Source organism: Oryzias latipes, chromosome 11 (assembly GCF_053564925.1).
Source record: "Oryzias latipes strain Hd-rR chromosome 11, Olatipes_Hd-rR_3.1".
In the NCBI taxonomy this organism is placed as follows: Eukaryota; Metazoa; Chordata; class Actinopteri; order Beloniformes; family Adrianichthyidae; genus Oryzias; species Oryzias latipes.
The window spans coordinates 18,432,555-18,635,847 of NC_136247.1; the positions used below are offsets into that span (position 1 = coordinate 18,432,555).

Genomic DNA, 203,293 nt, shown 5'->3' on the forward strand with positions numbered 1-203,293 from the left:
CTAACTTTTAAAAGATATTTCCATTTATCTGAGATTTGTGACAAATGTCTCTCAGCAAGGAGAGTTCCACACTTTCATTGTGTGGTGGCAAGCTGCTCGTTATCCCAAAGAGGTCAATGCTGCCACAAAATCTCTCGTCAGTTCCTGTCTCTGCATCAGGCCTGCGGGAAAACTCGAGTGCTTTTCCTGTCTGGTTGTTATGCGCTGACACTAAACACAAAAACACAGTGGCATGCTTTCACAGTCCCATCCATGAGGAACACAATTGGTGCTAAATCGCTTTAAAATCTCGCCTTAAAAGCTACTAACCTGTCTGCACAATCTGCACTGTGTAAACAGTGTGTCAGTGAAGAGTGGGTACACAAAAGCTTTTAGCTGAAGCTGTTGACACTACATCTGCAAATACCAACTGATGACAGCTTGCCATTGTGTGGGATATGGTTGAACAATAGCTGCTGATGACAAGCGATGGTTGGGACAACTCTGTAGGTTTGACTGGGGATGCATTGTTGTGTCTCGTGCCTTTGATGGCAACAGATGAAACCACTGACTGATCATGACTAGAATCTGTCAAGCAGTCATGTATTTTTTTCAATCCTAAAATAAACAAGTATTTTTATTTGTTACAATTTTTGGATTGATCTAAAAGACACATGAGTGTAGCTCAACAGTCTGTGGAAACATAATGACTTGTGATCAAAGCTTTTGCTCACTGTTATTGTTCAATAGCACATTGTTAAAACAAACCACACTGCAAACTATTAGATACTTGCAAATATTTTAAACCTTGTTTTTAGAAACTATTTTTCCAGGTTTGAAGTTGTTTCAACTTCTCTTTGCTCTACACCTTTCCAAGCTTTTCTCTAAAGCAGCACAGTCGAGAATTTTCTAGATTATTAAGAGCAGGGATCTAGAAATAAGGGAACTGTTGTTAAATGGAGTCTAAATTCATTTAGTCCAAACTCTTTGACAAAAGAAAAACTTGATCTAATACTCAAAAAACGTTGTTTTTTTTTTTTTTCAATTTAAAGGATGTTATTTTAAAATGTAATAAATGTTGACGGGTTAGACTGGCGTTAATGGACATTATTGTGGAAACAGAAAATTTAGATTAATGTTTCGACAATAAGTGCTACTTTACTTTTAATAAGATGGGCCACCTTAGATGGGACTGGTTTTTTATTCTTTTACATTTTGTTCTAAAATTAGTCGTTTCCACTTTATACAGACTTTTCTTTGTCAATGTAATCAAAATTGCCTACGATTAGGTTGGATACAAATACACTAAAAAAAATACAAACCTTTTGTGTAGAATTAGCCAAATTCAATTCAATTCAATTCAATTTTATTTGTATAGCCCAAAATCACAACAACAGTCGTCTCGATGGGCTTCGAAGTAAAACATGAAATCAAAAGGATCACGAATACAAAGAGTTCAATAGAAAAATACTAAAATGAACTAACAAACTGACTAAGCTATATTGGCATCCCTGCCCTTAGACCCCCCTTCGCGGTAAGGAAAAACTCCCAAAAAAAACGGATTCCGGAAAAAACGAAGAAACCTCAGGGGTGCCCACATGAAGGAGGGATCCTCCCCCAGGACGGACAGGCGATTTACCAGAAATCTTAGAGAAGAATTAACTTATCTAAATCTACAACTACATATATAAAAGTCCAGCAGACGAGCTTCATCCAGCCGTGGTTATCGGGACAGTCAAAGGCGCGAGTCGAGCCGGAGACAGGAACCACAGCCAGGTGTAGGAGCAGGAGCAGAGACGAGGTACTCGGTCAGGTACAGAGCAGAGACGAGCCAGAGATGAGCCAGAGGCAGGATCCACAGCCAGGTGTAGGAGCGCGAGCAAAGGTGAGGTAAACGGTCAGGAACAGGAGCACGGATGAAACAACTGGAGTCTAGAAGCACTCCCACTCCCCAGGAGGGGAGAGGAAAAGAGGGACAATACATGAATCGCACTGCACCAAACAGAGGCATGGAGAACTAAATGATAAATTATGATCAAGAATAGAGGAGAGGAAGGGTAGAAGTAAAAACAGGAAAGAGGACAGAACCCCAGTGCACCATAGTTACCCCAGCTTCAACTTCTAGCAGCCTTTTAAAAGAAATAGTTATTATTAAGTTTAATTTAAACAAACTAACATTAAGTTAAATAATCTCTGAATACTAACTAGTCTGACAATAAGCCTGTCCAAAGAGCAATGTTTTCAGTCTAGCTTTGAATGTAGAAACTGAGTCGGCCTCTCTTACATGAGCTGGGAGTTTATTCCATAAGACAGGGGCTTGGTGGCTAAACGCTCTACCTCCAACCGTACTTTTACTAATTCTAGGAACCACAAGCAGTCCTGCATTTTGCGAGCGAAGTGTTCTGATTGGTTGGTAAGGGACTATGAGGTCCTTAATATAGGACGGGGCCATTCCATGTAAGGCCTTATAGGTTAACAGGAGGATTTTGAACTTAATTCTAGAATCAACTGGGAGCCAATGGAGCGAAACTAACACAGGAGTGATGTGATCTCTTCTGCTGGTTCCAGCTAACAATCTAGCAGCTGCGTTCTGAACAAGCTGGAGACTTATTAAGGAACTATTAGGACACGCTGCTAACAAGGAGTTACAGTAATCCAGCCTCGACGTAACAAATGCATGCAAATAAATACCTGTATGACTGTATGACATTCCATTTGATGTAATTGTAAAAGTTTTGTTTTTCTTTTCCCTTTTTGAATGCTTTTGTGGAACTCCTTGTTTCTAAATTCTGAAGAATTCTTGTTAAGTAAAAATTACTGGTTGCATGAACAGATCATGTTAGTACTTTCTAGTGATGAATAAGTGTTCTCCAATTTTAGGCTACATCTTGCTGCAGTGTAATGATTAGCCTTGGTCTGATCTGTCCAACATTTGGTGAAGGAGGAAGAACTTGCCCTTAATGCTCCAGATCTTGGTTTGTAAGCTATAAAATGAAAAAAAGCTCTGCAAAAAACAGAGAACAAAAAAAACATTTTCTCACACATCAATCAGGTCACCAAAGCCACAACAAACCTTATAAGACATTCCTAAAATCATAGGTAACCCCTTTGCCACCTTTGTTTTCCCTGTGACAAAATAAACCCATCCTTGCACCTAAAGTCTGCGTATTTGTTTGTGATGTTGGCTTACAACAGTTTTCTTTCAGAGTTCTAAGAAATGAAAGTAAAAGAATTGGAAATTCCCAGGCTTAATGCTGCAGGACTGACTACATTTACGCCCTTTACATAGCTGCTCATGTGTGTGTGTGTGTGTGTGTGTGTGTAGGTGTGTGTGTGTGTGTGCGTGTGTGTGTGTGTCAGCACCCAACTTTTGGGTTTGTGTGCATTAGCTGTACAACTCAATCCTAAATGTTCAAGCTGTTATTGCGTGACATGAATTCATTTTTTGTACTTTTTCTCAACACCAAAAAGGTCACTAACACTTTATAGCTTCAGGGAGATCTGTATATCTGCACACATCGATCATGCTTATGAGCTCAAGCTATGCAAGATAAAAAAGTTACAAATTAGATGAAACAAAAGTCAAAGGCTTTTGCTCTCCTCTTTATCTTGCCATTTACTTCTCTTTGTTTCTTTTTCCCCATGTGTGATGAATGACTGCTGTTATGCTCCAGACTGTGTACGTGCATCTGTGCTTATCCATTCAACGTGTGGATTTTTGCATACATCCACACTTCTTTTCTAACTCTCTACATCCCGCTGTTGTAACAGTTGTTCTCTTTTCATTTGTTGTTAGGCCAGAGACTCACACGTGTTCTCATTCCCAAAATATGAGACTTGACGCAGCGGGACTGCATCCGTCATCACTTCCATTGTGGAAACCTATGTTGTGATCTGCCTTCTCTTCATTCATATTTTTATACAACTTGTCCAATATGCTGATTTCAGACTGCCCTGCTGCTGAATTTTCAAGCTCAGGGGGTTTTGGAGCAGTTGTGTCCCTTCGCCCACTCACTCTCACCAAGAGCAGATGGCCCTGACTGGGCTGGACTGTGTGAATGAGCCCCTATTGTCTTTGGATGTAGCGTAGCCGCCTAGCCCAGATGGCTTTTGTACCTTTTGTGTCTAAGCTGACTTTCTGCAGAGTGAGACAGGGTGTGCTGTCTGCTCCAGTGGGTGGTAGCCCTCCTCTCGCTTTCATTAGATATACCCTGTCTCCCTGTCTTTGTCATTTGATCCTTTGCTTTTCACCCAGTCAATTCAGTTCTCTACAATATATAGTCATGTCAGTGGAATAACACTACGTAAAACATTTTTGTTTTTAAATCAAATAACCATATAAATGTCAAACATGGGTGGACAGCGCAGTAGAGCACAGGATTTGAGTCAACATTTCTGACTAAATCAAATATATTACAAACATGCAAAAATTCAAGGTACATTTATATCTTTTTGTAATATAATTTAAGATTTTTACATTAACATTTTCAAGATGTTCATGTTTTTTTTTCTCATATTCCTAACTTTCTAATTATAATGTACTGTGGTTAGGGTTATTATTGCACAACAACGTCAGTAACTATGAGGCATATGTGGAAGACAACAGAAAATGTGAACGTCTGACCACAATTTAATTGCTCAGATCCAAAAAATAGATAGAATGAGATTGTTTGTGGCGCATTTGATGGTGTCATTTTCCAAATTCCTAATGTTGTCTACTTACCAACTAGTCTGCTTTCACTGAAGAAACTAAAGGTTTTCAATTATGTAAAAACTAAATAAAAAATAAAATTTTAATGGCATAAAGGTTATTTAGAATGGTAAAGTAAGAAGATTTTACAAATATAGAGCTAAATAAAAGTGCTAAATAGATCTCTGCTTTTGAAGCTTACTAATGTCCAACATTGCAGATCAGACAACCAGAATTCTTGAGCCCTTCTCCACAGACCGCTGTCAAATGGGAAGATGTGGTGGACCAAGCAGTATAAGACAAGGACAGCAAACAATTTTATCAAAAACTTTCACATTTATTTTCAAAACGTGTAAATGGGCAAAAATGGGCTCTTAAAAGAGGTCAAAGTAACAAAATTAACTCAAGCTTTAAGTTAACAGAAAACAACTGAACAGACAAACAAACTTACTTAAACTGACCTAACTAATTGAAAACACAAGGGAACATACAGTCAGGATCATATTTGGTTACAATCTGGATAAATGCATTTCTTCACATAGGTCTGCTCTGAAGCACAGAGTTTTACACTTAAATGTATTGACTTTCTATTTTTGCATGACTTTTTAAAGTTAAAAAACCAATGGTATGTTTTTTCTGTGCGCTGGCAGCTATGCGCTAACGTAGATGACCGGCAACTTATGATGACATCATCAAGCAGTAGTAATATACAAATTTATCAACTATTTTTTCCATATTTCTCTGCTTGGATGGACAAATGTAGGGATAGGGAGAAGCCGTAAAGTATGGAAGCAATTTAAATTATGCCATTCTTGCTAAATTGTAACTTTGGTGCCAAACCTGCTTTAACCCCTTCATGTTTCAATTTATTTTCAGTTATACAAGGCATTCTTCTGTGATTTTCCTGTTCAAGGTGATGCTAAATTAAGTGGCGTCTTGAATTTAATGCTACATTGCAACTTAGTGACACATTGCGTGAAGGGTTAGTTTCGGTTACATTAGAGTAGCCAGCAACAAGGCAATTTCCGATTCACATCATAGTCTCATCTCCAGCTGTTCTCTGGAAAAGTTTTAATCGTCTAATTAACATCTCCAGTTTTGCATATAGAAGTCCCAGCATGTGTCCTTTCCCACACAGTGCCGCCCCAACATGTTGCTGTGTTTAAGGGGTTTTTAGGAAATATGTGGCAGTGCTTACTTAAACATTCCTTTTCTTCATGCTTCAGAAAGCCTTGTCGTACAAAGTTAGACGTGTACTCAAGTAAAATTTTCTGTTTGCTTGTCTACTTGTGAGCTGAGAAGTCTTTAAAGATCCACTCCTATAAAAATGTGTTTTGTTGTTTTTAACATGTTCTTGTGGCATTTTTCTGAGGATGGAGAACATATAAAAAGATAATTATGCTTAAAATTTAATTTCTGAGTAAAAAGAAAACTGTATGGCTGGATTGTTCCAATTTTGTTCACCATTTTTGTTGCTAATTTTTGGTAGGGGTTGTGAGGAGCTGTAAGCTACGGGGAGAGCATGTAAACCAGGGTTGCCTAATCCTGGCCCTCGAGATCTACCACCCTGCCTGTTTTCCAGCTCTGACCGGCACTTCTTACTTCTGATTACCTGGACCAGGTGTGTTTAGTCAAGAGACCAGAGTCAGCACATCAGCAGAAAGCAGAGTAGAGAGAACTGGAAAACAGGGCGGTAGATCTTGAGGACCAGGATTGGGGTTCCCTGGTGTGAACAGGTCGGTGACGGGAAGTAGGGGCAGGGATGCTCTGCCCAAATAGTCCTGTCCACAATTCAGAGTTGAACTGCCACTCTGCAGAAACTATGTCCTTGAAAACGATACAGTTTTTTTTTTAATTTTGACTAAAAAGCAGCATAATCATCATTAAAAGACCTCAGAAAAAGCTTTTACAATAGATCAAAAGATGATCGGAGTGGGACTGTATCTCCACTCCATAGGCAGGGTGAATGTTTCTATGTTGCTCTGTGAATGTTCCCTGTGCAGCCATTTGCACCAAACTGCCAAAACTCACATCAGGGCATGACCTCTCTGATCATGACATTTCTACGCAACAGATAATTTACAGATGAAATCAAGTTATGACTCTAATGAGCGTTTTCACGCACTAATATAGACCTCATGGGGCAGTCCCAACATGCACACATCCATGCACATCAGTGCTAGTATGAGCTGGTCTCATCACACGGAGACATCGAATTCTCCGCTGGGCCTCCTGGGAGCCTTCACAGCACGATGGCTGGGGTTGGCCAAATCCCTGCCAGAGACAGCCAGCCTGTCTGCCCGGGAGGCTGGCAGACCAGCAGACTGTATTTACAGCAACCTCTGGAAGAAAAGGATTTGATTACCACATGGAATATACACAACTCATCAGTCAGCGGGGGATTCCGGCAGTCAGGGAGACAACAAGAGGTGTACGGTTCGCTGTTGTGGTTTTATCGCTGCTCTTATGTCTCCCAGACACACTCATTTAAAAACACACACACAGTTTTCTGAGATGGACCGTGGGTCGAGAAAACGGCGTGGTGTTTAAGTTTCAGTCCTCTCCGGCCAGATCAAACACATGAGGCAGCAGCTAAAGATGATGTCACCATCCCACAGCTGTCCCTACCACTCAGTGCTTCACTCAAACCCTGGGTGTGTGTGTGGGAAAGAGGAAGAGAAAGCCTGTGTGCACGAAAAAGCTCCAACGAGGTCAAATCTCTGGCTGTCTCCTTCCCTTTATTTCTGTCTTCTCTCAAAACTCTGGGGATCCTGCACACTGCGCTAAAAGCAGTGGTGTGGATCATGTTCCCCTCTCTATGCATGAGAGCCACGCATGCACACAAACCCAAGCACACACATGCACACAGGCGCTGTATACTTCAATTCATGCTGACGGGAATAGCATCGGTGGGAGAGTGGGAAAGGGAGGGCAAGAAAAGAAAAAGTATAGGGACGCATTTACAACAGCACCACTGCAAGTGATCCAATGTGAAAAAAGGAATTCACAGAAAACAGGCCACACACATTACTGCATGAAGGATTGTGTGGCTGTGCAAAATACCTCTTCACTCTAGACTAATTTTTCTGTCAAACGGAAAATTCTTAGAACTTTCCCTCCAGTAGGTTTATCAATATTTCAACAGAATCTTCTTTAGAAATAATGGGATGGTGAATGTAATACCTGATATGTGACTGCCTTTTCAAAAATGCAACTAGAATTAAATTTGTGTAACATTACTTTTAAATCTTGATGGCTGTTTTGTTTTACAAAACATTATCTTTTCATACAGTTTTTAAAATTTACAATTGGGGCATGTGTTTATTATTCTAAAGACATAAAGCATCTTGGGTATGCGTGATGCATGATGGGATATTGCTCATATCCTTGTTTGTAATGCTAGGAGCTAAGAGCTAAGTCCGGTAGGCGAAGCAGCCAGCCCAATCCTATGATATTTTTCTGATTTCCATCGAGACAATAATAGATCAATCATTCTTGCTTTTATTTTTACCCCTATTAAAAGCTCACAGAGACACGGCAGTAGCGGCAGGAAGCGGCTTTTGCAGCAAGATGGACGGAGAGCGTATCAGGATGTGAATGAACGTGATAACCGATGCTTTTGTGCTTCTTAAAATACAATAATTTGATCTCTAAATATCCTCCGTGTCTTCAATGCAATGTAATGAGACACACACAGCCAGAAATGTGAAAGTATCTGCTGTAAATCTATGACGTGAATAACAGGATAAATGATCGGCTAGTTAGCATGTAGCCTACTAGCCTTCAAATGTAAAGCCACTGCTAAAGAGTATGTTAATAAAAGACATGTCCTGAATATTATTATTCTTATTCGACCCTAAACTACAATATCAGCTGGCTGTCTGTCTACCAGCCAGCTGCCCGAATGCCGGCATGACAAGCAAAAGAGCTCTGCGGCGGAGCTATGTCCGGTGAATCGTGTGGCAAAGCAGCAAGCCTAGGTATCCTCAATCTTATGATATTTTTCTTATATTCATTGAGACAATAATAAATTGATCATTCTTGTTTTTCTTTTTCCTTTCTTGAACGAATGTGGGTCCCAGAGACATGGAAGTACCACTGAAAGCGGCTTTTGCAGCCGGATGAGAGCATATCCGTATGTATGAATGACTTATGACGTGAATGACTATTCAGTTCGCACGAATTAAAAATTTGAGGAAACAAAATAGTATTTTGAGGGAACGGAATATCATCTTGTGGGAACAGAATATTATCTTTTGGGAACGAGATATATTGTAGTTTTCTAATGTCATGACACGGGCTCCGTAGGATGGCGCCAATATTGCTTGCCATTTTGGTTGCAACGCTTATGTTATGTTGGGGGTGTGAAGAGCTGTAAGCTAGCACAATACCATGATGGGTAACGGGAAGTGTTGGCGGGCTTACTTTGCGCCAACAGTCGCGACCACAACTAAAGAGCTAATGCTGCTCTGCAGAAACTATGTCCAAGAAAAAGTTCTAGGATTTTGGCTAAAAATTGCATAATCCTGAACAAAAGACTCATGGGAACTAATAAATCAAAAGAGAATTGGAGTGGGACTTTAAACAATCAATTTAGAATATATTCACCTTTTTACACCACAAATATTATAGACCAATATTATATTTTATATTATGTAACTTGGGAGCAGGAACTGTCTTGACGCTGTTCTTCCTTTTAAGTTATTAATTATCTTGCACTTTCTTGAACTGGGAAAAATACAAAGTACAAAACACAAAAATTATGTTTCAAAGGCATTAACACATCCTCATTAAGAGACTAATACAAAATAACACAGTTTAAGATTGATGTGCTGCTGTGCTTCCCCAGTTCCAAATCCAAAAAGGAAGATGCCAATAAAAAGAAAGGGCAGCTCCCAAAATGCCTCTGACCAATAGGGGGCCAGAACAGCCACATGACCAAAGAATGGCAGGCGCATGTATGCATGAAATATAAGAAACAATCTAATTTCAGCCAAATGGCTTCCAAATATTATTATTTTAGAGAGCATGTAACTTTCATTAAATGAGGAAAAAAAGAGTTACACAAAAGAAAAATGGTAATCGCGGCATTAACTGCTGTCTGTATCTCCAGTTGAAGAAGCAGAGCGTACCAGAGGTGGAGAGCTTCCTGTAAGTGAAACACGAATCCTCGGACTGTAACAGCTTGCAGCCTCAGTAAGTGCTCGGACGTCAACACTTGGGTTTAAGCAGTTTTGTGAATGGTGGTCCTGGGAGAGCTGCTACATTATCTGCATTGATTTGATCAAGGATTTTGGGTGTGTTTCCCATCATTGCTGCGGAAGTCAGCACACATTGGTCACAGAATGGCAGACGTCAGCTACAGTCAGCATTACCTTGCAATACTTTTTTTAATAGGTCAAGGAGAGAGCTTGACAAATTTAACTTAAAAATAAGAGATTGAATTTTTTACTGTAACATTTGAGATCTGTGATATTTTAATGTGATATGCATTGAAAGTATCTCAGGAATTTAACGACTTAGCAAAAAGTAGTTCACTTGAAGTTTCTTTTATTAGGTATACTTGAGTAGACGTACAGCAAGTATACTACAGACCATGTAGTAGTGTGGGAAGTATACCAAGTACGTCTTCAAACTAAAGTGGAACATTTTAAGTTTACAATATAGATAGCATATAAAAAGTAAACTTCAAGTACACTGTCTCCTCACTTTTATCAAAAACTAAGTATACTTGTAATACACTTAATTTGATTACTAAATTGCTTAGGGAACACTTAAATAAATATATTTTTAACATTTTGGGGATTTTCTGCCTTGAAATCTTTTTTCAAACCATTATTTGAGTCCCACTATTTAATTATATTATGTCAAATTAATAAATGCAGCGCTCTTGCCTGCTCTGCTTGTAAAGTTGCCTGTGTAGCACTTAGGGAGAGGGTTGAAGGTCGCAGTGTAGCTTTCGGTGTGGGTGTCTTTGGACCTTTTGACCCCTCACGATCCCCTGAACAGCAGCCAAACCACCCATCCAACTGGGAGCAGTGAAGAGGCCCATAGGTCAAGAGAAAACAATCAGCAAAAGAGCTTTTTCTCTGCTGTGTTTTTCTGGTCACATTTGCCTTAATTCTCACTTTTTTCCTCAAACCCCGTAGCGGTAAAAACATATAAAATGCTGGAGGTTTTATTTAAGCAGAAATAAGGGAGAAAGGGTGTTTATTTTCCTTTTTGACATTAGTGTGTCAGAATTTATGTCAGTTTTTATGTTCTAAGGATCGTGAAAGTCATTCAACAGATAAACGACCATGTAAACATTCAGATCAAGTGAGAGCAAGGAAAGCAATAAAATGACTTGTTTACGTTCCACCCAAAACAGCAGGCATTTCTAAACCTCATTGAACATCAATCTCTCATCAGCAAATCAGCTATCATTCTTCTTTTATTTCATTAACTTCTGTTTTATTTTTGTGATTTACTATTTCCAACATTTTTTGTATTTCTTTGTCTTTCTTTATATATTATTATTTTGCACACTCTAAACCAACTAAAGTCTATTTATTCTGATTGAAACACACATCTGTAAGAAATATTTCTAATATCTAAATTTGTTAAAGACATTGAAATCAATATGAGAGTTTTTTCCTTTTTAACCAAGCATTCACTTTTTCACACAAACCCACACATGTGCCTTTCCCAGGGCCCCTTCCTCCCCCTTTATCCTTCCCATCTTCTTCCTCCTCCTCTTTCTCATCAAGAGGCATTTGCTCAGCTTCCTGCCCTCCCAGCTTTTTTGCTGCATTTCTATTGGTTCTTTCCAGTTTTTTCTCTCTAAACTCTGGTTGGTCAGTGGTATTGCTCCACCCTACTGTTTTTCGTCATCTGTCTATCAAGGTGCCACCTCCATCTCCTACTCCGCCTATTTGTTGAGGCTCCGCCCCCTTTCCACACTCGGATTTAGTGTGTCAGATTGCCACCTGGTGGTGAGGTGTACTTCTGCTATTAAAATTAATCAAACTGTATTTTAATTTAAAAAATATTTTTTTACTATCGTCTATGATAATTTATTCATAAGTAAACATGCACAGATAGATATAATATCGGTTTTTAACAGTTATATGTTAATGCGAATAAAGAACATATGTTTAATCATGTTAAATGTGTTCGATTCATTAACAAAAACATTAAAAACTGAAAAGGAGTTTGTTTTTTTCAAGTTTGTAATCAATAAGTTGGATAAATGTGTTATGATCTATTTTAATTTTTTTAAAGTATTCTGCTCTTTCTAAAGGTTTTCTAGATTATCTAAATAAATTCCTACTATTCATCTTGATTTGAATGAACTTTTACTGCTTTTAAAAATGTCAAATAGTCCAACTAGAATAGTTCATTTCGGAGATGTTCAAAGGGAAAGAAAGTGTCCTCTGATTTTGCCTTTGACCTCTGCAAAAATGTTAACATCGGAGTGGATAAATAAATAAAAGTTCCACTTAGAATCTGTTTCTGTGTCAATAATCTTGACAATCTGAGTTATAGGACAGCAAGGACCACACAGGCAGTAGCACATGCCCGGCATTGGAGAGTCAAAGCATATGTTGTAGTGCAATGATCCAACAGAAATGGATTTGATCATTGATAAAATCCTAACCAGTCACATTCACATGCAGTTGATGAATGGGTCTCCTCACAGAGTGTGCAAGCATGAGAAGTGTTGTGATGTCTAAGTGGAGGGGAAGATAAAACTCCACATAAATCAGCTTGACGTGAGGGATAGGAGCTCATTCCCACAAATCATAGCAGGAATCTGAGGGTGTCCCAGTCCGAGTGAGGAATTCTGGGACTGTTGCCAAATTTCGGGGTAGACTGAAAGATGGGTAGGGAGTGTGGGTCCATATGCTCCTCTTCTTATTTTTTTTATTTTTTGTTTTTTAAAGTGTGTCATGTGGACAGTTTCTTTATTCTCTGCCATTTTGTGTAAACACAATATTTTCAAAGCAAGCAAAAACTGAGACTTATTATTTTTATTTCAACTTTCGTTTTTTTTTCACAAAAAAAAAACATTCAATTAAATAGTGTTATACTTGGATTTGGTTTCCTACTTCCTTAGAAAATGTTATGGTTGAAAGTAAGTGAAAGTTAGGACGTTTTTCATTAATTTTTAAAAAGGTTAATTAAATTAACGTTTAATAGGAATTGTAATCTAATGTTTTTGCTTGGCAGACAATTGACATGCTGTTGATAATAGTTTGCACCAACGTCTAGATTGAAACTTTAATTTTCTTAAGATATACAATCCAATGTAATATTCAGAGTGTTTCCATTAGACGGTTATTTCCAGATTTAAGAAAGCTTAATCTTCTTGGCCCTCTTCCATGTTGAACTATCATGATGTGGACAGGAAGAGACAACACAGCAAAGACCCTTTCAAATTAGCATACAGTGGACTTTTTTAAGCCTTCTGGCTATTGTTGGAAGCAGATGCTCTGGTCTGGTTGGTGTGACACATGGTGGTATTTCAATAATAAAGAAATATTAAGCTATTTGAGTCAATCAGGAAGAAAATTCAACACAACTCAAGAAAACAAAAACAAAAAAAGAAGTGTTAAAAAAAGGACTCGCCTTCCTGTAGATAATAAAAAAATAATAATCAGGAAATTAAAGTTAATTTATATCCTTGTCAATAACTTATTTAACAAATAAAAAGTCGTAATAAATTGATAACTGATATTAGTTTAAAAACATTTTCTATAACACATTTACATCATAATTAGTATTTTTAACAACTGGAAAAAAATGGAAGGAAATGAAAAATAAAAGCAATTTAGTTAAATCCGTCTTTTATATAGAATTAAAGAGATTATAGACTCAAAAATAACACATTTCCCATTTGTTTTGCATCCTAAAATGTATGTGTGATTAATTTTGACATGTTCTGGCTTGATTTTATCACCTTGTCATTTTGATCTCATTTTGATCTTACATAGTCATAATAAACATATCTCACATAATCATAAATAACCTTTTTTTTTTCTATGTATTTACTGTTCTTGCTATGTTTGACTGACCGGTTATTGCCAAAGTTCTGATGTCGTAGCAGAACAAAAATCCCCTCTGATGAGAACTGTGTTTTGGTGTTTTTAGTACGTTCTTTTTTTTTCTATGATGGTTAACATATTATTGATTATTGTTATTAATTAATAATTTCTTATTATTGTCATTATTGTTATTATTATTATTTTATTGATTAATTATTATCAATATATGAAGAAAATTAAGCTTAAATTAGCATTTTTGAGAATTTCTATATACGAATCGTTAGGAAGCAGGAGCAGATGAAATGAACTGTTTGAAAAAGACTGTATTTTTGAAGTAGAAAATACGCTGAGTGGGCAAAAACGCTTGCTGCTCAGGGCTGTCAGCAATGGCGAGGGGAAAGGGGGGGCGGTGTTGTTCCGTTGTCCGGTCCACAACTCAGAGGTAAATTTCTAATGAACCACAGTCGCTTTGCAGAAACTATGTCCTAGAAAATGACACAAGTTTTCTTTTTTATTATTTGGACTAAAATAATAATTAAAACACAAGTAGAAACGCTTTTAAAATTGATTAAAAAATGATCGTTGGCCTTAAAGTGGTCAACACACAGTTCAGCAAAGTAAGTTGACCCCAGTTTATTGTAACTACTGTAGCAAATAGACAAGAGGTTTTTAACTGCAGCATGAGAGTAAAACAGTTGTAAATCTGTTGGTTCTTCAGGATAACTGCAGGGATTTTTTTCAAACTTAAGTGTCTAAAACTGCCTCCACTTGTCGTGAGTTCATTGTGATGATCACTTCTTGAGCCACTAGATGTCACTAATTCAGCAAAGAGAAAAAGAAATTCGGCACTCAACACTTTTACTGCCTAATTTCAAATCCATTTGAACAACATACACAAGCTAGCGCAGATATATATCACAGTTAAAACAATTATAGACCAGAATCTACAAGTGTTATAAAACAAGGTGCTGAGATTTGTCCAAAGCAGATGTTATTCATTGCAGACAGAGGTGTTGTAAATCAAAGCGGGGCATATTTCTATCAAGCCTGCAGCATCTGTTTTCAAGCATGTAGGAGGAGAGAGAGGACGAGGGAGGCCCAGGAGCATGTAAGTGGAAAGATGAAAAGACTGTCAGGGTGGTGAAGGATGAACATTAGCAAGAAAGAATTACAGTGGCAGAGTACAAGGTCCTCAATGAAGTACTCAGTCGGCTCTGTGAAAGAACAAAGAGAGGGCTTGCAGATAGGCTGCTGGATAAATATTGGATGTATGATCGTAAATCCGAAACCCCAGAGTCTGCAAGCTGGGTCAACGAGAGGGAAGCACGAAGACAGGGAATGAGGAGAGGTGGACATGCAATCAATAGGACTAAAAAAGTAACGTTTTTTTTCTCCTAAAATGTGTTTTAGACAAAAGGTCTAAAGGTCTTTTTATAATGCAAAAAAAATCATTAGCACAATTGACGCACAGCTGATGTTGCTGCTGATTTCCTCTGTTCATCAGAGAACCTGCAAAAGCCACAAAGTCTGGGTCGGCCTGCTCTAGTCATGTTGATGAATGGAGGCAGTAATCCTGCTGGGGTCATAATTTGTGACGGTTTTGCCAAACTGGGTGGGTTACTTACAGCCCAACTGGTTTCTTGTATGCTGGGCTGAATACCAAAGCCTCAGAGGATTTGATTAAATTTGGTTTAGTTTCAGAGGTTTCAGAAGTTTCAGAACAGATTAAGCTGGAGAAAATATTTGCAAAAGTTGCAAATATGGTAAACCTGTTTTTGTTTTGTTTTTTACCAATGAATGGCTGTTTCCTCTTACCAATACTGTAATACATTTTTTTATAAAAGGAAAAAGTGATTACTTAAAGATCAAAATTGTGTTTTAGGTGTTTTAAGCATGTTCTTGTGGCATTTTTCTGATGATGGATGACATACATAAAGAAAATTAAGATTAAAATTGCATTTAAGTTTCGTTATTCAAATCACTGTCAAGCAGGAGCAGACAAAAAAACTTGGTTAGAAAAAGCTTGTAAGTGGGATGTAGGAGCTACAATTGTTGGGCCACAAGCTCCCTCCTCTCCATTCTGTTGCATGTGACTAGATCCCTGTACGTCTTTGTTTTCCTCGTCCGAGCTGGCATCTGGCTCCAGCTCGGACGAGGACAGCCTGGACCCTGGACAGCTTGCCAGGGCCCATTGTAAAACAACAGAGTTCATACTATGTACATTCAGGTAAATAGAGCTAAACGACAGCGCCTGTTGTGAAACCATTACAAACTGTAGATCTTTTCATGACAGTGCAGGTTCATTTTTGCATCCAGCATCTACAGTATTTGCCTGTCTGCACATCATCACCTTTCTTCTTGTGCATTTACAATACATGCCTTTGAACCATTACAATGTGAAAACTAAAATCAACAGAATAAATCATTCGAGGAAATAAAATGCACAGGGATAAAACAATGTGAAAGAAAAACAAAAACAGGCAAATCAAAGTACATCTTTTCCATTTGTCCGAAAAAAAAGTGTCCTAATGTCCAAGGTGTTACATTTGCAGTTTGTTCTTTGTACTTCCTACAAAATGAAAGACTAAAAATCTTGTGAGATTAATCATATATATCTGAACATATTTTAACTGATTTTCACAGTATAATTTTAGGAAATATAAATCAAATTTAATTTGACCAATTCCACAACTTATGAACAACAACAACAAAAACATGTAGTTTTAAATCTGTGGACTTGTTGACGTGCGGCAACAACAGCAATGAGTGTCTGAAGCTAGCAGAAAGTAGGAGGAGGAGCTTTTTTTGGCATCATTCTTGTTTTAGTTCATAGTACAAAGATCTCAGAGGTTGTGGTTGGCACAACAACCACAATTATTCTGTTAACTACAACAGAAACATAACTACATTTGCACAACTATTTCTAAAATATAGATGTGTTTGAAACAGTTTCTTTTATTTCTTTTTTGTTGTTGTTGCTGCTGCTTTTTTTACGCAAATAACTGGAAGGAATCCAGTTGCTGTCATAAAAAGTAAACAAGAGAACAGTGTCTTGGTGTTTGGATGTTACATTTCAAGACCTGGATGACAATTAATGACCTCCCCCTAAAGCCAGAAAAAACTGAGGTCATCATACTGGGTCCTAAAAACCTCAAAGATGCTCTGTGTGATCAGTGGATGGCGTAAGTATAGCCTCCAATTCCACAGTTGGAAACCTATAGGGTTTTATTTGACCAGGAATGATCATTTAAGGCTCACAGGCGCGTAAAGGCCCGTACACACCGGGACGAATATTCGCCAGGCGTTACTCGCCAGCGTTTTTCGCCACGTTTTTTGTGTTCACACCCAGGCAATTTTTGCTGACGATGAGCCGAGCAGACATGCAATTTCATTCCCTGACGTTAGATGGCGCTTAATGTAAAACAGAAATACCCCCTGTACACAAGGTGGCGCTGCGCAACTTTACGCTTCTTAAAGTCGCTTTTCACTCAGAAGAAGAGAGCAAGTATTTACGCGCTTGTCAGAATCAAACAAAGAAAACATGAATATTTCATGGTCCGGGGATAATTTAGAACGTCCGTCATTATTTCTTCGCGGCAGTGTAGACGCTACTTGGCGTCTATCTTCTTTGCTGGTATATGTGCTCAGAAAGGCAGTTTTGTGTTTGAGCGCCCCCAAGTTGTGTTTTACTGTAACTTCAGAAGCTCCAGACACGTGTGCAAAAGCGCCATTCTCATTGGTCGTATAGTTTTCGACCCGTTGCGTCAAACCAAAAAAACGAACCCAAGGCGTTTTTTAAAAAGTGACGCTTTGTGGCGTTTTTTCCCGTCGGTGTGCACACTCACATTGGTGCCCTTTGTTTAGTCACGAGGCGTTAAACGTCGGCGAATATCGCGGGCGAAATTCGTCCCGGTGTGTACGGGCCTTTAAAACTGCATTTTTTTCACCTGAGCAATAGAGCTAAGATTAGAGATATACTCTCTAAAGGTGATGCTGACAAAGTCATCCATGCATTTGTTACGTCCAGACTGGATCGTTAGCAGGAACTAGCAGAAGAGATCACATCACTCCTGTGTTAGTTTCACTTCACTGGCTCATAGTTGATTCTAGAATTAAGTTCAAAATTCTCACACATTATTATTACCATCCGCTATAAATACCACAGTGCATGCAGCTTACTATTAACATTTTTGAATTAAATGTAATAACAATAATAATTAATTGTTAGTCGGCTGCTAGAAGTTAGAAGCTGGGGAACGTGTGGTGCACTGGGGTTCTGTCCTCTATTTTCATTTACTTCTCCACTCCTCTATTCTTGATCATTTATTTATCATTTCAGTTCTCCGTGCCTCTGTTTGATACAGTGCCATTCATATATTGTCCGTCTTTCCCACTCTCCTCCGGGGGACTGGGAGTGATTCCAGATTCCAGTTGGTTCGTCCGTGCTCCTGTACCTGGCCGTGTACAGTGATCCCTCGCTATATCACGGTTTACTTTTCACGGTTTCGCTACTTCACGGATTTGGATTGTGCATTGTGTTCTGCATTCTGATTGGCTAAAAAGTCACACAGCGAGTAGCTCAAGAATGGGACCCTTTGATGAGCCGTTCATTACAGTTCTCCAACATAATCGATGGGGGCATGTCGGTGTATAAGGATCTTATAGCAAAGAAGAAAAAAGAGCGACAACAACTGCCTATCACTATGTTCCTCTCCCGAACAATCACACCTGCAGCTGCACCGCGGGCTTCAAAAGGAAAAAACGCTGCAGAGGATGCAGCGGCTCAGTAGGAAGAGCAGTGAAAAAGAAGACCGGAGTCACTATCTGTCCCACTGTACTTTTTTATTTTTTCCATAATCATTTTAAATTTTCTTCCGTTTAATCCACTCGGGTCACGGTGGGCGGGGCTAATCTCCGCAATTTAAAGCCTACTGTTCTTATCGATGATTGAAATTATTATTTGACAGCACACTACAGAAGTTATTTGTTGAAAAAACGTTTCTAAAGTACTTTTATTTGTTAAAAAAAAACAATTGATTTAGCCTGTTAAATGGTTTGTTCTTTCTTTTCAATGTATAAAAGTGTATTTCATTGTACAATAATTGTAAAAAAAATAAAGGTTTCTACTTCACGGGTTTTGTTTATCACGGGTTCTATTTGGAACGTAACCCCCGCGATAATCAAGGGATCACTGTACCTCGCCTCTGGATGCTGCTGTGCTGCTGCTCCAACACTTCCCTTTGGACCCTGCTTTCCCCCAACTCCATCTGGATGAAGCCCATCCGCTGTAATATTTAAACATGTAGTTGTAGTGTTAGATAAGTTAATTCTTCTCTAAGAGTTCTGGTACATCGCCTGTCTGTCCTCGAGGGAGGATCCTTCTTTCATGTGGACATCTCTGAGGTTTCCACAAATTTTTCCGGAATCCGTTTCTTAGGAGTTTTTCCTTACCGAGAAGGAGGGTCTAAGGGCAGGGATGCCCACTTTAGCCTAGTCTGTTTAGTTTAGCCATTACTTATTGAATTCTAAGACTTCATGTTCATTGTACAATTACCGGTATGAAGCCCATTGAGACGACATGTTGTAATATTGGGCTATATAAATAAAAGTGAATGGAATTTAAGTTTTTATGGATACAAAAACATATTGTGGTGCAAAGTTCCAGGATGTAGAGGTGCACCTATAAAGTCAAATAATAGAACTGTTCCCTCCACTTGTTTGAAATCTACTTTCTGAGAATTCACATGCTAAAACACAGCCTTAAGAGATATGATAACAATTTATTTGATCCCGAAAATACATGCTGCAACTTTTTGGGAGGAAAATAAACGCTAAATCAATTGTATCTTTGAATAAAACTTTGCAAAAATGAAATAAATAAAAAACAAAAATAAATTACTTCAATCTTTCTTGGTCTTCCTTTTTGTGTGTCATTATTCTACTTATTTTGTATAAAGATTTTAGTACTTGAGTCTCAGCAGACCATTTTATTGGAGGACGACTATAAAAAAACAAGTAAAGTATTTTCTTCCGTTCAAAACCTAAAAACTCTTGTCATAAATTGCTGACAACATTACAGCTGTTTGCAAAGGCAGAATCAGATGATTTTAGCTCTGGTATACACCAAAGAGGAACATGGCAGCATGAAGATAATGTCAGCGTCATGATCAAATTAAAACTCTTTGCCAGTTGTCAGCGTCAGCCTTTCTCAACAAGCATTCCTTCCATTCAGCTCTGTATTAACTCTGCAGTTCCAAAGCGTCATCGGTGCAACTCTAAGCTCTGCTGATTCCTAAAAGAAACAAAGGATGCTTCTTTGAATAGACTAGACTAAACTAGACTAGACAAGACTAGAATAGAACTGAGGAGAAATAAAAAGGACACTTTAAATAAAGGAAACACTGCTGGAAAAAAAAAAAAGAAATGATGGCGCAAATAAAAGACACACTACAAATAAAAAGAAATGCTGCTCCAAAACAAAACCAAAATGATGCAAACAACAAAAGCCACTACGGAAGCACCGCTGTGATAAGGAGAATAAGATCAGGAATTGGAACACAAACGAGACAGTGAGTGAAGATGTTAGTGTCTAATGTCGCCGTGTGTGCCTTCTAATGTGTTGTTTGGTTAGGCCATAGCCCCAGGTTTTAAGGTAAACTGAAGGATGCCGGTTTCTTGTTGGCTTCACCTAACATGGAAAATCCAGTGTGTAGAGAGACCATTAAGGAGAGGAGAATCGAGTTATTTAGCTTTACTTCAACATGCAACGAAGCACGGTTACATGAACCACAGCACAGACTCAAAGCAGAGTGTACCACAGACATACACAACTCACAACAATTACTGAGCCTGGAACAAAAACACAAACGAGTGGAAACAATTGACAGATAAATACTTCCAGCAGCCTATTAACCCACCACAATACTTTTTCCTTTCATGGGCAAGTGGTTTTTTTTCTTACAATCTAAAAGAAATTACAATCATCTGACATTTATTTGATCATTTTTATCCTTTTTTTACACACACTTTTTTCATTTTTCCTATTCATACATTTACATTTATTTGTTTAAGTATGCGTTGAAACATTTTCATTTAAAATTGCATAAAGTTTGTGTAAAAATAATTACAAAAATGTTGCATTTATTGTAAGAAGAAGAAAAAAACACCAACAAGGAGAACTTTCTAGTCAAAGAGGCTCAAGGTTATAATTTTAAAACATTTGTTGGTGTTTTTTCTGTTCTGATAGATGACTCCTATCTGGTAAACCTGGATACTACAGTTTACGCTAAATATCTCTTAGTTTTCTTTTGACTCAAACTAATTGAGGTTACAGATTCATTTAGGAGTCTAATTAGTAAATACCTTCTTGGAGCTATTCTTCTGAACTGCATGGTACAGGATTGGTTGAGAATTTGCCTTATTTTAATGAGGCTCAGGAGGTGGGTGCATCTTCTTTTCTTGCATGTGTAGCATTGCTTTGATGAAAGGCCGCTGGTGACGTGTGTTTACAGCGGTTCTTAAATATCAGGTGAAACAGTGCAGGGCGTTGTAAACAAGGCATGAGTCCTGCAGAAGTTGGAAGAAGCTGTCAGACACTGATGTTAACATGTTGACAATGATGATGTTGTCAGTGCTTCTGGTGCTGGGAGGTCTGGGGGGGGCAGCAGCGTCCGACCTTCATGTGTTTGGGAAGTCCTTCCACGGTGATGACCCCTTGGAGAGCAGCCATGACAGCCAACTGAACATGCTGAGGAAGCAGCTGCACCAACAGGTGAGAAGCAAACAGGAACTCCTTCATTGTTCCATCAAACGTATTGACGGTTTTCTGCTCTGAACTGGTCTGTAATAAATGCTCTCAAACGTATAAATTGTAAATTAGACTGTAAATTAAACTGTTTGTTTTTTTGTAATTCAGCTGCTTCAAACAGCAAAAAATGAACTTCCTATGTTCACATTAGGGAGGTGACAAGGTTAAAATCAAAACAACTTTTTTACTCAGCACTTAAGTCAAAGTTGGAAACCAAATTTACTTTTGCTTTTGTGTTTAAGTCACTTGAGATGAGGTTATTATTGCACCTAAACTAAACTAAGCTAAAATGTCTTAAAACTAAAAGATCTTTCCATTTAAATCATATTTAACTTTAACAGAACTTTTTTTTACAGTCTTCACTGTTAAATTTTACCAAACAGCATTTTATTTTGAAAATTGATTAAAATTATATGTCATAGTTGGTGTACATAGGCAAAATGCTTCGAACTTGCTTGAAAAGCACATAAAGCAATCTTTATCAAGTGGCTAAAACAATCCACAGTAAATTAAACTGAAAATAACATATATAATATAATACGCAGCCTGGTAAAAATCCATCTCCTTTCCTGGTCTCCCTTAATCTTTTGGTTTAATGATGTTTTTGGTTTACTAACCTTTTTTTTTTTAGACAAAAAGGGGAATCCGCAGGAGTTTGGATCTGGAGAGCTTCAATATTCGTGTGACCCCCACATCCAGCAAACTCAACCTACCAACCATCATAAAGCTGTATCCACCCACAGCCAAACCTCTTCACATGCACGCCAACATGCCGCTCCGCTTCGGGAGGGAGAGCAGTGCCAGTGATGACAGGGTGTCAAACTCTTCCCCCAACATGCCGCAAAGGTTCGGGCGGGCCTGGGAGGTCCTTCGCATGTGTGGCGGCTGCCGGAGTGTCCGTGAAGCACCAAGCCCTGTGCTGCCGCAGAGATTTGGTAGAAACACTCCTCACTGGGGCTTTCTGAACACTCTGGCCAATGAACAGCTGTTGAACCCTGAATTGCGCTGGTAAGTGATTAATCCAACATGATGACTTATATGAACTTGCCTCATGGAGGAGCAGGAATTCCCTGACATGCTTTGAATTTTCCATTTCTGTGCATCTCCCTTCAAACAGGAACAAAGACATTGACCTTCCAATCAGCTCAGAAGAAGAGGAAATGGAAGGAAAAGACATTTACAACATGAAGTGATCTTTTTAAGTTTACCTTGACGTTAAAAACAGCCAATTCATATTTAGATTGTTTGTTTGCTGTATTGACAAAAATGTTCTGCCAATACATTTAAGCCTATTTATAGACCATTATTAAAGGTACTTATGCTGGAAAACGTGTCTTAAACGTGCAAATAAAGAATAAAAATATTATAAAATAAACCTTTAAGCATTGAGACAAAAAAAGAAATCTCTGTTTTCCCCCTAATTTCACCTTAACCTCACTTTCATAGCCTAACTAAAGGCATTTTTGCTTTATCAGACACAGAATTTGGTTTTATATTTTTACCAATAAAGATTATTTCAAAGATTATAGTTATTTCAAAGTAAGCAAGACCAGACCTGTCTGGTTAAAAAAAAAAAAAAAAAGTCTGTGCCTTTACTTCCAGTAGATGGCCACTAGGAGGAGACAAACACGCAGATGTGATCTAAAAGAGTTTTCTTTTCAGACTTTCACAAAAACATGAGAATTATTTTTTAACCCTTGTGCTATCCTCTGACCACACTCTTCCATTGACGTGTTCTCCCTACCATGACAAAGGTGGATAAAGGTGAAGAGGATTTCATGTAATGCATGAACATCAGTGAAGATCACAATTCATCCAAAAAAAAAATTGTTAAAACTATAAAAGCACAGCAGACTATGGTGGATGCCTGAAAATGCCCCACAATAATAGACTGTCACACTTTCAGTGGAGGAAGGATTCCTACAACAGGACATTTCTGTCTGAAGGCTTTAAATTACATCACCACAGCAGATTATGTCTTATTTAACTCCTCGCATCAGTGAAGCCTTTGTGAGTTAGAATTTGATTTTACAAACCAGTGTGCGGCATGACATTGTTTTTTCTCTGATTAACAGTCCATAAGTCTGAAGATTTTGTTATCAATATTGTGTTATTTTTCCTTACATCTAAAACGTTTTTAAGCTAAAATGTAACTGATTGTGTGGCTTATCTGAGCCATCACCTCCACTCAGGACAGCTGGTCATGACAAACATTCAGAGGAAAATAAGGAGTCTGGACAAAAATCATGAAGATGGAAGATGTGTCTTCTAATCATTAACATGATCTGTAAGGAAACAAACAAAAATATATGTGAAATACAGACACTTAAAGGATCCAGAAACAATTCTAGAGCCTTAAACCAATGATAACATTTTTCTTTTTTAGTATACCCAACCTTCAGTTTTTTGCATTTTACTAGGAAAACAAATGTTAGCTTGTATTGTGTTTCGTAGCACTTCTTTTAAAATGGTAATCAGAGATCTTAACTTCAATACGTCCTCTTTTGTATATTACTGTGGAAGTAATTAAGGTGTGGGAAAAGGTGTTGGAAATTCTATTAAACAACAATCGTTTAAATGAGTTTGAACGTTTTGAAGTAACAGAGATGAAAGTTGAACTAGCAATATTAACCAGACTGGAGGACATTTGAATCAAAAGCCTTAGGGATTGCTTTCAGCAAATTATTATATTATTTTCTATCATTTAATTTAAACTTACTGGAAGAAGCTTCAAATGAGATCATCATTAACTCGATACCCCCTAAATGAGAAAAAGGTTTGGAAGGTATATGAAACCAAACATTTCTCCCATTTTTAGAAGAGACCCAAGGCCATTTAATTTGAATTATACCATCCAAACTTTTAAACTCTATGGCTTAAAGTACACCTTCACTGTAATCCTGAATTATTGTTCCTTTTTTTAAGTAATGAGTCTTGTTTTTCCATATGAAGTTGACTCTGACCAGGTTTATTGCTTTTTCCGCATACTTAGAAATTGACAGTGAATGCTGGATAAATTAATCTTGATAAACATTCCAGTTTGGTGAGAAGCACTCTGTCCAGAACAGAAATGTTATGCCGTGACCACATGTTTAAATTGACTTTACACTTTTCTAAAGTTTTACCTAAGTTTATTTCCTCCATTGTGTTGCTATCTTTGGTAATGTGAACACCAAAATATTTCATTAGCTGTAAAAGGTATGTTATGACTGACGAGAATGTTGTATTGGAGCCATTCATTCATCTTCTAAACCCGTTTTATCCTTTTCGGGGTCAGGGGGCTCCCGGTCACTTGTGGGCGGAGGCAGGGGACACTCTGGACAGGTGGCCAGTCTGTCACAGGGCCACAAATCACACACGCATGAACTCTCACATTCTCATCTATGGACAATTTACAGTATCAAATTAACCTATGAAGCATGTTTTTGGACGGTGGGAGGAAGCTGGAGTCCCCGGAGAGTACCCACGCATGCACAGGGAGAACAAACAAACTCCACTCAGAAAGGTCCCCCATTGGTGTTCTGTGTCCACCCAGCTGGGACTTGAACCGGGGACCTTCTACTCACTGTGTGCAGCGTATTGCAGCACTTTGTAAAATGATCAGGAAGAGCTCTTCTACTGCTCCTAGTTGAGTGACGATGTACTACATGGTAGAAACTAAAGCATGGACCAAGTTTATGCCATCAAGTTTAAATTTTGGATCATGCTAATGAGATAAGGGTTTTAGAAATATATGTATCCAATATGATATGAGTAATCATTTAGGGTTAAAATAGAAACGCATGTTCAGAGGTCTGGCGTTTATTTATTTTGAAAAATAAAAATACAACTCTTGCAATATTTGTTGTTGCTACAAAGGTCCAACAGGCGGAGCCATTTCTCCTCCAGAGAGGCCATAAGGATTCAGCACGTTTATGATCACAGATCCGACAGCAGTCCTGAAGTTGATCCACGTGACCGGGGGGGGGGGGGGGGGGGGGGGGGGTGAACCGCTGATCCATTTGACCGGCTGAGGTTGAAGCATCCTTGCTGAGCTGCCTCGGTTCTGCTGTCTCTGTTCAGCATCGAAGGGGGAAAAAAAGATTTCAGGGGATACAGACAGATCTGCAGAGACGCCAGCCTGTCTGTCTGCACCTGCACATTCCAAGAGGGAGGTGAGAAAAATCCTGATGGTGTTTTTTAATTCGTTTATATCTGCAGAAATATAACAAGAAAGGAGAGGATCTTTGATCATAAAGGGGCTGGGTCAGCATCTTTTAGCACCTCTGACTGGACATGACCAATGTTAAAATCTCTCATTATTGCTGACGTGACTTGTGTCAGTCGATGCACTTCTGGCAAGCTGCAGCACGACTGAAAATGCAGCTGCAGCGCATAGCTTCAACAAGTTCATTCTAACAAGAGAGAAAGATGGAGCACAGACTCCAGAGACACTCTCAAGAAGTGATACTCTGTCCATCCAGGTGCAGAAACATAGGTTTTCTGCATCACCCTGTGATTTATGCAAATTCACAGAATGGAGCTGGTAAAAATTGCTGTGTCCGTCCAACTCCTGCTGTGTCCTGCATGGGGCCTTTTCCATCACTCGTACATGGACAGCTTCCTCTCGGCCCGCTCAGGTAAGACCTGCAGCTTTGAACCTGCAGCAGATCTGAGTGTTACAGGGGGGAAACATGTTGCCCTGGCTGTGAAACCGCAGGGGTGCAGAGGGGCACACTGCCAGTGATGTATGTCCCAGATGAGCTGTCGAGGTTTGACCCATGTTGTCTCACGGCGCCTCCTCCACCACCACTCTTCCCTCCCCCACCTAAACTTTGGAAACGGGGCAGTCCTGTAAGTATTCCTATAATCCATATGTCTACTGTCATGCAACAAAACTGTTTATCTCTGGTTTTGGTTTGAAGGACATTATAAGCCTGTTAGAACCAAGCATTGAAGGAGAAGAGGTCCAGAAAAAAGAAAAGGATGTGTCACATGGTTGTCCACCAGGACCACCAGGTCCTCCAGGACCACACGGACCTGAGGTGAAATTCATGTGATTTTTTTTACAGTCTGATTATCAGTGGATGGAAATGTGGTTCATACAACAGCAAAAAACCTACAATAGTCTGTGCAATGTTGGAGAAATGAGTATGAATATGGTGAAATATGTTTTAGGGTCAAACTGGATTACCTGGCATAAGAGGGCCAAAAGGGGAGATGGTGTGTGCTTTTAGGATTCATCTTTTTTTAAATATTGTATTTTGATAGTGCTTTCAACCTTGTCCTCATCCCTTTTTCCTCTATTCATTTGTGCTTCTTAAGGGAGAAATTGGACGTCCAGGAACAAAGGTGTGCAGCACTTCCTGTCTGTCTGGAACCCCATTTCAGATGTCTTTGGAATAACAGGACCTGGATTTTTCTACCCTGTGCAAACATTTCAAATCTTTAGAATTTGATTTGTCTATTGGTGCACTCTGAAAATCTAGTGTTGAGCTGTGGCGTTTTTGTCTAAGGACACTGTTACTGCAAACATCTCTAAATGTTGTCGTTCTTTATGTTTTCTTTAGCCCTTTTTCTTCTTTAGTTCATCTCTGCTCCTTTTTTTCTCTGGTTTCAATTCTTTTGGCCTGGTTCCATGGGTCCCTCATGCTGGACATGAGACTTGCTGATCCAGCCTCTCCAGCATTGCACTGCATTTTAATCTCTCTAAGTGCTTTTGCTCACTGATAAATCACTGCCTTCATACAGAAGGTTCACAGTGCCTCTAGAAGAAGCCGTTTTAATGACAGACAGCGAAATGAGAGCATGCCACACTTCAAGCACGAACGTTGTTAAAGTGTCACTGAGATGTAAAGCTGCTTCCTCCCTGTTGATTTTCGAGGAATTTTTGTAGTTGAGTGTATTTCAAAATATAAGTTATTACTTTTCCACCTATCTTTAGTACTGTTATAAAAAACTTTTGTCGGAGACCCTTTTTTATGATTATGATCAGTGATCAGTGTAGAAGAAACATATCAATGAAAAGAAAGAAAACATACAGTAGAAAACAATGCTGAATCAATTTTGTGATTGCACTGGTGTTTGTTTTTCCACAGGGTCGTACTGGAGCTCCAGGCCTTCCAGGAAAGCAAGGACTTCCAGGACTGCCTGGTCCAGAGGGTCCTAAAGTAGCTATCATGACATTCCCTCCCGGCAGATATTTTAAAAAGCAACTGAAGCTTGATTTGGGATACAAAAGTCGTTATAGTCAGTTACATAACTAATTCATTTTATGAGAAGTGACAGTGGATTTCCTTTCTGTCATTTAAGGGTGAGAAGGGGGACCCTGGACTTATGGGTTTACCAGGACTGCGAGGTCCACCAGGGATGAAGGTCAGTCAAGTCTATGTGACACAAACATACAAATGCAGAGGAGGTGTTGGTCTCTAACTGTTCCTGTCTTTTTAGGGTTTACAGGGTTACAAAGGTGACAAGGTGAGCTTAAAATACAATGTCCTCATTATTTATTGTTGTTGTTTTTGTTCTGACAGAAAGTTTGAATGCTGTACATAGAAGAAAAACATAGTTTGGGTTGATTTTAGTTATATCATATCAGTGAAAATGTTACTTGCTCAGTATATTTTTCTGTTACTTTCCAACCTGATTGCACAGTTACTGTATGAAAAGGACATTTCCCTTTACGTTTTATTTACAAACAACAAATTTACAAAACGTACATTGTAAATATAAGTACGTAATGTAATGTCATGTATGGGTACCTTTAATGTAGGCAAACTCATTAAGGTTTGGAGAGATCTTTAATTTGATCCAAACCACAGGCAAACTTTAGCAGGACGTTGCAAAAGTCTTGGTTGCTGTTCAGACCATTTTACACATGTGTGCAAACATTTAAGAGTTAGTTTTTTTTTCTATTTCAAAAGCTTTTTTCTTTTTGGGATAATTTTAATGCGTTTTCTGCTATCATTCATTTATTCGTGTGTTTTACAAGGGGGCCCGCGGAGACACTGGCTTCACAGGACCAAAAGGAGAGAAGGTTTGACAAAAATGTTTTTTTTGGTTTGATACCAGGTCATTTGAGATAAATCTGTAGTACTTATGTTTGATAAAACTTGGAGCACCTTGTATCTTTTTCAAAGACTATATATTTGTTGTTGTTCAGATACAAAATCTCTTTGAGTAATTTTAGTTTGAGCATTTATGCTTCTTTTTTTTTTTTAGCCTTGATTTGAGTGTTTTCTTGTCTGATAAAGGCCATCGTGGATATATTCACAAACAGTGTAGCATCAATGATCTTGATGATGCCATTGACTTGTTTTCCAAAAATAAAAGACGACAGTCAAACATTTTACCAGCCTCTGTTTTGTCTTTAACCCTTGTGCTATCCTAGGCACTTTGAAATTGGGAGTTGGGTCATCTAGACCCACTAGACAGTGCTCTGAACCTTTTTTCTTCAATGATTGGTGATCTTCACTGGTGTCCATGGATTACATGAAATCTTTCCACATTTATCCACCTTTTCATGGTAGGAAGAACATGTCAATGTAAGGGTGGGGTCATCTAAGATAGCACAAGGGTTAAACAAGAGCCTAAAGTATGGAAGGTTTTAAGAATCGTAATTCAATGTAACATCCAATTCTCAATTGACAATTAAATTTGCAATTTGATCATCTGCATTAGGATTTACACTCTGCAAAATGCTTTTCAAAATGAATGGTCAATTGCATGTTGAATTGTAAATCGCAAAATGCATTGTCATTTGAATCATGACTTTTTTTTAAAAAACAAAACAATTTAGAATGCAATTGATTTTGTTTTTACTTAGTATTTTATTTTTAAAAGTGTCATATTGAATTCTAAATGGCAAAATGTATTTTTATATTCCAAGCCTGGATTGCATATTGAAACGTCAATTAAAAAAATGCATTTTCAAATTGCATGATCAGATTTCAAATAGAATTGTCAATCAACCAGTTTTTCTGTCTGCTCAGGGTTCCATTGGTTTGCCAGGGATGTTTGGACAGAAGGTAAGACTAATAACAAAGACTCAGTCAGAAAACTAGTTTCTTATTTATTTACTGTTTAATATCCCTCACCTTTGGTCTTTTTCAAGGGTGAGATGGGACCTAAAGGAGCGCAAGGTTCTCCAGGCAGGAGAGGACCAACGGGGCGTCCGGGAAAACGTGGGAAACAAGTAAAAAAAAAGACAGACAAGGATTTGTTTCTGAGAAGCTTTGTTTATTTCATGTTCCAAACACTTGGTGGCATCACTTTTACATCAAATTCAGTTGATGTTTACAGATTTAGAAATTTAGTGCAAAAGGCTGAAGGTTTATGGAGCGATTCTTTTCTTTATTTGCTAGACACAGATATAAACACATGAGCAGTCTGATCACACAAGGATCTAAAAAGAAAACAAGTTTGTGTTTAAAATTATCAGCACACATGTAGACGCATGCAACCTTTCCCAAGACCGTAATTGAAAATGAGTTTCAATTACAGTAATACTTGAGTATTTAGTATTAACATACTAAAGTTTATAAATGTTTTAAGTACTTTAAGTAAGTATTTATTAAGTATTACGTATTTTGTTTTTAACATACAGTAGGCCTATTTTAAAAGCTTTTTTTTCTAATCACCGGGGAGTGTAATAGTGGAGAATTAAGAAACTGGGCTAATATCCTCGTCGCTGTAGTGCTAAAGTAATTGTAGTAGTTTAATTACAGCTTGTGCATTCTGTGCTTACTTTTTTAGATTTGTTTTTTTAATCTGGAAACAAATACATAAAGTCTTTTGAGTCTTAACTATAAATCAGATCAGATCATCTTTTATGTTTACTCCTCTGATTTTTACAGGGCATGAAGGGCCATACTGGAGCCCCAGGACTCATGGGACCCCCAGGACCTTCAGGTCCCATTGGGCATCCAGGACCACCTGGACCTCCTGCTTCAGGTAAAGCATAGTCATCCACCTCTCCTCTAATCACACTCATTCTGAACAGGGGTAAATGTGTAAACTTCCCTGCCATCCTTATCGCGGGCAGTAGTCAAAGCAAAGACTGCCCAGGCTTCTCTCCACAGACTTTCTCTGGTACTGTTGGGGGAACCCTGGGTGGCAGTGGCTCAGGTGAAAGAGCAGGTCGTCGGCGGTTCGATCCCCGCTCCCCCCCTGCCAGCTGTTGTTGTGTCCTTGGGCAAGACACTTCACCCTCCCTGCCTCCAGTGTGGCTCCACTGGTGTGTGAATGTGCATGAATGATCCCGGTGATGGTCAGAGGGTCCGTAGGCGCAAACTGGCAGCCACTCCTCTGTCAGTCTGTCCCAGGGTAGCTGAGTCTACAACAGTAGCTTACCATCACCAAGTATGAATGAGGAGTGAGTGAATAATGGACACACTGTAAGCGCTTTGAGGAACAAGAAAAAGCGCAGATAAATCTAATCCATTATTATTATTATTAACCCTAAGGGGCTCCCAAGGCAGCCGAGAGACATTGTTCCTCCAGCACCCTGGGTCTGCCTAAGGTCTCTTCCTGGAATACCTTTCCAGGGAGGCGTCCAGGAGACATTTAAAAGAGATGCCCGAGCCACCCCCTCAGAGTGCAGAAACAGTGGTTCTATGCTGAGCTTATCTTGGGTGACCAAGTACTTCACCCCATCTCTGAGAGAATGCCCAGCAACTCTGCTGAGAAAACTCATTTTCAGCTGCTTGAATCCAGGATATTTTCCTTTTCCATGAACTCCATAAAATAGCTCATGAACATAGGTAAGGGTTGGAAAATAAATAGACCACTAAATTAAGAACCTTCCCTTTTGTCTCAGCTCCATTACAACGACAGATCGATATTTCAGCTGCTGTATTTATCCACCTGTCAATTGCACGGTAAATCCTTTGCTTACGTGTGAATAAGAACAAAAGATACTTAAACTCCTCCACTTGGTTTCAGAAGCTTTTTTTTAATCAAGAGCCATGGCCTCCAACTAGGAGGCGCTAATTCTCATTCCAACTGCTTTACACTTGACAGCAAACCGACTCAGTGGAAACTTAAAGGTTCTGGTTTGACAAAGCCAATAAAGCATAATCTTCACATCAAGTACATCATCTTTACATCATGGACTGGCAAACAGGGGTGATGGTCCACCTGGACGAGTAGAGGGTGTGCCCCAACTACTCCTTGGGTAAGAGTACTTCAGGGTACAGGAGGGCAGGACTTGTCTGATAGTTAAACGTCTGATATGCAAGGGAACAGTGTGGTTTTGCTACTGGAACAGCGCACCAACTCCACTCTTTACACAGAGTATTCGAGGATTAATGGAAATTTCCCTTCTTAGTTTACATGTACTTTGTGGATTTGTAGAAAGCATTAAACCAAACCCTCTGGTTGTTCTCTGGGAGGTAGGATGATGGGGTCCAGTGCCCCCTGCTAATGGTTGTCCACTCCCGGTATAACTAGAGCAGGAGTTTGGTTTGTATTGATGGCAGTAAATTGGACCTTTTGCCTGAGCATTCCTGCCATTCCATCTGGCAGGAATGGCCGTTGTGGAATCCTTACACACAAAATTTTAAAACACATTCATATAAACTAAAATGTAACATTTGTGTGTGTCTTGCAGGTGTCTTCCTCGTGGGTGAGAAGGGGGAGAAGGGCCTTCCAGGTCCACCAGGCCTTTGTGACTGTGGTGGTGCTGTTAGACCACATAATGCCCCTTTTGGCAGCTACACTCAGCGTGACTCTAATAAAGTCACCACTGTAAGACCATAGATTTTCATTGAACCCAATAAACCTATATCCTCTATCAGTTTATGTTTTATTTTTTTGTACAGATATTTGTGCTGAGCAGTGAGGAAGAGATGAACCGTCTACATCAAGACAATGCAATAGCATTAAGGAAAGATCAAGGGATACTGTATTTTAAAGACAAAGATGGATGGAATCCATTGCAGGTGATGTCTAAGTTGTATTCCAAAAGTTAGATATTACATGGTATGTAGGAAGACAAACCAAAGTTTAAGGAGTTTGCATTGGCCTGTCAGTCTGGACTGTAGCTGAGTGAAAACTCTTAAAACTTTTTCACTTCTCAAAACTCTTTCAGCCTTTTCAGCCCTTCCAGTCTACTGAAACAATCCCAGAAAGAGTGGGTGCTTGTGGAGATGGAAAGGTACAGGCCCAGCATGGAGAGGAGTGTGACGATGGAAACCAAATTCCCACAGACTCATGTCTCAGTAAGTTTGCATTGGACTGGATCCTGATGCTATTATTTTAAGTATACAGAACCAGTTTTTTTTTTTTTTGCTGAATAACACCAGAAGGTACCTTGTAGTAGAAATTAACTGCACCTCTTGATCTTTCAGGCATCTCCTCCTTTACCTTTCGCTGCCAGCTTTTCAATTTTTTTCTGCTTCTGTTCAATTAAATTAGTGGAAAAATGCTGTACTGGCATCACTGAAAAGGACTACAGTGCCAAAAAAGTTAGTAATGTCTTATGTCTCCCCTCCCTACATCTCTGCTGCATTCATCACCTTCTTCTGGGGACTGCAGACTGCAAGTGGGCCTACTGCGGTGATGGTTACCGACACGAGGGTATGGAAGAGTGCGACGGAAAGGACTTTGGTTATCTATCCTGTAAATCTTATCTTCCTGGGTATGTTCACTGCCTATCACTCTAGATGTGCATGTAATATTTACATTTTTAGCATAACATAGTCAGACAGCACAGATATCACAATGATTCTTCAATGATTGATCTTGTTTACTGCTAATTTAATTGATTTCTATTGCCTAGTGTTGTAACACACTGGAGAAATTGTTTAAATGCATCAAGTGTGAGGGGCAAACAAACGAGCATCTCTTTTGTTCCTCATCTGACATCATCACATGAAATTTCTTAGATGACCTTTTGTATCAGATTTTTTTTGTGAGTTAGGTCATAGAGATTATTAAAAATGTAAATTGACCAGATGAAAGACAGAGGGCAGAATATATTTTTTATATTGATCTTCTGCATCTCCTTTTACATTACTTGTACCTGGAGACAAGACTGCAGTTATAGATGATTGGATCAAATTAGGGTTACAAAAGGTATCCAGAGTGGGATTACACTAAATACTCTAAAAAAAATGGGACATAATGACTCCCTGCTTGACTCTCAGCATCCTCCAATCAAGTGTCACACTAACTGGCTTCAGCTTGGACACATGAAGCACAGGGTGAACCCGCAGGGTGGTAGAAAGAGCCAGTTAAACCACCACAGTATTAATGATCCTGGAGACAGAGAAATGTCCCAGCTTTTAGGACTGCGGTTCACTGGTATCCAGCCTTGAGTGGCAGGTCAGTGGGGGACAGCCAAACCTTGTCCCCCACGCAATACACAGGAGAGGAGGACCAGCAATTATTGGCTACCAACGCAAGTCTTCCCAGGTTGTGAAGGAATGGATAAACCTGTGAAAGGGTATAACACGGGGGGGGAGAGATAACATGGGGGGGGGGGGGGGGGGGGGGTAAAACTCAACCTGGTCATTGGGTTGGGGATATAAACCTAAAGATAAAATAATGGCCATCTCCAGGATTTTGCAAAAGTCTGTCCAGAAGGCAATGAAAAATATGCCAATTTCCACTCCTCCTGGAAGTAGTGGCTGTCACTGTTGACTTTTTTTATCTACAATTGACATTTTAAAAATGAGGTAGACGGTGTTACAGCCATTCACAACGGCTTGAAACGTAATTTAGTTAACCACAATAAAGAAATTGTACACATAGATTTTAGGAAATGCTGGGGGCCGTGTATTATGCAGGCCGGTTGAAATTTTAAACACAGGCCACATTTGGCCCATGGGCCCGGACTTTGAACTGCTTTAAACAATGTACTCAATTCCATTAATTCCTCTAAATTGTGAGCTTAATTAAAAATATTAATAGTAATATCATTTCAAATGAAAGTACACATAAATTAATTTTTGACGAGAACAGTTGTTTACAGATGGGTTTTGTAGCAAATACCAGTAAGATTTTACAAAATTTTGCTCTCTTGCACTAGAATTTGCAGGGATTAACTCATTTAGAAAAGTGGTTTTGTATTTTTGCTAAGACAACAGAGTCAGAGATTTCAAGTTCAGGTATTTCAAAATGTATATCACAGTGGTAATAACTGTCTGCTTACAAGTTGTACTGCTTAAATACACTCAATATTTGTGTTTCTTTTTAAGATCATTTGGACAACTGAGATGTTCTGACTCATGTGTCATTGATTCAACTGGCTGCAAGTACTTCACCTGAAGTGAAATGACACAAAGGTGGCTGCGTTGGATCGTTTTTGCATTACGCTACTCTGATCGTGGGGGATAATCTTCAGATTTCTTCTGTATTTCTCCACCTTTGATGACCTGCTTGGAGCCATGCATCAGTCACAGGGGTCAGTTTTAAAATCAGCTTGGGTTTAATCTTCAACTGTCACACCACTGGCTTCAGCACTGTTACAGACTGTGGAGACAGAGCAAATGAATAAACCAGTTAATGATTGTATCATGAAAAAGTTACAATGCTTATGACTTGATGACTGTTAATGCAGAAATAAGCTATGTCTTCTTGAATGCAAGACACAAAAAACTACACATTATACTGTATAGATCTAAGTACTGTTGTATGCACATCAGGGATGTATGAATGTATTTAGTCCTGTGCAATGTCTTACAAAACATAATTGTCAAGTGCAATGTTGTGATATTGCACGTAAAGATGTTTCAGTGACCTGAGTCTTATTATCAGATGAGTTGAAGTAAATTTATGAACACCTCGATGGTTTGGTGCAAATAATTTAGTGAAAAGAACGCATGTATTTTAGAAAAAAACATTTTTATCATTGTACAAACAGCATGCACTAAATATGTTGTTGCATGACAGTTAATTTAATAAAGCTGATATAAAGAACCAGTCTGATGAAAATCGTGTTTTTAACCAGTTCCTGCTGCATTTTTCTCACAATGGAGAACATATTTTAAGATAATTAGGCTTCAATTGGCATTTCTGAGTATTTCATCAATCAAATCGTTGTGAATCCCAAACAGACGTAAACATGCTGTTTGAAAAAGATCGTATTTGTTATGAAGAAAATACGTGCCACAAACTCCCTCCTCCGCTCCATTCTGATGCATCGCCTTGCAAACAAATACATCCATCAACGTCTTTGTTTTCCTCGTCCGAGCTGACATATGGATCAAAACCATATGGCTGGAAAGCTCTAATATTGCTCGCCATTTTTGTTGCACTTTTAATGTTAAGTTGGGGTTAGAAGGGGCTGTAGGAGGAGAGCATGTAAACCATTGACTGTATAATAGATCTGGACAGAGCGATTCCTACCCCCTCACGTTTCAAGGAAGTACCCGCGAGCTGGCTTCCTTATCGCGTGTTTAAAAGTTATAAACCTACCAATCAGATGCCTCAGTAAAAGCGGTGCCCACTGGGCCCCCCTCATACGTTTGACAGATTCTCCTAAAGCTGATTTCAGTGGAAGGGGGTGTGGACTTCGAACATGCCAGAAACGCTGAATCAGACCACTCGGACCAATCACTGTCGAATGGCTCCAACATGCCGACGTCTGTATCACGGATAAATAGAGACTGAATTGGCTTCATTTTGCTGGAGCCGAAAGTAAGGCATTTTCTATGAGTGACGTCACAGCCGCTCAGTCCAGTTTTCTCTTTTTCAGTCCATGGTGTAAACAGAGGGCTCTCAGCATTGGGGAGGCGAAGTGGGGGCGGGGTTGCTCGGTGCCAACAGTCCCGCCTTCAACTCACAACTCAACTCAACTCAACTTTATTTATAAAGCGCTTTTAACAGAACAAGTGCTGAACAAAACAAAAATTAATAAAATCACATGACAATATAAAGATCTCCATCCGGACGGACCTAAGGTTAAGAACTCATGCAAACGGACAAACGACAAACGTGATATGTATTTGCGGAAAGCTGTGCAAGAATCATCGAGGCCTAAAAATCCATCAGGCCAGAATGAAATGCTTGGAGCGGGAAAGTGAGGTGCAACGCACAGGTCTTGAACCTGGTGAGACGCAGGAGGAGCCCGGCCAGGAGGCAACCCACAGAGCCCAGTCCCTCCACGTACCAAAGCCTCCCAACCCCAGCAGAGTAGTTCTGCAGCAGCGGATTAAGTGGCCCCCAGCCAAAAAACTGAGTGAGTGGCGCCAGTTTGATGAGGATGTGTCCAACATCATCCAAGCCGCAGCCAAAGGAGATGCTGAGAGCCGACTCCAAACGATGACTACCATCATAGTTAGCTATGCTTCAGAGAGATTTGGCCACATAGAGAAAGGACAGACCAAGCATACCCCCTACACCAGGAACCGCAGGGCTACTAAGATACATCACCTGCGTCAGGAGCTGCGCACCCTCAAGAAACACCACAAGAAAGCTACTGAGGAGGAAAAACAATCATTATCAGAGCTGAAAAACATCCTGCGAAAGCAGCTGACGAGCCTACGCAGAGCTGAGTGGCACCGGAGACGGGGTAGAGAGAGAGCCAGGAAGCGTGCAGCCTTCATCGCCAATCCCTTCGGCTTCACAAAGAAACTGCTTGGGGACAAGCGCAGTGGTCAGCTTGAGTGCTCAACAGAGGAAGTGAACCAATTCCTCCAGGACACATTGAGTGATCCCCTGAGAGAGCAAGAACTGGAGCCCAACAAAGCTCTAATTAAGCCAGCCCCACCTACAATTGAGTTCAATCTGAAGGAGCCAAGCCTGAAGGAGGTTGAGGAGATCATCAAGGCAGCTCGCTCGGCATCTACCCCAGGCCCCAGTGGTGTACCTTACGTAGCATATAAACGCTGTCCACAACTTCTCAGACACCTGTGGAAGATCCTAAGGGTGATTTGGCGGAGAGGAAGAGTTCCTGACCAGTGGAGGTGGGCTGAGGGAGTGTGGATCCCCAAAGAGGAGAACTCGAAAAACATCAACCAGTTTCGAACCATTTCGTTGCTGAGTGTTGAAGGGAAGGTGTTTTTCAGCATCGTTTCACGCAGACTGACAGAGTTCCTCCTCAAAAATGACTACATCGACCCTTCGGTGCAGAAGGGGGGGATTCCTGGAGCACCCGGCTGCTTGGAGCATACTGGTGTAGTTACACAACTCATCAGAGAAGCACATGAGAACAAAGGTGACCTAGCTGTTTTGTGGTTGGACCTGGCCAATGCCTATGGATCAATTCCACACAAGCTGGTTGAGCTCGCCTTACACCTCCATCATGTTCCCAGTAAGATCAAGGACCTGATCGTGGATTATTACAATAACTTCAGGATGCGGGTCACTTCTGGTTCAGGAAAATCTGACTGGCATCGAATTGGGAAAGGAATAATCACAGGCTGTACCATCTCTGTTATCCTTTTCGCTCTTGCCATGAACATGGTGGTTAAGGCAGCTGAGGTGGAATGCAGAGGGCCCCTAACCAAGTCAGGTGTACGACAGCCCCCCATAAGAGCCTATATGGATGACCTTACCATCACAACGTCATCGGTCCCAGGGAGCAGGTGGATCTTAAAAGGTCTGGAGAAACTCATCACCTGGGCAAGGATGAGTTTTAAGCCTTCAAAGTCAAGGTCCATGGTGCTGAAGAGGGGGAAAGTGGTTGACAAGTTCCGGTTTTCCATCTCAGGGACGGCCATCCCGACCATCACTGAACAACCAGTTAAGAGTTTGGGGAAGTTTTTCGACTCAAGCCTAAAAGATGCTGCTGCCATCCAGAAGTCCAACAAAGAACTTGGAGTATGGCTCACTAAGGTAGACAAGTCTGGTCTGCCGGGTAGATTTAAAGCTTGGATCTATCAGCATTCCATCCTGCCTAGAGTCTTGTGGCCCTTGCTGGTCTATGCAGTCCCAATGACAACAGTAGAGTCCCTAGAAAAGAAGATCAGTGGCTTTCTTCGGAGGTGGCTGGGCCTTCCACGGTGTCTTACCAGCTCGGCGTTGTATGGGACAAGTAATGTCCTGCAATTGCCCTTCAGTGGCCTCACAGAAGAATTTATGGTGGTACGCACCAGGGAAGTCCTACATTATAGAGACTCCAGAGATGGCAAGGTGTCAGCAGCGGGCATTGAAGTGAGGACAGGAAGAAAATGGAAGGCTGGAAAAGCAGTGGAGGAGGCAGAGTCACGTCTGAGACAAAAGGCACTGGTGGGCACCGTGGCAACAGGCAGAGCGGGCTTGGGCTACCTCCCAAAGACTGTGGTCAGCCAGGCCCATGGCAAGGAAAGACACCGTCTACTCCAAGAAGAGGTCAGAGCAGGTGTGGAGGAAGAGCGAGCGAGCAGGTTGACGGGTCTTCGGCAGCAGGGAGCATGGACTAGGTGGGAGAGTACACTGCAGCGCAGGATTAGCTGGGCAGACATCTTGCAGGCAGACTTCCATCGGGTCCGTTTCCTGGTACAAGCTGTCTATGATGTCCTGCCAAGCCCAGCAAACCTCCATGTCTGGGGAAAGAGTGAAATGCCATCCTGCCTCCTTTGCTCTGGGAGGGGCTCATTAGAACATCTCCTTAGCAGCTGCCCAAGGGCTCTGGCTGATGGTCGCTACCGCTGGCGCCATGACCAGGTGCTTAAAGCACTTGCTGAGAGTTTAGCCTCAGCCATAAAAAGCCAGCAAAAACCAGCGCGCTCCAAAGAAGGCAGTACCCTTCATCAAAGCTGGGGAAAAACCTCATGTGCGAAAACAATTACCGACAAGCCTTCTCCACAGAGCCTTGGACTGGCAGCTGCAGGTTGACCTAGAAAAACAGCTAAGGTTCCCTCAGCACATTGTGAGAACAAATCTCCGCCCAGATATGTTATTAATCTCGGAGACTTCAAAACATCTGATCATGCTGGAACTCACGGTGCCCTGGGAAGAGCGTATGGAGGAAGCAAACGAGAGGAAACGCGCTAAGTACCAGGAACTGGTTGAGGGGTGCAGGGAAAGAGGCTGGAAAACATTCTATGAGCCTGTAGAAGTTGGCTGTAGAGGCTTTGCGGGACGTTCCCTTTGTAAAGTCCTCTGCCGTTTAGGCATCACAGGGGCGGCCAAAAAGAGGGCCATTCAATCTGTGTGCGAAGCCGCAGAGAAGGCCACGAGGTGGCTGTGGATGAAGAGGGCTGATCCGTGGTCTGCTGCTGGGACGCAAGTCGGGGTCTGATCAACCCCGGCTGGGTCGCCTGGGTGAGGGTGTATGATGTTGTGAGACCCGAAACACCCGATGACCTCAGGATACATCACTGAGGATGCGTCCCAGTGCATCCATGAGATGTTTCATGTACAAGCATAAAACACATAAAATAGGTCCGGATTCCAACTCAATTAAAAGCCAAAGTGAAAAAATATGTTTTAAGAGCAGATTTAAAAATACAGAGTGAGTCTTTCTGTCTGAGGTACAGGGGCAATTCATTCCAGATTTTTGTACCGAAGACTGAGAAGGCTTAGTCACCTCTCACAAGTGAATTTTTAACGAACTCCTGCTTCTCTGCTGAGACTATGTCCTAGAAACTGACACAGATGTTTTTCTATTTAGGTCCTACATGGAATAATCATAATTAAAAGACCACTGGGAGCAATTTGAAAATGAAAGATGACCAGAGTGGGACTTTAAAAGGGACGCAACCTAAATCAAACGTGAGTGTTTGTGGGTGGAGCTAAGGAATGATGTAACCAATTAAAATAAAGCGACCTGCAGCAACACGCAGAAAGGGGGCGGGGCGTCTCTGCCACGTAGATGCCTAACTGTGCTTGATTCTATCGGTTTACTTTCGGACTTTTGGGTATTAAGGAGCCGCGTTTTCATACATGTTGCTGTCCGTGTTGAGCTGGTGGTGCAGCTGGCTGTTGGTGTCCGTCAGCGGGGCGGGAGCGCCCGAAGCGGAGATGAAAATGGAAGTTCTGCACAAACCTTTCATCTGTCACCGGAAGTCCAAAAACGGAGACCTTCTCCTTCTGCACCATGAAGCATACTTTGAGAACGGGACGTTGTTGCTCTCCAGGTAACGGATTTTGTAGACTAACACTCTGAGTAATGGTTATTAAATGTTTTCCTTTCGCTAATGGTGTTGGTGCTGTTGCTCCAAAAAAAAAAAAAAAAAAAAAAGCGTCTGTTGGTTGGTGTCACGTGACACAAGTCTAAGCGCGAGTCCAGAAACCCCAACAAACCTTTTTAAACATCATCCAGAATGAATCACAAAGACAAGGTTAGAGAGGTACGTTTGAAATCAAGCAAATATAATATTTTGAATTTTAATATTTTTCACACTATGCTGAAATAGTTGTTTGTAGGATACTTCTAAAATTTTCTTTTATTTTACTTTTTTTGGGGTCTTTTCTGTCATTTTTATTTCTTTAGTAAATTGTGGACTTTTGTGGTTCACCACATTTGTAGGGGGCATTGCACCCCCTTGCCAGTGCCTGTATAGACCATACAGTCCATGATCTAGGCCTCGAGTGCTGGTCATGTTAAAATAATTCTCCAAAATCTACACAGGCTATGAAAAATTACTTGAGTGATCCCTGTGCCCCCTTTAGTGTTTAATCAGCATAACAAACATTCTATTTTTGCATCAATTTGTTTGTGTTTCCCACCAGTCGAACTATTGGTGACAAACAGCCAGTGTGGTTCACGCTGGGCATCAAAGAAGGAATAAAAGGCTGGGATCTGGGCCTGAGGGACATGTGCGCTGGAGAGCAGAGGAAGCTGGTAATCCCACCATCTCTGGCCTATGGGGAGGAAGGGAAAGGTACTCATTTCTCTTTTCTACAGACTTTGCTCTACTGCATGAGGATGGACTTATCGGTCACATCAACTACTTGAAAATGCTCCTTCTCCCCAAACCAAACTCAACACGTGAGGCATTAAATGGACGTGAAGCATGTCAAAAGTGTTTGTTTTGTTTCGAATGGCATCATGGGAGTTCTACACTGAATGAAAAGTGACTTTAGTCTGCTTGGAGCATGGGAGCTTTGTTGTTCTCTACTCTGGTAAGCACCACCATCTCTAAAAATCTTTCAATTTCTGTTCCAAGTAGGTTGTGTTAGCCAGAACAAAGATAGCTGCTCTTATTTGGGGCAAAACATTGTTGAAAATGTACATGTAACACTCCCACGGATCTCTGGCAGCTTGGTTTTATTTGAATGTTTGACTTGTTGACTTGCATTGTCTGCCATCAGGTAAAATTCCTCCAAAGACTACGCTGACTTTCAAAATAGAACTGGTTGAAATCAGAAATGGACCAAGATCGCACGAGTCCTTCCAAGAGATGGACCTGAACGATGACTGGAGACTCTCCAAACATGAGGTGAAGTCCATGTAAACTAGGTCGAGAACAACTGATCGTTTTTCCAGTAAAACTATAGGTATCCATTATAACATGCTGGGATTTCTTGTTATCCTGTTGTATTTGAATAAAACAGAGGTTAACAGTTATTGTATAGTAGATTTCTATCCTTTTTGAATGTGTCTACTGTACATGAAAGTACCTCACCTTTCATGTCTTCCAGGTTAAAGAATATCTGAAGAAGGAGTTTGAGCGTCATGGCCACCCTCCCAATGATACTCTTCATGAAGAGATGGCCAATGACATTTTCATCAGAGAGGATAAGAACAAGGATGGCTTTATATCCTCCAGAGAATTCACATACAAACATGATGAACTGTAAAGAATGAGTGTGTGACGCTGGCTGTACAGTTACGTTTTTCAAGATTTGTTTTTGGTCTCTACTAATACTCCAGAGTCACACTTAAATGAATGTGATTGAAATATTAGTACATCATTTGTATTATCTGCGGATGTCCATGCATTATTAATGCCAGTGCAACCTGTTAAATCTTTTGTTAAAAAAACTTGCTACTAAAAATGTTAAAAGCTTTGTTTAATGTGTTTCTTTTATAAAAAAACAAAAAAAACAATGTACAATTCATTTTATTACATTTACATATCACAGCTGTATTTTCTTTTTACAAAAATGCATATTTCTCATAGCCAGAACAAATGTCTTTCTTCACATAATGTGACAATAATACACCTATCAGATTGAGTGTTGATGGTTGTGGACTGTAAAAAAAAAAAAAACTTTTTTTTATTAACACTTGGATTTATGCAGTTGTTATACTAAAATTTAACCAGCAGGGTGCAGCACATGACCATAAGAAAACAACTGCACCATGTTATTGAAAGAATAAACTCCATTGATGATCCAGATAAATTCTAAGACTAAAAAATAACAAAAAACAGGGAGGCACCACTATAGCATTTCACAAATATTTTAGAATACAAACTGCATTTTCTGTTGGATTTTCATAGGTTAATTACACATTGGCCAACACTGTTTCAGAGTCTAACATTTCAAAAACTCTTAAATATTTTTCTGTGAAAATCTTAGGTATCAAAAATTAAACCAAAAAAAAATGTAATGCATTTTAACTGAAATATAGATGGATTTTAAAGAATATGTACCAAACTTCATGTTTGCAAATTGGTTTTAATGTTGCTTCAAAAACACATCACAAAAAAATATAGTTTAAAAAAGTATTGTATGGGTTTTCTGCAGTTCATGAAATAATCACAGACACTTTGATTTTGTCTTCTCGTTTAGTCTATATGTGGCTCATGACGCTGACAAGCCCTCCTCCTCCTCAGACAAATTCCGCACTGGAAAAGGTTAGAGGTCAGAAAGGCAGAATGAGGCGGGACGCTGTCTTCACACTTGCAAAGAGGCATTCAGGCCCAATGTATGAAAGGTAAACGCACACAGTCTTGTGGCAGTAAAGCTGTGTGAGTCTAACACAAAAATTTCTGTTGGAAAGAAACAGTTGGTTCATTTTAAGTCCATGATTCATCTGAGGTGTGTTCGTATCCCAGGTGGTTTGGGGTTGACTATAAGAGGAAGCATTAAGGAAAAATGAAAACATGAAAACTGCAGCATTTGGGGGAAAAATGGAAAAATAGATATCGTACCTCTGTTTTCTTTGCTTGGGTAGATGCGAGGAAAAGGCTTGAATTCATCAGGTGGTGGTAAGTCTTCCACAGGGTGGAACTGGAACTTTGATTCAAAGTCGTCTGCACAAAGAAAGAAATTAATTTCTTCAATGCTTTTTTTTAGTTGACAGTGAACACTGTAAAACCCTTAATGCTCAGCTTTCTCTTTCAAGCTTTAATGTTTATTATAGATACACTTAAATAGTGGGAGGAAGAATGTAAAAAAAAAAATACAGTTCAGGAAATCACATTTTCCAATTTTAAAGAATGTATTTGTATTAGGGTGCAGAAAATATGCATTTGCTGAATAACTAAAGTCCACCTCAATACCTTGTAATGTAACCCAGTTGTCTATGACAGTAGGTTTTCACACACTGTAGCTGCTATTTTGGCCTATTATTCCATGCAGATCCTCTGTGCAGCTGCAATGTTTTGGGGCTCTCACTTCCCTCCACAGATTATCTATGGATTGAGGTCCAAAGACTTGATCCAACCACATTTCATCCTCACTGATGGAAGGTTTTTTTTGTCTAGAATCTCACCATAAGGCCCCATTCATCCTTTCTGCCATACGGATCAGTCCTCTTGTCCTGCCTGTAGAAAAGCAGCCCCAAACCATGATGTTTTCACCCCCATGCTTTACAGTGGGTTTGGTTTTCTTGTGATGCAGCTCAGCATTCTTCCTCCTTCAGACACGGCGAGTGTAGTTTATGCCAAAAAGTTCTACTGTGACCACATGACCCTCTCCCAATCCTCCACTGGATCATCCAGAGGAGAGCTTTAGATGGACCTGGACATGTGCTGGCTTCGGCAGGATTTGAAATGCCATCTTACTAATAGTAACCTTTGTTACTGTGGTCCAGCTGTCTTCAGGCCATTGACCAGTTCTCTGTGTTGTAAATGGAGCTCCAGATGGTGGGAGATTGTCAGATATCTTGAATTTCTGCGATTTTCTAATAATTGATCCAATGGTTGATCTCTTCTCATCAAGCTGTTTGCTTATTGTAGATTAGTTCATCCCAGTCTTGGTCAGTATGGAGTGTATAAATGTACCAAATTCTTTAAGCAATTCCTTTTTCGTCTGTCAATCAAAAGTTAAAAGTTGTAAAAGAAAAATCTCAAGTGGCTCTGAGAATAATTGTTTATGCACTTTGATTCGCACAAAGGAAAAGATTTTTAGTTTCTTTCCAACAAAATCGGATTTGTTCCGGCTTCCCTGGTTTTGATTTCACAGCTCAAACTTGCCCTCAGGTTTTTCTGTTGCGGTTCTCACTTGCAAATCCTGGTTGACGCAGGGGAATTGCAGTGTTTGGTTGTGATATACCTGACCAGAACCAGGAAGTATAATCACATTAGTCCTGTGCTCAGGTCTCTGCACTGGCTCCCTGTACCTCAAAGAATAGACTTCAAAGCAGCTCTGCTTGTGTACAAGTCTCTCCATGGCCGCGCACCAAAGTACATCTCTGACATGTTAGTGCCATATGAAACATCTCGTACTCTGAGGACCTCAGGGACCGGCCTCCTGTTGATTCCCAGAGTCAGAACTAAACAAGGGGAATCAGCGTTTCAATATTCTGCAGCTAAAATCTGGAACAGCCTCCCTGAAGTCGTAAGACAGGCCTCTTCTGTGTTCATGTTCAAATCTAGACTTAAAACATTTCTGTTTAGCCGTGTATATGACTGAAAAGTCCTATCTGCACTTTTCTTTCTTTTCCTTCCTTTATTTTTAAATCAATTTTCAATTTTTTTTCTTTTTTTTAAAGTAAATTTTACGTTGATTATTTCTATGATGTATTGTGATTTTAATGCATTTTTCTGTTTTGTGAAGCACCTTGAATTACTTTGTGTACGAATTGTGCTATACAAATAAACTTGCCTTGCCTTGCCTTTGTTACCACTAGCTAAATATGTTTAAGTAAATGACATACTCTGGTCCCGTTATGCGACACATATTGGCTTTTTTCTGAAAGTCATGTGTGTCGGCTGCAGCAGAAGCATTCGGAGCAGAGCCCATGCTACATATCATAATTAGCAGTTTTGTCTTGATATAAATAAAGTTGGAAACAAAAATAAGCAACACAAATGGCTGTTAGAAAAAAGGCGAGTGAGTGCCGCGCAAACAGGGCCAGAGTATGTCCAGGTCTGACATCTCCCACTCAAAAACATTTTCCCCAGGTAAGCTACAGAAACCGCTCTGATTAGCTCTGCAAGAATGAGGATTTGCAAATAGGAGAGCAGGTAACACAACTGCAACATATGCAATTTTATGGCAAGTTTGAGGGATTCAAATAAAACCAGAGAAGCTGAAAGTAAATTATATTTTGCTGAAAGGAAACAAAACAGCTGTTCTTTATAAAAAAGGTGCACAATTCATGTTTGCAACTGGAAGGGTTGCATTTGCAGAAACAATGATTCTTAAGAATCACTAGAGATTTTAACTCTTGCAACTTCTTGCTTTTGATTGATATACCTAAAGAATTGCTTAAACGGTTTGACATATTGTGAAGGAAATTGTTTTATTATTATCATTGCTTAAATGTATTTGGTTAAATGTATGTTTAAATGTTAACTCAGATTGATCTTTTTACCTCTTCTGAAAACAGTTGTGTGTTTGTTCATCTGCTTCTCATCCCCCACCCAGGATGAGGGGTTTACGACACACTGTCCTCAGCTGATAAGGGATACTGTTTGAAGTTAGAATCCAACCAAAAGGGTCATTTGACGACACCCCCTAATGAACTTTTCCTCTTTGTCTTGAAAATGTTACCTCCTTCTTGTGTTCTTAATAAAAGGTGCACAGGGAGAGGCAGACCTTTGAGAAGAGAAACGTGGTGGACCTTTTCCAACACATTTGCTCCTCTCCCTCGTGCATGAGAAACTTGATTCTTGTTGTGGTTTGTTGTTTATAATTGTGTTTTTCTTTAATGTCTAGATGCATTTATCTGACATTCTTTGGTCCTTCGAGCCGGATGACAACATATCTGCGTCCTTGGGGGAGGACCATGCCGATTGAAGTCTGTGCACAGCCCGTGAGACTAGGTCTCCGGAGGAAAGTCCGTCGTAGTGAATTCTACGCCGGCCAATCGACTGGTCTGATCCCTGGGTCCGGATTGACGTTATTCGTTAACCAGTCAGACCACAACGACAAGGCAAGTAAAAGCGCTTTTTCAGGGGTTCGAGTCCCCGAAGTGGCCCAGAATTCTGAGGGACAGGTTCAAGTCCTGTTGCCTAAAACACGTGTGGGTTTGGAGTCCCGGAAAAGTCCAGAATTCTGTATAAAAGTGTAGGTTCGAGTCCTGCAGCCTAAAACGCGTAAGAGGGCTCAAGTCCCTAAAAGGCCTAGAATAACAACAAAAATAAAATAAAAAAAGTTTTTTTTTGGTGTGAATGTATGTGCATGTGTAAATGGAGTGAACTTGTTCGAAGCAGTGAGCAGCTGGAAACCTTGCGGTGTTAACACAAGGCTGCTTGTTGGAGTAGAACAAGATTTCATCTCATTAGGCTTTAGGTGAAAAGAACTCAGAGTCTAAAACGGGTTTTGCTCCTGGGAGGACCCTAAACGTGTGACCGGATCAGACAATAGGTCTGACCTAGAAGCTTGTTGCACGGGGAGTGAAATTCGGTCCTGAGAGAAATTCTCTGTTGGTTCTGATCACACTCTGTGACTAACGTAAATTAAAAAAAAAATTAAAACATGGGGAATTCAAATAAAAAAGTTGAATTGACATGAGATTAAAAATATATGGAAAGGGTTCATCCAGGTTCAACTACATTCTTGGTAAAATGGGATAAAACTACAATTTTAAGGGGAATGTACTGAATTAGTTCAACAGTTACCAATTCAAACCAGAATAAAAACTAAAAAAGAAACAAAAAAATAGTGACAAATTAATTTGTGCAAAACTGTGCTTAAATGAAGCAATGAAAAATAAAGAATGGCATTCAGAAAAGTAAAACTAGAGAAGCATGTCTGATTGCTAAAAAAAGGAGGATAAATCAGTTGTGAGACTCAGACCCCTGCAACAGCAGGCTGCAGCAGGCTGCAGACCGAGCAGGAGCAGGAAGAAAGGGGGGGAGAGCAGAAACCAGCTGATTTCTCACCTCCTCCCTACCAGGGGACAAATGCTCCTCTGTTGACGGGTTTTTACCCACCAGTGACTGATTTAAATACACCAGAAAAAGAAAAAATAATGTTAGGAGGAAAAGGGAAAAAACTTGAATGGAGAAAAAACTATGGGGGTTGGTTTGGAAGAAGCTGGAGAGTCATCTAAAGTTGCATAGACATTTACAATCATTGAAGTGCCCAATCCCAGAGCTGGAGAAGATGGCCAGAGAACTACACTTCTTTTGTTTAGCACCTGGACATTAGAGGATGTTAGGAAGGCAGTGAGGGGAGTTATCTCTCACAGGGAAAATCCACAGGATTTTCACGGGCAAATGATGGAAGTTCAGAGAGCTTATCATCTGAATGGCATTAAATGTCAGCAAGCATGTATGACTGCTATGAAAGCAGACTGGGCAAAAGTAAAGGGAAAAAGGAATCCTATGAATGATGATGATCCACCCAGACCTTTTCCGCATAACAGTCTAAGATTTGATTCAAAGTCTTACACTTTTAGGACAAAGAATTAGAGAAGCCTTTCCAATGAGACCTGATTATGGAAAGATTAGTCAAACTAAACAAAAAGATGGAGAGGTAGTGTCTGATTTTAGAGTCAGATTCGAAGAAGTTTTAAAGCTAATAGTGGACTCAGAGATGATGATAATGATGAAAGTCCCTATAGACAGCAGCTGAAACAAGCTTTACTGCAAGCTATGAGACCAGAGATTGCAGACTAGATAAGGAAACTTTACTTTGATCTACCAACAGGAGCACTACAACAGTTTATGAATTGTGCTGTTCATGCAGAAAAATTGATGGTGAATAGAAAGAAATTTAGGAATCAAGGTGTAGATACATTTTGGCAAGAGGAAAGTCGTGATGTGTTTTTTGGAAGGAATGTGAAGAGAAGAAGAAATCGTGGTCGTGGTAAAGGAAATTTGTGAAGAAGGTTTAGAGGAAGTAGCAACAGAGGGTCAGAGCAAGTTGATGATGGATGTTGGATTTGTGGACAGAGAGATCATTGGCTGAGAGAGAGATTGTCCTGAAAGGAAGAAATCAGATTGATTAGATGGTAAAAGAAATGACAAGATAAAAGATGAATCTGAACCAGAAATTCAACCAATTGGTGATGAATTTTTAGATCTCACTGAAAGAGAAATAGTTTTTGTTGATGGGTCAGCAAAGAAAGATGAAACAGGCAGAAACAAAGTGGGTTTTGCTGTTGTAACTGAAGATAAGGTTCTGAAGGCAGGACCCCTGTGTGGAAATTACTCAGCACAATCAGCAGAGTTGACAGCTTTAATTGAAGCATGCAAACTGTTTAAAGATAAGCCAGTTACGATCTATACTGATAGCCAATATGCGTTTGCTACAGTGCATTTGTTTTGTCAACAGTGGAAGAACTGAGGATTAAAACGTCAACAGGAAAACCAGTAACGCATGTAGACTTACTGAAAGAATTATTGACTGCTGTGATGTTACCATCTAAAGTGGCAATATGTAAATATGAGGGACACACACGAAGAACAGATGATATTTCTAAAGGAAATGCCTTTGCAGATGCAACAGAAAAGCAAGCTGCAACAAAAGATGTAGAAATATGCACAAATGAGGATGTGACTGCAGATGCACCCGCTGATGTTTTAAAAGAAATGCAACACAGTGCACCAAAACAAGAAAAAAAATTTGGTTGAAAAAGGGAGCAAAGTTAGAACAAGGTTTTTATGTCAGCACAGAAGGAAAACCTATTTTACCAAAATCCATGAACAAATGGGCAGCAATTTTGAGTCATGGGCTTTGCCATGATTCAACAGGGGGGAGGATGAACTTATTAGAGAAATATTAAACAACTTACGGATTTATGCTCTATAAACTCTATAAAAAAAATTTGTAAACAATGTGTTACATGTATGCGTCATAATCCCCAAGACAATTTTAGAGAGGAAAATTTCCTGAATCAACTTTTCCTTTCCATACAATCAATATGGATTTTATTGAATTAAGTAAAAGCAAAAAAATTGAAATATTGTTTAGTGATTGTTGATGCATTTTTCAAATGGGTTGAAATGTTTCCATGTGCAACACAAGATGCTATTATAGTAGCTAAAGCTATTTGTAAAATAATAATCCCAACTTTTGGCATACCACAAGTGATAAGAAGTGATAATGGTACACATTTTGTAAATCAAGTGATAGACAAAATGGCTCAACATCTTTGTTTTGATCTAAAGAGACATTGTAGTTATCACCCACAGAGTGCAGGATTAGTTGAGAGAACTAATGGCACTATCAAATCAAAGTTAAAGAATTGCATGGAAGAGACAAACAGAATGTGGCATGACTGCATAGACTTAGTTCAACTAAGCATGCGTATCACACGCACAGCAGGTCAACCTTTATCGCCTTTTGTAATGTTTAATGGACGTTCTTATAGGTTACCAGACATTGATCCTACACAGCAACATTCTCCAGATGATGATGCAAATTTAGTGGATTATTTGAGAAAAATGTTTACCACTAAAGATGTGCAAAGGACAAATCAAGTGCCAGATTCCTTTTTATCTTCACAGGACACTTCACCAGTGCAGGTTGGTGACTGGGTGTTTGTGGAGGCCATAAAAAGGAAGTGTTGGTCCAGCCCACGGGGGGAAGGGCCATTCCAAGTCCTGCTGACTACACCAACAGCTGTAAAGATTGCTGAAAGGACGTCTTGGATCCATCTATCACACTGCAAGAAAAAGCATCTGGGTGAGGCTAATTCCAACTGCTAGGTGGGGAAGTCTGACTACAAAGGGAGGCAGCCGTATAGAAGCTGCTTGTCTCAACGTCAGCGAAGCCGAGACATCCACCTAGTCTTAGGGAAGAAAGCACACCAGAACTCTTTTGCACTACACGGATCCTACACTGTTAGAGGACTTGAGGAGGTGATGTGCTAGTAACCTCTCCCTCCCGAAGATAGGTACATATCCACCATGGCGTGTCCAACTGGGCTAAGAGACAGTTTATTTTGTTTACTGTTACTGCTATTCCTGACAGGAGCCACCACAAGGATTTGGTTCTTTTGGAATCATTATCCACCTGCAAGAAGAACCACCAACGAGGAAAGACTAAACATTTCTCGACGATGGCTGAGTATTGATGAACATGATGTTTTGAATAGTCCAAAAATGAACATAACTCACCTGTATATGACAAATTCTTGGTATAGGTATGTTATGTTACTGGCTAAGGAAAAGAATAGATCGGATTGCTATGTTTGTTCTGTAATTGAAGCTTCATCCCTACATCCTAATTTGCAGGCAAAGCAATTTTCTGAGTGGAAAAGCGACTGTGTTATTGAATATAGTACCAGAGGGTATATAGTACTGGAGCCGTCACCACTTCAAATGGTACTCTTGTAAGACCGAGTTGTAAGAGTTTGTATCAGTTTAAAAAACTGAAATTGACAAAATCATTAGCTCCATATGGTAGTGTGGAACCAGGAACTGTGTTTCCACATTGTGTAACTAACGATGGCACAGAGTTTTTAGGAACTTTGCCGACGAAGATGTGTCATGAACTTCTTGTTCCCTTCACAGTCCAGATAATCAATGACAGAGTTTCCCATGGTTATGCTGTTCCCTGCCCCAGAGGACGTTGTGTTGGATCTAATCCAGATTTAATTCCAGGTAACAATGGTACTTATGTGGTTGATCAAATGTTTTGGTTATGTGGGCAGGCCCTCTACCTCAGTCTGCCTAGAGACTGGAGTGGGATTTGTGTTTCTGTAAAGGTCACAGGTCACACTTTCATAGTTTCTGCAGTCCATGAGCCTCACCTGCGTCACAGACGTAACCTTATTGATGTCAAGCCACATGATTACATTTGGGGATCAGATGTTCCCGAAGACCATAAATACTGGAATACTGGGGAAAAGGTAACTATGGCAATGTTTCCCTAGGTGGGAAATGCTAAAAACGCTCTCAGAATTGAGACCATTGATTATAGATTAGGTTTATTTTTGAACGCTACAATTAAAGCATTTAAAGGCTATAATGAAGAAATGTCAAGCATGAAACTTATGGTTCTACAGAACAGATTGGTTTTGGACTTATTGGTTGCTCAGGAGGGAGGTGTTTGTAAAATGTTAAATGATACCTGTTGTACATTTATTCCTGACAACATCGATGAAGGTCACAGCACCACAGAAGCATTACATCAACTTGAAAAGGTTCAGCAGGCAATTCAGGATGACAGGAAACCCCAATCTTGGGATTTCTTCTCCTGGCTTGCTTTTGGTTCCTGGTAGCAACTTTTGTTAAAAATAGTGACACCTATTCTTATGGTACTGATCACATGTTGTGTGTTCACTATGTGCATTTTTCCTTGTATTCAATCTATGATTTCCAGAGCAGTGAATGGTGGAGTACAAAGTGTTCTTATGAGTCAAGAATACAACTTGTTATTAAAGGGAGAACAAGATGACTGTAATGATTTTGAAATTGAAATTACTTGAAAAAAAAAAAAGAACTTCTCATCTGAGTGTAAATTGAAAGTTTTATGAAAATGAAGATGTCACAGAAAACTGAAAAGAGATGTGATATTGGATGTGAGATTTTGACATTTATCAATGATAAAAAGGAGGGAGTATGTGAAGGAAATTGTTTTATTATTATCATTGCTTAAATGTATTTGGTTAAATGTATGTTTAAATGTTAACTCAGATTGATCTTTTTACCTCTTCTGAAAACAGTTGTGTGTTTGTTCATCTGCTTCTCATCCCCCACCCAGGATGAGGGGTTTACGACACACTGTCCTCAGCTGATAAGGGATACTGTTTGAAGTTAGAATCCAACCAAAAGGGTCATTTGACGACACCCCCTAATGAGCTTTTCCTCTTTGTCTTGAAAATGTTACCTCCTTCTTGTGTTCTTAATAAAAGGTGCACAGGGAGACGCAGACCTTTGAGAAGAGAAACGTGGTGGACCTTTTCCAACACATTTGCTCCTCTCCCTCGTGCATGAGAAACTTGATTCTTGTTGTGGTTTGTTGTTTATAATTGTGTTTTTCTTTAATGTCTAGATGCATTTATCTGACACATATATATAACGTCATAGTTCAGGTCTGGCCCTGGTGTACTTTGACAGCTCTTTGGCCTTGTACATGGTGGAGATGTTGCAGTCTGACTGTTAAAGGGTGTAGACAGGTATCTTTATAACCAGTTCTATCAAGTGTCAACATTAAAGATAACTAGTGGAGCATTGAAAACCTTCTTAAAGAAGAAGCAACGGGTCTATGAGGAGCAGAATTTTTGCTTGTTTGTCAGATATAAATACTTATTTTCTTCACCATTATAAAAATACATTTTTTTTTAAATCCTACAATGTGACTTCCTGGAATCTTTTTTTTAACATTCTGTCTCTCACTGTTAAAGTGAAGAATCTGTGACTGAAAAATATATTTTTTAACTTCTGTCATTCAAAGAATTGTTTTTAATAACATTTCAGGTAACTGGACTCAGGTTTTACTTCCTCTTCATTAGTCACAGAAATATTGCTCTGATTCATCTCCCACCTTCACACTACCCCACCAGTTTACAACCCTTTTGTAAAGACTCTTATTCATCCAATAAGGTTCACAGGCAAACAGAGCTTTTATAAAAAGATTTTTACCTTTGTAAAACAAGATACTTTTTTAAAGCCTCCTGGGCAAGAGGTGAAACATGTTCATCTTCAAAAAGATAAGCACAGACGATCTTTTCCTAACCATGTGGTAAAATGTCTCACCTAAGCCATGAAGGTGTCCGTTCCTGAGACTGAATGGGGGCAGAGGTGGGGGAGGCGGAGGAATGCGACAGGACAACTCTGTGGTGGGTGACCTTGCCGGAGGAGCTGGGGGAGGAGCAAGTCGACTGGCACCTGTTGCAAAATGATTCTTTAAAATCTGTTTTCAATGCCAGTGGATATTAAAAATGTTACGGGGTCAAATCAGGATCACCATAACGGGAATGAAAAATCTGATTATAAGTTTGAAAAAAATAAAAAAATAAATTTTTTGAACCCAAAAGTACTCAATGTAAATGATTTTTTTTAAATAAAGTTGACGAATAAAATTGTAAATAAAAAAACTTGAAAAAATGAAAAATTTAGAAATCAAATTATGCATTTGAAAAAAAAGTTTAAAAACTTAGAAAAAATTATTAAAAAGGAAAAAAGATTTGTTTATATATGTTTATGTATTATAATATTATATATTTGTTTTTAAAAATTATAAACCTAAAATTGTTACCTAATTAAAAAAATAATGTTCATTTTTAACAGCTGATGTTTTAAATTTTACAACTTTTGTTTTTTTGTTTCTCTCCCTCTTTGCTTCAGTTCTCAATTTATAGTTTCAATTGAGACTTTTTCCCTTTGCATCTGACCCTAGTTTTACCTCAGGTAATATGAGCCTATTAGCTACTGGGACATGATTGACATCAGCGGACAAAGACTATATTGATATCATTTCCACTACAGAACATTGTTTTTGCCGCCTGTGTCATTCCTCTTTTTATAAGTCACGTTTCAAATTTACATTTTTCTTTTTCACATTCCAAAATTTCTTATAAGTTGACCTTTTTTCAGATTGACAATCTGATTTTTCATTCAGCTGATTCTGATTTAAGGCAATAAAAGTTGTATTTCTTCAATGCTCAGAACAGAATAGAGGGCTCTGTGCTTTGAATAAATCTCAAACATATTTATGAATCAAAGGTTAATAATCATTTAATCTGCACAATCGCGTTGTTAGATTGGGAATCTTTGTCTAACTTTATTCATTTGTAAATATTTTCTGGAAAAATATTATAAGCATATTCATCTCGGTGGACCTCAGCAGTTCAGACAGGATGTGATTATTGTCTTTAAATGAACACAGCTCAGATAGAATAAAACATCTGCATTTGTGTCCACATACCTGCACTTCTGGGCACAGCAGGAGGCCGTCGAGTGGGAGGGTTGCAGGGGTATGATGGAGGTAACGAGCGCACAGACAGCGACGGCGCTGAGGGGGCTTTAGGTGGTGGTGGAGGGAGTGTGGATGGCCAACTTGGAGAGATGGAAGCTGGAAGGGGAGGAGCAGGAGGTGGAGGAGGAGGTCCTAAGGGGCTGTCGCGCAGTATAGGGAACCTGGATGGCTCAGAGTAGACTACAGAGGCAGGAGGAGAGTAAAAGCAGCCTGAGGACCGGTCTGCTTGGACAGGCGGAGGAGGTGGAGGTGGGATAGAGGGCTGGGACACAGAGTGGGAATGATGAACAGGGAGCCATGTCGGTTTGGTAACCTGGTATGGAGGGGGAGGTGGGGGGCAGGAGGGAAGAGGCGGAGGCTTGTTGGCTGGACGGTCCTGGAAAGCTGGAGGAGGGGTCGTCGGAGGTGTGGAGGGAGATGTAGTAGGAAAAGGGGGTGGGTGCTTGCTGCCGTGGGAGGGCGAGGGAGGAGCAGAGGAAGAGCCGAGCAGTCGCTGAAAGGAGCTTTGGATCTCCCCTGTCCTGTGAAGGTCTACAATGCTGACCGGGACAGCTGAAGCAGGGGGGTTCCACAGTGGCCTCAGGGTGGACGACGAGTTTGATCTAGAAACTTTAGACAGACATCAGCTGAAGTCCCTTTGATAGTTACCATGGCAGCAGATGGGTTACCGCAGTGATGGATCAGGACACAGGAGACTGCACAAACCTGAGGTCTTGCCTGCTAAGTCTCTTTGTGCTATCGGCCTGAGAGTGGGAAACCCCGCAGCAAACAGCCCACCCAAAGAGGGTCCCATAGACACCTTCCCACCTGAGGTGTCTCCAGTGGTAACCTTAGGTTCTATAAAACAACAGATATGCATATTCTTTGGATAGTTTTTGTGTTTTCTCCTTTTATGGCAAAAAAATACTTTAACCAAATATGAAGTCTGAAAATAATCACAGTTGAAAAATACTACAACATGTGACTGACGTGGTGAGGAGTTAAACCAGCAAGCCTTCAGAGACGACAGCTCTACCTCTGAGCCACAGTCAACACAACATCCTCACCTAATCCATCTGCCATCACTTGTGCATCCCTCGGATACTTCTCCTAGTAAACTGTAATATTTTGACACTTACTGTCCACAATGGGAGCACTGCGGTCGTTGATCTGTGCGACTTTCCTGAGCTTGGCTCCTCTCTGGATGTCAGCCAGCAAGGCACTCCGTCCACCTCCTTTGTCTCCTGATTGGAGCCCTACAGGATCTGAAGGCCACTGTCACAGGCCACAAATGTCAAAAAAACTAAACACAACAAGAATAATAAGATTTTTATGATTAGTACAGAGTATATCCTTTATCGCTGACAAACGTCATCATACAATCAGCTGTGGGGGAAAAATAATACAGCCTTTTAAACATAAAATCTTTTTTTCTTCAGCTTTGGAATAACACAAATAAAAAAAACAAGAAACACAATAAAAATAACAAGAAACACAATAAAAAAACAAGAAACACAATAAAAAAACAAGAAACACAATAAAAAAACAAGAAACACGATAAAAAAAAACAAGAAACACAATGAATAAAATGCATTCTGAACCATTTCTTTTTATTGTTTTTTGAGGGGCTGAAAAAAAGTATTTGTAGGTATCTTTAAGAGATGCCACAATTGTCAGTTTAAAACTAAACCACTTGTTGCACTATTGAACCAAATAAATCAGATATGTTTGCATATATTTACATTGAAAGTGTCAAACATGTGTTGTGTTATATTTAATATGGGTTTTTTACATTACACCTGGGTTAGTATAAGCCAACTAAAAGATTTTTCTCTATTGTTACTTGCTTATTAGCCAATTTAAAAAAATGATATATTTTTTCTGAATGTGTGAAAGAAAAAACACACAAATCTAACCGAAACAAAATCATGACCCAAAAATGATATATTTAAATATTTATTGCATTGTTTCTAAATTTAGTTATAAAACACACACATATATGTGATTTTTTTGCCTGAAAATGGACATAGAAGTAAAAAAAAAAAATAGTCCTGGTTTCTCACGAGCACCACTTTTTTTCTCATGCACACGAGAAAGCTGTACTATTTTTTTTCTAATTCCACGTCCCTTTAGGGGCTCTGTAGATTAGGTTCCTTTTATTTTTCAAAAGCAACTTTACTGAGTTTTCACTCTTGAGTTAGGATTTGGTTCGACATTTGTGTCGATGCAGTTTTAGTTTTTTAAACTTTGAATCTGTAGTTCCTGCTGTATTCCGAGGTGAAGTGTGCCTTCCTGTTTGCTGGCTGCAGCAGCTTATTTAGCATGAGGACACTGTGAACCTGCAGTGGAAACATAACACCCTGCTGCCACTGAGACTCTGCTCTCTGTCCTGCTGTCTGCGTGGAAGAGGGCAGCTGTGTCTGTGTTTGTGTGTGTCTCCATAAATAATGCAAATAACCTCCAGGTGTTTGGTTCATCCGAGTTAGTGTTCACAAATGCATTAGACGGACTTGGAGACTCACCTGTGGTGGGGCAGCGCTAGGTGGGGGTGGGGGTGGAGGGCCTGAGGGAGGTGGAGGAGGTGGAGGAGGTGGCGGCGGCGGCATCGGCATGCTTATGTTTCAGATACCTGCAAAGCGTGCTCTGTTACAACCAGCATAGCCTTTATTCCTCCTCAGCCCAAGCCAAACTGTTTAAAGGGGCACATGATGACACCCCCCTGCCCTGAACAGGAAGAGTCTTCAGCAACGTTCAGCACAAAACAGGAAACAGCAACTCCATCCTCTGCTCAGAAATGTGACACAATCCCCCACCATACCCCTGTTGCCCCCCCCTCCCATAATGCACTGCAGCAAGACTTGGGATGAGAACAATGGTGAGTGTTGTTTGAAAATAATGAATCCCAACCCTTTAGTCACTCTCAGTTTCCAAAAGGTCTATGGAGAGAAAAATGCAAGGAAAATCTAGAGGAAAACGCCACAACCCGCACACATTCTTCTTTTTTTTTCCACTTAAGGAACACACACATGCTATTACAATCAGAATGTCTTCTTTAATCAAAGGAAATTTTCAGGAACTGTTCATGTCCGGGACTGTGGGATGCTTCTGCAACAGGCCGTGTCCGAGGTCAAATCTCAGTCCAGGGAAAATCACAAGGACCTCCACCCACTATCACACATTTCACACACACAGTTATCTGCTGCTTAGAGACAGGAACCACCCTGATGTTTGTGCACATTCAGCTCTCTGTGGAATGTGCACATGCTCCTTCTAGGCAATTTAATAAAAACACACCACAGGTATGGCTCTTGTTGAGTCTCCCTTCTCTTCTGTATGTTGGCACTTTATCCATCCATCTATATTCTGCTCTTACTGTCTCCCATGAAGGATCACAAACGCAGCAGGAGCCGATCCCAGCTTTAGGATGAAGTCAAGAAAAACCCTCTGGACAGGTTGTCAGTTTACAACAGGGCTGCAGTCAGACAAACACACTCACATTCCCGCGTAAGAATCAACAATCCACTTATGAGGAATATTTTTGACTGTGGGAGGAAGCCATCCAGTGTACAAAGAAAACCCACGCACGCAAAGGGAGAACACGCAAACTCCACACAAAATTAGAGCCAGAATTCCAAACCAGGCCTTCTCACTGTGAGGCCTCAGTGAGAACCACCACACCGCCATCCAACCCCATTTCACGTTCCCCCTGGTTTATATCTGGCAGGCTGTCCTGTGTTACTATTTCTATCTTCCTATCTGTGACAAGTAGCCACTGTAGATCCTTAAAGGGGCAAATCTGGACATTGGATAGGTGAGCTTTTGGGAATCGGAAGGGACAAAGAACAGAAATGTGCCTTTAGTTGCTGTTTGTCTCCATAGAACATATTAATCCTCTTAAGTGGATTTATTGTGTCACAGACACTCAACTGGAGGTGCTATATATGTTTCCTCAAAAACATTTCTTTTCCATTTTCTATGTGAAAGACACTGAGACGGAGGATGTTTTCAATGCGTAACATATTTCCATCACATTCAAAACCACTTGAAAATCATAGTGCCGTATAGTGGATCAGACATTTAACTCCACTTCGCCTTCATGTTTAAAAAGCTTTCACTTAATGACAAAATGCAAAAAATCATTGATAGTGGTGGGAAAATGCATGTGATAGGTTGTGCAACAGTTATGAAATTTATTCTAAACAAGTGCAAAAGTCAGTCAGACTATTACTATACTGAAAACTCTTAAAACTTGATTGCCTTATAATCTGGGCCACCATTTATTGACCCAGAAATGATTTCCAGTTACAGGTGTGCAGATCTTTAGAAAAGACTTGACAGTTGACAGTGGCTTCACACTTTTAACTGATAAAGCAGGAGCTGTGAGTTTTCATCAAAGCTTATCTAAGTTTAAATTTGGAAAACCGCAAGCAAATCTCCAACTATGTATTCATTTTGCAGCCACTGTGTGAACCGAAGCAACAGGTAATGTTACGTGTGTCATTTTTGTGGCACCTTGGATCCTTTTCCCAAAGCAAGTGTGTGTAGCTCATTAAAAAACAAGTACACAATCTAAAAATGTTCAAAAAGTTTACCCCTTTACTTTTTGTTTGATATTAGAAATTTAATATAAAAAATAAAAACAATGAGAATGAAATGCATGTTTTCTGTCATTCAAATATTTGTCACATACTGTATTTGAGTTTCTCTTCCTTTAATCATCTCGACACAAAGATCATTTTAAGTTCTTAATTTACCTTAAAAGTGTTGAAAAATCCACCTGTTTGCAGAAACAGCTAATGGATGAAGCGCAGGAGCTCACAGGCGGTGGGGGACCCAAAGAGTGATGTTTGGGTCAAACCACGCAGCCACTTATGATTGACCTGTGGATAACAGAAGTTCTGCAAGCAGAGAAAGACGTATTCGAGTCTGCGTCCAAACGCTGGAGGCTTGGTCAACAACTCCGGTTTCGGCTGCGCGCGGCGCGCATTTCTGTGAGGGCGCACTACAGGAGGCGAGCGCTGCCAAGCCACACCTCACCGCCCCCCTCAGCCAACCCAGGACCAGTGGTGGAGAGGAGGGGGTGACCCTCCAGCTCAGTGTCTTCACTCCATTTCAGTTTGTGTCCCATATTAGACATCTATACTTTGAAAGTGTGGATAATTTTAAATTTTAATTTGTGTCCCAACATTTGCATCCAATCCGCTATGATAATCAATGTTTCTGCACTGAGACAGCACCTTACGCCCTCTTGTGTTAGCGCTAAGGTATTACATCCCTCACACTCTGTCCTGGCTACTTTTGGAAGGAAGGGTACACAATTACTCCCACACATACTCACACACCTGGACACTTTAGAGTAACCAATAAACATATGAAGCATGTTTTTGGACTGTGAGAGGAACCCAGTTGTCAGAGAAAACCCACACATGCACAGAAGAACACGCCAACTCTCAAGCAAAATGACTTCGATCAACCTGTTATTACTCCCGTGATTAATTGCAGAAAAAGTCTGAATGTGAGACGTAGAAAGAGACGTAATAAGTCAAACACACCTTAACTTTGAAGTGAGACAAAGGAATGTGGTGACACAGGCAAGCCTCTCCCTTCCCTTGACAGTATTTTTAGGATTTTGGCTCCTCGGGTGACAGGCACTCGTGCGTAAACACTTTTTTCAGAATTGGTTTCAGACGCTCAGGAGTACTTACTTATTCGACATCTGGACAAAAGCAGAACTCCCTAAAAGCTCTTATTAATGCTGCTTGTAGTTTTCACTCTCATCCAGGACTAAAGTTCCCTAAACATCTACATTTCCTACAATCCAGGTAAAACATTGATAGCACATTAAAGGGCAGAGAAGTATTCAGATGTAGTAGATTTATTGCTCAAAATATTACTTCATTTAGGTATTCACAGGCTATCAAAATACAGTAGTGTTCCCATCAGTAGTGTTCCCACTTTACCAAAGACCTGATAAAACGTGCCCCATTTAATCCTTCATGAAAAAAAACATTAATGTCTCTGTTTCTGCTGGCAAGTGTTGCACATCTGACTCAAAGCTGCTTCATCATTCTGGGGCATAGTCATCAATTACATCCTTCAAACCCTTTAGAATTAACATGTTTGTAAAAGTATTGAAAATATCCTTCATAGCTAAATATTCATAATCATCTACAGAATGTATACATAGCTTTAGCAACAGTGTTGTGAAGCACATCACCCACCTGGAGAGAAAATGGCATTGCATGATTGTGCTTCTTTAATTAAAAAAATTAAGAGACTATAATTTATGAGCTGTTCAGTTTCCTGAACTGAACTGGGTTCATAAGTGCTCACAGGCTTCCCCATTATCAGTCTTTAGCTTTGACTTGTGATTGATGCTTACAAAATGGTTTGAGATTTCATTTGGCATTCCTTCTGTGACCCTTCAGGCAGGTCAAACTATAAAAGTCCAAAAAACATATATTAATTTATTGCACCACATAATCCTGTTCCTGTATGATTGGGGTAAAACCTGAATATCATCATCACCCTCAAAACCAGCACTCTATACAGTACACCAGCCTCAATATTATGAGGCGTCATCAATTTAAATCCCTCTCAGTCCTGGCAAGCATCTCTTCAAAGCAGTCTTTGATTACATCCACCTCCTCATCACCGCTTGTCCTCCTTCCCTGCTGGAACATTTTCAGTCCCTTTCTCCTCTATCGGGAGGGTTGAACGCGGCCTTCTTTTCTCTTTGAATCGACCTGAGCGAGACACCTTCATGTGCCTGCGACACGTTTGTTCGTTGAAGACAGGTTCCAGCGCGGAGTCATCAAAAGTTTCGTCGCTGAGGAGGTTGGAGCTCTTGCTGGACTCATGCACGGTCAAGGTCTGGTCATCAGATGGCTTGGAACCTACTGCAGTTGGGTTGTTCTGCTTCTCTGCGAATGGGTTAAAGTCTGGGCCAACTGAGGCTGGGCCTAAGTCTTTTGAGCCACCGCTCTTCTTCTTTGGCAGGAATGCTTTCCACCATGGGGTCCTGTCTGTCATGTTGGACTAGTGGGAGGGGCCTGTAAATTAAGAACGAATTTGATTACATGTTGATTTGTTTATGTTCTTGTTCTCTTTAGTCTTTGCACCATCTATTGATTGCTATAACTCAGCTTTCCTTTGTAAAACAACTTCTCTAAAACATTTACGATGTTGATGTCCTTTGGACCTCCATCCCACCACCTTGAAATATAAGTCATGTTAAATCTATTTTAAAACGTTTTTGTGTCCCCGTCTAGATGTCCCTGCAGGTGAGACTAAAACCTCTCAATCTGATCTCATGAATAACCACTGCAACCATATTTAGCTTCTCTGCAAAACTGGTTTAATCAGTTGCGAGTACACACAAAAGCAAATCACAGCTAGAATCAAAGATGAGCAGTCAAAAGGAAAAGAAAAGCTCCTAGCAAAAACCGACCTTTGCTGCAACAGGAAGTGTTGACAGCTAGAACGATCCAAATAAAGGTGAGACAAAGTGCCAGGCCTTTGATGGTGCTGCGATATATCCGAGTATTATATCCAGAACATTCAGTGTTTTCTTTAAACTTGGAGTAAAAACTGATCCCGTCAAAACGTCGCGAAAGTGTCCATTTTACGCACAGACTTGGTGCCTCGGTTCTTTATATTTCATCTTATTTTTTATGTCAAAAAATGTCTTCTGTTGCTCATAGGTTCTCCAGAGGATCCCTTATGAACTGATACATTTATAAGGAGCGGCTTGTCTAGTGAACAAGCAGGTTTCCGCCTCCGAAACTCTCATCTCGAAGTACCTGTCCTGAATCGTGATTGGATGGACCTTCTGAGCACGTCACGTGGGCCCAACTCAGGTAAATGCACCTCAGTGGGTGGGTGGAGTTAATGGTTGCGTGGTAACATACCTCAAGAGAGTGTCCGTCTCTTCCGTAACAGATTACAAAAAACAAGAAAAAAAAACTCTTTTGTGTGAACCAAACCAAGCCCATGTCAGAGAGCCATATTATGTTTAGGCTTTTGATACCGATACAAAGGAGCTCAACGGGCTGCTGAGACCTTTGTTTGTCATTTGCAGTGCTGTTTTACCCAGTAAAATGTAGCTGCGCTGCTTTTAATTAGGCCCAAAGTCAAACTCACTAGATCACCTCGTGCGTCAGGAGCGCATGAAAGCTGCTCCTGCGCTACGCAGAAGAATCTGGTCCTTCTGGATGTTTTGTCTTCTCTTTCTGTTTTTTAAATCCACCACTTACTTTACAAATTTCTGTCATGACTTCCTATCTGAAAGCCCCCCTCCTGACAGGTACACCTTCATGGCACTGATGACGTACTTTATCTGCATTGTCTGAGAGCGTTTGAAACTCGGCTTCCTGCTGATAAGGTTTTGTAAACGATTAAAGCCTCAGACACCACAGTCCAACACAGTGTAAAAGGAAGGTTTTATTGGTGCTCAGTAATCTTATGTCAAACATCAATCCACCCTCCTTTCCTGATAAGATCATGTCGCACAATAAAGTAAAACTTATTTGCTTAATGGCACTTCTCAAATGACAAAGGTCAACTGAACACTATACTCTGTATTTCAGAATTACTTACTAATTTATGAATGTCACTGTTAAATACAGACAGCATGTTGTGCATTTTAACTAGCTGTGGGGGTAAAATTAACTACCACAAACAATCGCAATCATGATCAAACAATTGAGTCAAACAGTCAAACCACATAAAAGCATAATTTTAGCATCATTTTGGAAGCACTTTTGGAATTTTTATAAGGACTTTGCTCTTCAGTGTTTTCATGAAGACTGGTGTTTAAAGACCCAGTCTGATCATCTTTTGATCTATTAGTTCCCAGTGTTTTTTTGTAATTCTGATTATGCTGTTTTTAGGCACACAAAAAAACTGTTCCTTTATAGGTCATAGTTACTGCAGAGCAGGAGGTGTTCATTAGAAATTCCCCTCTGAGTTGTGGGCGAGACTGTTTCATAGAGTAAGCCTGCCCCAACTTTCCATCATCCATCTGTTTAAAGCTTAAAGCCCCTCATAGCACCAAGCATACATAAATAGGGGAAACAAAAATAGCCAGCACTATTAGAGCTATCCAGCCATAAACCAGATTCCAGCTCAGACGAGGAAAACAAAGACGCACATGGATCTAGCCGCCTGCAAGTGGATGCATCCGTATCAGGGAGCTTTTAGCCTGCTGGTTGTAGCTCCCATGTCACAGCTTAAATAAGAAATAAATACTCAGCAAGGCAATTTTAATTTTCTTTACATCCTCTCTCATGAGAAAACCACCATAAGAACTTGTTAAAAACACAATTTTCACCAGAGTGGGTCATTAAGTCAGAAACTAATCATGTGGAAGGGCTAAGAAGTAAAATTCTGAAGCACATTTTAAGGCAGCTGGATGGTCGGGTGTTGGACCTGGGTTTGCTTCTCTGTGCGTGCAATGAACTAACATCCAGTGTGGATAGGCCAGACCCTTTGTGCTGCTGCCTATCTGGGTTTCACTGGACCTTGAAAATACAGGACTCTGTCAGAAAAGGGCATCCGGCGTGAAAACTCTATGCCAAACCTGTGCATATAAGTTAAAGCTGATTTGCTGTAGCTAACCCTGACGGGATGTGCTGAAAAGTGAACAACAATGTATAGTGATAAGGATGTCATTAAAGGTGGTATAAGAATGAAGTAAAAACTGAAAACATAAATATTATATGCATGTTTGAAATAGAGTGATATGTATAAACAGTTTAGAGGGCAGAAAATTATCATGAAAGCAGGTCATAAATCCTAAAACTAACCAGTAGTAAAACACCAAGCCTTGTTACATGTCTAGAGAAAAAAAGATAAGGTATTGATTAACTGGTCTTTAGACCATAATATTACTGTTTAAAAGTGACTGTGTTGTCCTGAGCTATGGGCTGCTCCAAAGATCAGGAAAGCAGCAGAAAAGGCTCCCCCCCTTTCAGGGTTTTGTTTTCCTTCTGAAAATTTCCTCAAAATATCAGGCTATTGGTCAGTGGACAAAAAAAATAGCAAAGATAAGCTTTGTCTTTAACCCCTAGAAAAGTGAATTTATTTACAGCTTTGGAAAAAATCCTTTGTTTTTGCTTTCTAATAGATTTTAAATGAAGTTAATATTGGAGCAGAAGTGGTTTAACCCTTGTGCTATCTTAGATGACCCCACCCTTACATTGATGTGTTCTCCCTACCATGACAAAGGTGGATAAAGGTGGAAAGATTTCATGTAATCCATGGACACCAGTGAAGATCACAAATCATTGAAGAAAAAAGGTTCAGAACACTGTCTAGTGCAGGGGTGGCCAACCCTGGTCCTCAAGAGCCTCAACCCTGCCAGTTTTCCAGCTCTCCCTGGACTGCTTGATGCTGATAACCTAAATCAGGTGTGTTCAGTCAATCAGGATGTGAAATCATTTGAGTCAGCTAATCAACAGTAAGCTGGTGAGGGGGAGCTGGAAAACCGGCAGGGTTGAGGCTCTTGAGGACCATGGTTGGCCACCCCTGGTCTAGTGGCTCTAGATGACCCAACTCCCAATGTTGAAGTGCCTAAGATAACACAAGGGTTACTGCGTATTTGCATCAATAGGCGTCAAGGGGTTAAAATGCATGAAGGTTGTGGACACATTTTGTAAAGATTTCAAGTGAAAGACCAGGTTTCGGGATATATCCTTATTTCCTTTACTGAATGACAGTTCCTGTGTGATTTTATGTCAGCAAGAGTGTTTCTTCTGCTGGTCCAGGAATCCCTGAATGGTTTCTGTCTAGTTTGTTGCCAACAGGAAAGAAACAGCGAGTGGAGGGGTTGAATTACAGAATGCCTGCTGACTCCTTCCTGCTCTCAGTCTCACTGCTACTAAAGTCAGTGGCCTGCATACCTGGGGACTCCCTCCTCCGCCTTTTTCCATACTCCAGTGACTCTCCTCCTCTGTTTCTCTTTTGCACACAGATGGGAAAACATTATTTAACCCCAAGCACTTGACTAGAAATTAAAAACTCCATTTATTATTTGGTAGTTTCATAAATGTGCATGCATTCAGGAAAATTGAGCCTTTGAACTCTATTTTTTATTAGTGTTACACATTTTCTGTTTTGAAGTTTTGTCCTCAGACTTCACAAGGTGAGAGTTTCTCTGTTTTGCCATTTTTTGCAACTTTATTAACAGTAACATGACTCCTGAAAAACATCAGAAGTATATGATCACTTGTTTTATTGGTTCTCAGTTTTAAGTAGCAGCTTGCACCCTGTCCCATGTCTCCTAATCTCCTTTCTTTGAATTTTTCAGCAGGTAGCCTTTCTGTGTGATGAGCTAGGTCCGATAAGTGCATATTTGTGCACACACTATTTTTTTTTCCGATAGAGATAGTTAGAATAACCATTAGTCTCTTCACTCTGTCTTCTAGATGAAAATAAAGGAAAAGAGGCTTTTAAACTAGAAAAACAAACAAGAGAAGTATGTGTGTTGAAACCTGAATGATCCCAATGAAAGTTATTGGAACAATGCTAGGAGTTGCGTAACGATTTCCCTCTCCCTGTTTCTGTATCTGCAACAGCTCTGACACAGTGAAATGCAAGACTTCCCTTTGACACAACAATGGGGCAGGAGGTCGCATGCACGGATGGGAAAAAAATACCTTTAAAATGCTACATCTAAGATTCTGCCAAATACAAAAGCTCTATGAAGTGTATTTATTGTGAATTAATACAGCCATGAATCTAAAAAACAGCCTTATTTTAAGTTAATAAACTAAAACCTTCCATTTTTATGTTAAAAAAAGACTATTATTTTTTGAAAAATAAAATGTGATAGAATAAAAAAAATGCCACTGGGTTGAATTTTTTCAACTGTTTTTTCCTCAGGGCTGTTTTGGAAGTCATCGTCTACTCCAACTTTGTCAGTCTTGGGATCATATGGGTTAACAGATTCTATCTGTGCTGTCTTTGGGCGAAGGCAGGGTTCACCCCAAGCAGGTCATCAATCCAGCACAGAAAAGCACAGAGACAGCCGAGTCTCACTCAGTTTTCTCTGTTTTGTTTGATATTTCATTGCAGTAGTGCTTTCTTTGGTATCAAAGGTGCAGAACCATCAACACACTACCATTAATTCTTGCTTTTCTGCATTTTGAATGGTCGACATAGTTACTATATAGTTATAGACACACTATCACCCCTCTTCTCCTTGGGTATATTACTGGGGCAAATATTATTCCAGAGTACATCATCAGACTTCCAAGCATTGCTTTCTGGAGGGAGCTTGATCATCTGCGAACCACTTTAGGTCCATTTGTCACTGCAGCCTGAGGGCCTGCAGATAATGTCCATTCATAAATGTTTTTTTAGTATTGTCCCTGCCCAAAGCAAAGATTTACTTTATGTGACTTAATCCTATAAATATCCCATGAGCAATGCTCAATTTAATCCCCCACTTGTTCGCAAATCTATTTTAAGAAAATGTTTTTTGAAGTGTTAAACTGTTTGCTCACACAGTCTTAGTGTGTCAAATCCTTTTCACTCACTGGTTGTTACACAGTGAAAAATAAAAATAAAGTCTGAAATCTTTTTGAAACTTTTTTAGATCACCTCAATGGCGTCAGATTCACACCAATTATACACTCAAAGTCACACACAAGCAAGTAGAAATATTTATTACAAGCTCTTTGCCTTTATGTTAAGCTTAATCAAATGTGGTAAACGGCCACTTTCATCATTCAGTTTTCTGGTTATTTAGGAGCGGACACTTCAAAGTATGTCTGCGTTTGCTTTGGGATGACAGTAATGTTTCGGTCTCATACATGTGCCTGTTACAGGAGCAAGTCATTGTCAAAAGATAAATCTTGAAAAAAAATTGTCACTGTGTTGCATTGACTAACAGGTTGAACAAAGGTGTGCTAACCATGGGAAAGACAGCAGGAAGGCAGCCAGTCAAACTGGTAGAGTCAGCTAGGAAAAGAACAAACCCTGCAGAGGAAGGGAGCAGCTCCAGTATCTAAGAATTGTAAACACTGAATTGTCCTCAAATAAATGACAAGGTTTGTTGGATTCTTTAAATTCTGCCAATTTTTTTAAACGACCCTCCCTATAGTCCTCAACTTTCAACAAAATAATTCATGGGTGCCTTACGGGTGGAGCAGAGAACTTCCATGGAATGAGTTTCGATTGGTTCCATTATGATTTTAATGTGAGGATTGTATTGTTTGGCTGCTCCTCCACTCAGCAGGGAAGTGTGATTCACGCAAGACAAGGAAGACGGAAACTTGCAGGAATGCAGACAGAAAGCTATTGCAGTTTTCGGTTTTTGGCGACGCGTTTGTTAGCAGTTACACAAAAGATGAAACACAAACAGGATGCAGGGACCACTGAAAACAAAACAGTAGACCCAGAAGCTGGAATTTAAAAATCCACAGTGTTTCTTTCTGTTATTTTAGTTGTGTACAGATTTGTATTATTATCAAAGGAGCAGGAGTGGTTTTTCTCCAAAACCTTTCCTGCTTTCTATAACATTATAATTAGTTTTACATTATTCACTTAATATGCTTTAGGAGAAATCTTACTCATGTTTCATTGTTGATCCATCAACTTTTATATTTTGACTAAATATGGGGTGGGGTCAAAGACATTGCTTCTGAAGTAGGTGACTGTTCTCACTCATCCTGACACTGAGTAATGGCATCTGGAACAAAAATCTTGCCTTAAAGACACGGCTTCTAAATGTCATGTACTAATCTAAAAGTCAAATCAAAGACATAGTTGCTAATTATCATAATTGAAGTCAGATTAACTGTCTTCAAACCACTAATAGATGCTGAACCTGTTTTCAGTAAAAGAATTTTAAAAGCTCTGCCCGTCTCATTAAGTGTGCCTCATCAAAAATGTTTATATATAAACTTCTAATGCAGTTAGATGTTGAGAAAGCAAGAGGTTCATTGGTGGTTCTAAATTGTCCCTATAAGTGTGAATGTGAGTGGTTGTCTGTCTTTGGTGGACTGATTATGTTTCCACTTTTACCAGACGGTAGCTTTGTAGGCTCCTGCAAAACTTCAGGGTCACTTCTGTGAAAACCCACTTCTGTGATCCTGAAGTGGGTTTAGAAGATAGTTAGGTGGGAGGTTCCAAACCACTTCAATCATCACTGGATTCAGAATAATCACAAATCAAACCCTTGTTGTTACCATTTTATTTATTGCATGTCTTTGCTATTTATGTTTTCACAAAGTACAACAAGCTGTTTTCCTTGAAAATCCGCTGAATGCTTCTTTTCTGACTTTGAAGCGGCAGCGCGGCTTTGTCTGAAGTGATGCCAACAGAGAGCACACGAAGAAACAGAGGGAGGAGGGAGGACTCTCGTTCTCAAACACACCCAAAGTAAATGGCTAAGAAACTCTGTAGAAGACCATTTACAGATTCCAAACTCAGAAGTCACATTTCAATGAGTTGTTGCTCAGCAACAAGTGCCTAATTCATTCAAACACCCAAAATGAACTTATGATGAAACCACGATCACAGAAATTACAGAAAAGGAAATCTTTTTCCTCCAAATCCAAGTAATGGCAAAAACGCAAACTTTTATTTCAATTTTTATAGTTTATAAGTAGTTCACTACAGTTGGGACCAATCAGCTGTAACTTTGAAATTAAGAGCTCTCTTTACAACAGATGGGATATTTCTTCAAAAAGAAGACACACAAATATATATTTGTAATTTCTTTTTAATCTGCAGATGTTGGTAAATAAAATTTCACACTATTTCCACACATTAATGGTAAAGTGCAGAGAAAGATGTCGGCTAAACATCCCAGAAGCTTCTGATAAAGACATGAATCCCCTCTAGAAGTGTCTGTGAAAGCGTTCTGAGATCAAAACAGGAGTCTGGAGAGATATTAAAAATGCATCCATATCCAGAACAACACCGTCCATTATGAAGCACTGTTTTATAATCATTTTTGATGTGAGCAACTTCAAAAACCAAAGTTTTTCCTGTAAAAAATAAAGAAGTAAAAATAATACGCTAGAAAATGTTCAAGGTATACTTGGTTAACTCATAAGGTGCCTTTAACCAGTTGCAGCCATGAAAAACTTTTATAATCCCACAAATCTAAAATCTATAATTTATTAACAAAAGGGAAGCTAAAAAGATGTAAGCTTGGCTTTAAAATAATTTGCACAAGTACTAGAATAGTTGGTCTTAAAGAAACTGGTTTCCATATTTATACTATTTGTTTCCATATAAAATGACTGTATTTTGAATGTGTCACTTCAAATTGTTTATCACCTTAAAGCACCTAATAATGTGTGTATTGATGAGTTGGTACAAAACCACAATAATACATTACTTTAGAATTGTTGAAGATTTTTAAAATACCTGGGTTTTAAGCAAACTTTTCCTATTATCACCCAATAATCAGTAATAAAAACAATGGATCTTTGGACATTACACTTAAGTCAATAAAGGTAATCTCTATTTATCAACACAATTGATAAAATGAGTAACATCTAAGATCTACATGTATTAGGTATATTTTTAAAATGTCCTGACGATCACAGATTTATTGCCGGTACATAAATATTTGTACATATAGGCTACTGTAATTGTTAGTGTTTAAGATTTTTTTGGTTTTTTTTTTTGATGATTAACAATTATGGAAATCAGAGTATCAAAAACTGGTTCAAAAATACTCTTGGTAAAGAAAGTAATTAATATAAACTTGTCAGACAAAGATAGAGCTACAAAATGGCTACATCTCACTTTTCCCAGTCAGACCTATTGTTTAATTGCTTTGCTATTATGACTGATTTTAAAGAACAAACGAGATTTGAGAGGACTTAATGCCACTTTCAGGGTTAGCTTATTTCAAAGATGAAAAGTTTGTTGCTCACACTGTACCTAAAAGTTATTTATGTAGTTTTATGAAGTGATTCACCCAATTTATTAATTTCTTCAAAAGGATTTTAGCTGCTGTGTAACATTTAGATGTCCCCTGGCATGGAAGATATGTTTGTTTAAACATTTAGTCTGTAAACTCGTGAACTTTCTTTTTTTTACATATTGTTACACGCCACACACCCCTTTTTTAATTTTATGTTGTTTTTTTTTTAATAGAGTTTATTACCGGTACAAACTGAAGTTGAGTTCTACAGCACGGAGAATATAGCTGTAGTTCTGAAAAGCTCCAAAGGAGGGCGCTAATGAGACCAAATAAGTAAAAAATACTGGCCGCCGTAAATATTCCACGAAGAAAAAGAAAAATAAGGAGTGCTATGGGGGGGATCAACCATTAAGTCTCAGAATTAAACAACTGCTGCTTAATTATTGGGTTAAAATACAGGGTTGTGTAGATACACACATGGTTAGGGGAGCTACTTCTCCTTGTAGGGAAAGAGGTAGTGGGACAAACAAAAGTGTTGCTTGGAAATTAGCCTATTAATGAGAGAAACAAACAATAATGGTGGTAAACCCCTGGTTAAGACGTTTTTGTACCCGGCCACTCATTTCTGGGTTTTTCCAACCGTACAAGTGGATTTGTATCTCCACATGAAGATGGATGGTAGCAAAGGGAAGGGAAACTGGGATGAAATAACAGCAGACAGGTTAGACACAGTCCATGCTTCATTTATTCCCATATATACAAATGGATATAACGACCCAGACACAATGAGAACTGGTTTTTCTTTCTGTATCCCTTCATTGGGAAAATATGTCGGAGTTAAGACGTCAAAGGATCTTTCAGTTTTTGCAGTTGAAATGTTGACAATATATAGTTTACACTGGTTAGAACAGAATAGAATTGGAGATGTCATAATTTGTTCACACTCATTGTCAGCTTTATTGTCTCTGAAGTCTTATTCTTCTGACAGCAGATCAGATATATTGTATATCAGATTTATGTGGGTACCAGCACATAAGGGGGTGGAGGGAAAGGAAATGGTTGATTTTCTGGCAAAAAGGGCGTTGAAACGGGCTATAGAGATGAAAATTCCATTAGGTGGAACAGAATTTAGGGCGATTATTAGAAGGCGTATTATGGAAGAATGGCAGACACAATGGGAAAGGGAGATGAAAGGTCCACATTTATTTAGTATTCAAGACAAAGTAGGGAGAGGTATGAATGTCAGAGTAAACACCAGAGATCACGGCATAATATCACGGTTGAGGATGGGACACACTGGTTGAAATAATACATTGCATATGATAGGGAAACACCCAACTGGTTTGTGTGATAGCGGGAAAGGGGAAGAGTCAGTGGAGCACCTTCTGTTTCATTGAGAATGTTGTGATTATAGGTTTTTTGAGCAGGACCAGGTTTTTTTTTTTGGTGGCCCTAATACTCCGTCGTAATGAGGAGAATTTGGGGCTTTTTTTTTTTTTAGGTAGTCCCCACTCTGACCCTGAGGTGGCGGTAATGCAGCTTCACGTTGGTGCCTCCCGCCAATAAACCACAAGAAGAAGAAGAAGAACAAGGAAGAAGTGCTCTGGTCATGTAATGGCAACATAACGAAGGTTAGTTATACTGACACGCGACAATCTTAAATGAACATTATTTACTTTAAAAAATAATAATAATTAGGTAGGAGATAGAGTTTGTGTTACGTCTGTTTTAACTTATTGTTAAAACAAAGCTTTGGGTTGAAGCTATTTTAGCTAACCTACCTAGCAGGAGGCTAAAGAAATGGATTTTTTGAGTTTATTTCTTCATTCATCATGACCCTACAGATGTTTCGGTGTCGACTGTCCTCTATCGTTTGATATTTATATACTCGACAATTAGCGGTGCTTAACTAACACGGAAACGGTCTGCGAAGACTGAGGAGCTTTTTCTGGATCATGTACAGTACAGACTGTACTGAATGTGTTCGAGCCACTAAGAAAATAAACTGTTTGTGTTTTTGGTTTGACAGCTTCCAGATGCCGGTTTGACCGTTACTCTAGCAGAGATGAGCGTTCCCTGTTTAGCATCCGCCGCTGCCCGAAGTTTCTGTCTGCCGGGCCCCGCAGCAGCAGCCGGTCTGATCTGCTGGCGGTTTCTAGGGTCCAGTTCTACCCACAGGTGGGATTTTCTGGATTATCATGCAGGGGGATTGCGCCGATTTCCTGGGTTGGGACAGTGGTCTCCAAAATAAAAGCTCACATGACCCTTGGTGTTCTGTTAGAGTAGTAAGGGAAATTCCTATTAAACCAATACTATCTCAGGTGAAGTTAATAAATATTATTTAATCATTAGAGTTCAGAGTATCCACAACAATACTGTAGCTATAACCTGTCAAACAATTTTAAAACATTAAAACACAGATTGTAAAGCTATGTTTTATCTTTTACTCTTCCTGTTGCTTAGGTTTAGGAAAGTTTTGATGCATAAGTGAAAGGTGACAAAACTTTCTTGTCTTTTTAGAAGAACTATGTCCTCCAAAAGACAAATGGACCACCTAGAAAGAACATCGAGTAACTACAGACAAAATGTAAGTTTGTACTTTGTTCCTAAATCACTCAGCTTTGGCGCTTTTAAACATTTCCTTTTGATTTTTGTTGTAAATCCTTACTTTACTTAAAAAGTGTTTCATTTCGACACGTTTTGTTTCTCACAGGCCCTGTATCCAGCTCAGGTGTGTGGAATTACAAGCGAGTCAGAAACAGTGAAAAGACTAAGAATAGCCGTCCCACCAGACTTTGTCTTCAAAGCAGGACAGTGGTGAGTCGATGCATCTCAAGTTTTGAAGTACTCCTAAAACCTTCTTGCAAGTGTTGAGATGACTTACTTTAAAATTGATGTAGAACTTAGAGTATAGGGAAAAAATGAAACAAATCAAAATTCTTTCATCAGATGAGTTACCAACTCGTAATGCCATGTCATAGTTAGTTGTGGCAAAAACAAATCCCTTTGTTGGGAATTGCAAATTGAAACTGTAGTTCTAATTAGGTAAAGATGAAAACAAGCAAACACAGGACTACATGAGTCAACACTCATCAGTTTTACTCAGATCTTCGTTTGCTCGACAATCTCCAATCCCAAAACAAACATGTCATATGCTTGCAGTGCCAATAATGGCCACTTGGAGGCAGTGAAGCACCAGCTAGGTCAAATCAAATCAAACTTTATTTCCAACTCATGCTACCCAAAGTGTTTCAATTAAAACCAAATCACAAAAAGTCAAGACGCTAAACAGATATTTTGTTTAAAACCCATATACAATGCCCCCCCCCCCCCCCTCCACACACACACACAGACCATGATAAGAAAAATGATGCAGTGTAGAAATCTGACTTTGTACTGAAGTGGGGAAAAGATATTTTGGTGACATGTACACATCGGTAACCCCCCCCCCCCCCACTCAAGTTCACTTAATACACTACCACGGGGCCCCCCAGATCTAGGTTTAAGAGCCAGACCTGGGAGATCCCATTGCAGCGACCCCATTCACTGAGAAGGGTCAGTCCCTGATGTGGAGGATCCCTCTGAGGAAAACACTGGAGCTACGAATAAAATGTGAAAGAAATCAAATGAAAATTTAAATAACCAAATAAACCTTAATAGACAGATATAAAATGGTAAATGTGAATAAAATTTTATATATATATATATATATATATATATATATATATATATATATATATATAATATGCGCAGACCAAAAGTTCGGACACACCGTCTCATTCGAAGAGTTTTCTTTATTTTCATGACTATGAAAGTTGTAGATTCACACTGAAGGCTTCAAAACTGTGAATTAACACATGTGGAATTATATACATAACAAAAAAGTGTGAAACAACTGAAAATTTGTCATATTGTAGATTCTTCATAGTAGCCACCTTTGGCTTTGATTACTGCTTTGCACACTGTTGGCATTCTTGCAGCGTTTATGGCGCATGACTGACAGATTCCCCCGATCTCACTTTCAACTGGTAGGGTTGTGTTCATCCAACAAACTCACTCCTGATTGGCGAGAGTGGTTGCCATAGAAATGCTGACTTATTCAGTATACAGTCAATGGTTGTAACAATGTCATATCTGCAATTATGAAGATAATTAAAGCCTGAAGCAGCATTGTATGGCCCGCAGTTGCTACCCACCACCACCCACACTAGCTGAGCGACTGCTTCAGGCCCTTCCCCATCGCCCTCTGCCTCTGTCCCCCTGACCCGATCTACTTGGCCCGAAAATTAGTTTCCACTAGTGATGGGTCTGGCAACACCGACGTGTCGGCTCACTTGTCGAGCTCATAAAGGGAAACCCCGTGTCAGTGCACGTATCACTTCAGGAGAAGTCAGGTGACCGATACAGCCACTATGTCACAGTTGAGCCAAACAAGGAAGCCCGTCTACCAGCAGTGTTGCCAGATTCTGCGGTTTTCCATCTAATTGGGTGGGTTTGATTTTGCGTGTAGAAAATGTAATTGGGGTGGTTTTTTATTTGGCGGATTTTAGTTAATTTTATTATGAGTCTAAGCTATCTTTTATATTGAAAGATATTTTATTTAAAAAAAATTACCAGATCTATTTGGTTACATGACTGTCACTTGGGTGCTAAATCAGTCCAGCGGTGAGTTTAATAGAGTCGGGGGGGGGGTCCATTTTTGATGCCTCGGATGCGCCCAGCTTGAATGTTTCTCGCGCTCGCGCGCCCCCGTTTTCCCCGCCTGCCTGTGTTTGACGTTTTATTTTACTGAAGGAGTTGAATGTGGTGTTTTAATGAGGTTTGTGGAATTATTTTGTTTTTGGCTTTTTGTCCCCCCAGTTCATCTCAGTGTCCGCTTGATGTAGCAGAATACAATTCCACTTCAAACAGACTCCTATTTGTAATGAATCATTTTCTGTTTTGGAGGTTAAATGTGGCATTTGTTCAGCAGAACTGTTAAACTTAAAAGCACTTCCCCAATGCTGGAGCATTATAGAGTGAGACCTGGGAATGAGGGACTACAATGACAAATATTGTGTTTAGATTAAATTAATACGTAAATCAGCAAAGTTTCTTAGCTTGGTTGCCTGCAATGCCATTTTTGGTCCAGCAGAAGTCAGTATTAAGTGACACAGTATCAACACAGTTTGGGCAATGTGCTGAAACGATTCACGAGGCCTGATCAACCCATCACTACTTTCCACCATTTACTAGGTACATACAAATTAGAGTATGTGGTTTGGGTGACATTTTTTGCTCAAAGGCGCAATAAGAAACAAGAACTGCAAAAACGATGTGGTCCTTGGAGCCCAGGACTTCTGCGGGACATCATTAGGGGTCAGCATGCTGGTCTGCTGGCAGCTTTTATTTGACAGAAGGATTTCTTATCAAAAGTTTAAGGTCACTTTTAAAATAACCTCATCAAATAACCATTTATCTCCTATGAGTCTTGGACCTCGGCATGAGTTGCCAATATTAATTAGTGCAACATGCACATGTAGTTTGTACATGCTGCCCATATTTTTGGTGGGCGGTGGTAAGACGGCCAGTTGCTCTGCGCTGACTGATAATGAATGTAAATGGATAAAAATCCTCGAGCTTGAGTGTTTACCAGAAACAGAAAGACCCAGTCCTTCATCTCCAGGTGGGAGAGGGAAGAGGCGGTGGAAGGAACATGTGTGTGTGCGTTTATGTGCTCATTCTGTTGTGTGTGTGTGTGAGGATGGCGGTTGTCTGCTGCTTTCCAGGCTGGCCTCGTCACGCCGGTCTGTAAAGCAACGTTTTTTAATGAAACTTTATTGGTGATTTGAGCGTTTCGCCTAAATGCTGAATTTATGTTGCCAGCATGGAAAGAAAAAGTCTCATAGTTGCAAAGCAAAAAATCAAGCAGTTGTACAAGTTGAAGATGAAGAGTGTGTAGATGTACCAGGCTGCATGATGGCACACAGAACTGTACTGCACCCCCATGCAGTGTCTTAAAAGGGCATCGCTATGATCACAGTGTTTCCTCCATCCTGCCTTCTGTGCCTGGATAGACGCCCGTTCTGGAAATGTTCTCTTGTTGTTTTTTTAAAGAAAATTGGACTTAGCGGTGCATCCATCCCTTTTAGTGTGGAATACATTAGGAATGAATGGTCACGTTGCTGCAGCACCAGCTCAGCTGCTGTGCTTGTTGATGTGTTCAGGCTGTTCGGAACTGCGCTCTGAGTTTTGGATTATTAGAAAATCAGGAAACTTGTCTGCAGAGGTCAAAGTGTTCCTACATTAAGCCTCTGACTTTCACTTCAATAATACCATATTTACGTCTTGAAGACCCACTCTAATTAAAATCACAGTTTGGTGTTTTTCACATGTTCTTGTGGCATTTTTCTGATGATGAATGGCCTAAAGAAAATTAAGATTAAATTGTATTTATTTATTTAAATCCTGAATCCGGAGCAGAGAGAAAAATCCAGTTTGAAAAAGATTGTAGTTGTGACGTAGAAAATCTGTTGTGCGTGCTACAAGCTCCCGGTTTCTCTCCATTCTGATGGATCTACTTCTAGACAACTGGATCCACGAACGACTTCGTGGATCAACCTCGTCTGAGCTGGCATCTGGATTTAAACTGTACGGCTGGATATGTTCAATATTCATCATCATTTTGGTTGGACAGGTAATGATAGGTTGGGGGTGTGAGGGGCTGTAAGCTAGCAGGAGGGAATGTAAAGGGATGGATGACAGGAAGTGGGAGTAGGCTCACTCAGATGTGAATTTCTAACAAATTTTTTGCACAAACTGTTTTAGACAAAAGCCCAGTTTTTTGGTTTTGTTTTGTTTTTTTGGCTAAAAATGGTATAATCATAATCAAGACCACTGAGAAAGTTAAATTAAATACATCAAATATGATCAGAGTGAGACTTAAATTATAATACATGCATGAATTTAGAAACAAGTGTGAGGCTGAAGGAGGTTAGACATCCCTAATACATTTCTCTACTCATTAATCAACTTAAAGATTTGTTTTGCTTTTTTCTGTGAGTTTTGTGTGTAATATCTGATTGAAATCCTGTGTGCAGGGTGGACTTTTTCATCCCAGGTGTGGAGAAGGTTGGAGGATTTTCCATGTGCTCCAGTCCGGCTTTACTGCACAGGGAGGGGGTCATTGAACTGGCTATCAAATACACAAAACACCCCCCAGCACACTGGGTCCACACCATGGTGAGAAATGACTGTAAAGGATGAGAGGAGAGTTAGTTGCTTAAAGAAGATGTTTTTTGATCTGCTTATAGTCATAGGGCTTATGTAGAATCACTGCCTTAAAACAAATGATTTTTTTTGAAACAATTTTAACCCAATTGATATATTGATTCATTTTTTATAGATATTTTTTAGTAGAAATAATACTGACATACAGTGATTTTCTACTGATCGCATTCAATAAGATTATTGAAATTGGATTGGAATTGGTTTATTTCAAGCAATCAAATACTAAAGAAGACAAAATAAATGTGAATTTATTCATAAATATATCAAACTTTAATCATGATTGATTGGAAAAATTAAAAAAAATTCAAAGTTGCAGAAGTTGCAGTTCCTTCTATACGCATACGATCCATGTTAAGGATGTCATTATAATTACCTTTAATCATAAATAGACATATTTGTATTAATGCAGAACATGACATATTGAATCCATTAAATGTGAAGTTTGTCAGAAAGAGTTATGCTGATGTTATTGATTCATTGCTGCATTTCTTAGATGAAAATTGTCTAAATAATTGAAACAGAAAGAAATACCTCATAGCTGTGATGAATCCATGTTTGTTTTCCAAAGTGAACTTTAACTTTATTTGTATGTTTGGGGACTATAATAAAAATATTGGATACTGGATCATTTACGACAAACTAGAAGCCACACTGTCAAAAGTTTAAGTTAATCCTTGATTTTAAGTATCAAAGCATTCTAGAAGTCAGCTTCAAACATATTTAAGGTGTAGTAAATGTTATTTTTGGTTCCCTTTATGAAAATGACTGCATTTTCTCAGCATATTTAGCTTCTATTGTGTTTTTCAGTTTGCATGATTCAGAATCAGCAGTTTGTAAAGGGGTTGTGCTTGGAGCAGACCCACACAGGAGAAACGTTACAACTTTTGTCATAGAAATGCGTATTTCTGCGTCTTGTGTTAGGAGCTGAAGCACCATGCGCTGGCAGTCTGACAGCAACCTGCTTCTCAAGTTTTGCTCTTCCATATAGTAATCCACCGGTGCAGGTTTTTGCATGAATATGGATGATGTGTTCCTGCAGCCCCTCACCCCATCCTCTGCCTGCTCATTTCTGCCCGTGTGTGATAATGAGCTGTAGTAAACAGCTTTGAAATACGGCGCCGTGCGTAAATAAGCAAGAGAAAGCTGCGTGCATTAGTGTTCTGAGCCTTTCAGTTCTGGGATCTTCGCTTGATCCCTTTGTTTGATTTGGTGCATCGGGAGTAGTGTTGGGATCATCCTCAGCCTCGTGTGAGTGCTTTGTGGTGGTGTGCAGATGAAAGTCTATGACAGCACAAACCCCTTTGACTACAAAAGACTGTTGAAACGTGTAAACGCTGCGGTAGCTGGCATTCACATGTATTCATTTCAATACATTTGAAGGTCTTTCTTTAACTTTTTTCTCCTTTTACTCTGCAGTGTGCTGTGGGTTCCCGCGTGGCAGTGCGCGTCGGTGGGGACTTCTTCTTTGACCCGTCACCGTCCGACCCTCCTGTAGATCTGCTGTTGGTGGCTGGTGGTGTAGGAATCAACCCTCTTTATTCCATTCTGTTGCACGCAAAAGACCTGCTGCATCTCAGCCAAGCGTCAGCCGATCGGGGCTGCAACATCGGCTCCACTCACCTCTGCTACAGCGCCAAGAACACACAGGAACTGCTCTTCAAGGTGAGAAGATGGATGATCGGGTAGCCATGACACACACTGTAGGACGGAAAGAAAGTTCCTTTCCCGGTTTATATGGGTCGTAAGGCCATCGGAGGGGAACTGCCACCATTGCTCCGAAATGTGACGCAAGTTGATGACATCATCCACAATTGGAATTTTATCCCCGTTGTACAATCACGTGCACATCGTGCCATTATTGTGAGCGATTAGAATAAACAATGGCGGAGCAAACTCAATTCAGATCATTTCCACAACCAAAGATTTGGAAGACAAGTCAGCCATTACTGCAGCCTGAATACAAGAGTGGATAGACGTTATTTCATTCTGACTCAGTCCCCAAAAATACAGACATGACATTTTCACTGTATATTTACTTTCTAATGCAACTATAACTTCAGCTATATTTATTAAGATACAGAGCACGTGGCAAATCAGTTCATTTTCAATAAAAGTATATTTATTTGGTATATTGAGGCTTTAAAAGTACAAAACAAACTTGATGTACCTACTATGTACCTTGTCTTGTCTGCATCATTCATTGAACATAAACTTATTAACGTATATAGAAGTAAGCATCTTTAGAAAAACTTTGCATGTAAAAAACATAAAAACAGGATCTCAAAGATCCCTATATACCACTCTAAAAGAAAACCCAAACCACTGAAACACTGGAGACGATCGCGTCATAAGGCTTGAAAAGGAAGAAACGCCATTCAGAAGTTTATCAGTTATCACAGACAGTCGCAAGTGAAACCGACTTGCTAGACCGTACAACTGCAGTAGGGACGCAGTACGATTGATGCAATAGCCGATCGCTATGAACTATAAACCAGCTTCACAACCCAACTCATTTTTTTAGACCTCCATCATTGAGGCGTGCAGGGAGTTTCCTGACAAGATCTCCTGCAGCTTCCATGTCACGCAACAGAGCGCCGACGTGGACCCACATCTTCAGCCATTTGTCAAAAGTAAGTCATTCAAATCTGTATGAGCATGACTGAATGTCACCCACTTCCACTCTGCCTCCCTGATTTATCTGCATCATCTCAAGTAGAAGTTACTAGCTCAGCACTGTGTGTTTAATGAAAACATTTGCTTCCCGTCCCTTCAGGTGGAAGAATCACAGAGGAGGAGCTTGAAGCTTCTGTGGACCCACAAAGGACTTTGTGTTATTTGTGTGGACCCCCACCCATGATCGAGGCCATTTCTGAAACCCTCACAGACCTCGGACTTCCAAAAAACCGGATCCTGTATGAGAAGTGGTGGTAGAGGCGCAGGTTATGTAGCTTTTTAAGTTGTCAGGATATTTAGGAAATGGGGAAAATTGTCGAAATTTCTCCCCCACTGCCCAACTAACCCACCAACTACTTCACTTTTTATTCAACTGAAACAAATGCATCCTTGTGAAGAATATATGATTTGTTTGCACGCTGCTACACCTTCAGACGGAAGGCTTCTCCTGATGATTACCAACAAATAAAATTGTAGTTTCTGAATGATAAAAATGCAAGTGTTTTTATGAAGGGTTGTGTGTTAAGAAAAAGTTGCATTTGGATGGAAAATACTAAATGTAAGCTTAGTAGAGATGAAGAACTTATTTTAATCTGATTAAATGTATTTATATTAAATATAGTGACATGTCAACTTACTTGTGCAAAAGCAACAAATGTTCACTCTTTAAAAAACAGTTTTGATCACTCATTTTAGTATTTCGGTTATATGAACACACAGTGCTTATCTTCAGTACAGGTTGTTTGTTACACCAACCTACATTCCAACAAACAGTTTCTCATCCCGGGGTGGAGCAAGTATCCCATGGTGCCCTGTAATGGAACCTCCAGGAGGTCTCTGATTGGCTTGGATCACTGAACATCCCTTGGAGACGACTGCGAGCTCCGTGTCGTCTTCTCTCGGCAGGCGCTTTGCCGATGAGTCCCGTCTCATCATTTCGTCTTGAGATGAAAACTCTTCATGATTCAACAGGAAATTGAAATAAACGTTCAAACAACCTCTTTTTTTTTTCTTTCCAACACTTTATTGACTTTTTTTTTCCCTCTCTCTCATATCAATATCTACACTACTTATACATGTAGTTCATCACGGATAAATGGCTTGCTTCTACATTACTAGTTGTGTCAGGAATGTACTGACTAGTTAAGCACATTTACAAAACAGTAACTTCTTATTTGGTCAGCGATGAAAACCTAAAATTTCCAGTAAAATTCTGATCTTAAACACAACAGCAAAGCAGTTTAAAATCTCTGATGGAAATCTAATGAATTCTTATTAAAAACCAAAACATTTGAGAATTGAAACCAGCTCACAGTTTTAGAAGTAGCCAAGTGCAGACTAATTACCAGGAGGTTACCCACATCTGAGCTGCTCCAGGTTAATAACACACAAACAGATTATATTTCAACGTCTGAATGAGCATAAAAGTGTAGTCTGGGCGACCATGAGTTCACTCTTATGGCTTTTTACTGTCAAGCAGCTTCATTAAAGGGAGATGAAGTGACTAAACCAATAACTACTGCTGGTTTACATGTCCATCTACTGAAAACTCAAACCAAAAAAATGTATACTGAATTGATCTTTACTTAAAAGTTTGATTCAACAAGTTCAACAATTTTCTTTAAAATAATTTCCATTACAAAACCATTACAATCACACCGGATTTAACCCTTGTGCTATTCTAGGCATTTTAACATTGGGAGTTGGGTCATCTAGACCCCACAAGACAGTACGCTGAACCTTTTTTCTTCAATGATTTGTGATCTTCACTGGTGTCCATGGATTACATGAAATCTTTCCACCTTTATCCACCTTTGTCATGGTAGGGAGAACACGTCAATGTAAGGGTGGGGTCATCTAAGATAGCACAAGGGTTAAATGGAAACTTCAGAAATATTTCAGGTTTTATTCAAATCGTATCCAACCATAAACTTGTGAATGAAAATGTTATTGGTTCAGTGACACCAGGGTCACTTGTTTCACCGATGAGATACTGATTTGATTTTGTTCAATATATCATTCAACTGAATTTGGTTTAATATAATTAAAAATTCTTTCCAAAACAAATCTTGATTGGTTCTGAAAAGCTTTTTTCCACAGCAAAAACAGACTCTTAAGAAATAAAAAGACCCTTGTTTGAAGAAAAGTTGACCTATTTTCTGTCCTGAGAGAAAAATAATCTAATTAAAAAAGGTTTTTCAATAAGTTCAGTTTGAGAAAACATGTTTTAGTGACTAAACTTTGAAGAATTCTTGACAGGACAATTTTTTTACTCTTTTTTTTTTCTCTCTTTTTTATTTAAAGAAAAGATGTAAATGGGGTAAGAATTTTTGACATTTTTTTTGCAATGCAGATAACCATTGAATTAAACTAAGGAAAGGTGTAATACTCAACAATAAAAAATGGGAATTTTTACCATAATATCTAGCAAAAATTTGTTTTTAATGTCAAAATAAATTCAAGACATATAATTAAAAAAAAGTTGATTGATCAATCGATACTGCATTTTCTAATTAAACATCAATGGTATTTGATCCCTTTATTTTTTAGCACTCAGCCAAAATTTTGAATTGATCCTGTTGTCAGCAGCTTTTTAAAGGCTAATTATGCAGTTCTGCAAGAAATTCTTTATTCCCAGTGTGTCCAAAAATGTTTCCTGTCATGCAATTTCACATTTTTATGCCATATTTTTTCCAGTCTGTTACAGACTGATTTCTGTGAGTTCTTTTTGCCTTCAGTCTAGTCAAATGTGTTCTTCTTTTCTCAGCTTTCCTATTCGGTTTGCTCCAGTATGTTCTCTTGAAGTCAGACAACAGTCCGTGCTGGACAGCGTTCTTCATGGTGAACACTTGATCAAGAAGCTGCGATGGTCTGACTCTAGTACTCAGTCGATTTCTGAGATTTACAATTTCTGAGTTCTCCATTGTATCACTGTTGCTGTGACCACTCTTTACGATACTGTTTTGATGGCTTTGTTGTTTTTGTTTTGCTTTTAGTTTTACACTTTCAATTTCACAGCAGGAGCTTGCAAACAGAAAGGCCTCCCGTGGAACCAGCCCCAGTCTTCTTAGCTTTAGCAGATGAAGGAACACTGGAAGAAAAACCCACAACAAAGCAACAAACAGCGTGTGAGACTGGTTTGATCCAGTTCCAATGCAGAATTCTCCACAGAAAACTTCAACTATCTTGTAATTAGCAGTTAGAATAGTAAAAACACGTGTCCAGACATGTTTGTATTAATCCACCTCCACTTGAAGCCTCTATGTGTTTTCAAAGCCGTTATACTTTTTTTAAAATATGTGGTTCACAAATATATATATATTTAATTACAGCGGCATGTAATGTTGTCTAATGTTGTTTGAAGGTGCATCTAATAGTAGACAGAAAGCTGTGACATGTTCTCCATTTTTCAGAGAAAAGCTGTAAAACAAAAGACAAAGCAGAGACCAGATGCGCTAAAAGGCTTTTTTCTTCTTTATGCTATTCAGGTTTTTAACCCTCACTTCAGGCTATGTGCCAAAACTGTTAACAAACCCCTGAAAATAGCTGCTGTTTAATCCTCTCCTCCACTCTCACCTCCTCTTTCACCCCTCCATCACATTTCTGACAGAAATCCGTCCATCTAACTGATTTCTCTAGCTTGGACAGGGGGCTCTCGTCAATGTCAGTTTCCTCTTCCTGGTCTTCAGCCGAAGCCCTGCGCTCAAACAGGAAGCTCCTTTGATGCTGCACATCTTCGCGTCTCTGAAGGCTCGCTCTGCTCCCGCTTCCTTCGTCTTCTTCCTCCTCTTCGGCGCCAAGTCTCAGCCTGTCCATCTCAGTCTCCATCACAAGGGACCTGTTTTCCTGCTCGTCGAGAGCCTCTCCAGCAGAGCTTTTCTTTGCCTTGCTGCGACCCCTGAGGTTCAGCTTCTGAAATCAAACAAACATGATTGAAAGAGTTTGGTGCCTTGTGTCTTGTCTTTGTCTTTCTGTCTCTGCAGGCACCTGACAAATCACAACAAAGCCTTGTTTATTGATGCCTCTTTCCTGAACAGTTTCAGGCCAACTACTTGTCTATTATTAGACAACTTCAGAGAGGGGTTTATATTTGCTATAACTCCCATATTTAGCAACATAACTTTTTAATGGCACCTTCTATGCCCTGAAGGCACAACAGAGACAAGTGACAGATTTTTTTGTGGCTAAGATGGAAAACGAGGGGACAAACCTTGAAGTCTTTTCTCTTGCGCTGCAAAACGGGTCTCTGAAGGAAAAGGATTTGCTTAGTCGACAAACTTCCATCGCTGCACAAAGAAAAGAGGAGAGCTTTCATGTCTGTCAGGGACTATGTTATAATTTAAGAGGCTTGTGTATCTCTGCTTGCATTGAAATCCAGCGTCTGCTCTGCTCGAGTTTAGTAACGTGACGGGTTACACGACATCAGTCATGATGTTTTTGTTCGCAACGGTGACAGCTTTCAAAAGCGGTTTCATGTTGAGATGAGCACATAATCACAATATGTCAGATCAGGAACCATCTGTCCAGCAAGTCCACACCTCACTGTCAGGCTTAATCCCAAAAAGAATGAGCCGTGCAACATCTCCGACAGCACAATCAACAAGGCAGTAATTAGTCTTTGCTGAGTTCAGCTTCTAGAGAAGCTGTAGACCAGTTTGAGTGTTCTCCTAAGCTTTACTGGCAGTTCAGTACCTGTTTGTCTTGACAATAGGTGTGGGTAACACGCACATCAGTCTCCATCCATACAGAGCCAAAGACTGGAGCAGTGGAATGTAGTCGGTCTTCACCACAACACCCTGGAGAGTGGACACAGAAAAGAGTGTGATCAATACATAGGGAACAGGTCTGCAGTATTCCTCCCGGTCCATTAACAACCCACATCAACAAGAGTCCACTGCTCAACCACGATGGCATCGTAGCTGACACCCGAGGTCTCCTCTGCAGACCTCTGGAAGATGAAGACACTGTCCACAGAGGAAACTCCATTATCTGCAGAGACAAAGTCAGTGAAGCAGTCAGAAACACCGGAGGATGCGTGTGATACAGAGCAGCAAATATAAATATATCTCACTACTGGTCCAAGTTCCCTGTGGATTAAGTCTGCTTTATTCCGTGGATGGCTGCACGGTGACTTGGTGCGGCATAAGCTGTGGACTTTTGGCTTATGACACCATGCATATCATGGATTACGCAGCAGGGAGGCAGGGATCTGCACCATTTGAAAAGCTTTTCCCATCTTGTTAAACCCTGCTGCTACTCAGCTTGTGGAAACTCTCAGGTTGGAGCCAGGTGGTTAAAAGCTTTTACTTTCCAGCTGCAGTGATCAATCATCAGCAATAAAAAACACGTCACCACCATGCATTGTTAAATCAGGGAGGTGTGGGTGTTGGTACCACGTGGCTTTGATTTAAATTGCCTGCTGTATTAAACCTGTCTAGTCTTTAACAAAAATAACTACACCAGAAATAATCTTTGCATCGCTTCAGTAAAGAGAAATATTTATCCTCTCTCCTTCTCTTTTTTTAAAACTTTTGATTGATAAAAAGCCTCTCAGATTGAGGTCAGGTAAACAAGAAGAGAAAACAAAGTTGAACACTTTAATGAGTTACTGCATCATGGTGAGAGGGCTTTAAGGGCACCAGCATCTCATGAATGCAGAGAAGCATGCACAGACAGGGCAAATGTGTAAACATCATAGCAGGGTTCTTGATTTTCAAGTGAAACTAATCCATCTTTGCAAAAACTGCAAGTACAGATACAAAAAATTGTTATTCCACAACAAAACCTGTTTTTATATAAGAAAAGTACCGCAATACAGAGAAAGCATGGTTTCCTGGACGTCTGTATACCAGGTCTAAAGGAAATGCAGAACTACAAAACACCACAAATTGCACACCGCTGTGTGTAGGTTTTGTACCGTTCTGTATTTGCAGATAAGACACTCATGCTCACCTTTTTTTTTTGACCAACTCCTGATCATTTAGGTGATTTTAACTACTTGGCTTAAGAAGCAGCACTATATCTATTATTAGTCATATAGATTTTTTGTCTATCAAGCTGTCCTTCAAGAAGACGTTCAAACAAAACTTCAACAGGCACATTTCTATCCAAGTAAGAAATAAACCGCATCCACTGCTCTCCAGTGAAACTATCTTTTCTGCTATGTTCCAATCGCCCTTGACAAGAAGCGTTCAAGAGACCACTTCTAATGAAAACTACTTCTGCATTCACACGTCGCCACGCCCGTTTGTAAGTCCGTTCAAAATGCACTGCCATTGAATTTACTTTGAAAGTTAAACCAGTTAAACTTTGACCAATTGGGGACTTAGCTTTGGTAGTGACGTATGGGTAGCGCATCTTTTATTCACGGAAGTGCCAACCGTTTGGACGTTGATCACAAAAGAAACATTAATAATTGCGGTTCGTGTCCGGCTCGAATTATATGACACCATGTTTTTATATATTGGAAAAGTAAACCTGAAGCATGATTCACGAGATTTGTGCTGCTTTGACAATTCGCACCAAGTCTTTTCCAACTGTAGGTGAGCTAAGATTGGGTAGCGACAGTTCAGCGTGAACACCACATGCTAAAAACACATCAGCGCATTCTTTACCACATGTCTGATATGTACTAAGCATCAGAAACAAGAAGCAACCTCTATCCTTCATCGTCTGAAACACACTTCTTGGGCATCTTTAGAAATCTAAAAAGTTGTGTGGAACTGCATCCAACAAGTACGCAAATTTTTTTTAAACAACTAGTTATTGTCATGCGGTGGACTGACTAATAGGCAAAGAATTGCTTGGACTGGAAAGTTTAAAAATGGTCTAAAATCATTTCCATGCATGGCCATGGAAATGATTTTAGACATTTTTTATATTTAATCCTACAAACCCAAATCACTGAAAGGGCAAAAGACTGCGCATGTGAAAGTGTTTTGTTCTCCCCCGTTCCTCTGCAGAAATGGACTTTTCCATCAACAGCAAGCAGGGAGAATTAAAGAGACTTAAAAAGAAAAAGAGGGTGAGATGAAGCATAGTTTTCCGAACGTTAGTGAAAATGATCATTATCATTTTACTGTTTATGCAATTAATGGAAAGAAAACAAAGGAAAACCACCTCACACAAAATTCTAACAATTTAGGTTAATCCTTAATAAAACCATTGAGCAGGAAAACAGGAAAACAGGAAAAAGAACAACAGAATTAAAGGAACTTAGAATGAAGATAAAAAAATCAAGAATAAGAAAGAAAAGGCAAACTGAGGTGCAGAAAATGGTCCTTTTTGAGAAATTTTATTACTGACGCCACTCCATAGTGTAGTGTTTTGTTCTGTTGTTTACGTTTTTTTTGCCTTCCTCAGTAAAAACTGACAAATTAAAGAAAAGACAGAAAACTCTGATTTGTTCTTACTACAAAGAGAGTTAGTTCATTCAATAGATATTTTTTTCCATGTAAAATTAATCTATATTAAATACATTTGCTTAATATTTAAATGTGATTTCAGTTTTTAGACGCCAATCAAAACATTTGGATCCTTCACATTGATGCTGTCTAAAACTGAACCAGTGAAAAAGTTATCTTACCCTAGCTAAGGATTAAAAAAACTGCTGCAGAGGGCCCCATATTACTGCTTTCCCGGGGCCCCCAAACTGCTAAGTCCGCCACTGGTTATCACCCATGGTTAACCTCATTAGAATTTTAATATTATGATCTTTTTTCTGGTAAAAAAAAAAAAAAACACATTATGGAAATGTCTGAAACTGCAGAAAATAAAGCATGTTTTTTTTTTTAGCATAATGCAGCAAATTAAAAACAAACCATTATCATCCGGGAGGTGAAAGAACCCATCGATGAGGCGTGCTCCACTGGAAAAATGCTGAGTCATGTGGTCGAGCCAGTTGGCGTCCACTTCTGTGATTAGCCCTGCATCCTTCTGCACTCTGAGTGGCACTCGGAGAGCATAGAACCTCAGAGAGGAGTTTAGTTTCTCCGAGTGGTTGTACAGTGCAAACAGCTGCATTCCTGCACACACAGAAATGAGCAGGAGCATTTACGAGGATCATGAAACAAAGGGAAAACAGGACTTCCATACTTACTGTTCTGTGGCTGTGGGGAATTTGCACTTTTGTCTCTGTGAGAACTCTTCATCCTGATGTGGTTGTTGTTGTTGTGCGTCGTCACACTGCTTTGCCCATCTGCATTCATCGATTTTCTGTCTCGGCTGCGATCCAGTTCAGGAGAGCTCACCCAGCTATCTGAGCTTGAACACCTTCGTTGTCTTTCATTGGAAAAGTTCAAATATGTTTCTGTGGCTTCAGGAAGGTTTTGTTTGCCTTCTGACCGCTGCCATTCCTGCTGCCTTAAAGTTACAGTTTTTTCCGGCAGACTTAACCCATCATTGTCTTTCAGTGAGCCTGAATCTGGTTCACTTTGGACATGTTTGTTGGAATCTTCTTTGTTTAGCTCTAAAACGTGAGTGTATTTAAAAAAGGTTTGCTCTCTTGGAACCAAAGTGTTCTGGTCTTGTTTGTTGAGTTTTAGAGCGTCAGGATCTAAGTTTTCAGACTCACAGCAGGAAAAATCGGCATCTATTCCATTTGGGTGTGTTTCGTCAGGATCCGTTGGGCTGGCGTTGGAGCTAAAAGGGTGTCGATGTATAGGGGAGGGGCTTGAATGTAAGGACGACAGCTCCTCGGGTTCCCAGTGTCCTGAGATGTATAGTCCTCCACCTGGCTGCTGGAGAAATCCCACAAATGTCACCCCCTGTTCCGCTACATCCTGGATCTGCAAGACAAAAAGTCTTATCATCCATCGCTGCCTCATATGTGAGTGACATATAAAGGATGTCTTTCATAAATATGCTCAGTCTCTACAATAGTTGTACAAACAAAGCCTAATTTACACACAAACAAAGGCTGACAGACGCAGAATGGATACTGTGCAGAATAACACCCTACCTAATCATCTGCAAAGATCAAATATTCAAATGACAAAGGGACCTCATTATCTTAACACATTCATGTGTGCACGTGTGTCAGCGTGTGTACTGCTCCCAGCCCCCCCTCCTCCAAGCTCCAGTGCTTAATTGTCAGCTGATATTTGGGCTGACAGTTTTCAGAATGGCTCGATGGCGGAGAAATCAGATCTTAACCAAGCCCACAACCATAATGAGACACATCGTCTCCCGTTACCCTCCATTTCTGACACTTCACTCAAAGAAACAGGCATATTGGCATGTTTAAAGCCCCCCTCCTATTACCAACAAACACACACTTTAATCTGATCGCAGTGTCCAGAACGGCTGTGGACCAACTTGTAAAAAATGTGGAATTTCAGAACTGAACACAGATCCAGTCCTGTCAGTCTGTATGTAGCTTTCAGCTCCTTATCTCCAACTCGCTCTGGCACCTCGAGGTCTGATTGGTTATTCATGTCACGCTGCTGGAGCCTATCAGGTTATGCTCAGTGATGTGCATTTCCATCCAATCAGGTTTTCCTTTGTGCTCTCTGGGTGTTCAGATGCAAATCAATTCAATAGAGCACATTTTCATTTCCCAGTGTAGGACTGTTGGCTAATTCATGAGCGGAGAGAATGAAAGTGAGTTTAACAGAAGATAAATGTCAGTGGTGATGCTCCCGACGGCAAGGAAACTCCAGATTACCTCTCATTACCGTTAACCAAACTTCTTTTAGCTATCATTTGTTATTTATTCTCAACTCACATCTACTTTGGTTTTCTATTTGATATTTCTCAAGTCTTAAAAAATGTTTAGCAATTTTATGTTAAATCCTAAAAATGTAATGGCACCAATAAAGTTGGCCAATTGGTACAGACTTAAAAAATATATTTTCTACAAACCTGGATTGATCTGAAAACACAGAGTGACTAAAAAAGTATTAAGATCCTTAAAGCTACCTTTCTTTAATTACATTAAAATAATTTTGTTTTAAAATCTGTCACCACTATTGTAAACATGACATCATTTGAATTTCTTACAGCCTTCTGCTATGGTGCCATAATAATGTCAACGCATTGTAGTCAAACTCATTTGTGATTTTTTTTTTTTTGTAGGTTTTTTTTAAAGACTCACTCTGATGAAATGTGTTCATTTTTCTCATAGTGGACGACATAAAAATAAAATTAACATTAAAATGCGTTTTTGAGTATTTCTTTTTTTCAATTTTTGTGAAACAGGAGGAGATGAAAAAATACTGTTTGAAAAGAGCGTATTTGTGATGAAGAAAATTCATTGGGTAGGCTTCACTTCATTCAGATGAATCCACTTACAGACAAAAACAGTAGATCCAAGTACGTCTTTGTTTTTCCTCGTCCTCGCCGGCATCTGTCTCAGAACTGTACGTCTGGATAGCTCAAATATTGCTCGCCATTTTTTGTGGCACCACTAAAGTTAGGTTGGGGTTGTGAGGGGTTGTAACCTAGCGAGAGAGATTGTTTATGGGCAATGGAAGGAGGGTGTTGCTCCGCGCCAATGGTCCCGCCCACAACTCAGAGGCGAATTTCTAATGACTAACGCCGCTCTGCAAAAAATATGTCCAAGAAAATGAAAGATTCTTTTTATTTTGGCTAAAAACGACATAATCCTAATTAAAAGATTACTAAGAATACTTTTAAAATAGATTAAAAGATGATTGGAGCGAGACTATAAATCTTCAGGAGTCACAGTTATTAGCAATAATGTAGCAAAAATGTAAATTCCACTAGGAAACAAAATGTTGTTTCTTTTTTGTGAGACATTGAGCCCTGCCCTCTGACTCACCCTCTTCACATAACTTTGGATCGCCTCCGGGTCTGCAGCTTGTTGACCCGCGACACAGATGTCCGTCTCCAAGCGACTTCTGGACCATCTCCATTGCTTTTTCTCTAAACTGTAATAGGAGACACAGAAAAGAAGCGGAGTGAATCATCAGTTAAGCCGTTCCATTTTTCTTTTGTTCACATCAATTGTGGTTTGGAGAAGCAGGACATTTTTTTTAAAAGACGGCACTCTTCAGTTGGAGAAGGATTATTTCTTTGAGCTTTTTGTTGCAGTTCAGAATGAGCACAGATGCTTAACCGAATCAACCTGTACGGCTGCAGTCAGAAGGACGCTTGGCAGTAATGAGTTTGGCAGACATGTTCATGTTCACGAGGACTTGTTCACCCAGAATGATCACTGTGGAGACAAAGTGTCAAATCTGATGGGGAGGGAATTTTCCATTTAAGGCAAGCAGGCTTTCACCAGGGCCTCAAAAAAAAAAGTATTAGATGGAGAAAAAGCTCTGAATTTCCTTCCTCTCCCTTTGAAAAGCCCCATCATAAAAGGCAAATTTAGATACACCTCCTCAGATTCTGATCGAGGTCAGCGAGAAGGCCGTGCTAATATCTAGTGCTATGAAGCGTGACAGACGTTCACAGCTAGATTTGAAACAGTAGATCCACCGTAGCCCCCCCCCAGACACACTTTTATTTGTATGGTATTTGATGAAAGGGTTGCCAATGATGGGGAGATAAAAGGCAAAGTAAAGGGTGACGGGGGGGGGGGGGGGTGACTAGGACAAAAGAAAAACAAAGAGGGGTGGGGGGACAGTCATTGCAGAAGAAGGTAGATAAAAGGATGGAGAGATGGTTTCTGAGCTTCAGCATGCCGTTTACTCCTGACAAGCGATGATGATGCAATCAAGCGTCTCCACGGTGACAGGTGCCAGGAAGCAGCAGGAGGAGCATCAAAAGAACAACCGGGCACCTGTTTGTGTTTTTCATGTGTGTATACACAATCACCTATGAAAGCATTGAAAGAATAGCAGGAATGCTTAGTCCGTTAACAATATCCATTACTATGACACATTTTTATCCAAAAACAATCAGCTACACCTTTAACAAATAAAAGAATTTTATTTCTAGACCAAATTTATTGACATTTAAAGCAGTGAACTCATTTTTTCTTGGTTTGATTTGGTGAGAGGAGCCTCTAATATTTTAGGTCTTTCTTTGATGGACTATGTGCCAAAAGTACCAAACCCCATGGAACCATTGTATCATTACATCTGCTCACTTAAGCAGAGGAGGGGAGGAAACCTGTAACAAACATATTTAAGAAATTACAAACATTCGGAAGAAAGCCAGCTGTACGTGCTATTTCTCTGACAATCATAGAAAAACTTTAAAGTCCCCTCTACAACAGTTGTCTCCAACATTTTTCAGGCCCCGGACAGGTTTAATGGGCAATATTGTCACAGACCGGCCTGCACGAGGCAAAAGTGGGCATCCAATGTTTTTTTTAAGCATCCAATTCTGCTAAACTTTTCAGGGGGGAGGGAGTTTATGTTCATCCTCTTATATCTGTAGTGGTCTAAACTTAGCCATTAAAATAGGATTTTTCCTCAACCTATAAATGTCAAAGTAGAAGCTAAAAAAATCAGACGCCAACTGCAGCTTTGTCCAACGGATAAATACAAAAAAAATAAAATAATAATTATTATTAGGGTTTGTGGGTTCAACTGTGGCAATAAATCCATATTTGGAGTAAAGACTCCTGGTTTTTGTCTGTTAAATGCAAATTTCTTGAAGTTGAAGGTTTTTCTTCTGTTTCCCTTTTTTCTGCAGAAAAAAAAAAAGACTTTCCACGTACAATTGTTTGTTGTTAACTTTGCTAGCTTGGGGGTTTTCATTTAGGTAAGTAGCCAATTGATTTTTGAAGAATGAGTTGAAGGTGGTGAAGAGCGTTGAGTAGTTTTCCAAAATAAATCTCCTTTCGGAATCAGATATATCAGAATATTTTGTCCTTTTTTTTGTATTAGCACTTTGGATTGTGTTTTTTTTCCCAACTGCAAATGCTAACCTTTTATGTTACTCATTATTCTTGGTTTACATGCTTTAATTAGTGAAAAGTCCAGTTGAAACTGGTGCTTTTGCTCTGGAGTTTTTACTCTCTCCTCTGTCATCTTTTGCTTTCTTGATAATAGAATTACACCAAAAACCCTTCAGTGTAATCTTTTGGTCACTTACTTAAACCATTTGTATATAATTAAGACAAACTGTCTATATTGTATTGACTTGGACTGAATTGGATTACTAAAGTTTGGTATGGATAGGATTAAAACAATAGTCACTAACAAAGTTCAGTTGGATCTCTCTTTTGCCTTATGTAGCACTTTGAGGAAACTTTGGTTGTGATCTGACACTTAATGGAATTGAACTGAAATTGAACCAAGATCCCAGTTTTCAGATTTTGGTCATTGTTCAGGTGAACTTTCCCTAAGGTGCTGAACCATCCGACAAAAAAGAAACTGCAGTGAGAAAGTGACCTAAATCAGTTTAGAGAAAATTACATTTGGAGACCTAAAAACCGAATAGGAAAGACTTCTAGATTGGTATAAAACAGAAGTATTCAGTGGTGACATTTGAAGGCTCTGCTTTATGTGGTAATAAACACTAATATTGGTTTCCAACTTCCATGGATGACACACTGTAAAACATCAAGACTAAAAGGATTGTGTGAGTGAGCTAAACTTAGCTGTTTGACTGACTCATCTGCAGGATCTTTAGCGTTAAAAGACAGAAGTGAGGAGGCTGTGATAATGATTCTCAGCAGGTCTTTGTGTCAACGCTATGAGGTCACACGGGAACCTAACTGTTGGCTGCAAGTTTAACACTTTCTCCCTTTCATTAGCCTGACACAGACTGTAATCAGAGAATGTGAGATGAAAGGCGTTTTATTTTGATCCGCTTACCTCTGGGTTTCTCGGACCAACACGGCACGGTGGAGCTGCCGCTGGATGTGTGCGTGGCGAGGGCCACAGGGGTGAACAAAGGGGTGGACGGCAACCAAGACAAAGCCTTGAGCATAAAGCTCCCTGACTTGGACTGGCAGTTCCCTGACCGACGATAGACAAAGCACAGACGACACCGGAACCTCTGGAGAGAAAATAGACAAGAAGGGTTCATAGCAAATATTACAGCGTTGCTGTGTTAGTTCAGGGGTCTGCAATGCAACCTGAGGCTCCAAAGCCATCCATCCATCCATTTTTGCATTATTTATTTATTTAGATTATATACTCATGTTGTGATGTTTATAATTAATAGTTAAAGGGCTAAAAAACATATGATGTCATATTCATAGAAGAATGCCATGTTTGACTGTCTTGCATTTTAAAATCAAATAAATCCGCTGCAGGAGGATCTTCTTTGACACAGGGTGTATTTCATTTTGAGAGGAACTAGCAAGTGCTGCAGTCAAAATTAAAATACGTTGAAATTATTACATATAGAAAAATATGACTTTATCATAATCTAGTAAATATTAAAAATAAAAAAAATACTTAAAAGGTATACATATTGTAAATAAAGTGGATTTTTGAACAGGAAAGTGGAACTTGGCTCCCATCTCTGGGTTTTGGTCCACATCAAACAGGCCCAAATGGCTCTTCTAGAGTTAAAGGTTGCAGACCTCTGGGTCAGTTCATAAAAAGGAAAAGGACACAAAAGAACAAAAACCAAGCAATTTCAATATGTTAATACCCACTGAAGAACAACACATGGCATCTTCACGCTAAATCTAAAAAGCAATTACACCAGATTTATTAGCCTGTGTGCCCACTGTTACCAGCACAGTCAAGCAGACGCACACACACCCTTCTGCAGATACTGAGAGGCAGATACTGGCAGGAATGTACTCACCTGAGCACAAACCAGCATATTTCACCAGTGAACTCCCGTGACTCGATTTCACAGGCATGCATCAAAATGACTGAGAGACAATGCTATCTCACTGTTTGTTTGGATGTGTGGCATTAGCAGATATTCCCATATTACCAAACACAATGGACAGAAACAAATGTCACTTGAGTGGAAATGGTTAGCAAAGCTTATCTTATGCAGGCAAATTGTCAGTGTGAAGCCACCAGGGGAGAGCACTGCAGCGTTGGTGACGTTGGCCCTCTTTCTGTAGAAAGGCTTTGATATAGACACAGGCCTGAAGAATACATGTATGGATGTGTGTGTGTGTGTGTGTGTGTATAAAATCAGGTGTGTGCACAGATGAGAACAAAAGGCAAGGGGTGAGAGAAAAAAAGAGACAGAGGCCGTTAGTAGGAAAGGCAGAGATGAGGCTGTCTGTTTGGGCTTGAATGCTTGTCATCCATTTCCATTCCATCTCATTTGCATGGGTCTGGAGAGGAGAAAATAACCTGCATAAATTAACTACACACACATCCACACATGGAGAGAGGAAAAAAATGTGAAAGCCATCTCATTTTCAATTTGTTCTTCATCATCTGGTGTGTTCACACACACACACATGGGAAGCTGGCGCTGCCATACGAGCGCAGGAACATGCACACCTCACTGGCTCCTGTCTCAGTTAAAACAACGAGGAAACAGAAAGATGACAGAGCTCCTCTGAACCTCGAGAGCCTTTTATCAAGCAAACACTTATTGAGTGTCTGCAGAGACTAATCAAAAGTGGGACAGTGAGACTAGTAAAAGAAAAACAGGAGGAGACTGAGGTGAGGACAACAATGCTTCACTGTAAACAATCTCTAGTTGCCATTAACTGGGCTCGACTGGCGCTCACTCACAAACCAGACTCAGAGGCAAAGCATGCAGAAAGTTACGAGTGTCTTACACGCTGCTCGAGGCTGGAGAGCAACTTCATTTTTACTGTCTGCCACTGTTGGATATAAAAGCAGGTTCTGAAATGGAAACATGGGAACAGCTTAGGGGCAGAAAAGCCAGCAGGAGTTTTGTAGTGCCAACTCCAGGGAAAGGAAGGAAGGTGGAGGTACTGCGCTGTTGAAAGCATGGGACGTGGTTCATTTCTTCAGAGTGCAACTGAGATGGGAAAGTCTTAGACACACACAGTTAGCTGAAGTGCCTGCAGATGGATGGAAACTACCGTATTCTTTGGAGTATAAGTTGTGGTGTTTTGTATAGTTTAGCCAGGGGAAGGAATTGTATGTGATTTTTTTTTTAACCCTTGTGTTTCCTATGACCCCACCCTTAAATTGACGTGTTCTCCCTACCATGACAAAAGTGGATAAAGGTGAAAAGTTTTCATGTAATCCATGGACACCAGTGGAGATCACAAATCATTGAAGAAAAAAAGTTCAGTGCACTGTCTAGTGGGTCTAGATGACCCAACTCCCAATGTTAAAGTGCCTAGGATAGCACAAGGGATAGATGTGTATATCAGTATTTGCTACTGAAAGCAATGCAGAAGAAGAACCGCTGTCCAAAACAAACATGGATGAGAATCGGATTGTTCTCCCCCTGAACTTTATGATATTTTTCTTATTTGTATCAACAGTTATTATTAATTATTTTTGTTTTTATTTTGGTCTATTGCAGGACAGCAAGTCATCAAACTGGATTAGAGAGACACAGAAATACCTCTGAAAGGTCCATTTGATGCTGGCTCCTGCAATAAAAAAGGTAACATTTGCTGAAAAATGATCTCATGAGCCCAGACATGAAGACATGATTACTGATGCTTTGGTAGAGATCTTCAAAATAAAGACACCTGATTTCTCAACATCATCTGTGTCGCATGCACACACACACCCTCTCAAACACACATACACGCACACACATTTTGCAAGGAAGGGGGGGACCTGGGTCCATCTGTCCCCTACCCCTTCCCTGGTGGGGGGTGCGGGCCCCTTGGCGATGGCGGGCGTGTCCCTTGGGTGCCGGCTCCCTGGGCCCGGCGGTGCTCTCTCCGCACGGTGGGGGGGTTCATATTACACCTGAGCCGGGGGTGTTCGTGTCCCTGGGGGGTGGGTCCTGGTCCTTGCCCCTGAGCGCTGGGCCCCGCCAAACTTCCAACATGGCCGAGCCTGGTCGGGCCATATTTATAACACCCCTTGTGGGCCACCCTTTTTTCCCCGGGGTTCCCCCCTCCTGGGCGGGGGCGGCGGGCCCCTGCCTTGCTCCTCCCTGGACCAACCGTGGGCCGGGTGGGTGGCTGCCTGGAGTGCGGAGCGGGTCTCCCTTGGGGGGTCCTGGCTCGTACCTGGGGTTGGGGCGGGGGGATGCCCGGAACTCCATGGTGGTGGTGGGGTGCTCGTCTGGGGCTGTGGGCGTCCTTCTCCGGTGGGGCCCTGCGTTGGGCTCTTCCGGCGCGGCGGGGGGGCTGCTTTCCTGGCTGGGCTGGGGCGGCGCTCTCTTTCCCTCCGCGCCTCCCTGCTCTCTGGCTCTGGGGGCCTCGCGGCGGTCCTGCTGGCCCTGGCCTGGGTGGCGGTCTTGGTCGCCCGGGGGGCGGTTGTTCCCTGCCTGTTCCCGTGTGGCGTTGGGGGAATTCCGGCTGCCGCTGCTGCTGCGGCGGGGGTCTGGGTGTGGGGGTGGCTGGGCGCTCCTCCTCCTTTTCACATTCCACCATCCATTTTAGAAGAACATAAACACTCACCTGAGCACAGGTGTTAGCTCACCTTTGCACTTATAGTTTGCATGATTGAATGAATGAAAGATTTCACACTAGTTGGTTTAAAGGCATAAGTATGCGTGTGTGAACACTATCTGTTTTGTGTACATGTTGACATGTGAACATTTCTTGCAGCTAGCAGGTGTGTTGATAACATTTGAGTGTGTGTGAACAGGCCCCGCCCTTTTTGTACTACATTGGAACTGTACCGTAACGATAAACAACCAGTAAACCTGTCTGCTCTATGCTGCTTCATGGTCTTACCCCCCCCTCTCACTATCATCACCCCCCCCCCCCCCCCCTCTGACATCCCTCCCTCTTCTTCCCTTCTTTTCTTTTCCGTCCGGTCCAACACCAAGATTTTCAATCATGGTTGAAATGAATAAAGTTTGACAGTCAAAGCTTCCATGTAGTCAAGAGGCTAAAAACGTAACGGTAGCTTCCCTCACACACAACGGGTGCATCTAGATTATAAAAAACATTTTTGGACATGCATGGAGTACGGAATTTGATGGGTGTCGGAAAAGAGGCAGCGGATGCAAATTTGTTGTGTGAATCACATTTGGTGCAAATGCAGATTATGTCTGGCTTGCCTGATTTGTTCAAAAGTGTTGCACTTTTCTCCCAAAAGTGGGACTTATGCTCCAGTGCAACTTATAGATATATATATGTATATTTTTCTTCTTTATTGTGCAATTTTTTTGCTGCCGCCACTTATACTCTGGAGCGATTTATAGTCCAAAAACTATGGTAATCCTGGAGTACATTGTTTGACAGACACTAGAAGAGACCGAGCAGCTGTTCAGCTGTTGATTCTCACTGCTATTTCTGTCTCACCCAGCAGCTTTGACCTCATCACAGCTGCTGTGTGTCGAGATCAATGCATTACCTTTTGACCCTGAATTTTACAGAGTATTTGAGGAGCCCCTCACCCCTCCTGTAGCTGTTTGAAAGGTCCTATCAGCTCCTTGTACTGTACAAATCCCCAGCAAAGTCAGCACACATGTGGAGCTCCCTCTCATGTAAAGGTGAGTGTGCATGAAAAAGGCAGAGTTTCAACTAAGCCTCCTCAGTGATGTATGAGGATTAGTACACACAGCCACCCTTTGAGGCTTATCCTAGAGTTTCACATTTATTTAAAACAGCCTTCTAATGGCTTCCAGAGGTTCTCGGGGAGGATATTTGCCAAACAGTGTCTATAAAATAATCAACATCCTGGAGCCAGGAGCTCCTTGCTGTTTCAGGAATGAAGAAGCTAGTTTCTGGAAAATCTCTTGGAAAAGTCAAAGGAGTGTTGAGGTAAGAACAATCACATTTAAAAGCAGAAACTTCCACGCCAGCTCCCGGCGCCTCCTCCCCATCATCCCCAGGTGAAGTTTTGTCAGAACGAGTAAAACTCCATGAAAAATCATCCATGAAAAATCATCCACAAACATATGAACGACTTTTATGAAAAATGCTGATGTCCTGTGCTCGCCTTGAAAAGCAAGCGATGAAGATGTCTAAAAAAAAAAAGAAAGAAAGAGCGCCTGCTCTCTGAGCCGAATCCTTTGCGCTCAAACAGCAGGCATATTTCATGTTAGGGGATGTGAACATATGTGTGCGTACACAAACTGAAAATACAGATCGCAAAACGAGTTGTGTACCTCATGTACAAATGCTTGCTCTGCAGGCGTTGAACTGTATGAACTTCTTTGCTGTGGAAAGAGCTCCTTAAGCAGACATGGCAGCAAACGCACAGCGGAGCTTTAGACATTTCTTATAGGTTTTAATGAGCTGAGCGGGTCTCCGTCTCTGCAGGGCAGCAGAAAGCCATCAGCAGAGTTCAGCTCCTCACTGCTTCGGAGACCAGCGTTTGTCACACTGCATCACACCTAGCTTACTTCCTCACACATCCCGAGTCCTGACTCCCACTTGCTCCTCCTCACACCTCCTCTTCTCCTTTTCACTCCCCTCCCGGCCCTAAACAACTGCAATGTTTCTCATTTGTTATCCTCCATCCCTCTTGCATCCGTTCCTCTTCTTCTTCTGCACCTTTCTGACTCATTCAGACTGTTTATATTGTGTCCTTTGTTCATGCTTTCCCAGCTATCCGTTGTTCATCACAGCGCTTCAGGAATGGGGGGTGGGGGTGGAGTTGAAGTGCGACACCTGACTGTTGGGCCTGAGACTTTGCATTTAAGCTGGCATGTCAGGGTGGAGGGGGAACAGTGTTGATCATATGGCTGAGGGTGGATCATCTGGGAACGATGGCACCCCTGACGTGCAGGATATCACATTTCAGAATAACACTTAAAAAAAAAGTGACATTTCTCAGCAAAAACGGAAAACATTGTTCTGTCATGTTTTGTGAAAGTTGAATCCACTAAAATACTATTGTAGTTTAAGTAGAGATGTTTCATTGTTTTTGATAGAGGCTAAAATGTATACTTTTGTTCTTTTTTTCCCCCCTATTTTAACAGAACTGTCTTTTATTTTTATGACATTTTGTACAATTATTTGTTCTTAATAAATGCATATTTGGTGCAATTTTCATTGGGAAACTACTTGGGATACCATGTTGGTTTTAAAGTTTGTAGATTTTGATTGCTGTTAGCGTGGCGAGCTCGCAAAAGTGGCATTTCCCAATTGCTCGCATATTTAAAATGGGAATGATGTGATAAATATATACATAAATCTGTGGCTCCAGTTGATTGAAAATTTATAATATGAATATTACTTTCCACCCTAACCCCTAAATACTAAAAAAAACTATATAGTGCGGGACGATGTAGTGCCCTGGATTTTAAAAGCAATTCGGACACCATGCTCACTACTTTCTTTTTTTTTAAAGGGCAAATATGGCATCATCAATTTCACGAAGTTAAAATCTAATTGATATCAGCATTCTGCGACCATCATTTATGAGTTTACTGTGTTCTGAAGATAAAAAATGTTGATGGTTTATTAAAAAAAAATCATTTAAATACATTTCTTTGCAAAAATTGTTTAAACGCAATGCATTGTGGTCTATATTCGTCAATCTCGTGAGCATCAATGCACACTGGTTTTTTGCGGAGACTTCTGGGAAATTTCTAGGGCACTGGATTTAAGAATTGCAGATTCAGACAGCACTAGAAAGTGGCGAACACGCTATAAAGTCCACTATGTAGTGAGTGGTGAAGGAATTCGGACAAAGCCTTAGAAATATATATTAGGAATGTGGGCATGGTCAACAAAAAACCTCCGTTGTTATGTAAATCCAAAAGTCTACTTTTGCTAGCCAGCCCAAAAGCAAAATGGTTGCTAAGGAGTTAAAACCAACAAACAAGTCGCCATTTTCAAAAAAAGTTTTTCTTTTTTAATCAATTTATCACGTGCAGCTCTGAACCAGGGTGGCAAGGTGAGGGGGTGTGTAGTAGTCATCGGCCAATGAGGGTGGATCAAAAGGGGCGGCGAGGGCGGTGGTGGGTAGCGGGCCTTACAATGCTGGTCGCAGCCTTAATTTTCTTTTGTTTTTCATTTTGATGAGTTTTTTGAGAGTTATCTTTCGTAAATCTGCCATTTCCTACTATTCTGGTGTCTTGGGTTTCTTTTGTCCGATGCTGCTATATAGCATGCTCCTTTGGGTCACTTTAGTAAATGTACACCAGAGTGGGGATTTCAAAGTAATAAATCAGTTGAGGTAAAGGAGACTGACCACAACCAAAGATTGCCTCTGACAAAAGAAATTGGCCACTTGAAGACATTTCTCTGCCTCCATCCTTACTTCCCACAGGGTCACACTGACCCAGCAAAGTGAGCGGGGCTTAGTCACACTGAAAAAATTTCCGCTCAAGCCCTTTTGGACACCATTTCATCAGCAGCATTGTTCATTTGCAGGTTGGAGAAAGCTCCAGACAGAAAGTTGATTGTGCTCCTCTTTCTGGGAACTCAACTTGGTTTGATAAACAGCATCTTGTCTCCCATATTTCACAGAGGCGCCTGCAAATATATTTGTTTTTCATTAGTCTGTAGGAGTCATCAAGGCAAGCAGGCAAGGAAACAATATCATTAAAGAAAGCCAAATTGAATTAAAGCATGGATTTGACCGTGGGTTTTCTCAATGTCATGGAGTGACAGAGACTCCTCTATCTGCCTCCTACACAAACACACACAGAAATACAAATAAATCCCTTTGCTGGGAATGAGGTCTCTCAATCTCCACAAACAATCAGATAATCCTTTAGGAATCCTTTACTTCTCCTGGTCTCTCTATCAAAAACGTAAGAGAGGGAAAGAGGCAGACACAAACCACCAGCAATCTCTCACACACAAAATCCATTCATAGTAGCAGCGTTTATCCTAAAAATAGAGTCTACCTATCTTAAGCAGCTCAGGTGGCATCAGTGAGTTTACCATATAAATGGCCTGCCTGTCTGTCGAAAGATAACACTAACTCTGTTGACTAAGTGCTATAAAATGTTTTGTGCAAGAGAGAATTAGCTGTTTGGATGAACGCTGTCAGAGTGTGTGGTCGCTATTTCTTGACTCTTGGCCTGCTGAACATGTGATCAGACAATTTATCTGCTGCAGCCTTTTCTAACAAATAAAAAAAAAGACAAGTCAACCTCATGTCTATTGTCTGTTTTGGTCACCGCCATCCTCTTGAGCCAGATTTCTTTCTGCCAACTGAAGTTTTCTGCCAAAAACAACAAGACTGGCTTGAAGTGAAGCTGCCTGGCAACCGGACCACTGCCACTTGGACATGAACTTGAGCCTGCTGCCTGTTACAGTGTTGGATTTATGACTCCTCCCTCCTGTCAGGTGATACTGTGCAAAGCCAGGGCTTGCAGGCGCAGTCACTTTTGAAGAAAAAAGGGAGAACTTGTGAATTAATTTAAAACAGCTGAACACATTTTGATTCTCCTCGTCTATCCTTTTTTCACTTCTTCTGTCACCCTCAGACACATTCGAATTAGCATTTTTAGAAACAGATCCCATGAGGATTCTTGTCAAATATGACACATATAACGTCACCACACAAGCTTTCACATTCCCAAACAAACACACACCAAGTCTCGAAGTAAGCACTTTGCGTCTTCGTGTTGCTGTGTCCAGGCCACAGGGCTGAACTTGAAAATAAGAAGCCTTTTGAATTTTTACATCAAGAGCGACACAAAGACACAACTTTCTCCCCTGAAGACGTTTGTGGTATGAACATAAGGGTTGGTTTGCAGACCCAACGATCTGATTAAATTTCCCTGAAACAGCCATTGTAGATTTTTTTTTAATGGTATAATTATAAAAATCACAATAACCAGTGAAGCTCACTCCTTTTTTTAAAAAATGTAAAAAAAACTCCTGCCTGGAAAAACTGAAACAGATCAGAATGAAGGTCGGGCCAATTTTTGTTCTTGCTTGAAATGTCCAAAATACTAGCTCTTTCAATTAAAAATGATTATTATATGACAATCATACAAGAGTAAAAGAGAGCACTAACATTGGGACATCTGCAGAAGAGCGGCCTTCCTTTTTTTAATTAACATTTATTGTGCTTTGGGTACAATTTTTCAAATATCTTTGCTGATTAATTATTTATATAAAAATTTACCTGACCAGAACATTGCTAGATTGTTTTGGAAAATTTGATGACAAAATTAACGTACTGATAATTTTCTTAAAAATATAAATAATGTCTTCATTCTACCTTTACCAATAAGGCTACAGTTGTGTTTTTCTAGCCTGATGCTTATCAAAAAAAGGTTTGAGAAATGCAGATCTATTGCACCTATTCATAATAGAATAAACCTTTTATGTTATTCATGAAATCTTGTTGCTTATGCCTGTAGAATATACAAGAACATTGAATGATTTTAGATACTTTTCACAAAATAGCTAGGGTCTAAAATCTTTGCCAAATCAAATATCAAATATGTTGATCAAGAGTAAATTTTTGAATAATTTATGTACAGTGTTACATAATTTTACATCAATTCTACTGTGCATGAAAAAAACTGTACTGACTTCTGTAGTTGAAGCATGTAATTAGGGTATTGCATGATAATAAAATGTTCTTTGAAATCCTGAATGTGTTCAGAGTGGTTGTTGTGTGCAGATCCTTGAACCTCAATGTTTGGACAAATAGCACTGCCCCCCCGTTGTGACCACCATTCCAAGAGGGAACGACATTAGCAATGATCCTAGGAAAGCAATTTTGTCCTCACAGCAGTCTGGAAAAGGATATTGAACCATTACCAAACAATCTCCAGAAACATAAATCATAAGCCGAAACCGCTCCATAACGGTCCCATTTTTCGGGAGCGTTCATACAGCAACTAATTTAACCCAAGGTTTCAATTATCAGCGCAAACCCAAAGAAAAACAGACCATACCGGCTTTAATGAGCATTTTAAATGTTACGTTTTGTCACAGCACCTTTAGAAGAACTCAACAAGATTGGTTTGTTATGTTTGACTGAGATTCATGAACAAACCACAAAACCCCTGAAACAAAAAGACACAAGACAATAGCTCAACTGAAGAAATTATAGAGCTAAAGATTTTAGAATGTCAGTCCAAACCTAATCCCAAAATGTAGATATGTGAACACTGGACAGATAATCTCTGATATCATCTATAGAGACACGTGTTGACCTTTGCTTTCTCAGCCTGCATCCACAGCTTTCTAACCTGTGGGAATCGGACACAGGAAACTGAGAGTTTTGTCCACCTGCCAATCTAAAAACACAACCCAGAAATGCAAAAAATTGAACTCTAGCAAATCCAAAACTAAGGATTTATGCTCAACAACCCCCACAAATGCAGTGAATTGAAAACAAAACATCAAAGTAGTCTTTACAACAAGACTGAAAATAAGTTACTTGTTGCTGTATAATTGCACTTTCTAACATTGCAGTAAATGGAAAACAGCTCACTTCTGACACCAACCTGTAGTGGTCTTTTGAGGTACTGCAACATTAAGAAGATCTTTTTGAGAAAATTTGAGAATGAAGAGAGCTTGGTCTGTGCCCTTCCATTAACGTTAAATATCACTGCTTGATTTCTAATCCAGACAAAACCAAATCTTTAATCAAACCTTTGTCCTAACCAGCACAGAAATGACCTCCCGCCACTTTAGAATCTGTCTTTAGCCTCACTGTTTTAAAGAAGTTTAGCTTATACAAATGAAAAAAAATATATACATAGCATAAATACAAAATAGAGAGTAATTGCTTTTTGCAATACAATACATTATTATAAATGAAATTTGCATTGATTTTGTTCTTTTTAAACTAAATATGTTTGTCTCCCTGATTTGTATTTATTTCTCTTAAACAAAAAAGTTTAACAAAACTAAACAGCAAGACTAAACCGTATGGAAGTGTGGGAGTCAAAGAGTGGAAAATGTTGTGTACGACAAAGTTTTTAGAGGCTCTCAGGAATGCAGATTCATCTGTGCACACATGTGAGGTTTTGTGAAATATTAAGTGCTCACTGGAGAGCATTTCTTTCTGACAGAGATGACTGCCAGCACATGAGAAACTCATCTTCATACCTTCTTTCCCCAACAGGAAATCCAGGAAGTGGTAGGTGTAGGCCACTCCAACTTTGGTCTCAACCTGAGGTCTTCGGAGAGTCGAGTAGATGTTGCCCGGGCTGTGCCTGTCTTCTGTCTTCCTCAGCTTTGGGAGCCGACACCCCATTTTCCTGGGAGGGGCGAGGTGAGGAAAGAGGATTGAAGCATTTAAAAAATGTGAGACAAAAAGAGAACCCGCGGGAGGGAACAAAATAAGACACAGGAAATCTGTGAATCTCTAAATATAAGCCAAGAGTGCGGTAGTCACATGCTGATATTAATGATGCTGGAAACAATGTGTGAATCCAACACTGAGACATGGGAACTGCACACAGCAATAACACATCAACATGGGTATGTCAGGCATTACCTGCTTGGTGGGTTGTGATACCAGCATCTCCTAATCAAAATTGGCTGATTGAGAGCGACATGTTTGATCAGAACGAATTAAGGCAGAAATGAGACCCATTTCCTGCCCTGTCAAGCAGAGCGACATGAGACTAGACAGACAGAGAGCCGAAACACTGGGCATGTCGTACTGCTAACCCATTTTCATGCTGATTCAAAGCTTGCCCAAAGGCAGAAAGAAATCAAGACAAGGGTTACACGTATATGTTCCTTAAAGTCCCACTCCGATGATCTTTTAATCTATTGTAAAAGACTTCCCATTGGTCTTTTAATTATGATTATGCCATTTTTAGCTAAAAGGTTTTTTAAAACTGCCGTTTTCTAGGACATAGTTTCTGCAGAGCGGCAGCAGTTCGTTAGAAACTCACCTCTATGTTGTGGCCGATACTATTGTTGCGGAGTAAGCCGGCCCAACTTCCCATCATCCATCTGTCCACATGCTCACAGCCCCCCACAACCCTAACCTAACGTTACCGGTGCAACAAACTGGTGATCAATACTGGAGCTATCCAGTTTTACAGTTTTGAATGAGATACCAGCTGAGACGAGGAAAATAAAAACATACATGTCGTCTACAAGTGAATGCATCAGAATGGAGAGGCGCATGGAGCTTGTAGCTAGACGTAGTAACTTGTATATCACATTTACATGCTTTTTCAAATGGTTCATTTGTTAGCTTAATTTTCTTTATATATGTTCTCTAATCAGAAAATTGCCACAAGAAGATGTTGAAAACACCAAAAAAAAAACACTATTTTCATCAGATTGGGACTTGAAAAATCAGAGAACAACCTCAGAAAAGTGTTGTTCTGAAATCCTATTCTTCTGATGTTCAATGAGGATAAAAAAATCCACCAACCAGGGCTGCATAATGTCCCATAGAACAAAAAGAGTGAGGGGATGAGGTGGAAAGTAGAAGATTAGGACAAAAAGAAACAGAAGACAAAACACAAGAGTAAAAATGGCTGTGTCCAAAAAAACATCAAGCTAATCTGATGTGACAGCAAAGGTACCCTCAAACCATCCTCACAGATACGCCTAATAATCCCCTCTGCCACGGCTTACGGGAGCCTCGGCGCGAGGAGGTGCACATCCACATATCCATGTGTGTGAGTGTGTTCTTGTGTGAGCATGTTTGCCTTCTCCCGGGGGCATTTATCTGTGTATCTGTATCTGTTTGTGGAGCATGGAGAATGACACAGTAACTCCTATCAGGCCAAATGCATGGACATTAACTCAGCTAACGATCCTAACAGACCACATTATGCCTTGTGTGTGTGTGTGTGCATGTGTCTGTGTGTGTGTGTGTGTGTGTGTGTGTGTGTGTGTGTGTGTATGTATGAGGGAGTAATGGTCGTTTGGCGACTCACAGCTCGGACTTGCATTTTTTAAAAGGTCAAAAGTTCTGAAAATGCTGATTGTTTCATATACTTTTGTAGCTCATCTGTCTTGAGCGCGTACTCGTTTTGCAAAGTAAAACAATTAAATCATTAATCATTTGATACAATGATGAGAACAAATGAGGAGAGATGGAAGGACGGGAAAGGGAGGGGGCGTCAGAACGTCAGAACAGCATTGAGCTGGCCTCTTGATCTGCCTGGTCTTAAATCCCAATACCATTAGCTCGTCAGCTTGTCTTGCCAAGGATTTTAAAACTGATTGTCTGCCCCATGCCTTAATCTGCATTTTTTTTTTCCTTTTCAAGCTCTTTACTGTTTCTGTCCACCATCTTTGATTGGGCTCACTGCCTGCAATCTGTTGGCACAATGTTCTTGATTGGTCTTCCAGAAAACCCCTTTTTGTGTCTGATTACAAGACCTTAGAATTTCACGGATACTCTTCATCCAAAGCTAATTCTGACCTTCACATTAAATCTTGCAACCGAATGATCTCCTATAGGCTCCTTGAATTCTAACTCTTTTTTTTTTTATCACCATTGTGCCATCCGATGTTTAACATAAATATAAAAATAAAAATAAAATTGGCAGAGCCTCCTGTGACTAATTTATGATTTTTGCAAGGTTTTCAAGACTCTGCACATCTCAGGTGGATCACTTCTGATGATGAGCGCCAGTGGCTTCAGACTTGATACATTTGGTCCGCTTTAAGTGAACCAGAGTTCATTTTTCCTGATAATCAGGAACAAATTTTCAGTCTGAACACACCCTGGCCCGGGAACAGGAACCACTCTCAGACCCATGAAGATGGTCTCTGTTTGTTTCCAATTGGACTGAGCTTTGGTTCACTCTGAGATTCCTCAGTCTGAATACAATCCGTTCCTGCAGCGGAACAACTGAACCAAAATGTCCACCATAGCCGACGTAAACAGAGGAAATGTAAAGCAACGATTGCTGTGTTATCAAACAGAAAAAAAGGATCCAACTGTTTAAATGTCTGAAATTTTATTTCAACACTTCTTCCATGCTTTTTTGTGTTTCTTTACGCGGCATGCGCTGCTGTGACGTCATCTTAAAAGCTACCTTCAGTTTCCTTAATAGAATTCTCCTAAAATAATGCCATACAACTACAACAATGACACAGCAACTCTATGTGGTCAGATGAATGCAGGCTCATTACTTCCCTTCTCACACTGTTTTCCTGACAATCTATATGTTATAAACACTTAGCAGTGTACCTTCGTACCTGACGTCTCCTCATCACTGCAGTTACTAGCATCCTCTGAGTTAAAGCACACACGACATGACTGCAGCATGCCTCCGCCGTATCAAAGTAAAAAATAAAAAGATTTGTTCCCAACGTCCAAAATTGTTAATCAAAATATGCACAGAATGTTGTTTTGACCCCGCCCTTGTAGTTCCCGGCCAATGACTGAAGATCTGTTTAGTCACATTGTTTTGTTTTGGTCCGTAGCAGAATGTGCCGTTCCATGCCAGTCTGAATACAGACCAAATGCAAGGTTCAGGACTCGATCCAGAACAAATTAAGCAGACTCGAATCGAAACAAAGAATTTTCCCAGTCTGAATACTCCCTTAAAGTCCCACTCCTGTCATCTTTTGATCTATTTGAAAAGCATTCTCAGTTGTCTTTTAATTACGATTATGCAATTTTTTGGGGCTAAAATCAAAGAATCTCTGATGTTTTTTTAAGACATAGTTTCTGTAGAGCGGCAGGAGTTCATTGGAAATTCGCCTCTGAAATGTGGATGGGACCGTTGGCTCAGAGTAAGCCCACCCCCACTTCCCATCATCCACCTATCCAGCTGTGCAGTTTTTTAGCCTTAGCTCAGACGAGGAAAACAAAGACGTTCATGGGTGTATTCGTATGCAAGTGGATGCATCCGAATTTTTTCCCGTCTGCTCTTGATTCACAACGATTTGAATAAAGAAATACTTAGAAATGCCATTTAAATCTTAATTATCTTTATATATGACCTCCATCATCAGAAAAATGCTACAAGAACATGTAAAAAAACACCATTATAATCAGAGTGGGTCTTTAGGGTCTATAAAACTAACTAGGGCGTACATTGAAAGATAAATATTTACAACAGTTTTGTTTTATACAAGAAACACCAAGACCAGCCTAATATTTACTTTCTGCTATATTCTTAGCACTCTAAATGATAAAGTTTACAGCAACAACCAAAACGATGCAGAGAATACGCATTTTCAAAGTATGAGCCAAATTTTAATATTACTTTTATGACCCTCTCCATCCATCTTCAGCCTCTTGCTGAATTTGCACGGCAAAACTACCCCCCACTGAGTTCATTCAGTCTCCAACGACCTACCACAAGCAAACCTGAGCTTATGACCATGTTAGAGGATGTAAATCCACCCCCTGCATAGCTCCTCAAGGACGGCACTTTAACTACTTTAACTTTGTCTGCAAAGAGTGGAAAGGTGCAACGTGGGAATGTTTAGCGGGTTTCATCTTCTCCTGGTTAGGGAAAAGGGATTTTGCTATGAGACTTGGGGTCAAGATCAGCAAAGAGGAGGAGGAGGAGTAACACAGTTACGCTGCCACATCTCATCCCCTCAAAATCAACTTCTTTCTTTTCCTTCTGGTGAGCCTTAATCCAGTTTCACCCCCAAATCTAACCCAATGCATCTACATTTGTTTTGATGAAAACTTCTTTGTGCTCAAAACCATTAGACACCACTAAACGCAAGTGTACGTCTCTGTGTTGCTAGTGGGTTTTTATCACTCAAATGCTTCATTCTGCCTCCTGATTAGCAAGGTCTTCTTAATATCTTTAGTGTATGATGAATGATGACAGTTCTGCTTCAAAACTAAGGTCGTATTTAGACCTTGAACTCCGTTAAGGAGGTTTAGAAGCAGAAAACTCTAATTGGACACAGCAGAAAAAGAAAATCCAAGGTTGTAATGCCAGAGAAACTTATTGGAGTTAAAGACTCGGGGCCTTTCTGCTCCATACGAGGCCTTTCTCTTTACAAGTTGACTTCAAACAGAATCTTTCACTTGCTGCCTCACAAACACAGACACAAAAAAGACATTGACAGCAAGAAGAAAAAGTCATACCGAACGGGGAGACAGAAAAAGATGGATAAAAGGAGTGAAGTGGAAGACTGAAGTGACAGACAGGGAGAGGCAGCAAGCTTCTCATTACAGAATCTCTTGTAACAGAGTTGTGAAATGGCAGCAGATTTACGTGAGAGCATAATCTGTCTGCACTATGCCGCAGCTATGACGCATCCTTTGACACTCCAGGGCTTTACAGGACGTAAAGTTCATCCAAAGCTGTCCAACATAGGATGTTTTCCCCTTTGATGTAAGCCAAATATTTCTTTTCATTTCTGTTCTTGACAAATAAACTTTGCTAATTCTTAATCTTTTTTTTTTAAACAAAAATTTGTATGTAAATTAAAAATGTGTGTAACTATAAGCAAAGCTTCCACAGTATCTCATAAGATCCATGACATAAAGGGAAACAATACTGATAGTAAATGTTGTAATTCATGAACTGAAATATTTACTGAACAACTAAAACTGGTTTCAGGCAAACTTAACACAAAAAGTAAAATAATTGTGCAGATGTAGCATTTCATTAGTTAAATAACAATGAAAAGTAGTGAAAAGTCTGATTTAAATTTTGAAGAGTTATTTCTTTGAATGGCTTATTTCATGCTGTTTTTAAGCCTCTTAGAGTAAAGGATATTCATATATATGATAATAAATTACCTTTAGCACACTACAGAATGATTTTTTATTGAATATGATTTATTTTCCCCAAGTTAATTTTCCTACTTAGCAGTAAGACGACTCTGTCTCTGAAGCTCCGCCTTTCTCTCCGTACGGGTGCCGCCCATTTCATGACATCATCCTACAGTCGGCCTCGGCAGTGTGTCTGCGTTTCTCTCACAAAAACAAACAACGTCCAAACTTTTGCAAAGATAGATGTGCATATTGGAAATATAAAAGGAAAGAGTTTAGCCGATTACCGATACCTCTGTGGAGAAAGTGGGCGTGTCTGTGTTAGCCTGGGGGCCGTGCTGACAGTACAGACTCTTCCTGGAAGGGCAGGTCTCACTTATCTACATCACAAGGTGAGAACCCGCCCGTTTTCGTGGGTTGGGAGGGGCTGGTGCTCAGAGCGCAGGTTTTTCGAGTAATACTCAGAAATGCGTGAACGGATGAAAATACCGCTTTGGGGTTGTTTTTTGTGAGGAATGAACACTATAAAAGCTCAAAAAGTGGATTTGGCATGATCAGGGCCCTTTAGGTAAACCTTTCTTTACTGTAGGAGGGATCACTTTAGCACTAGTTTTATTTCAATTTAAAAAAAGATGTATTTTTGTGCTCAAAAGCAAATGAGGAGGGCTGGTGCCTCATGAAATAAAATATTGTTTTGTATTTACTTCAACAAAATGCACAAGTAATGATTGTAGTTACATAAAAGGGGATCATTCAGACATAATGTGTAAGTGTTTCATTTTTGAGTTGAAAAAGAAAAGTGTTTAAGCTCTTCCATCCACTACACGTATTTTTATACATTTGAAATTCAGATGTGGCTTCCCTCCCACCGGATTCAACTCCGTCTCAAATGAAGATGCTGCTGGTGATCAAGAGTAAAAAGGAGAGCAGAAGGATCAGGAGAAAGACATAAGGAGGAGGAAATGGAGAGAAAGACAGTCTGAGCAGAGTGGGAGCATGTCAAGCCGCCTGCAGGGAGGTGGGACTCCTCAAAGCAACAAAGTAGTCACCTCATACTGTGTTTTAATGAGGCTGCATGGGGAGGATGGAAACTAATTATGACATTGATGTATTGGTCCTTTCACAGCTTCTTGCTCAACTTATATTTCACTAAACAGAACAGTTTATGAACAAAAGAAGGCTGGATTATAGGTTTGCGCGCAAGTCTTGAGATTTTCCCTTCAGTTGTGATTAATAGAAAGCAGGAATCACTGGTGATCTGAATAACAGAGTGGGTGTCAGTCGCCAGTGATGTCTGGATGATTAGTGGCCACTCAGCTCTGTCACTAAATGATGTCCCACGAATTACCCAGGGGCAGCCTTGCTTGAAATTGCACTGGATTTCCCTTTTTCATCCTCAGCACGTGGGTTTAGCTGCTGTTGCAGCGGGAAAAAAATGACACATGGTTCGGTCTGAGCGCAGCACAAACACGTGCGCTTGGTTGGGTTCACTCCATCAGCATATCTGGAGTTTACATCAACGTTCGTTTGTCCACAGTGAGTGTTACTCTGCATCCACAGACTTCTGGTGCGTAATTCCAGCATTAAACAATACTAATTCTTCCAAAAAAAAAAAACATTTTCCAGACGCACGTGGCGCGCAAAAGCAAAGTCAAACTATAATCTATTCTAGTGTCATTCTAATCTCATTAAAATCTTCTAAATGAGTGTTCATCACATTTCCATAACTGCGTAAACTTACCAATAAAGCTGGCACCGGTCAAGCCTCGCGTTCAGCTCTGCGTCCGTCTCTTCTCGCGGCTGCTGCGCAAAGACAACAACCTGACAGACAAGACCCACCGACAGGAATATGTGAATCCTTCATTCACAAACTACACGCTCGTGACGATCGACGCGCGCGCGGATCTCCTGTCGTGAGCGGAGTGTAGAAGAAGCAGAGGGGCGGTTTACGCGCTCCTCTCCCTCCTCTTCCTCAGCCTGGAGCGCTCTAGGAAAAGCTCAGACCCTATCAGAGGCTTGGAAAATTTCTGGAAGAAGACCACAACCTCATGGAACTGAGAACGTTAACATATATGAATAAAGTTTGGAGAATTTGAACATGGTCTCCCTCCAACCCACTTACCAAATTAAGTTAGTTTGCACCACCTTATAAAAATGTATATTTAATAAGGTGCTACCCGGGCAGATTAATAATTCAGAAACGTCTGACTGGTAGGAGGGTGTGGGGTCTGGTCAAGGGCTTGAAGAGGGCTCTCTGGGGACACCATCAGACTGTGACAAAAACAAAGCTGGGACCAGAAGATGATGGGCTTGTTGCCAGGCGAAGTGGGCCAATCCCATCCCGCCGCCAGACAAAATCTGGACCGCTTTGCCCACCTTGGAGATCAACACCTCAAATGTGACCCAACCAGCTTCCTCTTATGGACGAAATGAGGAGTTCAAAATGAAAATACAAATTCCAACCTTTATTCAACAGAAAGCCTACACAACAAAAACAAACAATGCTCAGGCTCTCAACAAATATCTTGACACAATTGCTTCCATTTACCTCAAAGACAGTGCCAATTAAAAACTGCATCCATGTGGTTTGGAGACATAAACTGTGCATCCTCTATAACACCTCACTGCATCTAAAAGTTATTCCGACATGTAAGGTTTTCATCTAAAATCCTCCAAGTTGTGCTTCTGCATTAAAAGACGAGACAGTGTAATGGATGTACAGTGAACTACAGTGATGTGAAAAAAAGAAAAACATCTCCCTTATTCCTTCACTACAGAAAGCTTCTCATTCCTCCAAAATTCAATTGATTTGAGTGCTGAAACCCAAAGTTTAGCTGTGGCGGTCTCTGAACGTCTGGAACCAGTAGACCAACTAAGAACCCAAATAACAATGAGGTGAAACCCAATCAAGTACAAAAACCAACAGTGCTTTAAAATAATCATAGTTTTAAATGGTATTAAAGCTTATGACGGTACAAAGTGAAGGAACGTTTGACCTAAAGTGATGCTTTGAAATGAAAACAAAATTGCAGTCAAGGTTTTGTTACAATATACACACATATGTACAGAGAACCTTTATATTATTAATACCCAAACCAAAGAAACTTTTATAATAAATCCAGAAAAAACATATATAAAATATAAATAAGCACAAAAGTGAGCTTAAAAGTCTTTTCATCTTTTGTCTCAAAAGAAAGTGATCCTTTGTTGTGGTTGGTACAATCTTTGATGAAGTGGGAAAAAAAAAAAAAAAAAAGCTGGTGCTAAAATGGCTCTTGAAGTTTTGAGGTGAGGATGATGAAGGTATTCTGAAAACCACCAGAAGAGCTGGGTTCCTGATGTCCAGAACCTCAAGGTGGCATTTTTAAGTATCCGACTCCTTTAAATAAAAAACACCTGTGGAAAAAATGAAATATGTAAATAATCACACTTTTTTTTCTTCTTAATCTAGTCACTCTTTCAAAGATTCTAATCTAAGAGGGCCTACCACAAAACTGGCCATTAAAACAAATATCTAAAGCTGCGTTCACACCAGACACCAGTCAGGGGCATCGAGTTTCAATGTCAAGTCATTATACAGACGCGATCTGAGGTCCTGCGGCGCGATTTGGGTGTCAGGCGTGGCGAGATCAGGGACTCAGCTTTGGGGACTCGGCGTTCTCAGTGACTTGATCAAAGGGTAGAAAAATGAATCCAATATGGCCACTCGATGCGAGGATTTCCTAAATTTCCATTCATTTACTTATCCCGGTGGGGCCACGGCGTTACCGGAGGCTGTCCTGGTTACTGGGATACACCCTGGACTAACAAGTGAAGTCCAGAAAAACGTTGGCGGTTGCTCTGCGGCCAGGGCGTCTGGCTGTAAAGTTGACGCGCGTCAGGAGAGGCAGCAGACAGGAATTGGACGCACGGATTGCGTCTGGTGTGAATGTAGCATAAAACCTTTGCTGTATGCTACTAATGCCGTATGTGTGGCACGTTCAAGAATGCACTGAATGCGGGTTTTTGAACACGCTTTTAGCATAACGTGTTCACACTGGACTGTCGCTACAAAAATGCTAACCCACTAACTGTACCTACAGTTGGAAGAGGCTTGGTGTGAAATGTTAAAGTGGTACAAGTCTCGTGAATCTTCCTTTTTTTTTTTACAGATCCATTCTAATATATATGAAAACTTGGTGTCGTATAATTACGTTATGATAATGTTCAAGGAAAACAGTAATAAAAGGTTTCCCCCAGAAGCCCTTGAAGTCTGAACACAGGACTAGCAGAAAAAGTAAATTATCTGCAAAGATGAATGTGTTTATTATAGTTCCAATCATATACAGAACTTTCAAAAGAAAAGAAAAAAAAAACGTGTGGTGATGAGGTTATCGTCACACCCCTAATTGAGATGCATACCGAATCATGGACAGGGAAAAATACACACCTCTAATAATCAGTGATGTAAGGTGAAAGGGTCTGTAACCAACAATGCTGTTCTTAGTGAGAAGCTGAAACCTAATGTGATGGTTTTACCTAGAACAGGAGCCCAGAGGCTGCTACTACAGCACCGTTCGCATAGTCTGGACCCCACAGTCCACAAAGCTCTGCAGAAAAGAAAATACTCCACTTTGAGAAAATATTTTACAGTGCGTTCCAAATCATTATGCAAATTGTATTTAAGTGTCAACAAAATACAATTCTTTGTTTTTTAATTAAACTCATGGATGATATTGTGTCTAAGGGCTCTTTGGATCACTGACAAGCATGATCCTTGTACTATCAAAAGATGTGTGGCTGATTCAGAAGACACAGGGGTTCCTCAGATAAAGGCAGAATAAGGAACGTTTCTGACAGAAAAATGCATCAGATGAAGAAAGCAGTGAATATAATACCACAGCAAGCACATATTTGAAGCTGCTGGTTTCTCTGGAGTCCCACAAACATTTAGGTGTAGGATCCTCCAGCAGCTGGTAGTTATACGTCAACCTTCTATTCAACCAACCTCTAACAGCACCCACAAGCTGAAACGGCTGCAGTGGGCCCAGACATACATGAAGACTCATTTTCAAATAGTCTTGTTCACTGATGAATGATGTGCAATCATAGATGGTTCAGATGGATAGAGTAGTGGTTGGCCACCATGTCCCAACAAGGCTATGACGTCAGCAAGGAGGGGGCGGAGTCATGTTTTGGGCTGAAATCACAGGGATAGAGCTGGTGTGGTCCCTGAAGGTGTGAAAATGACCTCTGAAAAGTTATGTGGAGTTTCTGACTGATCAATTTCTCCAGTGGTAGATAAAAAACCATGTTTCCCGTAGCAAAGTCATCTTCATGCTTGACAATTCACCACCTTATGCAGCATGGCATGACTGTACATCATTGGCTTCTATGGGCATAAAATGAGAGAAACTGGTGGTGTGGCCCACATCCTCCCCTGACCTTAACCCTATTGAGAACCTTTGAAGCATCCTCAAGCAAAATATCTGAGGTCGGGAGGTGTTCACATCCAAACAGCAGCTCTGGGAGGCTTTTCTGACATCCTGTTAAGAAATTCAAGCAGAAAAACTCCCCCAAAACTCAAAAAGGTTTAATGGATGCAAGACTAGTGAAGCTGCTACAAAATAAGCGGATTGTGTGGAAAAGTGCATTTTAAAGTTTTTATTTTTGAAAAAGAATGTACTGTTATATTTAGGAGGTTTGTTCAATAACATTTAATGTATATTCAAATGATTACTGACTTGAAAATGATGCTGTTGTTTGCATTGAATATTTAAAAAAAATCATAGAAAAATATCATTTGCATTATAATTTGGAACGCACTATACAAATATGCATATATGCAATTAACAGGGAACAGGTAGAATAAAAAAAAAACACTGCAAACTAAATAAAGATTTGTTGTTGTCAGACAACACCATCTAGTGGTACAAATGTAGACTGCAGTCTGAAAAAATACCTGCAAGAACAGAATATTGAGTTTGACTTTTTCATAGACATAATTGGAAATGGACACATTTGTTTCAAAATCTAAAAAACAAGAATGCCAACAATGATTGCTGGTTTGCAGATATTTGGAAGTTCGTTTTTCTTTTTATGCAAAAAGGTGTAAGTTTGCGTGTGTATAATTAATTAGCACATATAGTCATTAAGTGTTTGTTTACCTGATGTAAAGGGTGTGTCCGCTGGTCTGGGGTCCATGCTGGTGTGCTGTACTGTGTGTGGGGTGTAAAAGATGAGTTAGCTTACACACAGAGGGCTCAAAATCAATACCAGACTTAGTTTTGAAAAGATTAGCTTGCTGGCAGATGAACATATGCAAGCTTCAACTAAGGTTGTGACGATGGACGATGGAATCATCCATCGCGATGGCTGACTGACATCACGATGGAAAGACACTATTGTAATGCCACGCCCCCGCCACGCTGCGACTCGACACCATAAGCCGCGGTTACATGTGCAAAATATCTTGATCGGATCAATGGTCAGATTAGAATTCAACCGTGCACATGGGCCCAGAAAATCTTTTTCCGATTATAACCATCGTTCAAATGGGTCACACTTTCGGTCGGATTAAATCATTCGCACATGTGCAGTAGTGTTTGAAATACCGGAAAAAGAAATGAGTTCTGCTGAGAGGCATGCATAGATATCTGGCAGCTCCGTAATATCCTAGATGATCTTCTAAACGTGCTTTTATTAATTTTACGGTTATTATGAAGCGCCTGTTTGCTCATCATTTTAATTTGAATCCGTGTGGTCAGTGCTTTTTTTGTGGAAGAACGAAGCCGGAGGAAGGCAGCCAGGGCTAGGAGAGGCTAAAGGCCCGTACACACCGGGACGAATATTCGCCAGGCGTTATTCGCCAGCGTTTTTCGCCACGTTTTTTGTGTTCACACCCAGGCGATTTTCGCTGACGATGAGCCGAGCGAACATGCAATTTCATTCCCTGACATTAGATGGCGCTTAATGTAAACAGAAATACTCCTGTACACAAATTGGCGCTGCGCAACTTTACGCTTCTTAAACTCGCTTTTCCCTCAGAAGAAGAGAGCAAGTATTTACGCGCTTGTCAGAATCATACAAAGAAAACATGAATATTTCAAGCACCCGAACCAACTGGTGCTTGGTTCGGGGATATTTTAGGATGTCCGTCATTATTTCTTCGCGGCTGTGTAGATGCAACTCGGCGTCTATCTTCTTCGCTGGTATGTGTGCTCAGCAAGGCAGTTTTGTGTTTGAGCGCCCCCAAGTGGTGTTTTACTGTAACTTCAGAAGCTCCAGACACGTGAGCAAAAGCGGCGTTCTCATTGGTCAAATAGATTTCGACGCGACAAAAAAAAAAAAACGAGGCGTTTTTTTTTTTTTGACGCCTTGACGCGTGGCGTTTTTTTGCGACGGTGTGCACACTCTCATTGGTGCCCTTTGTTTAGTCACGAGGCGTGAAACGTCGGCGAATATCGCGCGCGAAATTCGTCCCGGTGTGTACGGGCCTTAACACGCGCTAACAACATTTAGCCTTTGATGAGCACAAAATCCATGCGGGAAACGCTGCAATCTGCATCTTGGCTGAACGTAAATATGTGGGAACAACATCAGCCTTTATTTTGTCGGGACACGACTGGAAACACAAATCCACGTGATTGTTTGAAAGGTTTCTAAGGACTGAGCGAGATTTCTGCTTTGAACAGCTCACACACACCGCCCCAAAGCCGCTGTGTGAGCCGACGGTCCGAGCTCTGCCTGGACACACACTTCTACCGGAAGACCCGGTTCTCCTGAGTTCGGTAGCTCGTTCACGTAGAGCTGCGGGACGGATCGCAGTCCACAGTCTCCCACACGTAGCGCACACGTTACAAAGCATCCCCCCTTCCCCTCAAACACAAAGTCCGTCTGCTCAGAGACACGGTCGCTCAGTCCACCGGTCCACTTGACTAATCAAGTGCAGGAGCGGACTACTTCTTTTCTATTTTGTTTGTCATTTTTGTTTTTTTGTTAAAGTCACTTCCCTCAGTTTATACTGGATCATCGCGGATGATTCATTAGTTGGGAAATAAAATAAATGAAGTAATTAAGTAAAATAACGAATAATAATTATATAATAACGAAAAATTAACCCCCCCACGATATCATCGTCCATCCCGATGGTTTACTGCAGACATCGTCAACTGCCAATTTAAGGGACTTCGTCCAACCCTAGCTTCAACCAGAAAAAAAAAAACAAATGAATAAAAGCTATGGGCTTTCACATAACCATCCCACAAATGTGCCTCTAACAGCAAAGCAAATCACACAAGCTAAACAACATGAATGAAGTTCAAATGTTGCAGTCAAAACGCTGTTTCACTGATTTTTTTTCTGTGCAAATCTGCATGCTTTTATTTGACAACATTAAGGCATTTTTGTGTGTTCCATCTCCCGATTGACTGTTGAACTTGTCTGCAGAAACAATAGCCGCGGTTACATGGGCAGAATATCTTGATCGGATCAATGATTGGGTTAAAATTCACCCGTGCACATGGGGTCAGAAAACCTTTTTCCGATTAGAACAAACGTTCCCATGGCTCACACTTTCGGTCGGAATGAATCATTTGGGCATGCGCAGTAGTGCTAAAAACTCCCGGATGAGGAAATAGGTCCCGTTCTAAACAAACAGCTGCCACAGACATTTATTTTATGCAGCAGCTCGGTAATATACGAGACGATCTTCCAAACGTGCTTTTATTAATGTCATGAATAGTATGAAGCGCCTGTTCGCTCATCATTTTATTTAATCCGTGTGATCAGTGCTGGAAGAAGGGTTGGGACAGGCTATAAACACAGGCTAACAACATTAGCCTGATGGACAAAATCCTGGACCATGAAACCCAGCAATCTGTATCTTGGCTGCACGTAAATGTCTGGGAATAACAAATTTTGTCGGGACACAACTGGAAACACAAATCCACGTCATTGTTTGAGCAGTTTCTAAGGATTGAGCAACATTTATTTCTGCTTCCCCAAACTCGCTGCGTGAGCTGGCGGCTCTCTTGAGTCCTGCAGCCGCTAACCCAAAGCGGCGGGACAGCTCGCAGTCTGAATTCTCCCACACATAACAAAACAACAAACCGCACACGTAAAAAAGCATTCTCCCCTCCTCAGACACAAAATTATTAATCCGGCTGCTCTGCTCACTCGGGTGCCAGTGGACCGAGTGAGCGTCGGGGGGCACGAAGCGCTCCTGCCCCGCATCTCCCTCGTGAGGGGTGTAAGAGAGGGGAGAGCCAGCGGGGCGAGAGCGGAGCGTCCGCAGAGCAGCTGGTCGGTCCCGTATGCGCTCCAAAGCTTTCTCTCAGCGAAACACCATCTATGCATGACGTAACCCAGAGCAGCAGTGACACACGATCGGAATGACTGTTTACATGCTCCACGATTGGATAAACGATCAGTATAACCCACCTATCTCGATCGGAAAGAAATTTTGATCCGAACGAGTCTGACCGGGGCAGAGTATTCCGAACGGCGCGTTTACATGACGCATTTGCTTTCCGATCAGGCGTTCTTTCCGATTACTTTTGCCCATGTAAACAAGGCTATTGTCACAGTTCTCCCACTTAAAAAGATGAGAGGCCTGTAATGTTCATTATTCCTCCACTATGAGAGACAAAAGGAGAGGAAAAAATCCAGAAAACCACATTGTGTCATTTTTAAAAAATTAATTTGTAAATTATGATGGAAAATAAGTATTTGGCCACCTACAAACAACATTTCTGGCTCTCACAGACCTGTAGCTTCTTCTGTAAGAGGATCCTCTGTCCTCCACTCATTACCTGTATTCATGTCACCTGTTTGCCAGACGTTTCCCCCTAAAGTTTGCTAGAGAACATTTGGATGATCCAGTAGAGGATTGGGAGAATGTCCTATGGTCAGATGAAACCAAGATAGAACTTTTTGATAAGAGCTCTACTCATCATGTTTGGAGGAGAAAGAATGCAGAGTTGCATCCCAAGAAGACCATCCCTACTGTAAAGCATGGGGGTGGAAACATTACAATTTGGGGCTGTTTTCAGCAAAGGGACCAAGACAACTTATCCGTGTAAAGGAAAGAATGAATGGGACAGTGTATCATCAGATTTGAAGTAAAACCTCCTTCCATCAGCAAGAGCACTGAAGATGAAACATGGCTGGGTCTTTCAGCATGACAGAAATCCCAACCACACTGCTATTGAAGGAGTGGCTTCATAAGAAGCATTTCAAGGTCCTGGAGTGGCCCAGCCAGTCTCCAGATCTCAACCCCATAGAAAATCTTTGGAGGGAGCTGAAAGTGTGTTGCCCAGCGAAAGCCCCAAAACATCACCGCTTTAGAGGAGATCTGCATGGAGGAATGGGCCAAAATACCAGCAACAGTTTGTAAAAACTTGTGAAGACTTACAGAAAACCTTTGGCTGATGTCATTGCCAACAAAGAGTATATAACAAAGTATTGAATTGAACTTTTCTTACTGACAAAATACTTATTTCCATCATAATTTTTAAGTACATTCTTTAAAAATCAGACAATGAGAATTTCTGTATGTTTTTTCTCGTTTTGTCTCTCATAGATGAGATAAACCTATGATGAAAATTACAGACCTCTTATCTTTTTAAGTGGGAGAACTTGCACAATTGTTGGCTGAGTAAATACTTTCTTGCCTCACTGTACAAGCCTCCCAATGTGAACTACGGTAGCTTTTTCTCTTTTTGTAACTGTATCTACAAAAAGTAGATAGAAGGACAAGTTTGAGCTAAATTACCTGGTAAGTGTAGGCGTTCTGAGGATAGCTCACTGGCATCTGTGGAATCACTATCCCACCAAAGTTGGAGTATGAATACGGCTGCAAAGAAGGTCAAAAAATACTTTAAAAAGGGTGGGACCTGAGATGAAAACTAGCTAGAAAGAAATTCATCATATCATGCTAACAAAAAAACTCTTATAAAAAGTGGCACGCTTTGATTATCTCACAAACATACAGATTTAAAATACACATAATGCACATACTAATGCTAATACGCATCCAAGGGTTTTAGGACCAAAACCATCAAAGTAAACTTCCAAAAACACCAGGGCTACCTGATTATATGGAGTGCCTCCACTGACAATGGGTGAGGGTTGTGTCACCCCTCCTCCTAAAGGGGGACAGCAAGCACAGTAAAAGTACTGGGTGGGATTCATCCAGGCACCATTGCCAACAAAGCCAGGCGGAATAGACCCTAAATGGGAACAAAACAGACAAATGATCAGTAAGTCATGCCCAAAACGATTCAATCCAAAACCTTGAATTTTAAAAGCTTGCTTTAAAAAGGACTGAATTGGCCAGGAAGATTTTGGTTTATACAGTAAGAGATTACGTCAGGGTTAAGGTCTGAGCATTTTCTGTGAATAAAAAATGAATATCAAAGATTACATGTCCAGTGGCTATGGGGGGAAAGGCAAATCTGCATGTAAAAAATATCATAAATAGTTAAAAACACCTGTGCAATAAACATGCAAAATCACACCTAATCCAGAGGATGAGTCTAATGGTAACACATTCTGACAGTATAACCAAAACAGAAACAAACAAAAAAAGACTTACGAGGCCTCTTTTCTTTCAAAATAGCAGGGCCCAGCTTCAGTTTCCGACCCATAAAAATGATTTGTTGCTATAGAAAAGAAACACAATTAACGAGTGATGGTCAGCCTTTACATCTTGGTAAAAGAAAACATTACAGACATCCACTGACCTCAATGATTGACTGAATGTCTACATCTTCATTGAAGTACACGAACCCGTATCTGAAAAGACACATTTTTCAACATAGTTGGCAAACCAGGTTGACATTTAAGACATTCCTATCCTTCATTAGACAAAAAAAGCAGCATATAGTGACAGCAACACTCACCCTTTGCAGAGCCCACCGCGGTACCTGATGATCTTTACTTCCCTGACGGAACCATATCTGGCAAAGAACTCCTTTATTTCATTTTCATCCACCTGAAAAGGTCAATAGCATACAAAACAATTCAATTCAACTAAAACCTTTTGGAATATTTTAGCATGTGAATGCCTTTTCTGAAATTACAAAAAGCCTCAGAGGAGAAACTGAGGCATTTGTTTTTTTTGTAGAAATGTTCTCAGCCCAGTTTGCTGGATGAGTTTTTCCTCGTTAGTACTTTATATTTCCTTTAAGTTTTAACTGAATTTTCCTGCAATAACTGGTATAACTGTTTTCAATCCTAAATGTGAGTTTCTAATTATCACTATTTCTTAAATTTTCACAGTTTATTTATGATAAAGTCGAAAAGCAAAAAAAAAAAGAAAAGGTCTTAAAAAGCACATGTAAGCACAAGCTCACTTATTTGGAATATTATTTTTATATAGGCTCCCTTCGTCCCACTCCTTCAAGCAATAAATCAAGCTCTACATGACTTTAGTTAATGATTACTATATTAAATTTAGCATATGAGATTTAAGTGTCTTTTTTGTCTGTTTTATTGTCTTTTTCTTTTATTTGTGCACTTCAGCATTTCTGTAATGAGCTTGATAAATCTGTGTACATTATTGCTTTGACTACAATGCTTGAAATAAATAAAATAGATAAATAACTAAATACATTTTTAATGAGATAATGGGAGTAAAATGTTTTGGGTGCTGTGTTTTTTGTTTTTTTTACTTTTCATATAAATCCAACAGAAGTTTAAATAAAATTTGCAGGTAGGTGATTCCCTTTCTAAGCAAAGATGTGAGCATTTCCACAAACAACTGTTTTCTGTTTAAAAAAAAGAAAGTATCTTTGTTCATTTACTACAGTATTACATGCAGAATACATGTAACTTTGAGTGAAACCAAACTGACCTTCATGTCGATCCCTCCAACAAAAAGGCTGTTGGGCGTCAGTTTGCCCTCAGGCAAAATGAATCCATTAGCCAACTTATAGGGAGAGACTGTCTGATTAATACTTCTGGGTCTGTTCAGATCCTTCAAGGAGAGAAAAAGAATTAGGGTTAGTTTTAAATGTTAAAGTAAAACCTCACAATAACCCCGCTAAAGTACAAATTTCCCACAATTCACAGAGCTTTACGCTTTGGAAAAGATGAAGTTGAAATAGTTAGTCAAACAAACCATGTGCTGAGCAATAGCCAACCACTGAACCGAGTTATAAGGTTTTTATGAAATGTAAATCACAATATTTTGTAAGCGTATTCCATTAAATTGAACTTTTTTCAAACGGGTGTCATTTTACATGTATTAAAAAAAATAAAATACAGAGAATCTTTGTTCAAACCTTTCCGTAATTTTTGTTCTAATATTTTAAAGAACTAAAAAAGCAAAGAGCTACAAACAGGCGGGGAACCAACCTCATCTGCTCATAAAAAGTACAAGTTGATCTGCAATGACACGTTGAAAAGCCATAATTTGTCATAGACATGATCCGTTTGGTTTATGTGCTTATCACAATATCACCAGTCTGTTTTGTTCTTCCTAGTTACAGAGCAAAACATTGGGGAAGTACTAAATATTGACCAGGGTGAACGGTTTATTTTTTTGTTAGTCAATCTGAAATTTGCTTTAATTGTCTTTGCATTCACTAAAATTTTTTCCGATTTCTCCCTAATTTTTTTAGGACTCCAATAGTTGTAGGCCTAGTCCTAATTTCCGTTACTCAAACATGTGGGTTCACTCTATATGAGAAAAAACATTATATTAGGGATTTCTGTGGAGTTTGTTTTAACAGAAATGAGAACTTGTGATGTTTTAGAGACTATTTACGGTCAGTCACTGAGAAACTATGAAGGTAAATATGGTCCAAAAAGAACACACTTGTAGATATGATCTGAGAACTTGTAATATAGAATGTGACACACCAAAAACCTGCATCTGTGTGTAAAAATCTTCTGCTGATTTATAATAAAGGTGCTCAATAGCCCTGACCCTGTTGTCCTGCTACAAGAAACAGGATTTTCCTGCTGACGGTACGTTGGCCGCCGTCTCGCTGCATGTCTGCATTTAAAGCACAAAGAAATCATTTCTCATTAAAATGCAGGAAAAAACTGACATTTTTCTTCAGAAATGCATTTGTAGTTCACTCTGTGTCAATGCAAAATGACTGAGAGACTTGCTGTCACATTTGAACGTTTATCAGAAGAGTTATTGAAGCAGGAAGTCTTAATCTGTGAAGATCTTTCTAACTTTACCAAATCCTCTGCGTGCTGCGCTCTGATTGGTTGACTCCGCCTCCTCTAACCCCCCCCCCCCCCCCCTTCCATTTTCGGACACAGATTCGAGCACACGCAGAAGCACATTTGAGCAGTTGCGATCACAGATTTTAAGTTGTAACTCTAAATCAGTGCATCTCAAATAGTGTGTGTGTGTGGGGGGGCATGGTGCGATGCCAGGGGGGGCGCGCGGTAGTGGCGGTTTTAGGCACAGGGAACACGGGCAATTGTCGGCTGCACAAATTAAACGTGGGGGAAACGTGGGGGTGGTGGTGACAGCGGCTCAGTGCTTGGGAAAAAAATCTGCGCCACTATTCCTATTGTCTGTTAAATCGCAGAGTTTATGACAGCCTGAAACCTGTGAATCCCCGTCCGTGCAGCTGCTCTCCTGTCACACGTGTGTGAGAACGAAAGGGGAGGGGTAGTGTGGGCTCAGGTTGCCAGGTGAAACGGGGCACGAAGAGAGCTGCAAGCGCTGCCTGTTGCCCAATACCAGGATCATGGCGTGCCTTTAGATCAGTGTTTTTCAACCTTTTCTGAGCCACGGCACACTTTAACCTTAAAAAAAAATCCCGCGGCACACCAGCATCCAAAAATTAAAAAAAAAAAGGATAAACTCATAGTCTGTATTGATCTACAGCCCCTCCACAATCTCACATGCATTTTGGAGATAATTGTTGCAGAAAAAGCTGGAAACTGCAGCTGTTTTTTTCTAAAAGATTCAATAAAAGTTAAGTTAGAAGATTTAAAAATAGTTTGATGTGTGTTCGTTGGTTTCAAGACGTCTAACGACAGATCTCCTTGTGCCCTGTCACTCTCACAACCCAATGCATCATGGGAGATGTAGTGCATAAAACGGCCGGAGATCGGTTTTCGGAGCTTCATTGTTTTGTTCACTTGTTCCACGGTCTGATACCGGATTCTGTGGAAAGCTACAGCGCTAAAGACGAGCTTTAGCTGGTATTTTTGTTAGAACTGAGCGACTTTACGAGCTAAATCGGGACAAGGAAGTGAAGACTTTAACCACTTCTGATTGGTCAGACTGATGACATGTGATTAAGCCCCTCAAGAATGATTGGTGGAGACAGTCAAAGGGACGGGACTTTTCCCAAATACAGCCGGAGCTGCAGCTGAATCGCGGTACGGTCATTCTTATCAAAATGTCTTTAATAAAATAAAATAAACGCAAAGAAAAAGTATTTTACGATCTTTTATATTCCTAACTCCTCAGTGTTTTATCAGGGCCTGTTTGGATGAACACAGAGCTGAAATCCTGGAGATGGGAAATGTTTTTAGATCAGTTAATGAGGGCAATTTTCCACGGCACACTTGACCATCTCCCACGGCACACTAGTGTGCCGCGGCACACTGGTTGAAAAACACTGCTTTAGATGACTTAGCTCATACTAATAATGTCATTTTTTATTAAGTATTGAAGACATTTTGATGACGTGTCTTTGTTTTCCATAAATGTATTCTTTGTCTGCCTGTCGTTTAGTTGGTGTCAGTATTTGACAGAAATAAAGCAGGTAGTGAAGTAAACTGCTGCACTTTTTGAGATGATAAATAAACAATCATCATTTAGAAAAAGGAAAAATCAGCACAATGTTTTTTTGACTTATTTCTTCAGACTAAAAACGTTAAATGTATTGGTGCTGCTGTGTTAATGTTTCAGAACAATTTACATTTAATATTATTTATTGATTGAATTATTTTTCTCAGCATCAAATGGGTCAGTTGGTCAAAATGTTTCTAGTTTAAATAACGAATTTTTATTTCAGGCACTTTAAGCTTCTTTTCTGTTTAAGACTAGAACAGGGCTTCTGTGTGGCTAAATAAAGTTAATATTTGTTGAAAGTGGATTTACATTCCTTTTTTTTATTTGTTAATGTTAAAAGATACTATTTTAGGTATATTTACACATTTTTTTATAGATACTTCCTCAATATATTGTCACAGCGCGTTTGTGTGTGGTGGTGGTGGTGGGGGGTCTCTCTGTAATGTTTGAGGTTAACACAGTAAGTAAGAACAAATCAGAATGGTGCTATTGTAACGACCCCGCTAATAAGTCACTCATAGCGGGGTAAATGAAAGCCGAGCTGTCATTCAAGTGGCTGCGCTGGAGAGCTGTCCGTCTCTCATACACCACCCCACTCCGAACAGTCTCAGAGAGGACGAGGCTTCAAGCCCATTTATTTTGGACTCACAACACTGAACATTGCACATGGGTCATCACCCTCTCCCCCTTCCACACTCATAGTGCAACAAAAAGAAACAAACATAACAGGAAGAATTAACTAAGGGTGGAACAACAAAACAGCCATATGAAAAGAAACGTGGGCAAAAAAAAAAAAAAAAAACACCCATGCCATGCTCAGCCCTATTTTGACCAGGGGATCGCATCCCACAATCCCCTGCTGCCAGCAGACCCAACGTGCACGTGGCCGCCACTAGTGTAAACAAAACGGATCAAGTCTGTGACACGGACACATGAGTTTTCAACTTAGAGGTCATCTTATCGTTTTATTTCAGGAGCAGATGAGGTTAGTTCCCAGCCTGTTTTAGTTCTTAAAAATATCAGAAACGAAACAAAAATCCCCCGTAATACGATTCCGTATGTATTTGCTAAAGCAAGGCAAGCAGACACGTGAATGTTAGCTTAAAAGTTTTAGCGACATTACGTTAAGTAGCCAACTATAATAGACCCCGTGAAAAAATTCCACGATTTACTTAAAACTTTACTTTAGTCCAAACGCTGTAAACACGAAAACACTGAAAGTCCTTGAGAAATCGGTTGATATTTTAGCTGTAGAAGTGATCCGGCTGAAGTTGAACCGACGTTGGCCTCTATCATACTCGGCGCCATTTTCATCGAGTCTTCCCGCTAGTTCACCTCAAGCTAAGCGCGATCGCACCAATTACTTGACACAAAACGCAAATTAACGCAACAACATTCTCAGTAAATAAACATCTCGTACACGCACATAAAATAACAGAAAAACTTACCATTTCTAAAATGATTAAAACCAAGAATTTGGCCAGAAACCCAAGCCGCGGATCTTCAAGGCTCTGCTCAGCAATCGAGAATGATCCGAAACCACGCCCATCACGTCCGGCGTGACCCCACTCCGCCGAGACAGATCCACTGCATGGTCAACCAGGGAGGACCGGGAGGACGCACTCTTCTTTTAAAATGTAATTTATTCCAGAAGAAAGGCAACTCCTAATTAATTAGTATATTTATCAGTTTTAATTTGCTTTTATTAATATTAACTTTTTTTACACGGAGGCATTTCAAAGTACTTTTTTTATTTTTATTTTTTAGCAAACAGGAAAATTCAATCATCTTATGTGGTGTGACAAAACATTTATGAGTTGTTAAATTATTTTCATAAGCTTATTTGTTTGGAAAAAACATGAAAGTTTTTTTGTGTTTTGACAATTATTTATTTATTTTTAAATTAACATGATGCAACTAGCCCACATGTTTATTTGTGTGCTGGATTAATTAAAGATGTTGTTTGCTGACCAATATGTGTATTTCTTTCAGATTTTGTCAATTTTTTTGTAATTGAAAACGTTAAATGGTTAGTGTAAGAAACAAAAGTTAAATAAATACTCACTGAAAAGCACAGAAGGACACACAATATGTATGGATGTCAATTCTGATCAGTTTTGCTCAATTGTTCCATCATTCAAACACACTAATATTCTATTACGATATGCTTTTCAATGCAACAACCTCTCATTTTTCTGCCTAATTCATCACCAGAGCTTCTAGAGTAACTTTGTTATTTTTTGTAAGCAATTGTAAACCACCAAAGCCTGAAAACAAAAGATGGATGCACTGCATCACAGGCAGCATAAGCCCTGTAATCTTTGAAGTTCCTTTAATATGAAGGCTGTCTGTACCCTAAATGATTGCAATGCTTTACCATGGTCCTTTTTCCAGTTTTTCTCAGTCGCTTTGGTACAATTCTCAGATCAGAATTGAAGTTTGCAAATACGTGTGTGCATTTCTCAAAACAATTTGTACAAACAGCAAAACACTATGGATTTCTTGCAAAAGCCTGTAACGTGCTCAAAATCTTTAGTTCATCTCTGAAAACTAAGTCTTTATGTCATTGAACATGTCAGTGCCATCAGAATGTCAAGTCCTTGTGTCATTGTCTACGAACAAGACAGTCGAATTACTTAGTCATGTTGTCAGTATAACTGTGTACTTTAGAGGGAGGTTCTGATGTAAACTATGGCTAAAGTTTGGATGACAATGACAATTATTGTAAAATGTAAGTTACACCTTTTATGTTTGATTGCAAGAGACTGGACAAGATTCACATTAACACTTTTATCGTTCATATTGTAATTTGTTGACAGACCATGTCATACCAACATAGAAAAAACCCACTGCAAACAGTAACACAAAGGGAAAAAAAAGATAGGACAATATTCTGTACAACAGTACAGGCAGTGCAGTAGGAATTGGTGTGGTCTTCCTACACCTCTTGTCGTTCCTGTATGTTAGGCCACAAATTCTCATCCACATCACAGCGAATATCCTCTCTTGCAATGCAGCGAAATATTTTTGTCACATTATGACAACTTAGTCAACCATTTTGCAGTTAATGACTTATACGATGAACTAATGACTAGGAGTTTTGAGGAGTAAGACTATTGCACAGTGAACTACATAATACATTTTGATCAACATGACATAAACAATTGATAATGTAGCAAAGAGCAGAGAATTGTACATAATCATTTGCATGGATGTACCAAAACAATTGCAACTTGTTCAAAGAAGTGAGAAACTGCTTACATGATGTGCACAAGTGACATCATGATGTGAAGATTGAACAAATAGTTTTGGGAATTTCATTCTGATCTGAGAATTGTACTAAAGCGACTGAGAAGAACTGTAATATTTCTCAAGGAACTACTGAAGCCTATAATACTGACAGAACGTGACCGACCTACATTTGAGTCCTGATGAGTCGTCCACAAGCGAGAAGAGCTGAGGGTTTCTCATTTATTCTGTTGTTCACAAAATAAAAGCTGTGCCAGAACATTTTCATTTCTAATGAATGATTTCTCACAAATCCAATCTATCCAGCAAAGGATGATTACAAAAGAAAAAGGGAACCTTAAGAAATTATTTCATTTATTACTTGATTGTCACCAACATATAACATCATAATACATTTTCTCACAGTTTCAGGTTCGTAAATGTTTTGAAGAATACAAGAGTTAAAATAATTTGAGGTTTAAACAATCTGGTAAACTGGGAATGAATGAAACCACAAGGGGGCGCAAGAAGGCTTTTGTGTGCTAGTCCCAAATCCAGGCAAATGCAGAGGGTTGTGCCAGGAAGGGCATCCAAGTCTAAGAGGTAGAGGAGGGAAGAGTTTGGTGTTCAGGGCGAGATGCAGAATGACAGATGGTGGTGGACTTTGCTAAAAGAATTAGAAAAGGCAGTGGTGAAGACATTTTTTCAGAAAAGAGAGGAGCATATGGGAGAGATACAAGAGTGGAGGCAGGAGCACACAAGTTAATTACATCTTGTGCAGATGTAATCTGCAATAGATCAGCAAATGCAAAGTCATGATTGTGGAATGTATAACCACACAGCACGGGAGGGTGGTTGGAGGAGGAATCTGGTGGCAAGGAAGATGAAGAGGACAGGGGTAGAGCAAAGGACCAAATGTGGGAAGCTGTAATAAGGACGAGGGCTGTTTGGCTTTTAGGGAGGAGTTAAAACAGGCTTTAAGAGATTGGAAAGTTCTAGATGACTGGACAGCAATAGCAAAAGTAATTATGGAGGCTTAGGGGAAGGTAGAAGACTGAAGACAACAGACGTATGTACAGTGAAATGCAGCAGAAGGTGAAAGAGGAGATGGCAAAGGGTAAACAAAGAGTGTTTGAGGATTATGACATGAGATAGGTTAAACACAAAGGTTCAGGTGAGGCAGAGAGACAAAGATAGGAAGGAATTAATGCAGGTTAGGGTGATCAAAGATGCAAAAACATTTACATAACGGCATTTCTAAGACTCCGAGGATTAATAAAACTCTATTTATATGTTTAGAATTTCTCTTTTCTGAATATACAAAGGAGTTATTGTCACTCAGTTACTAAAAGCAACAATATAACCAAAAGAGAGCAACTGCTGAAACAACAGGTCAGCACCTATTAGACACTGGCCTGTATGCCTTCTCAAATTTTTCATATTATTAACAATACTTGTTAAAAAATGCACAAATCCACCAAAATTATTGCCACTTTTACTCAGTTATTAAATAACTGCCATTGTTTAACAACCAGTGACTTTAAACTGAACAATTGTGTTTTGCAGTGCCCCACACTGAGCTTGCAGACAGTAAAAGATGATTTACTGTTAAAATCGATCAAACAAAATCTCATTTCAAGTCAAGTTGAAAGGTCAAATGCTTCAATCCATTACACACTACTAACCTTCAAGCCCCCACGGAAAGATTGCTTTATTACTCTGCTGCTGTGCTACTTTCATTCTACTCTGCAAATGAAAATCCATTTGAGAAAAGGATTATGGTGTAGTTATTATCCCAGACAAACATTGTTTAGTTTCCACTTTTATCATCTGCCTTATTTTAAAGGAAAACAATGTAGTGAAGGGAAGGAGAAAAGATAACTCAGATTAAGAGATAGTTTACAGGGAGTGAGATTAAGTGAGATTAAGGTAAATACAGTTTAATAAAAACAAATTTAAGAATCTTTTTTGTCTTCTTATGACACTTTGAAAAGTGTGGTCATTGCCTGCAAATTATTAACTTTTTATATTTAAGCAGACTCATAATAAAGAAGATGCTGAGTTGGTTCAGCATTTTAAACTTATAACTGAACATTCTCATTACTTTTTTTTATTATGGATCATTCCAATCAGGATGTTTTAGACCACAGAGTAAAACAGGTAAATTCACTAGAAAAAGTCTAACTACATAATCCAATTCCAACACTGGATGGCAGCAAAGGAAAACTAGCAGCTGCTTCAAGCAAACTCGTGAGCTTCCACACTGTTGAATAATAAATTTTTTTTTTTTTTTTTTTTTTTATACACTGTATTTTATCCCACGAAGGGAAATTCTTTCTCCGCATTTGACCCATCCCCTTGGGGAGCGGTGAGCTGCAGCCAAAACCGCGCTCGGGAGGCAGTAGCGTTAAGGGTCTTGCCTAAGGACCCTCACTGGGTGATGTTAACTGCTCGCCATTGATATGGTAATTGCCCCCAGTACCATTGCTCATTCCCCTCCGGGAATCGAACAAAATACAAAATTGTGCAGATTAAACTCGTACTTATAGTATATGCATTTCCTTTAGAGCATTTCCATGTTTGGCATCTATATTTGGTGTGGCTGGTGCAGAGGTAGAACGGTCGACCTCAGATTAAAGTGTCCTTGGGCAAAACGGTGGTGGTTATAGGTTGGAGCCAGTGTTCGGCTGCAGAGCTGCCATCAGTGTGTGAATGTGTGAATGGGACTGGGACAGCAAAGCACTTTGGGCCTTCTAAATAAGGCATAATGGCAGACGAAGTATGCATTATCAGAAATGAATGCACGCCATTGAAGCCTGCACTATCCAACGTGATTTTGTCATACAAAATGTATACCATGCTAATATAACGTGAAATGTAATCAGTACTTTATGTTGGGACACAAGGTTTTGTTTTTTAAAGAGAAACGTGTTTACTATATTATACTTTGCAATTTGTCATACAAAATGTATACCATGTGCTAATGTAACGTGGAATATAATGTGGACTTGGAAGAATCTGTCAACCAAACACTTTGATGGTTTGATGCAAGGCAACCTATTTTTAGGCATCTGACTGGTCAGTTTATAACTTGAATTACTTACAATACAGAAAAAATACCACGTAAGAAATTAGGATTAGCAAGAACAACAGAATAAAAGGTAGTATATAGTAAAAATGTCAGCTTTTTGGGACAGTGAGTACTTCCTGTTTGGAATACAATGGGCGAGGGGTCACTCAATCCGGTTCTCAATTCATTTCATTTTTTCATTTATTTCATTTATCACTTATCAAAAAAAAAGTAAACAAAAACAGAATATACAACAATGCTAGATGTGGTGGATGGTTGCCAAAAACCCGCAAAGGGCTTAACATGTGGCAACCCCCATAAAATGTCTATAAGCTAAAAAATAATACAGTGAATTAAAAACAATACATATAAATCAATACATATTTAATTCATGCACTTACATACTTATATGAAACTAAAAAAGACATACCATATGGAAAAGTCCCATTGTTAAGAAGAAACCTTTTAAAAGAGCTTTTTTAAACCGAGTTTGTGAAAGTTCTTTGAAAGAAGAAGGAAGACGGCTCCAAATTTTACATCCTCTGTATAAGACACTAAACTGTGACTGAGTTATGCAAGAGAAAGGTGCTCTGATTAGACAGGCACCCCGAGTCGGGTATTCATGAAATTCATCATTAAAATTGAACATGTTGGTGAAATGTTGTTTTCCAATAGAATTGACAACAAACAGACCAGTTTGAAGTTGGTCAACTTGATAGACACTCAGGACACTGGCCTGAAAAAATAAAGGTTGAGATAAATGTCGATGTCCTACATTAGATATTATTCTCAGAGGTCGTTTTTGTAGACGCAGAATAGGTTCAAGTTTAGTTTGGTGTTTGCTAGCCCAAGCAATATTACAGTAACTATTATATGGATATATCATTAAATAGTAAAACATAATTGCAACCTTTGTATTCATCAAATGATGAGTTTTACCTAGGATACCCACAGTTTTGGCAATTTTTGTACTAATAAAACCAACATTAGATTTCCAGGACAAGGATTCATCCACTAGTACACCAAGGAAACGAACACAGCTACATTCCTAATTGGAATTGGAAAGTTTAAACCAAGTAGATATCTTGTCAAGTTCATCATTTACAACGTTTTTAAGAGTATCTAAATCCTTATGGGAATAGAATACATTGGTGTCATCTGCAAATAATATTTTAGAAAGTTTAACTGATGTGTTGGGTAGATCATTAACCTATAATAAAAATAACAGAGGACCCAAAATGGAACCTTGAGATGAACCACATAGAGGAAGGAGTGAGGACTCTAGTCCATTGCAGTTTTCAAGTTAAAGAACTTGTAAACCAAAGTAAAGAGTTGTTTTTGATGCCAAGAAGAGCAAGCTTGTCCAAAAGAACTCATAAAAAGCCAGTGGTTTGTACACACATTTAATTAACACTTGATTATCTTGTAAGAAATATTAGGAATCTGGAAAACCTTATATGCACCGTTTAGTACCCAGGTATTTATTTCTGAGTCACACTGGTTGACTTTTAGGCTAAAGATGTTCTGGATCGATTTTAGGTCAGTGAACTGGCTTAAATCGAATTGTTCAATACGAAACAATATCTACTCCAAATGGTATTTTAAATATAGGACTGGCTCTTCTTCCTCTGACTGCTTGAATGCCTTTTGACTCACTACTGCCTCCGCAGGTGATGGACGGAATTTATGTTATTTTAATACTTCAGTTCTGTCACGTCGCGTCAAGCTTCCTGTTGTCTCGTGTGGGGTTTCCTGTTTTGTTTTGAAAGTCTAACCTACCTCTCGTTCCAGACCTTCCCCTTCCTGCTGTGTCTGCTCCCCCCACCTGAGTCTGCCTCATCATCCCTGATCATTCCCACCTGTGCTTCCCCTCCTCATGTATTTATAGCCTGTGTTTCCCTTTGTCCTGTGCCTGTTTGTCATGTGCTTTCACCTGCCAAAGCAAGCTCCTCTCTTGTATCAAGAAATTAAAACCTTAAGCTCTGCATCTGAGTCCAGTCCTGTGTATTCTGCCTTGTCAAGTTTTTTTATATTTTATATTAATTTTTTTGTGTGTCATCTAGACACAAAGTTGATATGAAGTTTTTTTTTATCAGTGTTAGTTTATAAATCAGACTGTATGTTTTTCATGATTCACTCAGACTTTCAACACATTTACCTGGAATCAGAGAAATGCAAAAATTTCAGAAAAACGAAGATTTGAAATCATTTCAAAATGAGTGGGTTAATTTGAGTTATTTTAACATATTTGCAGATTAAAATCAAACTTATCAAACTATTATTAAAACAAAAATAAAACATACATTTTTCTTGGGAAACCAGACCCACTGAATCAAGTGACAGAGTTTCTGCAATTTTCTAGTCCAGGGGTGGGCAACACTTTTGGGGCCCTGAGCAGAACCCTTAAAAATATCTAAAATAATTTCCACACACATTATTAATAAAAAAAGAAGAGAAAAAAGAAAAAGAAAAACCAACTCTGAAATGGCATTAGACTGCTCACGTGAAAGTGTTTTGCCCTCCTCCATCTCTCTTCAGCAACTGAATAATATTCCATAAACAGCAAGTTAACCAGCAGAGAGATTCTTGAAAGAGATTTTAAAAAAGCGGTAAATGGAAGCATACCGGTAGATATCTAAATGCCATGAATAAAAGAAGGAAAAGGCAATGAGAAAGCAAGAAATTTGTTGCCTTACTTCCAAAAGTGCACGAAAACAGGAAAAGATAACAACAGAATCAAAGGAACTTAAAGTGAAGATAAAGAAGGTGTAGAATTAAAAAAGGAAGGAAAGGCAGAGGGAGAAGCAGAAAATGATCATTTTTAGAATGTCTTTATTTTTTTTATGGACTCCATCCCAGTGTTTAGTACTATAATTTAAGTATTTTGTTTATTTTGCTTTCTATCGTAAAACCTGCCAATTTGTATAAAAGGTCAGAAGACTGTCATTTGTTCGTAGAAAGTGTGGGTAACAAATTAGCACATTCAAGAAATTCAATGTTTTTTGTCCAAGTAAAAATAATGTGTTCAACTATTTCTTTACATGTACTGCAAGTCTATATAAAGTGAGACAGTATACTTGAATTTTGCTTTTTATATGCTATCTATGTATTGTAAACTTAAAATTCTCCAATTTAGTCTGACAAGGTATTCAGTTGTATTATGTATGTGTCGCAATGGGGAACATTAGTATACTTACCAGTATACCTGCTATGTTAATACTTATACTCAAGTATATGAATTTAATTTTAAGACCACTACTTTTTGCTAAGGGTATTTTAATGTGATTTCAGGTCTTTGATCCATTCTTTATATTTCTTTATATTGATTCTTTATATTGATGCTGTCTAAAATTCTAAAAAGAAGTTATTCCTATGTAAGGATAAAAAAAAGATTAATACAACTGCTGCAGAGGGCCCCTCTTATTGTTTGCCTGAAGCCCCCAAACTGCTAGGTCCGCCACTGTTGAACTCTATACCGCTTCTTTATGTGCGCAACAGCTGATTTAAAGCTGCTGCGAAGCTTTTGGTTGCCCTGCCAGAAAATAGGAAATCAAAATGTTGCTTGGAAATGCTGTACCGGCTGCAGTGGATCCACAGGGTCACTGACAGATGATTTCATTTCACAGCCTGTCGCCACGCTCTAAACGGATTGTGGAGTTTGCAGCGGTGGGGGGCGACAGGAGGAAGTGTTGAAGTCGTGGTGGTTTGAACATTTCACGGAGCGGTGAGGCAGTAATCTGCTGTGAGGAGGAGGAGGAGCAGCAGCACAGCTGTTTTGAACGCAAGCGCACAACCAGCCGCGGCCGAGAGACGAAGTGTTGTTGGCGGTCTCCGAGTCAAAGGTGTGACGGTCATTTCTCGAGCTCCTCGGTCTCTTCCTGCCGTCTCCCCTCCCTCTCGCATGTGTGAAACACAGAAGTTTCCACCGCGTCTGGCGCACTGATCTCTCACTCCGCACAATGGCGCGCCCGTGTCAGCGCGCAGCGTCGTCGCTTCGGAGCTCCGGTGCCTATGAGACAGGAGACGTCTGAAAGTGTCACCATGGCTGAACGCGCAGCGAAGAAGAGCCTGATGGCTCCACCGGTTGCAGACTGGAGAGCCGCGCCGCAGGCGGGAGGCGGATTGAGCGCGGACCTACCCCGAGGAGAGACCGTGTCAAACGGAAACTGCAGCGTGCCAGACGCCGCGAAGAGGGCTCAGACCGACGCCAGCTGTGAGTCCCCGACGTGGGAGAACGCGGGACCAGACTCTGCTCTCAAACCGATCCCACGACGCAGCAGCCTTATCAAGGTAAGGGTGCTGCCATCAACAGATGTCAGTCCATCACACATATAGCGCAGATGTTATGAAGTAAACACCCTGAAGTTGTGTCAGGCTGCATGGAATATGATGAAGATTGAGAGTTAAATTTAGACCAAATAATTAAGAAGCAGCACATGAAGTCACTAATTGGCTTGCAGATGTTGGCCTATCACAGCTGATCTCCAAATCTCCAACACTGCATGGTTAAGATGCCGCCTGTGAAGAAGCAGTTATACGTCTGTCCTTTATTTGCATCCCTGGCCTTTGGTGCCAGAGCTGTGGAGAGACAGGGCAGCTTATTACGATGCATAACAGATCAAGGAGCAAATAAAATATTTATTTCAATCAATACTTTCTGTTGGGACACAAGGTTTTGTTTTTTTAAGAGAAACCTGTTTACTAAATTATACTTTGCAATTATAATAGAGGCAGATTACTGAGTCGTCAGCATAAAAATGCACACCTGTATCAGTAAGATTATAATCCAAGTCGGAACTAAATCTGACCATTTAGACCTTTGGAGTTATTAAAAAAACATGTCTGATCATTAAGCGGACAGCTTTTGACAGGAATAAAGTTATTTGAGGCTGCAACAGACTGGTGACCTGTTCAGGGTATACCCCACCTTCCCCCAGGAGTGGCTGGGTTGGCTAAGCAACCCCAGTGACCCTGAAAGGGATACAGCGGGTTCTGAAGATGGATGGATGGAAAAAAATTTTAAGACTAACACAGAACCAAGTCAGTAAATGTCCAAAAGCTGCAAAACGGTCTTACAAACCATTACTCTCGTTTTGAAGGTTTTATCCGTGTTATTATTGCAGGCCAGCTCCTTTATCTGTGCTCCTTGAGAAAAACCAACATGGTAAACCACCCGCTGGAGGTCTTGGCTAGAACTAAGTAACATTCATTCGTCCTTCATTGGCTCACTTAAAGACTTCTATGCTTTCAGACTCATTGACTGGGCCTACATGTGTGCAGATGTCCAGCTTATTGGCTGGACAGACATCTGTATTTTTACATCATGTCACGTTGGAAAATCAGCAGTAAAACGAGCATCTATCAATAGTGTCTAATCAATAAAGCATCCTTTGACGTTGTCTTTTTATGGCTTTAGGCCTATGACATGTGGGAGGTCCACTATTGATCCACAGTCGCTCATTGTCCATGAACCTGCTGCCTGCGAGGACATGATTATCTGAACTTGCTTTGATCTGTGTGCGACTGGTCCCCCAATTAGACAAAACAGGAAGTCAGTCAGTTAGCCAATTTCCTCACATCTGTCATGTTGCAATATTGCTGTAAAGTCACAAACAGTTGGTGGTGACAAACCACTTTCAAATGAATGTGCACAGTCACTCACAAACAGGCAAATGTTTCTCACCTCTTTTTCCACACACAGCAGACCAGTCCTGATTCTCCTGTTGCAGCCAATTTATCACGGACAGCCTGAACCGGATCCTTGTGCTTCAAGTTCTGGGATCCTGGATGTAACCAGAAATGTCTTTTAATTCGTCCTGGTTGAGTAGTCCTTATCAAGTTATAGTCCATGATTTAGAAAATATTATAGAAAATACACTTTTTGAAATTCATTAAGGCAATTTATTTTTTAGACCAAGTTGACTGAAAACATAGGAATTTTAGTGAAAGGAACAAACGATGAGATAAGCTTCCACTTTGCTCTTCTAAAATTAGCATGATTCTGAATTTACAGTCTTGAGAAGGTTTAGAGATCCGAGTGAGATCAGGCGAAAACACTTTCATCACTTTCAATGCTGCTCTTGAAAAAATGTCAAATTGTTAGTCGATTGTGTGATAGGGGCACAAACAAAATGTTCAAAAGGTAGATAAACAAAGCTAGTATGAAACCAGTTTGTGTCTAAGTTGATAGAAAAAAGGGTTGCTCACAGAAAGCAATTGGAAAAACCAAAAAAGGGGCAAAAAAAAGCAATTAAGACTGGACTATTAAAAAAAAAACCCTGATGCACCAACGCTCATTTCCCATTAACCATTTTTTACTCTCTCTTCTGCTAGCTTACAGCCCCTCACAACCCCAACCTGACAATAAAGGGGCAACAAAAATGGTGAGCAGGCCCGTACACACCGGGACGAATATTCGCCAGGCGTTATCCGCCAGCGTTTTTCGCCACGTTTTTGTGTTCACACCCAGGCGATTTTCGCTAACGATGAGCCGAGTTAACATGCAACTTCATTCCCTGACATTAGATGGCGCTTAATATAAAACAGAAATACTCCTGTACACAAGGTGGCGCTGCGCAACTTTATGCTTCTTAAAGTCGCTTTTCGCTCAGAAGAAGAGAGCAAATATTTACGCGCTTGTCAGAATCATACAAAGAAAACATGAATATTTCCAGCACCAGTAGCTCCAACTGGTGCTTGGTTCGAGGATTTTTTAAAATGTCCTTCATTATTTCGTCGTGGCAGTGTAGACGCTACTTGGCGTCTATCTTCTTCGCTGGTATGTGTGCTCAGAAAGGCAGTTTGATGTTTGAGCGCCCCCAAGTTGTGTTTTACTGTAACTTCAGAAGCTCCAGACACGTGTGCAAAAGCGCTGTTCTCATTGGTCGTATAGTTTTCGACGCGGCGCGTCGAACCAAAAAAACGAACTTGAGGCGATTTTTAAAAAGTGACGCTTTGACGCGTGGCGTTTTTTCGCGTCGGTGTGCACACTCACATTGGTGCCCTTTGTTTAGTCACGAGGCGTTAAACGTCGGCGAAAATCGCGGGCGAAATTCGTCCCGGTGTGAACAGGCCTTTAGGCTATATAACTGTACAGTTTGAGCAGGATGCCAACTTGGAAGAGTAAAAGTGGGTCTTTAATGCTAGACTTTAATGGAGTCATTTCAATTTATCACAGTAACATGTGGCAGAAACAGGAAACAAAATTACAGTCCATCCCAGCTTGTTATTCCATTTCTTTCTGGGACAGATTTTTTCTATTTACATTATTGATCATGAAATGAATAGTAACAGCTCTAGTCTAAACCCTCTTTTGCTGCATGAAGGATTTTTCCAACAACATGTAGTCTTTTGTATTTGCTTACTTTAAAGACCCATTTCAATAACAATAATGTTTTTGGTGGTTCTTGTGGTTGATTATGGTGGACTTGTATAAAGAAAACTAAGCTTAAAATTGCATTTCTGAGTATCTCAACGAAAAAGCATTTCTGGTTTGACTGTTATTTTTAATTATGCTACAGATTCGCTTCCATAAATTTCTACTGAACTACGGCTGCTCTGTAGAAACGATGTCCTAGAAAATGTCAGTTATTTATTTATTTATTTTAAATTTTGGCTAAAAACACCATAATCATTATTAAAAGACCACAGGGAATTGATGATTGGAGTTGGACTTTAAATTCAGTTCTATTTACCTGGGTTTACAGTTCTATTCTAAATGATCACCCCTTTAATATTTCTTTTAAATATTTCCTCTGAAGCACTTTGAGTTATTTTTGTGCACAAAATGTGCTATACAAATACATTTGTCTTGCCATATCTACTAAAAACACTTAATTTGCTTAAAAAGGAACAAGTATCATCAGCTTTAAAATAGGCTTTTTACAAAACTTTTAACCTAAAACCAAAACACTTTGTAACATTTCCGATAAAAGATGATTGTTGGTTCCAGTAGAGAAGCTTGAACAGTCAAAAAGCTGCCATCTGTTCTGAACTCTGACACCTGTGGGAGACCACAAGAGCGGTCATTCTGTGAGCTTAGAGCGGTCATTCTATGAGTTTGGGTATATCAAGTTATCTCGTAGTTAAAATAATATTCAAACGTACACTAATTCAAATTTGCAGCTAGCGCACAGAGGTTATCACTGAACAGGTTTTCCTGAGCACGCCAGTCAAGACTTTATTCTAGAGACAAAGAAAAAGAGGACAAATCAGTAACTTTGCATCCCCTAAAAGCAGAATTTCTATATGATATTTTTGGGTATGGATCATTTGCAGTATCATATCAAATTGCCACATATCCTGCAATTATTTCTTCCCTTGTAACTCAACAGCATGGTCAACAAACAGACTGGATTTCAATCGATGTGAAAACTCCTTGTGGGAGAAATTAATTTTTCATAAGTGAAGTCCTTGTCTCGGAAAGTTCAAGCTGTGATATTAGCTGGAGGACGTTTAATAAACTTTACTGATTGTGATGGGTTGTCTAATCAAATAAAATGTTTTTGTTTGATTCATTTTTTTTTTTAGTTCTACTACATAAAAATGCTTTGCGATTCAGGGAACTTTTATTATCTTACCAAATCAAATTTACATGCTTATGGTTCGAAATTAGGACAGTTTAAAGCCACAACAAATAGCAACAGTATCAAAAAAGAATTAGATAATAAAAATAAATTTAAATCCAAATGTACCGGTAGATTCTCCAAGAGAAGGATTATTATAGTTTTGTTTTTCTTTTCAATGTCAGGAATATAATGTGCCTGCATGCATTTAGATGATTGGAGCTCAACCATCCAAACCCGAATCTGAAGATATAAAACACATTTGCCAATGCAACAGCAGATTCTTCTGTTTACCAGACAACCTCTACAACTCAGCTCGGGATTCCACACAATGGTACTTTGGATAAACAGGAAACATGACATTCCAGAGTGGTTTTAACAGGAGTCAGGGGTTCATGTCCAGCATGGTATTTGTGTGTGTGTTTGCTTCTTCCTCTCAGCTGATTTAATGAGAGCATTTCATTAGTATTTACCTCATGCTCTTATCTCTTCTGTCTCCTTTTGCGGAGTAAAGGAGAAGCAATAGAGTGGCTGCTGACTTAAAATTGTTTCAAGTGGGTCTGGACAAACAATTGATTTTATTAATTAGTTTTAAATTTGTAGTTTAGGAAAAATAATTAAAGGAAAAAGCAGAATCTTCCATTTTCCCAGCACTCTGCTCTCTTGGTTGTTCTTCTGGGTAAGTCAGCCTGTCCGTCTCTTCCAACCATTGACTGTATGTGAGAACTGGACTGAATGACCCCTCCACCTGGCATTCCAAATAGGAAGTACCAGCCGGTCCAAAAAAGCCGAAATTCCATAGACTTCTACTGTATTGAGGGTTAGTCAGTCAGTCATTATGTTCGTCAGAATTCTTACTTTGATATCTTTTTTTACTTTTTTTCTCAATGATCCCACTTTATTCATGCTATTTTTGCTGTAGCGTAAGTTATTCAAGTTATAAACTGACCAATCAGATGAAACAATAGAAATATGTGGTCTGGCGTCAAACGTTTGAAGTGTTTGACAGATTCTCCCAAGCCCACTTTCAGTGGAAGGGGTGGGGTCTTCTAACATCCTCACTCACTCCTGACCGGAGAGAGTAGTTGCCATAGAAACGTTGATCAATCACTGCTTATTGACGATTTCTGGTTCCAACATGGTGACGTTCGTGTTGTAAAAGAATGGCGACCAAATTGATTTAACTTTACTTGGTCCAGTTCTCTTATCCAGTCAATGCTTTATTTAGTCGCACTTTGATGGCAGGTCAACTCCCAAAGGAATTATTAAAAATAACAGTTTTAATGAAAAATGTTCTGTCTGTTTTTGTTGAAGACAGAATATAAATTGATTAAAATTGGAAATCAAATTTGGTGTGGAAAAAAACAGAGATTTTATTAATAGACCATTTTACCCAGCCCTAGTTTCAAGTTAATATATGATGTAGATGACAATCAGGCTTCTTCTTTCACTTTCAGTTGGTTTTACATACCGACACGTCAAGCTGCAGAAACGGCACACACTTGCACAGACCTGCCTTCTAGTAAAGTAGCTCCTTCCAGCTCTTTCGTTAGTCTTGCAACACACTCACAATTCATGTGTGATTTAGCATTCCAAAAATCTCAAATTGCTTTTCTCATAATCTCCAGTTTGAAAATGTGGTTCTGCCGGACTGTTGGTACATTGCCAGAAAGCAAAATGCAGATAGAACAGTTAGAGAAATATAACCATACTAGCTTTTGCACCTTCTCTTTTTTTCTTCTTCTGTTTTTTAACTTGTTCTCTCCAACAACTGAGCAAACAGATGAGCGCTGAAGGCCTTTTGTGTTGGACAGATTTGTATAAACCCTTTTCTGTTTTCTTTTTATTATTTTTATTTATTTTGTACATTTTGTGTTTTAAGTATATATACACATTCTTTTTCTTAAAGGGGAGGGAGAGGGGGAAAACACACCTTCTCTGATATGCATGTTGGAAGGATGTACAGTATGATGTCTGCATCCTGGATGTCTCATTATTTGTTCGTCTGACTGTGGAAGTAGTGTTGGCCAGGGGTGTTAGCAGGCGGCTTGGGATGATAGTGGTTTGAGTCAGAGCAGCCCTGAGCAGTTGCAGTTGAAATCAGCATTTTTATGCCTTAAACAGCTTGCATCTGCAAAGAGCATGGTTCTGGACAAACAGGGAGGAGATCAGCTTCCAGCCGTAATGAGGCCGAGACCCGGAAGGTGTTTCTGGAAAGAGCATCAGGCGGATTTTACTAAGTTATATATATTTAAAAACAACAACAACTGAAAATAGAGATACATGTTGCAACTTTATCCCAAATACATCAAGGAATAGTTCTTAAAAAAAGAGGAATCCACACTTTGAAGCTGCGGTTAGCTGTCCTGAGTTACCTCTATATTCAAATTTAGTTAAAAGCCTAAGGGAATTTGCATAATTTCTTGGTGCCTGAGCGGCCCAATTTTCCACAGTCCAATGCTGTGCATTTTGGGATAACTGGCGTTTCTAAATTGACGGTTGTTAGGAGTCTGTTTGGTTTCCTCGCTTTCTGCAAGCCCTTTCCATCCTGTAGCCATCTCTGTTTGATATGACGATGCAAACCTCAAGTACCTGGAATGGAAGACTAATAAACAAATCAATAAAATATACAGACACAAAAAACTTAGGGGTGTAACGATTAGTCGACGTGGTCGATGAATCGATACCTACAATCCAACCAGATAGATCTGTCTTTGGCAAGTTTTTAATCAAATCGACCTATACCATTATAAAATTATTTCAAAATGAAATAAATCCACTATATCAATACTGAGAAATATCATTTGGATTGAAGCAAGGTAGGTTTATTGTACTAGAACGTAAAAATGACCAAGTCACAGCAGACAACACACGTGATGCAGCAAAAAATGATCAGTCCATCATTCCAATCCAATGTGTGGAGATACTTTGAATTTAGCAAAGATGTGACCATGCAGTTCTCTAGAATGTTCTAATAATATTCCCCTTGGATTATTTTGATGTGGAAAAAACAGTAGGCTGAACTTTAGGTTTGCCATTATTTCTTGTTTACTTCTTTTTTGTTCACATGTTTAATTTACAATTGATTATCTTGCAAGAATATAACATCAAAATAACGTCATAAATAAACTGAAAAGCTTTTTTGTTGGAAATGATGACTTGCTTTTACCTGAGGAAGCCCCGGACAGTTTTGACTTAGTTGAAGCTGCAACACTTTGTCGAGTTTTCAATCCAACGACCAGTTTTTTTAGATCCCATCCCCACATCACTTTTTAAATTGCTCTACGGGTCATTTGAGAGCGAGATTTTAAATTTCATGAACTGCTCTCTAGAGCTGGATATTTTTCCTGGTGCCTTTACAACTGCAGAAGTAAAACCGTTACTCAAGAAAACCAATTTAGATCCCAAGGTTTTTAATAACGACAGACCTGTGTCCAACTTGCCATTTAAGCAAGGTTTTAAAAAAACTTGTTTTCATTCAGCTGAATGAGTTTCTCTTACAAAATATTATCTTTGAGATAAACCAGTCTGGCTTTAGACAGATTGGTTTATCTCAAAGATAATATTTTGTACCGAGACAGCCTTGTTAAACACAGGTAATGATATCAAGTGTGCCTTGGATTCAGGTCAGATCTCAATATTAGTTCTACTAGATCTAAGTGCTGCTTTTGATACTGTTGATCACCTTTATCCCCCATATTAAGCAGGTGATTAAAATTGTTTTTATTTTTATTTTCATACTGCTGTGATTGTTTTATTTGTTTGTTCTTGTGTTAAGCACTTTGTGTTATGTTCTATATGCAAAGTGCTACATAAATAAAGATTTATTTGATTTAAAGAAATGCATGGACTGGGGAAAACCTTTCCTGCACTGTTTAATCAGTGAATTGGATCGAATCGGATTGTTCAAAATGAAACACAATCGACCAGGAATTATGATATGAATCGAATTGTTGTTGAAAGGAGTCGTCAGAGCCCTAAATAAAATGTTTAAAGTCATCTATCCAAAACATTTTATAAGGATGCACAGTAAAATTTACACAAATATCAAAAGATATTTGCACAAAACCGCGATTATCCACCTCATGATCAAAACTTTGAGCCTTTGCATGCTTGAATTTAAAATGGAGTAACTTAAATAATTAAAGCCATAATAAATATTTCTCTATTATGATTAGCTTTAGCTCAAAAGGTCTGTTGCAGTCATGACATGCATATAAATCTTTATGCTTGTTTTGAAAGTCTGTGAATAGAGTTTTTTTCTGTGCTTCCCATCAAAGTGATTTCTGAAGCAGATACCCCCCCCCCCAAGTTATGATTTTGCATATCTCCATGGTTGACACAGTTGACTGCTCTTGATGTCGGCAGCAGCTGCATTGTCTTCAGTTTGTACATTAGTGACGTTTGTTGGCTAAAACCGTGGGTGCCTATGTTCCAAGATGGCCTTTTCAAACAGCGTCCTTTGCACGTTTCATTTGCGTGGTGTGTGTTAGATAAGTTGCATGTATGCGTGCATTTGAGACTTCAAAGGTCTGAAGCGTCATAGCATCTGCTACTCTGCTAGCCACAAGGGCATGGGTTTATAATTTGACAGAGCAGTTGAGACCCCCGTGAATGCTCACCAGATTTTCCCTTCAACCTAATTCCCTTACACTGAGCTGCTTACAGGCTGACTTGACCACACAGTGCTTTGTCTGCTCTATTTATCTTTAATGCGCCGACATCTGCAGCACAACAAACAACTGTGAATGTGACATTCAACGCTCAGAGATTAGATTTAGCCACATAGAAACAGCTTCAACATTTGTCAACCATTTTGATTAAATTTAATTAAAGGAAGCACCTGGTGATGTTAACCTTTAGATTAAGTCAGAATTGTTACTGCCAAAATATATTCTTCTTCTTTATTTCTTTGTGAAAAAGACAGTATTGCCTTTATTATTGGAAATTCCTTTTGTGAGATGTGCGGCTCAGCTGATGTAAGCCTGGGTTTCACTCATAACGAAACTCATTTGGTGTTAGGGCTGCAGGATATGAGGAAAACTTGCGATTAGTGATCAATATTGCGATGATGATATAACTTATGATACATGAACAAATGGCAAAACAACTAAATACATAATTTCCCTTTCATTGCAACAGTTTAATTTAAATAAGACTCAAAATACATAAAGTGCTGAGCAGGACTAACTACAGGTGTGGGTAATCAGCGCAGCATAAGGTGACCGATAATCCAGAAGCACGCAACGGTGAACGTAGATCTGCAGGGAAAAAGACGTGGTGGGATGAGGATGGATTTAAAGAAATATGGAGCAAATATTACTTTTGATGGAAAGAACATCTTTATACTTGGCAGACCTTTTACACCTCCCTTAATTATGAACTCTCATTGTAGATGGATGAGTAGAAGTAGAAGTAATTGTTTGTTCGCTGCCCGATTGACCTCAGTTGAAGGTCAAACCATGACTCAGAATTAATTGGTGTGGTACTCTGGAGGATCACAGCTGTTTCCATGGCATTCTGCAGACCTGTCCAGTGTTCCACAGCAGCCTAATGTTGTCTGTTTGACACAACATTTTATGGAAAATTCCTTCATCATTTAGTGTCCTTCTGCAAAATAAATCACTCATATTTCTGAATAAATGACCCCCTAACCTTGGTAGTGTTGGGCTCCAGATTAAGAGGCTCTATCCCGTTTGAATAAATCATCTGCTGCTGTTCAGTGACAAGGCCTCAGGCTATGCTCTTTTCACTTTCAGATTTTTGGACCATTTCTTCTTTTCTCTCACCCAGCAACAGTTTATTTTTGTGCCAACAATTTAAAAAATGTCAATTACGTCTCCACAAAGCGCCAGTTTGTGTTTGTGCCTTCACACTCAGCGCTTAGCAGGTCGGTTTGAGGCACAGAGACGATCCTTATCATTTATCCCGAATTTCAGTTTCTGTAAACTACTATGGCTCTGTCAACAGCAACCTCGCTCTGTTTGTGTTGTTTCAAAGGGCGCCCGAGTCTGGATCACAGGTTCTCGCCTTCTTTTTTTTAAAAACTTCCTGGGCTTTGCTGTCTCATTCCATACATCTGTTGAGGTTTGGATGGTCGATCAGCTGCTTCCAAATATAAAAAAACAATTTGTCCCCCCCCCAACCTTAAATATCAGTGTATGTGGTTTAAGCATCACACTGTGAGAAACAAAATAAACTAAACTCTGTAGAAAACCAAACAAACTACACTTCTAAACCAATAATTCACAATATTCCTCTTCCTCCAGCGGTGTTGATCTTAATTTCCATCTGTTTATTGCACTTTGCATTTTGAAGGCAGTAGCGTGTGGTGTTTTCACTCAATCTTTTTTCTTCACTCTTTATCCATCAACACATTTCTTCATTTATTTATTATTGAAGTGCTGCTGCAACTAAAAAAAAAAAAAACTTCACAAATAAACCATCTATAGGCTTATCAGCCGCTTTGATAATAGACCCACTCCACCTAACGTTATGCTTTTCTTGTTTTTAACATGTTCTTGTTAAAAAAAAAAAATTCCAAAGATGGAGCACATGAAATCTTTTGTTATTTCTTTAGTCAAATCGTTGTAAATCAGGAGCAGACGAAAACATGAGGTCAGAAAAAGGGCGTATTTATGATGTAGAAAATACACTGGGGGGGGGGGGGGGGGGGGGGACCACAAGCTCCCAAAAGGGGCGGGGTTGCTCCATGCCAACAGTCTCACCCCAACTCGGAGATGAATTTCTAATATTCTACAGCAGCTCTGCGAATAAACTATGTCCTGAAATAACAACACAGGTTTATTGATTGTTGGTTAAAAACAGCACAATCATATTAAAAGACCACTGGAAACACTTTTGAGCTTTAAGACGTTTCAAAATTAACTATTCAAAACTAAAATGATTGACACAACTTTAGTATATATAGTGTGGTGTAAACTCAATATTTTATGAGATAGATTCTTAATTTAATGTAACTAAAGATGAACCTTTTTAAAGGATGGAAAACCTCTTATTTTTCTTATTTAGCTAAATCTAAAGGCCATTGTTGTTATCAAATAATTTAAATAATTGCTAAAGAAGGTTATTTTTCATGTGCACCCTGATCCTTGTTGACGGCATTATGTATGCATTTCTCATGCATAGCTGCTTTTGCCAAGCTTCAAACATCTACTTAACACTCACCTTCATAAAAACATCTCTTTTCCTCTACTTTCATGACTTTTTTTTTAACCTTGAAAGAAATGAGAACATGATAACCAAGTAGTAGGAACATATCATCAAAGACGTGATGATGGCACGAAGTTGTTTTTACTAAGCCAAAGCTGCAGCAAAATCCAACAGTGTGAATGCTTGGAGACTGAGCTGAAAGTGGTCATTAAATCATTTTTTGGCAGAAAAAAGCAAAGGGAAGCATAAATTGGTAAAGCTTACAGAAAGATAGAATTCTTAAATATTCTGTCTAACTCAAATTTAACCACATGCATTTTGCTCTGCCCACATAAAATGAAAATTTATCTCAATTCTAGTTATTTCTTTTCTCCACCTTTTCTTTTGCATATTTGTTGCTAAAAACTGACTGGAAAGTTTTATTAAACCTTTTTTTTGTTTTGAATCATACCCTGAGGTCTGTTTCATACCATCAAATAACCCATACTAAATGAAGAGTTTTTGAATGATGTGGGTTTCACACAACGTTTTTCTCTCCCCTCCCTCTAATTGCTGTTCTCGGCTCTGAACTAACTTACAGGAAACTCTGCTATGGGCTGATGAGCTGCTTCCTGTTTTTGAAGAGCAGTGGTGGTTTGGAGACCCTCCTTTCTCAGATTTACAAAAAAACCCGCCTCTTTGACAGACAAATGCACCACCGAAATTAAATGAAGTAGATGTGATAGGCAAATTAGCTGTTACTTCATGTGTGTGAGGCTTATCTAATGTTTTTTCTTTACAGTGACTTTGTTGTTTTTGTCGCAAAACAACAATCAAAACTCTATTTTTGCACTGAGGCAGTAACCCACCTGTGACTTATTGGGTGCCATCTAGTTTTATCTTGTCAATAGTATTTGTTCAGAGTCCACAAGAAAACATTGACGTAGGTGTTGCTTGGTGGTGTGTCTGAGCTTTCTCACACTCCAGCAGTAATTTATGCTGCAGGCCAACATAGGTGGCCTCCACTCCTGAAAACTAAATCCTGCCTGCAGAGTGAGCATCCCAAAGGATCATGGTGTTGGACTGTTACTAAAACAGCTTCTGACGCGTTCTCACATGAATGAATACATAGACAGAACCAACTGCTATATTGCTAGACTTCTTCCTATTGCTTGCCTCTTGCAGTATAAGTTTTCCCAACCTGCATACATCCCAATAGTATAGTGATGGATGGGAAGGGATTGTGTTGCCAATGCAAGAATGTGGATGTGTATTTTTTAGACGAAGAGTTTTATGTATTCTGTTTGACACTGCACTAAAAAAGTGTAAACTGAATATAAGTGATGGGTGGTATTACATTCTACTTTTCAACCCTCACCACTTATGTATGTTGTACATTGATTTAAGGCAGGGTTGTCAAACTAGGGGTTTCAAAATCCAAAACACAGCTAAAGTCACGCGCCAAACAGGATAAACATTTATTCAACACACTAAAACTAAATTTTTTTTAACTTTACAACTTGTAAAATGTAACTTTTTAAACATAAATATGAATAAAAAGCGGATAGGAAAATCTTCCAGAATAAATAAACTTAAACCTTAAGTAACTTTCAATATTTTGCTCTCCATAAAAATATATTCTTTCAAAATTATACAAGTTAGAAATAAAGTAAACATTAAAAAAGCAAAACACTAAAATTTCTTTACTTTTATGTCATTTTAAATAAACAAATGAACTGAGTGAGGGTATGAATGGTTGTGTGATTGTGGCCCTGCGACAGACTGGCGACCTGTCCAGGGTGTCCCCTGCCATCGCCTGCAAGGGGCCGGGATAGGCTCCAGCAGCTCCGTGACCCAGAAAGGGTAAAACGAATTAGAAGATGAATGAATGAATGAATGAATGAACTTAAAAGATTTTGCTTTTCACAAAAATATATCCTGACAAAACCCTGACTCACCTGCCTCCCCTGACCGCATGTCCCTGCTGAGACGTGTTTCAACAAGGAACCACTGAACCGAACTCAAACCCACCCAAAACTATTTTTGCCCTCAATGAAATCGTCCATTCTGGCAACACTGGTGTTCGGCAAGGGAGCTGACGCACTGCACGATGGGATTTAAATTTCCAATAATATATGTATAGCCCAAATTTACAACAACAGTCGTCTCAATGGGATTCGTATCAGTAATTGAAAAACTGAAACATGAACTCAAAAGGATCATGAATACATAGAGTTAAAAAAAAATACTAAAATGAACTAACAAACTGACCAAGCTATACTGGCATCCCTGCCCTTAGACCCCCCTTCGCGGTAAGGAAAAACTCCTAAAAAAAACGGATTCCGGAAAAAACAAAGAAAACTTAGGGGTGCCCACATGAAGGAGGGATCCTCCCCCAGGACGGACAGGCGATTTACCAGAACTCTTAGAGAAGAAATAACTTATCTAACTCTAACTACATATTTAAAGTCCAGCAGACGAGCTTCATCCAGCCGGAGTTGTGGGGACAGTCAGGGGCGCGAGTCGACGCGAGTCGAGACGGAGACAGGATCCACAGCCAGGTGTAGGAGCAGGAGCAAAGATGAGGTAAACGGTCAGGAACAGGAGCACGGATGAGCCAACTGGAGTCTGGAAGCACTCCCACTCCCCAGGAGGGGAGAGGGAAAGAATGACAATACATGAATCGCACTGCACCAAACAGAGGCATGGAGAACTAAATGATGAATAATGATCAAGAATAGAGAAGAGAGGGAGGGTAGAAGTAGATGAGAAAAGAGGACAGAACCCCAGTGCACCATAGGTACCCCAGCTTCAACTTCTTATTAAGTTATTAATTTATATTTAAACACATTAACATTAAGTTAAAAAATATCTGAATACTAACTAGTCTGACAATAAGCCTGTCCAAAGAGCAATGTTTTAAGTCTAACTTTGAATGTAGAAACTGTGTCGGCCTCTCTTACATGAGCTGGGAGTTTATTCCATAAGACAGGGGCTTGGTGGCTAAACGCTCTACCTCCAACCGTACTTTTACTAATTCTAGGAACCACAAGCAGTCCTGCATTTTGCGAGCGAAGTGTTCTTATTGGATGGTAAGGGACTATGAGGTCCTTAATATAGGACGGGGCCATTCCATGTAAGGCCTTATAGGTTAACAGGAGGATCTTGAACTTGATTCTAGAATCAACTGGGAGCCAATGGAGCAAAACTAACACAGGAGTGATGTGATCTCTTCTGCTAGTTCCTGCTAACAATCTAGTTGAAGCATTCCGAACAAGCTGGAGACTTCTAAAGGAACTCTTAGGACACGCTGCTAACAAGGAGTTACAGTAATCCAGCCTCGACGTAACAAATGCATGGATGAGTTTTTCAGCATCACTCTTAGAAAGTATATTTCTGATCTTAGCAATATTCCGCAGGTGAAAAAAGGCAGTTCTACACGCCTGACTGATATGTGAGACTTAAATGATAAATCCTGGTCAAATAAAACCCCAAGGTTTCTAACTGTGGAATTGGAGGCAATACTTATGCCATCCAGGGAGACTATCTGATCAGACAGAGCATCTCTCAGGTTTTTAGGACCTAGTATAATGACCTCAGTTTTTTCTGGGTTCAAGAGGAGGTAATAAATTGTCATCCAGGTCTTGATGTCTCTGATGCAGGCATTCAGTTTCTCTATATTGTCATTCTGGTGAGGTTTCATAGATAAATACAACTGCATCGTCGGCATAACAATGAAAATTAATGCTGTGTTTCCTGATTATGTATTTGTAGCTAATATTCCAGTGAAGGTCACAGACACATTAGGATTGGGCTACCATTAGGATGGTATACCATTATATATTGCTAAGATATATTACCAGTGTGAGAAATTACTGGGCCATTATTATCAATAATTTAAAATGATCTGATGCCAGGTGGGCCGGAAATAATTACTTGGCGGGCCGGATGCAGTCCGCGGGCCTTAACTTTGACACGTGTTTTAAGACAATAAAAATTATCTATTAACTTGAGGTAAATAAAATTAGTTGAGCAATAGTTTTTTTTTTATTAATTTAGCTTTCATTAAAGACCCACTCCAAAGATATTTGTGTTTTGGTGTTTTTAACATGCTCTCGTGATGTTTTTCTCTCTTGATGGAGGACGTCTAAAGAAATTAGGCTTAAAATTGCATCTCTATACTCAAATCGTTGTGAATCAGGAGCACACGGAAAAAGGCTGTTTGGAAAAAAAAGCTTATTTGTGACATAGAAGCTACACTCAGCAGGCCACAAGCCTCCTGCTCTGCTCCATTTGTATGCATTCACCTGTAGATGACAAGATCCATCTACGTCTTTGTTTTCCTAGTCTGAGCTGACATCTGGCTCAAAACTGTACGGCTGGATAGCTCCAATTTTGCTTGCCGAATTGCTCGCATCACTAATGTTAAGTTGGGGTTGTGGGGGGCGGTAAGCTAGCGGCAGAGGGCATAAACGGAGAGCTTTCAGTAATGGAAATGGGGGTGCGGTTGCCTGCGGCAACAGTATTGTCCACAACTCAGAGGTGAATTTCTAATAAACTCTTGGAGGCCTGCAGAAACTATGTTCTAGAAAACGCCACAGGTTTTTAGATTTAGTCTAAAAATGGCGTAATCATAACTGGGAATGCGCTGAAAATAGATTAAAAGATGATCAGAGTGGGTCTTAAGTCCTTCACTTGCTTTAAAAGTTGACTGCAGAGCTGTTGCCAAAGATTTTCACCAATATACTGTTTCAGTAAACAGTATAAACTAGACTTGTTTAAACAGCTGTTTTGCAAGGTTAATAGATTCTTAAGGGTCCAGAACTGACAAAATACTTCCCGCTGTTTTTCTTCCAGCAGTTTAAGGGAAAGGCACACTTGTCCGCACCCTCGGTGTCTCCACTTCTCAATCACGCCTTGAGGCAGCAGGGATATTTTTAGAGCACTCCCATCACACTGTGCAAAAAGACTTGTTATGGAAAGGAACGCTTCTCCGTCCTAATGAGGCGGCTGATTCTGGGAGGGTTTGTGATGATGAGGCTCTCTGTGGCTCCACACTTTTATCCTTTCTGATTATAAATGATGCTGCTTGTCTTTCACGTGTTAATTCATATTCTTTAGAAGTACAGTAGCTCTGGCCTCTTTCTATTTCCCCGCTCGTCTTTATTAGCCTTTCATATTAGACACGTATCTTTAATTTGGACGGTTCCCTCCTCTCATCTTCTATTAAGGATGCAAGCGCTTTTGAAGATCCAATTGAGGCTTTTATTAAATGGATCTGCATGAGGCTACAAAGTGCAGGCTAATAGGTTACTGATCAGTGTTCACCCCCTCTTCAGTTGTCACCAATAGATGTAACATTGACTTAGTCAACAGTATTTGGGAGTCTTGACGGGTAAAAATGAGTTTTGAGCACTTTACAGCTGTTAAGCAGCAAATGTTGGATTTTTCCCAACTAAGCTTCCTATTGTGCTCATTTCAATCTGACTAACTGAATGGGGCGGGATAGTTTGCAGGTGTAGTGTGACCTTTTGATGATAAGGACTGAGGTGCCCATGTGACCCCACACATTATGAATTGTATTGGAGACAATACAGTTCAAAACAAGATTTTTTATTTGCAATCACTGATTGGCTGTTGTAGACACGTTTTTTCTCATGTTTAGGGCAAGTAGTAAATTGTCTAATCTGAATTTTTGCCTCTAAAGACTTTTGGGAATGTGATTGCTTTTTCAATTACTTTGTGTGGGATTTGGAAAATCTGTAATCGTGTTATTTAGCTTGTTCTGCCTAGAACCAGCTTCAGTTAGGTCTCTGACTTGATTGTTATCAGGACTAATACATCCATAATCAAATAACTTTGCCCACATAATATTTCCTCTTATCTGGTATCTTAGCGTTCTTTGTGGGGGTGACAGCCAATTGGTCAATAAATCAAATGGATGAGCTACGATGGTGCGCTCAGATAAACTGATAGAGCCTGCCAGTGTCGCCATTGAGGGGCACAATTAGAATGCCGCAGCCAGCTGCCTCTGTCTAGTCAGGTATGATTAATGGTGTAGAGTTGAAGGGCAAGGGCAAGCAAAGGCTTTTAGCTTGCTATCAGGAAAAAACAAAACAATAACAGATTGGGAAGAGGAGGCTAAACATTGTAGACCATATAATCTATTGTGATAAAAGGTCATGGCTTTTAATCCCTTGAGATCTAACTATTCTGAGCTGTAGCAAAGAATACAGTGTTTTGCGTCTGTGATCTCTCTTGCATATTTTTCATCCTATTAAATCTCTTCCATCATCTCTTTTATCTGTTCCAACCTGTTCTCCTTCTGTTTCAGGACGGCTCTCGGTCTGGTCGAGACAGGAAGAAGACGGTTTCTTTCAGTAGCACTTTAACAGAGAAGAAGATCAGCAGTGCTGCCGACTGTATCCACGCCATGGTGGGTCAGTTGCCATGTGACTCTTTGTGCTAAAACTTTATTTATAAATGATGTCCCCTTAAGGGTTTCAGGCACTTTAAAGAACACCCAGCTTTGGAGGCATTGTGGCTTTGGCTTATCCGGTTCTTGTTTTTGAGGTTGAGGGGAGCGAGCTGAAGAAAGTCCGGCCAAACTCGCGGGTCTACCAGCGATACTACCTTATGGATGCCGGCCTACAGGCTCTATTCTGGGAGCCGTCAAAGAAAGAATCAGACAAAGCCCGCATCGCTCTCGCCTCCATACGTGAGGTGAGTGTCAGGAAGAAAAAAGATTTACTTCAGTTCGATTTATGGGATTCTTTTTGTTCTTGGAGGAGATCATCCCAGACGGGCATCCCGAATCTGATTAAAACCTAGCATAAGCTGAATTACAGAGGCAATCAAAATCAGGAAATGAGGATGAAACACCAGGAACTGGGATGAGGAGACATTCATGTCACCCATATGGGATGCCCTCCTTCAAGGACGGCGATAAGCTGTAGGGGAGTGGCCGTTCCAATAGACATGACAGGTCTGTTCAGATGACCACGCCCAGGACAAACGGTGTGCATTTAACCCCTTTGGGGAAAGACTGCAGTCAGATGGAACATGACAAGGTCAAATAAAAACAGATGTTATTTTTTGCCTTAAAAGAGTTTTACAAAAAAAGAATCAAATATGTTTGATAAGTAAAAGGCAAGAAATACATTCTTGTCCACTTCAGGCTCTACCGAGTCTCTACCTCAAAAAATAATTTACAACCTTCATTATGACTTTGCAGTAATGTATCTTAAGTGACATCTGTGTATTTTGCATCTCTTCTGGTCATTTATTCAAGGTACGAACAGGTCGTAACACGGAAACCTTCCGCACCAGTGGAGTTTATGAGCAGATTTCAGAGGACTGTGCGTTCTCCATTATCTACGGAGAGATGTATGAAAGCCTGGACTTGGTTGCCAACTCTGCTGAAGTGGCTAACATTTGGGTTACTGGCCTCAGGTAAAAAAACACATGTAATAAAGAGGGTTTTTTAACATTATTATATATGCAAATCATATTATTTTCCACAAAGCAATCACTCTAATCCTCTTTATTTAAGGATCTTCCAAAAATCCAATTTATGGCATGAGATAGCTGAATTGGACTGTAGGCTGCTGATTTAAAATAAACCACTGTTATCTTCCTTGTCTTAAGACTGTTATGCCTTATTCACAACTGCCCTTAAGGGTGGATATGTGCTTTCTGCTGGCCAAAAATGGGCAAAACTTTACAAAGTGGCCAGCTGGAAACATCAAAATGTTCATGCACATTTTTTCTTTGGGCATGCTGCGGGTATCAGGTCATAACGAACATTTATACAACACACAATAGTGTAGGGGTAAAGTAGGTGAGACACAGGCACTTCATATGGATTTTTGTAATTTTTATACCCTCCCAAAACCTGTAGTTTGTGTAGGGATCCTATGGACACTTGCATATCACCTGCACACCCTGTATGTGCAGCATTTGCACGTGATCAGTAAGGAACCAGTGCACGCATCTTACGGTGTAAAGACGCCGTAGCATCACTTGTACGTCATTGGTACGTGAAACTTACACTATCCTTATCCGTCACGATACACCTACATAGACAACAATGGTACGTTCCATTATTATGAAGTCCCTTAAGGTGGCCACATGAGCCTTGAGGGAACTGCAAGACACACCTGCGCTCCTTTGAAGATGCAACCTTGCCCAAGCCCTATCTACGACCCTCTACCCTGTATGGGTCATCCTCTTGTACAGGTGCATGTGACTAAGGCATTAGGCTTTGGTTTAATCTCAAAGCCCTAAAATCTGTCTCTTATGGGTAAAATTCATGTTAGCCTAATGTTTTATATTGTATCATAAAAGCGAGGCATTTGTTCCTAAAATGGGACAAAGCACTTTTGACATAGTTGACAAATTATTTTTGCAAGTGTCATCTTTAACATCACGTTGAAACAGTAATGACAGAATTTTAATTTGAAATAATGTTGGGTCATGTGTAGAGGTCTTTTCAACAATTTATAGTTTGGCTGTCACTGTCTTTTTTACATTTTTGATTACCTCAAAAAAATTGTAAGATTTAAAATTTACCTAGATAAAATGTATTTAGTTTCTTTGTCTATAAAAGCTGTTCCAAAAAACACGACTGATGTTCATTTCAATGACTGCAAACAATCACAAAAAATAAATAAAATGAAATGTATTACATAACTTTTCATCCCTCGTCTGCCTTTAGGTATTTAATGCAGTACGGAAAACATGCCTTTGACATGCTTGCCAGCAGCCGGGACAGCCTTCGTCTTCGCTGGCTGGAACGCTTGTTCTCCTCTGCGAACTTGGAAGGAGAGGACGATGCGAAGGAAGGAATTCCCTTGCAGCTTGCCATTAAACTTATACAAAGTGTGAATCCGGGGGTGAGCAGTGCAAAAGTGGAGCTCAGGTTTAAGGAGATTCAAAGAGTCCGAGAGAAGTCGTGTGGGTCTGTGACAGATGATGGGTGTGAAATTAAAGATCATAGTGAAAGCAAGAAGCTTGGTGAAAGAGTCTGCAAGCAGGAGTTTGTCGAGGTGTTCCATGACTTCTGCACTCGTCCAGAGATCTACTTTCTCTTGGTGCAATTCTCTAGCAACAAGGAGTTTCTGGATGCCAAAGACCTGATGAAGTTCATCGAGGCCGAGCAGGGCATGGCTCAAGTGAGTAATCTATAAATTCAGATTATCAGATTCACATCAATCTCTCCTGAAATAAAACCACCCTGTGCATGGATTGGTTGTTCTTACTGAATGGAAGCCCACAGTTGTTAGTTTTTCTTTCAAAACACAGCAGACTGAGCTTCCTTACTTGGGCATATTATTTGGGCTAATTTCTCCTTCATCTTTTAGTCTGCTCTTGTTTTTTTCACCTAGGTGTGTGAGGAAACCAGCCTCAAACTCATCCAGTCTCATGAGCCGTCAGAGGAGGGGCGGCAGCAAGGCCACCTGTCACTGGATGGTTTCACCAGCTACCTCACTTCAGCAGAGTGCCGCCTCTTTGACCCAGAGCACGACAATGTTTGCCAGGACATGTCCCAGCCTTTGTCTCACTACTACATCAACTCTTCCCATAACACCTACCTCATTGAGGACCAATTCCGTGGCCCGTCCGATATCTCTGGCTACATTCGCGCTCTCAAGATGGGCTGTCGATGCGTGGAGATCGACGTCTGGGATGGCCCTGATGAGGAGCCGGTGGTGTGTACAGGCCACACTCTGTCCCCACCGCTGGTCCTGCGTTGCGTGTTAGAAGCGATTGGAAGGTTTGCATTCGTGGCCTCAGAATATCCCTTAATTCTGTGTATTGAAAACCACTGTTCTCTGCATCAGCAGCATGTGTTGTTGCAACACCTCACAAGAACATTGGGCCGATGGCTGTACACCGATCCCCCAGCGGAAGGCATTTTATACTTACCATCACCTGAAACCCTAAGGCATCGAATCCTAATAAAGGGTAAAAAGCTAAAGCCAGATTTTGATGGGGAGGATGGGGATGTAAGTGAAGAGGATGAAGGAGCAGAAATGTGTCACAAGATGAAGGTTGTGAACAGTGGCAGTGCTGCTCCTGGAGGAACTGAGAGTGATGTGATGCAGAGATCTGTTATAGCTGTCACTCAACCCAATCCTCCCCATCTTCCTCTGCAACGTTTTCAGCTACTAAGGGAATTTTCTGACCTGGTAACTCTGTGTCAATCCATCAGTTTCATAGACTTTCCAACGTCCTCCAAAAGCCAAAAGCCATGGGAACTGGTTTCTTTTCATGAATCTTTAGCTGTGCGTCTCGCTGGCGACAGCCCTGGTGATTTTGTCAACCACAACAAACGTTTCCTCTCACGGGTGTACCCGAGTCCCGCACGAATTGACTCCAGCAACATGAACCCCCAGGACCTGTGGAAGTGCGGTTGCCAGATCGTAGCAATGAATTTTCAGACGGCGGGATTGATGATGGACCTAAACACGGCCTGGTTCCGGCAGAATGGAAACTGTGGTTATGTTCTGCGACCGGCCATAATGCGACAGGAGGTGTCTTACTTCTGTGCCGACACCAGAGATACTGTGCCCGGCGTTTCGCCCCAGCTGCTGCATGTGAAGGTATGAAAAGACACAACTGACTGTCTCCTCAAAATTGTAAAATCCTTCTCCGATCATTTTTCAATCTATTCTCACAGCGTTCACAGTGGTCTTTTAAGTGTGATTTTGGCGTTTTTAGGCAAAATAATAAATTAAAAAAAGTGTTGTTTTCTAGGACATATTTTCTGCAGAGCTACAGTAGTTTATTAGAAATTCACCTCTGAATTGTGGGTGGGACTGTTGTCAGAGTAAGCATGGCACCACTTCCCGTCATCCGTCTGTTTACATGCTCTAGCTTACAGCTCCTCGTAACCCTTGTGCTATCCTAGGCACTTTAACGTTGGGAGTTGGGTCATTTAGACCCACTAGACAGTGTGCTGAACCTTTTTTCTTCAATGATTTGTGATCTTCACTGGTGTCCATGGATTACATGAAATCTTTCCACCTTTATCCACCTTTGTCATGGTAGGGAGAACACATCAAAGTAAGGGTGGGAACATCTAAGATAGCACAAGGGTTAACCCCTACCTAACATTACTGGTGCAACAAAAAAGTCAGCAATATTGGAGCTATCTAATTGTACAGTTTTGAGCCAGATACCAGCTCCGACGAGGAAAATAAAGACGAACATGGATCAATCTGTCAAAAGGTCTGTCAGACTTACGAAGAATGTTAGCCTTCTTAGTCTGTTGGAATATCAGTTTATTTGTATAGGAGACCTAAAAAACACAGATTTCTAATAAACTATCATTACGTGTAAAGGAAAAAAAAATCCCCAATAAAGACTTCAACTTTTATAACTATTGTGTAATAAAAGTCAACAAAGAGTGACAGACTTTCTTCTTCCAGGTGATCAGTGGTCAGAACCTGCCCAAACCCAAAGGCTCTGGGGCCAAAGGTGACGTGGTGGACCCATATGTGTACATGGAGATTCATGGAATCCCAGCTGACTGCGCAGAGCGCCGCACCAGGACTGTCATCCAGAATGGAGACAATCCCATCTTCGATGAGAGCTTTGAGTTCCAGATTAACCTGCCCGAGCTTGCCATGGTCCGCTTTGTGGTGCTGGATGATGACTTCATCGGAGATGAGTTTATTGGTCAGTGAGTCCAAATTTATTCAGTAAAAAAACACATTTATTAGCTGATGAAATGGTTGATCTGCATATTTAACATTTATTTAACTATATGAGTCAATTGAAAACCCATTGTCGTTTACAATAATTTTTACCCTTCTCTTCAGGTCAGTATACCATACCGCTGGAGTGTCTCCAACCGGGCTACCGACACGTACCCCTCCAGTCTCTCACGGGAGAAGAGCTTCTGCACGCTCAGCTGTTCGTTCATGTGGCTCTCACCAATCGGAGAGGAGGGGGAAAGCCTCATAAGAGGGGGCTTTCTGTACGAAAGGCTCGAAGGGGGAGGGACTACACAGCCCTGAGGGTCCTAGGACTTCGAGCTGTGGATGATGTTTTCAAGATGGCTTCCCCCCTGCTGAGAGAAGCCACTGACTTGAGGGGAAACATGCAGGTCAGGAGATGTCTTTTTACCATAATTCTCCGGACAAAAGAGCGCACCTGATTATAAGCCGGAACCATTACATTTTTAAAGGATAAAACATTTTGTACATACAAAAGCCCCACCTGTCTATAAGCCGCATGTGCCCACATTGAAACGTACATGTGATGTACCGGTAAAAGTCACTGAGAGTAGTAGTAACTTATAGGCGCGCCTCTGCATGGCATGCGCCTCCTGTGCACTGAAACCATGGAAGTCTTCCTCCTCAGTGTGGAGTGTAGGAATAGCGTCAGATATTCCTCACCACACACTCTCTCCTTCGTTGTCGCTGTCGGTGTTACTCTCATCCTGAGTCAAATTCTCACCTGAGCTTGCGCTGTCCTCTCCGTCACGCAGCAGACCGGCTTTTCCAAACCCATTGGTGATGGGGGATTTTTTCACACTGCTTTTAACGATTGCTTTTAACTTGAAAGCTGCGTCATGTGCATTTCTTCTTGCATTTTCCATGATGAGGGTCTGTTTGTACTATTCATTCACAAAACAGGAATTTACATTAAACTTGCGTCTTCCTCGACACATATACCATATTCCCCCTGTGTCACTCTTACCTTTTCTGCTCGAGCGCCCCTAGCAGCCGTTAGAAAAAGTGCATATAAAAAAAAGAAAAAATGCATAAATTAACAGCATCATTGAATAAGCCGCAGGGTTGAAAGCGTGTGACAAAAGTAGCGGTTTATAATCCGGAAATTACGGTAGTTATCTTTATTCAACAAGTCCCAACATTAAAAAAAAACAGCAGAATGCGTTTAGTTCATAGTTTGTTGATTTTAGGCAACTTTGATCAGATTTATAATAACTGTGCCTAAGTTAAAATACAGAAAAGATTAGTTGTCTATGTGACAAAAGTTGTTTTGGATCAAAACCCGAGGCTGCTTTTATGTTTGTCTTTTGTTTTTAGCTAAATTTTTCCACCCAAAAAAGAAAAAAAAACATGAAATGGGAAAATGCCGTAAACAGTGTTCCCTCGTTTATTATGGAAAATACGTTCCATAAATAACCCCCGATAAGTGAAATCTGTGAAGTAGGATTACAGTTTTTTAAGGCTGTAAAACCCCTAACTACACACTATCCACATTTCTCGGACAGACATGAACATTTTTATACTTTTCTCTCTTGTTTAATTAAACCCTCAAAGTTCAAACCTTCATAATCTAGAATTATAGAATCAAAACAAAGATCTGATTGTGATAAAAGATTTATGAAGGTTTTGAGAGCTGTACGTATCTGTAAAGGAGACACAGATGAGAGATTGATTGGCCAGACTTCCAGCTAATCAGAATGCAGAACACACAAAAAAAGGTTTAAGCCCTCTAAATAGTATATTTCTTTGGGAAAAAGGATAATTATGTATGGAGGTATTTTACTTTAAATATATAAAACTTCTTTGAGCAATACATGGTGATTTTAAGACATCCGATTATGAGAGAAATCTAACTAAATATAAGTGTTTATAGCTCATTTCTAGAGGGAAGATGTCACCGGCGGGAACTGAGTAAGGCTCAGTCCGAAGCATTGTTTGTGCTACTCTGCCCTCATTACTGAGCATTATATCCAGACCTGATTTTCTGATTTCCGGACCCTGTTTCATCTTTGACTCCATTTGCCTGCCGCCTGCCCCGACTCACATCTGGATCCTGACTATTCTCGGTGTTTCTCTGATGCTCCCCTGCTTGTTATTGACCCCTGCCTGCCTGACCCTGATTTAGCTTTGTGGACTCTAATTAAACCTCCTGCAATTGTAATCAGCCGTCTGCCTGTTTTGTGACAACAGATATTTTTATTTTAAGACATCTTAGCGAACAAATTCTACTAGTTCTATTGGCAGATTATTTTCACTTCTAACAAGGAAAAAGCATTTTGTATTATAACTTTTTTTAAAACTTTTTTTGAGGGCATTTTTGCCAGTGTGGGACTTTTGGCTGTACACAGACATTTTATTATGGTACATGATTGCAAAGAGCATGTTAACAGGTCTCTACTAGAGAAGTTAGTCATTTTTGTAGCAGGCTTGCTAACATAGATGTTATCAACTTCCTATTAATCATGTCCCAGTACGATGCTCTCGTAATCAAGAGATTAAAGTAATAACAGCCTGGCTGCTGAAGCGAGTACAAGATCATCTCAAGGTTTTTCGCTCCATAACTAGTAATTTTATGAGGCTTTTACATAGTGTTTAGAGTACAGTCTTGTTTGCGTTCGGCTGGGTTAATGTTTAGTCCGCCGTGACTATAAATATTAATTATATCATGAAAAAGCAAATCTGGATGACGCAAGCGGTAAACTTGATCGGTGTATGCTTGCACCACCTTTTTCAGTAAAACGGTGATGACATGTTTTTGCAATGTCGTGGGATTGCCTGGATTTACTGTCAAACTGATGCAAGAGAAAACATCACTGTGTTGTGTGACTCAGGTTTGAATACCTGTGTGGGTTTGTGGGTTTGATGGTGAGCAACAGTACATGATGCCATCCTAGGAGTGTTCAAGAGATTTCATAAATATCCCAATACATTTTGCCATTCTTTTGCTTTGATTTTATTTGTGTGTTGTTTTTTTTCCCCAACAGAACTCTGTGTCGGTGTTCAGAGAGCTGTGTGGAGTGTCAGCTGTGGCTAACCTCATGCAGTGTGTGCTGGCTTTGAGCTCCAGAGTGACAGGACCAGAAGGAACACCTTTACTGCTGTTTGATCTACAGGACAACTACCCCACCCTGGAGGCTCAGGGGCCCCTACCAGATGTCCTTCGCCGAGTTGTCTCTACTTATGAAGCGGTAAGACATAGATTGGCAACAAAATCTTGTTGGTGGGGGTAAAAGCTTGCATAGCTGAAAAAAAGTGCTCTGTCCACATTTACTTGGAAGCCATTACGGGGCAGATACAATCAGCATTAGTTCTGATCTAATTCCCTTATGACTCATGTTGGGTTACAGTCTCTGAAAGTTTGTACCCAAACAAACCCCAGACGTTCACTGACCAACAAGGAGGTTACTCACCAGACTTGACCTATCCAATGTTTAGAAAATTAGGCATAATTTGGATTTCTGAGTATTTCTTTATTCAACTGTGATGTAGGTTTCTTCTTCCTTGTCAATTTCCATGCGGGAACCTCCCAAATGGATAAATAAAGTTGTCTATCTATCTGAACTGGTATCTGGCTTAAAACTGTACTGCTGGATAGCTTCAATATTGCTCACAATTTTTGTTGCACCGCTAATGTTAAGTTGTGGTTGTGATGGGCTGTAAGCTAGCAGGAGAGCATGTAAACAGATGGGATGGATTTTTGATTTTGGCAAAAACTTTCTTAATCATAATTTAAAGAACACTGGGGACACTTTGAAAATAGATCAAAAGTTGATTGGATTGGTATTTAACAAGGTTTGTATTTTTTTCCCATTTTTATAACTAGGTTTTAATATATTTATGTCCTCACAGTCTTATCTTTGTCCTTCCATTTGGTGTCAGTTATTGTCCATTTATGTCTACTTTAAAGCTAACAAATCGCTCCATGTTTTTGCCTGCTCCTTTTACTGCAATCAAGCTAAAACAATTGGATTTTGTTCCATCTTTGAAGTAAAATGTAGAATAACAGAGATCTTTTGCATTGGTTTGTAAAGCTGTGTGTAGTCCAATACTTCAGAAGAACCTCCTGGTTGAGCTGATGTAGTTACCATATATAAAACGTGGAGGATTTTTGCATGTAAACAGGCAGAGAGAAATGAGTCTCTCTAGTCCCATTGGCTTTCATTAAGGTTTAGGTGCATAATCCGTGACACCTCGATTTAACCACGGCTGTTTGTCACTGCTATGCATCTCGCATCTGTGACTGCTTATTTGCGCACCGTGGGTCTAAATTAGAACGTGCATGGGACTTACTTTGTGTCTCCAACCACTTTGAACCCAGTGGAGCGGATCGGTTGAAAATCTTGCCCCAGTGCTCAAACCTATTAGCATAGATTTGAATGCTGCTTGGCTTAATGAATTCCACTCCTCAGTCCTCACACATGAAGGGAGGAACGGGGAGCTGTCAAATGTCTGTGTGAATCTGTGTTCTATCAGAAGTGGCTTTTTAAAAATATGTGTGGAAAGCATTTTTTTGTCCATAGGGTCAGGTCCCAATAGGGACTGTTTAAACTGTTTACAGTTTGAATGGTTCTGTGTGTCCTAATTAAAAAGACAGGGATGGATATAGTCCATTATATTTTCTGTGTTTGACATGCTTTAGTCAAGTCATTTATTCAACCCTTTTTTATTTAGTATTGAAGGGATCCAGTTTGATCTCTATCCTTTCTTTGACAGTGTCAGATCTCATTTCAGAATATTATTTTAGCATAACCATGAAAAATGAGCGTGAGTTTAAAAAGTCGTTTTTTGACGCTTATTTATTAATAAATCGACTGGTGACTAGGGCTGCACGATATGAGGAAAACTCGCGATATGCGATATTGGTAATTAATATTGTGATAACGATATAAATTGTGGTATATAAACAAATAGCAAAAAAAAAAAAAAAACATAATTTCCATTTCACTGCAACAGTTTAAAAATTATACTCCAAATGACCCTTGTCGACGTAGGAGGCAAACATCAAACATAAAAGGGCTCATCTGATTGATCAACAACGTAAACGGGTCCTTCTGATTGGTTAAATGCATAAAGGGATTTATTTCATTTGTTCAATATTTCAAGCTGCCATGAGTTTGTTTTAGCACATTTAAGGTAATCATTTATTGCGATTTTTGCCATCTTTTGCGGTATGCATATTGCACAGCTTGATTTCGCGATAACGATAAATTTGCGGTATATTGTGCAGGCCTACTGGTGACCTAAACTTTGCCTCTCATCTGTGACAGCTTTAAATTGGGACCTTTAAAAAAGGATCAGTTGGCTACAGACAAATAGCACGTCATGAAATAAATGGAAAATAGAAATTAGGATGGGGTTGAAAATGGTTCACTCAAGTGAAAGAAAAATCACATCACATCAACTGTCTTCCAATGATGCAGGAATCTTTCACTCCGTATGTGGACAGATTTGGATATGTACTCAGCCTGTTGTGTTCCATGCCCATATTTGTTTGCTGTGCTAAAACACTTCCTGCTTCCTGTTTTTCCGCCCACAGATGGTTAATGCCAGCAAAGCAGTGATGGAGCTGTCTGATGGAATCCATGACAAGATACTGCATATCCAGTCAACTGGTGTGTAGCTGTTTCATGTTGATGTGCTAGTGTGTTTATTTCCTGGTTTGTTTGTCTCACACTGCTATATTTTCCTGTTCCACTATATTTTATTCACTGCCATTACCCTGTCCTTCTTCAAGTATAACATTTTTATATTTATGATTTTGAAGGGCAAACTATCTGATCTGCTCCCGTGGTTTCTGGCAGAGCTTTGTTTACATGAGTACTTTGAGTCATCTGACTTTAGTTTTCCCAGTAGCAATAAAAAAAATCCCCTGGAACCCACCTTCACTTCATTTGCTGTGATTCAGCACAACCCTGTTTGTCCTTGCACAGGTTTAAAAGCATTTGTGTTCAATCATAGGGAGCAGAATTTTGCCAGCTGCACATCATCTAAATAAGAAGCATTATAAATTTAAACAGAAAGATGGTGGTTCAAACGGGGACACGAGTGTGCATTTCAGAGATAAATGATGCTCACAAATTTGCAGACAGCCCTACTTTGCTCCCAGGCGACTCCATGAATCCTCGATACAACTTTAACGATATTTGTGTGTCTCCGTTCCATTCGGGCACACAGCTTGATGTGTTTTAGAGCAAAGATTGAAGGAAATTACCAAAAGGAATTAACCAGCCATGTATTGTTTCACATCTTATTCTTGTCTTTCATGTGTTCTCAAATGCAAATCTGATTTTCGAATGTTATATTTTTGGCTGGATGCAAGTAGTAGTAAGTTGATCTGATTAAAAAAAAAGAAGGAAAAAAAGGCCTTCAGGCTTCATGAACAGGGTTCACAGGGTTCTTCCTGTGTGCTCAGGGTAAAGATGGTGATCAGGTGATCCCAAGATGGAGGACCACCAATTGGGATGTGAAGGAGGCATAAATGGGTCACAATGAAGGAAACATGGGACAGTTGGTGGTAGACAGGAAATGCAGAGGGAGAGGAAAGGCATTGGAAGATAAATGGCAAGAAAAAATAGCTAGAGGCAACACTGCAAGGATGACAGGAGCACCAAGGGAGAGGGAAGTGTCCCATGATGTGCTGCTTAGCTGGTGGGCTAGTGTTTTTTTATTTAAGACTTTTTTTGTGATTTTTACGCAAGCAACACACTGTTGAAAAATGAGGTAATTGTCTGCAGTGGGAATGCTGTCAGTAGTCAGGTTTGCAATGCAGTAAAAACCAAAAGTAAGCAAAAGCATTAAGAGAGGGAACAGCAAAATCCTGCAGAGAAGAGGGTTTGCATTTAGAAGAGACATTTCAACCTTTGCTAAATATAGCAGTGTGCGTGCACATATGGTTTTTAGATTTACTGTTTGAAATGAAACTGTTATGTTTAGAACAGCCCCAAAATTCCCTGCTTTCTGAAAGTATTAAACAACACAAAGCAAGAACAGCGTTTCTGACAGATGAAACTCAAAACAAACGGTATTTTCTGATTAGATCTGACATAAAAGGTATGGATCAGATTTAAAAACAAAAACATAGGATTGGTTTAAGTTTTTCCTCTGTTTTCATTGATTTTCATTTAAGAAGGAATTCAGTTTAAGCCAAACACTTTCTGCAATTCCATCCTTCATGAAGGTCTTTTGCTAAATCGGATAATTATGTTTTAATACGCATTGGCATACAGAATAGAGCAGGGGTGGCGAACAAGTTTGACACCAAGAGCAGAATTTATTCACTGTGAGAGTCGAAGAGCCACACCACACATTGACCTGCCAAGACGTACACACACAAACACGCAATTAAAGTCATATTATTTTCCATAAAACACTCCTCTCCTTACAATACAACAGCAAGTATTGTACTTGTGTTTATTTCGAGAAAAGTGTCCACCCTCAATACACACATCAAATGCAGCTTAGCCAGAGTTACTACGACTACCCTGGGGGTCAGATACCCCCTCCAGACACAGACACATCTCTCTCATCTCACACACACACACACACACACACACACACACACCCACACACCCCCACACACACACAAACACACACACTGTAGCAGGGAAACAAGCAATGAGCTGCCTATTCACTAGGGATGGATGTCGTTAATACTGCTTATCGATCCGGTATTTTAACGATACTCTTATCGATACTTTTTGAGGACGAAAAATAAATGTATAAAAAAAAACAAATTAAGAACATAGTATTTATTTCCTCATTATGCAACAATGTTTTTTTAACAAAACATTTTACTTTATACGTTTTTCCAACTTGAAAAGTAAAATACATGAAAAAATGAGAAAGAAGAAAAAAAAAGAAAAATAAACATCAATGTTTTGACATATTGCTGTTATGATATAAATATAAAACAAATTAAATAAATGTTTGAGTTCATGAGATCATCAGCTTCAACTCCTGCAGTGAAAGCTGTGTCTAAATATGATGCCTGTGTTTCCATCTCTCTGATAGTTTGAAATCAAAGACCCTCCCCCGCCTCTCTACCTGCTTTTCCTCTCTACCTGTTCACCTGTTCATATCCTCTGCAAATGAGAATTGTTCCCCCGCACCCCTCCAGTGTATTCTACACAGAGAGCGCAAAATACGGTCATCGTAGCAGCAGGTTGACATGATAGTTGGGTCGCTCTGGCGCAGATTTCATTAATTTTATGCGCGCGCCGCGTACTGTCTGAAAAACAGCACCGCCCCCCGTGCACACAAATAGCCAGACAGACCTCTCCTCTTCAGCGAGAATAGCAAAATTAATATTATCATTAATTAACAGAAGATTGACTGACTTGGTGAGTTAAATATGGCAGATAACGTTTATGTCTTGTGGGACACAAAAAAAGCGACTTCTCCAGTACCAACAGCAGAACCGTTGAGGTCAGATCTTACTAACACTTCGGTCTTGAAGACTGTGCCTCGGGGCTCGTTCAATACCAGGGCTCAGTACCCATCCCTACTATTCACTGGCTGTGTTGGCAAGCTGTCTGTGCCCCACCCTTCCCGTTGTTAACCGTACTCCTTTAAATACACCAACAAATTCCCAAAAAGCATAGACCTCATTTCTGCTCATAGCCCCCTCACTCATGCTTTTACACCCAAGATTCCCCACTTACCATGAGTCTTGGGGGCTGAAGGCGGGGCTAACCCCCCAGTCCGCACACTATTCACACAAGCATGCTTAGTCAGGTGTGTGTTGTGTGCTTTGAAAAGTTTCAACTTATTAATAAGGGAGACAATTTGTGTCAGATCAGGAAGAATTTTCATTTTCTCCGGGATACGTTTTGTTCTTTTCTGCCATGAACAATTTTACTGCTTCCAAAAGCTCATAATAAACAGAGTGACTTGCCATTCCGTTCAGTAAACAAGAATCCTCCGATTCTTCCAGAAACGTCCTGTGTTCATCTTTATACTCTGAATTTTGCCATTTTGACCACGAGGGTAACGGTCTGCACACACATCAAATGTTTAGTAAGTTTTCCCGGAAGTGGGCGTAACTCGCACAAATGATGCAGCATCAACACAAGCACTGCCAAATTTCTATTACTATAGTTTATTATTTATTTTTAAAGCCCTCTGATGGATTTGAGTGTGGTTTAAGAGGACATAAACTATAAAATGAGGCATAGAATTAAGATGTTATTGTTAAGAAAAACCAAACACAAAAGTAGATTTCATACTTTCCTTTCCAGTATCATTGCCCAGTTTTTTAACATGCACACAAACAGCATGGGCATCACTTCTGCTCACAGCCACCTCAGTCATGGTGAGGAACTTTACACCCACAATTCCCCACTTCCCATGAGTCTTAGGGGCTGAAGGCAGGGATAATCCCCGGGTTGCCACAATATGATGAGACGCAAAGGGCCGCGTGCTTATTAGCCGAGAGCAGCGTGTTTCGCCACCCCTAAGAGCGTGGTCTGATTGTACTGTACACACACACACACACACACATATATATATATATATATATATATATATATATATATATATATATATATATATATATATATATATATATATATATATATATATATATATATATATATATATATGTACAGTATAGTCAGTTGCCACATGTGAGAAAAAACCTTCATGTTCAGAAGACAAGAAGCATCCCTTCATCACTGCCACACCGTAAAGAATAATATAAAAAAAAAGTTTGACTGTGTGTCACCAGTTTGGAAGTAAACTGAACTTCAGTGCTGCCCAAATTTGGAACTCCAAATTTGCTGCTGTTTAAATGCTGAGAAGCGGGTTTGGGCGATTTCAGGTTCAAAAAAATTCATCAACCCCAAATTCAAATGGTTTTTAGCAGATATGGCAATGATTACTTAATAAAAAATAATTAGGTTGGTAGATCTTGTAAAACCAGAATTGAGAAATCGTCTGGTATTTCATTAAAACTGTTGTTTTGATTGTCCTTTTCCAAACCGTCATATAATATATTACTTTGCTATGATCTTTTTGATCAACATATGTGTCAAAAGGGCCTCAAATCATTTAGTTTTTATTTTGTTAGTCTTGTATTTTATCATTCACCATTTTCTGGTTATGTATCGCTTTAATCCATGCCTCAATGGCAAGGATAAAACACAAGAAGAAGCCAAAATGCTGCAATAAAGCCAAGTCTGTACATTTAGTCTGAGCTCTAAATTTTAGGTTATGGGGATACAGAAAAAAAAACATTTACCTCAAGTAAAACAGTTACCAGTAAGACAGGATATATAAGAAAAGCCAAAAGATGAAATTCATCTGTCAAAGCTGGGAAATTAGACATGGTTTTAAGCTGGGAGACAGAATCTATGCTGCTGTTTTTTTTCCTTTTTTTTTCTTATAACTCAACTTACTTTTTATATCTCTTGCCTCTCTGATGCTTTTGGAATGAATAAACCTGTTTTTTATCGACCTGGGACGATCAGCTGCTTTGGCCCCAGGCTTTGGATGTGTTCCTCTAAATTTAACCTTCACGAAAACTTTGTATCTAGATTAAAAGTAAGACTTCCAAACTTAGCTGTTCTCAGTTCTGTCATAGTTTGGGTTTCTTTGTATTGATTTTTGCTTTCTGTCTTGTTTCTGTCATGTTTGAGTTCTGTTTCCTGTTTTATTTTGAAATGTTCCCTGTTTTGTCATGCTTTTGAGTTTTGCTTCCCTGGTCCCAATCTGTTCTGATCATGTTCACCTGTGTCTTGTCAGTCCTTTTTGTATTTAAGTCTTGTCTCTGCCTTCCTCTTGTGCTGGTCCATTAACGTCTCTCCCCTGGCTCCCTTCTGCCATGTGTTCATGCTAAGACCACAGTGAGTTTTAGTTTTGTTTCACTGCTCTGCAGCACTTTTTGTTACGTTAATAAACCCCTTGCCCTGGAACCGTGTGCCCCCGTCTCTGCATTTTGGGTCCTTCATGGTCACCAGCCCTCCCTACCTGACAAGTTCAGATGGAGGGCAGGATGGGAAAGTGAAGCAAGATGTGTTAGATCCTGATTCTTTTGTTTTTTGGTATTCTGACCTCTGGTTCTGGTTGGGTTTTTTTTTTTTTATTGCATCCACACTCCCAGTGTTGGCTTTAGGACATTTCCTTTAGTGGATCTGCTTCAAAAGGGTGCAGACAGATGCACAGACACTACACTAGCATGTATTATTTGAGTTGCCTAGCAACCGTGTGGGAAAAGGTTGTTATTGAGGCAACTTGTGCATGTGTGTAAATGTAGAGCAAGGCCTACATCTCTGCTTGCACATGGGTACCATCATTCACAGATGTTTACTGCCTGATTGATGTGCCAGGACCTGCGCAGGCAGCCGTTCTGCTTACCTCTGTGTGTGTGTTTGTGCAAGATCACCTCTTGGAATGTCAGACATTTGGCTTCTTGTCGATGGCTTATGGTGAGGTTTGCCCCATGTTAACCCACTTCCGGGTTTCCATGGTAACAGTGGAACAGTGGCCAAGGGCAACCAGAGGAAGCCAGACACACAAAACATCTCGCTGCACACACTCATGTACAGATTATTTCCACTTTGTTTGTTTTTTTCATTTTGTCTCTGATTCTCCTTTCACTTCACAAATGATTTTCTTTGCAGTACTTTTATTTATTGACATTTTTCTTATTTTTCTTCAGCTATGGAGTTTCATGAAAAGCTGCAAATTCTGGCAGCAAAGGAGGGACTGAAAGGTTCCAAGGTGTGCCGAGCTGTGGAGAGTTTTAGCTGGAACGTGACCATTCTGAAGGTCTGTGACCTATTTTTTGCCCTTTTATTTTTATGCTACGTTCACACCGATCATGTGATGTGCGTTGAACAACACGTTGAACGAGAGTTCTTGAACACGCTTTCAGCATACGGTGTTCACACTGGACTGCCGCTATACCTGATATTAACAGGTATCACAGTCGGAAAAGGTTTGGTGTGAAATGTCTATCCGTTGCAAATCTGGTGAATCTTCATCCAGGCTTTTTCATTGACTGCTCTATTCTGATATATGAAAGACCTGGTGTCATATCATTCTGGCCGAGCACAAACCACGATTATCAATTTCTCCTCCATGATCAATTTTTAAACGGTTGACACTTCTGTGAATTAAAATGGACGCTATCCATGCACCACTACCAAATCCGAGTCCCTGATTGGTCAAAGTTCAACTGGTTTAGCTTTTGACCTACATTCAGTGGATACAGAGCCAGAAAACAGACTTAAAAACGTGCATACCGATGCATGAGCACAAGAGTGTTGAATGCAAAAGCTTGAAACACGCATTTATGCATGTTTACATGGACTTTTCATCCGAAGTGGTAGCTAAACGCATGTTGCTGAGGTCTGTGTGAATGTAGCTTTTGAGGCTAAGACAACCTTTGTCCTTTAGCTGCTCTTCTTCTTTGCATTACTTTTTCCATCTCTTGCCTCACTCTTTTCTATCATTTCCCTTCTTTTCTCCCCAGGGTCAAGCTGATCTGCTCAAACACGCCAAAGCTGAAGTTCAGGAGAACATGAAGCAGGTGCATGACTCCGCTCTGACAGGAAACCTCACCAAGGACGGAGTAGGGCTGAGAAGAGTCCGCTCGCAAACTCGTCAAAACCACGGTGACAACACAAGTGCTAGAAGTCGCCCGGTATAGCAAGCAGATGACCAAATTTACATCCTACTTCTACAAAATCCAGACCTAATAGAAAAAGCATTACAGTAAAAGATTTTTACAAAGGCAGGATTGTTCATGAATGTCATCTCAACACTGGAGATATAAGAATCAGGATGCTGATAAGATGAATGTAGTAGGACTTAAAGCCAAGGTTCAGCCTATACTGATTTAAGATGTAAATACACCAAATGTTGATCATTTCCATCTCACGCGCATTTTCCTTCTTTAGATTTGAGGGCGGTTTCACTGTTGTGCTGGTTAACTGACACCTCAAATAAAATCTTTTTCCAACTGTGTGACTTCTGCAAATTGCAATATCGAGTCAAACTGTCAAGAAGATTTTGACTTAACGATCAAAGAAACCGGCTGTTCTCCTGTTTTGTGAACCGGCGCAACTTCTGTCTCTTCAGCTTATTTGTTTTTGTATTAAGATCTTTTGTGTGAGACTGCCTTTGCCTTCCCCAAAGTCCCTATCCTCACCGTCTGAATATTGTCTTGCAGAAAGGGTTTTATTTTTATATTTTTCCGAAAGCCCTACTCTGATCGAGCCCCTGTTAATTGCCATACTGATCAACTCTAGAGGTGCAGATGTCTCCAAGGAGGCGGTACTGTTAATGATGAAAGTGCTTACTTTGTGTGCAAAACACTGTACTGTGTTTTATGTAATTCCATCCTTTTGCTGTTAAAAAAAAAAAGTTTTATGTAAGTTATTTATGCTAAATGAAGACATTCCAGATATACTTTATTGTTGGAGTAGATAAAACTTGTCCAGAAACAGCCAGGATGAAAATAAACACATTTTGTAGATGACTGCTTGTCCTTTTTTTTTGTTTTGTTTCATTGAATTCCTGCCGGGCCTTTTATTTCAATGGCCATTCATTCATGTGAGGCATGAAAAAAAGATAACAGCGGGGGACAACATCCCAGCTCTTTTGAGAAGCAGACACGAGTTTCTGCACTCAAGGCTTAATGTGTGCATATATCATAATGTCCTACACTTTGAATAAAAAAACTATTTTGTTGAAATAAGCATTGCAATTTTGTTTTTTAATTTCCAGTCTCGTTTTGCTCATTTGTGTAGCAGGAACACCAAGAGCCATGAACTATTGAAGCTAGGAGGGTAGATATGTTATAAAATAGTTTATTTTTGAAATTCTCCTTAATACCAGAACATTGACTTTTATGTACTCTATCTTTAAGCAATAAAAGTCACAATTTAAATCATTTGAAAGTTTTTTTTCTACTTATTTTATGTAATTGCAGGTCTAAAACAGAAATCACACCAGACTGAAGAGTGTCCTTTTTAATCCTTGTGCTATCCTAGGCACTTTAAAGTTGGGAGTCGGGTCATCTACACCCACTAGACATTGTGTTGAATTTTTCTTCTTCCATGATTTGTGATCTTCACTGGTGACCATGGATTACATGAAATCTTTCCACCTTTGTCATGGTAGGAATAACACGTCAGTGTAAGGGGGGGGGGGTCATAGGATAGCACAAGGGTGAATTTCTGATGACTTCAAGAATCTTTGCACTTGTACTATTAGGATGATGTGGTTTTGGGGTCGAACAGAATTTCGTTTGCATGCGCTCCACAGTTTATCAAATCTTGCAGTGTGCAGCTGTCAGTTGGGACTGAATCCTAGAACATTTTAAAGCAATCTTTAGATTTATTTAATTGTGAGTTGAATGATGAAATATTTCTAATTTTGGGCCAATCTGGCCATTCCAATTATTGCTTTGTGTCATAAGTTTACACTTATGCTGTGTTACTGTGTGTTAAACTCAACTTCAAAAAGAAAGCCTCCTTTTAACTCCTTACACTCACATTTTCAAACTTTGTAGTCAGCACGTTATTTGCAGTGTTTCTCATGAGCCACAAGGTGACAAAACATTTGTGACAATGTCCTCTAATCCAGTGTTTTTCAACCATTTTTGAGCAAAGGCACACTTTATCCTTGACAAAAAAACTTTAAACCTATGCATCATGGGAGATGTAGTGCAAATACTGCCGCAGATGGCAAACAGACTTGCATCTCTGAGCTTCATGGTTTTGTTCACTTGTTCCACGGTCTGACACCGGATTCTGTGGAAAACTACACCGCTAAAGACGAGCTTTAGTTGGTAATTTTGTTGAAACAGAGACTGTACGAGCAGAATCTGAACAAGGAAGTGAAGACTTTAACCACTTCTGATTGGTCAGACTGATGACGTGTGATTGAGCCTCCAAGAATGACTGGTGGAGACAGTTAAAGGGGCGGGACTTTTCCGAAAATAGCTGAAGCTGCGGCTAAATCGCCATTCTTATCAAAATGTCTTTAATAGAATCAAATAAACACAAAGAAAAAAGTATTTTATGATCTTTCATATTCCTAACTACTCAGTGTTTTATCAGGGCCTGTTTGGATGAACACAGAGCTGATATCCTGGAGATGGTAAATGTTTTTAGATCAGTGAAAATGGGTAATTTCCCATGGCACACCTGACCATCTCCCACGGCACACTGGTTGAAAAACACTGTTCTAATCAGCCAGTATGCTAATTGGAATAGTCCACTTTGACTAATAGTCTGTCAGTTCTGTTCACAGGATGTGATATTGTCCTTAAGTTTGATCAACACCTGTTGCATCAAGGTGAATAACCTCAACTTCAAAAGTTTTGTATTTATTTTTAAAACAAATACCTATTTTATAGCAAATATGTATTTCTCATAAACAACACACTTATGTATTCTGTTTTTTTTATTTTTTTTTAGAGTAACTGTCAAAACCGGTGATGCATTGCAGCATCTAAAGGCTGTACCCTTGGTCCCAGGTTCAAATAGTCATTAAGAACACACAAAAGGCTTAAAGGTGGCTGGAGGTCCATAGGGGGACCTGTAGAGCAACGTCACCACCTGGACACCAGTCAGGAATTGATCACCCCAACTGAGAGTGTATGATGATCATTGTGGCAGTCAGCTCCGATCAAAGCAATGACTGGGAGGGAGGGGAATCAAGGGAGGGGCACGGAGATCAGAAGAGCCAACGTCCCACCCAAAAATCACAGGGGAATTTCTAATGAACTACTGCTGACTGCAGAAACTACAGTCAGGACCATAAATATTTGGACAGAGACACATTTATTCTAATTTAGTTTCTGTACATTACCACAGTGAATTTTAAATAAAACAACTCAGGTGCCATTGAAGTGCAGACTTTCAGCTTTTATTCCATGGGTTGAACAAAAAGATTGCATAAAATGTGAAAAACGAAAGTATGTTTTAAACACAATCCCTTCATTTCATGGGCTCGTAAATAATTGGACAATTGACTTCCATGCTATTGCATGGGCAGGTGTGGGCAATTCCCTCGTTATGTCATTATGAGTGAAGCAGATAAAAGGCCTGGAGTTGATTATAGGACTCGTGCTTGCATTTTGAAGATTTTGCTGTGAACAACAACATGAGGTCAAAGGAGGTCTCCATGCAGGTGAAAGGAGCCATCATTAAGCTGAAAAAATAGAAAAAAACATGCCAGAAATTGCTACAGTATTAGGAGTGGCAAAATCAACAGTGTAGTACATCCTGTGAAAGAAAGAAAGAACTGGTGAACTCAGCAACGCAAAAAGACCTGGACGTTCACGGAAGACAACAGTGGTGGATGATGGCAGAATCATTTCCATGGTGAAGAGGAACCCGTTCACAACAGCCAACCAAGTGAACAAGACTCTCCAGGAGGTAGACGTATCAATATCCAAGTCTACCATAAGAAGAAGACTGCATGAAAGTGGATACAGAGGGTACACTGCAAGATGCAGGCCACTCATAAGCCTCAAGAATAGGAAGGCTAGATTGGACTTTACATCCACAGTAAAACACTGTGGAGGCAGTGTGATGATCTGGGCGTGCATGGCTGCTAGTGGCACTGGGACACTAGTGTTTATTGATGACATGACACAGGACAGAAGCCCAATGAATTCTGAGGTGTTCAGAGACATACTGTCTGAGCAGATCCAGGTGAATGCAGCCAAACTGATTGGGCGGCGTTTCATAATACAGATGGACAACGACCCAAAACATACAGCCAAAGCAACTCAGGAGTTTAGTAAAGCATAGAAGTGGAATATTCTTGAATGGCCAAGTCAGTCACCTGATCTGAACCCAATTGAGTAGCATTTCACTTGTTGAAGACTAAACTTCAGACAGAAAGGCCCACAAACAAACAGCAACTGAAAGCCACTGCAGTAAAGGCCTGACAGAGCATTCAGAAGGAGAAAACCCAGCATCTGGTGATGTCCATGAGTTCAAGACTTCAGGCTGTCAGTGCCAACAAAGGGTTTTCAACCAAATATTAGTAATGACCATTTTGTTTTCAGTTATTTCATTTGTCCAATTACTTACGAGCCCATAAAATGAAGGGATAGTGTTTAAAAAGTGCTTTAGTTTTTCACATTTGTATGCAATCTTGTTGTGCAATCCATGGAATAAAAGCTGAAAGTCTACACTTCAATGGCATCTGAGTGGTTTTATTTAAAATTCGGGTCATCTACACCCACTAGACATTGTGTTGAATAACTAACTAAAGTTAGAAAAATGTGATCTGTATGTCCTAAAAAATGAGTTTTTTTTTTAGCTAAAAATTGCATAATCATAATTAAAGACCACTGGGAATGCTTTGACAGGTCGAAAGATGATTGGAGAGGGACTTTAATGTATAAATTGTTTTGTAAATTAAACACCCTGTTGAAATGCACTCTGCAGAATGAACAATAGGAGTAGCAGCAACATTTGTAAGTATAAAGATGACTTTTGTTCATGGAATAAATCAATAAAATTGCATAATCGGCATTATTCAGTAGCTCAGGCAGGTTCAGGGGATAATTTATGCCATTTGCAGAATTTGCAGTCAATAAAATCTAATGAAAAGCAATAATGGAAAACATGTTAAGACAAATATAAAGTACTTTATATTCTTAATTCCAAAGGGTTTAATTGTATATGCTGACAGGATTAAAAAAATAACTAATCCAAATAAAGCAACAAAAATCTACATTTAAATCTTTCCTCTGTACAGTTTAAAAAAAAATACAATGTTTAAACAATAATCAAATTGCTGTAATTTATGTACAGTTAACGCAGCAACTTGACTGATGTCTAAAAATACTTTTAACAGGGAGAAGAGGAAAAAAAAGCAGGAAAACAGAAGCATAGGATATTATCCTTGTAAAACAGACACCCAAAACACACAGCAGGTAGCAGGAGCAATGAATTTTTATTGATCTAGGATTATTTATGCTAAATGAACAGCTTGAGGAACATTCTTTGAGTGCTGCCTCACATCATTTCCACAAAACAACATCTTACTTTCAAAGTGAGGATGAAATTATCACATAAAAATGTCCACAGAGGGAATAATCTTTACACTAAAACAGTTACTCCTCAGTTTAATCATTTTTGTCTGGTTAATTAAGGTCATAGAGGATAAAAACATGATTCTCTTAAAATAAACAGCTTACAGGAAGAAACGAACAAGATCACAGAATTAGGTTTTTGAATCAGAGGCACTGGTTTTGAAGGAGAACGCTGCCCTCTGAAGGTGACAGCAGGACACGACCGCTCTTTAACAAGAGGAGAGATCTCCACGGTTACGACGGACGGTCACATTCCAAATCCGTACAGTAAGAGGCCTTCCCTGAAGCAAACCCGCAGTTTGATGTTCTCTTTGAAGCAGTAAACAGTTTGGTGACATATGTCTGCAGAGCAGGAAACTTTAGCAGACATCTAGGGTTTAAGGAACGGTTAGATCCCAGCATGTTGATGAGGCAGGCATTACATAGATGAGAAAGCTTATGGCATCAGCTCGACCTGGACTGAAGTCACACAGATGATAACTAAAGACAGTAGAAGGTTTTTGTGACATCAAGTGTCACAGTTCGGATGTGCAATCTTTAAAGGCTGACAGTTCTGGAGGAGCTCCACCCAAACCTGCTCCACCTTTCTCTTTAGCTAACCGTAACAGCATCAGAGAGGCGGAAACCTTACACGTGCTCTCATTCACAAGTCGTTAGGGTTAACTATGGTAAAGTCGGAGTCCTTGCTGTTGGTGGAGCCCTCATCCGGGCTGGAAGAGCCAGAGGTGGTGCCGACCATCAGGGGGTTATGAAAAGTCCCAGAAGCCCCCTCGGGCTCTATTCGCACCCTACCGCGCTCTCGCCTAATTGAAGGAGAGCGCTCAGATGCACCCTTACCTCCACCTTCTGCCTGCAGATCTCCATCCTGAGACACCAGGATGTAGTCGTCCCAGTTCTTACCCTCCTGGGGCATCTGCACATGGACCAAACATGTAAAAAGAGTGCTTCAAACTTCCTAAAACCTCAAAAAAAGGGACTAAAGCTGTGAACCTCCTGCTCCGGCGGGGTTGCCGTCGGCTCTTCGGCGCCTACGCCCTGATCCAGGTCGGAGTTTCGGCTTCTCCCCCCATCACCTCCTTGCTGCTGTTGGCTGTTGTAGTTGATAGTGTTCTGAGCAGTTTCTGCCGCTGCTGCAGTGGTGGTATAGTGGTCATCAGCGATGGTGATCTCTTCATTCTCCTCAGCCTCCAGCTGGCTCTGGTTAAAGCGCAGCGACCCCTTCAGGATGTCTTTGATCTGACAATAGGAAAGGCTCATAAATTTGCTATTAAAGGACATAGAAGGGGTGAGAAAAACCGCAGTTGTGATGCAAACGTATAGACACACCTGTTTAAGTCCAGCCAGTGACACCAAGACTTCATCTTCTCTCTGCAAGTGTTCTTGAAGGATGACGTCCTGGATTTTACCTACAGAAAAGGTTAGACTTTTGGTCTTTTTTCATTTTCTTTTTAGCTCCTTCTATTTTCAGCCCCGGAGCATACCCACAAGTGCGTGACCGACCGAATGCAGCCAAACTTACAGATGTGTGAGTTCATCATCTTGGCACAGTATTTGCTCATGGCCTCAAGATCATTAATTTGGCCTTGAAGAAACGATATCTGGGCTTCAAAGTCCTCGTCCTGCTAGGGGGACAAGTATCCAAACAAAGCAGCAGAATTAGAAGAAGGGATTCAAGAGGAAACTGCAAAGATGTCAGGCAACTCACCGTCTCCTTCCTGCCCATTGTTTTGCTGTGGGAGCGGGAGCGAGTGATGTTAAAGAAAGAGTCCTTCTTGGTGGCGGAAGGGGGGGGTGATGAGGTGCTAACATCACTCCCTCTGGACAGAGGTAAAGGAGGGGAGGCGGTAGACTGTCCACGCCCACCAGGGAGGCTTTCTATGCTGGGGGAGGAGCTTATCGCCATTGGGTTTTGGCCTATTTGAGATAAGAATGTGGAAAAATTTAGAACTCGTAGGTTCAGTGATGGCATAGTAGAAAGATTTGATTATAGATCACAGTTACAGACATTTTCCAAAGCTTCATTTTTAAAGTCCCACTCCATTCATCTTATGATCTATTTTTAAAGGCGTTCCCAGTGGTCTTTTAATCACAATGATGCAGGTTTTTAACCAAAATACATTTTCTAGGACATAGTTTCAGTGACAAATACAATATTTTTCAAACATCATTTTTCAAAAAAGAAATAGACAGAAATGCAATTTTAAGCTTAATTTTCTTTATACATATCTTCCATAATTAGAAATCGCCACAATAAGATGTTAAAAACACCAAACACATAATTTTTGGATAGATCAGCACTTGAGCATAGATCCTTGCTTTTTTGTGTGAAAGGCTGAGGAAAAAAAACAGCAGCAACATTCCCATATTTTAATAAAGGGAAAAGAACTACTTTAAAATCTTCAGTTTCTAAATGTAATAATTATATACCTAACCAGGGTAAAGCTGAAATGTTATTTACATTTAGTTTAAGTAATAGATAAAAATAAATAAATAAAACTTTCAATGTTAAGGTATTTTTTGTAATTATTAAACAACTTAAATGAACATCTTTTAATCTTATTAGTCCACATCAATTACACTTAAAAAAGATCTAATTCCTTTTTAGGATAGATAGTCCGATGATCCATCCACAATTTACACTTGCAGCATAGGTTTCAATAAATCATGACTTTCCTCCCTGTGCAAAGCTTCAACAAAAGAGAGGTGACATCTCCCTCTGCTGGGCAAGGGTGAGTGTTACATGCAAGTGGATTTTCATCTCTGTATCTTATATGTTCCCATCATGTCCCCGCAATAATGAAAGAGGGAATAATTCCCATAGCACATGAACATGCAATGGTGGTTACAAAAGCAGATATGAAAAAGAGGCAGGTCACACTAGCAGTTGCCATGGCAGCGGTTACCTTGTGTGTCAGTGTAAGCTTGTGCTGGGAGAGAGCCCTGAAACACTCCACCTGAAACTCCATCTGACAGACAGAAGAGTCAATGCTGATGCTGCCACACGCAGGTTATACTAAACATGCCAACAGTTAGTCAGTTACAAAACAGCCAAATTAATGAAGAAAATACACTGGTGGATAGAAACGATGGGCTTTCTGTTGTTGAGCCAACCTAAAGCAGTTGTACTTCGTGGCCTGCTGCTCACCTTTGCTAAGGTGGACCGGCATGCTTTCAGACTTGAGCAGGCGGTAGTGTTGACCCTGGGCCGGGTTCTGTGTCTGTACCAGGGCGGGTGGCTCAGCCAGAGGGTGGGGCAGCACAGGGGGAGGCACCGGGGCAGGCGACACAGAGGAGGACGATGAGGGGGAGGGGACCTCACTGTTGATGGGGGAAATGCCTGTAGATCCACCCGTCATGGCTGGAGAGATGAGCTTTCTGCCCAAGTTCAGCAGGCTGCTGGACACCTTGTTGATGTTGAGAGGAGGTTTTGCACTGGAATTTGATCTAGAAGGATTACAGGTAATTGTCTGCATCACATTTTTGCTCTGATGTTAATGAGACTAAGTGCAACAAATATGTGTACTTCACATATACATAGCAAATAAAAAAACACTTTATTTTTAGAACATTTTAGTTCCAGAGTGAGAAAGCACTAACGAATCCAACTTCGCACACAGTAGTCTTTTAAAAAGGGATTTCAAATTGTCTGGTTAATTGCAATAATCTAATATTTAATCAATGAATATTAACAATTACGAAAGCAATAATGCCTGACGAGGTGTCCGTTATCAGAAGTTAATGGACAACGCAGAGGCCGTACCGCGTCCGACAGTTGATAATGGACACTTTAAAGGGTGCCATCCCACTCATACCATGGTCACTTACAATAAAAATAAATATTAAATAAATAATAAGTATTTTAATCTTCTTATTTGTATTTCCAACGTTTCCTGTCCAACAGCTGAGCAAACAGATTCGAGCTGAGGCTCTTGTGTTGGACATATTTTACTTTTACAGTAGGGGTTTATCAATGTTCTGACACACAAAGTGTATTTGAATAAACCCCTTTTCTAATTTATGCTAAACTTTATTTATATTCACTAAATTTGTATCCGTTTTTTGTTGGACCGGATGTAAAAGAAGAAGAGGCAAGGAGAGAGAGGGATGTTGGAGAGGAGGGGGGGGATAAGGGCACAAAAGGGGGGGGAGGGTTAGGGAAATAGGAGGATGATTATAGAATGGGTGGTTGAATCGTAAAGCAATTATCAACAAGTTGCTGGAAGTTTATAATCATCTCAGTCAGGTGTAATCGTGCTCTAAAAGGGGCGGGGCCTGTCCACACAAACAAGCCCTGGGAGCACCAGCCCCAGACGAGCAGCCCACCACCCAGGAGTTTTGAGCATCCCCCCCACCACAGTCACGAGCCAGGGCCCCCTCAAAGAGAGACCCGGCCTTATGCTCCAAGCAGCCACCCACACACCCTGTGGGAGGTCCAGGAGAGAGCAAGGCAGGGGCTGCGCACCCCTGACAGAAGTGAGGGTCCCTGAAAAGTGCTGTGAACGTGAACATGGCTCGACCAGGTTGTTGGAATTTTTTGGAGGAGGACCGCTGGGCCCAGGAAGCAAGCACCCTAGGGACATGGTTCCCCCACAAGGGATGGGGGACAAGCTTGAACGTATATTCTCCCAAAAGAGCTTTTTTCATCTGTTCCATGAAGGAACTTATCCTATGAGCAACCTGACAAAATTTAAAATCAGATCAAACAGCCTAAGTAAATTTGAACAGATCTATGCTAGAATGTTGTGGCCGTTGAGAGAAGATGAACCATACCATCATACTGATATATCCTTGTTAAATATGTCTGCAAATAGATTTCTTCTTTGTACGTTATAAATTACAATCTGATTTGACATTTTTAAATTTCTTTTAGTGCATATTTTTAAACCCCTCATCTATCTTTCTGCTTCTTAAAAGATACTTAGAAATTGATCTAAACAAGCAAATTATAGCTTAAATTGTAGTGCAAGAAAAATGTCAGAATTCTCTGAGATTAAAACAATCAAAAATTCAGGGGCACCTGAAGGAGCAAAAAACTTGATCTGTACAGTAAAAACAAAAGACAGAGTTCTAAAACTAAGAGTTGACGGATATTTCAGGTGATATCAAACCATTTAACTCTCATGTTGTCCAATTCAGATGAATGAATGAATAAAGAAAAGTAATTGAAAGAGACAGAACATGATCAGCAGTGCAAAGGAAGACAATAACTGGCCAACACTCAAGTCACGTTTTTGGATTTTTTTTCTTTTCTTTTATCTATTTTTAACTTATAACCAATTGCATGTTCTTTTCTTTTAAGTATGTCCTGATTGAAATAAAATTGGCATCTTTAAATGTACTTGAGAAAAAGAGCACCTGGTTTTGTTCATCAGATCAGTGCCTCTTGTTTTGTAGTAATCCAGGTTCTGCTGGAACTGGTAGTTCACAGGCCGTTGATTGTTCTGCAAAATGAGGAACATAAAAAGAAAACGTGATCGTTTCGGTTTGCATGATGCCCTGCAATGGAGTGGTGACCTGTCTAGGGTGTACCCTGCCTTCACCCAACAGTAGCTGGGACAGGCTCCTGTGGTCACAGGGTTGCCTGTGACCCCTGTGACCTCAAAAGGGATTCAGTGAGATTTGAAAATGGATGGATGAGCTTGCAATTTTGCAAGAAGTTTAAAAAAAAAAACCTCTTATCTGAAGCCTCAGTAAAAAATGTTATTTTTAATTGTTAGTTATTGATAAACCATCAGTAAGATTTTTGAATCCATGCTCTAAAGAAGTATTTTGTGGTTATGAGAGAATAATCATCCTAAAGTCCTTTTTCACATTTTCATACAGTGAAAACTATGTCTCCTGCTGTTGAAATAAAAATCTACACATTTTAAAAATAAAAAAAAAGATATTGAATATTTTACGAGGGTAGCATAAGTGAAAAATGTCAAACTATTAAGAAATAGTTCTTTTTGTGTTTACTGATGGGTTGAGGCTCAAGAAAAAGGAACAGAACATTTGCTTAATTTAGATTTGTAGATAAATGCTGCTTGACAGTGTCACAGCACTGCAAGACAAACTGTTTATGCTTTGATGGTCACTTGAGGATTCCAGCATTTACCCGTGGGAAGGGTTTCCATTTAGGGAACAAGAAAATTAGGAAATTTACACTGAAGAATGACATTTTACTGAGTAAATATTTGCAGAAGCAAAGTCAGACACAGCAAAACTGTCAATCCAGGACAAGTTGGTTGTAGTAAAATTCCTCACTCTTCCATTTAACCTTTTGGAAAGGGGGGGGTGATTGCTTACTTTGGGATCTCTGAGGAAAAGTGCCTTTTGCAGCAAGGCATTGATATCTTCTACTGGAGGGTAGTGCATCAAAAGGCCCAAGCAGGTCTGGAAGTTATTAGCAGTTACTGGTAAAGAAAAACAAAGGAAGAAAGGGATCTTTTTAAATGTAAAAAACAAAAACATCATGGAAGGACTAGAGCAGATGAGATTTCTAGTGGGAATCAATTTCATCTAATAGAAAAAAACAGCACAGCATTAACCCACAACTTGACTACAGAAATAAAAAACGGTTAAAATTTAGAATTCGATTTTTATATCTTTAAGAGGACAAAGGCTACGTTCACACTGCAGGGCTTAATGCTCAATGAATTGTTTGCTAGACCGTTCACATTTCCAAGTAAATCCGAACTTTTGTGATCTCCAGTGTGACCGTGACACGACCCAAACGAGACCCGCATGCGCAGAAGCCAGAAGAATACTCAACGGTGAACGACGTCACTTGTTTCCGGAGCAGATGTCAACAACAGTGTTGTCAAAAGCGGAGCTCTTTTTGTAATATTAAATTTATTTTCACGAAGGAGCAGCACAATTACAATCTTCTCATTTTAAGAAGGCATTGGAGTCGGGATCGTCAGTACCCACTGTTGTGGAATGGGGATGTGAATGTGTTGGGGCCGCGCGCCCGCGTGTGCAAGCGCGTGCCGCGATAGAGAATAGGGGGGGGGGGGGGGGGCAGTGTGTGCGCGCATTCATGTTGTGTGTTACGGAGGACGGTAATAAAAGAAGGTTTCCCCCAAAATAAATGCTATGGACTCTTTATCAACCCGGTCTGGAGAATCTAAGGATCAGAACAGGGAGGAGGAGGAGGATCGCCTCGGGTCCCCTGCGCTTCTGAGCACGGTGACGGTCGGAAGGAGAGAAAGAAAAAAAAGTCATCGCGGGAAAGGTTCAACACCACGCTCTGCCATTTAGCTGGAAAATTTTTCAAAAACCGCCCAGTTGCAATAAGAGCCCTGGAGTTTGGCCTGAAAAGAGCGATCAGCCCAAATATTAATCCAATCGGGGATCTCGCTTCCCTTCCACTGACTGATCTCAGCAGCATCGTCCACCATGGTTGATGTTTACGTTCTCGTTCCCGCCTACTTTAACGCAAAATGATGACGTTTGTTGCGTGTCGATGACGTACGATTCGGAATCAAGTCGCCTGGCCGGTCAGACGGCGGTCGCAATTGAAAAGAACGGCTACAATTCGGATTCAGGACTGCAAACCCACGGGGCCTGGGTCGCAATTGAAAAGATCGGATCTGTGTCATTCAGACTGTCATGAAAAGATCGGAATTGGGCCACTTAGGGGCAAAAAATTCGGAATTGGGTCGTTTCAGCCTGCAGTGTGAACGTAGCCAAAGTGAAGCTTAAAAGAAAACAATGATTCAATAAACTTTCTTTGAACTGCTGCATGGAATTATGTCAACAAAGTTGGGATCGCATTGCCTTTACTACTTTTAATCCAAAATAGCAAACTATTAAAAAACAAAAACAAAAAAAAAACGTACAAGCATTTCGTATGTAGAGCAGCATGGCCACAAAGACATAGTCCACCAGATCCAGAGTGATGCTGTCGGCAAACAAGGCATCCCACACCACCAGAAGATCCTGCAGTGGAAACTCTCGTCCAAACAGCAGACGAACCCACCGGCTGAGGACAACAAACAGAACTTCTGAGTACAGCTGAGGACTCGGAAGAAACCACACAAGCTAAAAGAAGATACACTTACATGCCATAGATCTGGGGGGCGATCTCCAGTCGGTTTAGGTGCATGTGCAGTTCTGTGTCGTGCTTTTTCACCAGCTGGTCCTGGATACGATTGACTTTGGTCACTATGGCAACGGAAGGCCCAGCGTCTTGGGGGCGAGCGAACGGGATGCTGGATAGCATTTCTTCCTTACCCTATTAGATATGAAAAATATTTAAAAAATTTTTTTTTTTTTTTTTAAACAAAACTTGTGGTTATTTAGCGTACAAATATGTAGTTACATGAGATTTCTGGTGTAATTTAAAAAGTATAAAATCAGAAATTCCTCACATACTGTTTTTTTTTTTGTCCATTCTAAAATAGATTACTCCTTCATGTTCAGTACAGATACATTCAGACTAAGAGAGTACAATATTAAGACAACTAACTTTTCTAATCAGTGTTCAAACCTAACTATAAATCTGGCTAAACAATTTAGGATACTTTGGAAACTTCTTTCAAAATACATCGAGTGATGCAAAACTTAGGGAGGAAATTCAGAGAAAAATGAAAGATTTTTCAGAAATTAATGACAATAGTAAAGTGTCCCAGACCATCTTTTGGGACATGTTAAAAGATGAGGGGAAAATAATTTCCAAAACCTCGCCTCAGAGTGTATTATCCCGCTTATACCATGGTCACGTACAAAAGAAAGAAATGATAAATCAAATATTAGTACTTTAATCTTTCAATATTTTACATGAAGTGGGCTTTTTGAGACTCAGTGCGACATGTCATGGAAACAGCCACAGAGCCTGCACCGACCTCAATCTGCCGCAGCAAAAGAAAGATGTATATGTGCTAAATGTAATGTTAAGTGATGCAAAACATCATTTCAGAGGAAACCGCTTGTTTTTGACCAGAAGATAAAGCAAAAGTTTGTTTTAAAGAAACAAAATCCTAAACTAATTTCCTACATTGCTTTGATTGAATAAATATCCACCATTAACTCTGATCATTGAATGTGTATTACCAAAGAAACCATTTTATTCATTAATTAATAATAAAACTATTTATAAACAAGCATTCACTCTGTATCAAGCTATAAAGTAATCAAACAGAAAGACAGACAACAAACTATTCTAAATTAAAGATAACATTACCAGAGATACTGGCATGTCCCTCATAGAGCCATTTGAAGAACATTGATCTTTTCACTGTGGGATAACGTATGTCCCCTTTATGTCCCAAGTTTCTTACCTAAATTGGCGTTTAGGACAGCTCTATAATTTCGGACTTTCAGGCTACGTGACTGGAACGTTTTTTTTAATTGTCCATTATCACTTTTTAATGGAAAATCTGCAGCCAATCCGAATTAAGTATTCTCCCAGACCATGGTATAAAAAGTGAGATATTGCACTTTGAGGTGTCCAATATCAGAAATTAATGGACTTTGCGGAAGCAACCGTCTGTCGCCTGTTCACGCCTCCACGTCGCCCAATAATATCTGATATTGGACACCTCTTATTTTATTAATCTTTAAAATAAAAACTATAAGCAGTTTAGCAGTTTTATAAGTAGTTTGTGTGTTTGGTTACTCTTTTATTAACATTTATTGGTAAATGGATAAAAAACAGAAAGGAATTGCCATGACTGCTAGATTTTATTGAAAAGGTAAGATACTGGTAATTACTTTTTTTTTGACAAAGGTACAAGAGTAAAAGAATGCAAATCTGCATTTTATGTCTGGATTAGTTGAGAGTCGTTGAAATGAATAAATAATCTTTAATACTGAACAAAGGGTCCAGAATATTATAGCAGTGGTTAAGCAACAGTTTAAGGTCGCACACCATCAGCTCCAGCTGTAACCTTAGTTCCTACCTTGCTGTTAATAAAAAAAAAAACTATGTGCAGCAGAGAAGCAGAAACAGGTTGGTGTTATTTATTTTTCTGACATCCTCATTAAAACTGCATTTATCTGCAAGTACCAGATATTTATTCTCATGGACCAATGCAATATTTATAACAATGTTCACCGTGTTTGCCACGGTATAAAACTGCAGCCTGTTGCTATGGTAACCAGCAAAGTGTACCGGTACCTGAAACTTTCAAGATTATTTAATTTAGGTCTAACATTAGGCAGCACAGTTTGCAGACTATTAAAAACACAATTATAGAGAACAATATTATTTTTCTTCCCCCAATATGAAACTGACCTTTCTCACTTCTCTCTCAAAGCTGGAGAACCATGGCTCTGCTGTCTCCATCAGTTGTGAAAACATGGCGCTACATTGTGAGGTGCGAGAGGGTATTCATATGCACAAGTGGCCGGAAGAATAATGAAGAAAAAATAATAATAACAAGAATGTTATACTTTAAATGTGGAAGTAAGTTTGCTGTAATAAAAGTTTGCTATAAAATGTGTGTACTTACTAGGCATCATGCTCAAGGTACATTGGGTTTAACAGGCATTTCATCTCCTCACTGCAGAAAAATAAGTTCAAATTCATTTTTTCCCCAATCGTGTATTCTGATTCAGAGGGTGGGCTGAGATGGTTGTCTATTAAGCTCTTACTGACCTGGGGCTGGCTGTCTCACTGGCATGCTGGAAGGTTTGATGGTCACAGTGTAATACAAATACGATGGGGGCCAGGAGCTCGTGCATGCCCTGCAGAAACAGTGGCAAAGGGGGGCACAAAGAGTCTAAGAATATGGGTGGAGACAAACTACGGTTCATTTGTGTGGAGCCTTCCTTAATAATGATGCATGAGGTTTCTAATTTGTAATGACAGGTTAAATTTAGATATTGTTAACTACCAATTGTGTGTCACTTCCAGTTTACTAAGGAGATGCTGCACCAGCCATGTGTGCAATCACTGGCACCTGTTACAATTAGCTTATGAAGGCATTTTGTTCTCACGGATACTGTGACGACCAGACTAAACGTCCTGAGATACGGTTCTAACAAACTAGCCACAAAGAACCTACCTGTTTATACAGTAACTGCTCATTTTCTCTGGCATAGCAGAAGAGAATATCTGTCAGTTTGGTCCTGACGCCATCGTCCTGAAAGTATCGGATCTCAGGGAATCTTATGGGGGATAGAGAGCAGGGGCTTACTTAAAGACGACTGCCAAAAACAAAAACGGAGAACAGTGTGATGGAGATAAAGTTACGTTCTAAACACATCCTGCTTGATCATCCCCTTCAGCTCTTTATCCTGGAAGAACTTGTTCCACAGGCTCTGTTAAACCCAGAAAAAAAGAGAAGGTTGGGGCGTTTAAGGAAAACAGGAATGAATGCTTGTCAATTTAAAGCCATTTGACTACATAGTTGAGCTCTGTATATCAAAAAGATTTCAGTATCAGCTGTGTGATTAAAAGCAGAAGCCCATTTCCCACCACAACTTTGTATTTTTCTGCTAAAACATAAATTAGTAATTTATTTCTGTGGCTTGACTGAGTTTGTAAATATGAAGGAATAGCCCGAGTAAAAAGCACGGTTTTATTTCATCTGTAAACTAGGAACAACTGAAAAAAACGACTTACTTACCCCCTCATCCTGGGACAGAGGATTGTTGACCACCAGATCCTGCTGGCCTGCAGCCTTCCGGGGATTAATGATGTGCTGTGACAGAAACCAAGAGTTATCAATACTTCAGCAATAAAAAGATCAATTGTTTTATACCTTTACATATTAGTTAGATGTTGTGACCCAGTCTGCCCAGAGAGGGTTCAGTACTTTAACTGCCCCCACAAAGACAAGTAATGGAGTTAAATTGAGCCTCTCTTATTAAATACTTAAAGGCTCAGTCACATGCACCTGTACAGGAGTTGACCTGTACGGGTGCTGCGACGTTTTGGATTATCCGGGCCCCTAGAGGGTCATAGAGAGGAGCAGCTTCATCTTTGAGGGAGAGCTGGTGTGCGCTTCAGTTCCCTTGAGGCCACCTCAAGAGACGTCATGAAAAGGAAACGTGCCATTGTCGTGCGTGCGGTAAGTGTATTGTGAAGTGTTTCTTATGCTACGTTCACACTGGGCTCGGCAAAGTGCGTTCAAGCAACCACTTCCAATGAGAAGTTTATTGAAAAGTTTTAATCTCAGAATTCTTATTGGACCGATCACAAAGGACGGCATTACCATCTCTTTGATCTTCTCATACTGTGCCCGAAGCTCATTGGTCTTGTTGATCCACTGCCCCTTATCTTCTGGAAGAACCTCTAGGTACAACTGCAGTCACACAAAGCACAGATTGCTCTGTTACACAAAATTCCTTTTCAGAAGTCCCAAACATGCAGAAAAACAGCAGAACTAAACTCTAAGCTTTTGTCTTGACCAAACTAAGACAACCACCCTCTGCCAACATTCGATCCATCTGGCGTTTACCTTCCAGCAGACGCTCCGAAAGCGGCTGCTCCTCAGTCGGCCACTGATGCCGGCCTGCCGGATCCTGGCCAGGTAATTACTGTGGAGGAACAAGTCATTCCATTCTTTCCTGCACAAGGGAAAGAAGATTTATGAGCTTTTCAACTCAGACTGGGCACAGCTTCCATAAAATATGTCTTCCAGCAGTAGACTGAAAAGGCGGAAGCAGTGAGCTGTGGGAGAAAATACTCGTGATAAGCTCTGACAGGAAGAAGAACTTACTTGTAAGAGAGGAAAGTTGACTGAGACTGTGAGGAAGTGCTGCTGTCAAGAGATCCTCCTGATTGAAAAAAGGACAAATGACCACAAGAGGGAGACGTTTAGGCAAATGAGCCAAATCCCAAATCTTATAAATACTTATTAAAACCTGAAAATGGGAGGTACAAACAAAACTCCGACCCTTTAAACCAAGCATAACCCAAAAAAGGAACTGGCCCTTTCACTTCCTGTAGAAGGCCCATAGGTTCTTTGGGGAGGCTTATTTACAAACGATTTGATGGAGCAGAAAGTGCCAGAAGCAAGAAAAGTGATGACAAAAGTCATGCCTCTTACTGCTCCTCTTCTTTATTGGTGGTAATAAGACTAATTTAGCCTGCAGGTGAACATGCATTCCAGTCAGAGAGCTGTCTGTCAGCATTAGCTACAGGAGTAGATCATTCCACAGGGACACTCAACATGAATATTCATCAGTTCCACAACATGCCAGCCCATAATATTTATTTCTCTCACAAGTAAATATAAAGCTTCAAGAGCCTAAAGACTTTTCTTGCTAAGCTGGTGACTCACATAGTCGGATCTAAATTTATTTCCTTTAGAAGCCTAAACTTTTAATAACTCTGCTCCTCTATGCCTCATGTGTTGGTCTGATTCTCCATTAGATGCCCATCAGGGTGATGTAACGTCTCGTCTTTACATTAAATCTACAGATGAGGTGACTAAGAGAAAACGACTATCATTAATAAATGTTGCCGGACTGAATATATTGGATGATTTTCTTATATTGGTTTGCTTCAGCTTTGGTTTAGCATCATATCATTTATCAAATATCAATTCTAAGAATACTTTTGCTTGATGCTGTAGCACAGATTTACATTGTTGTTATTTTAAATCTAACAAAGGTTACAGGTGAAATTGTCAAAAGCATTGACGTGGCTTTGGCTCCAGTGTTTAGGGTTGTTTCGGTTAAAACCTCATTTTTTGAGTCACGGTTTTTATTTTATTTTCTGTTGACAAGCAAGTAACAATTAGGAAAAAACTTTTCAGTTGGCTCATACTTTTCCTAGTGTAACCTAATAAAACAATAAATACTTGATCTTTTTTAACTTGTAACAACAATCGCCTGACGCTTTCAACCTAAACATACTAGTATGCAGCAGTAGGAAGGCAACAATTCATTTTCAGAGTCGGTTTAATGGTGTAACGTGTTGTTGTCGTTCACCTTTCACAGGATGTCCTTCCTGACACAACCCTGTATTTTATGTGGAATGGGGACCGGCACAGGGAGACCTAAACCCGGGCCTCCTGGTGGGTACATAGTTACCAACACATTACTTAGGTAAAGTGTTGCATATTGATGCAAAGCCAATAAGAAAAGCTGCTTTTCTCTGCGACAGAACCAGCTGATTCACATTGCTCGGATGAACGGTCGAGAAGTTACAGTAGGTCTAGGAGTGCATGTTTTTAAGTGGTAGCCAGTGACATCTCTAGCGTTAAAGTGTTAAACCCATAACTGGATTTATATTTCATATTGATTTTTTGGCAAAGGCATGAACAATAAGAATAGTCACTTTGTAATCTGTTAGACTGATTGGGTGGATAACTGTATATTGTTATTTGAGTTATGTGATGGCCATTTTCTGTATTCTGTCTTGTAGTGTCATATAAGCCAATGAGGGCTGGGCACAGGAGTGCATGACACTTAACTAAAATCAAACAAACTCTATTGCTGACTCAAAATCTGTCATGGAGGCCTGACATACTGCTGCGGTTCTTGTTAAATGCGTGAAGCGGATCAAAGCCCGTCTCCTGCTGCTCCTCAGTCTGGAGTGGGTGACAGGTCTCAAAATTGAGGTGCTGCATGACCGTGACCCAGAAGAACCTGCAGAATAAAAATGTAGGTCAGATATGAGACAAGTGCTGAAACAGAACTCAAAAATGAAATCAGAGTAAGCAAATTCAGTAAATCAAGGCCTGTGATGGAGTCTTTGGTAGGAGTATTTTTTACAGATCTGATCCTGACCACAGAAGATGAATTCTTCTCCTTTCCTGACTGCCTTTCCTCTAGATCAGCATTTCTCAAACCTGGTCTTCGGGGCAAACTGTCCCCGTTTGTTCACAATGCCAATCGGCTAAAAAACCATGTGATTCAGCTCGACCTCTCCAGAAACCTTACAATGACAGTTTTTAAAGCCAGGCAAGTTTCAGCAGAGTAAGATACAAAACATGCAGAAGAGAGTGTCCGAGAACAGAGGCAGAGAAACACGAATCTTTATGACTGATAGGTCAAAGGCAGCCAAACAAAAGTCACATTTATTTAACACCATCTCCTTTGTTTTATCCATTTAACAGTTCAGGAAAAACCAACTCTAAAATAAAAAAAATCCCCTAATAAACACAAGAGTTCCCTTAAGCTGTTTGATCTTACAACTTACTGTGGGAGCCTTGTGATTCTTCTCAGTCAAGACTCAGAAGAAAAGGATGTTTCTGCAAGAAGTCACAACAATGACACCAAAACACTTGGGAATGGAAGATAAAACTTTTACAAGGTTAAGCTAGAATAAACACATTAAATTAAGAAGACCAGCAGAAAAAACAAAACTATTTGATAAAAGAAAGAATTTACCACATGCATTAACCAATATTAAGTCAAATGAATACATTTGAAAACATTTCTGATAGAAACACAAAGAGTATGACTATATTGAGATATAGATATGCTCTAGTTGGCATCAACTTTTAAAAAAAAAAAAACACATTTTGTAACACTAAGTCAAAATATTGCTTCTAAGGAATAGCTATAAATTAGGGGTGTCCCGATCAGGGTTTTTTTTGGGTCAATTGCTTTTGACAATCTGATGAAACAGAGTCCCGGTTTGATGCCTTTGTAACTGCTAAAGCCAGTACGTGTGCAGCCCTGTCTAAAGTTTGCTTCGGAAGAGGATTGGGAGAATGTCATATGGTCAGTCAAGAAAGAATGCAGAGTTGCATCCAAAGAAAATCATACCTAATGAAATGCATTGGGGTGGAAACATCATGGTTTGGGGCTGTTTTTCATTAAAGGGACCAGGACGACTGATCCGTGTAAAGGAAAGAATGAATGGGGCCACGTATAGTCAGATTTTGAGTGAAAAACTCCGTCCATCAGCAAGGCCATGGAAGATGAAATATGGCTCAGTCTTTCACCATGACAACGATCCCAAACCTACTGCCCAGGTGACGAAGGAGTGGCTTCATAAGAAGCATTTCAAGGTCCTGGAGTGGCGTAGCCAGTATCCAGATCTCAATCCCAAATAAAATCTTCGGAGGTACTTTTTGTCCAGCGACAGCCCCAAAGCATCACTGCTCTAGAGGAGATCTGCATGGAAGAATGGGCCAAAATACCAATAACAGTTTGTGAAAACCTTGTGAAGACTGACAAGAAGCATCTGACTGCTGTCATTACCAACAAAGGGTGTTTAACAAAGTATCAAGTTCAAATTTTATTGACCAAATTACTAATTTTCCACCATAATTTACAGATAACTTTTTTTGTAAATTATGCTGGGATTTTCTGGATTGTTTTTCCTCATTTTTTCTCTTTCATAGTTGAGGTTTACTTATGATGAAAATTGCAGGCCTCTTTCATTTTTTGTGGTGGAGGAACTTGAACTAATTGGTGGCTGACAAAATACTTTTTTGCTACACTGTATCTGTAATAACAAGCTTGAAAAATATGGTGATGATCATGAGGAGAAGAAAAATATGTGATCCCGGACTGGGATGCAACATCTGAAGGCCCGTACACACCGGGACGAATATTCGCCAGGCGTTATTCGCCAGCGTTTTTCGCCACGTTTTTTGTGTTCACACCCAGGCGATTTTCGCTGACGGTGAGCCGAGCGAACATGCAATTTCATTCCCTGACATTAGATGGCGCTTAATGTAAACAGAAATACTCCTGTACACAAGGTGGCGCTGCGCAACTTTACGCTTCTTAAAGTCGCTTTTCACTCAGAAGAAGATAGCAAGTATTTACGCGCTTGTCAGAATAATACAAAAAAACATGAATATTTCAAGCATCAGTAGCTCCAACTGGTACTTGGTAAGGGGATATTTAAGAATGTCCGTCATTATTTCTTTGCGGCAGTGTTGACGCTACTTGGCGTCTGTCTTCTTCGCTGGTATGTGTGCTCAGCAAGGCAGTTTTGTGTTTGAGCGCCCCCAAGTTGTGTTTTACTGTAACTTCAGAAGCTCCAGACACGTGTGCAAAAGCGCCATTCTCATTGGTCGAATAGATTTCGACACGACGCGTCGAAAAAAAAAAACGAACCCGAGGCGTTTTTTTTTTTACGCTTTGTCGCGTGGCGTTTTTTCGCGTCGGTGTGCACACTCTCATTGGTGCCCTTTGTTTAGTCACGAGGCGTTAAACGTCGGCGAATATCGCCGGCGAAATTCGTCCCGGTGTGAACAGGCCTTGATTTTGATAGATTCTGAAACTAGAGGATTGGGCCTGATTTCCAACGGTTTGATCAAATAGGAACATCCCTACTGAAGATATAGATTTTTAAAATCAAAAAGTACAAATTCCTTTGCAACTCGAACACAGTCGTGTCTCCCTCATCTAGCGTCCTTCAAAAAGAGAAAAAATAACCTTGCTGTTGCAGCTAAATATCGAAATGAAAACCACCAAAGAGGAGAACTGGACTATTCCGTCCTTTTTCAACAATGGGCATGTCCCAGTCCTCCTAACAGTTTTCACAATGAAAATCGCTGCTTTTCTTAATCTATTGACGTGAAAAGTGACAAAAGCTGGTAATACTTTGGTCTTGAAATGAAATTATGTTTTATTTAGCATATTACAAAGTAGGGCTATTTGACAAATCTGGCAGCCAAATTATGCAAGGGAAAGTATAATTAAGATCTGGCTTCAGAAAAGAGTTTAACTTTCTCTGTGAGACACTGCAAACTAGGTTAACCAGTTCTGCCTTCAGCCCTTATTCAAACTGGGATTATTCCATGTTTATAAATTTGGTTTGTTTAATGCACAAGCTGATGAAACATTACCAATCCACAGTGCATGGAGTGTTCTTTCCATTTAATAATTGTGGAAATAACCCAACAAAGGCATCTTTTAAACCTATTAACTGTATGAATGAAACATTGCTTGATCAATTAGCTCAACGCTCCATGAAAATAGAAATTATCTTATATGAATAATGCATGCTGTTTTCTGGGGAAACATCTGTTCCACTCAAAGACTAATGCTCCCCTTCAATGAGTGTTTTTTTTTTCCCTCACATTGCTCATGATTATGGCATAATCCCAGCGAAATTTCAGAAGTAATCTGCAACTTTTACAAACAAAAGGAAAGCCGTGAAGAGGTGTCTGCCCGTTTCCCTATGACAGTGTTCTCTTTTCAATTATCCCTTAAAAGTGGCAGATGTAATCCTTGGTTTGTTAGCGCGATCCTGACCAACACAGCAGTCCACTAGCTTTCGGACAATTTTATCTTTCACCAGAAACAAAAGAAAAAGGAAGGAAAAAAACAAACAAACTCTGATTTTCCCCACATACTTATCAAGCAAATTACCTTATGAATGATCTAATACAGCAGACTAGGCTCCTCTCAATAATGGACAACACAAATCTTTTATAAAAATAATAAAAATGGCATAAATAAATCATTAGATGAGATACAGGGGGTCAGTTTTTCTCAAACATATCTACTCTTGCTTGTTAGCAAATGCTTTGGATGCTAAACAAATTGCATTAGTTCAAAGCCATTTTTAAGATTTTCTGGCTATTTTTCCTGTTTTGGCTAATTTAATTACTAATCACTGATAATAATATTTCACAAGTGGGATATTTTGCTTCAGTGAAAAACAAAGAAAGTCTTATAGCTAAACTCAATAGAAACCCTTTCAATAAAGATACAAATCTTTGAATTAAGCACAACTTTTTTTTAATTTATGTTCAATTTCAACAGTCAGTATTATTCTTGGCTCAAAGCTTCTCTTTCTTTCTTGGAGAAAAATCCTGGCAGTAACACATTCCTTTAATGTCAAGAGAGCTTTCCAAAGCAGAAGCCGAATAATACCTCTAAAAAGCTTGACTAATTAAATGTCACTTTCCGTAAAACTTAAAAACAAAATTCACCTTATTAGAACCCCAATCACTCAAAAACGAAGCTAAAAGAAGGCCAGCTACAATGGAAAAAAAAGTTTACACAGGATGCGTATGTAAAGAACAGCAGTGAAAGGGATGATCCATCTCTGCCGGCTGCAGCTGCAGACTGCAGTTTAGTCAGAGAGGAACACTGGAGCTAAATAAACTCACATGCCTCAGCACACAGAGAGAACTCAAAAACCTACACAGTCACATGCACTGCAAGAAGATGAGAACATGCAGGGAACCAAAAGCTCCGCAAACTACTGGGAATTTTCTCGGGCCTTTGAGATTTCACAACCACACACCTGCCCATCTTCAAGAGCGCAAGCAGAAGTTGACGAGGCGCAAGTAAAACCTGGCAAATGTGGACATTCACAGAGAGTCACATGGTGACTTTTGAGAGGGATATTTTTAGCTCCAGTCAAAACCATTCTTTATTGTCAACTGGGTTAACCTAATCTCACAGGGTTTTAAAAACGATTAAAAATAAAACAATAAAAAAAGAAGAGAAGAAAACATTATGAAACGCTTAGAAATTCACAGAGCCTGCAGCTGAAACTAAAGTGTGACGAGGATTAAGTGAAGCTAAAGTACACATGCATAGTATGAAATGTTTTTTAATTCAAACCCTAAAACGTTTATCTGAACTGACATTCTTTTCAAAGAGAAATTCCATAATTGATCTGAGTGATGCAGTGATTTTTGGTTTTGTCATCACTATCACTATCTCCAGCAATCTGAATAAATAAAGGGCCCTGCAGCAGACTGACCACCTGTTCAGGGTCCTTGCTGGGTTGGCTCCAGCGACCCTGTGACCTCAAAAGGGATTCAGTCAGTCCTGAATGAATGGATGGATGGATGGATGGATGGATGGATGGATGGATGGATGGATGGATGGATGGAATTTGAAGAATAACCAATAAATTAGTCCACATAAGTAATGCACAAAAGTCAAAGATTGAACCAAGAACCTCGGATGAATTTAAACAATTTGAATAAGAGCTGGGTAATAAAGTGACTGGATTGGCATCTAGCTCAGTTACCAGTTAGAAATATGATTTAGTTTTTTAAAATAAATAACTACCGGTAGTTAAACTCGAGAAATGCAAAAATGGTCATTGAAGTTATGAATTCATAAAGTAAAATGCTATTTTTGTCATGAAAATATGAAAAATCTACTTTATAGGACAATTCAATGCATGATTTTCATCAACTAAGGTGTAATTCTTTTTTTAAACTTTAAATATTTACTTTAGTTGGTTGTGATGATATGACCAGTCTGAAAACTGGAAACACTATGCAAGTAAAAGCTTATCTTTAACAAACCAAATCTGAGAACGTAACTTCAATAGTTTTGAAGCACGCGCGCGCGCACACAAACCGCATCATTAAAATTAATACATACAGAATTGTTGTAGCCAGCGGGAATAATGTAGAGAAAAACACCAAGCAGTTTCTCTCGTCTTTGAATAATAAATTAAAGCTACACCAGTTAAGCAGGTTGGATGATACTAGTTTTGGGAGTCTGTAAACTGAACGTGACCAAATGACAGGAAGCAAATATAAGCTAGCTTACAGTTAGCCTGAGCATTAGCACTTATCCAACCCAGTAAGGCCCGTTCTCACGTCCGACACCGCTACAGCCGTCACAAAAAAGTTGCAATAAGCACGCGCACAAACCAGCTCGAGTGTAACAAACAGCAGAGTGCAAATTATGAGTACTTATCGTCTTTCTGTGTATGTTAAATACCTGCCAAGATCATGGCAGAATCCTCATTCTGCTGTTGGACTCTACCGACTTGTAAACAGAAGCTGGTCAGGCGGATGTGCTGAAGATCAGCTGACTGGTCACGTGACCACAGAACTGAAGCTTTGCAAGAGCCGATGGAGGTAGATGGTCAATTAAATTATTTAGGGTGGAACACCAAATGACTGTTCACGTGATAACTGGTCTTTAATGCGACACATTTACCCCCTAATTTAAGACAAGATTTTATTTTTTTAGTTGACAAATAACTGAATTTTTAAAAAGCTTGATTTTTAGGCTAAAATATCTGTTTCAAGATTCAGATTGTAGTTTTTCTTTTTTTGTTTTTTAATATATTTACCAAACCTAGATTAAATTAAAAAAAAAAAGCAATAGTGAGACTCAAAAGTAATGGTGTGGCCCCTGAAGCGAACAGCCCACTCAAAGGCACCAACTGGGCTGCGACCATGTTACATTGAAACTCTAATGAGTTTAGGGGCCACTTGCACTTTTGTGTTCTCATTGGAGAGACACATCAGTGTTCATATAGTCCATTAGCAAAAAGGAGGACACCCAAAATTTATTTTATTAAGTATACATGAGTATAAGTATGGCAAGTCTCCTGTAGACCATGTTCTTGTAGTGTAGGATGTACTAACCCAATACTTCTTTAGACTAAATTGGAGCATTTAAAGTTAACAATATATCATATATAAAAAGTAAACTTCAAGTATATTGGGTAACGTTTAGTATACTTGTAGTACCGATACACTAATATAGAGTATTTTTTGCTAAGATGTCTGATACATTAATCAAAATGAATGGTTACATTTTTTTTAATAATAACTAAAGACAAAGCAAATATTAATTCATTTGTCTCCAAAACCTGTTTAGTCATGAGTTCATTTTCCAGTCCATCACAGGGCAACAAAAACAGACAACCACATGCATACCTAAAGACCAATTTAAAGTCTCCAATTAACCTGATAACAAACATTTTTTTGACCCTGTGAGGAACCTGGAAAGAACGTAGCCAGGACTTGAACCAGGGCTTCCTTACTTCCCAAAAAGTTCCCAAAAAAAAAAGACCACACGTTTCATATATGCACCGAAGATGCAAGGATTTTTCAAGGGTTATCTGTCTTTCAGTATTGCTATTTTTGATTTAGTTTATCCTTTATCACAAGATAAATTATAATTTGGAAGTGCTATCATGAGTGTTTTTGACAAGACAAAATAAACAAAATTCAGTTGGCCTAGAGTTATGCTTTTAACTTTTTTATTTTTATATTGTCAGATTGTAACTTGTTGTCAAGATTAAAGTTTTTTTTAAATCCTTTTTTCAATGTTGTGCATGTCTGTCTCTAGAATAAAAAATGCTAGGTAGCCATTGTAGACTTCTGACTAGAAAAACCTTCACAATGATATTTAAATATTCAAACATTAACATTTAAATTTGGGTTGTCAAATTATCACATTAATCATGATCAATTATTACAGACAAATCAGTGCATTTTTATCGCATTCATCTAATTTTTAATCTCTAACTATTACCTTTTATGCAAAGGATTGTGCCAGGCGAGGGATATGTTATCAGAAATTAACGATGTGGAGGTCTGATTTTGTTGGACAGTTGCTTTGGCGAAGTCCATTTATTTTGGCAGTATCCCGCTTCTACCACTTATAAAATAGATACATTTTAAAACAGTTATCAGTACTTTATTCTTGTTATTTTTTAACATTTAAATTGCTTTTCACAAGAAATGGACTACTTGAAACGTGGTACGACGTGTTGTCATGGTAACAGCTACAAAGCCTGCACTGACCTTACTCTGCAGCAGCGGAGGGAAGTGGTATATATGATGAACACCACGGCAAGTTAAACAGAGCATAATTTCACTTCTTACCACTTGTTTTTGTTAGTCCAAAATCTAAATAGTTAAAAATCTCTGTCGTCACCTCCTTGTGTCTCATCCTACTTAGATAATCTTCTGCTGCATCCCAGTCTTCAAAATGATCAAAATCACCAAAAATGTTAAAGGAAATCATTTGTCTTCTCTTCTATCTTGCTGTTTTGATGAAACTATAGAATAAGGTATGTATTATGGTATTAATAAGAACTTAGTTGTCAATTTTTTTGGATTGCTCAGAAAGTGTTTCTACAGTTTTTTGATGTGTTAAATTAGTGAACTGTGGACCTTTTCTTTTGGTCTGTGTTTTTTGTAATTGTTTGAGACAGAAATAAAAAAAAATCCGCCTCGGTGGTGTAAAAGTAAGAGGTCTGTTGAAAAAAAAAACTTAATCAAGGCACATTTTTTCTTTTGTATTCTGATATTGAAATTAAAATGAAAATACCTCAAAATGAGGCTTTTCACAGCCATCATTAGGTTAGATTACAAATAGATTAACTAGATTAATTAATTATAGGTCATAATTAATTAATTGTGCAAATAAAATATTGCATGACAGCACTCATTTAAAACTGTCTTAATATGTTGCTGCAATTATAATATGTAATATTGTCACCTTAATATGTGCTTGAGAAACATTCTCTGAAATAAGGTGTTTTAATAGTTTAGTACTTTTAAGATTACTGGGGGGGTTCAACATACAACCTAAAAGCTTTTTAGCCTGTATCTATATCATTCTATTTATTCCTAATGCAGTCAGTTCATCTGGAAGTTTGTAAAAGCTCCTTTGGCAGATGTTGGTGGTGGTTGCAGCCTTGGGTTTTTTGTGGATGATCCTACAAACTTAGCCAACTTCTGCTTTCCAAGCTACTCCTAATCTCCTTGGCAGAGTTGCTCAACCTCCACATGAAGGCATGTGAAGCATCGCTGAGCATCCATTTTCACATCTGCCCTGAAAGGCTGCACTGGGCCCCTTTCCAGAACAATTTTCTGCTGCCCAACTGAACCCCATCACCATCATAGTATTCTTGATATCTTCCTGTAGACCCTAGCCTAGACACTGAGCTACTCAAAAGGGGTTTCCTTCAAATTTGTCAGTATTTTTCTGCATTAATTTGTCATCTCATCTCGTATAAGTCTTCTTTCAAAACAATGTCAAAACGTTTACAAAGATTGTATGACTGAGATGGCACTTCCATGCTATTAGAAACCGGAGACAGACAGATTTTATCAGGGAGTCTTAATTATAACTGACCAAGAGAATTAAAGTCTTGTCTTATCTCATCTTATCTTCTTTAACTTCCAAATTGCATGCTATGTAAGACTGAGACTAATTTTTCTTTCTACAAAAAAATCTGCTTATTGGTCATCTTTCTCCTCTAATCCCAAAAGTGTAAATTACTCAATTTGGTGAGAATAAGGGTGTCAAATAGTACTTTTTCTTGGTTAAAGTTTTGAAGATTGGAGCCTTGGTGCTCTTACTTTTGGTATCCCTGATTTTAGCAACAGAGCAGTCTGATCATCTCGTCTCTACAGCTGGTACTAATTCCAAATAAACTAATTAAATAAATTGCAGAAGTTGCTTCTTGGGAGTTCAAGTACTTTAGATTACACAACAAAATTGCAACAACAGCACTGACTAGTTAAGTTATAATTGCAAGGATCACAACTTTCAAGATTCATCATTCCAGTATAGAACATTTTTTGACAGAGATTTCAGTAAAAGCAAAAAAAGAGGGACAAAGATTATGCCAATTTGCATAAGAAATGTTCAAGGTTACAGTAGTTCAGTATCAAGAAAAGAGGAAGACAGCCCGAAGAGGCTTCACTGCATGAAACCTGATTGAAACCGTTTTATGGTGACTTAATTACAGCAATTTCTGCGATCAGACAAGTCAAGATGATCTGTGCAGGCCTTTTAACAAACAGCTGAATCACAACATTTCACCCACAGACACTCACAAACAGCAAAAGGGTCTAAAAGCAGACATCCTTGGAAAAGTATACACTGATGGAGACATTAGCTAACATTACTGATTTAAATGTTGGCATTAGTGTTGTTGTGTACAAGTGTGGTGTTGGGGGGGGTTAACACAAAGCAGGAATCATGGCCACCATTGCTATTACCATCATTATCACAGGCACAGCATTTCAAGAGGGCCATTATCATCATTATTATAGGTAATATTACTGATGATGAGGCTTTCATGGCCCCTTCTTGGCCCTGACTAAAGTATTGTCATGGAAACAGATGACAGTAAAGAGCACAGCTTTATTGAACTACTCTGTGAAGCTATTCTGACCAAAATGGGCTTGAATGTTGTGCTCTTTGTATAGAAAGGTGGCTGTAAAGTGAAGAGTCTGGAAGAGAGAAACAAAGAGAGTCAGATGAAGTAACAGAAGAAA

General features: G+C 39.8%; 9 protein-coding genes, 1 long non-coding RNA gene and 1 pseudogene across 27 annotated transcripts; 6 read left to right on the top strand and 5 right to left on the bottom strand.

Annotated features, from left to right (window-relative positions):
- Positions 1-21,229: 21,229 nt before the first annotated feature.
- npvf (neuropeptide VF precursor) lies at positions 21,230-22,838 on the top strand. Its single transcript, XM_004073848.5, has 3 exons — positions 21,230-21,466; positions 22,134-22,510; positions 22,620-22,838. Exons 1-3 carry the CDS (start codon positions 21,302-21,304, stop codon positions 22,693-22,695), a joined length of 618 nt encoding a protein of 205 aa, XP_004073896.1. The 5' UTR covers positions 21,230-21,301; the 3' UTR covers positions 22,696-22,838.
- Positions 22,839-25,496: 2,658 nt separating this feature from the next.
- LOC101171843 (uncharacterized) lies at positions 25,497-35,404 on the top strand. The gene is made up of 18 exons (XM_011480866.4): positions 25,497-25,656; positions 26,018-26,121; positions 26,202-26,335; positions 26,407-26,526; positions 26,660-26,704; positions 26,807-26,833; positions 27,580-27,651; positions 27,794-27,856; positions 27,932-27,958; positions 28,473-28,517; positions 29,473-29,508; positions 29,595-29,675; positions 30,337-30,433; positions 32,091-32,227; positions 32,302-32,421; positions 32,571-32,700; positions 33,017-33,119; positions 34,681-35,404. Exons 2-18 carry the CDS (start codon positions 26,019-26,021, stop codon positions 34,748-34,750), a joined length of 1,410 nt encoding a protein of 469 aa, XP_011479168.1. The 5' UTR covers positions 25,497-25,656; position 26,018; the 3' UTR covers positions 34,751-35,404.
- Positions 35,405-36,481: 1,077 nt separating this feature from the next.
- On the top strand, positions 36,482-39,770 carry LOC105355092 (uncharacterized; annotated as a pseudogene). The gene has a single exon (XR_013659113.1). The product of XR_013659113.1 is annotated as an uncharacterized LOC105355092 (transcript).
- A 412-nt stretch (positions 39,771-40,182) lies between these two features.
- LOC101158866 (peptidyl-prolyl cis-trans isomerase FKBP14) lies at positions 40,183-42,361 on the top strand. Its single transcript, XM_004073847.5, has 4 exons — positions 40,183-40,485; positions 41,081-41,232; positions 41,663-41,790; positions 41,993-42,361. The coding sequence occupies exons 1-4, from the start codon at positions 40,292-40,294 to the stop codon at positions 42,149-42,151; spliced, it is 633 nt and encodes a 210-aa protein (XP_004073895.1). The 5' UTR covers positions 40,183-40,291; the 3' UTR covers positions 42,152-42,361.
- wipf3 (WAS/WASL interacting protein family member 3) lies at positions 42,348-59,525 on the bottom strand. Of its 2 annotated transcripts, XM_011480865.4 has the most exons (8): positions 59,293-59,525; positions 57,061-57,167; positions 55,678-55,813; positions 55,265-55,396; positions 54,509-55,168; positions 53,338-53,469; positions 43,450-43,551; positions 42,348-43,368 (listed from the first exon to the last, which is right to left on the bottom strand). In XM_011480865.4, exons 2-8 carry the CDS (start codon positions 57,148-57,150, stop codon positions 43,328-43,330), a joined length of 1,293 nt encoding a protein of 430 aa, XP_011479167.1. In that variant the 5' UTR covers positions 57,151-57,167; positions 59,293-59,525; the 3' UTR covers positions 42,348-43,327. The 2 variants fall into 2 exon arrangements, with proteins under 2 accessions (XP_011479167.1, XP_078811053.1); XM_078954927.1 differs by lacking the exon at positions 59,293-59,525 and having other exon boundaries at positions 57,061-57,267.
- An 872-nt stretch (positions 59,526-60,397) lies between these two features.
- LOC101159597 (uncharacterized) lies at positions 60,398-62,303 on the bottom strand. Its single transcript, XR_909579.4, has 2 exons — positions 61,989-62,303; positions 60,398-61,590 (listed from the first exon to the last, which is right to left on the bottom strand). It is a non-coding gene; the product is annotated as an uncharacterized LOC101159597 (long non-coding RNA).
- A 9,614-nt stretch (positions 62,304-71,917) lies between these two features.
- oxnad1 (oxidoreductase NAD-binding domain containing 1) lies at positions 71,918-81,364 on the top strand. 3 transcript variants are annotated; one of them, XM_004073842.4, is made up of 8 exons: positions 71,918-72,055; positions 72,454-72,602; positions 72,945-73,011; positions 73,138-73,241; positions 77,504-77,645; positions 79,110-79,355; positions 80,215-80,323; positions 80,467-81,364. In XM_004073842.4, the coding sequence occupies exons 2-8, from the start codon at positions 72,490-72,492 to the stop codon at positions 80,622-80,624; spliced, it is 939 nt and encodes a 312-aa protein (XP_004073890.1). In that variant the 5' UTR covers positions 71,918-72,055; positions 72,454-72,489; the 3' UTR covers positions 80,625-81,364. The 3 variants fall into 3 exon arrangements, with proteins under 3 accessions (XP_004073890.1, XP_078811054.1, XP_020562782.1); XM_078954928.1 differs by having other exon boundaries at positions 71,924-72,055; positions 72,461-72,602; XM_020707123.3 differs by lacking the exon at positions 72,454-72,602 and having other exon boundaries at positions 72,003-72,055.
- Positions 81,365-82,789: 1,425 nt separating this feature from the next.
- Positions 82,790-112,855, bottom strand: rftn1a (raftlin, lipid raft linker 1a). Of its 2 annotated transcripts, XM_023959818.2 has the most exons (11): positions 112,608-112,855; positions 105,301-105,452; positions 94,100-94,283; positions 91,147-91,255; positions 88,465-89,152; positions 88,187-88,390; positions 85,246-85,355; positions 85,059-85,162; positions 84,577-84,652; positions 83,943-84,278; positions 82,790-83,457 (listed from the first exon to the last, which is right to left on the bottom strand). In XM_023959818.2, exons 2-11 carry the CDS (start codon positions 105,446-105,448, stop codon positions 83,440-83,442), a joined length of 1,977 nt encoding a protein of 658 aa, XP_023815586.1. In that variant the 5' UTR covers positions 105,449-105,452; positions 112,608-112,855; the 3' UTR covers positions 82,790-83,439. The 2 variants fall into 2 exon arrangements, with proteins under 2 accessions (XP_023815586.1, XP_023815583.1); XM_023959815.2 differs by lacking the exon at positions 82,790-83,457 and having other exon boundaries at positions 83,755-84,278.
- A 455-nt stretch (positions 112,856-113,310) lies between these two features.
- dazl (deleted in azoospermia-like) lies at positions 113,311-128,223 on the bottom strand. 4 transcript variants are annotated; one of them, XM_078954498.1, is made up of 11 exons: positions 128,069-128,184; positions 124,779-124,847; positions 123,702-123,824; positions 122,749-122,840; positions 122,590-122,641; positions 122,442-122,508; positions 121,937-122,076; positions 121,620-121,700; positions 117,013-117,063; positions 115,385-115,455; positions 113,311-114,262 (listed from the first exon to the last, which is right to left on the bottom strand). In XM_078954498.1, the coding sequence occupies exons 3-10, from the start codon at positions 123,705-123,707 to the stop codon at positions 115,411-115,413; spliced, it is 534 nt and encodes a 177-aa protein (XP_078810624.1). In that variant the 5' UTR covers positions 123,708-123,824; positions 124,779-124,847; positions 128,069-128,184; the 3' UTR covers positions 113,311-114,262; positions 115,385-115,410.
- An 8,157-nt stretch (positions 128,224-136,380) lies between these two features.
- LOC101171092 (inactive phospholipase C-like protein 2) lies at positions 136,381-173,855 on the top strand. 2 transcript variants are annotated; one of them, XM_011480861.4, is made up of 12 exons: positions 136,381-137,208; positions 154,969-155,070; positions 155,208-155,357; positions 155,926-156,086; positions 157,351-157,807; positions 158,021-159,238; positions 160,067-160,316; positions 160,460-160,746; positions 163,360-163,563; positions 165,912-165,987; positions 172,032-172,141; positions 172,848-173,855. In XM_011480861.4, exons 1-12 carry the CDS (start codon positions 136,930-136,932, stop codon positions 173,022-173,024), a joined length of 3,471 nt encoding a protein of 1,156 aa, XP_011479163.1. In that variant the 5' UTR covers positions 136,381-136,929; the 3' UTR covers positions 173,025-173,855. The 2 variants fall into 2 exon arrangements, with proteins under 2 accessions (XP_011479163.1, XP_011479164.1); XM_011480862.3 differs by having other exon boundaries at positions 136,736-137,208; positions 154,969-155,074.
- A 4,423-nt stretch (positions 173,856-178,278) lies between these two features.
- tbc1d5 (TBC1 domain family, member 5) lies at positions 178,279-199,112 on the bottom strand. 9 transcript variants are annotated; one of them, XM_011480858.4, is made up of 23 exons: positions 198,981-199,106; positions 193,516-193,567; positions 192,844-192,962; positions 191,087-191,144; positions 190,826-190,934; positions 190,580-190,669; positions 189,992-190,066; positions 189,616-189,683; positions 189,428-189,530; positions 189,019-189,107; positions 188,873-188,923; positions 188,656-188,725; positions 186,482-186,654; positions 186,260-186,402; positions 184,725-184,831; positions 183,792-183,877; positions 181,582-181,880; positions 181,340-181,402; positions 180,142-180,350; positions 179,956-180,055; positions 179,763-179,842; positions 179,427-179,672; positions 178,279-179,349 (listed from the first exon to the last, which is right to left on the bottom strand). In XM_011480858.4, exons 3-23 carry the CDS (start codon positions 192,941-192,943, stop codon positions 179,080-179,082), a joined length of 2,589 nt encoding a protein of 862 aa, XP_011479160.1. In that variant the 5' UTR covers positions 192,944-192,962; positions 193,516-193,567; positions 198,981-199,106; the 3' UTR covers positions 178,279-179,079. The 9 variants fall into 9 exon arrangements, with proteins under 9 accessions (XP_011479160.1, XP_011479158.1, XP_078811055.1 ...); XM_011480856.4 differs by having other exon boundaries at positions 179,956-180,058; XM_078954929.1 differs by lacking the exon at positions 198,981-199,106 and adding an exon at positions 198,807-198,862 and having other exon boundaries at positions 179,956-180,058.
- Positions 199,113-203,293: the final 4,181 nt, after the last annotated feature.

Bases quoted from the DNA above. Each gene is read 5' to 3' on its own strand.
- npvf (XM_004073848.5), top strand. From the start codon at position 21,302: ATGTTGACAATGATGATGTTGTCAGTGCTTCTGGTGCTGGGAGGTCTG. The intron at 21,467-22,133 runs GTGAGAAGCAAA...TTTTTTTTTTAG, and splicing joins GGAAGCAGCTGCACCAACAG to ACAAAAAGGGGAATCCGCAG. The intron at 22,511-22,619 runs GTAAGTGATTAA...CCCTTCAAACAG, and splicing joins TTGAACCCTGAATTGCGCTG to GAACAAAGACATTGACCTTC.
- LOC101171843 (XM_011480866.4), top strand. From the start codon at position 26,019: ATGGAGCTGGTAAAAATTGCTGTGTCCGTCCAACTCCTGCTGTGTCCT. The intron at 26,705-26,806 runs GTGTGTGCTTTT...GTGCTTCTTAAG, and splicing joins GAGGGCCAAAAGGGGAGATG to GGAGAAATTGGACGTCCAGG. The intron at 32,422-32,570 runs GTGATGTCTAAG...AAACTCTTTCAG, and splicing joins ATGGATGGAATCCATTGCAG to CCTTTTCAGCCCTTCCAGTC.
- LOC101158866 (XM_004073847.5), top strand. From the start codon at position 40,292: ATGTTGCTGTCCGTGTTGAGCTGGTGGTGCAGCTGGCTGTTGGTGTCC. The intron at 40,486-41,080 runs GTAACGGATTTT...GTTTCCCACCAG, and splicing joins GGGACGTTGTTGCTCTCCAG to TCGAACTATTGGTGACAAAC. The intron at 41,233-41,662 runs GTACTCATTTCT...GTCTGCCATCAG, and splicing joins CTATGGGGAGGAAGGGAAAG to GTAAAATTCCTCCAAAGACT.
- wipf3 (XM_011480865.4), bottom strand. From the start codon at position 57,150: ATGCCGATGCCGCCGCCGCCACCTCCTCCACCTCCTCCACCTCCCTCA. The intron at 55,397-55,677 runs GTAAGTGTCAAA...GTTGTTTTATAG, and splicing joins CAGTGCTCCCATTGTGGACA to AACCTAAGGTTACCACTGGA. The intron at 55,169-55,264 runs GTTTGTGCAGTC...GTCTGTCTAAAG, and splicing joins CTTAGCAGGCAAGACCTCAG to TTTCTAGATCAAACTCGTCG.
- oxnad1 (XM_004073842.4), top strand. From the start codon at position 72,490: ATGAGCGTTCCCTGTTTAGCATCCGCCGCTGCCCGAAGTTTCTGTCTG. The intron at 72,603-72,944 runs GTGGGATTTTCT...TTGTCTTTTTAG, and splicing joins GGGTCCAGTTCTACCCACAG to AAGAACTATGTCCTCCAAAA. The intron at 77,646-79,109 runs GTGAGAAATGAC...TTTACTCTGCAG, and splicing joins CACACTGGGTCCACACCATG to TGTGCTGTGGGTTCCCGCGT.
- rftn1a (XM_023959815.2), bottom strand. From the start codon at position 105,448: ATGGGGTGTCGGCTCCCAAAGCTGAGGAAGACAGAAGACAGGCACAGC. The intron at 89,153-91,146 runs GTGAGTCAGAGG...TTTGTCTTGCAG, and splicing joins TCCAAAGTTATGTGAAGAGG to ATCCAGGATGTAGCGGAACA. The intron at 88,391-88,464 runs GTAAGTATGGAA...CTGTGTGTGCAG, and splicing joins TTCCCCACAGCCACAGAACA to GAATGCAGCTGTTTGCACTG.
- dazl (XM_020706872.3), bottom strand. The intron at 122,509-122,589 runs GTCAGTGGATGT...TCTTTTCTATAG, and splicing joins ACATTCAGTCAATCATTGAG to CAACAAATCATTTTTATGGG. The intron at 122,077-122,441 runs GTAAGTCTTTTT...GTTCCCATTTAG, and splicing joins TTTGAAAGAAAAGAGGCCTC to GGTCTATTCCGCCTGGCTTT.
- LOC101171092 (XM_011480861.4), top strand. From the start codon at position 136,930: ATGAGACAGGAGACGTCTGAAAGTGTCACCATGGCTGAACGCGCAGCG. The intron at 155,358-155,925 runs GTGAGTGTCAGG...CATTTATTCAAG, and splicing joins CTCTCGCCTCCATACGTGAG to GTACGAACAGGTCGTAACAC. The intron at 165,988-172,031 runs GTGTGTAGCTGT...ATTTTTCTTCAG, and splicing joins ACTGCATATCCAGTCAACTG to CTATGGAGTTTCATGAAAAG.
- tbc1d5 (XM_011480857.4), bottom strand. From the start codon at position 192,943: ATGCAGCACCTCAATTTTGAGACCTGTCACCCACTCCAGACTGAGGAG. The intron at 183,878-184,724 runs GTAAGCAATCAC...CTCATTTTGCAG, and splicing joins TTTTCCTCAGAGATCCCAAA to AACAATCAACGGCCTGTGAA. The intron at 179,673-179,762 runs GTGTGTCTATAC...TCCTATTGTCAG, and splicing joins CACTGGCTGGACTTAAACAG to ATCAAAGACATCCTGAAGGG.